A 243,793-nucleotide genomic window follows, 5' to 3' on the forward strand; every position below is an offset into this window, starting at 1 on the left:
TTCTGAGGGGGAGTTTATCTCTGGATGTGTGCAAATGTATGTGCATTCATCTGTGCTTGCGTGGAGATCTGAGGTTGGCTGGTAGGGTGGACCTCTGCGCATAATCACATGTGTGTGCAAGCATTGCCACGGCTCGATTTCTTGGAATTTGGTTTCTGAAGGGGAGTTTATCTCTGGATGTGTGCAAATGTATGTGCATTCATGTGTTCCTGCGTTGAGATCTGAGGTTGGCTGGTAGGGTGGACCTCTGTGCATAATCACATGTATGTGAAAACAATTCCATTTCTGGATATCTTGGAATTTGGTTTCTCTGGGGGATATTATCTCTGGATGTGTGCAAATATATGTGCATTCATGTGTTCCTGCGTGTAGATCTGAGGTTGGCTGGTAGGGTGTACCTCTGCGCATAATCACATGTATGTGCAAACATTGCCACGGCTCGATTTCTTGGAATTTGGATTCTTTGGGGTGAGTTTATCTCTGGATGTGTGCAAATGTATGTGCATTCATGTGTGCTTGCGTGTAGATCTGAGGTTGGCTGGTAGGGTGTACCTCTGCGCATAATCACATGTGTGTGCAAACATTGACACGGCTCGATTTCTTGGAATGTGGTTTCTGAAGGGGAGTTTATTTCTGGATGTGTGCAAATGTATGTGCATTCATGTGTTCCTGCGCTGAGATCTGAGGTTGACTGGTAGGGTGTACCTCTGTGCATAATCACATGTGTGTGCAAGCATTGCCACGGCTGGATTTCTTGGAATTTGGTTTCTGTTGGGGAGTTTATTTCTGGATGTGTGCAAATGTATGTGCATTCATCTGTGCTTGCGTGGAGATCTGAGGTTGGCTGGTAGGGTGTACCTCTGCGCATAATCACATGTGTGTGCAAGCATTGCCACGGCTCGATTTCTTGGAATTTGGTTTCTTTGGGGTGAGTTTATCTCTGGATGTGTGCAAATGTATGTGCATTCATGTGTTCCTGCGCTGAGATCTGAGGTTGGCTGGTAGGGTGGACCTCTGCGCATAATCACATGTGTGTGCAAGCATTGCCACGGCTCGATTTCTTGAAATTTGGTTTCTGAGGGGGACTTTATCTCTGGATGTGTGCAAATGTATGTGCATTCATGTGTTCCTGCGTTGAAATCTGAGGTTGGCTGGTAGGGTGGACCTCTGCGCATAATTACATGTGTGTGCAAACATTTCCATTTCTGGATATCTTGGAATTTGGTTTCTGAGGGGGAGTTTATCTCTGGATGTGTGCAAATATATGTGCATTCATGTGTTCCTGCGTGTAGATCTGAGGTTGGCTGGTAGGGTGGACCTCTGCGCATAATCACATGTGTGTGCAAGCATTGCCACGGCTGGATTTCTTGGAATTTGGTTTCTGTTGGGGAGTTTATCTCTGGATGTGTGCAAATGTATGTGCATTCATGTGTGCTTGCGTGGAGATCTGAGGTTGGCTGGTAGGGTGGACCTCTGCGCATAATCACATGTGTGTGCAAGCATTGCCACAGCTCGATTTCTTGGAATTTGGTTTCTGAGGGGGAGTTTATCTCTGGATGTGTGCAAATGTATGTGCATTCATGTGTGCCTGCGTGTAGATCTGAGGTTGGCTGGTAGGGTGTACCTCTGCGCATAATCACATGTGTGTGCAAACATTGCCACGGCTCGATATCTTGGAATTTGGTTTCTGAGGGGGAGTTTATCTCTTGATGTGTGCAAATGTATGTGCATTCATGTGTTCCTGCGTTGAGATCTGAGGTTGGCTCGTAGGGTGGACCTCTGCGCATAATCACATGTGTGTGCAAGCATTGCCACGGCTCGATTTCTTGAAATTTGGTTTCTGAGGGGGAGTTTATCTCTGGATGTGTGCAAATGTATGTGCATTCATCTGTGCTTGCGTGGAGATCTGAGGTTGGCTGGTAGGGTGGACCTCTGCGCATAATCACATGTGTGTGCAAGCATTGCCACGGCTCGATTTCTTGGAATTTGGTTTCTGAAGGGGAGTTTATCTCTGGATGTGTGCAAATGTATGTGCATTCATGTGTTCCTGCGCTGAGATCTGAGGTTGGATGGTAGGGTGGACCTCTGCGCATAATCACATGTGTGTGCAAGCATTGCCACGGCTCGATTTCTTGGAATTTGGTTTCTGTTGGGGAGTTTATCTCTGGATGTGTGCAAATGTATGTGCATTCATGTGTGCTTGCGTGGAGATCTGAGGTTGGCTGGTAGGGTGGACCTCTGCGCATAATCACATGTATGTGCAAGCATTGCCACGGCTCGATTTCTTGGAATTTGGATTGTTTGGGGTGAGTTTATCTCTGGATGTGTGCAAATGTATGTGCATTCATGTGTGCTTGCGTGGAGATCTGAGGTTGGCTGGTAGGGTGGACCTCTGCGCATAATCACACGTGTGTGCAAACATTTACATTTCTGGATATCTTGGAATTTGGTTTCTCTGGGGGAGTTTATTTCTTGATGTGTGCAAATGTATGTGCATTCATGTGTGCTTGCATGGAGATCTGAGGTGGGCTGGTAGGGTGGACCTCTGCGCATAATTACATGTGTGTGCAAGCATTGCCACGGCTCGATTTCTTGGAATTTGGTTTCTTTGGGGCAGTTTATCTCTGGATGTGTGCAAATGTATGTGCATTCATGTGTTCCTGCGTGTAGATCTGAGGTTGGCTGGTAGGGTGGACCTCTGCGCATATTCACATGTGTGTGAAAACATTTCCATTTCTGGATATCTTGGAATTTGGTTTCTCTGGGGGAGTTTATCTCTGGATGTGTGCAAATGTATGTGCATTCATGTGTTCCTGCGTGTAGATCTGAGGTTGGCTGGTAGGTTGTACCTCTGCGCATAATCACATGTGTGTGCAAGCATTGCCACGGCTCGATTTCTTGGAATTTGGTTTCTGTTGGGGAGTTTATCTCTGGATGTGTGCAAATGTATGTGCATTCATGTGTGCTTGCGTGTAGATCTGAGGTTGGCTGGTAGGGTGTACCTCTGCGCATAATCACATGTGTGTGCAAACATTGCCACGGCTCGATTTCTTGGAATTTGGTTTCTGAAGGGGAGTTTATTTCTGGATGTGTGCAAATGTATGTGCATTCATGTGTTCCTGCGCTGAGATCTGAGGTTGGCAGGTAGGGTGTACGTCTGCGCATAATCACATGTGTGTGCAAGTATTGCCACGGCTCGATTTCTTGAAATTTGGTTTCTGAGGGGGAGTTTATCTCTGAATGTGTGCAAATGTATGTGCATTCATCTGTGCTTGCGTGGAGATCTGAGGTTGGCTGGTAGGGTGGACCTCTGCGCATAATCACATGTGTGTGCAAGCATTGCCACGGCTCGATTTCTTGGAATTTGGTTTCTGAAGGGGAGTTTATCTCTGGATGTGTGCAAATGTATGTGCAATCATGTGTTCCTGCGTGTAGATCTGACGTTGACTGGTAGGGTGGACCTCTGCGCATAATCACATGTGTGTGCAAACATTGCCACGGCTCGATTTCTTGGAATGTGGTTTCTTTGGGGTGAGTTTATCTCTGGATGTGTGCAAATGTATGTGCATTCATCTGTGCTTGCGTGGAGATCTGAGGTTGGCTGGTAGGGTGGACCTCTGCGCATAATCACACGTGTGTGCAAACATTTACATTTCTGGATATCTTGGAATTTGGTTTCTGAGGGGGAGTTTATTTCTGGATGTGTCCAAATGTATGTGCATTCATGTGTTCCTCCGTTGAGATCTGAGGTGGGCTGGTAGGGTGGACCTCTGCGCATAATCACATGTGTGTGCAAGCATTGCCACGGCTGGATATCTTGGAATTTGGTTTCTCTGGGGGAGTTTATTTCTTGATGTGTGCAAATGTATGTGCATTCATGTGTGCTTGCGTGGAGATCTGAGGTGGGCTGGTAGGGTGGACCTCTGCGCATAATCACATGTGTGTGCAAGCATTGCTACGGCTCGATTTCTTGGAATTTGGTTTCTGAGGGGGAGTTTATCTCTGGATGTGTGCAAATGTATGTGCATTCATGTGTTCCTGCGTTGAGATCTGAGGTTGGCTGGTAGGGTGGACCTCTGCGCATAATCACATGTGTGTGCAAACATTTCCATTTCTGGATATCTTGGAATTTGGTTTCTGAGGGGTAGTTTATCTCTGGATGTGTGCAAATGTATGTGCATTCATGTGTTCCTGCGTTGAGATCTGAGCTTGGCTGGTAGGGTGGACCTCTGCGCATAATCACATGTGTGTGCAAACATTGCCACGGCTCGATTTCTTGGAATTTGGTTTCTGTTTGGGAGTTTATCTCTGGATGTGTGCAAATGTATGTGCATTCATGTGTGCTTGCGTGGAGATCTGAGGTTGGCTGGTAGGGTGGACCTCTGCGCATAATCACACGTGTGTGCAAGCATTGCCACAGCTCGATTTCTTGGAATTTGGTTTCTGAAGGGGAGTTTTTCTCTGGATGTGTGCAAATATATGTGCATTCATGTGTGCTTGCGTGTAGATCTGCGGTTGGCTGGTAGGGTGGACCTCTGCGCATAATCACACGTGTGTGCAAACATTTACATTTCTGGATATCTTGGAATTTGGTTTCTCTTGGCGAGTTTATCTCTGGATGTGTGCAAATGTATGTGCATTCATGTGTTCCTGCGCTGAGATCTGAGGTTGGCTGGTAGGGTGTACCTCTGCGCATAATCACATGTGTGTGCAAGCATTGCCACGGCTCGATTTCTTGGAATTTGGTTTCTGAAGGGGGAGTTTATCTCTGGATGTGTGCAAATGTATGTGCATTCATGTGTTCCTGCGCTGAGATCTGAGGTTGGCTGGTAGGGTGGACCTCTGCGCATAATCACATGTGTGTGCAAGCATTGCCACGGCTCGATTTCTTGAAATTTGGTTTCTGAGGGGGAGTTTATCTCTGGATGTGTGCAAATGTATGTGCATTCATCTGTGCTTGCGTGGAGATCTGAGGTTGGCTGGTAGGGTGGACCTCTGCGCATAATCACATGTGTGTGCAAACATTGCCACGGCTCAATTTCTTGGAATGTGGTTTCTTTGGGGTGAGTTTATCTCTGGATGTGTGCAAATGTATGTGCATTCATCTGTGCTTGCGTGGAGATCTGAGGTTGGCTGGTAGGGTGGACCTCTGCGCATAATCACATGTGTGTGCAAGCATTGCCACGGCTCGATTTCTTGGAATTTGGTTTCTGTTGGGGAGTTTATCTCTGGATGTGTGCAAATGTATGTGCATTCATGTGTGCTTGCGTGGAGATCTGAGGTTGGCTGGTAGGGTGGACCTCTGCGCATAATCACACGTGTGTGCAAACATTTACATTTCTGGATATCTTGGAATTTGGTTTCTCTGGGGGAGTTTATTTCTGGATGTGTCCAAATGTATGTGCATTCATGTGTTCCTCCGTTGAGATCTGAGGTTGGCTGGTAGGGTGGACCTCTGCGCATAATCACATGTGTGTGCAAGCATTGCCACGGCTGGATATCTTGGAATTTGGTTTCTCTGGGGGAGTTTATTTCTTGATGTGTGCAAATGTATGTGCATTCATGTGTGCTTGCGTGGAGATCTGAGGTGGGCTGGTAGGGTGGACCTCTGCGCATAATCACATGTGTGTGCAAGCATTGCCACGGCTCGATTTCTTGGAATTTGGTTTCTGAGGGGGAGTTTATCTCTGGATGTGTGCAAATGTATGTGCATTCATGTGTTCCTGCGTTGAGATCTGAGGTTGGCTGGTAGGGTGGACCTCTGCGCATAATCACATGTGTGTGCAAACATTTCCATTTCTGGATATCTTGGAATTTGGTTTCTGAGGGGGAGTTTATCTCTGAATGTGTGCAAATGTATGTGCATTCATGTGTTCCTGCGTTGAGATCTGAGGTTGGCTGGTAGGGTGGACCTCTCCGCCCGGCCAGAAGCTCAGTTAGCCGCCCGGCCAGAAGCTCAGTTAGCCGCCCGGCCAGAAGCTCAGTTAGCCGCCCGGCCAGAAGCCCAGTCGCCACCTCCGCCACATTCAGCCTCACAATCCATAGCTCAATTACAGTCACAGCCAGACTTATTACAAACCCTGTTACAATCCATGGCCCAGTCAGTAGCCCGGTTAGCAGAAGAATCATTAGCTTTATCCTCAGTTCAGCAGTCACCAGCCCTGCATCCTGTGTCGGTTGCTCCACTACCTGTTCAGCCATCACCTTCACCTACTCCTCCTGTACAGCAAGCCATGTCAGTCCAACCCATAACGGACAGTTCAACAACTCCGTACTCTAAGCAGAGAGACAAACCCAAGAACAATGTCAACATTCCTCAAAGGCTGGCCAGTTCTGAGACTGAGATGCACTCCAGGGCCTCCCCAGAGGCTGGGTTTCAGCCCCCATTAGACTCTGGACCCCTGGAGTTTAAGAAGCCAGCTGAGGACTGCACAGAGCTGTCGCTGCCTGAGCAGGGTCAATGCTCTGCGCAGCTGCAGGCCGCTATGTGTTTGCCAGAGGCCCGTGTGCCTGCTGGTCCTGTTCTGTCCCTGCCAGAGGCCCGTGTGCCTGCTGGTCCTGTTGCGTTCCTGCCAGAGGCCCGTGTGCCTGCTGGTTCTGTTGTGTTCTTGCCAGAGGTCTCCGCACCTGCTGGTTCTGTTCTGTGTGTGCCAGGGGCTCCAGTGCCCACTGGTTCTGAGACTGTTTTTGCTGGGGGGCCCGAGGAGCCCGTCCAGCCTTCTTCCTCGTCAGCTGGGGGGCCCGAGGAGCCCGTCCAACCACCAGCTGCTCCACCAGCAGCCTCATCCACGCTTGCAGCAGCAGTTTCATCCATGCCGCCACCTGCTGCAGCGCCTCCGTCTGCATCCCCCACGCCGTTGCCTGGCCCGGCCTCTGCTGCATCCTCCACGCCGTCGCCTGGTCCGGATTCAGCATCCTCAGCGTCGCCTGGTCCAGCGCATGCTTCGGCTTCATCCACTTCACCTGGTCCAGCCACTGCTTCATCCTCGCCTGGTCCAGCCACTGCATCATCCTCGCCTGGTCCAGCCACTGCTTCATCCTCGCCTGGTCCAGCCACTGCTTCATCCTCGCCTGGTCCAGCCACTGTTTCATCCTCGCCTGGTCCAGCCACTGCTTCATCCTCGCCTGGTCCAGCCTCCGCATCACCTGCAGTGGCCTCCTCTTCAGCTTCCTCATCAGCTGCTTTGCCTGGTCCAGCTTCAGCATCCTCATCAGCTGCTTTGCCTGGTCCAGCTTCAGCATCCTCATCAGCTGCTTTGCCTGGTCCAGCCTCCGCTTCTGCTTCAGCCTCATCTGGTCCAGCCTCTGCATCCTCATCGTCTGGTCCAGCCTCTGCGTCCTCATCGTCTGGTCCAGCCTCTGCGTCTTCATCCTCTTCGTCTGGTCCGGCTTCGTCTGGTCCAGCCTCCGCTTCAGCCTCCTCATCAGCGTCCGCCTCGTCTGGTCCAGCCTCCGCTTCAGCTTCCGCCTCGTCTGGTCCAGCCTCCGCTTCAGCTTCCGCCTCGTCTGGTCCAGCCTCCGCTTCAGCTTCCGCCTCGTCTGGTCCAGCCTCCGCTTCACCTGGGGCTGCAGGGGCCACGCAGCCTTCAGGTCCCCTACTACCACCTCCACATCGTCGGTCATCTGCCTGGCCGCCTGTTGGGCATCTCTGCCGCCGTGGACGCCCTCCTGAACGCCGCCACTGCCTTCCACGTGGCCGGCCTCCGGACTTGTTTCCACGCCGCTGTTGCCGTCCGCACGGTCGGCCCCCAGAACTGTTTCCACGCCGCTGTTGCCGTCCGCACGGTCGGCCCCCAGAACTGTTTCCACGCCGCTGACTACTGCGTGGCCGGCATCGGGACCGGCCCCGCTGCCGTTCGCATGGTCGGCCTCCTGAACTTGACCGTCTGGGCCTTTTGGACTCTGTCCCTCCGTCCTGGGCCCCCTCCGCCCACCCTGGTCGGGTGTTTTTTTTTCTTTTTTGGTTTTGGTCCGTTTTTGTGTTTCTGCTGAGCTGTCTGGAGCCAGCCCTTGAGGGGGGGGTACTGTCATGGTCCTGGGTCGGTGACCCAGCGCTTTTGGTTTGTTATCATTTTCTAGATGATGATTGTTTAAGTTCTGTGTTATTTTCGATCTGCCTCTAAGTCTGCGTCTGTACCTGTCTGTCTATGGTGTCTCCCCATCTGTTTGTGAATCTGTCTGTTTAGTTCAATGTCTTGTCTGGTTCCATGTATCTGAGTTTCCTGTTTTATTGTGAAGGTCCGTGTCGTATGTGAGTGTGATCAGTTTACGTTTCCCCTGTCCCGTCAGCCCAGATTCCTCCCAGCTGTGTTGCCCTCCTGTCTCTCATCCCTTGATTACTGGTGTGTGTATTTAAGCCCTGTGTGTTCTCCTGCCTGTTGCCGGTTCGTCTGTGTTCCTCCGTGTCAGTCTGTTACCCTGTGTTCCACGGTGTCCTGTTCCTCGTCTGCGTCTCTCTGCTATTCATCATCCGTTGTCATATGCTCCCAGGTCTGTTATTTTAGTTCTCCCAGTTTAGGTGTCTTTTGTTGTTTGTTATGCCCCACTGTTTGTTTGCCACTACACCTCTGTAAATAAAACCACCGGTATCTCATCCACTGCCTGCATCTTGGGTCCTCCTTCTATATCCACACGGCTCGCCTCGTCAGCCGTGACAGGATGTGTGCAAATGTATGTGCATTCATGTGTTCCTGCGCTGAGATCTGAGGTTGGCTGGTAGGGTGGACCTCTGCACATAATCACATGTGTGTGCAAACATTGCCACGGCTGGATTTCTTGAAATTTGGTTTCTGAGGGGGAGTTTATCTCTGGATGTGTGCAAATGTATGTGCATTCATGTGTGCTTGCGTGGAGATCTGAGGTTGGCTGGTAGGGTGGACCTGTGCGCATAATCACATGTGTGTGCAAGCATTGCCACGGCTGGATTTCTTGGAATTTGGTTTCTGAAGGGGAGTTTATCTCTGGATGTGTGCAAATATATGTGCATTCATGTGTTCCTGCGTGTAGATCTGAGGTTGGCTGGTAGGGTGTACCTCTGCGCATAATCACATGTGTGTGCAAGCATTGCCACGGCTCGATTTCTTGGAATTTGGTTTCTTTGGGGTGAGTTTATCTCTGGATGTGTGCAAATGTATGTGCATTCATGTGTTCCTGCGCTGAGATCTGAGGTTGGCTGGTAGGGTGGACCTCTGCGCATAATCACATGTGTGTGCAAGCATTGCCACGGCTCGATTTCTCTAAATTTGGTTTCTGAGGGGGAGTTTATCTCTGGATGTGTGCAAATGTATGTGCATTCATCTGTGCTTGCGTGGAGATCTGAGGTTGGCTGGTAGGGTGGACCTCTGCGCATAATCACATGTGTGTGCAAGCATTGCCACGGCTCGAGTTCTTGGAATTTGGTTTCTGAGGGGGAGTTTATCTCTGGATGTGTGCAAATGTATGTGCATTCATGTGTTCCTGCGTTGAGATCTGAGGTTGGCTGGTAGGGTGGACCTCTGCGCATAATTACATGTGTGTGCAAACATTTCCATTTCTGGATATCTTGAATTTGGTTTCTGAGGGGGAGTTTATCTCTGGATGTGTGCAAATATATGTGCATTCATGTGTTCCTGCGTGTAGATCTGAGGTTGGCTGGTAGGGTGTACCTCTGCGCATAATCACATGTGTGTGCAAGCATTGCCACGGCTCGATTTCTTGGAATTTGGTTTCTGTTGGGGAGTTTATCTCTGGATGTGTGCAAATGTATGTGCATTCATGTGTGCTTGCGTGGAGATCTGAGGTTGGCTGGTAGGGTGTACCTCTGCGCATAATCACATGTGTGTGCAAGCATTGCCACGGCTCGATTTCTTGGAATTTGGTTTCTGAAGGGGAGTTTATCTCTGGATGTGTGCAAATATATGTGCATTCATGTGTGCTTGCGTGGAGATCTGAGGTTGGCTGGTAGGGTGGACCTCTGCGCATAATCACATGTGTGTGCAAGCATTGCCACGGCTCGATTTCTTGGAATTTGGTTTCTGAAGGGGAGTTTATCTCTGGATGTGTGCAAATATATGTGCATTCATGTGTGCTTGCGTGTAGATCTGCGGTTGGCTGGTAGGGTGGACCTCTGCGCATAATCACACGTGTGTGCAAACATTTACATTTCTGGATATCTTGGAATTTGGTTTCTCTTGGCGAGTTTATCTCTGGATGTGTGCAAATGTATGTGCATTCATGTGTTCCTGCGCTGAGATCTGAGGTTGGCTGGTAGGGTGGGCCTCTGCGCATAATCACATGTGTGTGCAAGCATTGCCACGGCTGGATTTCTTGGAATTTGGTTTCTGTTGGGGAGTTTATTTCTGGATGTGTGCAAATGTATGTGCATTCATCTGTGCTTGCGTGGAGATCTGAGGTCGGCTGGTAGGGTGGACCTCTGCGCATAATCACATGTGTGTGCAAGCATTGCCACGGCTGGATTTCTTGGAATTTGGTTTCTGTTGGGGAGTTTATTTCTGGATGTGTGCAAATGTATGTGCATTCATCTGTGCTTGCGTGGAGATCTGAGGTCGGCTGGTAGGGTGGACCTCTGCGCATAATCACATGTGTGTGCAAACATTTCCATTTCTGGATATCTTGGAATTTGGTTTCTGAGGGGGAGTTTATCTCTGGATGTGTGCAAATGTATGTGCATTCATGTGTGCCGGCGTGTAGATCTGAGGTTGGCTGGTAGGGTGTACCTCTGCGCATAATCACATGTGTGTGCAAACATTTCCATTTCTGGATATCTTGGAATTTGGTTTCTCTTGGGGAGTTTATCTCTGGATGTGTGCAAATGTATGTGCATTCATGTGTTCCTGCGCTGAGATCTGAGGTTGGCTGGCAGGGTGGACCTCTGCGCATAATCACATGTGTGTGCAAGCATTGCCACGGCTCGATTTCTTGGAATTTGGTTTCTGTTGGGGAGTTTATCTCTGGATGTGTGCAAATGTATGTGCATTCATCTGTGCTTGCGTGGAGATCTGAGATTGGCTCATAGGGTGTACCTCTGCGCATAATCACATGTGTGTGCAAACATTGCCACGGCTCGATTTCTTGGAATTTGGTTTCTTTGGGGTGAGTTTATCTCTGGATGTGTGCAAATGTATGTGCATTCATGTGTGCTTGCGTGGAGATCTGAGGTGGGCTGGTAGGGTGGACCTCTGCGCATAATCACATGTGTGTGCAAGCATTGCCACAGCTCGATTTCTTGGAATTTGGTTTCTGAAGGGGAGTTTATCTCTGGATGTGTGCAAATGTATGTGCATTCATGTGTGCCTGCGTGTAGATCTGAGGTTGGCTGGTAGGGTGTACCTCTGCGCATAATCACATGTGTGTGCAAACATTGCCACGGCTCGATTTCTTGGAATTTGGTTTCTTTGGGGTGAGTTTATCTCTGGATGTGTGCAAATGTATGTGCATTCATGTGTTCCTGCGTTGAGATCTGAGGTTGGCTCGTAGGGTGGACCTCCGCACATAATAACATGTGTGTGCAAGCATTGCCACGGAACGATTTCTTGGAATTTGGTTTCTGTTGGGGAGTTTATTTCTGGATGTGTGCAAATGTATGTGCATTCATGTGTGCTTGCGTGTAGATCTGCGGTTGGCTGGTAGGGTGGACCTCTGCGCATAATCACATGTGTGTGCAAGCATTGCCACAGCTCGATTTTTTGGAATTTGGTTTCTGAAGAGGAGTTTATCTCTGGATGTGTGCAAATGTATGTGCATTCATGTGTTCCTGCGTTGAGATCTGAGGTTGGCTGGTAGGGTGGACCTCTGCGCATAATTACATGTGTGTGCAAACATTTCCATTTCTGGATATCTTGGAATTTGGTTTCTGTTGGGGAGTTTATCTCTGGATGTGTGCAAATGTATGTGCATTCATGTGTTCCTGCACTGAGATCTGAGGTTGGCTGGTAGGGTGGACCTCTGCGCATAATCACATGTGTGTGCAAGCATTGCCACAGCTCGATTTCTTGGAATTTGGTTTCTGAAGAGGAGTTTATCTCTGGATGTGTGCAAATATATGTGCATTCATGTGTGCTTGCGTGTAGATCTGCGGTTGGCTGGTAGGGTGGACCTCTGCACATAATCACATGTGTGTGCAAGCATTGCCACGGCTCGATTTCTTGAAATTTGGTTTCTGAGGGTGAGTTTATCTCTGGATGTGTGCAAATGTATGTGCATTCATGTGTGCTTGCGTGGAGATCTGAGGTTGGCTGGCAGGGTGGACCTCTGCGCATAATCACATGTGTGTGCAAGCATTTCCATTTCTGGATATCTTGGAATTTGGTTTCTGAGGGGGAGTTTATCTCTGGATGTGTGCAAATATATGTGCATTCATGTGTTCCTGCGTTGAGATCTGAGGTTGGCTGGTAGGGTGGACCTCTGCGCATAATTACATGTGTGTGCAAACATTTCCATTTCTGGATATCTTGGAATTTGGTTTCTGAGGGGGAGTTTATCTCTGGATGTGTGCAAATGTATGTGCATTCATGTGTGCTTGCGTGGAGATCTGAGGTTGGCTGGTAGGGTGGACCTCTGCGCATAATCACATGTATGTGCAAGCATTGCCACGGCTCGATTTCTTGGAATTTGGATTCTTTGGGGTGAGTTTATCTCTGGATGTGTGCAAATGTATGTGCATTCATGTGTGCTTGCGTGGAGATCTGAGGTTGGCTGGTAGGGTGGACCTCTGCGCATAATCACATGTGTGTGCAAGCATTGCCACGGCTGGATTTCTTGGAATTTGGTTTCTGTTGGGGAGTTTATTTCTGGATGTGTGCAAATGTATGTGCATTCATGTGTGCTTGCGTGGAGATCTGAGGTTGGCTGGTAGGGTGTACCTCTGCGCATAATCACATGTGTGTGCAAGCATTGCCACGGCTGGATTTCTTGGAATTTGGTTTCTGTTGGGGAGTTTATCTCTGGATGTGTGCAAATGTATGTGCATTCATGTGTTCCTGCGCTGAGATCTGAGGTTGGCTGGTAGGGTGGACCTCTGCGCATAATCACATGTGTGTGCAAACATTTCCATTTCTGGATATCTTGGAATTTGGTTTCTGAGGGGGAGTTTATCTCTGGATGTGTGCAAATGTATGTGCATTCATGTGTTCCTGCGCTGAGATCTGAGGTTGGCTGGTAGGGTGGACCTCTGCGCATAATCACATGTGTGTGCAAGCATTGCCACGGCTCGATTTCTTGAAATTTGGTTTCTGAGGGGGAGTTTATCTCTGGATGTGTGCAAATGTATGTGCATTCATCTGTGCTTGCGTGGAGATCTGAGGTTGGCTGGTAGGGTGGACCTCTGCGCATAATCACATGTGTGTGCAAGCATTGCCACTGCTCGATTTCTTGGAATTTGGTTTCTGAGGGGGAGTTTATCTCTGAATGTGTGCAAATGTATGTGCATTCATGTGTGCCTGCGTGTAGATCTGAGGTTGGCTGGTAGGGTGGACCTCTGCGCATAATCACATGTGTGTGCAAGCATTGCCACTGCTCGATTTCTTGGAATTTGGTTTCTGAGGGGGAGTTTATCTCTGGATGTGTGCAAATATATGTGCATTCATGTGTTCCTGCGTGTAGATCTGAGGTTGGCTGGTAGGGTGTACCTCTGCGCATAATCACATGTGTGTGCAAGCATTGCCACGGCTCGATTTCTTGGAATTTGGTTTCTTTGGGGTGAGTTTATCTCTGGATGTGTGCAAATGTATGTGCATTCATGTGTTCCTGCGCTGAGATCTGAGGTTGGCTGGTAGGGTGGACCTCTGCGCATAATCACATGTGTGTGCAAGCATTGCCACGGCTCGATTTCTTGGAATTTGGTTTCTTTGGGGTGAGTTTATCTCTGGATGTGTGCAAATGTATGTGCATTCATGTGTTCCTGCGCTGAGATCTGAGGTTGGCTGGTAGGGTGGACCTCTGCGCATAATCACATGTGTGTGCAAGCATTGCCACGGCTGGATTTCTTGGAATTTGGTTTCTTTGGGGTGAGTTTATCTCTGGATGTGTGCAAATAAGATAAGATAAGATAAGATAGAACTTTATTAATCCCTCGGGTGGGTTTCTCTGGGAAATTCGACTTCCAAAAAGCACAGCAACGACCGAAGTTACAGTTACAGAATTGTTATATATATATATATATATATATATATATATATATATATATATATATATATATATATATATATAAAAACACCCAGCACGCCCCTGCGGGCGGTTTATCCTTCAAGCTCGGGTCCTCTACCAGAGGCCTGGGAGCTTGAGGGTCCTGCGCAGTATCTTAGCTGTTCCCAGGACTGCGCTCTTCTGGACAGAGATCTCCGATGTTGTTCCCGGGATCTGCTGGAGCCACTCGCCTAGCTTGGGAGTCACCGCACCTAGTGCACCAGGGCACCCTGACGAAAAGTGGGCTACTGGAACAAGAAGGCATCGGTGGGCAAGGGACGAAAACAGGGCGTTGTTGGAATGCTACTACGCAAGTAACCCCGGCGGAAGGGGCTACATGAATATATATATATATATATATATATATATATATATATATATATATATATATATATATATATATATATATATATATATATATATATATATATATACACACACACACATATATAAATACAGAGACAAATATAAATAAAATATACAAAGGGGATAAATAGAATAAATAGGAATAAAAATAAAAATACAAGTGAATTGCACATTTCAAGTATTGAGTCTATTGCACTGTTGACTATTTACAAAAGTATTGCACAAGCTATTGTACAGTGAGGTGAAGAGGCACTACAGCTTAGTTGTTCCCCCCTCCTTTGTCCTCCTGTTTCCCCTCCCTCTCCCCTCCAGAGAGGAGTTAAACAGTCTGATGGCGTGTGGGACAAAGGAGTTTTTAAGTCTGTTAGTTCTTGTCTTGGGGAGAAGCAACCTGTCACTGAACAGACTCTTCTGATTGTTAATGGCCGTGTGCAGAGGATGCCCAGCATTGTCCATAATGTCCATCAGTTTCTTTAATGTCCTTTTCTCTGCCACTGTCACCAGAGTGTCCAGCTTCATGCCGACCACAGAGCTAGCCTTCCTGATCAGTTTCTCCAGCCTGGATGAGTCCTTCTTTGCTGTGCTGCTCCCCCAGCACACCACAGCATAGAAAAGTACTCCAGCAACCACCGACTGGTTAAACATCCTCAGGAGCTTCCTGCAGATGTTAAAAGACCTCAGCCTCCTGAGGAAGTACAGTCGGCTTTGGGCTTTTTTATACAGGTGCTCTGTGTTGCATGACCAGTCCAGTTTATTGTCCACCCACAGCCCGAGGTACTTTTACTTGTTGACCACCTCCACCTCCTCCCCCTCTATCTGAACCGGCAGTGGACCTTCTCTGGACCTCCCGAAGTCCACAACCAGTTCCTTAGTCTTTGAGGTGTTGAGTTGCAGGTGGTTTGTGTGACTCCATGCGACAAAGTTCCTCACCAGACTTCTGTACTCCTCTTCCTGATCATCCCAGATACACCCCATGATGGCTGTGTCGTCTGCAAACTTCTGAATATGGCATAATTCAGAGTTGTAGCAGAAGTCAGAGGTGTACAGGGTGAAGAGAAGAGGGGACAGCACAGTTCCCTGTGGTGCTCCTGTGCTGCTGACCACAGTGTCAGACGTGATGTCCTTCAGCCTGACGTACTGTGGTCTGTCGGTGAGGTAGTCGGAGATCCAAGCCACCAGGCAGGGGTCCACCTCCATCCTGTTCAGTTTTTCCTGAAGCATACAGGGCCGGATGGTATTAAAGGCACTGGAAAAGTCAAGAAACAGTATCCTGACCGTGGCTTTTCCCCCATCCAGGTGTGAGTGGGCTCTGTGTAGGAGGTACAGGATGGCATCCTCCACTCCGACACCCGCCTTGTATGCAAACTGTAGTGGGTCCTGGGCATGTTGTACCTGTGGTCGGAGGAAGTTGAGGAAGAGCCGCTCTAGAGTCTTCATAAGATGTGACGTCAGTGCCACCGGTCGGAAGTCATTCAGCTCATTGGGCCGGTTCTTTTTGGGGACCGGGACGATGCAGGATGTCTTCCATAGGGCGGGCACTCTCCCCAGTCGCAGACTGAGGTTGAAGACTCGTTGTAGCGGCTCCCCAAGTTCAGCAGCACACGCCTTTAGCATCCTAGGACACACCTTGTCTGGGCCTGCTGCCTTTCTGGGGCGAAGCTTCCTCAGTTGCCTCCTGACCTGATCCACTGTGACACTGGGAGATGTTTGGGAGGAGGGGAGGGGGGGAGATGTCTTGCTGCTGAGAGAGGGATTCGAGGAGGGGGGTGTCATGGTGTCAGGAAGGGGGGGAAGCGAGGGAGGCAGGAGAGTGGGGAGAGGACTCTGTAGTGAAGGTGAGGGTAAGGGTGGTGGGGTTGTGGGCTGGTCAAACCTGTTGAAGAAGTTGTTGAGTTCGTTTGTCTTCTCCACAGTCCCCCCCACTGTGCTTTTCTTGGTGTTGTGGCCTGTGATGGTTTTCACACCATTCCAGACCTCCCTCATATTGTTCCTCTCCAACTTCTGCTCCACCTTCCTCCTGTAGGTGTCCTTTGCTTCCCTCAGGCAGCGTTTCACCTCCCGCTGTGCTGCCTTCATCTCCTCCTTCACTTTGCTCCTGAAAGCCTTCTTCTTCATGTTGAGGACAGCTTTGACTTCCTGTGTTACCCACGGTTTGTTATTAGGATAACACCGTACCGTCTTAGCAGGGGCGACTGTGTCCACACAAAAGTTGAGGTAGTCTGTAAGACAGTGTGTCGCCCCCTCTATGTCCTCACCATGTGGGCTCAGGAGCACATCCCAGTCTGTGGTGTCATAACAGTCCCTCAGAGCATCCTCCTTTTCTGGGGTCCATCTCCGGATGGAGCGCGTTGTGACAGGCTGCCTTTGGACGAGGGGTGTGTATTGTGGCTGTAGGTAAACCAGGTTGTGGTCTGACTTCCCTAGTGGGGGGAGGGGGGTGGCTCTGTATGCATCTCTCACATTAGCATACAGTAGGTCAATTGTCCTGTTGCTCCTTGTGGGACAATTCACAAACTGGTGAAAAGCAGCCAGAGTAGAGTCCAGTGTGGCATGGTTAAAGTCTCCAGATATAATAATGAAATCCTCGGGGTTTTGTGTCTGAAGTCTTGCTGTGACTGTGTGTATTTTCTCACAGGCAGCTGTTGCGTCGGCCCTCGGAGGGATGTAAACACACACACAGATCACATGACTGAACTCCCGAGGTAGATAATATGGCCGCAAGCTAACAGCTAGCAGCTCCAGGTCCGGACAGCATACCGAAACTTTAACGGAGACGTGTCCAGGGTTACAGTATCTGTTGTTAACGTAGACAATGAGTCCCCCACCTCTGCTTTTTCCGCTGGCCTGCGTGTCCCTATCGGCTCTCACGGATGTGAAATCGCATAGGTCTACGTTAGCCTGCGGCGTTAGCTCGGTTAGCCACGTCTCCGTGAAGATAAACAAGCTGCACTCACGGTATAGTCTGTGTTTGTTCAGAGCGCACAGTTCATCAATCTTATTCTGTAACGAGTTCACGTTGCCCATGATCACTGTCGGGATTGATGGTTTGAATCGCCTCCGGTGATCCGCTCTCCTCGCTCCAGCTTTGCAGCCTCTGTAGCTCCTCTTTAGCTCGGCCGGGATGTTGTGTCGCATGCCGGTCTGTCCCTTTGTTCTTAGTGCCAGCAGCTCCGCTCTCGAATAGATGAAGGAGCTGGTTCCAGAAGTTTTGAAAAGTGCATTATCCATCTTGTATCGCTATATCTAAGAGGTATAAGTAGAGGAAGGTGAAAAAAAGTTTGAAAAGCCTAGTCTAAAAAAGTTAAAGTTAACAAAAAAGGTGCGGTGTTGCAGAGCTACTTGGAAAGGCTGCCGTCACTCCAGCGCCATCTTGATGTATGTGCATTCATGTGTGCTTGCGTGGAGATCTGAGGTTGGCTGGTAGGGTGGACCTCTGCGAATAATAACATGTGTGTGCAAGCATTGCCACGGCTCGATTTCTTGGAATTTGGTTTCTTTGGGGTGAGTTTATCTCTGGATGTGTGCAAATGTATGTGCATTCATGTGTTCCTGCGCTGAGATCTGAGGTTGGCTGGTAGGGTGGACCTCTGCGCATAATCACATGTGTGTGCAAGCATTGCCACGTTTGGATTTCTTGGAATGTGGATTCTTTGGGGTGAGTTTATCTCTGGATGTGTGCAAATGTATGTGCATTCATGTGTGCTTGCGTGGAGATCTGAGGTTGGCTGGTAGGGTGGACCTCTGCGCATAATCACATGTATGTGCAAGCATTGCCACGGCTCGATTTCTTGGAATTGGGATTCTTTGGGGTGAGTTTATCTCTGGATGTGTGCAAATGTATGTGCATTCATGTGTGCCTGCGTGTAGATCTGAGGTTGGCTGGTAGGGTGGACCTCTGCGCATAATCACATGTGTGTGCAAACATTTCCATTTCTGGATATCTTGGAATTTGGTTTCTCAGGGGAGTTTATTTCTGGATGTGTGCAAATGTATGTGCATTCATGTGTTCCTGCGTAGAGATCTGAGGTGGGCTGGTAGGGTGGACCTCTGCGCATAATCACATGTGTGTGCAAGCATTGCCACGGCTGGATATCTTGGAATTTGGTTTCTCTGAGGGAGTTTATCTCTGGATGTGTGCAAATGTATGTGCATTCATGTGTTCCTGCGTTGAGATCTGAGGTTGGCTGGTAGGGTGGACCTCTGCGCATAATCACGTGTGTGCAAGCATTGCCACGGCTGGATTTCTTGGAATTTGGTTTCTGAGGGGGAGTTTATCTCTGGATGTGTGCAAATGTATGTGCATCCATGTGTTCCTGCGTTGAGATCTGAGGTTGGCTGGTAGGGTGGACCTCTGCGCATAATCACATGTGTGTGCAAACATTTCCATTTCTGGATATCTTGGAATTTGGTTTCTGTTGGGGTGAGTTTATCTCTGGATGTGTGCAAATGTATGTGCATCCATGTGTTCCTGCGCTGCGATCTGAGGTTGGCTGGTAGGGTGGACCTCTGCGCATAATCACATGTGTGTGCAAGCATTGCCACGGCTGGATTTCTTGGAATTTGTTTTCTTTGGGGGAGTTTATCTCTGGATGTGTGCAAATATATGTGCATTCATGTGTGCCTGCGTATAGATCTGAGGTTGGCTGGTAGGGTGGACCTCTGCGCATAATCACATGTGTGTGCAAACATTGCCACGGCTCGATTTCTTGGAATTTGGTTTCTTTGGGGTGAGTTTATCTCTGGATGTGTGCAAATGTATGTGCATTCATGTGTTCCTGCGTTGAGATCTGAGGTTGGCTGGTAGGGTGGACCTCTGCGAATAATAACATGTGTGTGCAAGCATTGCCACGGCTCGATTTCTTGGAATTTGGTTTCTGAAGGGGGAGTTTATCTCTGGATTTGTGCAAATGTATGTGCATTCATGTGTGCCTGCGTGTAGATCTGAGGTTGGCTCTTAGGGTGGACCTCTGCGCATAATCACATGTGTGTGCAAGCATTGCCACGTTTGGATTTCTTGGAATGTGGATTCTTTGGGGTGAGTTTATCTCTGGATGTGTGCAAATGTATGTGCATTCATGTGTGCTTGCGTGGAGATCTGAGGTTGGCTGGTAGGGTGGACCTCTGCGCATAATCACATGTGTGTGCAAACATTTCCATTTCTGGATATCTTGGAATTTGGTTTCTGAAGGGGGAGTTTATCTCTGGATTTGTGCAAATGTATGTGCATTCATGTGTGCCTGCGTGTAGATCTGAGGTTGGCTCTTAGGGTGGACCTCTGCGCATAATCACATGTGTGTGCAAACATTGCCACGTTTGGATTTCTTGGAATTTGGTTTCTTTGGGGTGAGTTTATCTCTGGATGTGTGCAAATGTATGTGCATTCATGTGTTCCTGCGTTGAGATCTGAGGTTGGCTGGTAGGGTGGACCTCTGCGCAAAACCACATGTGTGTGCAAGCATTGCCACAGCTGGATTTCTTGGAATTTGGTTTCTGGAGGGGAGTTTATCTCTGGATTTGTGCAAATGTATGTGCATTCATGTGTGCTTGCGTGGAAATCTGAGGTGGGCTGGTAGGGTGGACCTCTGCGAATAATCACATGTATATGCAAGCATTGCCACGTTTGGATTTCTTGGAATTTGGATTCTTTGGGGTGAGTTTATCTCTGGATGTGTGCAAATGTATGTGCATTCATGGGTGCTTGCGTGGAGATCTGAGGTTGGCTGGTAGGGTGGACCTCTGGGCATAATCACATGTGTGTGCAAGCATTGCCACATTTGGATTTCTTGGAATTCGGTTTCTGGAGGGGAGTTTATCTCTGGATGTGTGCAAATGTATGTGCATTCATGGGTGCTTGCGTGGAGATCTGAGGTTGGCTGGTAGGGTGGACCTCTGCGCATAATCACATGTGTGTGCAAGCATTGCCACGGCTCGATTTCTTGGAATTTGGTTTCTGAGGGGGAGTTTATCTCTGGATGTGTGCAAATGTATGTGCATTTATGTGTTCCTGCGTTGAGTTCTGAGGTTGGCTGGTAGGGTGGACCTCTGCGCATAATCACATGTGTGTGCAAGCATTGCCACAGCTCAATTTCTTGGAATTTGGTTTCTGAGAGGGAGTTTATCTCTGGATGTGTGCAAATGTATGTGCATTCATGTGTGCTTGCGTGGAGATCTGAGGTTGGCTGGTAGGGTGGACCTCTGCGCATAATCACATGTGTGTGCAAACATTGCCACGTTTGGATTTCTTGGAATGTGGTTTCTTTGGGGTGAGTTTATCTCTGGATGTGTGCAAATGTATGTGCATTCATGTGTTCCTACGTTGAGATCTGAGGTTGGCTGGTAGGGTGGACCTCTGCGAATAATCACATGTATATGCAAGCATTGCCACGTTTCGATTTCTTGGAATTTGGATTCTTTGGGGTGAGTTTATCTCTGGATGTGTGTAAATGTATGTGCATTCATGTGTGCTTGCGTGGAAATCTGAGGTGGGCTGGTAGGGTGGACCTCTGCGCATAATCACATGTATGATTGAGATATGAGATATGATCCAAGATGGCGCCGAGTATGGCAGCCTCATCGCGAGCTCCCCCAAGCAACAGCTTTTTTCTGTGTTTAATTTTACTTTTCCTTCATTTTTTCGCGAGTAGCACGTCTCCTTGTGTACGACCGACAAACCTTACTGGACATAAAAGACGGACTTTCTCATCACTTTCCGGAGTTCAAGTTTTGCAACACGGACGCTCCGTTTGCAGACCCCCATTCATCTCACCTGAGACGCCTTTGTTCTCTGGCCCTGGAGGCCGCAAACGCCGACGCAGAGGGAGAAGATCTGGCGTTCTGGTTTGACTGAGACGGCGCACTAACAGACCACCGTTACCCAGTTTATTACTGGCTAACGTGCAGTCTCTGGAGAACAAGCTGTGCGAGCTTCGGGCACAGATCTCATTCCAGCGAGAGATGCGGGACTGCTGCGTGATCTGCCTCACAGAAACCTGGCTATCGGACAAGGTACCGGACTCCGCAATACAACTACCGGGGTTCTCCGTGCATCGCGCGGACAGGTCACAGGATCTTACTGGGAAAAGCAGAGGCGGTGGTGTGTGTTTCATGATCAACAACAGCTGGTGTGATTATGCGAACGTGCACCCAGTCAAATCCTTCTGCTCACCGGACCTGGAGTACCTGATGATTAAGTGCCGGCAATTCTGGCTACCGAGGGAATTTACAGCAGTGATTATTACGGCTGTTTACATTCCCCCACAAGCCGACACTGACCGTGCACTCAGGGAACTGTACAGCGCGATCAGCAGCGAGGAAACCGCACACCCAGAGGCAGCGTTTATCACAGCCGGAGACTTTAATAAGGGAAACCTGAAGAAAGTCTCACCAAAACTCCACCAACACATCCACTTCAACACTCGTGGAGACCGGCTACTTGACCACTGGTACACCTCCTTCCAGGATGCGTACAAAGCCCTCCCCCGCGCCCCATTCGGCCAATCAGATCACCGCTCCATCCTGCTCCTGCCCGCCTACAGGCAGAAGCTGAAACAGGAAGCTCCAACCCGGAGGGCGGTGCACTGTTGGACGGACCAATCGGAGTCTGCGCTGCGGGACTGTTTTGATCACGCGGACTGGGAAATGTTTCACGTGGCTGCTAGGGACATTGATGAATACACGGACTCAGTCTGTGGATTTATCAGGAAATGCGTGGAAGATGTCGTCCCATCCAGAACAGTTAAATCCTTCCCAAATCAAAAACCCTGGATTAACGGAGATGTTCGCGCGGCACTGGCGGCACAGAGCACCGCCTTTGCCGCCGCGAACACATCGGACTACAAACACGCACATTACCAACTCCGGAAGACGATCAAAGCAGCCAAACGTGAGTACAGGGACAGGGTGGAGCAACAGTTTGACAAACCTCGGAGTATGTGGCAGGGACTAAACATGATCACAGACTTTAGAGGGAAAACCAGCACACCGCAGACCACGGCCTCTCTGTGTGAGGATCTAAACGTATTCTACGCTAGATTCGACACAGCGAACACCATGAGACCGGACAGTGTGCGCACCGCGGATGACGTCAGTGCGCACACTGTGTCTGAGGAGGATGTGCGGAGGTGCTTCAGGAAGGTGAACGCACGCAAAGCTACTGGTCCGGACGGGATTCCCGGCCGCGTCCTCAAGTCATGCGCGGCTCAGCTGGCTGGAGTGTTCACGCACATCTTCAACCTTTCCCTCTCTCTGTCTGTAGTCCCAGCCTGCTTCAAAATGGCCACCATCGTCCCTGCACCCAAATCCTCCACCATCTCCTCATTGAACGACTGGCGACCTGTAGCCCTGACCCCCATCGTAAGCAAATGCTTCGAGAAGCTGGTCAGGGACTTCATCTGCTCTGCACTACCCGACTCACTGGACCCTCTACAGTTCGCATACCGCCACAACAGGTCCACTGATGATGCCATAGCCCTGACACTACACACTGCCCTGTCACACCTGGAGAAGAGAGACACGTATGTGAGAATGCTGTTTGTAGATTACAGCTCAGCATTCAGTACCATCGTTCCCTCGAAGCTGGACAGGAAACTGCAGGATCTAGGACTGAGCAGCTCCCTCTGCAGCTGGATCCTTAGCTTCCTGTCTGACAGACGCCAGGTGGTCAGACTGGGCAGCATCACCTCATCCCCCATCACACTGAACACTGGTGCTCCACAGGGGTGTGTACTGAGCCCTCTCCTGTACTCACTCTACACCTATGACTGCACGGCCACTAACAACTCCAACATCATTGTGAAGTTTGCGGACGACACTACAGTGGTGGGTCTTATCACCAACGGTGATGAGACAGCTTACAGGGAGGAGGTCAGCGCCCTGACCCACTGGTGTCAAGACAACCATCTCACCCTCAACGTCGCAAAGACAAAGGAGTTGATAGTGGACTTCCGGAGGTGCAGAGAAGTACACACCCCCATCACCATCAACGGCACTGCTGTGGAGAGAGTGAGCAGCTTCCGCTTCCTTGGTGTACATCTGGCTGAGGATCTTACGTGGTCAGTACACACAAACAAAACAGTGAAGAAGGCGCAGCAGCGCCTCTTCTTTCTCAGGAGACTGAAAAGATTCGGCATGAGCCCCCGCATCCTCAGGATCTTCTATCACTGTGCCATTGAGAGCATCCTCACTGGATGCATCACCACCTGGTACGGCAACAGCACCGCCTACAACTGCAAAGCTCTCCAGCGAGTAGTGCGGTGCTCTGAACGGATAATTGGAGGTGAGCTTCCCTCCCTCCAAGACATCTACAGGAAGCGCTGCCTGAGGAAAGCGGGGAGGATCATCAAGGACTCCAGTCACCCCAGCCATAAACTGTTCAGACTGCTTCCATCAGGAAGGAGGTTCTGCAGCATCCGGTCCCGTACCAGCAGACTGAGAGACAGCTTCTTCCACCAGGCCATCAGACTGCTGAACACGTCATAGACACCTCAGCTTCACTACTGGAACTTTAACATTATGCACTCCATACTGTACAGTAATGCCACTGTTTTGCACATATTCAACTCTGTATATTTTTATATATTTTATTTATTGTTTACTCTATTTAATTTGTAAAATATGTGTACACACACACACACACACACGTAGAAAAATATTTAGTATACACATCCAGAAATGCATATACTATTATATATTGTACATATATTTATTAGTTTCAGATGTAGCCATTCTTGTATTTTGCTTGTTTACATTATTGTATTTTGCACAACTCTGTTGCTTGTGAAGCTCGCACACAAGAATTTCACTCACATGTGCTGTACCAATGTACCTGCACATATGATGTGACAATAAAAGTGATTTGATTTGATTTGATGTGTGTGCAAGCATTGCCACGGCTCGATTTCTTGGAATTTGGTTTCTGTTGGGGAGTTTATTTCTGGATGTGTGCAAATGTATGTGCATTCATGTGTGCCTGCGTGGAGATCTGAGGTTGGCTGGTAGGGTGTGTTACGATATTACTTCAGGGAGCAGATATGACACCGTCTTGGGTTTTAGCCATCACTTTTTTATTATCTCCACACCACCCTCCGGTGGCTTCCACATGAACTGCACCTTAAACAACAACTGTTCACTCATATCATGACATCCCCCTTTTTTTTTTTTTTTTCAACAACAGGGGCAAACAACAAAGTAACTCACAACACCACTCAAGGCGCATGACCAGTGGAAAAAAGAAAGGGAGAAAAAAATAAATGCTCCTTGGCATACTCACATTTCTCTCTAGTGAACATATTTTCTCTTCCCTTTTTTTTTTTTTTAACATCAAAGCATGTGCTCAAAACATAATGTTCATTTTATTCCTCAATAAGCCTTCTGGGCTTGGAAACAATATGTCCACTCGCAGTTTTGGGTGGGGAACTTGGAAACTCTGTGGGAGTGACATTTTTACTTTGCATGTCCATCTCACTTTGTCCCTGTGTTTTATCACACTCATTTTGCTGTGTCACGTTTTGATTGTCCCTTGACTGCCTTAGAAACTTTCTGTTCCTTCTATATGTCTGTCCATCAGGCATCTGAACAACATAAGATAAGATAAGATAACCTTTATTAGTCCCACACGTGGGAAATTTGTTTTGTCACAGCAGGAAGTGGACAGTGCAAAAGTTATGACGCAAAAATTAGAATACAATAAGAATAAATACAGTACACAGCTGTACAGAATAGAATAAAATAATATACTATATACAGTAGAATAAAATAGAATAAAAATATACAATAATAAGAGCTTGGATGTTCAGATAAACCTGTCACCTGAGCTGGATTCCATACACCCTGTTGCCATATTCTGACAGTGTCACCAACCTGCAGTTGCTTAAGTGCTTTGGTTCCTTGGTTAAAGTATTCTCTCTGTTTCTGTTGTCTTGTTTCTAACAACTGCTGCACTGTCTTAGTGACCATGTGGGGTTTCAATCTTTGTGATGTTGCTGGAAGTCTTGTTCTTATGCGTCGACCCATTAGCAGCTGGGCTGGTGACGCTCCAATGTCCTCCAACGGTGTACTCCTCAGATTTATTAATGATAGATACGGGTCATTCCCCTCGGCTTTTGCCTTTTTTAACAAGAGTTTCACTGTTTGTACTCCTCTCTCTGCCATTACGTTTGACTGTGCATGGTGGGGGCTCGTAGTGTTGTGACAAAACTCCCACTCTTTTGCAAAGTCTTGGAATTCACGGGAGCTGAACTGTGGTCCGTTGTCTGAAATCACCGTTTCAGGAATCCCGTGTCTGGCAAATTGTGACTTAAGATGAGTGATAACTGTTGTTTATCTCTGGATGTGTGTAAATGTATGTGCATTCATGTGTTCCTGCATTGAGATCTGAGGTTGGCTGGTAGGGTGGACCTCTGCGCATAATCACATGTGTGTGCAAGCATTGCCACGGCTGGATTTCTTGGAATTTGGTTTCTGAGGGGGAGTTTATCTCTGGATGTGTGCAAATGTATGTGCATTCATGTGTGCTTGCTGGAGATCTGAGGTTGGCTGGTAGGGTGGACCTCTGCGCATAATCACATGTGTGTGCAAGCAATGCCACGGCTGGATATCTTGGAATTTGGTTTCTGAGGGGGAATTTATCTCTGGATGTGTGCAAATATATGTGCATTCATGTGTGCCTGCGTGTAGATCTGAGGTTGGCTGGTAGGGTGGACCTCTGCGCATAATCACATGTGTGTGCAAGCATTGCCACGGCTGGATTTCTTGGAATGTGGATTCTTTAGGGCTGAGTTTATCTCTGGATGTGTGCAAATATATGTGCATTCATGTGTGCCTGCGTGGAGATCTGAGGTTGGCTCGTAGTGTGGACCTCTGCGCATAATCACATGTGTGTGCAAGCATTGCCACGGCTGGATTTCTTGGAATTTGGTTTCTTTGGGGGAGTTTATTTCTGGATGTGTGCAAATGTATGTGCATTCATGTGTGCCTGCGTTGAGATCTGAGGTTGGCTGGTAGGGTGGACCTCTGCGCATAATCATATGTGTGTGCAAACATTGCCACGGCTGGATTTCTTGGAATTTGGTTTCTTTGGGGGAGTTTATCTCTGGATGTGTGCAAATGTCCTGTTATCCTGTCTTCCTTCTCTCACCCCAACCGGTCGCAGCAGATGGCCGCCCCTCCCTGAGCCTGGTTCTGCCGGAGGTTTCTTCCTGTCAAAAGGGATTTTTTCCTTCCCACTGTTGCCAAAGTTCTTGCTCATCTGGGGTCATATGATTGTTGGGTTTTTCTCTGTATCTATGAAGCGCCTTCAGGCGACTTATGTTGTGATTTGGCGCTATATAAATAAAATTGAATTGAATTGAATTGATGTATGTTCATCCTGTCTGCATGCGTGGAGATCTGAGGTTGGCTGGTAGGGTGGACCTCTGCGCATAATCACATGTGTGTGCAAACATTTCCATGTTTGGGTATTGTAACGTTGGGTTGTGTTGCATGGTTGAGAGGAGGCGGTAAAACACCTAGCAGGCTAGTCGGAAGAACACACACCCACGCTGGTATCGGTAATCCACGGTGGTTCTTTAATACGCCTTCTTCAACAACCATATAAATGCCCGGCTGAACGGCTGCGGCTCAACAACATAACGCCCAGCGTCCATACAACCCAAGCGTTGCAAACAAAACAAAAAAAAGGTTTGGAGAAGAAAACATAAATCCGTCCCTCCTTAATCACAAGCGTGCAGGCACGTGTCCTCATAATTCCAGAGAGTGAGAGCAGTGGCACAAACTGGTGACACCATCAACCCTCGACTTGGGTGTCTTAAAGAGACACCACACCATTGTGACTGTTACATATTCCCCCCGGGTTAAACAAAGGCTGTCCCCAGCCGAACACAGCAAAGGTACAGTTCAGACTTAACCAGCCTCCATACATGGTCAGCAGGATAAGACGTTAAAACCAAAACAGGGAAATGTACAGTTCAAAATTGACAAACTGGCATACATGACAGTGTCCCACATGGTGAATGTCCATTTAAATAAATGTTAAAGAAAGAAAATAAACTTAGGATAGCCAGGACAATTACAGAACAAAATTCCCTCTTTTTCTTACATTGCGTTTCTTCCTTTTCCCCAAAAACTGTAACAGTAAGCATGAACATATTACCACAACATGAAAACATTGCCAACATGAATCGTAGAAAACTCAAACAACGGTCCTGTTACAACAGTAGACCACATGAAACACATCAAAAAGCAAACAAGGTCACTTTAGGTCAAATCTGTCAGTATGAAAAGGGTTGGTCCACCTATTGACTGACCAGTCAGCGGTGACTCTAGGAACTCGTCTTGGTCTGAGGTTATAAGAACCTCTAACAGCACACCCATCGTCAGCAGGAGGTGAACTGTTAACCTCTGTCTCCAGAGCAATGTCAGCAGTCTCTTGGAAAGAGTTCTGGTCCACGAAAAGCGGGACAGTGTCAGCATAGTCAAAGTCAGTCTCAGCAAAGGCGTTGCTAAAGCCCGCGGGAGTGGTGTCAACAGCGTCACAGTCAATGCGGCCTGGGACTGAAAGAGCAGGAGGCAAGCTGCCGGGACACTGAGATCCAAATCTGCTGTAGCCTTTAGCTTTGCACGCTTGACAGATAAAGCTGAGGCCCAGGTGTAGAATGGTTGCAGGTTTGCAACATGAAAAACTCCAACTCTCTCCCCAGTGTCCACTGTGGTGAGACAGTAATTCACATCAGACATCCTCTTGGAGATGCGGTAGGGACCCGTGTAAAGGGGGGCCAACTTAGCAGAAAAGTTGGACGATGCATCTGATTTTGGGTGCGACTTTACTCTGACGAGGTCCCCAACTTCATAAAAGACTGTGCGACATCTCAGATCATAGTAGTGCTTTTGCCTTTTATGACTCTCTCTGAGCACCAAGCGAGCATGTTCATGAGCATCCCGAAGTAAAGCTCTCAGGTCATCTGAGTGGGACGTTTCAGGGTCGCTCAGTCCCTCCCCGGAAGGCTGAGTGACAAGGTCCAAGGGCGTGTCCAACTCTCGCCCATACAGCATCATGGACGGGCTCAGGCCTGTGCTCTCATGAGGCGCAGTGCGCAGTGCAAAACAGATCTGGGGAAGATATTTGTCCCAAGAGGTGTGTTTATCCCCAACATAGGCTCGAATGGCCGTTTTCAAAGTGCGATTTACACGCTCAGTTGCATTCGTTTGAGGATGGTATGCAGTCGTTAGTCTGTGTTCAGTCCCAAGAGTCAACAAAACATGCTCAAAGAGTTCACTGACGAAAGGCATTCCCCTATCAGAAATAAGGTGGGAGGGAGAACCATGTCGGGCAAAAATGTCAGTAATGAACTTGTTCGCTGCAACTTGAGCAGTGGCTTCTCTCACAGCACTCACCTCGACCCATTTTGAGAAATAGTCCACAAAAACAAGGATATAAGCATTCCCTCTTTGTGTGCGGGGCAGTGGGCCAACATAGTCCACCCCTGCGTACTCCCATGGTCTTTGTGCAGAGGTGGGACCAAGTCATTGTTTTGCAAGTCTCAAGTAAGTCTCAAGTCTTTATCCTCAAGTCTCAAGTCAAGTCTCAAGTAATGTCAGGCAAGTCAGAGTCGAGTCTCAAGTCACTGGTGTAAAAGTCCGAGTCAAGTCACAAGTCTGAAACTTTGAATTTCAAGTCCTTTCGAGTCTTTTAAAAAAAAAAAAACGAAAAAATAATGTTGCAGTTATGCTAAATGTAAATATTAGACCATGTAATTTTAAAATCTGTGTTTTTCTCAACACATGACAAAATAGTGAACTTAGAAAATATACACAAATTGTGAAATTGCACCTCTTTAAAATGCAGCTCAATTAAACCTAGCTCCAAGAATAATTTTCACCGACAGTTCTGAGATAAGCTGCATGTTATTCTTGGATGCGGTTGTAGGACCAGCTTTAAAATCGCATGACAAAAATATCATACACATTAAAAAAAAACTGTATCACCAACGTAGCCTGGACAACATTTGCTAGTTAGATGAAGTCAGCTATCTCATCGTAGCATATTTATATGCATATTTATAATCATACGCTTCTTGGAGTGAGTGCACACACTCATGAAGTTTAGTAACTTCAGGTCACTGCAACAAGCCCAGGTACAGTTTACCGACGGATGGGTGCAGGACCTTGAAATGCACCGTGTAGAACGAAAGACCATCGTACGTATCATAAGTTTACCAGTCTCACAAATCGGGGTCATAAATACACATTCCTTAACCGTTTATTAATAGGACCTTTGAGCTCAACGGTAATTAATTAGTAGTGGAAATAATTTCTGGTTCATTACAGAAATGTAGCAGTGACAATAATATTGTATGCTGTAATCGTACTGGGCAATTAGTGATACAAACCTGTTTTATCCTGTGAATAAAAGTATGTGTTTTTGTCAGTGTACCATAATAACAGAAGCGAAACGCAATATTGTGTCAGGACAATTCACTATTTATGCACAATAAATAAAGGAGCATAGCGCGACCATTTCTGTTCAGCGCCAGACTTGCTTGTAACCTATATCACTAATTATGTTATGAAAATGACGTATTAAGTACTAAAAAACACTGACCTTCGTGTAAATGCTTGGAGCAGACTAACCTGTGAGCTGGAGAGTTCTGGGACGTTATATTTGGTCTTTGAATGGCTGCAATCCAGGCCACCCGTCGCATCTTTGTTACTTCGGAAACATGGCTCGAACAATTTCTCTTCAACGACGTAATCCGATAACAACCGATCTCTTTACCCGTCGGCTTCCCGTGGCTGTCATGCGACCAGCTATTGCAGTTAATAATACAACAGCTTCTTGACATTTTTGTGTTTCTTTTTATCGCTGTGTGACTGATTTCAATTGAAAGCCTGCGTGCGCTAGTACCGCTTGCCACGAGTTCCCAGAATCCTTTGCGGTTCTACCCGTGAATGACGTTACATTTTCAATCTCTATATAATATGCATGTTAAATTTTATATTTGGGGTAAAATATCAAGTCTTTTCAAGTAAACCGGTTCAAGTCCAATTCAAGTCCCAAGTCATTGGTGTAAAAGTCCAAGTCAAGTCACAAGTCTTAGAACATTTTTTCAAGTCAAGTCTAAAGTCATAAAATTAATGACTCGAGTCTGACTCGAGTCCAAGTCATGTGACTCGAGTCCACACCTCTGTCTTTGTGGCTGGATAGGGACCATAAGGCCTGCTGTTTTTCTTTGACTTGGCTTAGTGGCTTGACATGAACAACATGAGACCACATACTTTTTCACGTCAGAGTTCATGTGTGGCCAGAAGAATCTGAGACACAAGCGTGCCAGCGTTTTTGCAATGCCCAGATGTCCGGCTGTAGGATGATCGTGGTAATACTTGAGCAGATAACCACGGAGTGTAGTAGGAGCAAACAGTTTAAGCTGCTTGAGTGGGTGGAGACCACATTTCGTTTTTGGGTCGAGGAAATAGAGGAGACCATCATGTACAACATACTTTTCCAGATCTTGATTATCCTCCCCAGTTTGTTGGTCACTCTCCAGCTGATTGAGCAATGAGCCTGTGACTGGGTCCTCAAGCTGCAGTTGACGAACATGTGGGCGGTCTGAAACAATTACAGAAGGCAGAGCACGAAGGTCCATGCTCCCAATCACGGCATAGGGAGGGAGAAGATCAAGCTCTCACCTTGTCAGGATCAGGATGAATGCCAGCCGGCGTAACCCGATAACCAAGGAAGGTGAGTTCTGAAAGGCAGAATTGGCATTTGCTCAGCTTTAAAGAGAGGCCAGCGGACTGAAGCCTACCAAGGACCTCTTTTAAGTCAAGCAGGTGTTGCTCAAAGGTCGGTGATGCGACAACAATGTCATCTAGATACACCGCGCAGGACTTATAAATCAGGCCAGCTAGAACATTGTTCATAAGCCTCCGAAAAGTCGCAGGGGCGTTACACAGGCCGAAAGGAAGGACTCTGAACTGAAACAGGCCACAGTGCGTGATAAAAGCAGTCTTTGGTTTAGCTTCTTCAGCAATGGGGACCTGCCAGTAACCTCGAGCGAGGTCTAGTGTTGTGAGAAACTTCCCCCTCGACAGAAAGTCCAGTGATTCATCCACCCGCGGGAGTGGGTAAGAATCCTTCACGGTCAGCTGATTCAGACCACGGAAGTCAACACAGAACCGTGGTTCGCGGGGGGGTTTGTTCACAATGACCACGGGGGCTGCCCATGGTCCTGATACAGGTTCGATGATGTTATCCTGTAGCATTTTTTCCACTTGCTCTTCTATGATTTGCTTTTTAGCTGGTGAGGTGCGGTATGGTGGCAAGTTAACAGGCTTTGCATCCCCAGTTACAATGACATGTTCTGCCAGAGAAGTGCGACCAAGGTGGCCATCAAACAGGTCACCAAAACTATTTAACAACTCCAACAGTTCTTCCCTCTCCTCAGAATCCAAGTTAGCTTCTCCAGCCTTATCATGGAGGGAGAGCTGCGGGGTGTGCTGCAGGGTCATAGTTCCACACTCAAGATCAGCTTCCACAAAGCCATTTTCACCGAGTTCATCAAGACATGGGGGGTTATCGTCCATAATTACAGTTCTTGTTGGGACATGTAATGTTAGTGAAATGCGAGTCATAAAGTCCATCCCAAGAACAAAGGGGGATGACAGGTCCTGCACTATCACCAACCACTGATAGACTCGCTTGCCCATAAATCCAATGGTTAACCAGGTTATTCCCAATGGACTGCAGTTAGTGCCATTGGCCAGTCTTATGGGCGGAGAATCCCACGGATTATTTAATGACTGATTTTGGTTTTTCTCAGACAACAGGTCTGCATTTACTGCTGAATGAGATGCCCCTGTATCTAGTGTGGCATCCAGAGCTGCCCCATTAAAGTTCACTTTAACTCTGAGAGGGGTGTTCCACGATGCTTGCAAAGTTCCATCTTCAACGTGACTGAGCACTGGTGGCACACTTTGATCTGACAAAGGTGTTGAGGGCCGAGTTATTGGCTGGGGGGAGGGTTGCCCCTGTGAAACACTCTCCCCCCCCCCCCCCCCCCCCTGAAGTTTCCCTGCCTCCTGCCAGCTGCTCTCGTCTCCCTGACCCCGCCAGTTTCATCTGGATCCGCAGGCTGAGTTACTGGATGTTGGTCAGGAGACAGCATTTGAGGAAGCTCCGGAGCCATCCTGGGAGAGTGTCGAGCTCCCTGAAAATCAGTGGAACAGTTAGGGCACGTACGAGATGTAACACCAGGCATGGAACATTTGAAACAGCGGGGTCCTCCCTCAGCTCTGTTTTTCAGCTGAGCTCGGGAAGGCTGTGAAAGGCTGGTGCCAAGAACAGAATGCAGCTCATGGGCACGCAGCACTAGATCAATTTCTGACCTTACAGACGTTCCATACAGTGCTACTCTGTACTTCTCCACTGCGTGTTTACAGATGAGCTCAATTTGCTCCAGTTCAGATGGTGGGTTCCTCAGTCTCCTAAATTCACTGAGCATATGGGCAACAAACGTTGGCAGAGGCTCTTCGGGGTGCTGGAAACGGTCCAGGATGCCTCTCAAAATCTGCTCCTGGTTGTCAGCAGGCAAGAAGACAGTTCTGAAAAGTTCACAAAACTTAGCCCATGTAGATACATGAGGAATGAGCACAACAAACCACTTTCTTGGTTCCTTAGCTAGGAAGTGTGGTAGCTCTCTGAGGATTTGGGCGTCTGTTAGGTCTAAGGAGGTTTTGTAAGCATTAACAGACTGTAGCCATTCTTCTGGGTGAAGACTGCCATCATTAGCGAGCACATTGGGCTCCAATTTAGCTTGATGCAATGCCGCAGCAAGGACTCTGGTTGTATTAATTAGCTCCAGCGAATCTGACTGGGATTGGGACAAGGCCCTGGCGGGCTGCGTGGGGCCAGGTGCTGAGATAGATCGTTCCGTTTCCCTGGTTGGTAGGCCTGGCACATATGGAGTAGAGGAGGCCTGAGGAAAAGGGTGAGTCCACTGCTCCAAAATATTCCTCTGGAGGTCCAAAGAGTGATGAAGGCACTGCTGAAGCATATCAACCTCTGCTTGCAGACTTTGCACTTTATGCCCAAGGTCAGCAGTACTATGTCTGGCAGTAAGTCGGTTGGGGTGTAACATAAAGTCTATATCATCACACATGTCAGTCAAGTCAGGATGAGTAGCCATAATACACACTTATCAAAAACCCAAATCTATATAAGGTAGCAGTTGTGCTGAAATCAACTTCAGTTCTGGTCACACAAAAATATACAAAAAGTGAATTCTGAAGTTTAGCTTTAAAAATTTTATCTGACTTTGAAACGTGGAGGTAGAAGGAGTAAACACCCCGGATCAAAAGCATTTAGGTGTAAAATACAGTAGATCCAAACTTATGAGTAACTGTGTATGAGTAACACCTTTTCAAGTCAAATGCACTTAAAACAGCATCTCAATAAGAACAGTTAAGTCAGTGAGAATCAATAGTAAATCAGTTTGAAATATAGACAGCGTTGTTTTGTTTATATATATATACATATATATATATATATATATATATATATATATATATATATATATATATATATATATATATATATATATAACTCCCAGCACGCCCATGCGGGCGGTTTATCCTTCAAGCTCGGGTCCTCTACCAGAGGCCTGGGAGCTTGAGGGTCCTGCGCAGTATCTTAGCTGTTCCCAGGACTGCGCTCTTCTGGACAGAGATCTCCGATGTTGTTCCCGGGATCTGCTGGAGCCACTCGCCTAGCTTGGGAGTCACCGCACCTAGTGCTCCGATTACCACGGGGACCACCGTTACCTTCACCCTCCACATCCTCTCGAGCTCTTCTCTGAGCCCTTGGTATTTCTCCAGCTTCTCGTGTTCCTTCTTCCTGATATTGCTGTCATTCGGAACCGCTACATCGATCACTACGGCCGTCTTCTTCTGTTTGTCTACCACCACTATGTCCGGTTGGTTAGCCACCACCATTTTGTCCGTCTGTATCTGGAAGTCCCACAGGATCTTAGCTCGGTCATTCTCCACCACCCTTGGGGGCATCTCCCATTTTGACCTCGGGACTTCCAGGTTATACTCGGCACAGATGTTCCTGTACACTATGCCGGCCACTTGGTTATGGCGTTCCATGTATGCCTTGCCTGCTAGCATCTTGCACCCTGCTGTTATGTGCTGGATTGTCTCTGGGGCATCTTTACACAGCCTGCACCTGGGGTCTTGCCTGGTGTGATAGACCCCAGCCTCTATGGATCTTGTACTCAGAGCTTGTTCTTGTGCTGCCATGATTAGTGCCTCTGTGCTGTCTTTCAGTCCAGCTTTGTCCAGCCACTGGTAGGATTTCTGGATATCAGCCACCTCCTCTATCTGCCGGTGGTACATACCGTGCAGGGGCCTTTCCTTCCATGATGGTTCCTCGTCTCCCTCCTCTTTCTTGGGTTTCTGCTGCCTGAGGTATTCACTGAGCACTCGGTCAGTTGGGGCCATCTTCCCAATGTATTCTTGGATGTTCCTTGTCTCATCCTGGACTGTGGTGCTGACACTCACCAGTCCCCGGCCCCCTTCCTTCCGCTTAGCGTACAGCCTCAGGGTGCTGGACTTGGGGTGAAACCCTCCATGCATGGTAAGGAGCTTTCTTGTCTTTATGTCAGTGGCTTCTATCTCCTCCTTTGGCCAGCCTATTACCCCAGCAGGGTACCTGATCACAGGCAGGGCGTACGTGTTGATGGCCCGGATCTTGTTCTTACCATTCAGCTGACTCCTCAGGACTTGCCTGACCCTCTGCAGGTACTTGGTGGTTGCAGCCTTTCTAGCGGCCTCTTCATGGTTCCCATTTGCCTGCGGGATCCCCAGGTACTTGTAACTGTCCTCTATGTCTGCAATGTTGCCTTCTGGTAGTTCAATCCCCTCAGTTCTGACTACCTTCCCTCTCTTTGTTACCATCCGACTACACTTCTCCAGTCCGAACGACATTCCAATGTCATTGCTGTATATCCTGGTAGTGTGGATCAGTGAATCGATGTCTCGTTCACTCTTGGCATACAGCTTGATGTCATCCATGTACAGGAGGTGGCTGACAACTGCTCCGTTCCGTAGTCGGTATCCGTAGCCAGTCTTGTTAATGATCTCACTGAGGGGGTTCAGGCCTATGCAGAACAGCAGAACAGCAGTGGGGACAGAGCATCTCCTTGGTAGATCCCGCACTTGATGGTGACTTGTGCTATGGGCTTGGAGTTGGCCTCTAGTGTTGTACGCCACATCCCCATATATATATATATATATATATATATATATATATATATATATATATATATATATATATATATATATATACATGCACTTCAGAAACTATGAAGAAGCGGCATCCGTCTCGTGTCCAAGTAGCGTGAATCCACGTTAATCCAAAAGTGTCGCAGTAAAGGCGTTCAGCAGATAACGATAATACATCCCGAAAACAGCGCTGCGGCGGCTTCGCTCGTTGCCGTGGAAACACACCTCCGTGATCCGGTGAATCTGTGATCTTCCCGACGTCCGCATCGAGGCCAGCCTGGTCTGTTTCCGCGAAGTATGGCAGACTACTACTAGATCTACTTTGCCGTGATGTACCTTTTAATGTATCAATCATCAGCTGCTCGAAGATACTGCATACTGAGGTCCAGGAGAAGATGTTCGGGCGCCATTTTGTAACGTTGGGTTGTGTTGCGTGGTTGAGAGGAGGCGGTAAAACACCTAGCAGGCTAGTCGGAAGAACACACACCCACGCTGGTATCGGTAATCCACGGTGGTTCTTTAATACGCCGTCTTCACTAACCACATAAAAGCCCGGCTGAACGGCTGCGGCTCAACAACATAACGCCCAGCGTCCATACAACCCAAGCGTTGCAAACAAAACAAAACAAAACAAAGGTTTGGAGAAGAGAACATAAATCCGTCCCTCGTTAAACACAAGCGTGCAGGCACGTGTCCTCATAATCCCAGAGAGAGAGAGCAGTGGCACAAACTGATGACACCATCAACCCTCGACTTGGGTGTCTTAAAGAGACACCACACCATTGTGACTGTTACAGTATCTTGGAATTTGTGTTCTGAGCGGGAGTTCATCCCTGGATGTGTGTAAATGTATGTGCATTCATGTGTGCTTGCGTGGAGATCTGAGGTTGGCTGGTAGGGTGGACCTCTGCGCATAATCACATGTGTGTGCAAACATTTCCACGTTTGGATTTCTTGGAATGTGGATAGGGTTAGGGGGTTAGGGTTAGGGGAAGGGGACTGAGCCTGCCACCTCTGTGAGGCAGGAAATGCACGGGCCATCCCTCCCGCAGGAAACCCACCCTGCTGGTTGTCACGATTACGGGAAAGCCTCTGCCTTTTTCCGTATCGGACGACGGTCCAATCAGCTGAGGCCATCCAGTCCTCAATCTTTGGAAAATGTTTGCGTTTGTGTTGTTGTGTTGTATGTTTTGTATATTGTTGTAGTTCTTGTGATGTGGGTTCACCTTTGTTATCTAAATAATTATAACTCTTAAGTGAGCTTTTATGAGACAAGATACAAATGAAGAAAATGAAAGGGAAAAAAAGGAAAAAGAACAAAGAAAAATTAAAACAAAAGCTTTATTTAATTAATTAAAAACGTTCAAAAAATAGTGTGCCGTACGCGCAACGTTTCGACCCCTCAAGGGTCTTCTTCAGGCGCTTGGCACACAAAAAAACTGCTGCGAAAATGTGGCTGTAATGCACAGTGCTGCAGCTGGTAAGAGATGTTCACTCGTCAATGCTTCAAATCCAAATGAACCCCTGGCTGACTCCACCTCCCTTTATACCCTTCTGTCTGTGAATGTTTTTTGTTTTGTCAATCCCTTTCCAATTCTCCTTTTGTAAAATTTGTATTAACCTTCTGTATGTGAACCTTTATAACCATTACCATTAAATATGAACTGTAAACATTGTACAATAAACTTTTTAATATTTAATATTTTTAACTGTATTTGTTTTTTGAAAAATGATGTCATGAAATAACTGTTTTTTAACTGTTTTACCATGCCATATTCCTTTTTTAACACTGATGTTTATGCCCTGTCCCATGAAACTGTTTTTTCAGAAAATATTATTTTGAATACACTGTTTTTAATGTTTTACATGATTCCACGGTTTATTAATCTAAATATAATTTTTTATCTCTGTGAAGGTTCTCAGTCATCCAGGTCATCGTAGTCAAAGGAGCTTGCAAAAAAAAGTGTCTGGACTTCTTTAAGTTACTTGAAGACGTTTCACCTCTCACCGAGAAGCTTCTTCAGTTCTAAGGTCAAATGGTGGAGAGTCCCAGATATAAACCTAGTGGGAGTTTCCCCCCACAGAGGGAATTTTTTTATCCAATAAAAAGAGGTTTCAATCAATTTTTGTAATGTAGAGAATATCCATGTCCAATTGTAATTTACTGTAAACATTAGGATGAGGGTTTTGTGTTATGGCCCCCAGGGTAAGATTAGAATTAGGATGGGGGAGGGGGTATGGTTAGGGTTAGGGGGTTTAGATGGGGGAGCTCAAGTTGGGAGGTTGGCCATGGAAGGTGGCCAAACTCCATGCACAGACCACACCTGTTCCCACCCCGGGCCCCCACGTCACTCATGGATTGCTCTCCAGGAGGGAAGTGTCCTCTCTTATCCCAAATAAAGGGGTTTGAAAGTTTGAAAGGCTTAGGGAACCCAGAGGTTAGGTTTAGGGCCGGAATGAAATCCCTGCATGGGGTTAAAAGAGGTTAAGGTTGGGGAAGGCTTCAGGGCCAGGAGTTTATAATGGGATGGCCATAAAAGGGTCTATACAAATAAAAAATGAAGAAACAAGGAGAAAATTAAAGAGAAGGGGAAAATTCCCTTAAATGGAGTTACAGCACCCTCTAGTGGGTTGTATTGGGGTTAAACTCTCACAAAATGGCATCTGAAGCCTAGCTCAAGCACAGGAGTACATAAAATCAGTCACTCAAATTGGTTTCATGGAGATGCTCCATTAACATGATCATTCCAATGATCCAACATGTGCTCTGCAGTCTTGTCCGTCCAGCGAAGATTGTCCGATTCTGTGCTGAACTTATCAGCAGGTAGAGCAGGTATGTGCTCCTTTAAACCTGCAATAAAATTGTTTATGTGTAATAATGTGTCTTGTTCTGTTTTGGGAAGGGCAGAAGAAAAGTTAATCACTGGAATATAAATGTCAGCTTGGGGGAATTTTTCTTGTGCCGACCTCAGCGTTCTTCTCAGCTCCCTTATTGGTACATTTTTATTAGGGGTGCAACGATACACAAAATTCACGGTTCGGTTCGGTTCGATACTTTGGTGTCACGGTTCGATATTTTTTCGATACAAAAAAATGTTCAAGCATTTTTAATTTGTCATTTATTAAAATTATAAATATATATTTTAACTCAAAAGTACAGTTTTTTAAATTTAACCCTAACCCTTGTGCGTGTTTTTTATTTTGACAGCGAATGCGCACCTGCGGACCACTTATGTGCAGCCCTGGTTATTTAGCTCGTCATATCGCAGCCACAGAAATTCTTTTGTCCATGAAACCATAAAGCTGCACTTTCTTTTTGCCTTATAGTCTGATTTGTCATAACTTCTCCGTTTTGTGGTAAGCTTTTCTTTGGCTGTCACTTCTTCACCCTGACCTGTCTTATTTGGCTCAGCAGAACTGAAATGCTTTTACACGCGCACTCACATAAGCTCAGCGATTCTCTGCTCGATCAACCTCTCACATGTTTAAGCTGCGGGAGATTTCACTTGTCATGTTTGCATAGTAAGCTAACGATTAATAAGACGATGTCAGAGGAATTGGTGCACAAATTATCATCACTCACAGATCAGTGCTGTCGCTCTCTATACACAGTTCGCACGATTGCAAAGTGAAAGCAAAAAAACGAGCGCAAATTCAAACGCGACTTCAATATGTCACATATTGACAGTGGCTCACCGATGCCAATGACATAATTACCCAGCTACATTTCTGAAAGAATGCAAAAGCATTGACATATATTTTTCCTACAATAGCCCGACGGGCAGGGAAGAGATAGATTTTGGTAGCCCGACTGAAAAAATCGCTAGCTCCGGGACGTCGGGCTAGCGATATTGCAAGCCCTGTATCTGATTGAGGAATCACTCATCTTTGGAAAAGAGAGTTTATTACAGAGAAATGGCTCTTTCCAAAATAAAAGCTATACTATCCGCTTCTTCTGGGCTATATTCTCAGCAGCATAAGGAGAATCATGTGCTAACAGCTGTCTAAATGACTCGGCTAAAGTTAGTAGCATGCTTGTTGTTTTTGTCTTTGCACTAGGATGATGTCGGCGTAAATGTGCAGTCATATTCGTTGTGTTCCCACTAGTGCTTTCAGGTTAATCTCGTTGAAATGACCTTAACGCCACAACACGGCAAATCTCCGTTAACGAGCTACCGCCGATCGCTCTGTGCATGGGGCTAGACGGCCAACACGTTAACGAGCTAACTGCGCTAACACACTAGTTCACACCAATGTAATTGAGCATTGCATGGCACATCCAACATACTGTTTTACTTTAGTCCATGACTCGCTTACCTTCAGGGTCATACGTCACATGAAAACCAAAATAATTCCAAACGCCAGATCTGAATGAGGGTGGGGGAGGTGCCCTGCGCTCTTCCTTCTGACTATGCTGTCTGTGTTGAGCGCTCAGTGGATCTGCGCTGGACAGTGCAGCCTAGGCGGAGTAGTCGAACACAGATTCACTGAGCGCTCAACACAGACAGCATCGTCAGAAGGAAAATTGATAAAATAAATTACAAATGTTGTATTGTTCGATACATATGCGTACCGAACCGAAAGCACTGTATCGAACGGTTCAATATCGATACGAATATCGTTGCACCCCTAATTTTTATCCCTCTGACACCTGTTATTCAGGCCGAAGGAGAGAACCAGCTTCTCCACCGATGTGTCACTGTCTGCTTTATCCACAAGGATCTCTGCACGGCCCCATTCTGTCAATTTGGACTCCCTCCGCAACATAAGGAGGAATCAAGCCCACATTGGTGTCTCCAGTGATCACCGATGCTTCCTTTGTGTGCAGTCTCCACTCTCTGAGCTTTTTCTTTGTGCTTGGATGTCTCGTCGGGGTGCATACCTGTTGTCCAACTGAAGCTGTGTTGGTCTTCTTGGGGGTGGATTCCCCCTGTATGAGGTCCATGTTCTGTTGTAGCTGAATGGCGGGAGAAGATTTCCCCTCAGAAGAAACCCCATGAAGTGCTGTAGGGATTCTCCTCACCCTCTGGTCTCTCGCTGCCACTTGATTGGGCCCTGGTTCCTGTAGATGCACAGGAGGAGTGGCAGGTCTCAGATCGCCGTCTCTTCCCTCCTCTGTCTTACTGGAGAGTGACAGTTCACCTCCAATCGGGTCAGACGTCGTAGCAGTCGTAGTTTTGGGTGCGGTGTTAGCTGTGGGTGGAGCCTGAACTTGTGCTGTGACAGAAACGATCCGGCCAGTAGTGGCCTGCAGTGCTGCAGGTTGTGTGTCCAAAGAAGCTGATTGCGATGCTTCAATCAGGGGTGCAATCATGTCCAAATGTCTCACCTCTCCATGTACTTGTGGCTGATGATCTGGTTCATTGATGGCGTTGCTCCGCTCCGTCGATCCAATAGTTGCCTGCACGTCTGCCAGCTTCGCCACAATGACAGCCTCAGTTTGCTCCAAAGATTCAGGCTGAAGACGGCGGCCCAGATTCCTTTTGGCCCAGGATGCCGCTATCTCAAACGGGCCTCTCCAGTCCTGTTCAGGAAACTCAAAAAGAGTCTTAACTGCCTCCTCCATGCGTTCATTATAATGATCCCGAAGGATTATGATGGTTGTATGAGCCCAGTTCTTAGCATTGCCCTCAATTAGAATCTGCACTTCACTATTGGGGATAGCTTAATCACAGTCATTAGATTGTGAGCTATCTTGTTCAGAGAGGGAGGAGGAACGTCCCCCGAAACATTTTTTAAATGGTGCACTGTCTTAATGAGTTTATGAATGATGCGAACCTTTGCTGAGAAGTCAGGATCATCTGACTGTATTTTCTTCTGTGGAGGTTCGGCCCGGTCTGTTCGCAGTGGCGTGTCCAGTGGGGTGGCCTGGGGGGACTTATTGTTAGTCTTTTCAGTTGTTTCTGCGGGGCTCCACGGCAGCAGGAGGGAGGCGGGGCTCCACGGAGAGTGCAGCGGGAGGGGGGCGGGGTTCCACGGAGAGTGCAGCGGAGAGCAGTCCTGATAGTGGTGGCTGACTTGGCATTGAAGAATGCTGACATGACAATAAATGCCGTGCCATATCCCCACGCCGTATGATTGTCATGTTACAGACAGGGCAGTGAAAGTGTCCTGTCGTCCTACACTGCAGCCTGCACCGGCATATCATTTTGTCTGTAAGAGAGAAAAAAACCCCACATATAATTTAAATGTAGTTGTACAGAATGCAATCAGTTTATCTAACAATCAGATTGTACATATTAAGAAAAGCATCCAAGCCATGCTCAATAATGAAAGCAAAATGGTGTGGATCACAAGAGCTGTCAAGAAATGTGGTGAAGAAGAAATAAAAATATAAAACACACTTTTTTCTAGCTGATGAATGCCCTGAACTGTACAATGTGAAAAGCAACTTTTGAGTCAACAGAGAGACTGCAGAAGTGCTGAAAAGAAGTGCATATTTATAACTTTAACTATGAGGTATATTTAATTCAACATACCTTTGAAAGGCAAAGCATTTTTAATGTGTCCATTTATCTGCTCCTCAATCTTTGCCCTGACAGTAGGTCTGAAAGTGGGGCACAGAGGGCAGTGAAAGAGTCTTCTGCAACACGTGGTGCATTCCTGCAATTCTGGCCTGGAGGCAGAATTCCAAATTGATATGTGCATCTAAAACAGAGAGAAACAGATAAACACCATATACACATTTAAGTTCAGGTTTTAGCAGAAATAACACGTTACAGTTAGCATGTAAGAGATTTGGGGAGAAAATTATTTTAAAAAAACAAACATAATTTACAAGGCACTTTAATTTGTGACATACGTATCTATTGACATATAACAGACAATTTAACAAAGGCTAACTCAAATCTGAGTAATAAAAAAGCAGAATAGAATGGAGAGTATTCCATCCATCCTTCCGCATATCCTTTTCAGGGTCGCGGGGGCGCTGGAGCCTATCCCAGCTGTCATAGGGCGAGAGGCAGGGTACACCCTGGACAGGTCGCCAGTCTGTCGCAGGGCTAACACACAGGGACAGACAACCATTTGCACATTCACACCTAGTTACAATTTGGATTATCCAATTAACCTATGCCCACAAGCTGCATGTCTTTGGACGGTGGGAGGAAGCCGGAGTACCCGGGGGGAACCCACGCAAACACGGGGAGAACATGCAAACTCCACACAGAAAGACCCCGGCCTGATGGTGGAATTGAACTCAGGACCTTCTTGCTGTGCAGCAACAGTGCTAACCACCGTGCCACCGTGCTGCCTGAATAGAGAGTATTAGTATTTATAAATATATAAATCGCTTTGTGACAAACTTTTCAATGTTGATGCAGGTGGAATGAAAGACAAAGTGTGATATGCACTGAATGGAACGATGTGCATTGATGTTACTGACAGTGAAAAGTAGTGGATTTGTTCGATAACAAGCAAAAAACAAATACGTTTGAAACTGACCACTAAATGCTAACCAGAGGTGTCAAAAGTCCACACATTCCTTACTAAAGTTCAGATACCTCTGTTTAAAAATACTCGACTAAAAGTAGAAGTATTCACTCAACTTTTTACTGAAGTGGAAGTAAGAAGTACAGTATTTTGTGTATTTTTTGTCTTGTAAGCCCTTAATCCTGTCACGGTTCTGGGTCCGTTGGACTCAGTATTTTGAGTTTATTATGTTTTGGTGTAATTTTGCATCAGGGATTGTTTTCTTGTTCTCTTGTTGTGTTAATGATGATGATGATTATGATGTTTATTATTAGAGTTTCATGTTTGTGTTTAGGATTTGTTCTTCGGTTGGGTCTGCTTAGTATATGTCTAGTTCCATGTGTCATTTTCTGTCTGTCTCTCAAATATCAAGTCTGTGTCTTAGTGTGATGGTTGCTTGTTCCTGTTTTATTGTGAAGGTCTGCGTCTTATGTTAGTGTGGGCAGCTTGGCTCCCCCGTCTCGTTAACCCTGATCTCTCCCAGCTGTGTCTCCCTCCTGTTGCCCATTCGCTGATTACCACCCTGTGTATATTAGCCCTGTGTTTTCCTGTGCTCAGTGTCGCGTCGTACCCTCAGATTATGCCTGTGTGTTCCTGGTCTCCGGTTTCAGTGGTCACTTCACTTTTGGTTTTCATGTCAGCAATAAAGCTGAAGTTTTGAGTTTCACGTTTGTGTCTGAGTCCTGCGTTTGGATCCTCCTCTCCGCCTGCCCGCACACAGAGCCCTGACAAATCCAGCGCTCTCACTTTAACCAGGGCCAGTAAACAGACACGTGTTTCTCTGCCAGGAAGGACGATTAAAAAAAACCCACACACACAATTTAAAAATGACTGTTGTTGTAACGCAAACAGAGTGCCAGATTGCCAGAATTATGAAATTACGGCAAATGTACATATGAAAGACTCTGTCCCAACCTTTACGATCCACTCCACTGTGTCCATGCAGGGTACGTATTTCCGGCTACTGTGGCAGTCGAAATATGGCGCTCCACAGTGGCTGTGTCCCAATTCAGGGTCTGCACGCTTGAAGTATGCATTTTAAGTGCGATTACATAGCTTAAATGGCACCCTAAAAATAAATTGGCTTAGGTCATTTTTAAGAAGTCAAAATAGCCTTTGGTTTCACATTCCAAGCAAAATATTCTCAGATCTATGTGGAATTAATCTTTTACTTAGATGTGATTTTGACATAAAACTCCCCATACAGCTCTCTTCCTTTCACCAGCAAGTTGTATTATACTGGAAATTAATATACAAACATAACTATAGCCACACAACACTCCCCTATGGAACTGTCGCTACATAAACGTTGGAAACAAATCAATCTTTATAAAAAAAAATGGTACGATAAGGGCATCTGGTCAGTGATGCATTTGTTAAATGATAGAGGTAAATTTTTATTAGAAGATTTCACCACCAATTATAATCTGCAAATAAATAACAACGAATTTCAAAAAATTACTAAGGCTATCCCTCAAAACATTCTATGTACAGCATATAATCTTTTACAAAACCCTGACTATAGATCCCCTGACCTCCCTGAACTCTTGGTAAATGGGCACAACATTACAGCTAACAGTCTAAAAAACTCCCAAATTAGGGAATTATTTACTAATATTTTTTCCCTTATAGATCCAATCCAAATTCCTTCTCACATCTGTTCTCCAGTGATCAAAAGAAAGAGATCGAAAAAATTACCTAAAACTTCCCATTCCACCCAAAGCTAAGGAGGTCCACTACAAAATCCTTTCTGGTATTTACCCTTTCAAAGAATTTCTCAGACGTCGCTTTGCTATTGATAATAATTCTTGCTCTTTTTGTGATGGGGATATTGAATCAACAGAACATTTGTCTTATAATTGTATATTCTGTAAAGCCCTGTGGAATGATGTGCACTACTGGCTCTTTCCAAAGATTACAAACTTACTTGAATTTTCTAAAAACGATATTATCTTTGGTTCTCTAAGAAAAGAAAAGAAGCTTGAAAATGTTCTAAATGTAATAATTATTATGGGCAAATTCTTCATTCACAAATGTCGTTTTCTGAAAACAAAGCCGTCCTTTTTTACTTTTCACAAAGAACTCTGCCTCTTCCTCTCATCTGTTAAATTTATGGACAAAAAACAAACTCTGGTTTTGAATCATATGATTATTGAACTAGATCTGCTAGAAAACCCCTAAGGTATAACGTCTTTTTTTTTGTTTTGTTTGTTTGTTTGCTTTGATTCTGTGTGGGGTTTGTTTTTATTTATTTATTTGTTGTTGTTTGTACTTCCTGTTCATTATCTATCTTCTATATGTTGGAATTCAGCCTGTTCTGATACTATTTCTTGTTGGGAAAATAGAATTTTTGTAGAGATTGCCATAATTGTTGTGCATTTCTGTGCAAATGCAAATTTAAAAAAAAAAAGATCGACTTTGACAGCGAAAAAAGAAAGAAAACAAAACAATTCGATTACGTCACCGCCACGCGACGACGGCTGTCCCAATTCGAAGTGTACTCCAAATGCGCCATCGATTTCCCCAAATATCTTTTTTTCCCAAAACCTTTATTTAAACATCAGTACAATACAAAATGGAATTAAACAGTACCACAATAATGGTGTTGTGCTTACAAAAGAATTGTATACCATAGACAAACAGACACAGGAACAGTATTCAGAACCAACAATATAAATATGCTAGGGGGAAAGTAACTGATCAAGCCAAAGAATAAAGTGATTGAAAGAGCTTGATTTTTTCACAAACACCAATAGTTTTTATAGCTTTTGGGTTAGTGGAGTTCTTAATTGAGTTAAGATACTGTACAAGTTCAAAGGAGAATACATAAAAAGAGGGATGTCTTCCTAAACATTTGGACTTGTGAATATGAAATTTAGCCATTAAAATTAACAAGTTAATCATATATCTGTTATCAAAGTTGAATTGTCTTTGGTTTTTGTGCAGACCAAATAAAACATATTTCCAAAACAGTACAAATCCTTTAAATACATTTTCTGAGATAAAAACACATAAACTCTGCCAAAAATCTTGTACAAGGTTACGAAACCAAAAAAGATGTGTAGTAGATTCCTTGGAAGTTTTACAAAAGCTACAGCTTGTATCAATGTCTAATTTGAATTTGCTTTGAAGATAATCTTTAGAAGGATAAATTCTGTGCATTAATTTATAAGAAATATCTTTAATTTTGTTGGTAATTAAAAACTGATTAGGGAGTCTCTGTCACGGCTGCACAGCAGTCGTGTGGTGAATTGAGAAAAGGATCCAAGATGCAGGCACTGACTGGGGTGCGAGTGAATGTTTATTTGCAGAGGTGATAAGTAGTGATGGGACGTTCTGTATCGAGGCTTCGAAGCTTGTGTCGAGTAATGGAGGGGGCGTTTCCGCGAAGCGCGTATCGAGGCTTGCTTCATTTATGGGAGGAGCTGAAAATGATGACGTCCGAAGCCTCGCTGCCCGGCTGTACCACGTGACTGGTTCATGAAGTTGTTCGAACTTTGCCGCGAGCTATGACAGCGATATAAACCCCTCAGACTTCATTCAAAATGTGGGTGTTTGATGGAGAGTTGTTAGTGAGAGTTTGGAGACAGTTTGGAGGTTTATGAGAGTGAGGAGAGAAAGTCAGGAGAGAATGGAGCCAGCTAAGAAGAGGAGGATGTCCTCCCCTGTGTGGGAACATTTTGATCTTATTCCTCCCAACAAGATGTGTAAATTTCTACAGAAGATGTATTTTCATGATACTGATGGTGCAATACAATTTATGTTGAGCTGTCTTGACTTTTGTACAAGGTGAAGTGTTTGCTATGTGCCAGGGAGCTGGGATATAACAACAACACCTCATCCATGCTTAGGCACTACAGAGCTTTGCATGAGAATAAGAGGAACACCGATTGTGGAGCAAGACCAGGTGAGCCATCAAATGCCAGGATAATATAGCATGCAGTAATGTTACTAAATGATATAACAATATTATACAACTGTTATAAGTTACGTGTGTGATATTTATATTTGTGCTTTGTCTTTATTGTCTTTCCTCAGGAGAACAATCTCAAATAGATGAAGACCTGGTTAGCATGGTGATTGAGGACTCCCAGCCATTTAGCATTGTGGAGGACAAAGGATTCAAAAGATTTGTTAAATCATTAAATCCTAGCTATGTTCTCCCCACTAAAATGTCATAAAAGCAGTGAAAATGTAGTTTTTACAGAATAAAATGTGAACAGGCAGGACTGAGGCTCAAAGCCTCAGTGTGTAGCTGTCCATACCTCAACGTTACAAAAGCACAACCGCTGTCCACACCCCAACCACACCTCACCTCACAGTAAATGATCATTTCCATTTTAAGCATTTCCAAATAATCATTTCCCATACTGCCACTATAAATATACACAGTACACTGCATCACTACAATATACATGTTTTACACACTCCTTTTGTTGTTGACATTTACAGGCTGTGTGCAAAATGCCACACTCTTCAAATTCATGCCAGCTATTATTTTTACGTCCAGTAGGTGTCCTGCTAGAGCAAATGAAGCTTCATGAAGCTTCGCGTTGGGGTGAACCAATTGGATGAAAAGCTTCAGTGCTTCATGGGGCTTCATCTGCCCATCACTAGTGATAAGGTGACAAAAACAGGAGGAGCAGAGCGGGGAGTAAACCAACCTAAACTGGGGGAAACTAAAGAACTCAACTTAAACCAAACACGCACGGGAGGAGGAACAAAATACACAAAGAAAGATGGCAGAGAGATGCAGACTGAACACCAGGTTAGAATGATGCAGACGGACATGGCATTAAACAGACGACGCGACAGAGAGCACAGGAAAACACAGGGCTTAAATACACGGGGAGTAATCAGGGAATGGGCCACAGGAGGGAGACACAGCTGGGAGCAATTAGGCTAACGAGACAGGGGAGAGGTAAAACTGAACACGCTGACATGAGACATGAACTTTCAGAATAAAACAGGAAACTAACAGACACAGAGAACCAGACAGGACACTGAACTTGACCGGCAGACTCATGAGCAGACACAATAACACCATGGACAGACAGAGGGAACACAGAGAAGTGGGAGCAGGCAGGCAAAGAACAGAAACCTAACAAATGGCAAAATCACAACAGAATACACACTCTGAATGAACAAAAGCATAAGGAAACACAAAACACTGAGTCCTCAGACTCAGGACCATGACAGTCTCCAAACTTCGTTCCACATAACACCATCTGACAGCCGGTTCCAGAAAAAAATAACATATGGTAGCGTGGTTATGGTACTCTGAAATAAAGATCTGATCGATTTATTGTTGTTTTTAGATTGCTTAGAAAAGCAAATCTTGCCAACAAAAGTTTGTACGGCCTGTGGAATGAAGTGATATTAGGTTGATTCTTAAACAGCATACAAACCCCTGATGGTATTGATCCAAATACTTTTGTATAATCATGACGATTTATAGCTAAATTGAAATGTAAACAAAATTCTTCATAGGAGAAAAGCGTACCATTCGAATCATATAATTGGTTGACTAAAACAATGTTATTCCTAAACCAATTATCTAAGAAGAGAGATTTTCTTTTAAATAAAACATCCTTGTTATTCCAGATATAATAACTGTGTGGACTAAAGTAGTGCTTGTAAATAGGAGTCCAAGCTAAAAAAGCTTGACGATGAAAAGCAGAGGTTTCTAAAGGGATTTTATCAATATCAAAATTACAAGTAAGGAAAAATTCAGTGCCACCTAACTGATTTCCCCAAATATCAAGCGTGGTCCGGTGCACGCTTCGTGGTCCCATATATCCCAAAATTCATAGCGCGGCGGTGCGTGTGGCTCATTTTGCCGCAAAATACGGCAGAAGGCAGAAGGGAGCGGCCGAAGAGTGAACTGTCAAAAGTAAGTACTGAATATGATGTCACTTATTTATGTGCGAATGTTGAATAATGAAGAACATTAAAACATTGCTGTTGGCCACATGTCGGCAAAGTTATGTGACATTAGTGACGTTTGTACTAACTTGGTTTTAAAGCCTTTACTTCAAAATATCCACCGTTCAATAGTTGACTTTAATCTTACAGAGAATCTGATGATTTATGGATAATTAAAGTCAGTCATATATCCACAAACACAACAAGCTGAAAGTCAGTGATGCTGCTCGGTTTGCAGTCCTGAATATGACGGCACAAGCAGGATTCACTGCACTGTTAATGTGAGCTGTGTTATATTGCTGCCTCTGTTCGGTGGTGTCGAGCCAAACGGACTTTAACGTGTGTTTGAACGAGCTGACGGTTCACTCGTTAAGCTGAAAGAAAGATGCTTTAATCACAGCAGTCACACATGTGTCCACTGTACCATCTGGAACTCTTCTTGTTTACACTCGTAATAACACAAACACTAAATCCTCCTGTTTGTAGCAGTGTGTACACCTGAGACTGTCACCTGTCTGTCTGTCCTGCACTCTCTCTCTGTTTCTTTCTCTCTGATTGTGGAATAAAAGTATGAACATGTGTTTATAAGTTACACTTGTGTTTGAATCCTGCAGCTTATCACACATTTGATTTCCATGTGTGACGACTGCAAGTGTCCAGAGTGAGGACAGACTGAGGGAGCCACTGCTGCACATCATCTGTGAGGCTTTGCACCCCTGATGATCCACCAGGACAAACTCAGCAGTGTGTGAGGAAGAGGAGGAGGAAGAGCCAGCAGCAGCTGACAGATGGAGAGAATAGACAGACTGTTCCCTGTTTGTGAAGGACTGCTAGGAAAGTTTAACATAACTGTCTGTGCTGAATCAGTCTTATTAGGTAATGTTCACATAATGTGATCATCCCAGTGTTTCCAGTGTGGGAGAAAGTACTCAGAGTACTCAGGGCCTTCAAGTTACACACTATGAAAGGCAGCAACAAGTTTAATGTTCAGAAACCTAAAGGCTGTATCAGCAGCAGAATGGAGCTAAAATAAATGTTGGTTTCAGTTCTATGAAGCTTTGAGTATTTTGGATCAGTAGCACTGCTGTGTTTGTTGCATCATGTTGCTGTAACTGTTTATATGCTTTATATATTCAGAGCTAAGTTGATCTATAGTGTTACATCATATTCTATAAGGATGTTATGTGTTTGTAGACTTTCTGCCCAGTTTGACCCATTTAGCAGACGTCAGCCTGTTTAAGGCTCTGATGTCTATTCTGTGTGACTTAAAGCAGTTATGACATGGTCCGATTTTCTCACCCAATAAAGGAATATTTCATATATCAGTCTACTCTTCATTCTATCAGACACAGTTACCACAGCTCATACATTTGCTTTTTACACATATATGTAAGCATTGAGCCAAATTTAGTAATGCCAACCTATTAAACAAACAATATTTGTCTCTTATATATAATACATCTATATATATACACTGTCACAGATACTTGTGTTTAAGTGAAGATTTAAGGTGACAGGAAATATAAATAACTGCAACTTGAATCTTTACTGAAGCTCAGTGTTTGGCACAGAGTTCAAGTTCACTGCTGTAATAACTAATAATGATTAATATAATATTGTCCATATTATATTTACATTACCACAGTGAGATGACTTTAGTCTCATGAGCAACATTAACTAATTGTTATTTACTAGCTAATCTTAAATGACTGTTCAGCACAGAAATGAAGCCCAACAATCATGTTTACAGTCCTGTGGTCTCAGCCTCAGATACTCAGCTAATCACACAGAGCTCATGTAGAAACAAATGTACAAAATATGTTCTCCTTCATTTCTGTCAAACAAAGCTGTATGAAACGTTTCCAGCTGTTAGTATCATGGTTGCTAGGCAACCTGGGCAGACCGTCCCATCTCACAAGCCTACAAGCCTCACACTTCCGGCCTCAGCGGTCTTTGAGTGTGGCCCTTGAGGACCTTTAAGGCTGCAGACCCTGAATTGGGGGATACAGCCATACATACATGTTTTGGTTCGTGCAACTGGTCCGTCTGGTTATTGTCTCCCCAGAAATATTTCCGTTGTGTTGTGTGTGCTTTTGTAGCATTTTTCTTTTTGCAGCGTTTTTCTTTCTGCAGCATTTTTCTTTTTGCAAGTGTTTTCTGAAGTTGCAGTCCGTTTGGCCTCTCAGGGCCACCGTATTTTCGGGCCTGTTTCAAACATTAAAGGAGAGAGAATCGGGCCATGACGTCAGAAACTCCGACAGCCCGTTCTTTATGGGCGTTACCTATTTTCAAAGAGCCAATAGGGAACGTTGTTGTGGGCGGGGCCTGATTCAAAGATGAAAGGCAAAAGAACCAGGCCGTGACGTCACAGTCAACTCAGGTCTATAAATTGCAGGTGAAACCCACACTGGACCAGCGCGTTTCTTATAGTCACGAGCGATTCACTGGATGAGATTTTGTTCTGCTACCCTCAGTCACATTTGAATGTCTGACTCATTGTAACATCGTAGCTTAAATGTCAAACACGAGTGACCAACAAGCAAAACCAGAATTAGTGTGCACTCTGCCAAAGAGTACACTGGGCGACCTGGAGGTCAAGGAGGAAGAAAATAAGAAAGTCCTGTCAGAGGAGAAGACAATGGTAGAGGACGCAAAGAAACAAACTGGACAGGAAAAACAAGTGTTAGAAGAAGTGCAGTTTGTATTCAAAGATGAGACCAACCAGGCTAAAGTATCAGCTTTGGAAAAGACACTGAAGCTGCAGAAAAAGGTGCGCGTCAACTGGGTTGTTCAGTTGGTGGTTTTACTGGCCAAAGAAAAAGTCTCCTCCAAATACAAGATCTTCACAGAGCGCCTCACTCCTAACTGCATCAGCCGTCGTCTGATTGAGAAAATCTGGCCTGAAGTTGAGGAGAAACACTTGAATTTATCCCACAACAGCATTTTCAAAGTGGGCAAGGCCATTCTCAAAGATCTTTGCAAAACACACAACTGCAAAGAAAACCTTTTGATCTTTAATCTGAGGGAACAGCTTGACAATATTACCGTCTCAATCTTCACCAAACACCTGTTGGCATTACCAGCAAGAGTATTCAGTGTCTCTAAAGACAGGCAAGAGTACAAGGAAGTTGTAAAAAATATGACCAAAGATCTGGTAATGCACGCCATCAGCGAAGGAAATGAGACGATGACAATGAATCCAGTAGCATCCGAGTTCATTGCAGAGAGGCTTTTCCAGAAGATCTGGAACAAAATCTTGTCAAAAAAGTACAAAATGTCCTTGGAGAACATTGGAGAACTCGCCCTGACAATATACAATGAACTCCATGACAGGTGGGATTCTCCAGTACTCTTAATGTGGTCAAGAAACCCAGTAATGGATGAAGCAATCGTCAGCAGCTTCAAAAAACATGCAAAATTGAGGAGCCAAAACATCATCTTTAGGGCTTTCTCATGTGCACGCTAAAGTCTAACCAACACGTGCATGTGATTATGTGAGAAAACTCTTAAATTGGCTTCAAATATTCATTTCAATTGGGCTTTCTAAATGTAATTTTGAAACCAGAGTGGTTAAAAATAACTACTCTTTTTTCCCAACTTCCTTCCCTCATCACCAACTGGCCGAGGCAGATGGCCACCCCATCCCAGAGCCTGGGTCTGCCGGAGGTTTCTCTCTTTATAAGTGAGTTTTTCCTTCCCACTGTCGCCAAAGTGCCTGCTCTAGGGGGTTGGAGTCTTTGTGCATTATTGTAGGGTCTGACTTTACAATATAAAGCACCATGAGGGAAGTGTTGTTGGGATTTGTTCTGTTTCTTAACTCAAAAAGTCCAGTTACAACAGGACATTTTGAGTTAAAAAACAAAAATAAATAAATAATAAATAAAAATAAAACAAAGTAAAGCTATTTTTCGGCTACGAGCCGACAGGGACCCCGCCGTATTAGCCAGAGGTCCCTTTACTACAGTTCGGAGTCGCGGACCTTCAGTAACAGTAATAAATCACAGCAATAGTACATTCACGTTGTTGTAAAAAGCATGATAATATATTAAGTAATCCAAAGTATTCAGAATACGTTACTTACTGATATCTATTCTGTGCGACTTACAGCAGTTATGACATGGTCTGATTTTCTCACCCAATAAAGGAATATTTCATATATCAGTCTACTCTTCATTCTATCAGACACAGTTATCACAGCTCGTACATTTTCCTTTTTACACATGTATGTAAGCATTGAGCCAAATGTAATAATGTCAACGTATTAAAAGAACAATATATTTGTCTCTTATGCATAATACATCTGTATATACACTGTCAAAGATACTTGTCTTTGACTGAAGATTTAAGGTGATAACTATATATGAATAACTGCAACTTGAATCTTTGGCTCACTGCTGTAATAGATATATATATATATATATATATATATATAGAGCAGCTGGATAGCGTAGTGGTTAGACTACACGCCTTTGGAACAGAGGATCGCAAGTTCGATTCCTGCCTGGGGCGTCTGTATCCAGTAAGGGTCCTAAGGCTAGACCCCCTATGCTAAGCAAGCCTACCGCAGACATGAGCGAGACAGATAAATATGAAGGCATGCCGGCTCGGACGTCGCCCGGATCAACAAGGTCCGCGTCAGGTGTTGAGGAACCAGGGCACCCTGACGAAAAGTGGGCTACTGGAACAAGAAGGCATCGGTGGGCAAGGGACGAAAACAGGGCGTTGTTGGAATGCTACTACGCAAGTAACCCCGGCGGAAGGGGCTACATGAATAGGATGAGGGACCTATGGATTCTTCGATACCCAACATCCACAATGACGGCGAAACAATTAGTAGCTCAGTGTTCCAACATTCGAAAGAAGGGACTGCTCTCACAGCTAGAGATTGACGAGGTACAACACAAATGCTACGGCAAGGAGGAGTCAGGACGCCAGGTCAGGGGGGAGATATCATCACCCCCACCCGAGATTGGGTACATAGCCCCAAGTGTTGAGTGCGAGAGGAACTGACCTGAAAAATAGGATCATGGCCAAGCTTGAAACCTGGATCCCCCGTAGCCGGTTACCAAGATTACATGAAGTACCCTCAGAAGGTCTGCTAGATGATGTTAATGCAGCACTACGGGCAATACCTACAACCACGATTACCGACACTAACAAGCTGATCTACAATACGGCAGCAGTGATCAGTGAGATGCTTGGATACAAGTTGAACAGCCACAAGGGGCAGTACCCTCCATGGAGAAGGAGGCTAGAGGGCAAGATCAAAGTAGCACGGAGAGAGGTTAGCCAACTAACGGAGTTGCAGAAAGGTGCGACGAATAAGGTGCCTAAGAAATACAGCAAGCTGTCCATACCTGAGGCCTTGGAAACTGCCAAGCAAAGACTCACATCCTTGGCCAGCCGCTTGAGGAGGTACACCAGAGAGATAGAAGGCAGGAGAATAAACCAGCTGTTCTCCACAGAACCAGCAAAGGTGTACTCTCAGTGGCAAGGGAACAATAAGAGAACAGCACCACCAAGGCTGGAGACGGAGCAATACTGGAAGAGCATATGGGAGAAGGATGCAACCCATAACGGCAATGCTCAGTGGCTAGAGGATCTGAGGGCAGACCACAGCGACCTCCCTGAACAGGGTCCAGTAACCATCACAGTGGCAGATATCCAAGAAAGGGTCTCCAGTATGAAGAGTTGGACAGCACCAGGGCCCGACATGGTTCACGCCTACTGGCTGAAGAAGCTAACTGCACTCCACGAGCGTCTGGCAGCACAAATGAACCAGCTGCTAGTTAACGAGATACACCCGGAATGGCTAACTGAAGGCCGGACGGTCCTGGACCCCAAGAAGGGACCGGTCCCCTCCAACTACCGACCAATAACCTGCCTCAGTACTACATGGAAGCTCCTGTCAGGCATCATATCGGCTAAGATGAACAGGCACATGGGTCAATACATGAGCGGGACACAGAAAGGAATTGGCAAGAATACCAGAGGCGCAAAACACCAGCTACTGGTAGACAGAACAATCAGCCGAGACTGCAAGACCAGACTGACCAACCTGTGCACTGCCTGGATTGATTACAAGAAGGCCTATGACTCAATGCCCCACAGCTGGATACTGGAATGCCTAGAATTGTACAAGATCAATGGGACCCTAAGAGCCTTCATCAGGAACTCAATGGGGATGTGGCGTACAACACTAGAGGCCAACTCCAAGCCCATAGCACAAGTCACCATCAAGTGCGGGATCTACCAAGGAGATGCTCTGTCCCCACTGCTGTTCTGCATAGGCCTGAACCCCCTCAGTGAGATCATTAACAAGACTGGCTACGGATACCGACTACGGAACGGAGCAGTTGTCAGCCACCTCCTGTACATGGATGACATCAAGCTGTATGCCAAGAGTGAACGAGACATCGATTCACTGATCCACACTACCAGGCTATACAGCAATGACATTGGAATGTCGTTCGGACTGGAGAAGTGTAGTCGGATGGTAACAAAGAGAGGGAAGGTAGTCAGAACTGAGGGGATTGAACTACCAGAAGGCAACATTGCAGACATAGAGGACAGTTACAAGTACCTGGGGATCCCGCAGGCGAATGGGAACCATGAAGAGGCCGCTAGAAAAGCTGCAACCACCAAGTACCTGCAGAGGGTCAGGCAAGTCCTGAGGAGTCAGCTGAATGGTAAGAACAAGATCCGGGCCATCAACACGTACGCCCTGCCCGTGATCAGGTACCCTGCTGGGGTAATAGGCTGGCCAAAGGAGGAGATAGAAGCCACTGACATAAAGACAAGAAAGCTCCTTACCATGCATGGAGGGTTTCACCCCAAGTCCAGCACCCTGAGGCTGTACGCTAAGCGGAAGGAAGGGGGCCGGGGACTGGTGAGTGTCAGCACCACAGTCCAGGATGAGACAACGAACATCCAAGAATACATTGGGAAGATGGCCCCAACTGACCGAGTGCTCAGTGAATACCTCAGGCAGCAAAAACCCAAGAAAGAGGAGGGAGACGAGGAACCATCATGGAAGGACAGGCCCCTGCACGGTATGTACCACCGGCAGATAGAGGAGGTGGCTGATATCCAGAAATCCTACCAGTGGCTGGACAAAGCTGGACTGAAAGACAGCACAGAGGCACTAATCATGGCAGCACAAGAACAAGCTCTGAGCACAAGATCCATAGAGGCTGGGGTCTATCACACCAGGCAAGACCCCAGGTGCAGGCTGTGTAAAGATGCCCCAGAGACAATCCAGCACATAACAGCAGGGTGCAAGATGCTAGCAGGCAAGGCATACATGGAACGCCATAACCAAGTGGCCGGCATAGTGTACAGGAACATCTGTGCCGAGTATAACCTGGAAGTCCCGAGGTCAAAATGGGAGATGCCCCCAAGGGTGGTGGAGAATGACCGAGCTAAGATCCTGTGGGACTTCCAGATACAGACGGACAAAATGGTGGTGGGTAACCAACCGGACATAGTGGTGGTAGACAAACAGAAGAAGACGGCCGTAGTGATCGATGTAGCGGTTCCCAATGACAGCAATATCAGGAAGAAGGAACACGAGAAGCTGGAGAAATACCAAGGGCTCAGAGAAGAGCTCGAGAGGATGTGGAGGGTGAAGGTAACGGTGGTCCCCGTGGTAATCGGAGCACTAGGTGCGGTGACTCCCAAGCTAGGCGAGTGGCTCCAGCAGATCCCGGGAATAACATCGGAGATCTCTGTCCAGAAGAGCACAGTCCTGGGAACAACTAAGATACTGCGCAGGACCCTCAAGCTCCCAGGCCTCTGGTAGAGGACCCGAGCTTGAAGGATAAACCGCCCGCAGGGGCGTGCTGGGTGTTTTTTTTATATATATATACTATATATATATACTATAATATTGGCCATATTATATTTACATTACCACAGTGAGATGACTTTAGTCTCATGAGCAACATTAACTAATTGTCATTTACTAGCTAATCTTAAATGAGTGTTCAGCACAGACATGAAGCCCAACAATCATGTTTACAGTCCTGTGGTCTCAGCCTCAGATACTCAGCTAATCAAAGTGATGTCATGACAAAAATGAATGACCAACAAAACATTTTTCTCCTTCATTTCTGTCAAACAAAGCTGTATGTAACGTGTGTCGCGGTTAGTATCATGGTTGCTAGGCAACCTGAACAGCGCGACGAAGCGTATACCGTCCCATTTCACAAGCCTCTCACTTCCGCACTTCTCGTACTTATAGTACGCACCGTACGTAGTACGCGTAGTGCGCGTACTTCAAGCGTGCAGACCCTGAATTGGGACACAGCCAGCCAGTGGCTGCAGCCAGACCCTTCTCCTTGATTATGGTCGCCACGCAGATACTTCCGGTTCACAGCAAAATGCACCCATAGTGCATTGCGTTTGAACGTCATCACAACAGGAAGTGTGGAATATGGCAATAACAGCTTCATAAATCATTGTGTACAGTCTGGCCAATGGAAGACACCAGATAACAACACAACCGCATTAGAAAGATACCGACCCCACGACCAAGGCTTTCCCCCGAGTTTTAACCCCGTGGACCGTCCATCTATGATGGAACGGGCGATGGAGCAGCTCAACGTACAGCTCAGTCGATTGACCCGGTCTCTTCGCCGGGCCAGGACCGTGGAACTCCCGGAAGGTAGCGATGCAGTATGACCGAGCATTCATTTATTAGATAATGGACAAAAGTGATCTCCCCATCAGTTATTACGTGTGTGTGTTGATCGGTGCAGGCACCAATGCTGCTTGGAAAACGTAGTTTCCCTTTGTAAAGATTCAAAATGACACAAAATTCAGGTTTTTATTTCAGTTTTATTTATAACGCGCAATTTCAAAACAACAGTTCTCTCAACGCGCTTTATGTCGTGTGGCCAAGATTTTACACTGAATCCGCAGCAATCAGATGAAACAGGAGGAGACTTCCAGCAAACGCAGGTGTAGCTGCTGTGGCCTTTTGAGAGCCAAGGGAAGGAGAGGACAGAGCGCCCACAAACAGCAAATGGGACCAAACACAAAGTAGAAGCATCAGGTAAAGTACAGTCAGGTTAATGACATGCAAAGGACAGAGGTAATTACATCAGGACTGAAAAGAGGCACCTGGAAAAAAAATACTCGGGGCATAAAGTGCCTCGAATTGAGAGTTGTTGTGGTTTGGCGCCATATAAGTAAAACTGAAATGAAAAAAATAAAATAAACAAAACCCCAGATGAACAGCTGTTTCTCACGTGAGTGAGAGGGTGAATGCAGGCATCAACTACTGTCTCTCCAAGGTAACAGGTGCTTTGTGCCACTCAGAGCTGTGCTGTTCATGATTGGTTTGGCAGGCGACTAGGTAAAATACATGTAGTGAAACAAATGATTTTGAGGGGAAATAAACAACAATTTGCTGATGACCTCGCTCTGAACTTTATTTAAGTAAACCTTTTTTGTTGTTCATGATGGAATATCACTCACCTTTCCTAGCTTTAACGTGAGCAATGACAGCTGACGCCGAGCCTGTCGAGGCTAAACGGTTCCACGAGGATGAAAACGATGTCGGTCATGTGCTAATGGTTTCAGTCACCTAATTCCAGCCCAGCTCAACTCCTCTGGGACATGTTGGACTGTGTTAGACACAAGTGAATGTTTTTGGAAGGATTGTTTTATCCCTCCAGTGGTGTTCCCCTGGTATGTTACACGTCATATTAAAACGAAAGCTTTTCAAGTAAATGTTGTACTAAATGAGAAAACAAATAAACGGTCTCAGTACAGTAATGTCACATAAAAAGGTATACATGCAATTAAACTAAGACATCAAATAAAGTTCCTTTTACCCATTTTCCAGTAGGAAACAATTGATTTTTGTAATCAAGTCATTCAAATTCCTTGATGAATCGTTGCTAATAAATCGTAATGTCTTTGTCAGGTGTTAGCTTTCACTGATATTTTCTGCATTATTTTCACCACAGACAATGAGACAGCGGTGTACACACTCATGCCAATGGTCATGGCAGACCAGCACAGGTACACGTGGAGCAGACTGTACTCATCACTAATTCATTCACTTTTATTTATGTGCTCGTTTTGGCTCACTGTGCATTAGATGGAAACGTATATTATGGTATGTCTGCTTACTTTAGGCAGTACATCTAATCTACGGCTGCAGAAGGATTGACATGTTTTTACATGTTCACTCCTCCCTCAGATCAGTGTCAGAGTTGCTGCTCAACTCCAAGTTTGATGTGAATTATGCTTTTGGACGAGTGAAGAGGAGTCTGCTACACATCGCAGCCAAGTAAGAGAGACTTTACAGCTGTAATCACAAATGTAACTGTGACATTCAATTCCTAGTTACTTACTTTGCTGAATATTTTCAAAGAGTTCTTTAAAGTAGTCCTTTTTAAACGATTTCTGTTTCAAAATAAACTCTAAACTGTGGAATAAGTTGTGCTGTAAGTCCTGTTAATGTGATGCTAGCAGAAACCTGTCCAGCTTGCTGTCACTGGTTCAGTCTCTGGTAAGCATTTAGTGGAATCAAAAAGTAACACCAAGGCCATAAGTAGTTCCCACTTTACGTCTGCACATTTCCTAGTAATGGTGCTTGCTCAGTGAAATACAGTGCAGTGAAAAAGTATTTTCCCCTCTTAATTTATAATTTATAAAGTCCAAACAACTTTGTCCCGCTTCTTAAATCATGAGTCGTTCTGACAGAGTGAAAAAGATCTAAAAAAGTAACGTACCACAATCACAAGTTTGTCAAACAGATGACAAACAGTCTCTCATTCAGTGTACATGCAGAGAGTTGCCTAGTCTGTTGTTCTGCACTAAATACGCTGTTTTCTGTGTACAGCTGTGGCTCATTGGAGTGTCTGGTGCTGCTGCTAAAGAGAGGAGCCAATCCAAACTATCAGGACATCTCAGGCTGCACCCCTCTGCATCTTGCTGCCAGGAATGGGTGTGTTGCTGTATTTAATCTGTTTATATGTTCATTTCTGATATGTTGTCTTGTTATATTTACTACAATACACCTTTGTTCATGTCAGGGTGTCTCAATACTGGACTTTTAGCTCATGTGTTACAGGACACTTTGTTTCTCATCATGCTGTTCGTTTAGGTGGAGCTTCATGAGAGATTTCGAATTGCAATCTTCTCAGTGCTACCAACCATCAACCTACTGTTTTCTATTATAGATAAGCTGACTACCTAATGTTAAAATAAATCATGACGTTTCTTTTTGTGTTTTACAAAGTTCAGGTGTTGTCAAGTGACGTCTTCAGTCTGAATCAACTTTTTGGGATTGGTGCTGTAAGGACTGTTTATGAAATGCTGAGTGGAACTGAAGAAACTGGATGAATCACTTTCTTTTTCTTTTTCATAAGCCTTTATCTTTATGCATATTTACTTCTAGTCGATGGACCTTAAGATGGAAAAATCTGAGTCATGGGGTTTAAATCTGTAAAACAGAAAGGCTGATGAAAGACCAATGACAACCACAAATCTGTGGTCAAGTCATGTATTAAAGCGTTTCAAGCATAAATCAGCGATTTATCAATATTTCATACCAGAATCTATTTGTGCTTTAGAAACAGTCCCTCTGATCATCCATGTGAGCAAATGTTAACCTGGCTGCCTTCTCAATTTAAACGCAAGTCTTTAAAATAAATCCTACTACTACTAATATTGTTACTAACATTGCTATTATTGTTGTTAACATTTGTAACAATATAAATTTTTATTTTTACCTTTTAGTCTAATTACACTTTTATAAAACAAGCCACAAAAGATTCAACATTATAATAAAACAAAAAATGAATGTAAAGAAACCAAAACACTACATGGAACAGTGCAGGCTAACCTTGTTTAACTGTAGCTTGATTATTCTCTCACTGACAAACCTGCAGAATAAAAGAAGCCAGAAGTGCACAGGAGGAAGATGGTCGATCACAACAGTTGGGGCCACGTCAACCCGACATGTAGTCACATTTCTCAGGTGTTGCAGTTCGGGTTACGTCGAAGCTCATGATGTAGGGTTTCCTGTTACAATGTTACAATGTAGATTACTGGCAGAAATCTAAATGAAGCCTTAGAGGTGCAGGGTTCACTCTTACAACTTTTTCTGCTTCGCCTGGAGCAAAATGTGTTTCCTTATATAAAGAAATGGAGGGACATGTTCTTATATAGTGCTTTTCTACTCTATCAGAACACTTTATACAACTTGCCTATTCCATCCATTCATGTCAATACTTTTTTTTCTATGCAAGTGCTTTCTAATCTATTCCTACTCCAATGGATGCATCTGAGAGCAACTCGGGGTTAGTATCTTGCCCAAGGATACATTGCATGTAGACTGGAGCAGGGACTGAACCACCAACCCTCCAATTATTAGATGACCTGCTAGATCTCCTGAGCTACAGCCACCCCTAATGTGCAGATTGTACAAGGCTCTTGGCCCCAAAAGATTCTGATTTATTAACATATGCATGTTAATGTGCAAATAATTTTTTGCACGGGGTAAGAACATTTCCTTGTAAATATTAGTAAATGAGGCCCAGTGACACTAAACCATTTCCTGTACTGTTCCCTCAGACAGAAGAAGTGTATGGGGAAACTGTTGGAATATAATGCTGACGTCAATATCTGTAACAATGAAGGCCTGACTGCTGTGAGTTGACTTGAATCCTCTTGGTAAATCATAAATGATTGATGTTTAATGAACTCCTGTAGTTGAGATAGTGACACTGTAACCTCTAATGTAGATCCACTGGTTAGCAGTAAATGGGCGAACAGAGCTCCTGCATGATCTGGTCCAGCATGTGTCCAATGTGGATGTTGAAGACGCCATGGGCCAGACAGCGCTACATGTAGCCTGTCAAAACGGACACAAAACAGTAAGCAAATTAGAAGCAACCTTTTTAATTACATATATAAACTGCTTGTTAGTGCACAGGGATCAAAACAGCACATGTCAGCTTTAGCAGCCTCTTAGTAATCACATTACTTGCTCCAGGTGTGTGCATGATTGTCTGCATCTTCGTTCATTTGTTCAGTATATTGTCTTTGGTTCAACAAGATCTTGAATAATCAGGCCCCATCTTACCTTAAAGTCCTCACAGTGCCTTATCACTCCAGTAGACCACAGACTGCTCGTTTACTTGTGGTTCCTGGGAAAACTTCCGCAGCAACCCAGCTGGGCGGGTTCACCGTAAGAACCGGGAGTCTGTGGAACGGATGCTGTGGGCGGGGGGGAGCACTAGCCAGGACCGGCAGAACTAATCTAGCGAGTGTCAGCGCATCGTTCATCGCCCATTTCTCTGATTTGTGAAACTATTGGGTTAACATGGAGAGTGACTCCTCGTGTTTCTGGAGTAACATGTTGGGAGAAGTGTCTGCGCGATCTGCTGGGTCCATACGTGTGGTCAGAGTATTCTGTTATGGACAACTCAGGTGGACCCAGGTAGGAGATCACACAACTGTAAATATTTTACAAGCCATATTCAAAAGCTAATCTATCGATTTCTCATCTGGTCTCATCTTATTCATTCCATGGCAGACACGTCTGACCTGTTGCTCAACACGCAATAGCGTAGAATACTAAATACCTAGACATTTATTTGATAAACATTTTTTCTCAATGAAATTCAAACCTGAAATCTTCCATCAGACTGAAAATTACATCTGCAGCCATAAAGGAAGTATCTAGAAACCATTTGGCAACGTAAATCCCCAGTGCACTGCAAACCAGTTCTGTTGTGTTACTGATTGCTGAGCTCCTGTTTTCTCGTTCTAATAATAAATATTTCCAGTATGTGATATGAGCATGTATCACATCTGTTCAGACGGTGCTTTGTCTTCTGGAAAGTGGAGCTGACATTAACCGACCAAACGTCTCTGGAGCAACGCCTCTTTACTTTGCTTGCAGGTAATGTCATCAGTCATAATAACAATAATAGTAGTGATACTGAGTGTACTCGTAGCTCTTTTACACTTCATCTTGAGTCTTCGGGATTACAAATGCACCAGCAGATTAGCTTTGCGTTTGAATCCAGCTGTATTGAAACTCATCCTGCATTATTCTTTAGCCACGGCCAGAGAGACACAGCCCAGATCCTTCTCTCTCGAGGTGCCAAGTACATCGCTGACAACAATGGAATCACTCCACTGGATGTCTGTGTGCAGGTGAGTGTTTCATTTTTGAGTATTTTTTTTCTCTTCCTATTTTGTCGTCGTTTGGTTTGTGTTACTCTGCTTTGAGTTTTTTCTGCCGCCCTCAGGGAGGATATGGAGAAACCTGTGAGATTCTCATCCAGCACCATAGCAGGCTGTTCTTGACCCTCATCCAGATGACGCAGAATAATGACATTAAAGAGAACATGGTATCAGAATTTGTATCTGATGTCACACAGAAATCTATTTTATACTTTAGATTAGTTACGAGTGTTTGTGTTTGTGTAGCTCAGACAGGTTCTGGAACATGTCTCTCAGCAGAGTGATAGTCATTACCACAGGATCTTGACCAGTCTTGCAGAAGTGGCTACCACCAATGGACACAAGCTTCTCAGGTAAAATTACATATATTTGAGTATGTTTCACCAAAATCTGGACAGTTTATCCCATTAAACACAGTGTGTCAATGTGTCGCTGTAATTTAAAACTTAAACTTCCTCATGTTAGGTCTTAGAAAAAATGAATTTATTATTAACTACAACATTATTATTAATAAACTGGAATCTATGCTTCTAACTGAAACTGGTAACAGACAGAGACATGGGCCCATCCTCCTGTAGGCCCACCACCCGCAGGAGGCGCCATACAGGTTGGGTGCAATGTGTGTCGGGCGGCAGCCCTTGCAAACCGATCCCCCAAATCGATTGGGACATGGAATGTCACCTCCCTGGTAGGGAAGGATCCTGAGTTAGTGTGCGAGGTTGAAAGGTACCAGCGGGAACTTGTGTTTTCTGACAGTGGGGTAAGGCATGTCGGCTACTTGGTCCTGCTCAACTTCTCTTAATCTCACTTACTAATCCCCACTTTGCTGGTACACACGTACGCGTTCAGGCCTTTAATAAGTGTGACAACTGTTTTCCACTGGGAAAAATGTCCAAAGTAAAGACAAACTGAGAAGAACACAGCAGCTGAGAGTTGTGCTAATGCTGGCTTAGTGGTTGATGCAAGCGCTGCCCTGAACCTTCGGTCATTATCATGCTGAAAGAAAAACCTTTTAAGAAGCTTGCTGTATTTGACGTGTGTTCCTTCTTTCTTTAAGTGACCAGTTTCACTCTCTGTGTTGTGGAGAAGGACCTCTATAGCAGAATATACCTTGCTGTAGGGATAGAATTCTTGGACTTAAATGTGTTTATCATTAAGAGAATGTATACTTATGTATACTCAGCCATTAACTTGGTCAGAAGAAGATATCACTGTTGGGATCTTGGTCACCTTCCTGACTCATGCTTGCTGGAGTATTTGATTCACTATAGTCTATAAGGATTCTTTTCATGTAGTGGGAACAGACACGGTTTTATAAATGGGTTTAACCTTTTGCTCTCATCTATGGCTAGATTTTCCAGACTTGGTTCAAATAGTCAGATTAGCACAAGTGTGTTCACATCAACTCCCATACATGTCTCAAGGATAGTTAAGCCACTGAGTATAAACATAGCAATAATTAAAAGCAATTGTCTGTTAAGGGCAGCACGGTGGCACGGTGGTTAGCACTGTTGCCGCACAGCAAGAAGGTCCAGAGTTCAATTCGGTGTCTTTCTGTGTGGAGTTTGCATGTTCTCCCCGTGCTTGCGTGGGTTCCCTCCGGGTACTCCAGCTTCCTCCCACCGTCCAAAGATATGCCGTTAGTGGGGTGTGAATGTGAGTGCAAATGATTGTCTGTGTCTGTGTGTTAGCCCTGCGACCTGTCCATGGTGTACCCCTCCTCCTGCCTTATGACAGCTGGGTTAGGCTCCAGCACCCCCGCGACCCTGAAAAGGATAAGCGGAAGCAAATGGATGGATGTCTAGCCTTTTTGGATATTTTCACACCTATTTTTGGGCAATTTCTTCTCCCATTATTCTTTTCAGAACCTCTCAAACTCTGTCAGCTTGTATGGGGAGCATCAGTGCACAGCCATTTTCAGATCCTTCTAGAATTTTCAGGCAGGTTCAAGTCTGAGCTCTGGCTGGGGCCCAGAGGGCACACACGGAGTGGTCTCGATGCCACCCTTTGTTATCGTGGCTGTCTTAGGGTTGTTCTCCTGTTGAAAGATGAATTTTTTGCCCTAGTCCAAGGTCCAAGGTGGTTCCAAACAGGATGCACCTGAGCTCAATTTTGAGTGTCATGAAAAAGGCTGTTCAGTAACTCAGAGTTATTTAAAGGTGTATAGATATAAAGCAAGAAAAGACCCAGCACAAGGAGACCAACAAACACTGCATCTTATCCAGGTTCATGCATTTGTTACAAGCTACTACAATAGTTAATCAGTGCTAAGGTGTGTTTATTTCCTGTCTTTTTTTCTTAGCCTGTCTAGCAGTTATGAAGCGCAGATGAAGAGTCTGCTGAGAATTGTTCGTATTTTCTGCCATGTGTTCCGCCTGGGGCCTTCATCACCAAACACTGGCAATGACATGGGCTACAATGGAAACAAGACGCCACGCAGCCAAGTTTTTAAGGTAACACATCTGGTAGCGTACAAAGACTTTTGTATTTCTTGTTGAAGAGAACAAAAGGAAAGTACAACTGGAAAGTTTTGTTCTTTTGAAAGGTAAAAGTTGGCAGTTAGTGCTAGAGTAGAATAGAATGCCAGGTGATTGCTGGGTCTTCTTTCTCTGAAACTAACTGAAAGTCTTCTTGGATGTGCGTTTGGATCACTGTCTTGCTGAAAGGTCCAGCCTCATTGAATCTCTTCATCCTGGTAAATGGCAGCAAATTTTGGTACATTTTCCCCATTTATTCTTCCTTCAGTTAGATAAAGCATGAGGGTGCCATATCCTGCCAAACAGCCCCACACCATGATGTTCCCACCTCCAAACCTCACTGTTGCTATGGTGTTTTGGGGTGATATGCAGTGCCTTTTGACCTCCAAACATGGGTCATCCAGAGAGTTCAATTTTGGTCTCATCTGACCAGACTATATTCTCCCAGTATGTCACAGGCTTGTCTAAATGTTGTTCAGCAAACCTTAAATGTGCTTTGAAACAACTGTACCTGCTGATTCCCCGTCTTTCTGTAGCTCCCCACAAGTTGTTATTGACTCTTGGACAACTCTTCTCACTCTTCTTTTCACTCCTCTGTCTGAAATCTTGCAGGGGGTACCTGGTCATGGCCTGTTTATTGTGAAATGACGTTTGTTCCACTTAAAGATTATGGCCTCAGCAGTGCTCACTGGAACCGTCAATAGTTTATTATAAAATCTACTATAACCGATGCCATCAGTATGTTCTGTAACAATAAGGTTGCAAAGGTCTTGAGAGATCTCGCTGGTTTAACCCATCATGAGATGCTTCTTGTATGACAACCTGATAATGAGACAACTTTTTATAGGCCATCAGTCGGACTGAACCAGCTGATTATACCTAATTAGAGTAAAATCTACAGAGTCATCTTAATGTCGTTTCAGTCTCCGTCTCTTTCCTTTAACATGTAGTAGAGTTATAACGTTCATGGATTATGCACAGGTGGATAAATGTAATTTGGATCATTTCAGCTTTCTGTTAATTTGGTCTGAGCTAGCTGAAGTCTTGAATTAAGCTTTATAGAACCCGCAGGTAGGGGTGGGCGGTAGAAACGGTATACGGTAGAAACAATAGAAATTTAGAGATTTTGACTATACCGCTCTACCGCGATAGCGCATGTTGATGGTGTCATCAAGCTGCGCCTGTTTTGGTCAAAGGCATGGCAGCTGCAAGCGAGGTCATCTGCAAATGATGCCATAATAGCAAAGAGACAAAGCACTTTTGGAATATGGGGAAAGCTAAAAACTGCGCTTCCTCCACTTCCGTACCATTGATTCATTAATGCTGAATCCTCTGGCAGCTGCTGTATTCCCATGTTGTTGCAGTATATTAATGACTAACCTCGTATTGTGGATGGTTGGTCTTTTGTTACTCCCTCTAGTCTAGTCTCTTGTGTTCAAAGCTGAGTATTTCCCTCTGTGTATTTTGGTTCTTAGACCTCTGCCTTATGGTTTGTCTCGGTTTCTTAGTTGCTGTCTCCACTGTGTCTAGTTCGCGTCTCTGTGTGATACTTCCTGTTTTACTTTGAAGGTCCATGCCTCATGTGAGTGTTTCTAGTTTTGCGTCTCTGTCTCGTCCAGTCCTGATTTCTCCCAGCTGTGCCCTCCTTCTGTGTCTCATTCCCTCGTTATCCCTCTGTGTATTTAAGCCCTGTGCTTCTCTTTGTCAGTGTCGTAGTCTCCATCATAGCTGTGTGATTTTTCCCTGTGGCTCCTTGTGCTTTAGTTTTCCCAGTTTAGTTTATTTTGTATTGTTTTTCGTGTCCCACTCCACGCCAGCAATAAAGCTGTGTTTTTTGAGTTTACCTTTTGTCTCTGTGAGTTTGCGTTTGGGTCCTACTTTTGCCTGCACACAGCCGTACTGTGACAGAACAGAGTATAGCCTGTCGTTGTGTGTGGGTCAAAATATGACCCTGTGAAACCTGCTCAGCCAGGCCTAACGATATTACACTATGCTGTCTGCAAAGGAATACACTCCATATATCACAAGACAAGATGCAACCTTCCCATGAACTTAAGATGTATATGAGGTATGCCAGAACACCAGAAAGGAGTGAACGTCCTCCCCTCACCCTGTACATGGCTTAACTTTAATAGTTCACCATATACAAGCACAGGCGAGCCCCTAAATGGCAAGAAGTAAACATCCTCACTAAATAAGGACACAGAACCTTTACATAGGATGTGCCTGCAGTTAAACACTATAACTAATTACCTCCCCCACACCCTAGATGTGTAGGGGAGGAACAGAATAATATCTAAACATGCAGTTTAAGGCAAGGTTTACAAATTTAAGTACAATAATGGCAGCTATTATCAAAATCAACCTAACAGTTATGCTAACATAGCTGTGTTGCTAGCAGTCAAGTAGCACATCATTATATACCAGCTAGCCCAACTTCAGTAACCCTACAAACGTCACTGCTGTTTAGTTTCCTGTCTTCATTTATGTTGGAAGTGATAGCAGAGCTGTACGTTTGAATTTTTTCAGAAATCTCTCAGTCAGAACATGCTATATCATGTTTAGGTGGAAACTAGCGAGCTAACTTCCTGCTAACTTCTAACTCCGTTAAATTTAAGTTTAACATCCAGGCATTCATGAAAACATAATTTATTAATTGTTACACCTGGTAAAGCAGCAATGCTGATTGTTTTATTAAAGATGAAAGAATTTAGACAGTTTTTAACTCTCAGTGATGCTGCAGTGTTCGGTTGACTTTGGGACCTGAAACAGACAGAGTTTAGGACCCAGATTCCTCCGCGAGGCTCCTGACTACGGTAGCCTTAACGCTCTGACAATCCATCAAGTGCTGCGGCTTCATAACTTACCAAAGTCGTACTAAAACACTCAGATTTCTGAGCGCCGTGTACCACATAAAATTGGTTCGAGGTCAGTATGCACAACCAGAATTCATACATAAGGCGAACTGTCGATTTTTGAGAAAATTAAAGGATTTTAAGTGCACCTTATAGTGTGTAAAATACGTTATACAGAGGAAAAGAATATATCACGATATATATCGTTACCGCACATGCTTCAAATTATACCGCAATATGGATTTTAGGCCATATCGCCCAGCCCTACTTGCAGACATCCTCTGTTTCCCTCCTCAAGCCTCTTGTCCCTTGTCTGTCACCCTGCAGCCTCTGGAGCTACTATGGCACTCCCTGGATGAGTGGCTGGTGCTCATCTCTACAGAGCTGGAAAGGAATAGGAAGAACCCATCTTCCTCCTCCAGCAGCGATATAGCCTCTCTGCTTCTGAAACAGCGTGAGTCAGAACATGATGGGTCCACGCCAAAGCTTCCCTCCTTGCTGGATCATCAGATTGTCATCGAATCAGAGGCGTATGCTGACGGGGAGGACGTCATCTCCATGACAGCCAGTCGACTCAGTGCTGTTATCCAGGCTTTCTACATGTGTTGCTCCTGTCAGATGCCCCAAGGGTATGAGCTCTGCATCCCTCTGTCAGATCCAATGGTAGTAAACATCAGATGGCATCATTTCAATTCAATTCAATTTTATTTATATAGCGCCAAATCACAACATAAGTCGCCTCAAGGTGCTTCATAGATACAGAGAAAAACCCAACAATCATATGACCCCCTATGAGCAAGCACTTTGGCAACAGTGGGAAGGAAAAACTCCCTTTTAACAGGAAGAAACCTCCGGCAGAACCAGGCTCAGGGAGGGGCGGCCATCTGCTGACATAGAGACTGTTAAATATCAGTTTTAATCAAATAGACCTGCAGCTATACAATCCAGAGTGTTCAGTTTTCTTCTTATCATTCATCATTAGTTATTACTGTGGTAGTTCTGTTACAATACTACTGCTACATCCAACTACTGCTAATGCTGCTAATGTGTAATGATCAAATGTTTTCAAATGGGAAAGAGAACTGAGCTTGAAACTGTCGGGAAGTGACTGGAAATCTCCAAACAGCTCTAAAAGATGAAGATACTTTAATCAGTTTCGTTATTACTTCACATGTAAAAAGTAAACCCCTGGAGACCATACGGATACCAAATTCCAATCATATTAATGGTTGTATATAAATCTGCAATCATTCTGGGATAAAGTTCTCTTAATTTTCAAGGACATATTTGGTTGTGATATCCCTGCAAAACCTAGAATGATGTTTTTTACCCAACCTAAAGATATACATCGCTTCAGAATTTTACTATTGTAAGTAACAAAGCCGTAATGAGGATAAATGTGATCCTCCGAGGACAGATCACGGCTGTATAGATCAGAAGAAATACACTCCATGGAAAAACTGACTGATTCTTTAAGGACTGAAGCAGGCACCCATAGCAAACTATGAACCAAATATCTATCTGTAAGTCAAAACACAGGTCAAAACTTTAGATTGTGAGGAAACCCTTCAGCCATCAGGCTGTGGTTCCTCTGTGAAACCAGCTCCCAGATTGAATTCAGAAGACATAGCTCCCCCAAACCTTCCTTTTTAAAACGAAATGAAATATTTCACATTCATGTCAGGTCAGACTGACTGATCTGAGGCAGATTCCACTGGAAGCAGCCATGCTTCATCCCATTTGCTCCCACACTATTAGTGGACATTTATGGATTAGATCTATAAAGATGCTTAATTAACAAGGAAATGTGGACTGTTATTGACATGAAGTGAGCTGTTGCCCATTTCAGTTTGCTCTGTCTTTTCTCTGGTTTCTGTTTCTCGTACCTTCTGACCTCTCTCTGTTTCCACACCCAGAATGACATCACCCCGCTTCATTGAGTTTGTCTGCAACAATGATGATGTGCTCAAGTGTTTCGTTATCAGGTGAGTCAACATGGCTCTTTAACATAAACATTAGAAAGTATGAATTGATCCAGAAACGTATTTTCTCTGAATTGATTTCCACTCTCATTTCCTTGTTCTCTCATTTTTCCCCTTATATTTCCGTCTGGACCTCCTCCTTAGAAATCCAAAGATCATCTTTAACCACTTCCACTTTCTCCTTGAATGTCCAGAGCTGATGTCACGCTTCATGCATATCATTAAAGGCCAGGTAAGACATAATCGAATAAATATATGACTACCTATTATGTACAAGAGAGAAAGAGAGCTGCCTGGAAAGATAAAGGCAGCCATCATTAGCCCCACTTCTGCCTACAGAGGCAGTGGTGCAGCTCAGTGTCTGTAAACAGCTTAAATAATTTTGATGAGCTAATAAAACCGCCCTTTATTTCTGCTGAATAGTTTCTCTTCCTTCCTATAGTGTGTCCTATAGTGTCCCTAAGAATAAGTACAGCAGTACTAGTATTCAAAAGATTTGTCTTTGGAACATTCATCCGACTTCCCACGGTGCAAACCTGCAGACCTGCATCTCTTCTTCTATATCAGCTCTGATTTTCATTTTCTCCATGGCAAAGCCCCGGAGTTCTCGGTCAGGTGGTAACACTTCCTGACATTTTTTAGTTCATTATCACCAGTATTTTGTGATTCTCACCCCACTGACGACCCTACCACCCATTCTTGATCCCACATTTATTAATTAATCTATAAGTTATCCATCCACCTTCTTCTGCTTATCTGAGGCTGGGTATTAGGGGCAGCAGCAGAGGCATTCATGCCTCTACAACATACAAACAAGACAGCCCTACAACATCCAGAGCCTTCAGGGATTCAGGGCAATCCTCCCACAGGGGCTCTGCCACCAACAAGTTGTTTAACTGCCTCAGTGACCTCGCCCCCTGTGATAGACGAGTCATCCTTCTCATCCACAGACTCTGCTTCCTCTACAGGAATGTGTCAGTGGGATTAAGGAGATCCTCAAAGTATTCCTTCTACTGCCCGATAATATCCTCAGTTGAAGTCAGCAGCGCTCCACCCACACTACACTCATTGCAGTCAGAGCACCACCTTTACCTCCTCAGTCGCTTAAAGGTTTGCCACAAACTCATTAAGGAAGTTCAAAAAACTTTTTCCATGGCCTCTCTGAACTCTTCCCACACCCGGGTTTTGCTTCAGCCACCATCTGGTTCGGGGTTACCACCATCACAGGCACCAACCACCTTGCAGCTGCAGCTCAGTGCAACAGCTTCAGCAATGGAGGTGCTGAGGATGGGCCGTTTGGACTCAGTGTCCCCAGTCTCCCTCAGAATGCTAACGAAGCTCTGTGAACGAGCTCGTGGGCCTCTTCCATGTGTTCCCAGCACACCCTCACTATACGTTTAGGTGTCCCAGGTCTGTCCAGCGCCCTCCCCCGCTACTGACCCACCTCACCACAAGGTGGCGATCAGTTGACAGCTCAGCCCCTCTCTGCACCTGAGTGTCTCAAACATACAGCCGCAGATCTGTTGATACGATTACAACCTCGATTGCAACCTTGGGTGTCCTGGTGCCACATGCACTTATGGACACCCCTGTGTTCTAACATGGTGTTTGTTATAGACAAACTGTCGTTTGAGAACACTGCTCGGGTTCAGATCTAGCAGACCATTCCTCCCACTCACCCCCACTTCAGTTCTCTGTTGCTAATATGAGCGTTTAAGTCTCCCAGTAAGATACGGATTCCCCAGGTGCAGCACCCTCAAGCACCCTAACGAGGGGGTTCAAGAAGACCGGGTACTCTGAACTGTTTGGTCTATAAGCACAGACAACAGTCAGGACCCGTTCCCCGACCCAAAGGCACAGGGAACAAACCCACTTGTCCACTGGGCAAAACCCTAACATACAGGCAGCAAGCCGAGGGGATACTACAGATACCCACCCTTGCCCATCACCTCTCACCAAAGGCAACTCTGGGGATCAGTCCACCAGGGTCTCCACCCTTGGCTGCTGCACACATTGCAGCCTACCCCTACTGCACCCCCTGCGGGTGGTGGACCTACAGGTGGATGGGCCCATGCCCTTTTTCAGGCTATGCCCAGCGAAGCCCCATGGGCTAAGGCCTGGCCACCAGTTGCCCGTCCTCAGGCACCCTCCCCATGCCCTGCTCCTGGAAGGCTCCCTGGTAACCCTATCCTGGGCAGGACGAACTGTTCCCTACGTTTTTCTCTCATAGAGGTCTTTTGAATCACTCACTCCAGTGTACAAAGCAAAGTCCATAAAGACATGGATGAGCAGGTTTGTTTGTTTGTAAGAACTTGACTGGTCGCACAGAGTCCTAACCTCAACCCCATAGAACAGCTTTGTGATTAGTTACAGCAGAGGTTGTGAGCCAGGCCTACTCTCTGAGTCTCCTGACTTCATTAGCGTACCATCATTAGGCTTAGAAGACACTGTCAAAACTTGTTGACAACAGATCCTTTAAGGTGCTTGAAAAAGAAGAAGAAAATGATCTTTGTAGCCAGCCTGCTTGTTATTCTGATATAAATGAAACAATAAAAGTTGAATGACAGATAACTCGTGGTTAAAGTCAGTGCTAAGCAAACTGTTTCAAAGTTGGATCAGTGTGATATTATTTAGAAAAACACTGACAATTTTGTTTTCTTTAGCCAAATAACTTATTTTGAAGAGTCCGTCTTCACATTTGACTTTTTGTACCTGACTTTTTTTGTATCAGACTGCTATTCGTACGCAAACCTGCAGCCAATTTAGAACTACCACTCAACCTAAAGTGGACTTCTGTGATCTGTGGGAGGAAGCTGGAGAACCTTGAGAGAACACACTCAGACCAAGGGCAGGATGTACAAACGCCAACAGAAAGGTCCCGCCCGGCCGATGGATTTAAACCTTATTTATCTTGTAGTCCTGTGAGACTTTGAGTGACCCCATGTCATTTCATGATCAAGTGTTCCTTTCACGGCGAGAACACTTGTCTTAAGAAAAGTTTATTCAGCTTCATTAATTTTTAATGGCTGTTCTGAGTTATATTAATTATCCTATCTTTAGTATTTATATTTGAGCTGCAGCATGAAAGTCCATGGATCATAGCTCACCTGGGAGTAGGTCCTTGTTTTAATTACAGGCTTCCTTATTCCTCTCTCAGTGCACTCTATCTTTCACTCCTCGGTGCTTGGAGAATAAAGGCATATATTATGGAAATGGCCTTGGCTCTGAATTACAGATGAGTGTTTCAGCACAAAACACTTCCTGAGGAATCAACTCGGATTGAAAAATTCCCCAACCTTAAAATTGAAAACACAGCCAAGTGATAATTAGTTTGAGAAAGTGCTGTGCAGTGTGAAATAAAGTCTTGTCTTCCCGTCAGCCCTTTAAGGATCGGTGTGAGTGGTTCTACGAGCATCTGTTGGCCGGCCAGCCGGATTCTGACATGGTTCATCGTCCAGTCAATGAGAATGATGTGCTGCTCATCCACAGAGGTACAGACACACCTAAGCTGCTCGTGTCCAGTCGCTGATGTCATTTGCAGGGTTATGCATACGGAATGAGATTGTGAATGTGGCCATGTGAGGGTTGTTGGCAAGTTGAAGGTGTTGTATGGTGTAAAACCTAAAGTAACATGATAAAAGGTAACAAAGTATCTAATAAACTCTGTCTACTAGTGTCGTAACACAGAAACAAACGTGGAAACATACAGCAGGTCTGCCCAAAGCAGTTGGGCCATTGAAGGTTCAAAATACCATTGGTCGAACAAACTGGTCCAAAATGTGCACCAGCTGAATGGGAAATGACAAGAAGACCCTAATAAATAACATTCAACCGTCATAAAACCGAAGATCTGTATGAAAACGTTTGTTCGACAAAATATAAATTGTATTTCCCCATATCACCATCAGATTCCATATTTAGGAGTAGCTGTGAGATGGTGTCAAAGTCCACCAATGAAAAACTCAAACAAGGCATTGCTGTTCGTTTCCATGGCGAGGAGGGTATGGTGAGTTGTCTGCAGTTCAGCTGTTAACAGTATAAACAGTAGTATTGTAGTTTGTATTAAAGACGCAGAGTACTGTGCGTGTGTGTGTCTGTGTGTGTGTGTCTGTGTGTGTGTGTGTGTGTTTCAGGGCCAAGGTGTAGTTCGGGAGTGGTTTGACATTCTATCCAATGAGATCATCAACCCAGACTACGCTCTGTTCACTCAGTCAGCTGATGGTACGTGGCATTTTTCCTTTAAATCACAAGAGTTCAGGTGTACAGAGTGATCCACAGAATGAGCTCATGCCATGTTTGTGTGACCACTGCTTGCTATTAAGATCATTTTGTACTGACGTGCTTGACAAGATGAGGCACAGTTTAGTCGCACTTAGGAACTAGCATGGCTCCCCAATACTTGCTCAATGGCGACTGCCTCTGTAGAATCATAATTTACAAATTTGTAAGAGGAAAATGCACGACTGCTTCCCAAGTTAATCTACAAAATGCATTAAGTCATGAAAGTCATGCTGTGCAAGAGCACTGTGTTAGAGAGAGAGAGGAGAGAATAAATGCCAGAGAGATGAGATTAGATAAGAAGAACTTTATTTATCCCGAGGGAAATTCTTTTGTCATACACATGCTCAATGCAGCAAGAGAGACAGAGGAGCAGAGGAATAAGATATACAATATATACAATAAGAATACTAGTATACAGTAATATACAGTAGGATAGTGCAAAATATAAGATCAAATAACTGTAACAAAGTAACAATATAACTGTATCCTGAAAAATAAATAGCTTAGCTATCAGTGCAGGTGATTCTAAAAGTGACATAGTGTTGTGCAAATGAATAAATACATGAAACAACTGTTGGTGATATTGCACGGTCTGAATGGGAACAGAATAGCTTTGTTATTAATCCTCAGGAGTTGTACAGTTTTATTGCCACCGGCACAAAGGATTTCCTGTGGCGGTCAGTTCTGCATTTCGGGGCAATGAGTCTTCTGCTGCGTGTGCTCCGATGGTCCATCATGGAGGCGTGCATGTGGTGGGAGGGGTTGTCCATGATACAAAGAAGCTTTTTTAGCATTCTCCTCTCAGACACCTCCTCCAGGTTCTCCAGTCTGACACCCAGGACAGAACCAGCCCGTTTAACCAGCTTGTTCAGCCTGTTGGCATCGGCTGTCTTCACCGCCCTGCCCCAGCACACAGCTGCAAAGAACACAGCGCTCTCCACCACAGAGTGATAAACATGGTCAGCATTTTCCTACAAACATTGAAGGACCTGAGCCGCCTCAGCAGGAAAAGCCGACTCTGCCCTTTTTTAAAGACAGCATTGGTGTTCTTGGTCCAGTCCAGTTTACAGTGTTTACCGCAGGTACCGGTAGTCCTCCACGATCTCCACATCAGCCCCTCTGATAGTGACAGGGGTAGGAGGAGGAGCCTGCTTCCTAAAGTCCATGATCAGTTCCTTTGTCTTTGTGATGTTAAGTTGTAGATGGTTAAGCTCACACCACTCAACAAAGCTGTCCACCACACTCCTGCACTCCTCCTGTCCGTCTGATACAGCCCACAATGGCTGAGTCATCAGAGAGTTTCTGCAGATGACATGACTGTGACTTGTACCTGAAGTCAGACGTGTAGAGGGTGAAGAGGGAGGGTGATAGGACCATCCCCTGCGGCGCCCCCGTGCTGCTCGGGATGTTATCTGAGTGGCAGCCCTTCAGCCGAACATGCTGTGGTCGACTTGTTAAATAGTCCGTGATCCAACCTACCAGTGGGGCGTCCACCTGCATTTCCGTGAGCTTATTCCCCAGCAGTGATGGTCTGATTGTGTTAAAAGCACTGGAGAAGTCAAAGAACATGACCCTCCCAGTGCTCCCAACAATGTCCAGGTGAGAATAAGCCTGGTCCAGCAGGTAGATGATGGCATCCTCCACACGATACGGGTTGATAAGCAAACTGCAGGGGGTCCAGCCAGGGCTCCACCAGCAGACGCAAGTGTCTCAGGATGAGTCTCTCTAAGACGCTGAAACAAACAAAGTGTACTTACCGTACACACACACACACCTGTTTATCACAAATTGTGTCTATGATCCACAGGTACAACGTTTCAACCCAACAGCAACTCATCAGTGAACCCAGACCATCTGAACTACTTTCGATTCGCAGGTCAGATTCTGGGTCTCGCTCTGTACCACCGGCAGCTGGTCAACATCTACTTCACACGCTCATTCTACAAACACATACTCGGTAAGAAACTTTGGTTGCTAATACCTGATGTTACCTACCTTTAAGTAATAAAGTTTGAGTTTTGCACCAAACACCAGACTGATGAGAAAGTCCCTTCAATGTTTCTCCAGGATCTGTGGAAAAATTAGACTGTAAGTGATAATATCCAGAAACACTTTAATATGTCCCACGCCTTTAATTTAATGTATTGACAAAAATATTAGCTCATCTGCCTTAATATGCATATGAACCTGAGTGGCATCCCATTTGTAATCCATAGGATTTCACATACAGTCGGTTCACTCTTTGCAGTTATAACAGCTTCAACTCTTGGGAAGGCTTTCCATGAGGTCTATGGGAATTTTTGATCCAGAAGCATATTTGTAAGGTCACACACAGATGTTAGATGAGCAGGCCTGGCTCGCAGTCTCCAACGTATCCCAAAGGTGTTCTGTCAGGTCGAGGTCAGGACTCTGTGGATTGGCCTGTGTAGACCAGTCAAGTTATTCCACACCAAACTCGCTTATCCTTACATATATACCTGTGCATCCTTTGATAGGAAGAATGTGTTGAGGCGATCTGTCTTCCTGGGCAGAGATATGTTAGAAGAAGCTGAGATTGCCTTGCCGCCCTGGGTTTGGTCAACCGGAGCTCACCCATCTCTTGGATATCCAGCTTGTGACCCAGCACCCCTGGGTCAGAAGCTTGCTCTTAAAATGGGTTGAACAGAAGTGCCTCATTTCTCTCATGCCAACTGGGACTGCTGGTAGAAGCTTCTTTGCTGGTGGAAGGCTCTTGCCACCACACAGGTTGTGTTTTCCCCTTTAAATATCTTAGGCTGCTGGCCATGGGACTACTAGCTTGGCAACTAGGTATTCAGACCTCATACAAGTTGGTGTCTACTGGGGGTGCAACTTCTGCCCCATTTGGTGATCTGCACTGCTCTGCAGGGAACGTGGAGTCCTCCTCCTCCATGTTCCCTAGGTTGATGAGGTTGGAGTTGGCATCACTCTCTGTGTCCTTACCACCCAGCTCAGCCATGTTTTGATCCAGGAGGACCTCAAATGTTAGGAGAGTGGGGGGGATCTTTCTCAATCATGTCTGCCCAGCTCGTGGTGGCTCGTAGATGATGCGTATCACCTGCAGCAGTAGCAGCTGGCAAGCAGGCACCCTGTCAGTTAGTCCCTGCTACTCTCAACCTCCATTCCAAGACCTTCTGTGGCATCTCAGCACAGTGGGGGCAGCCTCGAGGGTCCGCCAGAGAAGCCTGGCCATGTTTAGTGCCATTACAAATGTACACAGGTGAGTGTCCCTGCTCTTAATCGGGGCACCACATAATGGACGGGTGGGATGACGCCTCTTTGGCCTTCAGTCTGACCAGCGTGGGTAGGAGCCGTAGTCATGGTAACAGAAAGGGGTGAAACTAAGCCACACCAGGGTTGCTTGTTTGTAGCAAGCACTAGCAGCTGGGGTTAAGGCCGAGCTAGTTGCTGTGAGAATCAACATGACGCGTTAGCTGAGTTCTACTAGCCAGCGCAGAAGAGACGTAAGATTTGCACATACGTGGTACGGATCGGGTTTCCGGTACGGATCGGGTAGTGACAAATCTAATGCTAGCCAAACCCTAGAATCGGCTAACCATCTAATGTGGTGTGACACTAGCATGGTTTGTGGCCTACTAACAAGCTGATGCTAGCTAGACACTAAAAAGGCTTGCCATAATGCGTTAGCCCGAGTTACACAAACGTTGGGTACGCTGCTAACTAAAACCAGGAAACTGCTGGAACAGCTTTCTTCGATGTGATTGCTGTTCTACAGAATGTAACTATGAGTTCATTTCTTTTGAGGACATATTAAGCACAGTCCAGCTAACACGTCTGGTTGGCCATGCTAGAATGTTGGGGCGGAGCCCTGACTACATCTCAACAGATCTGTCATGGACACACGATGTCACTGGAGCTGATCATGCCAAGGTCATTCCCATAGTGAAACATCGAGCAAAAGAACCAGTGCAAGGCCATGGGCAGACAAGGCACACTGATTCGTGTGGGGAGTGATGCCTGTAGGCTCCGATCCAACAAATAAGGTACTGTTTTAATGCTGGTTCTGATGCAAAGGTGTCAGGATACACAGTGAATCACTTTTTGTTGCACATGGGGCTGCATGGCTGCAGACCAGTCAGGGTTGTTCCTGCTGAGCCGTGTCTACCGCTAAAAATGCTAATAATGGCCACATGAGCATCATAACTGGAGCAATGGAAGAAAGTGGCTTAATCCGATGAATCATGTTTTCTTTTACGTCGCCCACCTGAGGGAACATCTGGTGTCAGAATGCACTATGGGAAAACAGCAAGCCAGCAGAGGCAGTGTGATGCCTCAGGCGATGTACCATCTACACAACCACTGGTGCAGACCATGCACTCCCTGATTCAGCAGGATGAGGAGCACAATGAGGATGAGGTGTTGACATGGCGTCCAAATTCCCCATATTTTATAGTGTAATATGACTTTTTTTTAAATGTCTGATTATATCACCTCCTTGGCTCCAGTGTTTTTGTTTCTAGTGCTACGTTGTGTGGTGACGTCTTGTCTTGTGCGTTTCACAGGTATCCCTGTGAATTACCAGGACGTGTCTTCTATCGATCCAGAGTATGCTAAGAATCTGCAGTGGATCTTGGACAATGACATCAGCGATCTGGGCCTGGAGCTCACCTTCTCAGTAGAGACTGATGTGTTCGGAGCGATGGAGGAAGTGCCACTAAAACCCGGAGGGACCAGCATCCTGGTCACCCAGGACAACAAGGTCAGTCATCACAAATACAGTCTGACGTGTCCCAGTGTCAGTGGAATGCAGGAACTTATTTGGTTGGTGAAGGGATGAAGCGTAACACTGTATGTCAGCTATTTGTGCCTCAGTGTTCCCTGTTGCTGTTGCTTAAAGCAGAGTGCTAAAAATGACATGTATGTATAAACTCTGTCTTTTCCATTTCTGTCAGTCGGCATCTCTTCAGGCTTGGTGTCTTTGTGTGCCTCTTCTGTTAGGCCGAGTATGTGCAGCTAGTGACAGAGCTGAGGATGACTCGAGCCATCCAGCCTCAGATAAATGCATTCCTGCAGGGATTCCACACCTTCATCCCCGCCTCGCTCATTCAGCTCTTTGACGAATATGAACTGGTTAGTCCTCCTCCTCAAGTTACTCTTCTTGTTAGTTTTATCCTTGTTCTTTCCTTACTGGCACCACATTCAGACCTCAACACCATGAGGTTTTAGGCTGCTTGGTTTAACAGCATGAAATCCACCATCCAGCTGGGGCCTTCCTGTGTGGAGGTGCTGTGTTGCTTCCAGGTACACTTTTTTTTCTTTGGGTTTGGTAAAATGGCCATAGTCACACATACTCACACTGCAGTGTGTGAGTATCAGGGCTGCCACAAGCGATTGTTTTGATAGACGACTAATCAGATGATCATCCATTGGACGTAAAACGTTCAGCTTCTTGCACCAGCAGCATCTGCTCTTATATAACTGTCATTAGCTTACAGCTTTAAGTGTTTCAGGTGCTAACTAACAATAAAGACAAGATGATAGTTTATTAAATTTTAATGAAATTTGCAGAGTGTTTCGGTGAAGTTTAATAAACTCCTTTCTATCTAAAATATAACAGGACACCGGAGTAAACTCTGAGCATCTCACACTTCTGATGATCAGCTGTCTGCTTGATGTTTATTCAGCTGTGTAAAAACTTTAATCTCAGCCAAAGAGATTTACTCAGGAACAAATAAAATACTAAAATAAGCCAAACAATAACATTTTAAGTTATCTAAGTGACTCATATATCATGTTTAACCTGAGCAGCGAAAGACGGCGGTGGGTTTGAAAACGATTTGCCGGGAGTCCGGTGTTCTCACGGCTCTAGTTAGCCTCGCCCCCGGCTCGCTATCGAGCTAGTGGGTAACAGACGTCTCCGAAAACGTCGGAGCGCTTTTGAAAATATGTGGTGTCTTGATAAACTGAGCAGATATTTGAGGTTTACACAGCTACATTCTCGCCTGAAAATATGTTAAACGTTTATTTTGTGACCCAGAAAGAATAATAAGAGTAATATTAAAACTAACTAGCTGCCGCCATTGTTGGAAACTGAGCTGGGCTGCGCTATGAATTCTGGGATAGGTTGGGCCACGAAGTATACACCCGATCCATCCTTCAAATCTGGGGAAATGAAGGCCTAATGAAGACTATTAAATCAGTCGTCGACGATTTTGATAGTCAACGTAATCGTGACTAGTGACTAATCGTGGCAGCCCTAGTGAGCATGTGTGAGTGTATTGCTCAACCAACCATTGAACTGTGGGAGGAGCTCTGTGCTCTCCTGTTGTGTTCGTCTCAGTTAGTATCTTTTCTTTTCTCTCTGTGTGCACGTCGCTGCATCGCTGCGTGTACGTGCACACATACAGGAGCTCCTACTATCAGGGATGCCCGAGATTGATGTGCAGGACTGGTGTAGGAACACTGAGTACACCAGTGGATACGACACTCAGGAGCCAGTCATCCAGGTGGGCCCCTCTGCTACCACACAAGAAACAAATCCTTGAACACAAGACCTGAGTCAACCAGAGACACCTTCACATTTTCGTTGAGTACTTTGTAAAGAATTGCAAAAGAACTCAATAATGCAAAACTATAAAAAATAACTTTTGAAATTCCTGAAAAACACTGAGTCTGTGCCTGTGACTGCACTTTAAACCGAGTGTTTCCTAATTTTCACCAGAGAATCTCTTCACCTGCTCTGATTTCCTCTCACATTAAAATTTTACTCTACAATACGTGAAGCTGACATGGAGTTTACACGTCGCATGTATTTGTCACGCTCTGCTTAATTTTGAACACAGCACTGATTATAGGGAAACGTTTACTTCATGGCTCCGTAGGAAAAGACAGAGTGAAGTTCGTCATTGTCAGTAATATGAGGATGTCCTTTAGCTGCCAGCTAATTAGCTTTCCTCCCCCCTAGTGGTTCTGGGACGTGGTGACGGGCCTGACCCAGGAGGAGAGGGTTCTCTTGCTTCAGTTTGTCACGGGAAGGTTTGTCAGCTCGATTCCTTCTACAGTTTTTTTAAATATAGAAACGTGTAAATGCCTTTTAAAGGGAATGGTGCTAATATAATCCTCGTCCAGTTCCAGGGTTCCTCATGGAGGATTTGCCTACCTGATGGGTGGGAGCGGTTTACAGAAATTCACTATTGCTGCAGTCCCGTACACCTCCAACCTGCTGCCTACCTCGAGTACCTGGTAATTAGAAACAGATCTCTTTTTTCCATCCTGCTATCATTTGCTAATCCCCCCTTCATTTTCCAATAGAGAGAAATTACATATAAATATAATAAATACTGGGAAAAGTACATAAAATCATTTCTTTCTTAGAAAGTTTCAAACCAAGCATACAGGTCATTAATATAGCTGCAGTTGTTTTGGTAAAGAATGAGCTGTTCCCCTGCTGTGTTGGTCATGGCGCCTTTACCCCCTCCACAGTATCAACATGCTGAAACTTCCAGAATACCCAAGCAAGGAGGTCCTGAGGGACCGCCTGCTGGTGGCTTTGCACTGTGGGAGCTATGGCTATACCATGGCCTGAGCAGTGTCTGCAGGTTTGACCGTCTCCAGCCTCCACCTCCTTCCTCCTCCACAGACGACCCTTTTGCAGTCAGCTGCTTCTTCTGCTGGATGAACAGGGAAAATCCTTAAACAGGTCCAGATCTCCCTTCACGCCTGTGCCAGGATTTCATTTTTCAGCTTTCATTGGAGACACAGCAGAGACTGACAGGAGTGCAGAGGGAGAACCTGCAGCATGTGGTCGCCTCCTCATCCCACTGAGCTAAACCAGCACCCAGCATTTCATTTTTAGGTGATTTATGCAAATCATGTATTTCAATGGACTGTTTTTCATGCAGATATTTATTTAGGATTAAAACATTATTTAGAAGATACGTTTTGTACTGAAAACACATACCAACACACATTGTGTTGAGATTATATATCAAAGTGCATCATAAACATTATCACAATATATGGAATCACGTTTTGTTTTTGTGCCGTCTCAGGCCTTCATCGTTCGTTTACTCTTTGGGCCAGTATTGTGTAACTGTTTGATACCTGGGCCAATAACAGTGAACGGTTTTTGATACCTTTGGTTTTATAATTACATGACCGAAAATAGTCGTAATCATTTGCCATTTATTTCTTAGATGACTCAACAAGCCAACACAGCAACCAACTGCACAAAGTATCAAAAGCCCAACCACGAAACAAAGTTTGAAACATGGAACAAGTCTGTAAACATGTAGACTCCATGTCCTCTTACAGGCGGCGCCTCCTTTGACAGATTTGTCCTACGTTGTCATGGCGCCGCTATAACTGTATTCAATAAGATTTTGTCATTTAAACCTTCTTTTAGGCTCCTCCCTGAAAGCTGAAACCAAAGTCAGCTGGATGGGTGATGAAACGTTTCCCCCGCTGAAAGCACTGATGATGATGATGAAGATGAAGAGAGTCCACGTTTTGAAAGCAGGACTCTTTTTCAGTTTTTGTTATTGTTGATACAACACTGCGTTCAAAGAGATGGGCATCGTGCCATTAATGTATCAGCTATTTTTCCTCTTTGTAAAGGGAGCATATAAATAATGTAGAGATCGTTTAATCTGTCATATTTTTATACAGACACTGGTGTTGCTGGTGTGTATTGATATTTTTGCTGATGTTTGTCTTTGAGATTTTATCTAATAACACTCGGACATGTTGCCATTAAGCAGCAGAGGCAAACGTTTGTACTTGGGGTTTTTTTAAAAAGGGGCGGGGTTACCAGCAGGTTGTTTGCCTGGACAGGTGTAAATGGCCACGACATGAGCTCTGCACTCCGGTCATCAGTTTAGACCAACAGGTAACTACTGTTTAAGCACTGCTTCCAGCCAAGAGTGATACCATATATGCCCCATAGCTGCAGAAAAGGCTAACATTGTTATCTTTTTACAAAAAAAACCAGTTAAACATGAGAGGTTTTTGGACAAAGTTTGTGTTTTTTCCATTGTTTAAGCACTGCTTCCAGCCAAGAGTGATGCCTTATATGCCACATAGCTGCAGAAAAGGCTAACATTGTTATCTTTTTACAAAAAAAACCAGCTGAACATGAGAGGTTTTTGGACAAAGTTTGTGTTCTTCATTCTTTAAGCACCGGCACCGTTTCAAAAGTACCGATTTGGCACCGGTATCGGATAAAACCTAAACGATACCCATCCCTAGTGTTCATGTTAGCAGCTCTGCGCCGTCACATTAGTGCCACCTACTGAAGCTCAAGAGGTAGGAAATATCAACCATTAGCATTTTTTTAAATAGGTGACTGATTTTATTTTTTAAAGCCAAGAACCAATAGAAGCTGGTTTTTAATCATAAATCAAGAATTTAGGCAGTACTGTAAAATATACATCATGCTGAGAATAAGTACAAATATTTCTGCAGGATTGAAGCGTCCAAACATCAGCGTCCTCCATCAGTGGAAGAAGTTTGAACAAGAAAGAAAACTCTTAGTTGGGCAGGTATACTTGTTTCTGTCCTTTCTACTGAAGCGTTGTCTAATATTCACACAATCACTTCTCTGCACTGTGTGTGATGTGAAGATTTCATGCATTTTTGAGTGAGGCTGTAACATGACGAGTGAAGTGCTGGGAATACTTTCCAAATAATATTCTAGGAAAATACTTTGGGCATGCAGTTTTGAAAGGAGAGGGAAAACAGCATATTAAAGTACATGCAGTTTTTGGTGCAGCTTTCACACTACCCAGATCCCAGTGCGAACATCTGCAGGATGTGCTACAACCAGACCCATCCACAAAGGCACCAACATCCCTGTTACCAGAACCCAGAGGTACCTTATCCAGGCGAGAGGCTGAAACATCGTGACAGCTGATGGCAGAAAAAATATTAAGATCATTGAAATAAAGCTACTGCTTAATGCAACAAGAGCTCGAGCTCTCTAACGAGAAGGCAAGTTTGCAGTTTATTGATGAAGACATACTATCACTAATGATTAGTCCTGTTGGTCTGTTGTGTCTCAGGCCAGCTGTTTACAGCCAGTGTCTTTATAAATTAAAATAACCTTTATGCATGTGGTTGTTTTATTCAGTTTTATTCACACAGGACCAAACAGTCGCCTCAAGAAACAATACTTTAAGTTAAGACCCAACAATCAAAGGTTTGTCTGGTCATCTGAGACGTTTACCTGTTGGATGAGTTCAACAGCAAGTTTCTACTGTGCTCAAATAAACTTCAGGGTTTTAAAACTAACTGCTGTAAAATGTAGAGCTTGAACAGTCACTGTTGTGAAGCACAAAGTAAACTGCTAAAATCATTGGTTTTTATTAGTTTTTATTCTTTTATTTAACCAAATGGAATCAGGTTGTTTTTTAAGTCTTATTTTTGTCCTTAGGCTGAAGAAGCTGTTCAGGTGTTCATAAAGCCAGACTTGCTATTCTTCTGCAACACGACACAAGCTCGCACAGGAAACGACTGAATTCAGACGTCCAATGAAAAACAATTTCAGTTTGATTCATTTTTATTTATATTGAGCTGAATCCAGACAAAAACATGTTTAACCAACGAGCAGCTTCTGTCATCATTCATGTCTCTGCTGCCAACATTTTTTTAAAGTTACTCAAAGTCAATGGATCATTCACTGTGAACGTTTTTTTAATAAAAGGCAACGTCCTCACAAAACAATCCAATGAAAATCCGGCTTTTAAACGATGATAAACCTTTAACGCTGTCCAGGTTTGGTTTAGTAACGGTGCAGTGATGGGACGCATGAAGGCTGAACTCAGGTCCACCGATGCAGAGAGATGATTAAATGCTCATTCGTGGCAACATGTACGACTTAAATAAACCCTGGAAAGAGGTGCTGTAGGAGGAGAACGACTCCCACCACCAGGACACCACAGAAGAACAACACCAGCCAAACAGGGAAGTATCCTGGAGAGAACACAGGAAATGATGAACAGGCTCTGAGATTATGAGACATGTTCAATAAATGATGATGCAAGACTTACTTCTTCTGGCAACACGGTGTAGTTGGCAGCGACTGTCCACAGCTACGCTCAGCAGGGCTGTTTCATTGTTCCCCTTGATGTTCTTGCCTTTCATGGAGTGAGGCAGGAAGGCCAGGTCTGTCACCACGATGCCGTGTGATTCATGCACATAATACAGCCTCTGCATACAAACACCACGTTATAAGTTAAAAACATGGCTGCTTGTTGGATTTATGCATCTGTAAGTGCAGCGTGTCACCTGTAGGGAGAACGCGATGTAGATTGCTACTGATCCTGTCACAGTTCCAAGGCCAAGAAATGTTCCAGAGTCACTACGAGGAAGAAAGCAAACAGCTTCAAGTCCGACTTACCTTTCCAAACTCAATATGCTACGCAAACGTGCTTTCAGAGAAACACTAATCACTTTTGATAAAAGATGTGCACAGCTAATGGTTGCTGACTGAAGACCTTGACTTTAGCATTGTTGTGGGCGCCATCTTAGTTCAGAGGTCCAGTTTAGTGATGAAAATTAGTAAAGGGGACGTCTAAAAGACAGCTAAGGCTAAAGCAGTACAGAGATGGAGCAGTGCCTCCACACTATCCAATGTAAACATCTATAGGACGTGTTGTCTGTGAAGGTTCTCGGTCATCCAGGTCATCGTAGTCTAAGGAGCTTGTAAGAAAAGTGTCTGGACTTCCTTAAGTTGCTTGAGAGGTGAAACGTCTTCAAGCAACTTAAAGAGGTCCAGACACTTTTCTTACCAAGCTCTTTAGACTATAGGGCGTGTTAGAACAAGAGTCACCATCACATAAACCACAGGACTTAAAGAACAGTGCCAACATCCTTGCTGCCTGAACCCAGAGGTACCTTGTCCATCCCCCAACTAGAGGGTTACAGTTAGTAAATCTGTATAATATTAAGATCCCAAAAGGTTGATTCTGGATGTTTTCAGTGGGAGAAACATCACTGTCAGAGGCCATAAGAAGATCATTTGTAACCTTCACTAAAGCTGTTTCTGTGCTGTGATGAGCTCTGAAACCTGACTGAAACTCTTCAATAAGCCTCTGCAGATGATCTGTTAGCTGTTTGACAACTACTCTTTCAAGGATGTTTGATATAAAGGAAGGTTGGAGATTGGCCTATAATTAGCTAAGACTGCTGGGTCTAGAGATGCTTTTTGAGTAAAGGTTTAATTATTGCCATCCTAAATGTACATGCATACATAATTAATAAAGAGTGATAAAGATCGAAGAGTGAGCTAATGGCAGGATGTCTTTGAGCAGCCTTGTAGGAACGATGTAAAATGAACACGGAGGGTGAAGATTAAAAGTGATTCTGCAGGTAAACTCGGACAGAGTCTAAATAATAAATATCAGTGAAAGTAGCTGTATACAGTAAGAAGTCTATGGGATTGTTATGAGTCATGTTTTGTGTAATGGTTACAACTTTATTGATGAAGTCATTACTATTCAAGGTTAAAAAGGAGCAGTCATCAGAGCCTCTTTGTCGCCATGGATACAGTGCTGGAAAAACCTGGAGCTATTCTCATTTTCACACACTCTCCAGGCTAAATGAAAATGCTCTAAATTAGTGAGAAGACATTTCCTCTCCAGCTTACTGATTAGTTACTTGTGTATTTGTGAGTTAGAGCCAGGACGTCTGAGACTTGTTCAGAGGAGCGACAGTATTCAGAGCCGCACGCTGTGAGGACGTGACAACATTAAAGCAGATAATCAGCCTCTGTAGGAGCAGAGCTTAGGTCGCACTAAATCAGATTAAAAAGTCTGAAATCAGAAACGAGGGCCTCGTTAGACATCGTAGTCATACCACATCTCAACAAACACAACAGCCAGTCTGCATGTCAGCATTTATGAAGCTGTTACCTGACAGCCAGACTGGAGATGACCTCCGTGCCGCAGGGAGCCGTCAGCATGGCCAATAAGCTCCTGCCGTCCCACTTGGTGAGGTAGCACGGGGGAGGTTTTCTGTCTCGTTTATGGGGGATCTGCACGGTGTAAAGTCTCAGGGCATCTTTCTGGTCTTCAACCTTTCCAAACCTGAAACAGGTGAACAGACAACCATGCAGTCATTGTTACTGACAGACGTCTGTACAGTGCACCTGAGAAACTCATCACTTCACTTGTTCCACATTTTTTCATCTCTTAGTCTTATGGATGGATTCCATTTATTTTACACATTCACATTCTGCAGACTAAACTCCACAAAATGGAAAAGTTTGCTTGAAGCTTTGCAAGTTGATTAAAAAATGAAAGACTAAGATGCACACTGGTACATAAGTACAGCCTGCTCAGTACTTTGCTGAAGCACCTCTGGCAGCTGTTAAATGCTACAAGCTTGACGCGCACAGTGCAGCTCCGTCAGCTTAGATGGGGAGCAACAGTGCACAGCCATTTTCAGATCTCAATGCAATGTAACAAGTAGTGTAACAAATTACTTTCTGTAGTGAGTAAATAAGTAACATGCTGCATCACTTTTCTTGAGTAATGCATCTGACAGGTGATGAAAACAGGACGCAGGAGCTCCGTCACAAACACTCAGTACTTGTGGAAGTGTCCCATTTTATATTTTTCAAATTTAAACAAATTTCCAGTCAACTTTGTTTCACTGCATCATTGTGAGATATTGTGTTAATGCGTTTTGGAATAAGGCTGTAACAACACGTGGAACAAGTGAAGCATGAATGCTTTCTGGGTGCACCGTACTGTATGAAACACTAAGATGCTCTTTGATTGAAGAACAAGCTAGATTAGGTTTTACCTGCAAGCCAAATATCGATAGGTCTTCTCATCTATTTGAGACATGGTTTCATGCCATTTAAGACTCATAGACAACTGGTTGCCACTCCATACACTGCAGGCAAAGTCCCGACCAACAGTCACCAGATGCTATATGACAACAGACAGAAGGTTACTGATGAACCATCTACACTAACTGGCTACTAAGTTACACCGTGCCGGTACGAGCCTGAACCCCTTTTTGCATCCACAGCTGCCTTAATTCTTCATGGCACAGATTCAACAAGGTGCTTGAAACATCTATATTGTCATCATAGCACACAGATTCTGTATATCTGTCAGCTGCACATCCATGAGGGAAAAACTCCAAAAGGTGATGAAGAGATGGGACTGACATTTGTAGAAATCTAGTGACTAAGGAGGTCATGAGGGTGCCTGTGACTGGAAAGTCGGTGGTTTGTGATCGCTGGCTTTTCCAGTCTGCTTATTAAAGTATCGCTGAGCAAGACACTGAACGCCAAGTTGCTCCCGATGCACTCAGAGTGTTACTGTGTGTGTGTATTAGACAAAAAGCACTCAGATGTAGAAAAAGTTACTTTCGAATTTGATGATTTTTCAGTGTTCAGTTGTCCAATTTTGGAAACAGCAATTGTAGAAATGTAGTCCAGTCTGCTGCTGTAGACGTCTACTCGAACGTTCAACCATTCTCCTCTGACAGTGAGCTGCCGGTCATGACATATTTTCTCTTTTTCAGATCACTCTAATGACAGATAGGTGAGCAGGAAAATCCCAGTAAATCAGCAATTTCTTCTCTTTTCAAGTCCTGACATCAACAACCACGCCACGCCCAAAATCACATTTCTTAGCAGGTCATCTTAACCAAAGACCTAAATTTGCTGAGCAGCTACCTGAACGCTACAAAGGTTAATTATCTTATTAATAATTTTACTTCTTTGCTTTTATTTAAAGAAAAAAAAAAAAAGCAATCTGGTAAAGCCAGAACATCTTACTATTCATCACTGATTGAAGAAAATAAGAACAACCCCAGGTTTCTCTTCAGCTCTGTAGCCAGGCTGACAAACAGTCAGAGCTCTGTTGAGCCAACCATCCCTTTAACGTTAACTAGTAATGACTTCATGAACTTCTTCACAAATAAAGTTTTTATCATTAGAGAAAAAATGACCAGTAATCATCCCACAGATGTAATATTATCTACAGCTACTCTTAGTACCATTGATGTTAAGTTAGACTCTTTTTCTCCAATTGATCTTTCTGAGTTAACTTCAATAACTTCACCAGTGTGTGAATGTGAGAGTGAATGAATAGTGGCATTGTAAAGCGCTTTGGGTGCCTTGAAAAGTGCTATATAAATCCAATCCATTATTATTATTATAATAATTACTTCCTCCAAACCATCAACGTGTCTTTTAGACAGGGACTAGAAAGAGAGAGCAGATTTCTCCTGTTTTGGCTTCCTGTTAAATCCAGAATTCAAAATCCTGCTCCTCACATACAAGGTCTTAAATAATCAGACCCCATCTTATCTTAATGACCTTGTAGTACCATATCACCCTATTAGAGCGCTCCGCTCTCGCTCTGCAGGCCTACTTGTTGTTCCTAGAGTATTTAAAAGTAGAATGGGAGGCAGAGCCTTCAGTTTTCAGGCCCCTCTTCTGTGGAACCAGCTTCCAGTTTGGATTCAGGAGACAGACACTATCTCTACTTTTAAGATTAGGCTTCAAACTTTCCTTTTTGCTAAAGCATATAGTTAGGGCTGGACCAGGTGACCCTGAATCCTCCCTTAGTTATGCTGCAATAGACGTAGGCTGCCGGGGATTCCCATGATGCACTGGGTGTTTCTTCTTCACTCACCTTTAGACTCACGCTGTGGTTATCCATCACTCTGGATTCAATTATTAGTCATTATTAATCTCTGGCTCTCTTTTTCCTGTTAAAAAGGAGTTTTTCTTCTCAACTGTTGCCAAAATGCTTGTTCATAGGGGGGGTCATATGACTGTTGGGGTTTTCTTTGTATTGTAGGGTACTTTACATACCTTACAGTGATTTGATATAACTTGTTGTGATTTGGTGCTATATAAATAAAACTAAACTGGCTTGCTCCCATGTGATTGGCTGATAAGACATTTGCATTAATGAGCAGATGAACAGGTTCACCTCATCAAGTAGCTAGTGGTGCAAGTTGTGTTGTTCAATATTGACACTGACCTTGTTCCCAGGACTTATATCCAAGTCTTCGATCTCTCCTTCATGTGCTTTGAAGTCAAACTTTTTCTTCAGGGAAGGAAACTGAAACAGGACATACCAGGTGAAGACAACGTTTTATTCTTCCACTGCAGGACAAATACACCAGCGTCTTATAACATCTCACTCCACTAAATACTGAGCTCAAAAACAATAAATACATTATTATGGTTTATAGTGAAATCACGTTCTTTCCACTTGCAGATTATCACCCCAGTGCTCATGTTTACCTTCAGTAACCACTGTTGCCGACAACAACAAGACGTGCACTGAATGATTGCTTTCTAATGACTGAGATTTCAGCTGGTTTCATGCCTTTCTTCGTGTTTTCAATGCTCCCCTGTGTCATTTCTCATTATTTAACATAATATTAACATTATAGAGAGCTATGCTTGATTTCTTTGCATGCATGGATTGGATGGGCTGTTACCAACATCTGTAGTAACACCTTTAGAAATATATGTACTTAGAAAATTGCAGATGTGATTAATACTTATTTACTGAAACATTCCAGTTATAGTTACATTATGAATATGGACATAGTGTCATTTGAGGTTATCCACATTCAAACTGGATGAAGGTTTTAGGAGTTTCAGCTCCTTAACATGTGCCACCCTCTTTTTAGAGGGACCAAAAGTAATTGGACAACTGACGAAGGCCATTTCATGGGCAGGTGTGGGCAGTTCCTTCGTTCTGTCATTATCAAGCAGATAAAAGACCTGGAGTTGATTTGAGGAGTCGTGCTTGCATTTGGAAGATTTTGCTGTGAGCAGACATGTGGTCAAAGGAGCTCTCTGTGCAGGTGAAACAAGCCACCCTTAAACTGCGGAAAGAGAAAACACTCACACTGTTAGGAGCGGCAAAATCTACAGTTTGGTGCATCCTGAGAAAGAAAGCAAGCACTGGAGAACTCAGCAACTCAAAAAGACCTGGACGTCCACGACAACAGTGGTGGATGATCGCAGAATCATTTCCATGGTGATGAGAAACCCCTTCACAACCAAGCAACATTCTCCAGGAGGTAGGCGTATCCAAGTCTACCATAGAAGACTACATGAAAGTAAATACAGAGAGCTTACTGCAAGGTGCAGGCCGCTCATAAGTCTCAAGAACAAAAAATCTAGACTGGAGCTTGCAAAAAAAGAAAAAAGAAAAGAAAGCGAAACAAAAGAGAGCACACCTAAACAGCCAGCAGAGTTCTGGAAAAGCATTCTTTGGACAGATGAAACCAACATCCACCTCTACCAGAACGATGGCAAGAAAGAAAAGCACGGAGAAGGTGTGGAACAGCTCATGACCCAAAGCCATCACATCTGTAAGCACAGTGGAGACTGATGGCTTGGGGGTGCTGCCAGTGGTGCTGGGACACTGGTGTTTATAGATGTGACACAGACAGAAGCAGCCAAACTAATTCTGACATGTTCAGAGACAAACTGTCTGCTCAAATGCAGCCAACGCCAGTCAAATTGATTGGGGGGCGTTTCATAATACAGATGGACAATGACTCAAAAACACACAGCCAAACAAACCCAGGAGTTTATTAAAGCAAAGAAGGGGAATATTCTCAAATGGCCAAATCAGTCAGCTGATCTTAACCCAATTAAGCATTTAACTACCGAAGACTTTGGACAGAAAGACCCACAAACACACAGCAAAGCTGCTGCAGTAAAGACCTGGCAGAGCATTAGAAAGGAGGAAACCTGCTCATGTCCCTGAGTTCAAGACTCCAGGCTGTCATTCCCAGCAAAGGGTTCTCAACCAAGTACTAGAGATCCAGGGCTCGCAAAGTTTCTAAATCCCTGCTAGCCCTTCGGCCAGTCACTCTTCAGTTTTTGGTAGCCCAAAGTAAATTTAAGTAGCCCGAATAAAAAAAGATTATTTTTATTGTATAATATTGTAAAGGAAACAAAACATCAATCAAAAAACTGTTAAAACAAAAATTACAACAACTGTATATAAATTACAATCACCAACTCAAATACTTGGTTCTAACTGAACAGAAATTTCTGTGAACTTGTAAGAACTGTGTGGGACATGAATCAGCCTGTGTCAGATCCTGATCTGACATTTCCACTCAAGTCACGGATGAGAAAATGCCACTCGACGTTGAGGGCATAGCATCTCCTTCATCAGCTTTCTCTTCCTGTGCATTGCCCTCCATTTCACTGCTCTTCTTGTCGGGGTTTTATGATCCAGGTGTCTTGAACCTTTTCAAGAAAACATCCAGAAACGAATCGACTTGTCAGGGCAAAAAGATTCAACTGTTTCCCCATTAATAGGGAGTGGCATGCAGTCATTCAGTGTTTCAGGGTGTAGAGAGGTACGATGTTTGTCTTCACTCGGTTCATGCAAGAAAATCCTCTCACAGATGGCTGTCGATGGACTAAGTGTCAGCATTAATTTCACCAGCAACAAGATATGAGAGAGATGTTCTGGATTCTCAGAGAGGAGATCTCTGTACAAGCAATCTACTTTGCTACCCCGGCGTTCTGCAAGCCACACTTTTAGATCCATCCATTCTTGTGGAATTTTCTCTTTCTCATCTAGCAAACAGGCAAAATGTGTGACAGGATAATCCACCTCTTCATCCCCATAATTCGCCAGCTCTTCTCTGGGGTAGGGAAGAGTGGAAGGGTCAAAAACCTTGAAACTAGAGAGAGGCTTTTCCACGCAGATTTTTAAATCTGTTGTCCATGTACTTGACTGTGTTGTCAATAATCTTCTGGATCTCTGCACCAAAGGTGCCTCTGCCTGTGCCCTCACCTCTGCTAGCAGAGGCTGACTTTTTGTTACCGAGTTCCACAGTAGCAAATGCTACCATCCTGGTTCGCTGTGAACTTTGTGTCCAAGCTTTTCTGATATTCTCCTGGTTTTGTTTTTAGGCTGAGTAAGCGTGATGTTGTGCTCTCAACTAACTGATTTGTTCGTGTGATGTTTAGGTTATCATGCTGAAAATCCGTACAGCACTTGGATAAGATGGTACTGTAGTCCAACATGAAACGCAGGAAGCGAACAAATTTCTCAGTCTTCATCTCCTGCACCACCCCCTTAGCCTCGGCTGCATCCTCGGCTTTGACATCACTTCCTTCTGCCATGTTCTCCATATGAACAACAGTGGGAGTGTAATTTTTTTCCACAGCCTTCAGTCATCTCCGCCGGCTTGGAGCCACCGTGTGCTCTTCAGGCCACATTTAGCAGCTCACTTATCTCTGTCAGCTCTCTTCGCTTCTTTGGGGAATAGTAGTACATCTTAAAGATGGTTTTCAGTGTATCTTCAAATTTCACCAGGTACTCACAGCCTTTCACGCTATCCAGCACAGCTAGCTCTAGTTTGTGTGCCACACAGTGGATTGTTATGATGTGGGGGTATCCTCTGTTTCAGTCTCCCAGCTACTCCTGTTTTCTCCATCATCACTGCAGCGCCATCAACAGTTGCACACACTACTTTCTCCTTCCACGTATCTTCTCTGATACCCATGGTGTTCGCTGCTTCATCAAAAGCCTCTAAAATACCTGCAGCATTTGCACTCTTGACTGGCTGAAGTTTGATCATGTATGTGGCTACGTCACCATTATCCCTCACATACCTGACATGAACCAGCTCCTGTTCTATTATACCAGTGTCTGTACTGCCATCTGCAAGAATGGATAAGAACCTGCTTTCTTGAATTTCCTTTTCAATCCGGTGTCTTGAAGTTTGTGCTGCTGCTCCAATAAACTCTGCAAGCATGGTCACTGAGGTAAGTGGAACCAAGATCGAGGCCATTTGCTTTCTGAAGTTTGCAAAGACGGCTAAATTTTGCCAGTGGTAGTTCACTCTTTGCAACATGGTACGCAGTTCTGGTACAGCTTCTTCAGGACTTCTTGTTGTGCTTGGTTTATTTTTAGTATGTTTTTTGCAACTGGTGTTTGTTCTGGGAAAGATGCTGCAGACTGGGCAATAATGCGGGGCGATCGTGGCTCAAGAGTTAGGAGTTCGCCTTGTAATTGGAAGGTTGCCGGTTCAAGCCCCGGCTTAGACAGTCGTTGTGTCCTTGGGCAAGACACTTCACCTGTTGCCTACTGGTGGTGGTCAGAGGGCCCGGTGGCGCCAGTGTCCGGCAGCCTCGCCTCTGTCAGTGCGCCCCAGGGTGGCTGTGGCTACAATGTAGCTGCCATCACCAGTGTGCGAATGTGTGTGTGAATGGGTGGGTGACTGGATATGTAAAGCGCTTTGGGGTCCTTAGGGACTAGTAAAGCGCTATATAAATACAGGCCATTTACCATTTACCAATGCATTTCTTGTGATGCACAGATGTCTCACGGGTTCTGATGGGGTCTTTCCTAAAATTACTGGTCCCAGTAACAAAGGCGCTTGTCGACTCAAAAACTCACGACACACCCTGCAGAACATGATGTTATTTCGCTCGTCATATCCCAGCCACAGAAATTCTTTTGTCCATGAAACCAAAAAAGATGCGCTTTCTTTTTGCCTCGTAGTCTGATTTGTCAGAACTTTTCGGCGTTGTGGTCGGCTTTTCACTCACCAGTCAGTACTGCCGCTCTTTATACAGTTTGTGCGATCACAAAATGAAAGTGAAAGCAACAAACAAGCACAAAGTCAAACGCGATTCAATACGTCACATTTTGACAGAGGCTCATCGATGCTAATGACACAATTACCCAGCTACATTTGCAAAAGCACCTTCCTATGATAGCCCGACAGGCAGGGCTGAGATAGATTTTAGTAACCCGACTGGAAAAAGCCCCGGGATGTCGGACTAGCGATTTTGCAAGCCCTGAAATCAATACTTTAGTTATTAGTTTATTTATTACTTTTGAGCCGCTGAAGTGACAGGATTGTGTTTTTGAAAGAAATGCTTCAGTTTATGCAATCTTTTTGTTCCACACACTGCATGAAGGCTGAAAGTGTTCTTCATTGTGGTAATGTTCCAACATTAGAAGAAAACACCGTCTCTGTCTATGCGGAGCTAACTGTATATGTTTAACAGCTGTGGCTGAAATGATTGAGTCTTACCTCCCAGACTCTGATGTGCCCATCGGTGCCTCCAGTTAGCAGCAGGCTCTGGTCAGGACTGAACCTGACGACTTTCTGAAGCGGATCCTGAGGGTTCAGGTCTGACTGCACTTCAGCTGAAGCGGTCACAGAGATGTGAATCGTCTCGTCCTTCATATCTGACATGTTTCCAGATGGTGTAACTCCATCCTGTCCACACTTGTCTCCTTTCCCAGCTCGTAGCCTGGCGTTACCCTGCTGCTTGCTTTTCCCTGCAGCACAGAGGACACTTTTTATTTGAACAGAAGGTGTTCAGTCTTTGTCTCAGACCATAAAACCCTTTTCTTCATGCTCAGTGCTGTAGCTGCTGTTTGGGAAATATAACATTAAATTGAATCAGACACAATAAAGAGGTGTCATTTTAGCATATTTAGCTTGTAGCAGTGTGCCTCACCATCTTTATTAGCATCTTTGGCTTCTTTCTGCGTGCACTGTTTAAACTGCATCAGACAGCAGGTCCCATCCTGTCCTGCAGCAATCACACCTTTACCTACAGCCATGTTCATGGTAGCACGTGTGTCAGTATCATGGGAGTGAAGGAGACTGGCACTGTGCTGGTATTCCCCAACGAGCTGCAGATCCAGGAAGTGCTGTAAAACACAAACATCAGTCTGCTACTGTTGTACTATGGATACAAACTCAGTGTGCATCATGTATCAGGATACTCTCACCAAACACACTCAAAACACTATTTTTGTTAGTTTGTTTCCAGAGAGTCAAGAAATACAAGAAGAAAAGCACAAGTGAACAGAAGAACTCATGTGTGCATGTAAACCGCCGTAGCATGCTGTCTGTGATCATCCTGGTATACGTTATTAGATCACATAAATGAGCCTTATCAGGACAATGACACAGCAACACTACAGCGACTGGACAACACCCATCTTCAGTACTGACCACAGCGTTCTTTATGCCCGTCTTGGAGGCCCCCCCTCCTCCTGCTATGATCACCAGCCCTGTGTCAGGGTCCACTTTCACAGAGTACAAGGGGAAGGGGGCTCTGTACAAATCTGGAACCTTCTTCTTCCCCATTGTTCCTCACAAAGCTGCCAAGACACACCTGTGGAAAACAGAGTAAGTTCATCTGTGACGTCGTCTGTCCTCCCTCTGCTGGAGCTACAGAGGTTACACTGAGCGATGCCGATGGCGTCCCTGAACTTTATTAAACAGTGCAACCATTAACCATCTTAGTCACGTCTAGTCCAGCAACTTCCATTTCCAATCAAACAAAATGATACAGCATAAAATAATGACCTTCACTCTGGCTGCTTGGAAGGCTTTGTGACGTTAAGAGCACGCTGCTGGAAACAGGTGTTTTGCTGGTGTTGACATGAAATCATTAACAATAATTCAGGGTCCAACCTTACAACCCTCAGGTTAGTGGCTCAGAGTTTAATGGCCCATGTACGTTTTTTCTGGCTTGTAAAATGTTTAAATATTAATGCAATATTTTATATTATTCCACTTTCAAGTTGAAACATGTTCAGAAAGCCGTGAAACCCCATGCCCCCCTTTAGACTCGCCCGTCTGCTGCAGGTATCGGATATAAAACCGGAGCTGTGAGCTGCATCATTTCACTGTGTTAAACAAACAGCAGCGACCACGTTTGCCCGTCTTCACTCCTGAGTTTAAGGCTGGCTTTTCCCAGTAAAGGCTTTAATGACGATTTCAGGAACAGTGCTGCAGACTCTATCTCTCTCCCTTTGTCTCACATACGCTGCGTCCATTGTTACTTTCAGTCCACAGTATAACAGAGCTCCAGACCGCTACGCCGAGCATTTTAGTGGGTAAAAAGATTTAGTGTTGCTTTTGTTTTGTTGCCTCACCAGCACACCTGTTTGCACTTTTATTTGCACCAGAGTTGAAGGTCAGAAGTGAAACCGACTATACGTGATGATCATCAACTGTTCCCTTAATGTTTTTTGAGCAGGTTATATTTCTAGCAAAAGACTAACCATTATCAGTTTAAGCTCCTCCAATGTGCTCTTTCTTCTGGCTTCTTTTATTATAACTATTTTCAAGTCATCCAATATAGTGCAAAAAATACAGGTTTAAACAGGAGCTTGCTAACCTCTGGAAAGTCCTCATAAAGTGTTGTTGTGTGTGTTGCTGTTCAGCTGCTGGTGAGGGCAGCAGCTGTGTGCCTTCCTGTGTGCAGCTGTGCGACGCTTTGTTACCCTGAGGAGGCAAAAACAGCATTTAGATATTAATACAACAGTATGAGTAGAGTGAGGGGTTTTATAACACTAGAGCCAACAGGCTGAAAAACATCAAAGCAGACTGATGGACAAATCATTACAGGTCAAGTTGAGTGTGAAGCAGAAGCATGTGCACACACAAGTTTTGCATGAATGCTCATGCTGAATAACTGGGTGCTGGTTAGAATCTGCATGATGCTTCAGCTTCCTCTAACCCCAACCCTGGATTATTTTATTATGTAAATACAGCTATGATTAGCACTGTTTCCCACATGAGACATTGAGGTTTGTTCTTATCACAAACACTATGCATTAGCCTAATATACACGCTGTAGCCCTGCTCTAAAACATGTCATAAATCCCAAACAATCAAGCACAATGTTATGTAGCATTATTTTCCTCCTGTAGCGATGCTGAAGGATCTTAACTCTCGCTTCCCTGACAGTGTTAAAGCCGTGACTGGGTGTGTGTGTGTGTGTGTGTGTTTAAGGCTCTATGGTGTAAATTACACTTAATATATGTAGTGTTTCACATCCACTTTAAACGGCCATGAATTGTACGCAGATGAAATGCTTAAAGCTAATTAACTTAAGTACTATATAAAAGCCACTATTCATTGGAATGAAACCTGCGTGGCTGATGTCCTCTTCCTTCATGTATTACTAGTTTCTGGGTTAATGTAGTAATCGTGTTTCTTGAAGCAGCTGATGATGTGCTGGCGTGTCGGACTGAGAAAGCTACTGAGTCCCACATATAAGCTTGAAAAGAAGGTCAATTGGATTTTTGAACACGTTTCGTCCCTTCTCCAAGACGTTTGTTCAGTTTTAAGGGAAATGAAGGAGAGGTCAAACGGAAGAGGCGAAATGTCGTCACAAAAGAAAAACCCTGAAAATAAGTGCAGTTACCTTCCTTTCAAGCTCTAAGGCTACTGTAACCTGGACGGCTGAGAAGCTACACAGCCGGCCTGTCACAGGACTCTGTGCTTTAAAGAGCAGCTGAGCAGCGACTGAATGAAAAACCATGAGGTGAAAGGAAACGGTGGCAGCGACGGAACCAGAACCATGTTAATGGTGTATTTAAACCGCTACGGTTTGCTAATGTATAGCATTCGGCTGTATTTGCTACAGTTAGCGCTTTAGCTCTGCCGGCTAGCCGGTCAGTGATTTAAATGTTGGACACCTACCTGTGCTGATAGTCCTCGCTATCCTCGGCTCGTATTTTACCATCGAGGTACGAGCTCAATCTAATGATTTCATTTTGAACTGTCGCGGAAAGAACTAAACGATATCCACTGACACTTCCACGCACATACACGTCAGCAGCTAACCAGGCGTTAAGATTTCTTCTTCTTTCTCTTAAAAGAAGGAATGGCGGTGGGCAAACAGCGAACGGTGCATCATCGCCACCGTCTGGTGTCGTGTGTTGACTTGATTCCAAGAAGTAGGTTCAACAAACGGAGTTTAAAAATAAATTCCAAGTTGAACAACTCCGAGCTTCCTGCTCCACAACAGCTGATCAGAGTGAATTCAGTGTGGTTCAATGGAATGACGCACTGAAGCGCTCAGGTTCACTCTGCTGAGTGCCATAGTAGGCAAAGAAAGGCATCATCAATAGAGCCCCGAAACTACGACTCAACATAGCAACGGGTAAATAAAGACCAGTGCTGACCATGACAGGAGCATCTTGTCATCATACACTGAATAAAATTTGATATAAAATGTATCATTTTATTATAATGTCCATGCTCATCATTTAGATTAAGCTGAATCCTAATTTTACATTTCGTTTTAAATCTAATTATTCAAACGTGACCTCAGTAGATTAAATGTAGGAGGCAGAACATGAAGATCAAATGTGGAGAAAGATCTTATTTCATTACAAATGCCTCAGCGTTTATAGAGCTGTGTGTATGCAGATCAAAGTAAGCTGCTGTGAACAGATCCAGATGCCATGAGCTGGGACAGTCTGAGCATCTGCAGACACGCTCACACAGCTAATCTGTTTATCCTGCACAAAACTGGCCTGGATTTTCATGCAACATTTTAATAACACAAGTTAGTTTGTTTTTCAGGATGTTTCACATGATGAAAACACATAATTTATCAACACACATTACATGTCATTTGCAGTTCTTCTCTTCTTCCTCTCCTGTCTGCTTTATCTCTTTCTCCATCTCTGACTAAAGTTATTGTAGATCCTCTGGTTAAATGATCACTGTGCACCATTTGTCTGTTATGAGCCACCGTGCCTGTGTTGGCTAATCCAATCAGAACAGAACATGGAATATACTTTTTGATCACCAGCCCTGTGTCAGGGTCCACTTTCACAGAGTACAAGGGCAAGGGGGCTCTGTACAAAACTGGAACCTTCTTCTTCCCCATTGTTCCTCATAAAACCGCCACGGGGGCAGTAACAAATATACGATGACTGGGAATCAAACCTCTACATAATAGAGTCATTTTTGACCAGGACATGTCCTTCAATGCACATATTAAACAAATATGTAAGACTGCTTTCTTCCATTTGCGCAACATCTCTAAAGTTAGAAATATCCTGTCTCAGAGTGACGCTGAAAAACTAGTTCATGCATTTATTACTTCCAGGCTGCACTACTGTAATTCATTATTATCAGGAAGTCCTAAAAACTCCCTGAAAAGCCTTCAGCTAATCCAAAATGCTGCAGCAAGAGTCCTGACAGGGACTAGAAAGAGAGAGCAGATTTCTCCTGTTTTGGCTTCCTGTTAAATCCAGAATTCAAAATCCTGCTCCTCACATACAAGGTCTTAAATAATCAGGCCCCATCTTATCTTAATGACCTTGTAGTACCATATCACCCTATTAGAGCACTTCGCTCTCGCTCTGCAGGCCTACTTGTTGTTCCTAGAGTATTTAAAAGTAGAATGGGAGGCAGAGCCTTCAGTTTTCAGGCCCCTCTTCTGTGGAACCAGCTTCCAGTTTGGATTCAGGAGACAGACACTATCTCTACTTTTAAGATTAGGCTTCAAACTTTCCTTTTTGCTAAAGCATATAGTTAGGGCTGGACCAGGTGACCCTGAATCCTCCCCTAGTTACACTACAATAGGTCTAGGCTGCTGGGGCTTCCCAGGGTGCACAAGTGTTTCTCTTGAGTCACTGTGGGCCAATAATGGCTCCTCCTCATCAGACTGAAATGCCACCCTGAGTTTGTGTTGACTCTCGTATATTTGGCAGGACAATGAGCTGCCTGGTCTCTTCTCCATCACGAGGGTCTTGAACATGCCTGTATCTGTTCACAGGTCCCAGATGCTGCCTCGATCTCCTTCTGTGGACATATTGTCTGCATCTCCCTCTTTTCATTGTTGCTTCCTCCCTCATGTTGTGTGACCTTCTGTCTGTTTAACCTCTGGTCATACAGCCTGTGGTCTGTGGCAGCTGCAGAGAGGGGTGGAGCAGTGGGCTCTGGGTGTGTGTCAGGGGAGGCTGATCCACACAGCTGTTCTCCATATCCTAATCATGTCTCCCCTATGAGTAGGATGCTGGGACTGGATAGAAGAGCTTTCTGCTGCACTGAAGGCAACTGGAAAGCTGCCCAAGGAGAGGAGCATTGGGCTGGAGAGAGTGGGACTGAAAAGCCTGCCAATAAATGTGATGCACACTGGTTTGCACACATAAAAACAGTCACGTGCTGGAAAAACTGTCAGTCTGGGTCCTTGCTAAAGTGGTGCCAAAACCCAGTCATGTTGTGACAGATCCCGGATAGCGGCTGACCTGGTGGCTATGCATCAGGAGGTGACTGTGGTTCAGAGGGTTGGGAAGCTCGTCTTGTAACCGGAAGGTCGCCGGTTCGATCCCCTGCTCTCTCTGTCCTGGTCGTTGTGTCCTTGGGCAAGATACTTCACCTACCGCCTACCTGTGATGGCCAGAGGGGCCGATGGCGCGATATGGCAGCCTCGCTTCTGTCAGTCTGCCCCAGGGCAGCTGTGGCTACAACTGTAGCTGCCTCCACCAGTGTGTGAATGTGAGAGTGAATGAATAGTGGTATTGTAAAGCGCTTTGAGTGTCTTGAGCTTCTGATGAGAGTGAGCTTTATTGAGGAGGATAACATTCAACAAAAGGCGAGGGTGGCGAGAACAGAATTGACAAAACCTAAACCGAGGGAGGTCCGGAGGCCGGTCGCACGGAAGAGAGCGGCGACCTCATTCAGGGAACCACCATCGACGGTGATGACATCTGGAAAGTGGCCGGCAAAGGCGAGGTGGTTCAGGCAGAGGCTGGACCAGACAGCGAGGCAGAGGCTGGACCGGCGTGGAAGTCCCTAACGGCGGCGCTGCAGGCGACGGCGTGAAAGCTGCAGGCGATGGAACCGCAGATGACGGCACGGAAGCCGCACTGCAGGCCTGGCACTGCAGGCGACGGCTGGAGGGGTCCCTTCGGACCCTCCAGCGGAGACAGACTGCTGAACGGGCCCCTCGGACCCTCCAGCGGTAAAGAAGTAAAGACAGCTGAGCAGGAGACTGAACAGCTGATAAGCAGTTCTTATTGTCCTTTGCCGTACAGACCACAACCGCCGAGTAAACAGTCCCACAGTTCAAACCAGTAATATTGTCCTTCCTACTCACCACAGCCGGCTGCTCTGAAATCCCGGTGTCCGACTGTGGCGAGGGGCGTCGACGGCGCGATTGCCGCTTCCTGTTCGAAGGCTGGGTCGACGGGCCGGGCAGAATATCCTTAGTCGGGCCAGGCAGCGAAACAGTAGTTGCTAGGCGAGAGGTAGAGGCCGGACGAACAAAGTGAAGCTCGTCCAGAAAGAAAGCCTCTGCGAGCGGGTGAAGTAAGCTGAGCAACCAGGGGAGACCAGAAACTAAGCGCTGTAGCCAATTAGCTATGGCTTGGCGAAAGTCTTTCCCCTCGTGCTCCAGCCATAAGTTAATCTCCACATTCACAAATATACATTTCTGACATTCAAAAACAAAACAAAAACAAATCAGCGACCAATATAGCACCTTTCTTTGCAAGGACACTCAAAAGCCTGCCATCCATGGATTCTGTCAGTGTTTTGATCTGTTCACCATCAACATTGCGTGCAGCAGCAACCACAGCCTCCCAGACACTGTTCAGAGAGGTGTACTGTTTTCCCTCCTTGTAAATCTCACATTTGATGATGGACCACAGGTTCTCAATGGGGTTCAGATCAGGTGAACAAGGAGGCCATGTCATTAGTTTCTCTTCTTTTATACCCTTTCTTGCAGCCACGCTGTGGAGTACTTGGACGCGTGTGATGGAGCATTGTCCTGCATGAACATCATGTTTTTCTTGAAGGATGCAGACTTCTTCCTGTACCACTGCTTGAAGAAGGTGTCTTCCAGAAACTGGCAGTAGGACTGGGAGTTGAGCTTGACTCCATCCTCAACCCGAAAAGGCCCCACAAGCTCATCTTTGATGATACCAGCCCAAACCAGTACTCCACCTCCACCTTGCTGGCGTCTGAGTGGGACTGGAGCTCTCTGCCCTTTACCAATCCAGCCACGGGCCCATCCATCTGGCCCATCAAGACTCACTCTCATTTCATCAGTCCATAAAACCTTAGAAAAACCAGTCTTGAGATATTTCTTGGCCCAGTCTTGACGTTTCAGCTTGTGTGTCTTGTTCAGTGGTGGTCGTCTTTCAGCCTTTCTTACCTTGGCCATGTCTCTGAGTATTGCACACCTTGTGCTTTTGGGCACTCCAGTGATGTTGCAGCTCTGAAATATGGCCAAACTGGTGGCAAGTGGCATCTTGGCAGCTGCACGCTTGACTTTTCTCAGTTCATGGGCAGTTATTTTGCGCCTTGGTTTTTCCACACGCTTCTTGCGACCCTGTTGACTATTTTGAATGAAACGCTTGATTGTTCGATGATCACGCTTCAGAAGCTTTGCAATTTTGAGACTGCTGCATCCCTCTGCAAGATATCTCACTATTTTTGACTTTTCTGAGCCCGTCAAGTCCTTCTTTTGACCCATTTTGCCAAAGGAAAGGACGTTGCCTAATAATTATGCACACCTGATATAGGGTGTTGATGTCATTAGACCACACCCCTTCTCATTACAGAGATGCACATCACCTAATATGCTTAATTGGTAGTAGGCTTTCCAGCCTATACAGCTTGGAGTAAGACAACATGCATGAAGAGGATGATGTGGACAAAATACTCATTTGCCTAATAATTCTGCACTCCCTGTAATATCCTCCCGTAGCCCCAGGTGGGTCGAATATGCTGCAGGGTCCATGGTGGCTGGTTCGTACTGTCACGGCCAGCGGGGCAAGCCGTGTGTAAATTATTAAAGGACACAAAGTGCAAACACGGTTTCTGATGAGAGTGAGCTTTATTAAGGAGGATAACATTCAACAAAAGGGCGAGGGTGGCGAGAACAGAACTGACAAAACCTAAACTGGGAAAACTAAGAATAAAGCTAACCTGGAAGATGCAGGGGAACCACACAGGATGACAGAGGGAGATAGGGTTAGACCACGGACTCAGAGACGCGGGCTTAACACAGAGACATGACTACACTAGAGGGGATACACAGAACCAAAACGTAAGAATAAACAAAGATACATCAAGAAATCAAAGATTAACAATACAGAACAGAAAACACTGGGTCACAGAGCCAGGACCGTGACATTGGGTCTGTCGTGGGTTTGTTACAACAATATAGATTCACAACTGCACCAAAGAGTAAAACTGTTGAATGTGGATTATTAAACATTAGGTCTTTGTTTTACAAGTCTCTATTACTGCATGAAAAAATAATTGATCAACAAATTGATTTGATCTGCCTCACAGAAACCTACTTACAGCAGAATAATTATGTTAGGTTAAATGAATCAACACCCAGAGTTATACAAATTGTCAGAATCCTCGAAGCAGGGAGGGGAGCAATCTTCCACTTAGAGTTTATTAGTCAACCACAGACTCTGACAGAGTTTGAGTTCATTCAGAAGCCTGATGCTTAGCCTTGTCCACCCTAACTGTAAAACTCAAAAGACCATTTCATTTGTTTTCTATCTTACACAGAGCTTCTGTCTGATTTAGTGCTCAGCTTAGATAAAATAATTATTGTGGGTGATTTTAAGATGTATGTAAGCATTAAAAATGACAGCATTTAATCTATTAATAGGCTCAACTGGCTTCTCTCACAATGTAAAAGCAACCATCCATCACTTTAATCACATGCCAGATCTTGTTCAGATAGAAACTCAGCATTTAACAGTGTTTCCTGAAATCCCTCTTTAATCTGATCATTTCATAATAATGTTTACATTTATAATAATGCATGACACTACAGTAGATGTCTTTCTGAAAGTGCTGTAACTAAGTTTAAGACATGATTCCTCTACAGTTCCTGCACATCTGTCACGGTTTGCCAGGGCAAGCCGTGGGGATGTTGGAGAAAGGACCCAAATGCTGGACTCAGTGCAAATATGAACAGTGCGTTTATTTACAGTAAGGTAAATGTACACACAATAAATCTCCAGTGCGTTCCTTCAACTCCTGTGTTGTGCCTTGTCCTAAGTGCTGGTATTCGTGCTCTCTACTCCCGTGCCTACGCACACCCCGTGCGTCCTGCTGTCCTGTGTTCCGCTCTCCTCCTGAGGAAAACACAACAGACGCAGCCGTTACGACACCAACTCCAGCAGGCATACACTTAACAGCACTAGAACCACTAACATGGAGTCTAACTCAACGATCCTGCGCCAGAGGAAGCTCCATCATTCTGTTAAGCAGCTCCCCGACGAGCCTGATCAGTAGCAGGTGTGTGAGATCCTGGGCGTGACCAGCCAGCTGGCAGGGCCACACCCACCAGGCCTGGGAGTGTCACTGCTGCACTCACACACACACACACACCCACAAGCATGGAACACAAGAACACAGCACAGTGCAGCAAACATACATCATATGCTATAATAATGATGATAATAATAAACGTCCACACTGCTCACGGACCCCGAGTCCCCGGGTCCGTGGCAACATCTTTAAATCACTGGTGAGCAACATCTGAACCATGAAGGAACTTTCCATACTGCTGTGGATGCTGCGTCTTGTAACGCATGGCACGATGTTTCACTGCAAGTCTGGACTTTTGGTTATAGTCACCCTGCAAACCTCCTGTTGTTTATAACATATTCACCCCAGAAGTGTCAGTGAGAATAAACATGTTTTCTAGCTTTTCTTCTTACAGTTTAAATACATCATTTATGTCAGCATAGTATGTGAGTAACAGGTTACAGTGAGGATGAAGTCACCTGATGCTGCAAATAACATTTTCTGTTGAAAATACAAAACAAAAAACTGACGGAGTCAGAGGTGAAAACTTTTAATGAACGGCACACTGTGTCGCTCTCTCTCTCTGCTGATATGATTGAATTGAGCTCGCCCACCAACCTCTTTCTTCTTGACAGTAATCATTCAAATAAGATATCTGTATATTATTTATTTATCTATTTAATTGTATTAAACTTTGGAGTTTAGTGTTTAAGTAATTGAAGTCATATTAGTCTTCACAGTCTACAGCTAAATAATGAGAGATAGGTATTGTTTGGTTTTACACGTGCACGTGTGATAAACTGAATCCGTAATATCAAAAACATGAATGCAGTCATTACAAGGCTCAGCATCAATAAGTGTGCTTATTCAAAAATGGGAATCCTTGTCCCAGGAATGCGTCGAAGCAGCAGGTACGCCACCTGCCATAACTGGGGTGGAGTGCACCATCGTGTTTTGTCATGGTCACGTGATCTGGGTGTTTTGAACCACGCTTCTGAGCAATGTTTCGAAACATCTGTGCTTTGGAAGGTCAACACAGTGTCAAAACAGCTGTTTCAGTCTTCTCATCCCTACTTCCCACTCCTCTATAGACCTTCCCTGGAATTCCTCCCTGAAGTGTGGGGAGCCTGTTCTCTGAGCGCCCTACAGAGAATTTTGGATTGTTGTGCATTTTCCCCTTGGACACCTGGAGTCCCATTTTCTCCTTTTGCTTAATTGTGGATAGCATTTTCTGGTAAAACTCAGAATCACAGTTAGTGTGCATGGGATTCTTCCAAGCCCTGCATTTGAGTCCATTCCAGTATTCATGACAGAAGTATCCAGCCAACTTATGGATTTGGTGGACTCAGCGGACTCAGGTCATGTTCATCACGTCCTTTCCACCCAGGAAGTGTAACTCGGCTGGCTCCACGTGATTGGAGAGCTTGCCTCTGGCTTAACAAACTGTCCTAGTAAGCCCAGCTCTGTCTCCAGTTAACCCTCTGCAGGATATACTACCTCAGCGTTCTCTTCACCCTAACCTAAGGTTGCTTCCACCCCAGAAGCATTTGTGTGGTGCACTGGACTTTGAAGTCTTATTCAGCCACTCCACCAACCCGTCAGTGTGAGGGTGGTAGACGCTGATCAAAACAGATTTGTAGACGTCCCCATGCACACACCTAACCTCCACCCACTCTGCCTCTAACAGTTCTCCGGCCGAACCAGATTTTGGTGGACTACAGTCTGCGTGCAACTTGAATCTACCATAGCCTGGAGTATACCCCTTTGTTATACTGTGTGTCCAGCAACACAGAACACTCATCCCATCTCCATCTGTGGGCACGCCCTTGTGTGGTTACCATCTGGTAAGGATAACGGAGTGGGATGAGTGGAAGACAGCCATCAACACTCAACTGGGCCACTTTGAGTTTTTGGTGATGCCTGTTGGTCTTACGAACAGGTCCAGAGTGTTTCAGGCCCTCGTGAATGATGTCCCTTGGTACTTCTTTAAATACTTTGTCTACCTGGATGATTTTTGTCTTCAGACCTGATGTTGTCTTCTATCTCCTCTGTATAGACCTTCCCTAAATTTACTCCCTGCATTGTGGTGAGCCTGCCTGTTCTGAGAGAGAGTTGGATTGTTTGTGTTTGCCTGTTTCCCCCTTCGAATCCCCTTTCCTTTCTCCAATAGATCTTTCTGAGTTAACTTTAGTAATTACATTCTCCAAAGAAGCCCTCTCATTAATTAATGCTTCAACCATAAATATTATTAGCCCATCTTTATGAATCAGCTACGTATCAGGCCTACAAGATGGCAGCAGTTAAACTGTTACTTAAAAAGCATCATTTGACCAGCTGTCCTAGCTAGTTACAGGCCAATCTCCAACCTTCTTTTTATCTGAGAAACTCTTGAAAGAGAACAGCTAACTGATCATCTGTAAAAAATGGTTTATTTGAAGAGTTTCACTCAGTTTTTATTGTGCTTGGCTTACTCTGAATGTTAAATTAACCTGGCGTCCAGGTTATCAAGGAATCTTGGAGTAGTTTTGATCAGGATCCTTCAGTGCACACGAAATATATGCTGCTTTCTTCCTTTCTGTCTCAGAGATTATTGATCTTTGGCTCTGTCTTCCTCAGCTCACCCCCAACTGGTCAGGTTAGATGGCCCCGCCCCTCCCTGAGCCTGGTGTTGCTTCTTACTGTTTCTTCCTGTTAAAAGAGTTTTTCCTTCCCAGTGTCCCCAAAGTGTTTGCTCAAAGGGGGTCTTGTTTGATTGTTGAGGTTTTCTCTGTATTGTTGTGGGAACTCTTGGAGAATACATCAAAAAGCACCTTGAGGTGAATGCTTTTGTGATTTGGCATCATCTAAATAAAACTGAATTGAATCAAGCCAGTTACATCACTTTTGTCATTCCTAACATTTACACTCCAGGTCATGTACTTGGGGAGGGACTCGGTGTCTCACCTAAACAAATGTGGTCAGGGGAACGGTGGACTGAGATTGGCAGACAACCTGCTCTATCAGCTGAGCGGCAGGTGCATTTCTGTTCAACACTTAGGTTTCACTGATATCTTCATATTGCCTTACATTTTGAATGAACTATGAACTGTCATGCATTGATTTAGTGGATAGAAAAAAAATTGAGGAGCCGAGAAAAAGGCTTCCAGGTAAGACAAAGCTCTGAGTGTAACAAGATCATTTATTTTACTGTATAGCAAGTTCTATTATTATTATCGTTAATATTTTACACAAACGGTGCTTGTTTTTAGGGTTGCTGTGTGGCCTGTAGAGCATTATTCACATAGCTTTCAATCATACTTCTGCTCTTTCCTGCGTCAACGTTCGCGAGCAGTGATTTTATTTTGTAAGCCACCAGAAGCCTCGTTGGTTGCGCTCGTGATGAAGCTGTTCCGTGTCTTCTGCGGAAAACATCCGAGGTAAAATAATAATAATAATGAAATAAATAATAAAAATAACATTAATAATAATTCATGTTAAGAACAGTGGGGGAGGGGGCGGAGCCACCGGCCGCGGCTACTTTCTGTGACTCGTTAGATTCAGTGATTGTTTCCATCTTCACGTGAATCCGGTCTCGTGCGGGGCTCCGGTAGCTGATATCTGTGTGAGGGGAATAACGTTAGCACCCACAGGAGACGGATGCTTTCACGGTAAGCGGTGCATCAGCTCCACGGAGAGCTTGCAGTGAAGCAGGTGAACACGAAGCACACGCGAAGAGCCGAAGTGGAAATCACGTCCAGATAAGTTTCCGTTCGAAAGACACAGATGCTAACGCAGCCACAGAGAAAGGTTTGTTGGACAGCTACCGTGTGCCACCCGAGAACCCCTTTTGTCACTGCGAGTACCGTGGACGTGGAAATGTCCTCAGGCAACACAAGCCCACTGGCTTTTGTTTGTTTTTAGTGTGGTTTTACGACATGTGTACCTGTGGGAGCGCAACATGTAACAAGGTAGGCCCACAGCGGAGAGCCTCGCTCTAGCGTGGAGAGACCCTAACGCCAAAATGTGGCCGTTTCACAGCGCCTGCCTTTAACAGAGGTGCGAGCCCAGGGAACAATCATCCATCTGTCGCTGTGCATCGGTTAGTTTGTTACAAAGGGATTTATTGAGACGTGTAAACACGCAGTCCAGAGAGCAAACAGAGCTTCGTAGATTTTGTATGACTGCCTTTATTCGTCAGCACAGGTGAGCTGTCATCAACAAGCTTTTAAAATGTGTTCGCAGTCTTCAGAAATAGTTCTCCGGGCTCCTAGAAGGACATCCCAAAGTTCCTCTTCGTACTCACACACTGCTTCATGATATTAAAGTCTGAGTTTGGAGGATCGTCTCTGACGCACAGTTTTATGTTGTGCATTTGTAATGTGTTCGGGATCGTTGCCATGCCGAAAAAATAAAGGCACTGTCCAAAAGCCTTTTGGTACTGTGTGCTGGATCAAACTCTGACACTACTTTTCTACATTCGTATCCATTGTGCGGAGATCCTGACTGAGCAGCAGCCCCAAACACCCAACCTGCACCGTCACACGGCTGCGGACGTCTGCCTCCGTGGATAAACTTTTGGCTTTGACTTTCACATGCTGTTCATTTGCTGTGTAACCACTTCTTCTTCTTTTGTTTCCCCTGCATGTTTTAGGGCACACAGCTCATTATTTTGCAGTTAATAGTGCTTTAGTAATCACTTTTGTGGGTCACACTCAGACCTATAGCCTTTAGTGACGCGGTCACCCGTGAGCTGAACTGGTATCCATCTTTGCCTTTGTTCATAGATTCAACTAAAATATTGTTTACATATTTTGCTACACCAGATATGTAAACGCATCTGGTGCAGCAAAGTGCATGGATTAAGTTTGCAGGTTAAAATAGTTGGCTGTTCATCCCTTAAGCTAAGTGCCTCGTAGTTCAGTGTTAAGATAAGCAGATTAGCAAACAAAAAGCCGTACTTTGAAAAAGTTTAGGGACAAGGACTGGAAAGTGAGTGAATTTGAGAAGGCCTGGAACTGCTGTACAAGACATTTGAGAAGCGCCGTGGACTATACTTAAAAGCCTAACTGAAATGAATTCTATCAGTTCAGCAGAGAAGAAAAGTGGTCAAATATCCACCCAGAAGGTTGTTCATGGCTGTCGAAAGCATGTAGGTGCAACTTGCTAAGGGACATTTAACCAAATATTAGCGGCGTGTATGTGTATAATGACTGCGTGAGAGAAAATCCAAAATAAGTTCAAATGTTCCCCCTGCGATTCTTGTCATTTAAAGCCATTAAAGATGTCTGCTGTGTAATGATTCCACCCGGGAAAAAGAGCAGCTAAAAAAGTTAGCGTGACACTTCTACCTGTTGCTCTCTGGTGACTTTGTGTTTCTTTATTCAGGTCATGTGAGATTTATGGAAAGCGGAGGAATGAAGGCAGTGACACAAAGAGAATCAGCGGAGTAAATGTTAATACGTCCAACTTTGATATGTGGCCTACGGAGACGACCGGGCTCAGGTGAAACGGTCCCATTTGCAAAGCTGAAAAACCAGAGGTGGACATCACGATGATGAAGAGTAGGCGTGCTCAGATTGGACCTATGAGAGAAGGCTAAGCACGTCAAGTGACCTCACTGGATGGAGTGACTGTGGATGCAGAGAGGACGTCTCTCCAGTGTCCTGACAGTCTGCTGTCCACACGTGTGGGCTTCCCTCACAGGATGTGAACCTGAGACTTCGGTCGGTGTTTGATTTATGCTTCCATTGTTTTTGAAAGAAGACTGGGAGCTGCAGCTGAATGTAAACCATGCCTCGGAACCGAGCCTTTTCTGAGCCCGAGTATTCTGCTGAGTATTCAGCAGACTGCTCTGTGACGTTGCCCTCTGACCCCGGGCAGGCAGTGGGGCGAACACACGAGGTCACGGTGCGGACCTCGGGATGCTGCCTCTGTCTGCCGCGTTTCATGCGCCTGACCTTTGCGCCCGAGTCCTTGGAGAATCTTTACCAGACCTACTTTAGACGGCAGAGACACGAAACGCTGCTGGTGCTCGTTGTGTTTGCCGCGCTGTTCGACAGCTACATCATCCTCATGTGTGCTGTGGTCTACACCGCTGATAAGCTGGCTTCTGTTTTAGTGGCATCAGTGGGACTGGCAGCAGATATCATTCTCTATCTGCTGTGCCGCTTTGGGCTGCTGCCAGACCGCATCTCCCGGCGGGTGTTGCCCTATGCCCTGTGGGTGCTCATAGCCGCTCAGATATTCTGCTACCTGGGGTTGAATTATGCTCGCTTCCACCAGGCCAGCGACACTGTAGGCTGGCAGGCTTTCTTCAGTTTTTCGGTTTTTCTGACTCTGCCTTTGAGACTGACTCCCATTGTGCTCATCACCACTGTGTCCTGTGGGGTCCACACCCTGGTTCTGGGTGTCACCATTGCCCAGCAGCAGCAGGATGACATACACGGCGCAGCACTCGGCAGACAGGTGAGAGTTGAGTTGTCTGTTTGTTAACGCATTGAATTTCCTGTGTCTAATGGCATGTAGCCAGATGTAAGGCAGTAAAGCTCCCCAAAGCCAAATATCTCCGTTTCACAGGGATACTAACTAATACTGGATAGGTCTGGTAACTGTACGCAGATTACACAGTTGACAGAACAACCCGCAGAGTCCTCTTTGTTGGTTTCCTTTTTAAATAACGTTTATTTTCATATATTGTGTTTTAAGAGAAGCAGTAGTTGACTACATGACAAGTTATTATTAACATTAGTGCCACGGGTCTGCCCTGAAAGTATGGACGAGTGTCCAGATGAAACCAGAGTCATGAAACTGCATTAGGAACAGGAAAAGTTTCACCTTTATGGTAAAATTATTATTTCAACTTGTCAGTATCTAAATCTGCCATTCACATATAACAGCCACTGTAATCAATACTTTTTATATCTATCAATATAAAGTATCAGGGAGAAAGTAAATTATTCCACTTCATATGCTTCTTTTAAAAGGGCCACTTTGTCCAGCTGTTTGTCTTTTTCTCAGCAGTTATTAACACTTTGAGAAGATATTTGTCCTAAACGTGCAAACCAGTTAGTGTATTACCTAAATATACACTATCAGAACTACAGTCAATCTCAAAACCTAGTGTGACTTTCATTTGTGCCACTACGTCTGACCAATAACGTTTGTGATAGTTGCATCTGTTGTATTATTAGATCCAAATCTGTCGTTTAATGGAAAAGCTAATAAAATTCTTCCATGAAAATTTTCTCCACTGGCAGAACTGGAGGTGCTGTTTTTGTTTTAAACACATATTTGTATAAAACTCACCTATTAGTGTTATATTTGCCTCTTATGTCCCATTTGACTTTGTCTTTAATGAGGACAAAAGGGTTTTTTCCCCTAGTGCTTTTTTTTTAGCAGAGCAGAGAATTTGCAACGCGACATTTCTAAACATACTATTTTCATTATTTCTATAGAAAACCGAAATAATTTCTGCTTGCACACGATACAAGAATTATTTCAGGAACAAAAAATGGCCGGTGGCTGTTTGCATGGTTTCTCTCCAGCTTCCTTCCACAGCCCAAAGACATGCAGTTAGTGCGTTACAGTGTGTCTCTCAGTGTTAGCTTTGCATCAGCCTGGTGACCTGTCCAGGGTGTATCCTGCCTCTAGGCTCAATCCCCCCACAACCATGCAAAGGATAAGCAGAAGATGGCTGTGAACCAAAAAAGTTATCACCCTGCTGAAAACGCCACCTTTTTATTGAGCTACAGCTGAAACCAATGCTGTGCAGTGATGTGCTTTAACTTTTCAACGCTCAAAGCTTGTAAAATCGAACTAAAGCTGAGGCTTACCTTCCAGTTTACACACTTTATAAAAACTTCAGCAAGCAGGGTTTGTGTGGGTGCTTGAAATCCTTTCTTGGATTTTAATATTGTCTTTTCAGGGTTTCAAAAGTGCTTGAATTTTGGATGTGGTGCTTAAAACTGTATTTCATTCACAACATATGAGTATTTGATTGCATAGTTTGCTGATCAGATGGAGAAAGAAAATGAGTCAAAAAGGCTAAAAGAAACATTTCTCCACTGGGGCGTGCTTTGCACCTCTGCGTCAGTCAGTCTGTTTTAATGAGTGTTGGCTGGAAAACGACAAATACGAATTATGGATAAGACGAGGACCAAATCCATGCGTAGCCACATGCAAAGTCTGCAAAAAGGATTTTCACAGTGGGGGAGTCTGCGTTCTCGAGTCACATGAAAGGTACGTGCACATTACACAGTAATGCTAATTTGTTTATTTTCGCTAGTTAGCAAATTCACAGGATAAATTGTGAGTGTGATGCAGTAAAGCAGTACTAGTGATAATTTATGGAATATGCGTTAACCTAGCTAACATTACTTAGCAGTAACAGTGACTGTAATTAGTTCCCTCAACTGAAAGCTTTAAACATTAGCCCAATATAACCAGGGCTTTCTGAATAAAGGCTATATAGCAGCAAAGTTGTCACCACCCAAATAGAAGAACACTGTCTATATTTGTATGTCTTACAATTTGCAGCTTTTTAAAGTGTTAACTTGGTTCCTTTGGGAACACTTTGAGGGGTTAAATAGAGCTGAGAATCCCAATGCAGTCTGTGATCATTTAGGACTTCAGCAATAACAAAGACAGAAACAAAGTTAAGCATATCACTGATAGTTGTATTGGGATTTATTATTTTTTTTAAATAACCCGTCTGCTATTTTTCTTTTTTGCTGAGTCGGAAGGAAGATTGTGCTTCATCTGAAGTCCAACAGGCTTCAAAGACCTGCAACAGAAAATGAAAAGAGTCTGGAGGATTTGCAGAAACGGCTAACTGACAAACTCAAGGAACTCTAAGGCTACGTTCACACTGCAGGTGAAAGCGCATCAAATCCGATCTGGGTCACTTTCATATGTGGTCCTGAATCTGATACATATCTGATGTTTTAGAAAGCGACTGCTGTTTGATGGTCAGGTCGCATTGAATCCGTCTTTTACGTCACTGACACAAGACAGACGCCAATTATCAGCGCCGGAGAAGACGACGTGAACGCTTCCTGGCCATCCCGTGTAGATGTCAGTGAAACTGTTGGGACGACAACGTTGGAGAAACGTGAACATTTTATTTGTCCTGTATAATCTGCAGATTCTGACAGAAACTATCCTTTGAAGCAGCGCTCCTCTAAAACAGCAGTAAGGATCATTACCAGGGTATATTAGACTTAACAGTCTAAATAATATACAGTAATGGACTTCTATACATTTTACATCAGATTAAAACTTTGGTGTAAGATTCAGATAATTATTTATTAAAAGCTAGACATTTTAAATGAGAGTAAGAAAGAAAAGTATGTCTTTGTGCCCCCTTTTCCCTGTTCATGCCCTATCGGCCCCCCTGGCTAAACTTTGCTAGATCCGCCCCTGCACAGTTACAGCCGTCAGCTGCATAGAAAGGATCCTGGTGTAGAAAGTAATATTAAATAAATTCTAACAACAGCTTATCAAGGTTAAACGTGCTGCTGTTGTTCAGCCGCTGGTTTCCTCTTTCTGGTGCAAAGTGAGACAAAAACAAACGAGAGAGACGGACTCGCGACAGAAAAGACGATCAGCTGATCATTGATCAGTTTCATGATTGAAGTAGCAGCAAGAAGAGGCAGTCGCTCCATATATCGGTTGTTAAGCTTAAGGCTGGAATGCTTTACTAACATTCAGAGATGAACTTACACTTGCTTTACTTCTCTCTGCGATAACTTCTTAAGAGATGAAATGCTGGTTTGGTAGCGAGGCTCCAAATGCTCAACCAGAGCGCCGACAGGTCTTGCACGCCACAGCCGCTCTCACATGATGCGTACTGCTCCGACGTGCTAAGGTTATGAGCTGAGTTGCGCCATGTTGCAGGTGACCTAAATCCAGTAATTTAGGTCAGTATCGGACCGATACGTAATATCGGCTCGGTCCATCCCTATTATATACTGTAACGTTCGGAAGAACCAGACGTTTGGATCTCAGTTTGTCCGTTTATTCGGTAACACAGGCAAACGGGCCGTTAACTCCGGGAGAGTGCCCTCGTACAACACCTCACTTCAGCCCCGCACAGTCACACAACAACAAGGACCCCCCCTCCCCTTCCTGCACACATTAACTCCCTTTTTCCTGCAGCACAACCAAACATGTATCTTAAAGAAGTAACAACAGTGTGCAGAGATAACCAACATGTCACTGTAAAATAACATTTAACCATCGTTACACTGCCCCCCCAGCAATAAGTTCCTCATCCCCGAGGGAACAACACAGTCTCTGAGGCGGGGTGGTAGCCTACGTTCCCTCCTTGACCTCCTGAGCCCCTGGGGTGTACACGGAGCTTCGGGGCTTTGAGGTGAAGAGTCCGAGGGAGGGGAACGCAGCTCCGGCCGGGGGTCCCTCTGTGCAGGGTCATGGGAGCTCTGTACATGTCCCTCAGGGAAGGAGGGGAGGGACTGCCCTCTCCATAGGGGGCCATCCGGTCACTTTCCTCCCTCCAGGAGGCAACTGCACTCTGTAAACAACTTCCCCCACTCGCTCCAGGACCCCACCCAGCTGCAATCCAGTTTAGGACACCGTGCTCTTTGTGCTGTAGACCCACACCAGCTCCCCAGCACGGAAGTGCCTCCCCTTAGTGGTGATGTCATAATTCCTCTTTTGGCGCAGGCTTGCCTTCGCCAGCTGCTCCCGGGCGTAGGAATGTGCAGAATCCAGCCGGTCCTGCAGCTTCCTTGCGTAGTCCCGGCCTGGTGGTGCCTCTGGCGCGTCCGGGGGCTTCCCAAAAGCCAACTCTGCAGGAGTTCTCAGCTCTCTCCCTAACATGAGCAGGGCAGGCGTACATTGGGTGGAGTCTTGCACTGCCGACCTGTAGGCCATGAGGATAAGGGGAAGATGGTAGTCCCAGTCCCGTTGGTGTTCTGAGGTAAGGATGGCTAGCTGCTGGGCCAGCGTCCTGTTAAACCTTTCCACCAGTCCATCGCTTTGGGGGTGAAGTGGGGTGGTGCGAGTCTTCTTAATCCCAAGGCGTTCACACATGGCAGCAAATACCTTGGACTCAAAGTTACGCCCCTGGTCACTGTGGAGGGTCTCTGCTGTTCCAAAGCGGCTGAACATCCCCTCCACTAATACATCAGCGACAGTACCTGCCATAGACTCTCTTGCTGCTGTGGAGTCAGCCCCTCACAGTTCTTTGACCAGATGCTCCTCACTGCTGAGAGCCTCTCCTCCTCCCCCGCTTGCTGTTCTGCTGGCGGGTCTGCAGGGGTCTCGGAGGTGGAGGTGGACGCCACGGCAGATGCTGGGCAGACCGGAGAGGAATAAGCTGCACCTTCTTCCCATCAGGGAGTACGAGGAAGCCTTTGCCTAAGTCCAGTACACCACCAATGGCTCGCAAAAAATCCAGCCCAAGGATGCAGGCGTCCTGCACGTCAGCCACCCAGGCAGCATAAGTTACGCCGAGGTCCCCCACCTTAAACTGGAACACTCCCCTCCCTCTAATTGGGGCCAGATCACCGGTCACAGTCTTAAGTCGCACATTAGTTGGTTGCACAGCAGCTCCGGCTGGGACAACATCGGGTCGGACCAGCGTTGCCTTGGACCCCGTGTCCAGAAGGGCCGTACAGGACACCCCCGCAATCATCACTGGAACATGGCAAAAGTCGCCGTTTCCCTCAATCTATGGGCAGGCGAGTGCGGACGAACCTGCCTCTCCTCCGTCTCCTTCTTAATCTTGCCTGGCAACATCCTCGCGTCTCGTGACGGTCAGCGTCGCCAGCAACAGGGTGTCGGGCGTTTTCGGTGTTTTTTTTGTTTTTGTTTTTTTTCTCTCTTCACTTCTGACACCAGTGTAACGTTTGCAAGAACCAGACGTTTGGATCTCAGTTTGTCCGTTTATTCGGTAACACAGGCAAACGGGCCGTTAACTCCGGGAGAGTGCCCTCGTACAACACCTCACTTCAGCCCCGCACAGTCACACAACAAGGACCCCCCCTCCCCTTCGTGCATACATTAACTCCCTTTTTCCTGCAGCACGACCAAACATGTATCTTAAAGAAATAACAACAGTGTGCAGAGATAACCAACATGTCACTATAAAATAACATTTAACCAACCGTTACAATACTATATGCAATTCAATTCAATTTTATTTATATAGCACAACACAGTCGCCTCAAAGCATACAATGCAACCTTTTGCCTTTGCAGTATGATGAACTTCTAGGATTATTTGTGTTAATTGCTTATGGTCTTACTGAGGAAACGTGAAATGAAATATGCGTTTTTCTTGTTGTTGTTGCACTATATATAAATATATACACAGTTAGGTCCATATATATTTGGACACTGGCCAAAGGTTTTTTTTCTACCTATTTACTAAACCAGATTTCAATTATGGTTACTGTATATAATGGACATGGACATAATCTGTAGATGCTCAGCTTTCATTTGAGAGTATCCACATTCAAACTGGATGAAGGTTTTAGGAGTTTCAGCTCCTTGTGCCGCCCTCTTTTTAAAGGGACCAAAAGTAATTGGACAACTGATGTGGTGTGGGCAGTTCCTTCGTTCTGTCATTATCAAGCAGATAAAAGACCTGGAGTTGATTTGAGGAGTCGTGCTTGCATTTGGAAGATTTTGCTGTGAACAGACATCATGTGGTCAATGGAGCTCTCTGTGCAGGTGAAACAAGCCATCCTTAAACTGCGGAAAGAGAAAAAACTCACACTGTTAGGAACGGCAAAATGTACAGTTTGGTGCATCCTGAGAAAGAAAGCAAGCACTGGTGAACTCAGCAACTCAAAAAGACCTAGACGTCCACGACAACAGTGGTGGATGATCGCAGAATCATTTCCATGGTGAAAAGAAACCCTTCACAACAGCCAACCAAGTAACTAACAGTTTCCAGGAGGTAGTCATATGGATATACAAGTCTACCACAAAGAGAAGACTGCATGAAAGTAAATGCAGATGTTTTTCTGCAAGGTGCAAGACACTCATAAGTCTGAAGATTAGAAAGTATATATTGAAGTTTGCTTAAAAACAAACAAACATTAACATTACATTTTTGGAGAGATGAAATCAATATCCACCTCTACCGGAATCATTGCAAGACAAATATGAAGAAGGTGTTGAACAGGTCATGATCCAAAGCCAACACATCATCTGTAAAACACAACAGAGGCAGTGTGATGGCTTGGGCCTGCATGGCTGCCAGTGGCACTTAGTGTTTATTGATGATGCGACACAGGACAGAAGCAGCCTAATGAAGTCTGAGGTGTTTGAAAGACAAACTGTCTGCTCGAATCCAGCTAAAGCCAGTCAAATTGATTGGGCAGTGTTTCATAATACAGATGGACAATGACCCAAATCATACCCACAAACAAACAGCAACTGAAAGCCGCTGCACTAAAGGCCTGGCAGAGCATTAAAAAGAAGAAAACCCAGCATCTGGTCATGTCCATGACTTCAAGCTGTCATTGCAAGCAAAAGGTTTTCAGCCAAGTACTAGAAATGAACATTTTATTTTCATCTGTTTAATTTGTTAATTACTTTTGAGACCCTGAAATGAAGGGATTGTGTTAAAAAATGCTTTAGTTCCTCACATTTAATGCAGTGTTTTTGACCCAACCCACTGAATTAAAGCTGGAGGTCTGCACTCCAACTGCATCTGAGTCGTTTCATTTAAAATTTATTGTGGTAATGTATAGAACCAAAACTAGAAAAAAAAAGTTGTCTATCCAAATATTTAAATAAATAAATACATTGACTTGCCCTATCTATTTTTTTAGGGGTGCAACGATACTCGTATCGATATTGAACCGTTCGATATAGTGTTTTCGGTTCGGTACGCATATGTATTGAACAATACAAATTTTTTTTATTTATTTTATCAACTTTCCTTCTGACGATGCTGTCTGTGTTGAGCGCTCAGTGGATCTGCGCTCGACTACTCCGCCTAGGTTGCACTGTCGAGTGCAGATCAACTGAGCGCAGCGCAAGCTAGCAAGACAGAAGCTAAGCTCGTTGCAACATGGCAAATTGAACCTCCCCCACCCTCATTCAGATCTGGCGTTTGGAACTATTTTGGTCTTCATGTGACGGATGACCCTGAAGGTAAGCGCGTCATGGACTAAAGTAAAACAGTATGTCGGATGTGCCACGCAATGCTCAATTTGTGTGAACTAGCGCAGTTAGCTCGTTAACGTGTTGACGCCGTCCAGCCCCATGCACGGGGCGATCCGCGGTAGCTCGTTAACGGAGATTTGCCGTGTTGTGGCGTTAACGTCATTTCAGATTAACGCTGACAGCACTAGTGGGAACACAACGAATATGACTGCACATTTATGCCGACATCATCCTAGTGCAAAGACAAAAACAACAAGCATGCTACTAACTTTAGCCGAGTCATTTAGACAGCTGTTAGCACAGGATTCTCCTTGTGGGGACCTGATATGTTTAATATGCTGCTGAGAATATAGCCCAGAAGAAGCGGATAGTATAGCTTTTATTTTGGAAAGAGACATTTCTCTGTAATAAACTCTCTTTTCCAAAGATGAGTGATTCCTCAATCAGATTTTTTTTTTTTTTTATTACTTTGTTTCAGCACCATTAAATTCAAAAACTGTACTTTTGGGTTAAAATATAATTTATAATTTTAATAAATGATAAATTAAAAAGGCATGAACATTTTTTGTATCGAAAAAATATCGAACCGTGACACCAAAGTATCGAACCGAACCGTGAATTTTGTGTATCGTTGCACCCCTGCTATTTTTGTAGTATTTTGAGTTGTTAGTGCACATTTTATTTTTAAAAAAGAATGCCCTATGCCTTTATTTTCCCCATTTTTTTCTTTATTTATTTTATTTGAAGTTATTTGTCAAGTGACATATAGCATAATACTTTTTTTTTCTTTTTTTTTTTTGTACGATTTCAAAAAAGTGAAATCATTTTGAGTTTGTATGTATTTGTATAAATATGTAATTTATCAAAGTGGTAATGTGCTGGAAAAGCTTTAAAATGGACCTTGAAAGTGCTGAATTTTACTCTGGAAAAAGGTGTATGAACCCTGAGCAAGGGTTTAAGCTGTCACTTGAGAAAGGATTATAGCAATAACCAAAAGAAATCATTTTAGAATTAAGAAAAATAATTTTTGGTGCTCAGAAAGTAGGAGAGGGATATTCAAAGTTTCCACAGTGTTTCCAAATGTCAAGAACTGGAGTATCATCAAGAAATTCAAAGAGAGCCATACAGTACAGAAAGAAGACTAGTGTGTCTAAGGAGCCCAGTACAAATGCCAAGATGCTTTGTGAATGAACTAGCCAATTGTAGGGAATTGTAGTCTGAAAGAAAAAAATCACTACCACCCTGCACAGGATTGTACTGTGAGTTTGCAGACCAAGAAAAACTGCGGAAGACGTTGAAGTACATTAACCCTGGAGAACCCATGGAGAACCCAAATTTGACCCCATGGTTTCCCTAGAAAACCCATGGGGTCGGCTCTGACCCCATAGGTTCTCCAGGGTTAAGGAAATTCCTGGAGAAGCACATCCTTTTGTCAGGATTTAATTGGACTTACTGTATGCAAACATCAAGGATGCATACACCTTGGTTCCTACATTATAGCCTCATATATGTACTTTCAGACTACACCCCTGTGAATGAACAACTGTTTTTCAACAGGTTTGATTCAGGCCCCACTCTGCCCTCTTGTCGCAGGCTGCCCAGGGACTGTGCACATCAGCTATGTGGAATGATCATGCACATGTTTAACCCTCTGGCGTCCAGGGTATAATTGGCCTTTTTTGACTACTTTTGATTTCACCTCTGCATTTCAAAAACTGTTTACCTTGCCTTGTTTGGTATCATTCTTTTCAGCACAACCTCACATCTCACTTTAGTTATTTTTTCATTTAGGAATACTGTATTAATGCAATTGATCTAAATTAAACATAACATCAGAGTAGAAAGAAGTTATATTTTTCACTGTAAAAACCACAAACTTTAACAAACATCTTTAACAAATTATTCTCATAACTTCAAATGCAAATTTTTTTTTTTTTATCATAACTGTGGTTTGATGTGACCTATCAACACAATTTAAAAACTGGTATCGTCAGATATGCGGCTGCAGAACCCACACGCAGGACTCTTTAAATAAAGCGTGCGTTTATTTACAGTGAGGTGAGGGACAAAGTGCACTATATTTTCTTCTGGTGACGGTGCCCCATGTCTCAGTTTCCTCTGTTCCCAAAACCCGTGCGTCAGCTCGATCCACCTGTTTCCGAGATCCTGCAGGAAACGCCACAAAAGCTGTTGTTAGAGGACTCCATGTAAGCCGACAATCACACACTTCTAAATCTACTGGGAAACTGACGGTTTCTCAGACGACGATCTTTTTCTTCTTCCAGAATGTGAAGAAGAAAAGTCTTCCATCACGTTTCTTCTTCACTTTCTTTTTTCCCTATGATAAAGCGCCCTTTATGCGAGGAAGCCTTTTGGACGGTTACAAGACAGCAGCAATACATATATACAAACAATAAATTCAAAACAAGAGAAAGACCTGCTGGACAGGACAGGTTGCAAAGTACGTGGAAGTAGTGCAAAGGACTTGGTCCAACCATAGAGAAAAGAGTACCATAGTAACGTTAGCTAGCTGATGTGTTAGTACTTTTGCTGAGCTCAGTGAATGTTTATGCAGTTAATCAATTAGTTGTGTAGTTTTGATGGGTGACTTTGGATTTGTGGGAGAAACATTAATATAAAAAAGAAACTGTCAGTGTGAAAAAACACTATCAAACAAAACCCCTCCTTAAATGTGCAGTTACACATTTGGAATAAAAACGTATTCATTCCCATTCATCCTATTCATTTTCTTCCACTTATCTGATTCAGCGTGGGGGGAGCCTATCCCTGCTCTGTGGTACACCTTACACAAAAGGGCTACACAGAGAGACGCACAACCATTCACACTCACATTTACATCTACACTACAGGCAATGTAGAATCACCGGTTAGCCTAATAACACTGACTGCATGTCTTTGGACTGAGAACATGCAAACTCGCAGTGTGTGGTGATTATAGTTACAGGATTTCCATTTGCTGTACTGTTTTAAATATATGTGAATTTTTAAAAAGTAAGTTGTGTCATTTATAAACTTGTAAGAGTGCACAGAAGTGAAATTATGAATGTACTCTCACTTCTTGTTTTCAAGCTTCTAGCCAACCTTGTGATTTATGTTTGTGCCATCACTGTGGGCATCATGTCGTACTACATGGCTGATCGGAAACATCGGAAGGCCTTTCTGGAGGCGAGACAGTCGCTGGAGGTCAAACTCAACCTGGAGGAGCAGAGTCAACAACAGGTCAGAGGACAGACACTGCACTGTGTGCACAGGCAACTCGTATCTTTGACGATTCATTTTATTGCTGATCAACTAAACCTGAATATTTAAGATAGTCAAAGTTTTGGCTTTTATATCCACGATGATCGGGCAACTGTTAGTGTGCAGAATTATACAACTAAATGCAAAACAGAGATTTTCCCATTTCACCTATTTTCATGTAAGTGAGAGTAATAAAGAAATCTAAATTTACAAATAAAAAATGTCTTCTGCCTTATCATGGTCGCGGTGGGCTGGAACCAAGAGGCCGTGTGCAGCCTGGTGAGGTCGCCAGTCTGATCAGGGCTAACATAGACAAACGACCATTGCTACTCACACTGATACTTATGGGCAATTTAGAATCACCAGTTAGCCACTAATTGCATGTGTTTAGAATGTAAATAATACATTTACGATAAACTCTAAATTCTATGCTCAAAATCAGTAAAAAAAAGAACTTATTTAAATGTTGCTGCTTTCACTTTCACCATCTGTTCCTTGTGAAGCGTTATGAACATTCCAGCATTCCTATATGTTTGAATTGCTCCCAAAATGTGTGTCTGAGCACTTTTTCAATGCATGCGGGGAACTGCTGTGGTGATTTGGGCAGATAAAATAAAAATGTGTATCTCGCTTTTTAGTACACCCTTCTGTTTCACTGTTGTCCCTGTTTGAATGTGTGCAGGAGCTGCCCAAGTCCACAGTGAAACACAAGCACAGAGAACAACACTACCAAATATAAGTTATTGTCTGGCTTTATGAAACCAACAGGGCTTCATAGATATGTTTCCTCTGTTAGCAGCACTCACTTTGGAAAATATGTACACATTATTTGTATGTTGGCGTGTTTGTCTGAGCTGTGACCATATCAGCAGTCAGCTCCCCTTCTGCTGTTGCATCTGTGGCCACTAGGCAGTCTAAATTACTATTACTATTATTTATGGAACAGATGGTGTGTGTGTGTGTGTGTGTGTGTGTGTGTGTGTGTGTGTGTGTGTGTGTGTGTGTGTGAGTGTGAGAGAGAGAGATTGTGAGAGAGAGCAAGTAAGAAAGAGATGTCAAGTGTGAATGTGCTATGAGAAGAAATTGAGAGGAAAAGTAACCCAGCAGTGGTGATAAATAAGCTGGTGAAAGATGAGAGCTGCTGACCAATCAAGAGACATCTGACTGGTGATGGTTGCCGAGGCAACCAGCCTCCTGAGTCAGTGTCAGCTGTAATCACAGAGCCAACCTATTCAGCTGTTTGATCCTTCTTGGCCTCTCTGTTGAATTTTGATAACGATATTGAAAGCTGCTGATGCCCAGCCCGCCTCTCGGTCTGTGTGTACTTCTGTGAAGGTGCGTTTGAAATGTGTAAAAACAATGTGTGTGTGTGTGTGTGTGTGTGTGTGTAATGTATGCTTTTGTTTTGTTTGAGAAAAACACTGGCAGGGTCAGTGATATTATGCAACAGGGAATGTAGGAACTGGACTACTGAGCTGGTGATGAGAAGATTCGCCTGGCTCTGCTAAACTCTGGATGTCTACCCTACTTCCTCTGACTGGGTATCCTTGCAGCTCAAGTGCGATTCGTGAACCACACCGACTAACTGGAGCTCTTCTGTATAACCCGTGCACCTCATAAAATTGACCAGGTTACTCTTTAGTGGGTAGGAAAAAGGATCTGTTCATTTTAAGGCTGTGCACAACCTGCAAAAACTTTTTGAATGATGATGCTCATGCACAAGTTTTGACCTTTACTATTTCACAAAGAGTGAATAAACACAATTTATACTTTTGAATGAGGATATTTTATCTATACAATATAGTAGGACCAAAGCCAAAGCTTAGTCAAATAGTAATAATCACTTAATCAGATCACCTAAATTTTACCCTAATCTAACTAATCTACTTCATGCTATTGATCTCTGAGATTAATCTTAAGGACAATGAGAGAGGAGGCACATCCAGGACTGAGATGCACTCCACTCCATGCTGTGCCCAATAATGTCCAAATGGGGAAGCAGAGACTCGCTACAAAGTTTGATGAGCTTTGAGATGGCAATCCAACATCCTACAGAAACAAGTAGAGAAAAAGCCAAAAATTATCATTCCAATTCATAAGTCCAGAGTGGTTAAGTCCAGAGTGGTTAATCCTCTGGTGCTTCTCGCTGATATTTCCAACTGTGAACTCCAAAGTCTGTTCTTCTGATGCTGTTTGCCACTTCTTTATGGAAAATTAGAAGAAGAATCCCAAACCTTTTCAGCAGCACTTTATATGCTTTTGGTGATATACATCGCCTCCTCTCGCTCTCCCTCTACACTGCTAATATTTTCCATGCCTCACACCTGTTTTATACGTGCACATGTGCACTCATGCACACGCTCAACCTGTCCATGCTGTTGGCACATCTAGTACGTTAATGTAACTTGCTCCACTGTTCTTCCTCTTTTCATCTCAACACACATAAAAATTAGTACAAAGTTCAAGTATTACAACCGTTTCTATTTGAAAGTTCACATATAGATGTACCCTGTTATAGCATTCTGTACAGCACTCTTACAAACTGGATGTTAACTCCTGTGTTTCACTTTTGGATTTCCTTGACACACTGCAGCCTCACTGCCTAACAGTTTGGAGCTAGTCAACCTGTAAACACAGCAAGAGGGTTAGGGCGTTGGGGTTAGGGTGCCTTTGTCATGCTTTAAGAGACATTTAGACCTTTACTCATCTCCCTTATGTATTGCTCACTGTAGTTTCTTGTGTTCTTTTCTAGGAATTATTTTTACATTCTTAACGTTGCTGCCATTTCCTAAAAGATTGAGAAAAGTGCAATAATGACCTAGTGAACAACTAGGGCCTTAGGTTCCTTGGTCAGATGAGAGCCTTCCAGCAATTTCTGGATCTGTGGCTTGAAGATGTGATTGGTTAAATTTAATTTTTTTTAAATTAATTTCTGATTCCTGCCTTTTATTTAATAATAATAATAATAATAATAATAATAATAATAATGGATTGCATTTATATAGCACTTTTCTAGGCACCCAAAGCGCTTTTTAAGCACACTTCTAGTATGTGTTACTATGACCCTGATGAAGGCAACAAGCCGAAACGCATTGGTCAGTCAATAAAGTTGTTCCTCTTCCCTTTAAGTGTTGCTGGAGTCTCTGCATTGCGATTTGTTTCATCCTGTCAACGCACCTTGGAAGCAGGTAAAGTTGTGCCAGAAAATCCTGCTGAGGATCTGTGGCTTGGCCTCATTCTCCATCCATCCATCCATTTTCATCCGCTTTGTCCGGGGCCGGGTCGCAGGGGCAGCAGCCTAAGCAAAGAGGCCCAGACCTCCCTCTCCCCAGCCACCTCCTCCAGCTTATCCGGGGGAATACCAAGGCGTTCCCAGGCCAGCCGAGAGATATAATCTCTCCAGCGTGTCCTGGGTCTGCCCTGGGGCCTCCTCCCGGTGGGACATGCCTGGAACACCTCACCCAGGAGGCGCCCAGGGGGCATCCTTGTCAGATGCCCGAACCACCTCAGCTGGCTCCTTTCGATGTGGAGCAGCAGCTGCTCTACTCTGAGCCCCTCCCGGATGGCCGAACTTTTCACCCTATCTCTAAGGGAGAGGCCAGCCACCCTTCGGAGGAAGCTCATTTCTGCCGCTTGTATCCGCGATCTCGTTCTTTCGGTCACTACCCACAGCTCGTGGCCATAGGTGAGGGTAGGGACGTAGATCGACCGGTAAATTGAGAGCTTCGCTTTTACACTCAGCTCCCTCTTCACCACGACGGACCGGTGCAGCGTCCCCATTACTGCAGCTGCAGCCCCAATCCGTCTGTCGATCTCCGGCTCCCTTCTCCCATCACTCGCGAACAAGACCCCGAGATACTTGAACTCCTCCACTTGGGGCAGGAACTCATCCCCGACCCGGAGTGGGCACTCCACCCTTTTCCGGCTGAGAACCATGGCCTCAGATTTGGAGGTGCTGATCCTCATTCCCGCTGCTTCACACTCGGCTGCGAACCGCTCCAGTGCGAGCTGGAGGCCCTTGCCCGATGAAGCCAACAGAACCACATCATCTGCAAAAATCAGAGATGAGATTCTGAGGCCACCAAAGCGAAAGCCCTCCGCCACTTGGCTGCGCCTAGAAATCCTGTCCATAAAAATTATGAACAGAACCGGAGACAAAGGGCAGCCCTGGCGGAGCCCATCACCCACCGGGAACGAGTCCGACTTATTGCCGGCAATGCGAACCAAGCTCTTGCAACGGTTGTATAGGGATCGAATGGCCCGTAGCAATGGGCCAGACACCCCATATTCCCGCAACACCTCCCACAGGACACCCCGAGGGACACGGTCGAATGCCTTCTCCAAGTCCACAAAACACATGTAGACTGGTTGGGCAAACTCCCATGCACCCTCAAGTATCCTGGAGAGGATAAAGAGCTGGTCCAGTGTTCCGCGACCAGGACGAAAACCGCATTGTTCCTCCTGTATCCGAGGTTCGACTAACGGACGAACTCTCCTTTCCAGCACCCTGGCATAGACTTTCCCAGGGAGGCTGAGGAGTGTGATCCCCCTGTAGTTGGAACACACCCTCCGGTCCCCTTTCTTGAAGATGGGGACCACCACCCCGGTCTGCCAGTCCACAGGTACTGCCCCTGATCTCCACGCAACATTGCAGAGGCGTGTCAACCAGGACAGCCCTACAACGTCCAGAGCCTTCAGGAACTCGGGGCGGACCTCATCAACACCAGGGGCTCTGCCACCAAGGAGTTGTTTAACTGCCTCAGTGACCTCGCCCCCGGAAATTGGCGGGTCATTCCCCTCATCCCCAGACTCTGCTTCCTCCTCGGAAGACGTGTCAGTGGGATTAAGGAGGTCCTCGAAGTATTCCTTCCACCGCCCGACAATTTTCTCAGTCGACGTCAGCAGCGCTCCGCCAGCACTATACACAGTGCAGGTAGAGCACCGCTTTCCCCTCCTGAGACGTCTGACGGTTTGCCAGAATCTCTTCGAGGCAGCCCGAAAGTCTTTTTCCATGGCCTCTCCGAACTCCTCCCACACCCGAGTTTTTGCTTCAGCCACTGCCCGAGCCGCATTCCGCTTGGCCTGTCGATACCTGTCGGCTGCCTCCGGAGTCCCACAGGCTAACCAAGCCCGATAGGACTCCTTCTTCAGCCTGGTGGCTCCCTTCACCTCTGGTGTCCACCATTTGGTTCGGGGATTACCACCACGGCAGGCACCAACCACCTTGCGGCCGCAGCTCAATGCAGCAGCTTCGGCAATGGAGACACTGAACATGGTCCATTCGGACTCAATGTCCCCAGTCTCCCTCGGAATGCTGTTGAAGCTCTGCCGGAGGTGTGCGTTGAAGATCTCGCGGACTGGGGCCTCTGCTAGACGTTCCCAGCACACCCTCACTACGCGTTTAGGTGCACCAGGTCTGTCCAGCGTTTTCCCCCGCCACCTGATCCAACTCACCACCAGGTGGTGATCAGTTGACAGCTCAGCCCCTCTCTTTACCCGAGTGTCCAGAACATATGGTCGCAGGTCTGCTGATACGATTACAAAATCGATCATCGACCTACGGCCTAGAGCATCCTGGTGCCACGTGCACTTATGGACACTCTTATGTTCGAACAGGGTGTTCGTTATGGCCAAACTGTGATTAGCACAGAAGTCCAATAACAGAGCACCGCTCGGGTTCAGATCAGGGAGGCCGTTCCTCCCAATCACGCCCCTCCAGGTCTCGCTGTCGTTACCCACGTGAGCATTGAAGTCTCCCAGCAGGACAACAGTCTCCAGGTGGAGCACCCTCCAGCACCCCCCCCCCCCCCCCCCCCCCCGGGACTCTAAGAAGGCTGGGTACTCTGAACTGCCACTCGGCGCATAAGCGCAGATGACAGTCAGGACCCGTTCCCCGACCCTAAGGCGCAGGGAACAAACCCTCTCGTCCACCGGGAAAAACCCCAACGTACCGGCAGCAAGCCGAGGGGATATTAGGATACCCACCCCAGCCCGCCGCCTCTCACCAGGGGCAACTCCAGACTGAGACAGAGTCCAGCCCCTCTCCAGGAGACTGGTTCCAGAGCCCAAGCCATGTGTAGAGGTGAGCCCGACTATATCTAGCCGGTACCTCTCAACCTCACGCACTAACTCAGGCTCCTTCCCCACCAGAGAGGTGACATTCCATGTCCCTATTGCCAGTCTTGGCAACCGGGGGTCAGTCCGCCAGGGCCTCCGCTCCTGGCCGCCACCCGGCACACAATGCACCCGACCCCTATGGCGCCTCCTGCGGGTGGTGGGCCTGCGGGAGGATGGGCCCATGTCTCCTCTTCGGGCTGTGCCCGGCCGGGCCCCATGGACTAAGGCCCGGCCACCAGACGCTCGCCCTCGGGCACCCTCCCCGGGCCTGGCTCCAGGGCGGGGCCCCGGTAACCCTATCCCGGGCAGGGTAAACTGTTCCCTCGATGTCCTTTTCATAAGGGTCTTATGAATCGCTCTTTGTCTGGTCCCTCACCCAGGGCCAATTTGCCATGGGAGACCCTACCAGGGGGCAAAAGCCCCCAGACAACATAGCCCCTGGGATCCCTGTGACACACAAACCCCTCCACCACGATAAGGTAGCGATTCATTCTCTTAAAACAAAATTTAATACGCTTAAATACCTTATCGTGGTCGAGAGGTTTGTGTGTCCCAGGGATCCAGGGGGCTATGTTGTCCGGTAGGGCCCCTTGGTAGGGTCTCCCATGGCAAATTGGTCCTGGTTGAGGGTGGATATCGTAGTATTGCCTCAGCTTGCTGCCTGTACGTTGGGGTTTCTCCCAGTGGATTAGAGGGTTTGTTCCATGCGCCTTCGGGTCTGCATTTGTGTGCCGAGTGGCGGTTCAGAGTACCCAGCCTTCTTGGAGTCTTTGGGCAGGGTGCTTAAGGGTGCACCGCATGGGAACTCAGTTGTCCTACTGAGAGACTTCAACACTCATGAGGGCAACGACAGTGAGACCTAGAGGGGTGTGATTGGGAAGAACTGCCTCCCGGATCTGAACCAGAGCGGTGTTTTGTTGTTGGACTTCTGTGCAAACCAAAGTTTGGCCATAATGAACACCATGTTCAAACATAAGAGTGTCCATAAATGCACGTGGCACCAGGAAGCAGACCTGCGGCCATATGTTCTGGATGCTCGGGTAAATGGACGGTTCTGAGCTGTCAACTGATCACCACCTGGTGGTGAGTTGGATCAGGTGGCGGGGAGGATGCTGAACAGACCTGGCACACCTAAATGCATAGTAAGGATATGCTGGGAATGCCTGGCAGAGGCCCCAGTCCGCACACCTCCGGAAGAGCTTCAACAGCTTTCTGAGGGAGACTGGGGACATTGAGTCTGAATGGACCATGTTCAGCATCTTCATTGCTGCACTGAGCTGCGGCCGCAAGGTGGTTGGTGCCTGTCGTGGTGGTAACCCCCGAATCAAATGGTGGATACCAGAGGTGAAGGGAGCCACCAGGCTGAGGAAGGAGTCCTATTGGGCTTAGTTAGCCTGTGGGACTTCAGAGGCAGCTGACAGATACTGATAGGCCTGAAGCAAAAACTTGGGTTTGGGAGGAGTTCATAGAGGCCATGGAAAAATTCTTTAGAACTGCCTCGAAGATATTCTGATACGTCTTACATGGAGGAAGCAGAGTCTGGGGACGAGGGTGATGACTCGCCTGTCTCCAGGGGCGAGGTCACTGAGGCAGTTAAACAACTCCTGGGGGGGATGAGATCTGCTCTGAGTTTCTGAAGGCTCTGGATGTTGTAGGGCTGTCTTGATTGACACGCCTCTACAATGATGCGTGGAGATCAGGGGTGGTACCACTGTATTGGCAGACTATGGTGGTGGTTCCCATCTTTATGAAGCGGGGCCGGAAGGTCTGTTCCAACTACAGGGGGATCACACTCCTCAGCCTCCCTGGGAAAGTCCAGGGTGCTGGAGAGGAGAGTCCTTTAGTCGAACCTCGGATACAGGAGGAACAATGAGTTTTTTGTCCTGGTCACTGGACCAGCTCTTTATCCTCTCAAGGATACTTGAGGGTTCATGGGAGTTTGCCCAACCAGTCTACATGTGTTTTGTGGACTTGGAGAAGGCATTCAACTGTGTCCTTCGGAGTGTCCCGTAGGAGGTGCTGTGGGGTGTCTGGCCCATTCAGTCCTTATTCGACCATTGCAAGAGCTTGGTCCGTATAGCCGGCAATAAGTCAGACTTGTTCCTGATGGGTGATGGTCTCCGCCAGGGCTGCCTTTTGTCAACAATTCTGTTCATGATTTTTATTGACAGAATTTATAGACGTAGCCAAGTGGCGGAAGGCTTTCACTTGGATGGTCTCGGAATTTCATCTCTGCTTTTCGCGTTATGATGTGGTTCTGTTGGCTTCATCGGGTGGTGGCCTCCAGCTTGCCTTGGAACGGTTTGCAGCCGAGTGTGAAGCGATGGGAATGAAAGTTAGCACCTTCAAATCTGAGGCCATGGTCCTCAGCCAGAAAAGGGTGCAGTGCTCATTCCGGGTCAGGGATAAGTTCCTGCCCCAAGTGGAGGAGTTCAAGTATTTCGCGGCCTTGCTCACAAGTAACAGGAGAAAGGGAGCGGGAGATGGTGCTAATTGGTGCACCATCTCTCTAATGCTAATGCTCCAATGTGCATGGCAAAGTGTCCTTGTATTCAAGCCAAATAGAAAAGCAATAGGATAACCAGTGTCTTCTCTGTGAGGGACCTGATTATTACCAGTGTTGTTTTCTAATATGCTCTGTCTGCTTTTGCTTTTGTCCTCCACAGGAGCGTCTGCTCCTCTCCATTCTTCCAAAGCACATAGCTGATGAAATGCTTCAGGACATGAAGAAGGGGCCTAGTCAGAAAGAAATGCAACAGTTCAACACCATGTACATGTACAGGCATGAAAATGTCAGGTAATTTGGTACCTCTATAAACTTAAACCATCAAGGGTTCTGCATGTCTGTGAAGTATGAGTCTTGTGATTTTTGTCAAGGTTTGGGGATTTGGGTTTTATTTCCTTTGGTAATTCTAAATCCTTGTTAATATTTGGCTCAGGATTGCTGTATTCACTCAGTTGCCCACCACAACTGTATACTCTACAACAGGGGTCCCCAATCCCAGTCCTCGAGGGCCGGTGTCCCTGCAGGTTTTAGATGTGTCCTTGATCCAACACAGCTGATTTAAATGGATAAATTACCTTCTCAACATGTTCTCCAGAGGCCTGGTAATGAACTCATCGTGTGATTCAGGTGTGTTGACCCAGGATGAGATCTAAAACCTGCAGGGACACCGGCCCTCGAGGACTGGGACTGGGGACCCCTGCTCTACAATTTCCACCAGTGTTTTTGGACTTTGTGTTACTTTTGATTTGCATTTGAGCTATCAGAGTGTTTTACAAACTGTCTTTTGTCCTGCTCTGGTTTTTGGCATTGTTCCCAGCTTCACTGTTTGTGACCACTGCATGTTTGAAGTTAAAGGTTTGGATTTTGTATATTTATTTTTCGTGTGAGTTGCATTTGGGTGCTTTCTCTCAGTTACAATTCTAAATTGGCTTTAAATGTAGCTTGTACTCTAAAGTGCTTTGAATAGTAAGACTAGAGTGAAGCTATAAAATATATTGATCAACATTAATGATGCCTTCACAGATGTGCACAGTACTCTTATCATGTGAACAATGCTGTTCAAAAATGAGTGTACATATTTCTTAAAAGAAAAGTTTTGCCTTTTCATGTTTGACATATTGTCTGTAAAAGAACAAACAAACAAACAAAACAGTATAAATATAAATCATTGCATTCTTTATTTACAAATTGCTTTTTGGAACATGGCTTGTATATATTTTAATATTAATGGATAAGAATATTGTGAAAAAGAGGCCACTAACTTAAAAATGAAAGCCGATGGTCCTATTAGATTTGCTTATACTAAGCTTCTTCTTGAATTTTTGAAAATGTGCATGAAGAATTTTTTAATGTAGCTGTTAAAGAATGATGTCAGTAATGTGTATTTTTTCTCTTTCAGTATTTTGTTTGCAGACATTGTGGGCTTCACCCAGCTGTCGTCTTCTTGCAGTGCTCAGGAGCTTGTCAAGCTGCTTAATGAGCTCTTTGCCCGCTTTGACAAACTAGCTGCTGTGAGTATCACAGTGTAAACTAACTAAAGTGATGTCACGGTTATTTGTTGTTATTTACATTTTTCCGATTTAGACTGAAATCTTTTATGGGATTCATCAAGATTACAAGAAATACTCATTTAGAATCCACCTCTAACCTTTATGTGATTTATGGGAGGTCATTTGAAATGATTGTCACATATCAATTTGTTGTAATGATGCTTCTTGGCAATAAATATTATACCATTGGAAAAAGCCTGTTCCTTTCCCCTCAAATGGTGCCACCTTTGCTAATGAAAAACCGCTGGTTCTGCTGTTGTTTTGATCTCTGGTACTCAGGTGCTGACAATCAGATACAACAATGGTCTGCTACAATGGTAAGGCATGCCACATTTGACTGATCTGGATAGGGCTTGTGCCAAGGGGCATCTTCAAGCTGGTGTTCTGTAAAACCAAGTTGCACCAATGTGCCTTAAATGCCCTTCACTGTCGGGCCTGTTTGCAGGTGTGTCGGCATCATGTAAACTGGAACCTGAACATGAGGAGGAATATTATGCTCTGTAATGAGTCCAGATGCAGTCTACTGATATGTTAATCTATTAACTTGTAGGGTAACAGCTTTAGTTAGAGGCGGTGTGATGGTGTGGGCCTCAGTTGGGCGGTGGGGGTGTGTGGCGGAGGTGTGGTTCTGTTGCTCAGCTGCAGGGGAGGGGTGGAGCAGTGTGTTCAGGGTGTGTTGTCAGGGGAGGAGTTATACATCTGACCTCATCATCCAATCATGGTTCCCCTGTAAAAGATGTTGCCAGGATCTGAGGTGGGAGGTGTGCTGTTTGTGGTACAGAAGCAGGGCAGCTGGAAAGGTGCACAGTGGAAACCCAGCCAATAAAGACGTGGAAAACTGCAATGCTGCTGTCGGGTCCATCATTGTCACAGCCGTGCCAAAACCCGAGTCGTGGCATGGCGGAACAATGACTGGCCCAACCAGTTAAGGCGTGGGCCCAGATGTTGGTGAGCTGCCAGCTTTGCAGTGGGAGCAGACAGCTGTGCAGGACCAGTCTGTGTACCAGACGAAAGTGTCGGAGAGTCTGGTCGCTCAAGGTGGTTCCTTGCTGACACTGCCGTCGCCCCCACCCTCTACCGAATGGGTGAAGGAGACAACCCCCACGCCTTCCTGGAGGTCTTTCGCGCCATGGCGGTGGCGTGCCTATGGCCAGAGGAGTGACCGCCTGTTCATGTACATCAGCAGGAAACTGTTGGAGTGGGAGGCCAGGTACAACACAGTAGAGAAGGAGTGCCTGGCCATCTGGTGGCCACCTGCCCTTTTACCCTATGTGCGTGTCATGCACCGCTACAGGAGGAGGTGCCAGGCTTTTTCGGCTGTGTATGGTTCTTTCACATGATACTGAGGCCCCTGTTTGTTAAAAGAATAAACTGTTTCATTTTCAATATGGATTGAAGTTTTTCATGGGCACAGTCCACGTATGTGGCGGCTCAATCCATAAATGGATTTTCTTTCCAAATGTGGAAAGACAACAGGCTTGTCAGTGGTAGAAATATGTATTGCCAAGAACAAAACACACATAAAGTTGTTTTACAACACAAATGTTCTGACTTTTTGTGGTAAGTTGATATATATCCATGTTTAGCAATGGTTGCTGTGGTTTCATGTCACTTTCTCAGTGGCTCAGTGTTGCTGTCAGTTTATTATTATGCATATGTATTTATGTTTAGATCACACGGGCCAACATGCTAAGAGCATGAATAATCTCTGCCTCTCTTCCACAGCATGTCTTATGTCCTGTCTCCCTCCTCTCAGCCTTGCTGCACATGGCTGCCCCTCCTTGAGAAACTTTGATTGTTGCCGTTCTGTCTGTATAGTTATAGGGTCTTTATCTTACAATATAAAGCACCGTGAGGGGACTGTTGTTGTAATTTGCCGCTTAATAAATAAAATTGATTTGAATTGAATTGTAAGCAACAATAAAATTGCAGACAACACATTTGAAGCTAACGGTAGCTGATTCAGTAAAGGAGAAACTCACAGCAAGGAGTTTATTTCTACCTATGATTGCGCCTGCAACACAGGACCTAATCCCTGAAACCTCGTTCAGGGTAGGGATAACTGCACTATTCAGAGGTGGGACCAAGTCATTGTTTTGCAAGTCTCAAGTCTTTATCCTCAAGTCTCAAGTCAAGTCTCAAGTAATGTCAGGCAAGTCAGAGTCGAGTCTCAAGTCACTGGTGTAAAAGTCCAAGTAAAGTCACAAGTCTGAAATTTTGAATTTCAAGTCCTTTCGAGTCTTTAAAAAAAAAAACGAAAAAAAGCATGTTGCAGTTATGCTAAATGTAAATATTAGACCATGTAATTTTAAAATCTGTTTTTCTCAACACATGACAAAATAGTGAACTTAGAAAATATACACAAATTGCACCTCTTTAAAATGCAGCTCAATTAAACCTAGCTCCAAGAATAATTTTCACCGACAGTTCTGAGATAAGCTGCATGTTATTCTTGGATGCGGTTGTAGGACCGGCTTTAAAATCGCATGACAAAAATATCATACATATTAAAAAAAACTGCATCACCAACGTAGCCTGGACAACATTTGCTAGTTAGATGAAGTCAGCTATCTCATCGTAGCATATTTATATGCATATTTATAATCATACGGTTCTTGGAGTGAGTGCATACACTCATGAAGTTTAGTAACTTCCGGTCACTGCAACAAGCCCAGGTACAGTTTACCGCCGGATGGGTGCAGGACCTTGAAATGCACCGTGTAGAAAGTAAAGACCATCGTACGTATCATAAGTTTACCAGTCTCACAAATCGTCGTCATAAATACACATTCCTTAACCGTTTATTAATAGGACCTTTGAGCTCAACGGTAATTAATTAGTAGTGGAAATAATTTCTGGTAGCATCACAGTCAGAAATGTAGCAGTGACAATAATACTGTATGCTGTAATCGTACTGGGCAATTAGTGATACAAAAAACCTGTTTTATCCTGTGAATAAAAGTATATGTTTTTGTCAATGTACCATAATAACAGAAGCGAAACGCAATATTGTGTCAGGACAATTCACTATTTATGCACAATAAACAAAGGAGCATAGCGCGACAATTTCTGTTCAGCGCCAGACTTGCTTGTAACCTATATCACTAATTATGTTAAGAAAATGACGTATTAACTACTAAAAAACACTGACCTTCGTGTAAATGCTTGGAGCAGACTAACCTGTGAGCTGGAGTGTTCTGGGACGTTATATTTGACCTTTGAATGGCTGCAATCCAGGCCATCCGTCGCGTCTTTGTTACTTCGGAAACATGGCTCGAACAATTTCTCTTCAACGACGTAATCCGATAACAACCGATCTCTTTACCCGTCGGCTTCCCGTGGCTGTCATGCGACCGGCTATTGCAGTTAATAATACAACAGCTTCTTGACATTTTTGTGTTTCTTTTTATCGCTGTATAACTGATTTTAATTGAAAGCCTGCGTGCGCTAGTACCGCTTGCCACGAGTTCCCAGAATCCTTTGCGGTTCTACCCGTGAATGACGTCACATTTTCAATCTCTATATAATATGCATGTTAAATTTTATATTTGGGGTGAAATATCAAGTCTTTTAAAGTAAACCGATTCAAGTCCAATTCAAGTCCCAAGTCATTGGTGTAAAAGTCCAAGTCAAGTCACAAGTCTTAGAACATTTTTTCAAGTCAAGTCTAAAGTCATAAAATTAATGACTCGAGTCTGACTCGAGTCCAAGTCATGTGACTCGAGTCCACACCTCTGGCACTATTAGACAAAGCTGCTTTTGGCTGTTGCCTTGTTCACACGGGATTGCCACAGTGGGTAGCTGCACATGTTTGATGATTTGGCAGATATCTTCTGCTGGGTGCCCTTGCTGACTCCTCCCAGAATCGAACAGGATTTTGTTTGTTAGGCTAATTCCACTGTGACACTGTGAAAACCATATTTAGAAAATAAACTTTGTTTAGTGAGATCTTTTGGCGTTTAACAGGATGTGGGTGCCCTATCTCCAGGCAAGATTTACTGTTCTGTATGCTGTTCATGACTTACAACCTAAACCAAACTCGTGCCAGAGTCCTGTATGTTATCTACAGGTTCTGCATGCTCATGTGCAAATATTTCTCTGTAGAGATCCTGTCTTAATTGGTATGAGGCTGCACCCCAGTTTGTCATCATCTAGGAAGTGCTACTGCATGGCTCCGTACTGGCTGTGAACATGTACCCAGGTTGTGTATGAGCCCAAATGTCAAAGCTTGCATAAGGTTTCACCAGTCTGGAACTAATTTTATGGGTATCTGCGTGACAGTAGAGCTCTATCCTTCTAGGTTGCCTAGCTTAATATGTTAGCATTAATAATATGCCAATAATGTTCGCAGTCCCCTAAACACCATATAGTGTACTATCATAGATCAAAGTGCTTTTTTGCATTATTTCTTATTAAAATTAGTAACAGGAGTAGCTTAATGCCCAAGATTAAGCTTAGCCTATGAGGAAATGAAGTAAAAAGACAGCCTGTGTGCTCGCCTCCATCCAGTCTGTGCTAACTGCCATCCATTGCATGTATGTGTTTCTAGCAGTTTAACCCATTGCTGTTGTTAGACCTGCTAAGAAGACAGCTGGACAGCGAGCTCGTGATTTATGTCCGATCTTGATCCACTGTCTGACTAAAACAGACCTGCCTTTCAGAAATACCACCAGCTAAGGATCAAGATCCTGGGAGACTGCTACTACTGTATCTGTGGGCTGCCGGACTACAGGGACGACCACGCCGCCTGCTCTATCATGATGGGCCTGGCCATGGTGGAGGCCATTTCGTGAGTATGAATGAGCACGCGTGAGCAGGGGTGGCCTGGGATAACTGCCTGATTCTAAGCTTTTCCAAAGATCAGACAGTTTCATCTACGTTATTATGGGATGTAGTGGGTTAGTCATTCTGTCCACAGTGTGGGATTGATCACACTGATGGACTCTTATTGACTTTTTGTGGATTGTAGCTGTGATGTAACAATGAGAGGTCATTAAACACAAATTGATTGTGATCCATCATGTTGGTCAGGCTCCAGAACATTGCTGTGCACGGATGGATGGCGTTTAGTGGCACGCCAGAGACGCTGTTTCCTGTATTGCTGGAATGTTTTTCTTCTTTTGTGGTAATCAGGCTTTGAGACAGCTTGATTATTACTCCAAAAAATGCTACCTGTGCTTTGTTTTTAACGCTGCTGCTTTCTGAACTGACCACAGGTATGTCCGAGAGAAAACCCAGACAGATGTGGACATGCGTGTTGGAGTGCACAGTGGTACGGTCCTGGGAGGAGTGCTGGGCCAGAAACGTTGGCAGTATGATGTTTGGTCCACAGATGTCACAGTGGCCAATAAAATGGAGGCTGGAGGGATCCCAGGGTGAGAACATCAGCTTCACACTACAGCGTAGTTGCATTGATCAATACTGATTGGACTGTGTTTCTCACATGGTGCCATTTTCCTTATTTCTCCTTCGATGTGAGTGTTTTCATGTGTCGGCTCATGTAAATAACATGCACAAAGTAGATGTGCTGCGTTTTAGTTTTTAGGTCACTGGAGATGTGAATAAAGTTCTTACTCTGAACCAAACATTTATATCATGTTTTTGTCTGTATCAGCTACTTGGTGTGTTTCAGAGAAGAGTCGCTGGACTATTCCCAGCCAGAAACAAATGATGCTGACGCTGCATGAATTGGCTAAGAGATCTGAAACTGAACCTGAAACTAAAGACACTCACTGTTACCTAATTAAACCACTTTTGCCTTTAAAACTGACAGAACGATTCAACACGGTGCTGCTAACATTCCTCAGAGACTTTGGTCCTTAGCTTACATGTTGTGTTGACGCGACCTGCTGCCTCGCTGTAAGCTTTCTGGTCATGTTTTCACCCAGAGCACTGATGCTCACTGGATATTTCCTCTGTTCTGGCCTCCCTCTGTAAACACTCGGGAGAAGTGATTCCAGTAGATCAGTCAGTCTGACACCAACAACTTTAAAGTCACTTAAATCGTCTTTTTTCTGATTCTTGCTTTGAACTTCATCACGTCGTCTCCACCATGTCTACATGTCTAAATTGAGTTGCTACCATGTGATCGATTAATGGTCTGATTCTTCTGGCTCTCTGCACCTTAATTGGATATTTCTCTGTTTTTTGTATCACCAGCTTCACAGCAGCTTGGTGCTCTCTTGTGGTTATTTTGGTTGAAACTGAATGTCAGTGATATGTTTTTTCATACTGTGTTTTTTTTAACATTTATAATTGGAAGTTATATTATTATATTCATACGTTTAAAAAAGCTGTCATGATTTCCTCCCAATAACCGGATAAGAAGACGAATCTGTTGCTGTGAACCTCACCATCAAATGTTTTACTTTAAACTGCTTTAATTCTTTGTGGTTTTTGTGTTATTATCACAAGTTTAGGCTTTAAATGTTGTGCATATATTTACATTCAGTGTGTATTGATATTTTAGATTGGGGAAATAAATGCATAACCCAAAATACTCATACACAAAGCGTCACTTTGCACAGCACTTAATGTGGAAGTACAGTTGGTAGAACAATGGCCCGTGTAATCTGCGCCACCTTGTATGTGTGTACAGCCGTGTGCACATCTCACAAAGCACCATGGAGTGTCTTCATGGTGAGTTTGATGTGGAGCCGGGGAATGGCGGTGACCGCTGTGACTACCTGAGGGAGAGAGGCATAGACACCTACCTGGTGGTTGTTCCAAAAGCACCTGTGGGAAAGAATGGCATTAACAGCGTCGTAAGTAAAACGCTCCATACTGCTCTGCAAGTATTTCTATAGTCAGCGTTTACATGTTGTGAATGTGTTGCTGTATGTCGAACATCCACAATGCATGATACAAACAAAAGTCCTTCAGTTCTTCATAATAAACTCAGCACTTGCTGTTTGCTTGTTTCACATTAGAAACTGTCCGTAACCTCGTCCAATGGAAATTCCCCTCTGCTGATCAACACCACAGACTGTAATGGCAGTGTTCACACAGCCTGCACCACACCAGAGGAACCAGAGGAGCTGGACACAAGGGTAACCAAAGAGATGGTGTTTTCTCTAGGGCTGGGTTTTGATTATCGATTCATTGATTAAAATCGATTCTGGCTTGGATAACATGATATTGATTCATTAAAATCCTGAATCAATTTTTAATATGAATTTATTTTGCCCGAAACACCAGAATCTCAGGTTAAACCTCACAAAATTTCAACAACCACCAAACAGCTGAAACAGTAAATGAGAGCAGGAACACGGATTCTGCACAAAGACGTAAACACAAAGCGCGAAGCCGCCGACGCATCAGGATTAGTGAGATGTGACTTTCTCACCCGACGACACGGACGCGGACACGCCGCCGGGGCTGAAAGCCGACAGCTCGCTGATTTTGAAGCGTCGGCGGGCGCTTTGTGTTTACGTCCTTTTGGCGCTGATTCAGAAGCTGCAGGTTTGATCTCTCTCCAAACAACATTGACTGAACCAGCAGACAAAGAAGATCCAAACTAGCTTCACATAAACATCGTCACGAATTTCCTCCGACTTTTGTTGTTTTGCTTCCACCAGGATAAACACTTCATGTAGAGCTCTCTCTCGCTCTCTCTACATCGATAATCAAAACCCACCCTTACTGACTACCCACCAGTCTACGCTGTCGCCCGCTGTTTGTTTTTGTTTTTTTACTTACTTCCGACACGAGAGCCTCATTTCTGCTGTTCATTACTGAACAAACGTAAACAAATTATGCAAAATTGCAAAACGCTCAGCTGTGTCTCCAATCAAACCGCTGTAACTTTGCTCTGCTTCACTTTGTTTTTGATCTACTGCACAATATTTTTAAGGTCATCTGCTATAAAAACCCAGACCAGGAAAACTGCCTTCATGTTTTTCTGTTTTATGCTCAGTTACTTTGACACAAAGGCCTCTGCTGTGACGCTCACACCTCTGATAGTCTGGTGTCAGCTTCCTTTTTATCGATCTAAAAATATAGATATGTACTGATAAGTGATCAGAATTATAATATTATAATGAATAATAAATATTGTAAATAAATTATAATATTTATATTTATAATATTTCTCAGGCAAAATTTCTCCGATTCAAATCGAATCGATTCTAGAAATCAGTGACGATACCCAGCCCTGGTTTTCACACATTAACAGGTGCCTGAAAGTCCTTCATCACACAGTGCTGCTTTTTTTCCTGTCCTTGTCTGTTCTGATTGTGCCACACTTTGGCATTCTCATTCCCATTTTGCATTAGCGTGGCTGTAGCTCATCGGAAGATGACCTGAAGGTCGTCACTTACCCGAGCAAAGACCACAACATCACCATATCACCAGCTGGCACGGGAAGGTGCACCGTTGTTCTAAACACACACAAAAATTACTACACTCCTCAGTGACAACAGTACCTATAGACCAAACAGCCACTTCATAATCACATGGGACAACATAGAAGAGCCACCTCCACGGGACAAGACTCTGTCTGCATCTAAAGGTCAAAGGTCACCCTTTTGACGATGTCAGTGCTCACATTTTGGACAGAGAAGACAGATGGTTTAAAAGAGAAGTGAAAGAACACCGGCACTCGGGGCCTGGAGTTGCCCACCCCTGCTCTAGATCCTCCAGAATTAACCTCATTTTTTCCAGCATGCTTTGCTTATCTATTTAGTTAGTCTATACTTGTGAACTGGATAAAGAGCAGACTCCCATTTTATGAGGAGGCAAGAAATCCTAAACTGTACTCTAACCTTTGGATTGCAGGTGGTGAACCCATCGTTTCCTAATCCCCGAAGGAGGCTGAGGCTGCGGGACCTGGCTGAACGGGTGATTGATGCTCAGGAGAATGAACAGGAGCTCAACAAACTCCTTAATGAAGCTCTGCTGGAGAGAGAAACGGTTCAAGCGTAAGTGAATAGCCTCACATCACTGTGACGGTGCCGATCAGCGATACTGGTTTCTTGTTTCTTGGGGTGGCTGTAGCTCAGGAGGTAGAGCTGGTCACCTACTGATCGGAAGTAGGTGACCTGTGGGTCGATCCCTGGCTCCTCCAGTCTACATGTCAAGTATCCTTGGGCAAGATACTAACCCCAAGTTGCTCTCCAATGCAATGTGTGTGAATGTAGTTAGAAAGCAATCCGGTCGTTCAGTCTGACGTCACTAGCCGTGTCTGGGTCTAAACTCCGCTGCAGGTCCATATATCAAACATCACTGTAGCATTACTGAGAGTTGAAAAACTGTCTAAAGTCTTTCATCTTTAATAAAATGATCAGCGTTCTGCTCTACCAGGTGTAACAATTGAGTTTAACATCCAGGCATCCATGAAAACGGAATTTATGACATTTAACGGAGTTAGAAGTTAGCAGGGAGTTAGCTCGCTAGCTTCTATCTAAATACAATATAGCATGTCCTGACTGCGGGGTTTTGGAAACAAATTAAAACGTACAGCTCTGCTATCACTTCCAGCATAAATGAAGACAGAAAACTAAACAGCAGTGACGTTTGTAGGGTTACTGAAGTTTGGCTAGCTGGTATATAATGATGTGCTACGTGACCGCTAGCGACACAGCTATGTTAGCATAATATAAACAAGCTAACTTTTTTTCCACTGGATAAAAGTTAACGTGAGTGTTCTCGGTGGTCAGGAACAAATGTAATCGCATGGCAGGATGCTGTAAAAGGACCAAACTTCAGCCAGGAGAACAATACGAGGTTAGTCATTCATATACTGCTGCATGGGCTGGGCTGTAGCTACATCCTAAGGTTTTAAAAACTGAGCTTAAATAAATGATTAGCGGTAATAAAGGGAGGTCAACAGTGATCACTGACTGTTTTAGGAGCTTTTTGAGATCAAATAGAAGAAAATACATAACATTAAACATGTTAACAACACAAAAGCCATATTAAACGCAGACTACTTTAGACCCGGAAGTAGGATTCGTCACGTCATCACTTAACAACCGGATGAGTTGCCTTTTTTGCCATGATGCCAGGTCTCTCTTGAAAATTAGATTTTTAATCTCAATGAGATTTTTTACCTGGATAAATAAAGGACTAATAATAAGTACAGAGAAAGTGCTTGTGAGAATGGGTGTGAATGTGGCATGTTGAGTACTTCGGCAGAGTAGAGAAGCGCTATAGAAGAATCAGTCCATTTACCATTTGTTATGCTGCTGGTGCTTCAGTGGGTTATCACTGAGTGAGGGGTTGACAGGTTGACTGTTGGTACTTTTAAATGTCTCCACACCGACAATACCATTTACAGCTTTTTGCTGTTTTCATAAATATTACACATGACATCTTTGTCACTTATCTTCCACTCTTTGTGGAAGATAAAAGGTTATGGTTAGGCTGTGGTGGTCAGTCACCAACACAGTGAATCCTGGGTTCAGTCTACTTCAGGCCATAGTTTTTTGGTGGCATTTTTTTCCTTCCTCATTACTTTTTTCTCATTAGTTTTGCATTTCGCAAGGTCAGTGTCAGTATTGGTGGCATGAGGCGATACCTGCACCCTATAGAGGTTGCACAGGTAGTCCAACTCACCCAGATGACACATCAATACATCCCATTGCCAGAACGTTTGTGGAATCTCCAGCCACGTAGGACATTCCAAGATAACGGCAGTTACTCTTGGACAGGGCGGCAGAAAATGATTAACCCATCAGCAGGACCGATGTCTGAGATACCTGAAGTCCTGACATTCCCTTCTGGGCTGTCACTGCAACGGATCACGGTTGATCGGTAATCCGAACCGATCCCACTCCACGGTTCGGCAGCACGTGATCTGAAGATTCAAAAAAGAAGAAAAAAAAGTATGTGTATGGTGGCGTGCTGGGTCTGTCAAGCGATACTTATGGCCAGCGCTAGCGGTCCAAGTGGAGGAGCAGAGGCATTTAAGCAGCCCTTTGCTGCCCAACCCGACCGGGCTAAAGCTATTACAGAAGCTACTGGGGTGTTTAGCTGCAGACGGGAGGCCGTATTCTGTTGTGCAAAACAAGGTTTAAACTATGATGAACGTGCTTGAGCCACGCTATGATATCTCGTTGCGCGTCCACTTCAGTGACAAGATCGTTCCAAGCATGTATGAGCAGGAGATTTTTACATTTATGGCTGAACTGATCCAGGCATCTTCTGTTGCCCAACTACAAATGACAGCTCAAAGCCCTGTACTGCCCTATATTGCACCTTAATTTGTTTTTATATAACTGTGTGGAGTGAATCTTGAGTTGAATGTTTTTAATAGGCAAAAAATACTTAAATAAGTAAATGTTAAAATTTTGTCCTTTTTTCTGTTTGTGCTGATCCGAAAATCGATTTGATCCGTGACTTAAAACCGTGAGACTTTTGATCCGTTGCACCACTAGTCGCTGCCTGGCACTGTGGAGCCAGAGTGACATCTGCCATAGGCTATCCCAACTGTCTTAGAGCAAGAGGCAGGGTACACCCTGAAGGGGTTGCCAGTCTATCGCAGGGCTAACACACAGAGACAAGCAACCATTCATACTCACACCTATGGGCAAATTAGAGCTACCAATAAAACCCAAGCCCAATAACTGCATGTCTGTGGGAGAACCCACGCAAACATGACGAGAACATGCAAACTCCACACAGAAAGACAGCAACCTGATGGTGGACTTGAACTCAGGACCTTCTTGCTGTAAGGCAACAGTGCTAACCACTGTGCCACTTAAGTTATTCTGATTCTGATTAATTACTAAAGCTTAGCTTTGACATCTAGCAATAGCCACAAATATGAAACAACAAGCTAGTTTTATAACACACAGGTAGCAGTATTGCAACAACGCTCTAAAAGTAAATAAAAGTGTACTATAGTGTAATAGATATTCGTGAAAATCCATCATCCTGGACTACAGTAACGGCTGCATCAGTACAAAGTTAAGTAAGCTGTTATGATCTTGACAGGAAAGAAAACAAGCATGCCTGGTGTGGGGTCATTGGCTATTATAAGGGGGTTGAGGAACACCATGTCCTTGAAGTTGTTGTCTGGTTTGGACAGATGTTGTAGTGGAGCTTCCATGATTGGTCACATCAGAGAGTGTTTCCCACTGTGAGATACCAAGTGAGCTTTGAAAGGGAACCATCAGTTGAGTTTCAGTTAAATTCCATTATGTGTTTTTGAAGTGGTATATTTAATAATCTTTAACCTTCCAATCTTGTATCCACATGTGGGAAAAGTGGAGCCAGTGATCAAACCAAATCTCTGATTGAAGTTCAAGTAGGCAGCAGAGATTTCCTTTTCTTGCTCGTGGTATAATATGTTATAGTGTTTGTTTGCAAATTGGCAAACTCCAACTCTTACTCTAAACAAACGCACCTGTCTTAAAATACCATAAATAAGACGTAATCAGTCCATGTTGTCATTGGTGTTGTTTGGTTACTGGCGTGACCCTGGTTCTCTGAAAATCAAGCGCGGTATCTCACTAAGGCAACCACATTCTGGCGTGACCAATCATGGAAGCTCCACCTCCACCGCGCCTGCCCAGGTCAGACCATTCACTTCAATCGCTTCACTTCCATAAAATGTTAATAATGTTACAACCAGTGTGCTGCATTCACTGTCACTAAGCTTGTTGTTCCTCAGTCTGAAGGGGAAACACACCAACAAGCTGTCCCTCAGGTTTGTGGATCCAGAGCTGGAAACACGTTTCTCTGTGGAGAAGGAGAAACAGAGCGGGGCTGCCTTCTGCTGCTCCTGTGTGGTTCTGCTCTTTACTGCAGTGATGGAGGCGCTCATAGACCCCTGGTGAGTTCACAGGTCTGTTTTACTCATTCACATTTTGGGCAGGATGGTTTATATCACCTACTCTCCTAAGAACAAAAGAAAATGAAAGCAAAAGTAAGCCTACACACTTTGGCAGTGTAAACTGGAAGTCATAACTGTAATAATAATAACTCACTAATTACTCTCCACTACGTTCACGTGTTCTGGAACAGGCTGATTGCAAACTACATCACCTTTGCAGTGGGGGAGGTCTTACTGCTCATCCTGACCATTTGTTCTCTGGCTGCCATCTTCCCCAGAGTGAGTTATAACACATTCTTAGACTTCATTTACAATGTGATTAGGAGGATTTTCTTTTCTTTTACAACCTTGTTCAGATACAGAATCGATTAAACACACGCTGAATTTGTTTCGTTAAATTTTTACAAGCAAGTGGTGGGATCGTTTGGATATATGTAACCTCTCAGCGACTTATGGGTAGGGATGGGTACTGGTGTCCGGTGCCATGATGGCACCGGTTCTGACATAAACGGTAGTAACCAGACCGAAAAGCAGTGCACATTTCGGTGCTTTATTTCGGTGCTTTTTTTTCCTGAGCTGTGATACACTTCTAGCCAATCATTTTACGTTTCCGAGGATAGTAGGCGGGGCCAGGTACGTGCGTTCTTTTAGAGCAGAGCTACAGATTAAAAATGCCCAAGGCGAAGCGGTCAAAGTCTGGCTCTACTTCACAGCAAAAGATGCAAACTCAGCAGCAACAAGTGCTTTAAGCTGATACTGTGATACTGTCAAAGGAGGTAACACCAAGAATCCGATGAAACACCTGGCGACGCATAGCGTTTTTTTTTTAAAGCCCAGAAATGCGCCGTATGATAGCTTGCTGCGAGACCTCACACCGAGCGCATCTACTGTGCGTGGGTTGCCTGTTATCTGACCCGGAGTTAGCAACATCCCCCAAAAACCCCGAAGAGGAGAGTCCTGGCCCCTAGCCCTGCCAGTGTAGCAGAAATGATGAGGATGATGATGCAGCAGCAGCCGTTCTTCTCTGCGTGAGTAGCTTCATGTTGTTCGTGTGTAATTTACGTTGAGTAGGCTAACCACGTTATTACATTAATGCACGTAAGGTGAACTAGCAAACATCATCATAGCTACATGCGGCTGTCTTCTTGTTTGATGGCAGATACTCCCTTCACCCTGGCCAAAAAGGCTAAAATGACCAAAGAAAAAGTGGAAAATAGTTAAACATGAGAGGTTTTTGGACAAAGTTTGTGTTTTTTCCATTGTTTAAGCACTGCTTCCAGCCAAGAGTGATACCATATATGCCCTATAGCTGCAGAAAAGGCTAACATTGTTATCTTTTTACAAAAAACAGCTGAACATGAGAGGTTTTTGGACCAATTTTGTGTTCTCCATTCTTTAAGCACCGGTTTGAGCACCGTTTAAGCACCGACACCGTTTCAAAAGTACCGATTTGGCACCGGTATCGGATAAAACCTAAACGATACCCATCCCTACTTATGGGTCATTGCCTTCTTCTCTCACTGTGCTCACAGTCAATCCTCTGGAAAGCACCAGTGGCATTTTCTCTCACACAGAGTTGTCCACATATTGTCACAGTATTGGGGCTATGCTAATGTTGGAAATCATGTTAACAAAGTGTTACTACTGATTTTTAATTGCTAACACGGTATGGAAAATGTATCAGTTATTTGTCTTCATAAAGTTGTAACTAATGTGTTGTTTAGTTTCCCTTTAGCTCGCTCTGGTTACGTTTAGGTCCTAAAAGTACTTTGTTAGGTTTAGGAAAAGATTATCACTTGAGTTAAAATCCAAGTTTCCCATTGTCCAAAGATATTGGATGATAAGCTAATTGGTGACTCTAATTGGCCATTGATGTGAGACAGAAACAAGTTTCCACTAAATGTGGTCCCAAATGTGCAAATCATGCATCGGCTCTTCAAATGTTTTAAACTCAGACCTACAATTCTAAAAGTTTGTTTTGGAGGTTTTGGGCTTTTCCCATATAGACAGTGTCTCATCTGCTGCAGTCTTTACTGTACCCTCCCCTCACACAGCCCAGTTTTTCACACACAAAAACACCTACTAGACAAATAAGTTGAGGAGAAACAACGTTCTCTGCAAATGTGGTGACATTACACAGATTTAAAACATTTTCCTCCCGTATCGTTCATTTCACGAGTCAGTATAACTGCTACTCTCAAACACCTCTATGATTGTATCACTTACATGCGTCTCCTGTAGAGTCACAAATAGAGAAATGGGTAGAGAGAGATTATACTGAGAGTTCAGAGGAGCTGAAACAATAGATATGAAATGACTAAAATAAGGACCAACCTTGCTTTTTAAATTTAGATGATAGTGGGTGCAGTGATGTTACGTTATATACAAAGATTATGTTTGTTTATTGATATCAAAAAGCTAATTAACAACCAGTTAATATGCAGCTAACAACAGAAAAAGGAAAAATGTTTACAAAACTGTCTTAATTCAATTTTGACATGTAATTCAGGTAAGTAAGTTTAATACTTAAGACCAGGGTTAAAGTTTAAGTCTGAGCCACATGTGCCTGCCATGTACTGGATAAATATGTGATCTTCTGAAGTCATGGAAAAAAGCCGTGTGTTTATCATAGAGTACTTTTTCAGGCAGTACTTTTGATCCTCCCTCTTCATGGAAATTTAGATGTATTGATATTTTGCAGTCGGGTGAATATTGACAGCTGATGTCACGGCCTCCGCTCAGCTCAGGGCTGCAGCACACACTGATTACACGGACCGAGAACTGCAAGGTCACTGTAAACACTGCATGTAGCTCTGCAGGACTTATCAGTGCTACATCCAATATAACAACGTCCTAGGCCTGCAGTGTCCGTTTAAAGAGGCTAAATATGTGGTCATCTTTACTCCAGAAAGATAAACATAGGTGAGAGGATTAATGATGCCCGGGCTCACAGTTCTGGTGTTGTGAAAGGCTTCGAGACACCTAAAAGCGTCTGTCATGTTAAAACCCATCCATGCAGCTGTGTACAGCTGCTTTTGTCAGATAGTGTGTGTCAATTCAGCGACTTCCCCGAGTACACTTTCATGTAGTATACAATGTACACTATGCTGTTACTGTGTAGTAATGTGAATTTTAACACTGTAGCGCTATCTCAGATCAGAGTTGTGCTGCAGGTCTGTGTACCTCAACCATGAATTATTACCCAAAGCAAAGCCTAAATGTTTGACACATGAGAAGTTTTTCTTTTAACCTTTCACACATCTGTGACCAAAAGAAACAATAATCACACATTATGTTGTTTGTCTCAGCCACAGTGACAGTATGACTGTTCATGAATAAAAGCTTTCATTACTAAATGGATGGATTTCATGTCAGGTCTTTGCCAAAAAGCTGGTGTCTTTCTCCACCTGGATTGACCACACACGTTGGGCTCGCAACACTTGGGCCATGACCGCCATTTTCATCCTAACCATGGCTGACATAATGGACATGGTGAGCTCCTCATTTGTTTTTAACATCTAGACTAAATGCACCTTTTTGCCAGTAAGCAGGTGAATTATGTTAAAACTAGAGCCAATACAACATAAAAACTCTGGAGCTTATTGTGGGGGGACAGATATTGCAAATTTGAATAATGGTAAAGCTGATGGCTTCGTGCCTGTCTGCTGTGTAGCTTAGTTGTCTGCCTCAGGTCCCAGACTCAGACACCACCACAGTGGCCCCCTCCTCCTCGTTGTCCACCGTGTCCAGCCTTGAAGGTTGCCTGAACAATCCCAAATATTACAGCTACGTTGCTGTGCTGGCACTGATGGCCACCACAATGCTGGTTCAGGTCAGTCACATGGTTAAGCTTACCCTGATGCTGCTCATCACAGTGGCCACGGGCGTCGTTAACATCTACAGCTGGAAGGACATCTTTGACCGCTATGACATGGCCCGCTTCCACGACTACAGGTGAACCAGAAAACACCCAGTATGATCTGCATGAAGCAAGCGTGTGTGTGTGTGTGTGTGTGTGTGTGTGTGCGTGTGTGTGTGCGTGCGTGCGTGTGCGTGTGTGTGTGTGCGTGTGTGTGTGCGTGTGTGCGCGAGTGTGTGTGTGCGCGAGTGTGTGTGTGCGTGTGTGTGTGTGTGCGTGTGTGTGTGTGCGTGTGTGTGTGTGCGTGTGTGTGTGCGTGCGTGCGTGCGTGCGTGCGTGCGTGAGTGTGTGTGTGTGTGTGTGTGTGCGAGTGAGTGTGTGTGTGTGCGAGTGAGTGTGTGTGTGTGAGTGAGTGTGTGTGTGCGTGTGTGTGCGAGTGAGTGTGTGTGTGTGAGTGAGTGTGTGTGTGTGTGTGAGTGAGTGTGTGTGTGAGTGAGTGTGTGTGTGAGTGAGTGTGTGTGAGTGAGTGAGTGCGTGAGTGAGTGCGAGTGAGTGTGTGTGTGTGTGAGTGAGTGTGTGTGTGCGTGTGTGTGTGTGCGAGTGAGTGTGTGAGTGAGTGAGTGAGTGTGAGGGAGTGTGTGTGTGTGTGTGTGTGTGTGTGTGTGTGTGTGTGTGTGTGTGCGTGAGTGAGTGAGTGTGTGTGTGTGTGTGTGAGTGTGTGTGTGTGCGAGTGAGTGTGTGTGTGTGTGTGTGTGTGTGTGCGAGTGAGTGTGTGTGTGTGCGAGTGAGTGAGTGTGTGTGTGCGTGTGTGTGTGTGTGCGTGTGTGTGCGAGTGTGTGTGTGTGTGTGTGTGTGTGTGAGTGAGTGAGTGAGTGAGTGAGTGAGTGAGTGTGTGTGTGTGTGTGTGTGAGTGAGTGAGTGAGTGAGTGAGTGAGTGAGTGAGTGAGTGAGTGAGCGTGCGTGCGTGCGTGCGTGCGTGAGTGAGTGAGTGAGTGAGTGAGTGCGTGCGTGCGTGTGCGCGCGAGTGTGTGTGTGTGTTTGCTTGTGTGCGTGTGTGTGTGTGCGTGCGTGCGTGTGTGCGAGTGCGTGCGTGCGTGTGTGTGTGTGTGCGTGCGTGCGTGCGAGTGCGTGCGTGTGTGTGCGTGCGCGAGTGTGTGTGCGTGCGTGCGTGTGTGCGAGTGCGTGCGTGCGCGTGTGTGTGTGCGTGCGCGTGTGTGCGAGTGTGTGTGTGCGTGCGTGCGAGTGTGTGTGTGCGTGCGTGCGTGTGTGTGTGTGTGCGTGTGTGTGCGTGTGCGTGCGTGCGAGTGTGTGTGTGCGTGTGTGTGTGTGCGTGCGTGAGTGAGTGAGTGTGCGTGTGTGTGAGTGTGTGTGTGTGTGTGTATTCAAGTCTCAGTTTCATGTCAGTGTGTTTTGTGCAGAACATAATCCACTTTCTAGACTCCAACTGGTGTTTGAGAAATTTGCAATATGTATATAAATAACGCAGTCAGCTGTTCCAGTATAAAACAGCTTGCTCTGCCATTGGTGGGTTCAGGCTCTTATTCTGATATGTGCCTGTTATGTTACCCTGTCCCTGTGACAGCAGGCACGGCCCCAGCAGTGGGGCATGGATGTTACCTTCCTTGTACTCGTGCTAGGGTAACATAGGAGCGTTTGTCTAGAGCTCCAGTGTGTCTACAGGTCTTGGAACAACATTTTCTTGTGGAAAATACACAGAAGAAATGTTCAGACTGTTGTTGTTTCCCTGTTGTGTTTTTGGCAGGTCGTACCTGGTCCCATCTAAATTCGCGATGACAGTTATGATCTTCATTATGATGGTTAGCTTCTATTACTTCTCCAGACATGTAAGTTAAGCTTGTCTATTGTCTTCACTAAAGTAAAGGAAATGCTTTATGTAGTGTTGTATTGTGTAGTACTGCGCTGTAGTATCTGTAGTTCTTTGTCATGTTTACTGGTAAATACTTCAGCTCCAAGCCCATAAATATTATTGAAGATCATTTTATGGTAATTGGACATAATGCACAGCTGATACTTTTTTAAATGATTCTTTATCCCTAAAACCAGCAGTGTCTAAGAGTAAGAAGAACTTTGTTGATCCCAGAGGGAAGTTCAGGTCTGACGTAGCTCATCTGGTGTTTGCATGAGAGTTGAAAAACCTGCTGCGTGTGGGTCTGTGGGTCGTCAGGAGTCATGATGATAACAAATGAGAGAACACTGTAACTACTTTGTTTGTTAATACTTTTGACAGCAGTTGAAATGATGAAGTAGTAGTATTAATACAAATAAAATTAAGCATAATCACAAAAATAAGAATGGATATACTGACTTATACAAGACGAACGGGAACCAAGGCGACTCAGGACCTTTTGGCGCTCACATTACCAAATCAGGCAGAGCTCTACCCAGTCTGTGGCCTGTCTGTCAGGTGGATGTCTTTACTCATACTTCTGGTAGAGTCTCACACCAAAGCAGTGGCTGGATCATGTTAAATGCACTAGAAAAATCTAGGAATTAGATCTAAGCTCTTAGGTGGCACAAGGCTAGTCTCTTCATCACATGTTGATGCGTCGGCAACTGGTTGATAGTCAGTTAGCTCCCATCGTCTTTGCTACAAGATTTCGACAGGATGTTTTCCATAATGCCGGTGTCTTCTCCTGTTTCGTAGTCTGCTTGTAAATGTGACACAGGCTCACAAAGCGCTGGCTGGTCCTTTTATTTGAATACATGTCAGTAATATATCTTTAGGCACAATAGTTTTATATTACAGCGTTATGACTTCACGGCAGTTTTTCCCCTGCAGTTTGCTAATGTGCAACATTTTAGCATTTCATTGCTCGCAGTTGGCTATTGCTAACATGAGAACCTGTTGGCACCTGAAGGTGGAGAAGCTTGCCCGTACCCTCTTCCTCTGGAAGATTGAGGTTCATGAGCAAAAGGAGAAGGTGTATGAGATGCGGCGCTGGAACGAAGCGCTGGTGACCAACATGCTGCCTGAACATGTGGCTCGACACTTCCTAGGATCCAAGAAAAGGGACGAGGTAAGAGGCTCGCTGATAACACATCCTCAACTCACTGTGACTGTCAGAAGTCTTTTCTGTCCACACTAATGATCCGTTCTGTTCCAGGAGCTGTACAGCCAGTCATATGACGAGATCGGAGTCATGTTCGCTTCTATCCCCAACTTCTCTGACTTTTACACAGAGGAGAGCATCAATAATGGAGGCATCGAATGCTTGCGCTTTCTCAACGAGATCATCTCAGACTTTGACAGTGTAAGGAACCTTTTTTCCTCAGTGTCATACAGGTTTGATTTCTTCAAGAAATCAGATCAGGTCAGTTCTATCTCTACTGCTCTGGGACTTTAGTCTCAGATTATTTCATGACACATAGTTGAAAATACTACTTATTGACCTTATCCTGCCCATCGCTTTATTATGGAAGAGGTTAAAGCCACATGTGGAGCTTTTGGCTTTCATTGGGGTCGTCACAAAACATATTACAGATAGCATTTTAACTATGATATGTATGTGCTGTAATATTTGTAATGCATGCTTTTAGAGCAGGGTCAGCAACCTTTCTGATGATGAGTGCATCTAACATTTCCTCAGAGGTCAGTGTGCCGTATGACTGCATTAGCAATAAATGTAATAACGCTCTATATGAACAGTTACTCACTATATAGAACAACGTTATAGGATTATATTTGTTCACAGATGTTTGCAGCTGTCAGCGAATAGTTATCAGCTATTTAGAAACAAAACACTTTTAATCCATAACAGCAAATGAACTGAACAACAGAAAATACAAATGCTATTTATGGTCTCCTCACAACAATGATAAGAAAAATAAACTGGGCCAATATGGCATGTTTGTTAATACAGAGACACACATGTTACTGTGATCTCTGGTCTCCCAGTCAGAGACACAGGTCTCCCAGTGTCCAGCATTCAGACCTGAGGACTCATGTGAGAGAAAACCTGCTCACACAGACATGTGGAGCCAAACGCTGTCAATAAGGCCTCTGCAATGTTCTGAAGACAGTTAAACCTGTCAGGTAGTGACGTCCAGCAGGTGAACATGCAGCTCCATGAACACGCACAGCTGTGGAGTCCAGCTGCTTCGTAGTTCTGCAAACTTTGACCCCACAGAGTCGAGCTGTTCAGTTCAATCAGCTGCATTTCGATGTGTCGAGCCAGTTAATGCGAGACAAATCCAGCTGCTCATTAAAGCTTCTGGTTTGATCAGAAAAGAAAACATTGGTCCAAACAGCTGAAAGTCCTGAAAACACATCGTGAATTCTGTCTCGAGTCTACGGATGTATCCGTGTATCTCCGCGGTGCTGATGCTGCGCTGAGCCGACAGCTGCTGAAGCTTTTGAAGTGTCAGAACGTGAAAATTTCAACATCGCTTGAAAAAACTACCAGCTAACAACGTCCCTGTCACCGCTAGGCTAAGTGATTTTTAGCCAATTACAAGTTGAATCTGGTAGTTGGGGTCGTTAGCTAAGATACCGTCATTAAGAATGTGTCTATGGGACACATTAGTTGTGTTGCAATTTGCGATGTGCACCGCTGGCCCGGCCATTTATTTTTTAATGCACCTCTCAGATTAACTCACTGCGTGTCGTGCCCAGGGCTGGACTGGGACAAAACATCAGCCACTTTGCGCCAGAAAGAGGAAACCAGCGGACGTCACGCTAAACAACAGCAGCACGTTTGATCAGCTGTTGTTAGTAGAAATTAATATTAAATAAATTCTATCAGCTGATGTTTGCTGGAGCCACAGCTGTAAAGCTGCTGGTCATGATGTGGGTTTGGATATGTGGTGAGAGGGAAACATGAAGATGAAACCAGGAGATGTCCTTACTGAACCATCAGAGCTGAACAGGTGATGGAGAAACAGGTTTACCTTTTAGGTGACATGGATGAGTTGAAGGGAAGTTATGAACTGTTTCTGAGAGACAAATAACACCAGGATCCTTTTTTACGTAGCTGACAGCTGGTAACTGTGCAGGGGCGGGTCTAGCAAAGTGTTGCCAGGGGGGCAGGTAGGGCACTAACAGGGAGAGGGGGGCACAAAGACATACTTTTCTTTCTTAGTCTCATTTAAAATGTTTTGCTTTTATTAAATAATTATCTGAATCTTACAACCAAAGTTTTTATCTGATGTAAAATGTATAGAAATCACACATATACCAACAAGACTGTGCATCACTGTCACCACAGCGTTTGTTTTCATTCTTTATGGCTTTTCCTATAATACCTGGTGGGCCGGTCTCTAGAGCTCATATAGAGCAAAGATTAAGTCAGATACAGCAATAATTCCATTTTATTTTAATTCAGTGTCATTTATACAGCACCAAATCACAGCAACAGTCGCCTCAAGGTGCTTTATATAGTAAGGTAGACCCTACAATAATACATACAGACAGAAACCCAACAATCATATGACCCCCTATGAGCAGCACTTTGGCGACAGTGGGAAGGAAAAACTCCCTTTTAACAGGAAGAAACCTCCGGCAGAACCAGGCTCAGGGAGGGGCGGGGCCATCTGCTGCGATTGGTTGGGGTGAGAGAAGGAAGACAGGATAAAGACATGCTGTGGAAGAGAGACAGAGGTTAATAACAGATATGATTCAGTGCAGAGAGGTCTGTTAACACCCAGTGCATCATGGGAATCCCCCAGCAGCCTACACATATTGCAGCATAACTAATACAGGTGGGGTTGTGGTGGAGGTGGGTTAGAAAGTGGCTTGGAGATGACCGCCAACTTTAACCAAGCCAAATTGGTTTACATAACGTGACCTTAAACAAATCAATGTGTATAAATGAGCAGAGAAAGCAGACATTGAAATCAGGAATATATCTCAAATATCTGTGAGCTCGCTGACGTTCTGCAGTGATTCCAGCTGTGATTCGTGCACTAGAAAGAGAACCATAAAAGTTTCTGTACATTAGTTTAAATCTGATTTTACTTGAAGTCTCTAATTATGACTTGGATGGTGATCAGACCACAGCTACATGTTGTCATTGCAGAAATCGTTTAATTCCCAAACGTTCATGTTTTCTTTCAGCTGTGTGATAGCAGACCCCTGACGGTACAGTAATATTGAAAACGGTTACAAACACCTCGATATGTCCGTTTTGTGGTGAGATGAAGTTGAAATGTAAGTTGCTCAGATGGCCAGGGTGCAGTGCTTTTTAAAAATGGTTGCAGCATGTTTGTCTGTGCTTTCATTGTCAGTAACACAACCTCCCACTTGTCTCCATGTCAGCTGCTGGATGAGCCTCAGTTTCGCTGCATTACAAAAATCAAGACTATTGGCAGCACATACATGGCAGCGTCAGGTGTCACCCCGGACGTCAGCAACGGTTACAACTCCATCAAGGTCAGTGTGGTCACATGACTTCTTCAGCTTCAGTGTGTGTCATGCTGACAGAGCCAACATAATTGCATCTTAGTGTGAATAGATCTAGATCTGCTGCAGGTTTGGTGCAACTCTCTTTGTGGAAATATTAATTTGATTAAGATGATCTGATTAGGATGCAGGTACAGTTTACTGTATTTCAGAGGGCACAGCTGAGACAGCCTGTAACTCAGTTATTTCCATGGTAACGTAGATTTTTCATAATTTATAGGAATTTATAGGCTGAAGTCTTAATAAACAATCAGTGAAATGTTGCAGATTCTTTAGTTAGTTCAGTTAGTTTGACAACAAATGTAATGATAATCTGTCTGATTTACTATGAATATAAAGAAATATTTAAATTGGACAGTTAAGGAAAAAACCACCTCACTCGACAAGGATATAAGACAAATGTAACCTATGTTCTAATTAAGGCTATAATAATGGAAGATTACTAACCGTGCACTGAGCATAATGGAGAGTTAAATTACGTGTTGAGTGCTAATAGATAATAGGTTTGATGTCCTTATTGTGGTGACGACATCCTTAAGTCTAAAATGTGTCCCTCAGGTTTGATGTTGAGGCTTTCGATGCTTTATTGCATTTTCACTTTGGATAAACGAGCTTTGGTCGACACAGTCGTGTTAGAGCACAGGCTGCGTTTGTGTGCTGCTGTGTTTTCCAGTCTAATCTTTCCAGAACAAAGTCGCATGCTGTCGCACACCACAGACCACATGGTTGTCCCGACGCACAAACTAGTGGAGCTTAGTAATGGTAAAAGGACGGGTTCTTCTATAGCGCTCTTCTACTCTCCCGAGTACTCAAAGCGCTCTACACAACTTGCCACATTCACCCATTCACACAAGCACTTTCTTTATGCTTATCTAACTACATTCACACACAGTCATGCTCCGATGGATGTATCGGAGAGCAGCTCTGGGTTACTATCTTGCCTAAGGATACTTGACATGCAGACTGGAGGAGCCAGGGATTGAACCACCAACCTTCCAAGGCGACCTGCTGTACCTCCTGAGCTAGAGCCACAGTCAGTGTCGACATTCTGACTTTTGGCAATGATTTATCAGATCAACAGTTTGGTCATCTTGAAAGAAAAATCGACGTCAGCTTCACCAGAGGTTGGTGTTTGCAGTGGAGACGTCCAGGGATGCATGTAATCTACTGCTTATCTACTGTAACTGATGACACACAGCACTTTACACGCCTCATTCACCCATTCACACTCCAAACTGGGGTCAGTAGCTTTTCCAAGGATATTAGTCATGCAGACTGGAGCAGATGGGCATCAAACCATCATCCTTCTGATAAGCAGGTGACCTGCTCCACCACCTGAGCTACAAAGTTTAAATGAGCTAAGGCTTTGGGTTTTTTTGTGGGCCACATTCTACATATACGTAGAATTTGTGTTCATTTTAGGCATTTTGAGTAGTGAGTCAGTATTTACATCAGGGGTGTCCAACTCCAGGCCTCGAGGGCCGGTGTCCTGCAGGTGTTAGATCTCACCTTGGTTCAACACACTTGAATCACATGATGAGCTCATTGCCAGGCCTCTGGAGAACTTCAGCACATGTCGGGGAGGTCATTCAGCCATTTAGATCAGCTGTGTTGGATCAAGGACACGTCTAAACCCTGCAGGACACCGGCCCGCGAGGCCTGGATTGGACACATTAAACATAAGAACACCATTTTATTTGCACCCGTTGAAATCCTTGTTTTAGGATTCAATGCTCACGTTTAGGCCATTTGGCTGGTCAAATCCGGTCACATTACAATGTGATTTGACCAGTCCCACACAGAGATGTGACCTTTTATTTTCCTGTTGAAAGCCTCGTTTTAAGGTTCGACGGTTTTATTTCCGAGTTTTGGGTGAGAGTGAGGCGCTGACAGAACGAGTTAGTGATAGTTTAATGCTGAGGTGAGAGGCTTATACAAGCATTAATGTTAATATCATTATGAATACAAGCACAACAGAGAATGATGAAAAATTAAAGGCTGAATTTAATAGCCTAAGAAAATGGACTCACGTGACTGAACTGCTTGGTGGTTCAAAGTTCGTCACCAGGAAAAAAGACGCTCACTCCCAGTTATCTGCTTGGTTGTTTTTACACAGAAGAACCCAAATCAATAATCCAGATTTATAATACAGTAAAGAGCTGTTTACAAAGTGAAGCATTTAACCAAGTAAAAAACTGAATTTGCTTTTGCCTGACAGAAGGAAGAGCTGTCGGACACCGAGCGCTGGCAGCACCTGGCAGACCTCGCAGACTTTGCGCTGGCCATGAAGGTTACACTTATGAACATCAACTACCAATCATTCAACAATTTCATGCTGCGCATCGGTACGTCCTAATCTTAAGACGGTTGAAGGGTTGCATGTTAGGTGTGTTGCTGTGCAGGTCCGTCAAAGATATGTTATCTCTCTTATGGTCAGTGGATTCAAACCATGTAGGAACAAAACACAACAAATAGTTGACGTCAGGAGCAAAGCTGAACTTGCAGACTTCATCTTGTACATGTTGTGTTCATGCTGTATAGCATTCATTCACTTAGCATTACCGTAGTTTTAAATGAGTAATTAGCATCTCCAGTGTATTTATTTTTTGTTAAAACGAAGACTATTAGAAACATTACAAAAGGGATTTTGACCCAGAAGGAATCATGTCTAAAACATGAACTGAGTGTTGGCAAAAAAGGAGAAATCACAGCCACCAGTCCCACATGGACATATGACCTTTTATTTTTATCTAAATGTTCTCCAGTGAATTATCAGGGAGCATGCAGACTACCAGAGCATTCTTCTGTTACTCTGCGTCGCAGACAAACTTCATCGTTTGATCTTTGAGTTGGAATCATCCTGAACTAAAATGAGATCTTTGCTTTTGATTGTGACACTTGAATCAACTTTAAAATATAACTTTGAGTATAACTTTCATACACTATGCCCTGACCGGGGAGAGACCTGGTCTGTTAGAAAACGTTTACTTCTGATTGTAAATAAGACCGACAGTGAGCAGCATGTCAGGGAGGCTGAGGTTGTGGTGGAGAGGACGTTTTGACTCGTCTTATAGAGTCTCAAGTGTCATGGAACATGAAAGATTCAATAAGCAGCCTCGAAAACATTAGATGGAAAACTACATTTATATCATGTTGTAAAATTGTAACAAAATGCAGCATAACTAGGGGAGGATTCAGGGTCACCTGGTCCAGCCCTAACTATATGCTTTAGCAAAAAGGAAAGTTTGAAGCCTAATCTTAAAAGTAGAGATAGTGTCTGTCTCCTGAATCCAAACTGGAAGCTGGTTCCACAGAAGAGGGGCCTGAAAACTGAAGGCTCTGCCTCCCATTCTACTTTTAAATACTCTAGGAACAACAAGTAGGCCTGCAGAGCGAGAGCGGAGCGCTCTAATAGGGTGATATGGTACTACAAGGTCATTAAGATAAGATGGGGTCTGATTATTTAAGACCTTGTATGTGAGGAGCAGGATTTTGAATTCTGGATTTAACAGGAAGCCAAAACAGGAGAAATCTGCTCTCTCTTTCTAGTCCCTGTCAGGACTCTTGCTGCAGCATTTTGGATCAGCTGAAGGCTTTTCAGGGAGTTTTTAGGACTTCCTGATAATAATGAATTACAACGAAGATGTTTTTCTAAAATTGCTGTAACTAAGTTTAAGGTTATAATTCCTCCACTGTTATCTTATTCAATGCCATGTGTCCACACAGTGCAGAGCAGCTACAGGACCTAACCTCTACTTCCACAGAGTCCCATTTTCTTGTTAATAGTGTTACATCCTCGCTGTACATGTCACTCTTCTGGGGAACCAGCTTCCAGTTTGGATATGGGAGACATATCGCCTCTATACTTTAAAATGTAAGCTCAAAACTTTCTTTTTTGATGAAGCTTATTCTTGGCCCTCCCTTAGTTATGCTGCCCGTGGCGGCTGGGGGCATAATACACTCTGTGTGTCTTTGTCCTGTCCTGCTGCCTTCATCCCTGAGCCACGGTCTACTGGAGGGTTTTAAAAGAGGGTTTCTTCTTCCAGTTGTCACCACATGTTTGGTCATATGAGGGTGTCTGATTGGGGTTTTCTTGTTATTATTGCCGAGTGTTTACCGTACATAAAAGTGCTTTGAGGCAACTTTTCTTGTGATTTGCCGCTAAATAAACAGACTGAAGTGAATTAAAATGAAAGTCAACACGTTGCATATTTCAACACTCTCTTTTAGGTCTAAATAAGGGAGGGGTGCTAGCTGGAGTGATTGGTGCTCGCAAACCCCACTTTGACATCTGGGGCAACACTGTCAACGTGGCAAGCCGCATGGAGTCCACAGGTGTGATGGGCAACATCCAGGTACTGCTTCACTTCAGACTTCTGCTTTATCTTATTCAAATAACCTCCAAAGAGATTATTGTAGAGAGGAGGTCAGATAAATAGTGTAAAGTTTCTTTTAAGCAGTTTTAAGATCACAGCAAAAAGTATCTGTTGTGCTATGAGGAAGACTTCCCATCTGGCATCTGAGGCAGAGTAACCAGCTCAGCCGCTGGTTGTATACAGATGTGATCTAGCACTATACCGTTCTTCCCAGGAAACATCTTTCTGATTCCTCCACCAGCGACATGACCCTGGGCAACTGAGGGGGCACGATTATGACAGCTTGGCCTATGGCACGGTCGTGTGTTGAGACTTCTGTTTGGCCTGGATGCTTTAATCTTCCACTGGTGATGATGTTACCTTGTCCAGAAACCACCTGCAGCAGTGAGGCGTCCTGCTGCCCCACGAGCAGCAGAGTTGATGTAATGGATCAGCAGTATCCAATGATGCGCAGCCAAGAGGTTTCACATTAAGGATCCCTTCTACCGCCATGCGGTGACTTAGGAACAATGTGATCCTCAGGATGATTGGAGTGCAGACTTACCTTATTTCCCTCTCACAGGTTCATCAGAAATGTGTGTGGTGGATTAGTATGGAAGGTAATCTTCTGATTTACAAGATGCACCTGAAGAATGGGCTATATGGTGGAGAAAGCCTCCTGCAGCTCTCGAGACCTGCCTCAGAAATTGGATCTATGATTTGAATATACATTGAATGGTGTTCTCGACAGGAGACACAAGGCCAGGAGGAAAGCGTCTGAGCACAGAGTCAACAGCAAATCAAGGTGTGCAGATCTGATGATTAGGCACTTAAAGATTATCCCTCTGAGGCGCTCATGTCAAGCAGTCAGCTCCAGTTGGACAGAATACAGGTTTGTGGACGTGGAGTCTCTCTGTGAGCAGATCAGCCATTGCAGCGAGGACAGGTGTGTTGGTTGGGAGGGCCAGTGCTCTGAGGTTTGTTGCTATAACATGGGGGCCCAGCAGCAGGCTGGTGAAAGATCATGAAGCTGCTTCCCCCTTGTGATGCCGTTATCCAGGTTTTCCACTGGTATGATATATTTCCACGGGGGAGAACTGGTGAGCTCCTGGATTTCAGCACAAATGGAAGACCTTTTAACAGGACTCAGACCACAACTAACCCAGCGCAGTAGTGGATTCAGTCCATGGTGCTTTGCAGCGGTAGAGCAAGCTGAGTTTGCAGAGTAGTCTGAACAGCTCTGAGCTCCAAACGAAGCATGAACCATTTCTTCTGAGGAGCTACCTGGGATCTGGCCGTCAGGAAAGTGCCAGTTGTGGCAATCCGTGTCCTTGTGTAAGCTACAGCCACAGCTGCTGTGGTGCACATGATGGTGTGGAATGTACCGAATCCAGTCGAACCATTCCCCCTCCTCTGGAGTCAACTTCACCACAGATTTCTCCAGTTTGTGGAGCTCCTGGTTGTACGTCTGTGACCTTCTGGAGTCCTTCCATAATCACAGCTCACTGGCTATTGATCCACGACAGCTTCTTGAGGTGCTTTCAGCTGAGGTGGCATATTTCTGAAAGGGAGGATGTCAAGCTGCCACAGCCTTTCCACGTTTTTGTAAAGCTATGTTGTCTGTGTGAGTAAGGCTGAGTGTAACCATCTATCAGCTTACTGTCGTAGACTACTGTGGGTTGCTGCAGTGCCAAACCCAGCTTGGTGCAGACTGCTTCTGGCCCTCCAGGCCACAGATCACTGGTCAAACACGAATGATAAGGTGAGGGTGATCTGATCCGATCATAGGTCTCACCCAGCTGAGACCTTTAAGGGGAAGTCGTAGGTGGTTCTTCTCAGTTGTTTCCACTGGGCAGGATTGTTTAGCTAGGGCTAGTTGTTGTGCTGTGAATGACTTCGATATTTAATGCCTCACCTTTGGCTTTGCTTTGGTGAACATATCCAGTGATATCCTCCATTCAGCTGTAGGACTTACTGTCGCGATGGTTTATTGGGCCACAGCCTTGTCTGTCTGGGCAGGGCAAGGAACTTCATGGGAGCAGACAATTTTCTCTCCAACCTGTCGTCCAGCATTGCAGAGGTCTGCATCTATGATGAGCGTGATGGTCAGCATAGATGACACTGGATCCAGCATTCATGGTAAGAATATTAGGGTTTTGTTCTTTAGCCTTGGCAAGGCAGGTAGTGCAAGGAGGCGTTGCTCACCACAGGTGCTGCTGGGTTTCTTGAGCATGCAGCAACATGTTTACGTCACATCTCCAACATCTCCAGTCCACCACAGTGGCCACGTCTAGCCTGGAGAAATCCTTGGATCCTCTCAAGTAATGCTCCTCACAATAGGGATCGAAACACTCTCTCTTCTTCTGTGACACGAGCCTTAGAAGATGGATGGGCCACAGCAAGTGGTCTTGTGGTAGTGGCTAATAAACTACCGTATTTCCCGGACTACAGAGCGCACCTGAATATTAGCCGCACAAGCTAGAATCAGGGGAAAATCCTGTTTTGTACATACATTAGCCGCACCTGACTAAAAGCTGCAGGTGTTTCAATGTTGACTCATCATATGTAAGAGAATATGCACAAAGGGAATTGTCAGGAAAGAGATGGCTGTTTGGAGACACACCCCTTTTATTAATATTTTGAAAAACAAGTTATGGGCACATATTTGCATAACTTTTTAGGTATATGTACAAGTAGCGGTAATTACAGGTATGAAACATGTACTGTGCTTCATAAACGAGTAACAAATGTAGTACATAACAATAACCTACAGCACACCAGAAAAATAGATCCGGCCTACCTTTTAGGCTCAGGTGCAGTGACACGGCTTTAACAAGAAGAAAAGTCAGTCATTCACCATCTTTCTCTTCTTCCTGCGCACTGAAACCACCAAAGTCCTCTTCTCCAGTGTCGGATACGAACAGGCTCAGGATGGCTTCATCATCCACCCTCCCGCTGAACGAGTAGCGCTACTTTGAAGTTTGTTTTTCGTGCTACTTGTACGGCACTACGTTGCCTGGCGGATGGACATGTGACCAACATACCACTCTTGAACCCCGATACTGTGTGTCTGATCACATGCCCTTCCGCCAGGCAACGTAGTGCCGTACAACAGCGGAACAAACAAAACAAATCCTCTTACCATATGACAAAAATCATGGACAATCCATAGAAAAGAAGCACCTGACTAAAAGCCGCAGGGTTCAAAGCTTGTGCAAAAAGTAGCGGCTTATAGCCCGACAATTACGGTACCTGTGTTCTTGGTTTGACAGTGCCTACTGACTTTCCTCTCCAGTGATGTAAGTGCAAATAGCCTTGGTTGGGGCAGTATTCCCAAAGTTATGGGGTGGCTGTTGCTCAGGAGGTAGAGCGGGTCATCTACTAATCGGAAGGTTGGTAGTTCAATCCCTGGCTGCTCCAGTCTGCATTCCATATACCCTTGGACAAGATAGTAACCCGAAGTTTCTCTACGATGCATCCATCGGAGTCTGAATGTGTGAATGTTAGATAGAAAGCACTTATGTAAAAAACCATTTACAAGTTTGGTAAGTAGTCGGTCTGCATGGGATCCACAGTGGAGTTACCTCTCTGCTACTCCGTTGACAGTAGTTAGCATCCCCACAGGACAGACCCGCTTCAAAAGCTTGAGAGTCCCCTGCCTTTATGGGTGGTGTGCACAGGACGGCACTGAGTTTGCTTGTACTCCTGTCCGAGAGCCCTCAGCACACTGATATATGCAGTTGGGTCACAAATGTATCGTTTAGCACACTTGATAACTTCAGGTGAGCTAATAAGATCTTGTAATCCTCGGACAAATGCTTATGAGGACCAAGAACATCACTCAGTCCTTCCTGTAGCAGGGCTAAGCTGCTCTCCTTCCCAGAGCTGAAACCAGTAAGATACGTCTAACATGCTGGGTTAGAAACTCTAATGACCAGCTGCTGGTGGCACACGTGACTGAGACTGGTGGCACAGGCTTAATGAATCATGATAAGGTCTACTGGGCAAAAGAGGGGGGTGGTCTGGTTGAAGTGTTCCAGGTAGCCCACATACCTGTGCTGGCTGCAATAACTCTGGGTACAAGAGCTGGAGCAGGTCTGGATGCAGGTGTAAGAAGATAGTCCGGATGTGGTGACGCAACTCTGGCGACAGATGCCGATGCATCCATATCTGTGACCAAACATAACCAGTGGAGCTTTTGAATGTGCAGCTTTGAATTGTGTCCCCAACTGTACAAAGCAATGAGACATACTTTTGTACTCTGTGTGTTTCCCTCAGGTAGTGGAGGACTGCTACAACATCCTGAAGGAGTATGGCTTCCGCTTCGTGAGGAGAGGGCCCATCTTTGTGAAGGGGAAAGGAGAGCTGCTCACTTATTTTCTGAAGGGAAGAGACAAACAAGGCTCATTTATCAACGGCTCCTCTGTCACTCTGCCACATCAGGTGGTGGATAGTTGAGGACTTATCTGTCTGTCACACACTCATGCACTCATCGGTCATAGGCTGTGTGAAGAGTCGTGCAGGGGAAAGAAGTGAATTGATTTAAAGTCCTGGGAAACCTGAAACTATAACTGAACCGAAGCCTAATTCATTTACAAACTTCATAAACATGAACTGGTGTATTCTCTGTCTGTACAGAAAGATGTACAGATGCCAGAAGAGTCTGTATTTGATTTTGAAGATGATTTCAGTTTAGCAGTATATATTTAAATCAAGATGTTCGAATAAATTGAGAAGATTAGAAGCTGAGGGCACCAAACAGATAGGAGATTAAAGGGAAACCTGATTCTTTGACTGTGACACTGAGGGGACTGATCGATGATGCTGTCAAGGTTTGAAGTTCTTACTTCTTAAATAAGGAGTTACATGGAAATTCATAATATTGGGTTAAACAGGTTAAACAGAACTCTTGCTTTGGACGGATACTGCAGAACAAATTATTCATCATTTGGAAGTTTTTTTCTTTTTGTCCTCGTGTCACCCTTCCTGAAACCATAGGCACAGAAACATTTACCAAAAGGAGACTTTAGTGTAATGAAACACCCAGTAACACACCACACGGGTCAAATCTGTGCAGATTTGTTTTATAAACCACTCCGTTTGATGACAAATGCACTTGTAGCTTAAAATGAATCCAGGTACTGAATATACAGATAGTAAAGTATTACAGTGTTACCTCAGACACACAGCTAATACTACTGACGTGATTTCTCTGCATCCTTAGATTTGACAGCAAGAGCTCAAACTGGCCCATTAACTTCCTGGGTGGCTGTAGCTCAGGAGGTAGAGCAGGTCCTCTACTAATCACGAGGTTCACCGTTTGCTCCCTGCCTGCTGTAATCTTCATTGGGCAAGATACTAACCCCAAATTGCTCTCCAGTGCATCCATTGGCATGTGAACATTAAATAAAAAGCACATAAGCATAAAAAACGTGCTGGAGCACGAGGTATAAAACGAGTCCCTTTACCATCCTGCACAGCTTTCACTCCTGGATCAGGCCATGAAGCTCTCCCTGCTGCTACCTTCTGTTGAATCATAGTTTCTTTGTTTCCTCATTTAGAAACATCAGGACCTGTCTCTGCTTCAGCACTTAAACTGATGCATTTAAGAAGCACTCCCCTTTAGCAAACCATGGTATGTGTAAATGTTCGACATGTGCAAAGGAAGTGTTGCTTTTGTTACAGCAGAGATTGTTAGCTTTGGCTGGTACAGTCCAAGCAAACTTTTAAACATTTCTCTCTCTGTCTCTCACACTAATCTCTCCTCTGGAGCAATAAAAATGTATTTTAGGCATAAACTTTAATTTTACTGCAGGAGGTGAGTGAGTAAGATAGATCATTAACTCAATTCAATTTTATTTACACAGCGCCAAATCACAACAACAGTCACCTCAAGGTGCTTTATACTGTACAGTAGACCCTACAATAATACATACAGAGAAAAACCCAACAATCATATGACCCCCTTTGAGCAGCACTTTGGTGACAGTGGGAAGGAAAAACTCCCTTTTAACAGGAAGAAACCTCCAGCAGCACCAGGCTCAGGGAGGGGCGGGGCCATCTGCTGCGATTGGTTGGGGTGAGAGAAGGAGGACAGGATAAAGACATGCTGTGGAAGAGAGACAGAGGTTAATAACAGATATGATGCAGTGCAGAGAGGTCTGTGAACACAAGAACTTGTATATAAGGAGCAGGCTTTTGAATTCAGTTCTGGATTTAACAGGAAGTCCATGAAGGAGAAATCTGCTCTCCTTCTCAGCACAGACGAGACACACAGTGGCCACAGCCTGATCATCCGACTGCATTCGATTAGACTTGATCTGTGACTGTTACTGGGTCGGACGTGGTAGCGCAGTAGTGACATGAGGCAGATGCTGTGTGACTGATGGAAAAGAGTGCATGCTTGAAGGAAGCGCTTGACTTAAGCAAAACATTTTAAATAAATGATCCTAATTGTAAAGACAGGCGGGAGACAACAACATGTGGACTGGTTGGGAATAAACCAGACACTGAGACTGGATCATCAGAGTAGCATAGGCTCAGTGTCTTTTTGCCCAACAGCAGATTGACCAAATCTTTGGCTTCTGTAACCAGATTAGTTCTTTGAATTCAGCATTTCAGTATGAGAAACACACTGATGGGCTACATCTCTTTCATAAATGTATCTGATTTTTTTCAAAACAATGGAGATTTCTCTCTTGTGCGCTCACAATCCTCTTTAGTAACTAAGCACCATGTCCTCATCACATGGACACACGGTGGGTTTGCACAGCGTGTATGTTGGAGTTCATCCTCAGTTACTAAAAGCCTGACAGCCTTCACCGGTCCTGCCTCTGAGGAGGATTCAACCAGTGAGGGACAACGGTGTGATCATACAGACTCGTTTGCTGCTCGTCTGCTGTGGTGGAAGAAGCGTGTGCAGCATCGAATGTATGTTTTTTCCTCGATTCAGAAATGGGACACATCTCCCAGCTCTCCTTAGCCGCACCGCTCCACTGGCTTCTGTGTCTTGAAGCTGTGTCAGATGGATAGCAGAGGTGTTTTTGAAGTGGGCGGACAAGCTGTGGATAAGTGCACACGACAGCTGGGACATGTTAAAATGGCAGAATTCATTTTTGCAGTAGAAGCGAGCTTCTCCTGTTTGTTTCCCTCCACTGTCAACGTCTGTCTTCAGTTTGTTTTGGTAGTTCTGCTGATACGATTTCTTGGTCTCACTGGTTCCAAAAAACCTGTTGACATGAAAACTGGCCCCTAACCCTAACAGCTCCATTTTCAGACTTGTCATGCGTTTGTGTCAGTGCACCAGTCCTGCTCTCTTCTTGTGAAGATACCTCCACTTGGGGCAGCCACTGGCTCCCAAACCAGAGCGGCCATCCCAGTACAAGCTGGAGGTCATATCTTGATGAAACCAACAGAACTGCATCATCTGGGAAAAGCAGAGACGAGACAAACCCCCCCCCCCAGCCTCACCCCGAGGTTTGCCTACCCAACAGACTCTTCTCTTCAGCACCTTTGCACCCCTCACTGTCGCTGGCCACGTCCCTACTGATGATGCACAACGAGACAGCGAGTCCCAATGTGTAGCACTTTCCCCGCCCTGCCCCACGACTCCAAACAGCATAGTTATTCTGAACAGCTGTTTGGGGTGTAACTACTAATAATAGCCAGAACCTGTTTCCCCGTCCGATGGAGCACTGAGGAAAACTCTGATCTACAGGCTTCATGCTTCTCTCACCCCAACCGGTCGCAGCAGATGGCCCCGCCCCTCCCTGAGCCTGGTTCTGCCGGAGGTTTCTTCCTGTTAAAAGGGAGTTTTTCCTTCCCACTGTTGCCAAAGTGCTTGCTCATAGGGGGTCATATGATTGTTGGGTTTTTCTCTGTATCTATGAAGCGCCTTGAGGCGACTTATGTTGTGATTTGGCGCTATATAAATAAAATTGAATTGAATTGAATTGGGGACACAAGTAAACCTCACCTGTCCATTTCTTCTTCATGAAACTGGTCCCACAACCTGAGCTGTACACGTATCTCTCACACGCTCTGGGTCCTTCCCAGCAAACAGATGACATTCAGCATCACCTGAAGCCAGTTTAAGCAGCCAGTGATTGGATCACCATGATCTCTGTCCCCAGTGAACCAACAGACGTATCCAGGAGAGAAAATGGGACAAGCAGTGAGATCTGCCCTTCCTGTACTTGTGCCCATAGTTATGTGTGCTGTCATTAGCTTTATTATTATAGCTTCAGTTTAGGTTCAGTCTCCTGATGAGATGTTTTAGCTTGTCCAGAGAAACATGATTGCACTGTAGCTCAGTGAATGCAAATCTTAGTTAAGCTGGTATTGTACTGCAACTGAGTGAAGTAAGAGGCCGGGTGAGAAGCAACATCAGCTGACCAAGTCTCATAGTCACTGAATCAGCTGCTCCCTGAATCCACCTGCACAGCAGGACAGGTGACACGAGTTCTTTGACATTTCAGAGCCAGTTTTGGACGGTGTTTTAGGAAGTAGGAAGCAACAACTCTGTATGAGTGCGACGTACACGATGGCCTTGACATAACAGCAGCAGTCACTGCTCTTTCCTCTGTTTATTGTTACTGTCTGTAAAAAGGGAAGAAAGTGCAATAGTCTGTTCTTCTGCACACCAGATGCTCTTCATTCCTTCCCCTTTAATTCACATTTTCATAATGTGATCTTTTTTCTTTGTAAAAACGAAGAGGACAGGATGTATTCTTGTATATAGAGTTTACACAGTGTTTACTGGTTAAATGTATTTATTGGAAATGACAGGGATGCTTTTTTCCTCCACACATGTGAAAGTGCCAATGATGAAACGATGGCTTTAGGTTTGAATGCCGTAACATGGACTAAGGCTGTTTTCTGAATTTTATTTTTAAGAATCTCAGGATTGGGAACAAACTAGCACTTTCAACAATGTATGAGCTCAGACATGAATCCATGTTTTAGGTGCAACTGTGTGGGTTTTTTCTAAGCTGAACACAAACACACTCCGGCTGTTGGTGTTAGAAGTAAAGAACAAGCTGTGGTTCTTGTTACTGCGCTGATTTTGATCCTTTTTCACGCCTTCCCAATCTTTTGTTTTGGTTTGTTAAATCCTTTCTTATTTAATGTGCCCTCTCTCCTTTGAGTTGTTGGTTATCACTTACTGATTAAAGAATTATACTGATAAATCTCAGTGTCGTGATTACTGCACAGCCCATTGAGACAACTGATTTGTGATTTACTCAAAATCCGGAAAGCGACTGCGTTCAGACGGTGATGATCAGCTAATTAATGAGAAAACATTCAGGTTAAAAAACTAGGAGCATGCTTGAACCATGCATACAGATGTGCACAGACCACAACTTTCCACAGAGATTAAACTCCATGTTATGATACTGCACAGCTGCGAGTGTGAATGTGGAAGTTTGTCATAGATTTAAAAAAGACTAATTAAATGATGCACAACTGTGTCTGACTTTATGTGCAATGTGTTCTCTTCAGTGATCCACGCGTGTCAGTAGAGCCCAAATGATCACGTCACCCTTAAAACGAATGCTGGGAGATGTGAAGGTCGCGCCCAGGCGGGGAAACAGCGACGCCTAACGGTGACGCACAGCAAACAAGAAGGACGTGAAGGAATTTCCGCTGACGTCACCGCGTATGGCCATATCAGGGCTGCAGCTGTCCGAGAGCAACAATAACAAGCGCTACTCCGCAGCCTGAGCGCAGCTTTAACGGCGCTGACAGCACCGAATACCGTCGAAATGCTCAAAATGCAGCTTTCGAATTAACTCTGCCGTTTGTCTCTTTGTCCTCCGAGCTGAACTCCGGCTGTCGTTCACGCTGACGCCGCCGAACACAGACTCGGGCGCAGGGGGAGCTTTGCAATTTGCGGCTGCATCTGGGTCAGTGGGCCCGACGTTAACCGCACCAGAGGTTTGCTTATCCCCGTGGACCTGTCAGCTGTTCGTACACGCACCATATCGCCGTTATAAACCGTGGCAACATGGAGGCTAACGGTGGAGGACAGGACCGGGATTCCGAGCTCTCCTGTCGAAACGGTACTCAGAATGGCGAGTCGTCCTCCACCGTGGCCGCTCACTCCAACGGACTTATCTCGGTAACCAACAATGGCAACGCTGTCAGCAACAACAACGGAGTGGCAGCCCAGCCCGCCTCCAACAACAACAACAGCAGCAGCGCGGCGGATGGCGGGTCGGGTGTCAAGAAGAAGAAGCGCCTGTCTCAGTCCGAGGAGGATGTCATCAGGCTCATAGGACAACATCTGAACGATTTAGGTCTCAAGTAAGTGAGCCAGCTCAGGTAGCTAGTGTTGTTATCAGCATAGCCAGCCGCGGTGATGGCAGGTCACCGTGAAGATGCTGAGGATGCATCCTTCCTCACGCGTTTATCTGCAGGTGCAGAGCGATAGAGGAGTAGGCCCGCTCAGGGCAAAGTGTCACATACACGCTAATAAACTGTATCCGACCCACGGTATCCGGACCTGTGTATCACCATACGCTGCAAATCTTATAAGATAAGATAAGATAACCTTTATTAGTCCCACACGTGGGAAATTTGTTTTGTCACAGCAGGAAGTGGACAGTGCAAAAGTTATGAGGCAAAAATTAGAATACAATAAGAATAAATACAGTACACAGCTGTACAGAATAGAATAAAATAAAATACTATATACAGTAGAATAAAATAAAATAAATATACAATAAGATAAAAATAGAATACAAATACTATATACAACTGAGTAAAAATCCAACGATGACAGAAAGGATTATTGCACTTAGTATTATTGCATATGTATGGATGTGTGTGCTTGATCAGTTGATTGATTATATGAGGTGTTTTAAGCAAATCTCCAACCATGAGCTGTCAGAATAGGAAGACATCATACTGTGTCCAACGTGATCGCACAACTCAAGGCAATTTAAATCTGAAAATCCTGCACAGATGTCATGCGTGGGGACTTTCCTGGGTTAGAGTGGGTCTTTGATAGCTGGCTACACGTTGTGTTTACGTGTAGTAACAGTAAGGACTCTGTGATAAGTGACACACATCTCTGCATTTTAATGCTTGTTACGTTTTTATATGAAGGATGGACCTTAATCTTATTATAGTCCAGCTTTTTATTTCACCCATGACACAACTTTGCAGTCAGTGTGTTGATAATTCTCACAGGTGAGTGCTGATGCTTCGCCATGCTCCGTAGTCATAACGTGGATGTTTCTTTTCGCTGTTCATAGCCAGACGGTGGACTTCCTGATGCAGGAGTCTGGCTGCAGACTGGAACACCCCTCTGCCACCAAGTTTCGCAATCACGTCATTGAAGGAGAGTGGGACAAGGTGCAACCAAGTTCTCCGAACTGCATATTAAATCTTTAGGAGGCTGTTACAGTAGTCACCGTAGTAGTAAAGGTTTGAGTGTGAGCTCTTTGCTGGTCTGTTAATGAGTTTGTATTTCTCCTTTTCATACAGGCTGAGAGTGACCTGAATGAGCTGAAGGCACTGATGCATTCTCCTAGTGCTATAGTGGTGAGTGGACCAAACCTCAGACAACATCAGTTCACCATGAAGTCTGCAGTCTGAACACTGAGCCAGAATCAGACTTAGAATAAAGCCTCTTTCCTCGAGCTCAGACTGTACATTGATGGCATATCGTACAGGTACACTTATAAACAGAACTGCAACCATCACACCTTCTATGCTGTTCTAAAGTAAACATGGCTGCCTGCAAGTTTGGCTAGCTAGGTTTGCTTACAGACAGATGAATGGTGCACCGCTAATCTTACCCAAAGCACTTCAGCAATGATCATTGGTTTGTTTGGGGTTTGTTTACTGCATCCACTGAGATTACACAGAGCAGTTTGAGATGAAATGATGAAAGACAGTTTACTGCACTTTTATTTTAGAAGTTCTTCCAAAGGAGTGCTAACTAACCGCTACGTGCAAACTAAACCAAATGAAAAACAAGTGTGACCTTTAACCTTTTAATTTAATAAACAAGAGAAACTAGAAAAACCAATGACCCCTGCTTCAGTGCTGTTTACAAATGGACAAGACCATTAACATTACTGTACACCAAACTCTTAAAGGCACAGATCACAGCAAACCTGACACACTGCTTCACAATATGGCCACTGTAGTGACAGTTAGCCAGCACCCTAATGTCCGAGACCAGGAGCCTCAGACATTAGCCTGGTCGGCTGGACGTCTTTGGAGAAGCTGCACATTTTTGTTTTTCAGAGCTCCCACATGTCCACTCATTCTACACCACAGTGATTGAATAACAGATGAACAGCTAAATTACACTATCAGCACTATAAATATCTGTTTGTTTTTACACCATGACTGTAAACAATACCAAAAGAAAAATCTATAAATAAACAGATAAATAAAACATGTCTGTGAATGAACACAAAGCTAGTTTTCTGATCACAGGGCAGTGGTGCAGGTGAGGTTTTACACATTTATTTCTCACAGAGTCGTGCTGACAGATCAGTTACTACATTTCTTTATCGTGTAGCTGAGATCCTTGAAATCGCACTTCTGTTCTTTGTAATCAGATTAAAGGTGTAGTTAAACTACTTTAAACAGAACAGTGACGTTCACTCGTCCAGCCCAGATCAAAGTGACTGTATCACACTGACATGATGGACGCAGCATGAACAGCCATTGTTAGTCTGGTTGGTAACTGCATTTTCATCTTGATGTTTAAAGTTCCTTTAAAAGAGCCAGACGTGAGACGTGAAGCTCAGTAGCAACAGATTCGTGTTGTTACATGTCGGCTGATCCGTGGTGATAATTTAAATCCTTGTTTTTGTTTTTGCTCCCCGACAGCGGATGAAGTTCCTACTCCTGCAGCAGAAATATCTGGAATATCTGGAGGACGGGAAGGTGCTGGAGGCCCTGCAGGTCCTCAGAGCCGAACTCACCCCTCTCAAATATAACACGGAGCGCATCCACATCCTGAGCGGGTCAGTTCACAGCACACGAAGAAGCTGAGTGTGGTTCTGAGATGATGATGGAGAAATATAGCGTGCTGGGTATTTGCGTCACAATGATGGATGACAGATGTGTAGTTTGTTAAAAGCACGATGCCTTGAAAACATTTCGAGATACTGGCAGCTGTAAAGATGCTGAGATGCATGAACAATTCAAACAGGAATTAGCCTTACAATAAAACGTCCATCTACGTATGTGCTCCCTGTAAAAGCTGACGTGGGTGTTTCTGATAGTAGCTGGCTTTGTGTTTGTAGGTACCTGATGTGCAGTCATGCAGAGGACCTGCGAGCCAAAGCTGAGTGGGAGGGCAAAGGCACAGCATCGCGCACCAAACTGCTGGACAAACTCCAAAGTGAGTGCAGTGACTCACACGGTCACATGTCAGTGTGTACACTGGCTGACAAGCAAAGGAGTAACTCCTATACGCAGTACCCACTCTGAAATTCTCTTACTGGTTCCCAGTTGACATTAGCATCTATTTCCTGACCAGTTATTATTCGTCCCTGGAAGGAGCCTTTTTTTCCAAATAGCAACATATTCTGGATATAAAATTTCAAATGAGTAATAACGATCTTTGTATGCAGGTGTGATCACAAGTGCTTTGAAAATCACCAAAAAACCCACCTGACATAAATTTGGCTGATCTTACATTAAAGATGCACAACAAGGTGCTTTATATTGTAAGGTAGACCCTACAGTCACATGACCCTATGAGCAGCACTTTGGTGACAGTGGGAAGGAAACTCTGCACGAACGCTGCACTGAGGTCTAGCAGGACAAGCACAGAGATGAGTCCACTGTCAGAGGCCATAAGAAGATCATTTGTAACCTTCACTAAAGCTGTTTCTGTGCTGTGATGAGCTCTGAAACCTGACTGAAACTCTTCAAATAAGCCTCTGCAGATGATCTGTTAGCTGTTTGACAACTACTCTTTCAAGGATGTTTGATATAAAGGAAGGTTGGAGATTGGCCTATAATTAGCTAAGACTGCTGGGTCTAGAGATGCTTTTTGAGTAAAGGTTTAACTACAGCCAGCTTGAAGGCCTGTGGTACATAGCCGATCATTAGAGATAGGTTGATCATATTTAAGATCGAAGAATTAATTAATGGCAGGACTTCTTTGAGCAGTTTTGTAGGAATGGGGTCTAAAAGACACGTTGATGGTTTGGAGGAAGTAATTATTGAAGTTAACTCAGAAAGATCAATTGGAGAAAAAGAGTCTAACTTAACATCAATGGTACTAAGAGTAGCTGTAGATAATATTACATCTGTGGGATGATTACTGGTCATTTTTTCTCTAATGATAAAAACTTTATTTGTGAAGAAGTTCATGAAGTCATTACTAGTTAACGTTAAAGGGATGGTTGGCTCAACAGAGCTCTGACTGTTTGTCAGCCTGGCTACAGTGCTGAAGAGAAACCTGGGGTTGTTCTTATTTTCTTCAATCAGTGATGAATAGTAAGATGTTCTGGCTTTGCGGAGCGCTTTCTTATAAAGCAGCAAACTATTTCTCCAGGCTAAATGATGATCCTCTAAATTTGTGACACGCCATTTCCTCTCCAGATTACGAGTCATCTGCTTTAGGCTACGTGTTTGAGAATTATACCACGGAGTCAGGTACTTCTGATTAGAGGCCTTAGTTTTCACAGGAGCTACAGTATCCAGAGTCGTACGTAGTGAGGAGGTGAAATTATTAACAAGATAATCGACCTCTGTTGGGGTAGCGTTCAGATAGCTGCTCTGCTCTGTGTTGGTACAGGGCACTGAAGATGATCTATGCTCTAAATTAATTCTGTGTGTGTGTGTGTGTGTGTGTGTGTGTGTGTGTGTGTACAGCTTACCTGCCTCCGTCAGTGATGCTGCCTCCCCGTCGTCTGCAGACTCTCTTGAAGCAGGCTGTGGAGCTCCAGAGGGAGCGCTGCCTCTACCACAACACCAAACTGGACAGTGGTCTGGACTCTGTGTCTCTGCTGCTGGACCACTCCTGCAGCCGGTCAGTAAACACACACGCTGTTAAATACTGAGCTCCACATCAACTGATTGTGCTTCTTTCTGCTGCCCTGCAGGAGGAAACATTTAGTTTAGTGAACAGTCGGTAATCTAGACGATAAGAATGTCATCTGTATGTTTCCTTTATGCACAAGTCTGAGGCATGTTGGGCAAACCTGTGTGTGTGTGTGTGTGTGTGTGTGTGTGTAAAGGAAACAGTTCCCCTGCTACACACAGCAGATTCTCACAGAACACTGCAATGAAGTCTGGTTCTGCAAGTTCTCCAACGATGGCACAAAACTGGCAACTGGCTCCAAAGACACCACAGTCATTGTGTGGCAAGTCGACATGGTAACCAGTCATTTGCTTATCAAGAGTTACACTTCAGAATAGCAACAATCAGTCAGTGAGTTATTACAATGGCTGTAGTAACTGGAACATGGATGTTTGTGTGTTGGGTCACAGGACATCCAGCAGCTGAAGTTGATGAAGACTCTTGAAGGTCATGCTTATGGTGTTTCCTACCTGGCATGGAGCCCTGATGATGCTTATCTGATAGCCTGCGGCCCTGACGACTGCTCCGAGCTGTGGCTGTGGAATGTGCAGGTACGGAAAGGAAGTACTGTCCATATAGCAAGGAGATGAGCATGTCCAGGAGGATGGCGAGGGCCTTTCTTTGGTCGGTCTGTTTTCACCGTGTGGGTTTACTCTGCGATTCCTCCAGCGTTCCAAACATGCTCAGCAGTGGTAGGCTCCATTCTCCCCCTGATCCTAAGGTGGATAAGTGGCCAAGGGGGAGCATGAATGGCTCAAAGCATTAACCAGCTGGGTCTCTGTGGTAGAGTGGCCAGATGGAAACCACTCCCCTGTAAATCTGGAGTTTGCTAAAAGTCACCTGAAGGACTCTCAGACCATGAGAAACAAAATTCTTTGGTCTGATGAAACACAGACTGAACTCTTTGAGCTGAATGAGTCACGTCTGAGGGAAACCAAGTGTTGCTCACCCGGCCAATCCCCCTGCAGTGAAGCATGGCAGTAGCACTGTCACGCTGTGGGGACACTTTCTGTGAGACTCGACTGGTCAGGGGAGAGGCAAAGATCAGTGCACCGGTGTGCAGAGACGTCCTTGATAATAAGCTCTGGACCTCGGACCGAGACAGTGACCCTAAGACGCCAGACTGAACATCTCTGGAGAGAGATCTGAAAATGGCCGTGCACTGACGCTCGCCATTAACCTGATGAAGTTTGAGGTTCTGCAAAGAAGACAGGCTGAGACCACCAAACATAGGTGTGCCAAGCTTATAGCATCATGTTCAATAAGACTGTATTAGCTGGGAAACAAAATATACATCTTACCTTTATTATTTGTAAAGAAATCATACTGCGTTCATGTGTTCCCCATCTTCTCCTGGACAAGGGTTAATGAAAGTTTGTCCAGGACACTGTGAGTGCCAACGTCTTTATGGCTTAGTACAGCGGTCTCCAACCTTTGTTGCGCCACCGACCGGTTTATGCCCGACAATATTTTCACGGACCGGCCGTTAAGGTGTCGCGGATAAATACAACAAAATGAAACCAGTACTGGTACCGAAAAAAAGAAGATTTATTCATAACACACGTGAAAAGACCCAGGAAAACCGAGTAAACGATAAAACGATAACAAAATCACGCTGAAAACCGATAAAAACCCTGAAAACCAGACATTTCACAGCTGAGCCTCAGCTCTCGCGGCCCGGTACCAAACGACTCACGGACCGGTACCGGTCCGAGGCCCCCCATCATTGTGACTCGAGTACAAATCTCATACTTGGAAATATTTGTACATCTGACAATTCAGGTGAGCGCTGAATAGCGACGTTCCAACTGTGTTCAGCGTGTGCACAGTCTGTGTTCATGTAGCAGCAGTACGATGAGTGCAGCTGATCAGATCAAAGCTTGCATGCAGCAGTGTGGACACGAAGATGAAGATTGGGTTTGAGCATCGTCATCGCATCATGACATAATTGATGAAGCAACCTGCTGAATAATGAGTCCAGCTTTTCGATAGTTTGACCTCCCATAAAAGTGCTGCGCAGCAACCAGTGCAGGGAACATGAGCTCAGCTCTTTAAATCTGTTAATGATGTTGTATCTGAAGCTGAAGAAACCCTGAGTCCTTCTGGGTTTTTATGTTCAGAGATCACGCTCTCGCTGTAAAACGGTTTCCTCGTGCAGTCCATCTGAGCACAGCTGTTGCCAGTTTACCGAGCTACCTGGAATATTTCTGCTCTAAAGGGTTAAAGATGATGAGAGTCTCAACATCAATAAATTGCCTGCACTTGTGAACAGTGCTCCAAGCTGACTGTGCACAGTGGATTTGTTAGAGTCGCTGCCTACAAGAAACCTGGCTGACATGAGAGATGCGTTTATGCACCGAAGAGCTGGAGAGCGAGTGAGAGTTGGCTGGGTTGTTAACTGATTATCAGTGCGTCCTGAAACGAGTCCTGCTCCACACCAGCTGCTTTGTTCGTGTGAAACTGGACCTGCAGACGTTCCTTTTCAATGTGACCTTTTCATAGACCAATCAGAGAAAACTGATCTCTGTGTGTTTAGTATGTTTGGTGTCTGATCTGTTCTGTGTGCTCTGGGCTCTACTGTACAGACGGGGGAGTTGCGAACAAAGATGAGTCAGTCCCACGAGGATAGCCTAACCAGCGTGGCCTGGAACCCAGATGGCAAACGCTTTGTCACCGGCGGCCAGAGGGGCCAGTTCTACCAGTGTGTGAGTATCCTCGCTGCATGGGCACTGTGTCCACAGGCTCCAACACAGCCTTACAGGCAGGAAACATTGTCTCCATGTCGTAGGAGAACAGCCAGACTGATTCAAACATGTGGAAAAACCAAGACAGGAAGCTTCTCTGAATGCACATCACACGGAGCCTTTCTTTCCTTAGAAGGGACGCTGCAGTTTAACATGGTGGAAAACATGAAGCTGATGCAACGCTTATAGCTGTTGCTAATTTTCAACCACTGTCCCTTGTTGGGCTACAATCATACATCAGACGTTTTAGAATAAAACATACATTTTCATCCAAAATACATCATAAATACAACTACAAGTAATAGATGATAACTTTAAAAAGACAACAAACAAAAAACAAACAAACAACAACAACATTAATTAAAAGGAAGACAGCTCTGGTTTCCCTTTAACCAAACTTTGACCTTTAACCTCCTCGGACCTGGCGTCCACATATGTGGACATCACATGTTGGGTTATTTAGACCAAAATACTCAATTGTGCTCTACAAGGGCCTGATATCCACTTACGAGGACATTATCCTGCTACTGTCCTATTGAAAGTTTAAACAAATATCCTCATTTGTGGCTCTGATTTTTCTTAGAAACAAAAATAAGGTAAAAAAAATCTGTTAATTCTTTGTTTTTACATTCATCAGGTCCCAATCAGCCCGAATATCAAAGAGAAATTAAAAATGCTGCCGTGGAAGAGTTCAGGTCTTAGGAGGTTAAAGTAAAGAGACTGATGTCAGTTGGAAGTCTGTTCCAACACAAGCTTATTAACACAATTCAATTTCAGTCCAATTCAACTTTATTTACACAGCACCAAATCACAACAAGTCGCCTCAAGGCGCTTTATATTGTAAGGTCGACCCCACAATAATACATACAGAGAAAAACCCAACAATCATATGACCCCCTGTGAGCAGCACTTTGGCGACAGTGGGAAGGAAAAACTCCCTTTTAACAGGAAGAAACCTCCAGCAGAACCAGGCTCAGGGAGGGGCGGGGCCATCTGCTGTGATTGGTTGGGGTGAGAGAAGGAAGACAGGATAAAGACATGCTGTGGAAGAGAGACAGAGGTTAATAACAGATATGATTCAATGCAGAGAGGTCTGTTAATACATAGTGAGTGAGAAAGGTGACTGGAAAGGAAAAACTCAGTGCATCATGGGAATCCCCGGCAGCCTATGTCTGTTGCAGCAACACACGTACAGCTACAGAGGGCGGAGCCTTACAAACACTAGACATAATGTAAACTATGAATTCTTGGAAAATCTGGTGTTTTAATGGTGTGGCCAGTTTTTATATAAATGATGTATGTTACAAACCACACATGTTTTTTGCAGTGAGACATCACTGACATCATTGTCCTGATACGCACAGATCATATGTAGTGAGCTGAGAACAAGACTTCACAAGACATCATTAGAATAAAGTGTAACTTAAAAATATGCCATTTGTGCTGACGAGTCAGAGCATGTCTGTTTAGTTTGTATACGTCTGCTGCGTTCATGAAAACATCTGTCTCGTTATCGTTGTCACAGCTCAGACTCTCCTCTTATTGAAGGTTTCAAGAACAACAAAAACAAACTGCATGTCAAACAGGAAAGCTTTACATTTATTGAATTCATGTAGTAGCCTGAACCATTTTTTATAGTCATCTAATGTCCTAATGTTTAAAACAGCCTCGTACAGCTGGAGAGCACTTTAAGAAGGACAGTATGTGACAGTCTGGCCTCTTGTACAAACATAGACCTGATGACTCAAGACTTTTGCACAAACTAAGAGTTTAAAGAAATCTAGAGAATAAATCGAATCCTGAAGTCTGAACTGTCTGTTATTCAGCACCGTCCTGCGACCACGTCTCACATCATCATCAGTGGTTGTCATGTTGTTGTGATTTACTGTCCTCACAGTTTCTCAGCGTGATGACAGAATCGTTTCAGTGTAAAGAAACTGCACCTGTCTGTCTGCAGTTATAGTTTTCTCCACATTGCTACAGTCCACAGGTAGCATCCATCCCACTGCAAACCCTCCAGGAGCTGCACATTCTAGTTTTTATTATTATTGAAAAGGGACCACAAATTAAAAACATCCAACGAATCTGGGTGAGCGCTTGTGTCTCAGCTCATTGCTAAATATTTAGTGCAAAACCTCAGAAATATTTTTTAGCATTTTGCTGAATCTGTGATGCTCAAAATTAATTCAGTGTTAAAGTGAAAAGAAGGTTGCACCTGGTCCCACATAAAACTGTCCGGTGAGTGTTTCTGGACTGATAACAATCATTTCCAGGCTGACGTCCTCCTGCTTTTGCTTTGTTTCTGGTGAACTCCCAGGACTTGGATGGAAACCTCCTGGACTCCTGGGAGGGAGTTCGGGTGCAGTGCCTGTGGTGTCTCAGTGACGGCCGCACAGTCCTCGCATCTGACACCCACCAACGCATCCGAGGATACAATTTTGAGGACCTGACAGACAGAAACATGTACGTCATCAGAGTAACTGAAGTACTAATTAGTCATTACTTTAATAGTAAATGTATCTGTTCTCTTTCTGGAGACGTCTCTGCAACTGTTTTAAGGATCTGAGAAACTACTGAACACTTCAGTCCCAAAACACTGGTTGTAGAGATGTTTGCTGTCTACAGTCTGGAATACATCGATCTATTGGATCAGTTCACAAACGAGCAAGAGCAGAATGTCCTGTATGAGATGAGATTTAACAGCCACAGATATTCACTGCAAGTGTCTTAATGAATGTCAATAACGTCTCGTGATGAACTCAGCCAACAAAGGTCATGTTTGGCCTTATATCTGTGCGTCCATCAGTAGGTGTGTCAGCTGATACGTTTCTTACCAGTACCAGGTCCTCCTAAGAAGGACTCGGTCACTCCACACCTGATTAATTTGAAAGAAATGTGGAAATATTTTGCCAAGCAACCAAATATGATCAAACTTGGAGTTATTCACTACTTTGTTACACTTGTTACACTGTCACACTTAGATGTGTCAGTTCATCAAACTACTTTAAGTATTAGACAATGTTAACCTTAAATAATCTTAATAAATAAGAAGAAATACTGAGTCCATCTTAGGAATCCCCGGCAGCCTGCGTCTATTGCAGCATAACTAAGGGAGGATTCAGGGTCACCTGGTCCAGCCCTAACTATATGCTTTAGCAAAAAGGAAAGTTTGAAGCCTAATCTTGAAAGTAGAGATAGTGTCTGTCTCCTGAATCCAAACTGGAAGCTGGTTCCACAGAAGAGGGGCCTGAAAACTGAAGGCTCTGCCTCCCATTCTACTTTTAAATACTCTAGGAACAACAAGTAGGCCTGCAGAGCGAGAGCCAAGTGCTCTAATAGGGTGATATGGTACTACAAGGTCATTAAGATAAGATGGGGCCTGATTATTTAAGACCTTGTATGTGAGGAGCAGGATTTTGAATTCTGGATTTAACAGGAAGCCAAAACAGGAGAAATCTGCTCTCTTTCTAGTCCCTGTCAGGACTCTTGCTGCAGCATTTTGGATCAGCTGAAGGCTTTTCAGTGAGTTTTTTGGACATCCTGATAATAATGAATTACAGTCGTCCAGCCTGGAAGTAATAAATGCATGAACTAGTTTTTCAGTGTCACTCTGAGACAGGATATTTCTAACTTTAGAGATGTTGCACAAATGGAAGAACGCAGTCTTACATATTTGTTTAATATGTGCGTTGAAGGACATGTCCTGGTCAAAAATGAGTCCAAGGTTCCTCACAGCGTTACTGGAGGCCAAGGTAATGCCATCCAGAGTAAGAATCTGCTTAGATACCATATTTCTAAGCTTTTCAGGGCCGAGTACAATAACCTCAGTTTGATCTGAATTAAGAAGCAGAAAGTTAGCGGCCATCCAGGTCTTTATGTCTTTAAGACATTCCTGCAGTTTAACTCATTGGTGTGTGTTATCTGGCTTCATGGACAGATAGAGCTGGGTGTCATCTGCATAGCAGTGAAAATGTATGCTATGTCTTCTAATGATGCTGCCTAAGGGAAGCATGTATAATGTAAACAGAATTGGTCCTAGCACTGAACCCTGTGGAACTCCATAATTAACCTCAGTGTGTGAAGAGGACTCTCCATTTACACGCACAAACTGGACATTTCCAACCACTGTAGTGTAGCACCTTTAAATCATTATCTCTGTAATAAAATTTGTGGTCATCAGTATTGAACATGTTCACCTAACATGTGAAAGTTGGACTTATTAACTCACAAATTAGCATCAGGATGGGCCGTAAAAACGCTGCCACATGCTGAGCCGTCTCCTGTGGTGATCAGTGAATTAGGGAGGAGCAGTCAGAAGCCTCATTTCTAAAATAAACATGTTTGTGTATGTTGTCCTTCCAGAGTGCAGGAGGACCATCCCATTATGTCTTTCACTGTTTCCAAAAATGGAAGGTTAGCTCTGCTCAATGTTGCTACTCAGGTGAGCTCCTGATTACTTCCTGACATTTTGTTTCTTTCATCAGCTGCTTCACATCAGCTTTGTCTTGATTGTTGAAATGTGCCTCTTATTTGCAGGGAGTGCACCTTTGGGACCTGCAGGACCGGGTGCTGGTGAGGAAGTACCAAGGTGTCACCCAGGGTTTTTACACCATCCATTCCTGCTTCGGGGGGCACAATGAAGACTTTATTGCCAGTGGTAGTGAAGGTAAGACCAAAGCATGTTTAGTTCTAAGGAAGAAGAAAGCAAAAAGTGTCCTCCACAAATGTTGCTCTGTAAAGAGACATTCATACAAATATTGAACCCAAACGTTGTTCTTGATGCTAAAAGGTTTTGTGCTGGTCATTAGTGTGATCCAACAAACTGCTGACGAGCTCGTCTCTCTCTTGTCAGACCACAAAGTTTACATCTGGCACCGGCGCAGTGAGCTGCCCATCGCAGAGCTGACCGGTCACACACGCACAGTCAACTGTGTGAGCTGGAACCCCGTGGTGCCCGGTCTGCTGGCCAGCGCCTCAGACGATGGAACCATCCGAATCTGGGGACCTGCGCCCTTCCTGGATGTCCAGGATGCAGAGGGACTGAATGGTATGAAAGTGAAACGATTTTGAAAGGCTAAAGGTGAAGTTCAGTCTCCACCAGAAAAGAAAGAAATTAAATTCTGGTAAAATAAAGTTGATAAACTGTCCTTCTGTGGAAAATCAGTGATTGGCCCACAGCTGAAAGTCAGATCAGATCAGTTCCAATCAAAGGCCAAGTTTGAGCATCAGTGTTGTACTTTTATTCATTTGTATTCTTTAATGTCTGTGGTCAGGTACATTTGTCACATTTGAGATTAAAGCAAAAAAAAAAAATCAAAATATTTAAATAAGAATTTTGAACAAAGATTTCTTTCTCCTCTCTCAAGGAGAACATGGGGCTTACAGGAACTGCATCTTGGTGTGGAAACTCTGGCTTTATTTATCATTAGTGAGGCAGTGAGCTGCGCTCCACACAGCAGCTCAGAGTCAGCAGATGTAGATGATGCAGGCGGTTCTGGAGTGAGCCGATCTGGGTGAGGGCACTCGCCCAGGTGTCTTCCTGCTCGCGCTGATACCTGAGTGACCTTGCAGGTCGGACCTTATCAGTCATACCTGTTACCAGCTGCCCTCTCGATCGTGGCTCTTGCTAATCTGGGTTGGTTTAAAGGCCTGTGCGATGGTACTCAGAAAGGCCAGAGCCTATTAGACTAATATGGGTTAATACTCAGAACATAATGTAATATAATTACATTAATATGTGTTTCTAGTCTTCTTGCCTAATGAAAGCACTTGTACAGGACTTTAATCTGTACCAGTTTAGCCCTTTATCTAGCTCACATACATGACCAGTAACTAACATTCTCAGGCGCTGTGAGGAGCTGTTGGTCAAGTGTTTGCTTGGTCAAAGTGACGCCCAGCAGCCTGTAATCACTGACGACGATGATGATGATGATGATGAGTAACGTGTGTTTCTTATCCTGCAGAGTGTTGCAGCATGGACAGCTGATGATCTGCCGCTAACACCCTGAAAGCATTGAGACTCTGTAGACACTTGAATGCATAAAGTGGGGACGTTTTTTAATTGGACAGCTGCATCTTGAAGGCGTGGCCTGTAGTGGGGCGCGCCTGGACGTCACAACACGAGCTGTCGAACTCGAGGCCGGGCTCCAGGACATCTGACCCACCTTCTCCTCCAATGTGGACCCGTTCCCTAGAACCACACAGGACCACCAGCCTCCTGCTTTATTATAAAGTCCATTATTTATTCCTGAGTAGTTCACTGAGTAGTGCTAGGCGCCCGGTGGAGGCTTCGTCTCTGAGCTTCTCACATGAAGAAACTCTGACCCGTCGCTGAACCTTTTCTGAGACTCTAGCCGGAGCGATGGTTGGTGGAAGTGAGACCCACTCGAAGAGAATCTTTTAACTGCTATAGTCTGTTTTTGGTTTTGTTCCTTACTTTTAAATGTGGAGTTTCATGGCTTGGCTCCGTTGTGCTTTCCTGCTTAAACCCAGAGACAGAATCGTGTCCCAGGAGCATGTTGCATAGGAATCTGCATAACTCGTGTTTTACACTCGCAGTGTTCAAGTGTGTCAAGTGCTTTGCTGTTTGTGAGGGCGTACAGCAGCTGATGTGTACAGCTGTGTCATCATACGTGGATTATGGGATGTTGTTTCCTCTGTTCAAGTGTGGAGTTTCCTTTAATTCATGTTTTCACTCTTTGCTCTTTGATTGTGTTTCAGCCTGTTTCCTTCCTCTGTACAAACAACAGTCATGTTGTGTGTCTGTGTGTGTCTGCTATCTGTTTCATCGTTTGTCATCTTTATCGATGCTGTTGGTTCTGAGTGGAGGTGTAGCATAGAGACAGTCTGATTTCTGACAGATGTGTTTACATGAACACAATCGTCTAACAAACCCAGGCTGACTAAACTAAAACTGCTGGCACGTCGTTTTTGAACACACTGATTGCCGTGACCACCCGCAGGCTCGTTTCCTTGAACTGTTAGTGAGATCTGGGTTGTGCATCTCAGTTTGTTTTGGTCCATTGAGAGAATGTTTGTAGTAGAAAACAACTTTCCTGACTTCCTTCATTTACGAGTGGCTGTAGGTCAGGAGGTAGAGCCGGCTCGATGGTTCGAACCCTGGCTCCCCCAGTCTGCAAGCCAAACATCCTTGGGCGGGATACTAAACCCAGACTTCTCTCCTCTGATGCATTTAGATAGAAAGCACTTGAAGTATGGTGAATGTGTATAAAGCACTATATAAGAGTCAGTCCATTTATCATGGTGGACTGATGACTCAGAGGGTTTTTGAAGTTTGTAGCTGTGCACATCTACGTAAAGGCTCCTGTGACAATGACGTCGGTTTGATTCGAAGCAGCTCGAGGGTCACCTCCTCCCTCCAGTGTTTGTGGGATTACTCAGTGCGACCAGTAAAGACAGACACATAAAAACAGAACATCTCTTTGTTATTAATCGTCTACTCTGGAATCTCACGCGAAGCCGCTGCATCTCTGCAGCTTAAAGGAATCTTTATTACTCCAAAAAGATTTGGGATCCACGTCATTTTGTAAATTACATTTTCTTAAGATAAAAAAGAAAACATTATCCTTAATGTTCGACACATCAGTAGGAAGCGAACAAAATGACAGAGCGTGTGACTTAATCTGAGTTTCCAAATGTTTCCTGTCTTGGGTCAAAGAGCCGTCTTCCTCCATGTGTGGTACACAGTTGTGTTATTCTGATATTTGTGTTTCGGGGTTTCGGTGCTTCTGGCTGAAATGAACAAACAACTGAAATTTGAATAATGCAGATCAGTTTTTATCCAAACAGCTTTTATACTCTCTGTAAGTCTATTCAGATTCTTTCCAGTTGTGAGCAACAGCTGGAAGACGGTGGGAACCCTGTTGTCTGTATCCATCAGCAGCTTCGCTCCTCCATCGCACACACAGACACACACAGTGCACAACAGCATCTCTCCCACAGCCCACACGTGGTGTTTGAGTTTCTGCTTCTGTGATCATTTCAGGCTTCTCTTCTTCAGTCAAGAAGCCAAAGTAGTAACTGTGTTTGCTTGCAGGCAGTTTTTGCCTGGAATTCAGTTTTAATGTGTTATTGCAAAAAGTGATTGTACTATTCAGTCTAGTTCTAGAATTATGTGTCCAGATTTTAAATAAAGCATTCGGGGTTTTAAAAAAAGGTTTTACGTGCAGCCTCCTTTGCATCGTTGTTCACAGAGTTTGTAATTAGGAAACGAGCGATCGATGAAGTTTCAAGTGTTATTGTCATTTACCTGTAAAGGTGCAGAATGTCAGCTGTTCCTGATGGTTTGTGGGTAGAAACTGTCTCTGTGTCTGGATGCTCCTGAACCGCCACAGCAGCAGTGTGAAGAGGCTGTGGCTGGGATCAAACAGCCTCGTGCAGCGCTGTCTGCAGAGAAACTGCATGGTTGACAATTCAGTCCCGGTGATGCGCTGTGCTGATCTCACCACCCTCTGCAGAGCTTTGCAGCGTTACAGCCGCCGTACCAGCCAGTCAGAATACTTGCAATGGTGCATCTGTAGAAGTTGGTAAGTATTCTGGGGTTCATGCCGAATCTTCTCAGGCGCCGCAGAAAGAAGAGCTGCTGTCTTGTTGCTTTTGTGATCACACCAACATGGTGTGATCAGCTCAGGTCAGGAAAAGAAACAAACTCTGCTGTCAGTGATTTCAAGTACTGCACAATTTTCAAACAAACAATACTTGCACTTCTTACATCGTACGTACCCTGTGCTTTCTGGGGTATGGGCCATACGTGGAGTGACTTAAAAATAGCTCACTTAAATGAAAGAGCAGAAAACGTGCATCCTTAGCTACCAGGCAGGAGCAAAAGAGCCAGACCACAGAGGAAGTTCACAGATGTACTGAAGGACAAGAGGATGCAGGTGGGTGGGATGAAGGTGGCTCCTAAAGGGAGCAGTTGAAAGTAGAAGGGAAAAAAGTACACTATGAATCCACATTTATTTTGATTACAGTTTTATTGGTTTTGCCTTCAATACAGTGGAGCACAATATCCATATGTGGTTTGGCACTGTGCAGGCATTCATGGCACAGCGGTCCCACCTACCTGAGAAAATACTTTTTGTTAGCCTGTTTTACATCTTCTGTTTTAGCCTCACTGCACTGGGTCCCTTCATTTTATTATTCTCTGTTTTTCAGTCTTCAAATCGTCTCCGAGCTCCTACATTTACACTCCCAGCCGCTCCGAACAGCTGACGTGCTGAGGACGCAGCTCAGAGGAGACAGAGACAAACATCTTCAACGAGCATTTTTAAGTCACTTCTTAAAACTCTTTTCAGTGGCGAATATATTTTTATTTTTTAAAGATCCTTGCTGCCCGCAGCCATACACTCGTCAAAGGACCTTTGACCTCTAAGTTTAATTCATTTTATTTACACAGCGCCAGATCACAACAACAGTCACCTGAAGGTGCTTTATATTGTAAGGTCGACCCTACTATAACAGATACAGAGAACAACCCAACAATCATATGACCCCCTATGAACAAGCACTTTGGTGACAGTGGGAAGGAAAAACTCCCTTTTAACAGGAAGAAACCTCCAGCAGAACCAGACTCAGGGAGGGGCGGAGCCATCTGCTGTGATAAAATTGAAGGTCAGATAGCAGCGAAGGGATAAAAGGGGCCACTGCAGCAGCCCCGCCCACCAGGTGATATGCCAGCAAGGCAAATATAATAGCCCTGCCCACAGTGACCTACGCCACCGCACCTCTCCATCAAGACTCTGCATGCGTGATATGTTATATGAGGGAGGTAGAGAACTAACCCTGGAAAGAGAGCCAGGAAGCAACTAGCTCAGCAGGCACCACACTCCACCACAAGGGGTGTGGGGCCCACCACACCATCACTCTGGAGCACCACGGAGTCCAGAGCAGCACAGAGAGTAGACTAGAGTCACAAGTCTCAACTGCACACTGTGTCACAACAGCAGACAGCCAGTACAGGGACAAGACAAACAGGTCTGGGTTGTTCCCTCACCTCGATGCCCCGCCCCACGGGCCTGTGGGAGACTTCCACAGATTTCTTCTTTTAGTTCAGCCACCGGCTGGCTAATAATCTGGATTTCATCCATTTTGAAATATAGCACTCGATTGGTTTAGAAGTTTACTGGGGAAAACAAGTAATTGATTTAGGCTGAATCATCCTTCTAATGATATATATCCCATGAGTGACATGCAGTAGTGTGAAAAAGTTTTCACCTGTCCTGATTTCCTGTTGTTTATTTTTTATGTTTGTCACACTAAAATGTTTCAAGAAAACATTTTTTATATTAGACAAAGATAACAAGAGTAAACACAAAATTAAAGCTGCAAGCAGCGTTATGAGGGCCCTTGCACCCCCGGCACGTCGAGACACTGCCAACACCTCAAACCGGCACGTCCGATGTGATGTCACATTGATGGATTTCATGCTTTTAATCACCAGCTAACATTTCATCTTATTCAACCAGGATTATAGTCATGCCACTAGGTGGCGCTCTAACCATTATTGACAAATAGCATAACAAACATTTCCAAGCTCGAGTCTCATCACACCTGCGACCTTTGGGAGAGATTGGACATTGTGTTTTTTAGTGACAGCAGATTACTGCTTTTTGCGAGTGATTGAAACTCTACGTGCCGCCATGACCACCCCGTTTCCCTGAACGGAAAAAGCTTCGCAATTTAACATCACAAAGGTCTTTAGATTCTACACACTGAAGAATGCTTCAATATGATGAAATCCCTTGGAGGAGTTCGTCAAAGTATGAGGCCTGAAAAGGGGGGAAAATGTCGCCAAAATTACACATTAATTTTAAAATGGCTGACTTCCTGTTGGATTTGGGATATTGCTCCAAGAGACTTTTTTGTACATCTTGATATCTCCTATAAGCTTACCAAGTGTCAGACTCATAGATGAAACACAGAGCAGGGGCTGATGTTTTGAAATATTGTAGGGGGCGCTGTGGAGCCATTTTGCGCTATTCAAGGAAAATGGTTACATAACAACAATGCCTTCATCCATTTGGAGGTGTGTGCCAAATTTCAAGCCTCTATAAACTTTCCAAGCCCCTCAAAAGCCACTTCATCTTTCATGATGAACCGCGTTGCCACCAGGGTGCGCCGTTCAGTTTAAAGTCACAATTTTTGCACTGAACCATCACGAAGGACTGATGGTGATATTCACCGCTTTTGAGGTGGCCACGATCAACCTGTGAAAATCAGTACAACAAAGTTAAAGCCATGACATTTCCTGTTGCCACTAGGTGGCGCTGTCCGTATTTCCGACAATGGGCACATCAATCTGTTCAGGGCGGGTCTGACATCATGCCTGTAAAGTCTGGTACTGATCAGACTGGATTTCATTGAGTTATACTAATTTGTTTCTTCATGGCGTGACATCAAAGTTCGCCACGCCGCTGGGGTCACACCCTTTCGTGAAAAGTCACAGTTTTCACTGTACCCCAAGACCAACTCCTTAAGGCTTTCCTGGAGAAATTTGAGGCTGCAGATGTCACCCATCACTATACTGTACCCCAAAGTGTAAAACATGACATTTCCTGTTCCCACTAGGTGGCGCTGTCCTTGATGTCAAATATGGCAGTTGAAATATGTTCAGGGGTGGAGCCTTATCATATGTGTTCACTTTGGTCAAGGTCAGAAAATGTATGACAAAATGAGAGGCAATAAGATTTTCATGGCGAGTCATCGAAATTCGCCATGGCGCCACGGCCTCATAGTATTGTGAAAACTCAAAAGCTCCGCAATTTAACATGGCACAAGGGTGTAGTTGACACTGTCCAAATTTGAAGTTTATAGGACCAAATCCCAAGGAGGAGTTCGTTAAAGTTCGAGGCATGGAAACGGCAAAATTAGAGCCAAAATGTCACCTTCTCTTCCAAATGGCGGACTTCCTGTTGGGTTTGCGTCAATGGGCCCACAGACTTTTTTGTTAGTCTAGGAATGATACACATGTGTGCCAAATTTCATACATGTAGCTCAAACCATGTGGTCGTAGGGCTGCATTTAACAAGGCATAGGTGGCGCTCTAGAGCCATTTCCCAGTGCTCATAAGTAAAACCATTAAAATACAAAATTTTTCACCAGACCTGGCATGTGTGCAAAATTTCATGAGTTTTTGAGCATGTTTAGGCCCTCAAAAAGGCCCTTGTTTGGGGTGAATAATAATAAGAAACGGAGCAGATACAATAGGGCCTTCGCACTCTCAGTGCTCGGGCCCTAATAAGGTGCAAACCTACATGTCCTACGTGAAAAGTGACTGCTCCTTAAACCTACTAACTGCTTGGGCGCCCTCAGCAGCAACAACTGCAATCCAGCGTTTGTGATCACTCCAATGAGTCTTTAAAGCGCTGTGGAGGACTTTGGGCCTACTTTGGAGAATTGGAGGGTTTTTAAGCATGAACCGCCTCTTTGAAGGTCACGCCACAGCACCTTTGGATCAGGCCACTCCAAAGTCTTCATTTCAATTTGTTTAAGCTATTCTTGGCTTGGATTTTTGTTCCCATTAATAATAAACACCTTAATTCAGAAACTGCATTTTGCGTTCACTTGCATTATCTTTGTCCAATATTTACATTTGTTCGATGATCCGAAACGTTTAAGTGTGACAAACATACAGAAAAATAGGAGATCAGGGAGGCGGCAAACACGTGTGAGCTCATCCTCTACAGCAGGGGTGTCAAACTCAAATACACAGTGGGCCAAAATTCAAAACTGGAACAAAGTCGCGGGCTAACGTTAATATTCATTGAAATATATTTATTCCTCCAGATATAAGAATGAATCTCATGGACTCAAACACGTTTTGCTGAAAAACTGAATATGGAACAAGCAAAGCTTAATACTAAACAAACAGTGTTGGTCAAGTTACTTGAAAAAAGTAATCAGTAACTAATTACTGATTACTTCCCCAAAAAAGTAATCCCGTTACTTTACTGATTACTTATTTTCAAAAGTAATTAATTACTTAGTTACTTAGTTACTTTTTAAAAACACGATTTACAACCTGAATAGGTGATAAAGTGATAGATCTTTCAGCCCAATTCTACTTTTTCTACATAATCCATCATACAAAATGTAATCAAATGGAAAAGTCTCTTTTTAAAACTTGTTTTATTAGTTTTAATCTTTTAACTTTATGCATCAAGCAAACATTTAATTATATGCAACATTCTCTGACTGGAAGAAATTTGTTTAACATTTAAACCTATTTTCTGCACATTCCAGCACATAAAATAAAATAGTTTTTGTGTGTTTACACTCAGTCTTTCAAATAGATGCAAGTAAAACACAGCAGAAAATAAATAAAGTCAAAGACTCAGCGGTCCTGTTGCTCTATTTTCACCTGTAAAGCAGGAGTGGGGCAGGCGGAGGTTTACCCTGGTGCAGGTGTGCCGCGGTCAGTGGAAGAATCCGCGAGTTTCTCTGTGAGTTTCCCATTACGTCGTAGCTACTCGGTGCTTGTTGGAAGTTTAGGGGTTTTTTCGCTGTAAAAAGAAGTTTTCTTCCCACGCACAGCGGACACTAATGTTTTTGTCACTTTTTATGGAATCAAGCTCAAAGTAAGGTCAGTACTTCCACGCTTTAAACGCTGCACGCTCATACTCTCTCTGCACTCGATATATGATCCACTGTTGATCTGCACACAGCTGTTGTCACTAACGGCGCACTCGCTTACGTCACTGTCATGAGACACTCGCAAAAAATCACAGTTTTAGTAACGCAGTAACGCAGCGTTCCTACGGGAAAGTAACGGTAATCTAATTACCGTTTTTGCAATAGTAATCCCTTACTTTACTCGTTACTTGAAAAAGTAATCAGATTACAGTAACGCATTACTGCCCATCTCTGTAAACAATATATATATTAGCTGTATAATACCAGTAGGCCAGCTCTAATAGTAATTTGGTATGGCTTCATGGGGCCAGATTTGACGCCTATGCTCTACAGTGTTACATGAACGTGACTCCACACCAGAAAGATTTATACCTACATATTTAATGTCAGCTGACTGTAGTGGAGTGGTGGTTTTGAAACTTATCTTTAAGTGTGATCCTCTTTAGGAGCGAGGTTTGTGAGTTCCTGTGAAACAGTGATGCATCATCAGCATACGGGCTTATTATGGTCTGTATTTTCAGACTGCTGCTGGTGGCTCGATAAAAATAACAAAAGCGAGTGGACTGGATACCCTCTGCCTGCTGTGAAGATCATAAACACAGATCCATAATGTAGCGATTCTCAGTCTGTAATAGTGTTGGGCACAGTGAAGCTTGTTTTTCTGCTAATTAAAATGGCTACGACTCTTTGTTTTGAGTTGCAACAGGCTGAGAATGTGTGAAGGAGCTGTGGCGTGTGCACGTTTCAGACACGTGCGTCTCCTGTAGTGAGACAACAGCAGTCGTTTACCTGATCACTCACTTTTCCCTGGAATCAACTCCACGTACAACCAGTGTTGAAAAACCTCATTGTGGTCACGTGTAAACCAACTGGTGCAGTGCTGAATGTTCACTAAAGGTCGTCACCTTTTACATCATATATATCAATACATCAGTGTACATCACATATATATGACGTAAAAGGTGACGAGGGGAATAAGGCACTGCAACCTTCCAAGAACCGTTCTGAGTGACCAGAAATGTTACTGTATCATTTTTATATTTATTTTATATACATTGATATTTATATAAAAATAAGGTTGAGTAGTAGAACATCCATTATGCACAAAATTACTTACGCTGTACTTAAAAGTACTTACAGTACAATTTGTCTTATTTCCTGAGAAATACCTGAAAGAAAGACAAGTTTAAGTGACCCCATAAAACATTGTGTGTGTTACCAGCAACCACAGAAATGCATATTTAAAGACGACCACGTTCACTTCCTGGTTTGTCGGGAGCAGCTCCTGAATCTGTTTGGCTGATAGCAGTTAAAGTGTCATGAGCTGTGTGGCAGGCAGGGGTAGGACCCAACTGCAGGACTCAGAGACTCGAAGCAGAAGCTTTATTTGCTGTGAAAGATTAACTAAAAACAAAGTACATGAAGAAAGAAACAAAAGGTTAACTCGAGTCTTGAACTCGGGATACATGACAAGAACCAACTGCTAACGTGGAAACGACAATGAACGTGTTGAGATTGAAGACTTGAATACATGATAACAAGGGGACACAGCTGGGACTGATCAGACCTGACGAGACAGGCAGGAAGCAAAACTAAATATACTGAACACAGGAAGAAGGACTACCACAATAAAACAGGAAACAGTCGACACACACAGAGAACAGGGGGAGTGACACAGCAGGAGACAGAACTTAACATGCACGAGAGACATGGCAGCAGACACTGCACAGAGCCACGAACAATACTAAACACGAGGATATAAAAGCAGGACACAGACACTGGGTGGACGACCCAGGACCACGACAACAAAACAAGAGCACGACCATCGGAACCAAAAGCAGGGAGATAAACTAAACCTTAGAAAATTGTTCAAACCATAATCTCAAAAAGACAAAAACATGAACCCTGACATAATCTGAAGTACCGTCCATGTGCAGCCACTATCTTACACATTCACACCGAAGAAATCCCCGAGATTACTCACAGGGCTGCGAAAGGCTCGTAGTGAGCCGCATGTCAGGCTTCTTTCTCTAGCAGGCTGCAGTGGAGGCGGTGAACAGCTGCAACTCTAACATCTGTCTCGAGCTCTGCCCCCCCAGCCGATTGGCTCTTCCAGCCTTCTTGTCAGGTACTCAGTCGTGTTAATGAGCCAATCTGAGGTATGTTAGGGAAACGATGCTGACGTGACAAAAGTTAACAGTTAACAAATAAAACCAAACCCATGCAAATGCACCACAATAAGAAAAACATGCACATCACAGCAACATGAAGGTTCTGCCTGATGACACCCATCATTACTTTGTCCAGCTTAAAGCAGGCAGTACTCACAACAATGCATGGAAGAACAAGCTGCAATAATATATAAACAATAATAAAGATTTAGATCATATTTGAATGATTGTAAAGCATTTGTATTAATAAAGGTTTAAATCTTAATAGTGTGAACACTGCTTCAGCATTCTGCTGCTACTAATAATAATAAGTGCTGTTCATGTGCAGGAAATAATCACTCCGCTGATTTACAACTCTTTAAGGAGAAAATCAGTCCTGAGAAATCTACATGTATTTGCTGACTGTCAGAAAAATTGTGTACATTTTATGTATATTTGGAGTGATGCAACATCCTTCATCTATATCCTTCAAGCTCGGTCCTCTACCAGAGGCCTGGGAGCTTGAGGGTCCTGCAGCATCTTAGCTGTTCCCAGGACGGCGCTCTTCTGGACAGAGATCTCCGCTGTTGTTCCCGGGATCTGCTGGAGCCACTCGCCCAGGTTCGGGGACACTGCTCTGAGTGCTCCGATTACCTCGGGGACCACTGTTACCTTCACCCCCATGTTCTCGTTCTTCCTGATGCGGCCATCATCACTACAGCTCTCTTCTTCTGCTTGTCCACCACCGCTGTGTCCGGTTAGCCATCACCATTCGTCTGTATCTGGAAACCCCATCGGAACCGTTATCAACCACTCTTCCTTATTATATCTCTCCACCTGTTTCCTTACCTTAATTTCACTTACCTCCACCTCGTCCTTACTCTGTTGTTGGGACTGCTGTCCTTCTGCCGGCACTTCACAGCTGCAGCTACAACAGCAGCCTCCTGTGGCTGTGGGCTCCTTGTGAGATCTTGCTTGTCCTGTTATTAGCAGCAGCAGCAGCTAACATGTTGGTTCATTTGGTACACTTTGCTATATCGATCTTTGTTTTTCTCTCTTAGCTTTTCGTCACTTCTTCCACACCAAACTGTGCAGGCTGTGGTTTTTTCAGTAAACAATAAAATACCAAAAATGAAAAATATGTGATTTCATAGTTTTATATTATAATTATTTGGCTACACAGATTAATCTGAGGTGGGCCCCAGCCATATAATCTTATGAGGTTCTTGACACAGTCATCCTTTTATTTGTTAGATCTTGATGAACACTCTAGTTCAGGGGTGTCCAACTCCAGGCCTCGAGGACACAACAAGTCCTGCAGGTTTTAGACGTGTCCTTGATCCATCACAGCTGATTCAAATGGCTGAATGACCTCCTCAACATGTCCTGAAGTTCTCCAGAGGCCTGGGAATGAGCTCATCATGTGACTCGGGTGTGTTGACCCAGGGTGAGATCTAAAACCTGCAGGACACCGGCCCTCGAGGCCTGGAGTTGGACACCCCAGGTCAAATTTATATGCACAAGTTTCTCCTTGCTGTTGTCGTACTGAAAGAGATTACATTTGCCTCTCATTACATCTGAGAGAGGCAGTCGATTGTTTACTAGTAAACAATCTTAAACTTTTAATCAAAACTATAAAAATCTAAAATATAACCAAATAATGATTCTTCAAGAACTCTGTGCAAACAGAATAAGTTCTTCCTTTCACCTCCTGGTGAAATACATTTAAAAAGCTGGTGTACAACACTACAGAGTACTAAGGTTACATTAAGAAAATATGTCATTGATCATGTTGAGAATAAAGTTGAAATTTCAAAGTTAAGTTGAAATGTGCAGACTGAAGTTGTTTGGAGACAAACAGCCAGTTTCTGCAGCTGAGTCAGCTTTAGTTTCTCTCACTGTGGTGATGAGAAATCTGCACATTTCAGCTTTCTACTCAAAATGATTCTTTTTAAACACACGTACAGAAGCCTATTCATCACAGGAATGCCAGGAAGTGCAATGGAACGAAAATATTTATTCAGGTTCCTGTACTTGGTACAGCACACGACTGCAACAGGTGACCATGCTGGCTTTGTAAGGAACAGAGTGTGTGTGTGTGTGTGGTCCTGTATGCAGAATAAGTCTCAGAACTGGATTGGTTATCCAACCTCAACTACACCTCAGTGCAATCAGACACCCGAGGTCAACGTTGGAAAACTGTCAGTAAATCTGTTGGATAGTGTTGAAATCAAAGAGCAGCAGGGTCACAAACCAAGCAGCAGGTGAGCGCACATATGCAAACTACACAATAAAATACACAACGTCAGTCACATGGAGTGGGCCACTTTCATTGTTCTCTATTGGTGCAGACAATAAGAGAAACTCTGAGTTACCAAATACTGACAAAAACAGACCGACGAGCCAGTTTCAAACCTCTGACTCTGACTGAGAGTTTGGGATATTTATTGGATTGATTTGACAGAAGTAGTTCAAGGTTTACTTCAAAAAAAAAAAGGATTATGTTGACACAACAAGAACTTTCAAACATTTCCCCAAAGAATAAAACTTTGCCAATCAAAGAGTCAGAATCCCGACTGCCTCTTAATTCAGTGCACGTATGACGCTGCTGAGCATCGACTGCAGCAGCGTCATAGAAACATCTTATTAGTTGTTGGAGGTGGTTAAACCCTGACACGAAGCACAGCATGCACACCATAAAGGACCACATTAACTGTGAACCTGATTGAATCACCAGCTGGGAAAAGTCATTACGTGTGGCACAAACAGCACAATTTACAGGATGAACTGAAGTGTTATAGTTATTACATGGGTCGCATCACACTGGTGCACAAGAGCGACCAGCGAGGTGAGAAGAAGAATGTCCGAGCGCACTGGAAGGATCCATAACTTAGGCTGCTACAGCAAGACGGGTCCTGCAGGGCCCGCGCTGTTAGCTTGATTTAACTCAGCTGTCCTCCACTCTGTACAAGCTGTCGACCCAAAGTCCTTACAGCAACCTGCAATACTTTGTGTAAAGTACCAGAATAATGAGCACTCATGATGAGGCTGAAAGCAGTTCATTACTGGGAGGGATTGGGCTCATCGTTATTGGTAAAGAAACATACTGCAAACGTCTATCAGCTGTTGAGGTTGTAATGACTTTGTGTTAAACAGAGGTTCAAAAATAAAGGATTGTTTTCCACAGTGCAGACGAGCTTTCTGTTGGAGGCTATGAAGGTGGATCTTTGAAAGGTTAAATATTAACCATATCCATGTGGCAAAGTCAAACTCTGGAATTCAATACAAAAAATGTAATAGTTGTTCTGAGACATTAAATGCATACAGTACAGGAGCACAGGATGTGAGGGGGACGCAGCAAAGCCTGCAGTCTGGAATTTGGCAGCTGAAGTCCGTGGCCTGCTCCGGGCTCAGTCGTTGATCAAAGCCAGGATCATGCTGGAAAACACAAGTCGGATATGTGAGTGCAAACAGCGAAGACAGCCCTGGACGTGTTAGCAAAGTGTGCGTGTGTCACCTGTACAAATAGATGAAGAAGCAGAGCAGGTGGTAACCCAGTTTAATCATGGCCTCCTTCATGTGAGACTTGAGCAGACCTCGGTTGTGGATCTCCGTTGGGTCAAACACTCCCATGTTCCCCATTGGAACCTTCAAGTACCTGCAGGGTGAAACGGATCAAGATGACACACCCGGCAGACTCTAAACACCAGTACGACTGTTCCAGCTGATCGTCTGTGACCGACGGTTTAGTCACTGGTTAGTACTGTTAAGGTGTCTGCTGGTCCCGACACAGTATAACCCTGCTCTTTGATAGAACATGAGAAGGAAGAGCTTCTGCCACTCGCCTGATGAAACGATTCATTTGTCGCTCTTTGTGTAAAGGTCTGAATAACGGTACAGTACATCCAAACCTTTATTTTGGTAACCAACTGCAGTTCCTCAGCTTTCTAGATGTATGAAGAAAGTCCACGAGAGTCTGAGAGCAAAGTGCTCTAATGGTCATTAAGATAAGATTCAACACATTGTATACTGCAGCGCAGTACCTGTAACACCTACAGCTGCTCTAATAGGATATTATGGTCGACAGTATCGAGCGCTGCACTGAGGTCTAGCAGGACAAGCACAGAGATGAGTCCACTGTCAGAGGCCATAAGAAGATCATTTGTAACCTTCACTAAAGCTGTTTCTGTGCTGTGATGAGCTCTGAAACCTGACTGAAACTCTTCAAATAAACCTCTGCAGATGATCTGTTAGCTGTTTGACAACTACTCTTTCAAGGATGTTTGATATAAAGGAAGGTGGGAGATTGGCCTATAATTAGCTAAGACTGCTGGGTCTAGAGATGCTTTTTGAGTAAAGGTTTAACTACAGCCAGCTTGAAGGCCTGTGGTACATAGCCGATCATTAGAGATAGGTTGAGCATATTTAAGATCGAAGAATTAATTAATGGCAGGACTTCTTGTAGGAACGAGCTCTGACTTTTGTCAGGTCTGTGTAGGTTCTCGGGTCATGCTAGTCTTAAGCTTGGAAAGCTCGACTCCTTTAAGAAATAAGTGCTTAAAGTTTTACATGTTTTGTGCCAGTACAGAACATGACATCATCTGATTGGTTAGTTGCTGCTAATGGACTTGCATTAGTTTATTAGCCAACTAGTGACAGAACCAATAACGAGGAGTTTCGTGTTAACAAATATAAGGACGTACTGTCCACTTTCACTCCGTCTTCAGCAGTAAGTGCTTCAGGAAACAGGAGCATCCAGCTGTTAGCTGTAATGTTGGGTTTTATACAGTGGGCTTAAATGAGAGGTGTGTAGAGGAGCCTGTTTGAGTCTGATTTTCCTCATGTGGCTGGATGCAGCGAGCGGTGCAGTCAGCCCATGTGATCAGCTCTATTTCAATCGTCTCCCAAGCAAAACAGTAAAACAACAGGTTCCTACGTGCACACCACAAACAACTATGTATCTTGTTGAAGCACAACTGGGAAAAATAGGTCGATGCGTGCAATCGGAAAAAAGAAATAAAATGGTGACTGCGAGGAAGAGACACGATCTGAACTGTCTGGTGTGCTTGAGAGAGACTGTATGAAATGACAACGACTGCATTGCTTTGCCTGGAGATCGTACGGCTTGGTGCATCCAGCCTGGCGAGGAACATACCAGCGTCACAGTCCAGCTGGTTGGTCTGGTGACTCAAACAGGCTCTCCTCCACACAGGTCTCATTTATAAAGTGCTTTACAGAACCGAACATACAGCTAACACTTCCTGTTTCAGTGCAGCAGTGCACACTGCTGTACCAAGGGACAATACAACAGTGATGCCCACAGACTCATTTTGAGTTTTGGTCACTAGTCTGCTAACAAATGAATGTAAGCAGCATTAGCACCAGCCAACCTGGTGACATCATGATCTGTACCGACACTAGATGGCACTAAACATGTTTTAAAGCACTTGTTTCTTAAATCCAGCGACACAGACAGTTATTCATGTTAGCCTGTATACATGTAGTGTTTCAGGTCCACTTTAAATATTGGGATTTTTATCTTTTGGCTTTAGAACCAATCATTGCTGCTTTAATTATTTTTCCAACCACGTGACATAAAAGGAACAACTACAAAAGAGAAAGGATCCCGACATGCACGTGTAGCCGTGGTGGACCTAACTGATGCTGAGACTGGATGGGCATACCTGTAAATGTTCCAGGCTGCTACAGGCAGGTTGAGGAGGAGGATGAACCAGTGCATCGAGACCAACATGAGCATGGTGGAAAGACACTGGGCAACCATCTCTGGAATTACCCACTAAACATCAAACAAACATTTGAATTACAGATTAGAAATCTGAGTGTGAAAATGATCTTTACAGTCGGTTACAAAAAGAAAAGCGATGATTATTTCATAAACGACGGGGGGTAAAAGATCAACTGCATCATCAACCATATCTATGAAATCAATAAGACAACTTACTTTGTTCAGCTTGGAACAGCAGGCTCTAGCATTGATGTAGTCACATTCTAGGTCAGACAAGGTTATAATCTATATTTCAAGTTAAGGTACAATGTGCTGTGAAAAGGATGTTGCATTCAGGACCTCGACTGGCTCCTTCGATTATCCTTTAAAATATATACATACATATTAAGGATGTGCTGGACTGGCCTCATTTTTCATCGCCGATCGGTCCAGCAACAGTGGACCCACGCACCGCAGCGCTGCGTGGGTCACCCAGCGCTGCGTGGGACTGAAATATAAAAGCCGACAGTGTGAAATGAAACTATCAGTACAGAGATATTTGCAGATAGCGGCTCTTCGTGACTGCTAACTCAAAACACTCTACAAACTTTCATACACTTATTCCGTCACACAAGCCCGACTACAACGCTCATAACAAGGCGGCTAACAAGCTAGCTGGCTGCTATTAAATTAGCTTTTTTATACGGAGAAGACTTCAGCAAAGCTCTCGGACAGAAAACCGCTTTGACGCAGACGAGTACCGTCGCCCGACTCACTGAATCGAAAAGGATACGAAGTAAACGGAGAGGAAAATCAGCGCACAACAATCCACAAGAGACAAAATGAACACTGCCGCTTCCATGTTCCCTTTTCCGCAAGTAGTTTTTATTTCCGGACAGTTGACGCGTTTGTGCTGCCGGGAGTTGTGACAGTGTCAATGCAGTGCTGCCACCTAGCGGACTGGAGTGGACATGGTTGACTCAAGACAACCATGGATCCAGACAAACTGTAACAGTGTTTTTTTTTTCTGTCAACACTGACTTAAAATAACGACGTAACATAACATAAAACCCAAAAAACGCACCTTTAGGAACTCCTGGCTGTCTCTGTATTTAACAAGACAGTAAACATCAAATAGCAAAAATATTATAAGGCGGCTTCAGCAGAACAGATGCTCGGTGTGCTGTTGGTTATGGGGAAATGGAGGCTGCAGGGGGGATGCGAGAATGCTAAAGCCTGGAGGCAGAAGCAAGAGGGAATTTTCTTTTATCCTAATCCAAATGGAGTTTGTAATAAGATAAGATAAGATAACCTTCATTAGTCCCACACGTGGGAAATTTGTTTTGTCACAGCAACTTCCTGCTGTGACAAAACAAATTTCCCACGTGCAAAAGTTGTATAGAAAAAATTAGAATACAATGAGAATAAAATACTGTACACAACTGTACAGAATAGAATAAAATAAAATACTATATACAGTAGAATAAAATAGAATGAAATATACAATAGGATAAAAATAGAATACAAATTCTATATACAACTGAGTAAAAATCCAACTTTGTCAGAAAAGAGTATTGAACTTCAGCGGAAGAAGGAAAAACGTTTTAAGAGCCAATAAGGAGGAAACACACTCAGGACAGTGTTATGGTCAGGACTCTTACATGCTATTGGTGTTTTATATTTTTTTGTTATTAAGATAAGACTTTATTGATCCCACAACGGGGAAATTTTTGCGTCACCTCAGCTCAAGTACAGATATATGAAGGAAATACAGAAATACAATTAAGTACAATCAATGAAAAAAAGTAAGATAATACACTATATACAATGGTAGCATACACAGTATGTGATTATGGATATGGTTGGAAATATGGAAGACATAAACTATATAGCTTGGAAGGTCATGGAGGGTCCATTATGCATGAAGTGGTGACCGTGGATGTTCACAGTGTCCAGTGACTTATGACATCGTGATTGAGGAGTTATAGAGCCTAACTGCTGTTGGGATGAATGATCTGTGAAAGCGCTCCTTCCTGCAGCGAGGGTGTTTCAGTCTCTGACTAAAGGAGCTGCTCAGCCCACTCACAGACTCATGCAGTGGGTGATGTGGGTTGTTCATGATGGATGTCAGCTTTACTAACATCCTCCCCTCACCAACCACCTCCACAGACTCCAGGGGACATCCCAGCACGGAGCCAGACCTCCGCACCAGTTTGTCAATCCTGCTCCTGTCCCTGTCCGTGCATCCACTCCCCCAGCAGGGCACTGCATAGAAAAGGGCAGATGCTACCACAGTGTCATAGAATAACAGAGTCCTGCAGACTCCGTAGGACCTCAGTCTCCTCAGCAGGTGGAGTCGACTCTTGCCCTTCTTATACAGGACGTCTGTATTTGTAGTCCAGTCCAGTTTCTTGTTGAGGTGAACACCCAGGTACTTATAAGAGTCCACTATCTCAATGTCTTTCCCTTGGATGTTCACCGGTGTTGCAGGGGGTGACTTCCTCCTGAAGTCTATGATCATCTCCTTTGTCTTGCCGGCGTTGATTTGGAGTACGTTGGTCTCACACCAGCCAACAAAGTCACTGATGATCCCCCTGTATTCCTGATCATTCCCGTCTGATACGCATCCAATGATGGCTGTATCATCTGAGAACTTCTGTAGATGGCAATCGTCCGAATTATAACAGAAGTCTGAACAGGAAAGGTGAGAGAACCGTGCCCTGTGGTGCCCCCGTGCTGCAGATTACCACCTCAGACACACAGTCATGGAGCCTCACATACTGTGGTCTGTTGGTAAGGTAGTCGATGGTCCATGCAGTCAGCTGTTTGCCTACTCCGGCTCCCTCCAGCTTCCCTCTCAGTAGTGCGGGTTGGATGGTGTTGAAAGCACTGGAGAAGTCAAAAAACATGATCCTCACAGTGCTCCCCGCCTGCTCTAAGTGAGAGAGGGATCGGTGTAGCAGGTAGATGACAGCGTCATCCACCCCAATTCCAGAACGGTAGGCGAACTGCAGGGGTCCAACACTGAGCCCACCAGTGGCTGAAGGTGGTGCAGGATGAGCCTTTCCATGGTCTTCATCAGATGAGAAGTCAAGGCAACAGGCCTGAAGTGGTTGGGCTCCCTGGGGTGTGCGATTTTTGGCACCGGAACCACACAGGAAGTCTTCCACAGTTCAGGAACCCTCTCCAGGCTCAGGCTCAGGTTGAAGATGTACAGGCCCACCTGACAGAGCTGGTCTGCACAGTCCCTGAGCAGTCTGGAGCAGATTCCATCCGGACCTGCTGCCTTCCTTGCCTTCGTCCTCTTGAGCTGATTTCTCACCTGATCAGCTGTGAAGTAGATGTGAGGCTGGGCTGGAGTGGGGGGTGGGGCTCGCTTCGTTGTGGATAGATGTGTGGATAGGGGTGAAGCAGAGTTGTGGTGAGAGGAGAGCTCAGGTGACAATGGCATTGCACCCGGAGTGGGGGGGCGGCAAATGGAGGGGGGTTAATGGAACCTGGGGGGTGGGATCGGTGATCAGTGGGCCATTGTCAAATCTGTTAAAAAACAGATTCAAGTCGTTAGCCCACCCCCGGCCAGCAGACACTGTGGCTCCTCCATTATCCTGGAAATGTCCAGAGATTTGTTTCATGTTCCTCCAGACTTCTTTGACGTTATAGTGCTAATTATTTTATTATTTTATTGTTGCGTTGTCTATGTTCTCTATCACTGTGTATGATGGTACAGTTCTACTTTGCTATAGCTGTGTGCTATAGATTATTCCTATTAGTGGTTTTTACCTGTGAACATAATCCCACACTTATATGACTCCGATGTTTTAGTGTAAATCATTTTATTGTTTTATTGTTTTATGTAAAGCACTTTGGCATGCCCCTGGCTTTTAATGTGCTATATAAATAAAGATTGTTGTTGTTGTTGTTGTTGTTTGACGTTTTTCTGTTGGAGTTGGTTTTCCATCTTCCTCCTGAAGCGCTCCTTGCCTTCTTGGATCTTGTATTTAAGATCCTTTTGGACTTTCTTCAGTTCCTCCTTGTCTCCCGACCAGAAAGCACTCTTCTTCTTGTTCAGCAGGGCCTTCAGTTCTGGGGTGACCCACGGTTTATTGTTTGAGAAACACTGTATCTTCTTGGTAGGCACAGTGTTCTCAACACAGAAATGAATGTAGTCCGCGATGCAGTGGGTGAGGGCGTCGATGTCCTCACCGTGAGGCTTGCAGAGTTCCTGCCAGTCTGTGCATTCAAAACAGTCTCTTAAGGCCTCAGTGCATTCCTCAGACCACACCCTTATCACCTTCTTCGTGGGGGGGTTCCTCTTCACCATGGGAGTGTAGGTGTGGTGGAGAAGGACCAGGTTGTGGTCTGAGTGGCCAAGCGGGGGGAGGGGTGATGCACTGTAAGCCTGCTTTGTGTTGGCAAACAATAGATCCAGGGTTTTGCTGTCCCTTGTATGTCAGTCAACGTACTGGGAGAAGTTTGGGAGAGTGACAGATAGTGAGGCATGATTGAAGTCCCCAGAAATAATAATGAGGGACTGCGGATGTGCCATCTGTAGCTGAGACAGTGGAGTGAATGTACTCACAGGCTGCTGTAGCGTCGGCCGAGGGTGGGATGTAAACAGTCAGCACAATAACGTGTGAAAATTCCCTGGCCAGGTGGTATGGCCGGACGCTAACTGCCAACAGTTCAATGTCTTTGGTACAGCTCTGTTCCTTCACAGTGATGTGCCCCGGGTTACACCATCTCTCACTGACAGACATTGCTAGTCCCCCACCTCTCCTCTTACCACTCTCCATTGCACTCCGGTGCTCTAACCAGTTGAAAGCCATCCAGAGTTATAACAGTCCGGTGTGTGGTCCATGAGCCATGTCTCAGTGAACAGGAGGAGGCTGCTCTGCTTGTACTCCCACTGCAGTCTGGTTAGCGCAATTAGCTCTTCCATCTTGTTGGGTAACGATCTTACATTACCCATGAGAATGGATGGAATGCTTGGTTTGTACCGTCTCCTTCTTTCCTGGTACTTCACTCCAGCCCTGCGTCCCCTCCTCCAACGTTGTAATTCCTTTGGAATCTTGGGTCGCTCCTCCGGGAGTACTTTCCTGTTGCCCAGTGCTAGCAGCTGCTCCGTACTGTAAACAATGGCTTGGCTTACAGATTCTCCAGAAGTGGTGGTAAAAAGTCCCAAAAAGAGTAGAAGACATACTACTACTCTCATGAAAATTTGTGGGTCCATGTCCCGTTGCACAACAAATAAAACACGACCAAGAGTGTCGGGTAAAAAAAGCTTAAAGCACAAGAAAAAACAGAAAGGAAAGGAAAAAGCTGGGAGCTGAGGAAACAGGCTGCCTACCGTGGCGCCATCTTGGATGGCGGATAGCCTGCAAAGTGGACATGCTACTGGAATGGATACCAGGAAACCAGGAGTTCCAGTTCCAGGAGATATTTTGTTTGGAGGAATTTTTCCCATTGACAAAGACGTGGGGACAAAGAACAAAACCTTTGCTCGACACCTGCAGTCTTCTATCAGGTAAGGTCTTAGTGTCAAGATGATCTGTTTCTCATCAGCTTCACAAATCGTGACTGTGTTGAGCATCCACTGAGTGGTAATTTGGCTCCTAAATGTTATTTTCACTATCTTCTAAGCCCATAACAGAATTCCATAATTAATATAATTCCTGCACAAAAAATAAATGGTAGAGAAAAATATGTACCAATGCATACTGTATCCAAGCACAAAAGCAGGCGACTGGATCTTGGGACGTTTACACATTTTGACGGACATGAAATCTTATGATCGAAATGTGAAGTTAACAAAACCATCACAGGGTCAAATATAAAAACACAGAAAACAGCAGTAAGTCTCAGTTAATTCAGACCTTTATGCTACAAACTGTGAGCCACCTCTGCTGGCACCTTATGACTCAGACTAACACATTACTGCAGATGCTACACCCATTAGTCCATCGATCTCCTGCTCCTTCCTTCCCTCACCCGTGGAAAAGGCGTGGGAAGATGCTAACTGTCATTGCAGCCAAAATATTTGGTCGTAAACCACCTTTGCATGAGCTCAATGAAGCCAAATGCATCATCTTAAAAACAGAAGAGCTGCGATCTTCAGACCGCAGAATTTGATTCTTGTCCTCTCGATGACTATAAAGTCCATCACCTACCACAATGAACAACAACAGATACACCGACCCCGAGGACAGCTGAGGCTTTGAACATGTGTTTCTTTGAGTGAAAAAATGATGATATGTCTATTCTAATAAAATCATTTTCAATTAATAAACCTTTGTTTAAACACATGGTGTGTTCTTCTTCTGCTTGATGGTTATTACTAATAACCCCCCACTATATATAACAATGTACAGCACAGTCTTACAGTAGGTCAGTGGTTCCCAAACTTTTTCGCTGGGCCCCCTTTGTTTTACAAGAAAAATGCCCCCCCCCCACATCCTCCAACCACACACCCCCATATTTTGCTCCATTGTGGTTTATTTCACACCACAAACATTTAGTAAATAATTAAGCAAATAAAAGTAATCTGCAATAAATTACAGGTAGCAATGAAATAAACTACTAACTCTTTTACGTCCACACCTACACGGGTATTTTTGAACACGCAGCTGTTTCATCCACGTAAACGGCGTTTCGAATCACCGAAAACAGATTTTTTTTTAAAACTCCTTTTTTGCGTTTACGTGTGGACGAGGAATACAGAGTTCGTCACCCAACGTCAGAGGTATGTGCCTTTTTCCACGTCACGCTGTGTGCACGTTATTGTTTACATGGGATGAACTGCAGAATAGCAGATAGAGACAAAATACTGTTAATCTGACTGTCTGCAGGTTTACACGCAGTTACTGTCCCTCTGTTTACAAAGGCAGAGGCGTCACGGTGGGATTATTTTACGTGTAGTTGTTTTTTCCTGTGTAATAATGTTCAACATTGCATCAATACATTTTTCAAAAAATGCCTTTCTGTGCAAAATGGGTTTAAACACAAAATCGTGGCAGGATCAGCCTGATATTATTTGTATCCAGCTGTAACTTTACTGTATAAAGAGCAAACATCTCCAACATGTCAGGAGCAGTTAGTCATTACAACAAGTGTTTGTGAACTAAAGATCAAGAATGTGGGATCCTGTTTGTCCGTGATTTGAAGCGCTGCTCCTGATGCAGGGGAAACCAGTCCTGCAGGGAGACCTACCTCAGCACCTGTGCAGGTGAAGCCAAAGGGAAGATTTTCTTCACCATATTTTCTAGTCTTTGGCTCAGAATGAAGTTGGTTTGGAAACATATGCAGCGACGCTTCATCTCCTGCTTTGCGTTTGTGTGGGCGCCTCGTCAACAAACCTGTCCATGATGTTAGCAGTGTCCAAGCGTTTTTTTTTTTCCTTTTCATACCACACCCCCCCTGCAATGGCTCTGCACCTCCCTAGGGGGCGGGCCCCACACTTTGGGAACCTCTGTAGTAGGTGAAGTGAGGTCCCTGCCTCCACCTGATTATGTAATTTACCAGGAGATGCTTTTATATAAACTATAACTTCTATAATTGCAGTGTTTGTCTTTAGAGCTGGGAGCAGAATCGCTGATGATTTATTACCAGCAGTTATTACTGTAGGGTCTACCTTACACTATAACACGTCTTGAGGTGACTGTTGCTAAATAAAATTGAACTGGTTTTTATTTAGAAACAGGCAGAGCTCTTCTTGGCTTCATGTCTCTAATTATGTGGCACGCAACCTCGCGCTAAATCACCCAAACACAGCACACATCCTGCCAGTGATTCAGTTCCTTACAAAACACTGAATAAGGTGCTGAAGCAGTGACGAAGCTTCGGACGTCATCGATCACGTGACTCTGTTCAGCCCCCGCCTCGGCCCAGTGTTTCTGAAGCTGTGTGACTGACTCGTGCCGGAGCTTCAGCTTCAAACGAGCCGGCACAGGTCGCAGCGAGGCTTTGAGACAATCTGACTCATCTGCACAGGGACACCTGCTGGTCGTCCTCCTCACAGACTAAACACCAAAGTCAAACAGGACGAGAACTTTCCTCCAGATACTCACAGCACACCACAGCTCACATCGTTTTTATCCAATGGATGCATTTAATTATTTTTTTTTTTTACATCATATAGCTGCAGCCTCACACATGTTCAGTGACTACAACAGCTTCCACCATCAGGTCTCCGTGTGTCAGGAACCACAGGCTGCATATTATAGTATCACACTGTTGTACATCGGCTGTTGACAATTAAACACATGAATCCACGAGCGACGGGAACACAGCAAATGAACTTCCAAAAGCAAAAAACCCAAAAACTACAAAAAAAAGAAAAACAGAGAAACCAGAAATATTAGAAAACTATATGATTGAATGTGCTTGATGTAAATTCTGCATTACAAAGTTTTACTTCACATAAATATAGACTGATTTTGCGTCCAGTTGATGTCACTGTACTCAAATCGACACGTATCAAAAGTGTTCGGGGGCGGAGCTCGAAGAAGGAAAGAAGCCTCCGCTTCCTCCTTAAGACCTCGACCACAACAAAACATGAAAAAATAAAGTGGAAATATTCAAAGTTCAAAATGAAACTGTCAAAACTGCATATCAAGCAGAAAAAATATTGCATATAACCTATTCCCACAGCCACTTAAATATCGTCTTTGCACTTACATGTATATATAATATACAAAACCCTCCAGGTCGCTCAGGAAATCCCATCACACCAGGCAGAAATAATTTAAGACAGATAACTGGCAAACCAGACAACTGAACAATCTCACGGGAAAGAGTTTTGCACACAGCATCGTGTCACAGACATTACCTGCCACGTCCTGATAACTTGCGGATCAACTGAAAGAACGTTTGAAATTAGCAGCAATGAAAAGCTAACACTGTCACAGACTAACTCAGGCCGCTGCTCGATGCAGGAAAAAAGCTCCGACTCTTCTGTTTCTAACGAGCTCAGCAGACACAGCAGCCCTCCGTTCTTCAAGTCCTTTAGAAGTAAAAGGTGGATGTGCCGCTGCTCCAGACGGCAGCGCTGGGACATACAGTAGTGTTGTTCTACAGGTGACCCTGATCTGAACATTTCGGATTTCCTTTCAGATTTCCACATCAATGGAAAAATGAAGCAATGCTCGGTGTTCTTTTCTCTCCCTTTTCACTCTTCTTTCTGGAGACTGAAGAGGTAGTTTCACATTCACAAAGGGATATGGATGATGGCTTGGAGACATAAATATTAACATCATTTTGAATGATTAAAAAAACACCACTGAAAGCTTAACGTTGTGATTTTGCACTAAATTTGAAAACAAGGTTTCAAAACCTTTTGACTTGAGTCGGCTTTCGATGGCAGAGACATTTTATCAACGGTACGGAAACGGGTAAAGCTCAGCTCTCTATTTAGGACTCCAGAGGAGCCAAACGCTTGATCTCTATTTTCACAAATCTCAGGCATAGTACACGTGAAGATCCTGCACAGCAGAGAAGAGACGGGTCTGCTGCAGAGACGTTCCAAGTCCAACAAGACCGAACTAAGGAAGTGCAGTGGGATTAAAGCTGGAAACCCTCCATGGGTCCTTCCTGTTGCTGGAAGACAAACTGGCCTTGATTCTGATCCACCTGTGGAGCCAGGCTGGCATCCTCTTCCTCCACACCGAAGTAGTGTTCAATCAGGTCAAAGGCCTTCTGGTAGATCTCCTGGTTCTCGTGGCTCTGTAAAAACTCAATCTTGTCCAATCCTGAAAGAATGGAAGCAAACGCACAAATCTTCACACGACAGAAGTTTCAACACTGAGTGACAAAAAGCTCCTGTGAATATAGTTACAGCAGGCATTTCTAATCAAAGTGCTGCTGTTTCCATCCCTGTCTGTGTGCCAAAGTACGGCAGGGCCAGATACTGAACCCCGAGTTCCTCTCCTGCATCCAGCAGCGTGTGTGTGTGTGTGTGTGTGTGTGTGTGTGTGTGTGTGTGTGTGTGTGTGTGAGAGAGACAAAAATACCAGCATGCCTATAAAGCTTGTGATTCTTAAAATGTCCAAACTTTGCCTTCTGCCCTCACGTACAAACTTCCTAAACAAAGCTTTCACTTTTATTTGACACTTTTTTAAACTTAGACGTTCTTGCAAACACGCTCGGTTACAAAGAAGTGCCGAGAAAGAAGCAACCCCACCGAGGTGCAGTGAACACGCGGTGGGTGTGGAACCAAACGCGACACAAAAGAACGTGTCCACTTTTCTGAGTGAATGAAAGCTCGTGAATGTTCTGTTGGTGGTTTGCGAGCATTACCGTAAGCTTCCTCAATCAGAGCGCAGTACGGATTGATGCCAGTTCCATTCTGTTTGGCTTCCTGTTCTCCCAGTCTGAGGATGTTCTCTAAACCGTTCAGTGACACCTGAACAATCTTAGAGTCCATCACTGTCAGCAGATCGCACATAGGTTTGATGGCATTCAGGGACACCAGATACCTGTCACGGAAAGCACAGACGTTAGTCCTCAGCAGCATTTCACTTTGTTTATAAAGCACGAGTGATTTTTGGATTTCCACCAATTCCTGCTGTGCAAATGTGCAGAGAAGTCCCAGCACAGTGAAATCTGACAAACCAAATATATGAACATGTAAAATGAAACCAGCGCTGTTGATTTAACAGTCTGAATGAGTCACATTAACATCCACGTGGTGTTTGTAGGAAAGAGTGTGGTGCACCATCTGAAGCAGTGCTCAGCTAACATTGGTGGATTTTAATGACTCATCACATGGTGCAACTACTCGCACTGAACTGTGACTCAAGTTTGTATTTGTGGGAAACACGGCACCAGAACTACGTAAGGAGGAATCTTCACATCAAGTGTTTTTAAGACGTCTGGTAAACACACTTTATCTGTGAGGGAGTGCCCCCAGAGGTGGCGTTGGTAATTGCCCACGCAGCCTCCTTTCTTGTGCGGAACTCGGCCTTCTGAAGGATCTCGATCAGTACTGGAAAGATGTTGGCGTCAATGACGTTCTGACAAAAACAGAAAAATGTGGTCAGCAGCAAAGAACAGCAGCTCTTCATCTCGCCACGACAAACGGAGACGCCGCAGCAGAATACCTGAATCTGAGCTCGGTTTCCTGCGGTGATGTTGGACACAGTCCAGCAGGCCTCCTTCTTGATGGATTCCTTAGGGCTGCTGAGAAGGTGGAGCAAACACGGCAGTGCTGAACAGTTCAAGATTACCTGAGACGAAAGCAGAGGAGCCAAAGATCTTAATGCTGTCAATGAGAAAAGGCCAAGCAGGACCGATGGAAGAAACAGAGGCTGTACCTGAGTCTGGATGTCATCTCCTGTCACGATGTTTCCCACTGCACGCAAGGCAGGAGAAACAACCTTGTAGTCGCCGTGCCTGGAAACAGGAGGCACACAGTGAGACGTGCAAAGCGTGGACGGGATCAGAAACGACAGATTCTTTGTGCAACAATGTTACGCCATCAAAAGAAAACAACGTTTGATGCTTCAAATCGTCCAGGGAACGAAATCAGAGGAAGCTGATTGTGTTCTACTGGACGCTGCGTCTCCCAAAGAAAACAGACGAACAGAACAGACGCTCTCAGACAAGAAAATATCAGAAAAGAACCTGTGACTCTGGAAGTTTCATACCACCAATAAGAAACTCAAAGGACTGAAAGCTGGAGCTTAGACACTGTGCATGAATAGGCTCATTGCAAGGGAAACTAATACCGCCGACTGTTAATCCAACATTTCTGTTCAACACGCTGATCCCTTCTTTTTAAATCCAGCAGTTTTTATTCACCACAGTACTTCGTTTATTAATGTTTCAGTTTTCTTCTTTTGGCTGCCTTTAAGTGTCACCACCCCCGATCTGACCTGCTCTCAGTCCAAGCCGATACCCAGCACTCAACATGCCCCCTTCACTATACACAGGAATAATCCTCGCAGCTACACCAACCTGGATAAACTTGAAAACAGCGTTTTGGTCTCCGCGGCCACACTATTGTTTTCATCCCCACTGAAAACGCTCATGCTCGCGTGCTGATGATTCAGTCTGCGTCATTTTCGTCTGCCGTTTATTTACTTTGTGGCACTTAAGTGTGTTGATTGGGCAATACAGCATCAGCAATGAAAATGAACGAATGGGCTCGTGTCAGCACTTACAGGGCTGGTGTGGAGCGTCCCTTCAATTAACCCAACTGGGCAAATGGCCAGTGTTCCCCATGACTGACGCAAGAATCATTTCAGCTGTCTCCCAGAAAATTGTGAAGGACCATGTCCAGCCAGTTCGTACTGGAAACTCAGCTACACTCATGACACTTAAATCCAATCCAACGTTACGTTTTGGCTCAACAGCCCTTCAATTCTGCAAAGAACAGGGGGCTGAAACTGCTTCACAGCTACGTGGAACACTCAAAGCTTGCCACAGCACAATCAGCTCTTACATTTAGGGAGCAATTTTCATTTATGTTCAACAAATGTGCAAAAAACAACAACAACAACCAAAGAGTATGTCAGTGTCGTACATGAGCAGCTCAACGAGCCTGCGGCAGACCCCGGAGTCGATGACCGTCTGGATCTTTTCATTGGGGCCGTCAGACAGGTAGGAGAGAGCCCAACACGCATCGGCCAGCACATCTGGATCACTGCTGAACAGCAGCCTGGACAAAACGTTGAGACAAGGAGACACCTGACAAAATAACACAGACAAGGGGACAATTTAATATTGGAACCACATGATCAGTACAGGAAATATGACTTTAAGGAGGAGGAAGGCGAATGAGCTCCAGTATTCAGTGACTCAACAACAATGACGGGGCTGACCTTTGCAAAATCTGGTGGTGGGTTTTTCCCTCTGCACAGGTTGGACAGAGCCCACACTGCATTTCGGGTTGTTGTGAGACGGTTGGACTTAGCGAGCAGCCTGCACAGAGCAGAGCCAGCTGTTAGTGCAGCTCTGACACACAAACGCAGACAGACAACGAACACTTACTGCTGTAAAGACGGGAGGATGCCACAGTTGAGTACGTAGTCTCTGCACTCAGCGTTGTCGCCCGCTATGTTCCCCAGTGCCCACACTGCCTGGAAAACAGCCAACATGCTTCAACTACGTCACAGCCCAACAGACCGCCTTTGACACTAAAACTCGTCCTGTCAAACACTACCACAGCAGTTTACACACATTCAGGTTTGTGCCTCTCAAAAGTCCTGAAACTGTTAGAAAAGCTCAACATCTCAACTCACTCACTATAGATGAGCAGGTTACCTGTAACTAAGCAGGTGTTATCATGTGACTCTCACCTGTTCCTGCACATCCTCGTACTCTGAGTTCAGCAGTTCAATGAAAATGGGAACAGCTCCTGTTTCAATCACAACCTTGGTGTGCAAGAAGGTCCCAGAGGCGATGTTGGTCAGTGCCCAGGCCGCTTCGAACTGTTACGAGCACACCGTGGACAATATGACAACAACAACAGTTTTACCCGATACAACTGGAGGTTCAATGCTCACAATAGCTGTGTAACGCCTACCAATCATTTCAACATTCTAGCTATTATTATTAAATACATATAAATATGACTCATAACAAAGCAACATGTAAATTGCTGCCCTGTGAAGCACCATGTCACCCACTCGCTTTGAGACTAATAACAAATTAGAAAAGGACAAAATGAAACAATAAATGAAATACGAGCAATAATCTGACTGTAGACGTCTGCTGAGGTGAACACGTGACACAGGAACACATCTGTTATCTGATAGTGGGACATCCAGATGTCCTGATACTCTCAGGTGTACAGTGTTGGATTCTCTGACCTGCAGTGTGCAGTTTTCACTCCGCTGCAGAAAATCCACAAACCGAGTCACAACACCAGGAGTGGAAATCACTTCATCTATGGGGGGGCTGGGTTCTGTGCAAAAGAAACAAGTGAACACTTGAGCACAAACCTGCTAAAGGGTTAAAGGCATTTCACAGACAGAGCAACAGGCTGTTTCACAAAACACCTCAAAGAGCAAGATTTCTTTTTCAGGTCATTTTGTGTGTTTCTCTTGGTTTAATCTCTGTTGTGTAAGCCAGCACAGGTGTGGTGCAACATTGATAAAGTTGTGGGAAATGATTACTTTAGTATTTTGATAGTGAGGCAGCACTGCGCCTGTGGAAACGAGGCGTTGCAGAAGCTGCACACAGAGCAGAGCCTGTTGTTGACAGCCAGGTGGAAGCAGAATAAAATAACTTGGCAGCTTCTCTGTTCAACTTTGGTCCAAACAGTTATTTCTCTTTTAGTAAACCGACTACAGAAACACGAATCTTCCATTAAACGTCACAGAGACACACCTTTGGAAAGCAATTTTCTGAATTTCTGTGTAGCAATTAGTTGATGGTCGGGGTCTTCAGAAAAGATCATCTGAATCATATCTGCTGTTATGACTCCATCCTGCACAAACGCATCAGAGAGTTCATGTTTAGTTCAGACTACAGCACAGCAAACCTACAGGAGAGAGGCAGCTTACACTTACAGCTGTGATGGGTACTGTGGAGCTGATGTCTGGATCTTGGATCGGACATTCCTGCATGGAGTCATCAGCTGAAGGTATGCAGACATTTCTTCTCTTGAACAGCTGCAGTCATACAGACACACATTAAATAAATGCACAGACGCACAAATGAAAGGCTGCAGGAGACGGCGGTGATCGGAGCAGAGATGCAGCCTGAATATTGTAAAGAAGTCCAGACTGAAAATGGAGACGGAGAAGAATCAGGACCAAAGTAAAGAGAGAAACACAAACCAGTCAAAAAACAAAAGCTCAGCAAAATCAATGTTAACCAAACACACAGACACAGAGTGAGCAAGAAGCCACATGGACACAACTCTTTAATGGGAACTTGAGCCCCAGTTGCTGAGTGCAGTTAGCTGGTAGCAAAGGCAGGAGAGCAGAACTCACACCCTGATAGGAAAAACACAGCAGGTGCTAACAGGACCATAACAGTCCCACACACATGTTGAACTCTGTTAGCTTAATTCCATTTTATACACCAAACGTTAGCAAAGATCACCTGCTCCTCTCTTTTTTGTTTGCGTAGCTGAATTCCTTCCTCTTCTCTCCTTCGACGCATTTCCTGAGGATTCAGCGCTTTGTTCTTATAGCTCTTCATCCTGTAGTTGTCTTTCCCTGGACTCGCCATTGTGTCTGAGGATTTAAGCAGATTGATGCAGTCACCACCGTGCTGAAGCCTCGGTACATTTTACTTTACAACATACGAAATGACATCAACAAGCAGAGTGTGCGCGGGAGAAATAGACTGGGGAATGGTGCATAAAACTTGTTGCAGCTTGAAGTTAGCACACTGGCCTCCGTGGAAGAAGTTTGGAACCACCTGGACTCTTCTTAGAGGTGGCCGCCCTGCCAATCTGAGCAGTCACGGTACGAGGGCCTTAGTCAGGCAGGGGACAGAGACCTGATGGTCACGCTGACAGAGCTCCAGCAGAACTTTGCAAAGGACAACCATTTCTGCAGCACTACGAGAATTAGGCCTGCATGGTAAAGTCACCTGACAGAAGTGACTCTGTAAGAGGTGAAAGACACCTGGAGTGCCAAAAAAAGCACCTGAAGGACTTGGGAAAATTCTCTGGTCTGATCAAACAAAGACCGAACTTGAATGCCAAGTGTCAAACCAGGAACCACCTAAGCACAGAGTGGCTGTGGGACCATCTGTGGTTGTCCAGGCTGCTAGCAACACACCTGGAATACTTTCCCAGTGCACTACATTCTCTTATGTCCATTCAATCATTTCAGCAATCGGCCTTCACAAATCTGCTGACATTTGTGAGTCCTTATAGTAATGCAATGATTATTATTTCTATATACGGAGTCAATGATTGTTATTCTCTCTCCCAATACATTCAAAACTGCTTGAAAAAAAAGGAGCTGGTAAAGCACCGTAGGAGTTGATGGCACTGACAGATTATGCTTTGGGGCCGTTTCACTAGTTCGTTAAACGGGCGATTCACCGCCTTGAAGGGACGATTGATGGGACGAGCGAGTGAGCTTGTGTCTGTAAACCTTTAAAAGACCAAGCGTGTCTGCAATGAAGGAAAGCAAACATATTAGCATTCTCAAGTTTGCCCTGTGCTTTGATGCAACACTTTTGTGCTGCTGAAAACAAGACGTGATGGTGTAGATGGTAATATCAATAATCAGCGTCCAACCTAACAACCCTCGGGTAGGGGCGGGCGACATATCGAATATACTCGATGTATCCTGAGTTTTTCCATGTACATGGGTTCAATGGTTGCATCGTAAAAGCTGCCTGCATGTAATTCACTGTGAGGTTGTTTTCCTACCACAGGCTGCAAATGCATCATTTATTCACACCTGCCAACTGGAAACATGTCTACCGGCTGGAACGCGCCGAGCAGGCGTGTTTCTATGCTGCTGGACAGGGACAGCAGAAGTCTCAGATGAGCGAAGGAATGAGACTCGCTGTCGTTTGGATGTTGAACAAAATGCAGTATTTTTCAAAACATGCCATAAAACTATGCCACAAAAGGCAGCAGTACCACAAATTTATTCCACCAGCTCAAAAGTCAAAATGAAGCCTGTGGTAAGCTCCCCGCACACCAAAGAACACGTCAAACACACCAGCTGTGATCCCTGTGACTGCTCTCGGTCGGTGGCTTTTATAGTCACTATCTTTTTTTTTTTTCTTCAAATATTAAACTTTATTAAGAAACAGTATACAGAACATGTATACAATCAGAACAAAATTAACATATGCCAGGGGGTGTAATACAAAGAATTACAAACATTCAAATAATTTGTAATTACTACAAATAGTAATAGTTTTCATAGCCTTTTTGTTAAGTGATCCACTAATCAATTTTATGTAACATAAAACATCATTAAAGTAATGTTTAAAATTAGGGTTTTTGTTACTGTATTTGCATTTGTGAAAATAAAATTTAGCTAAGATAACTAACAAGTTTATTATAAAGTAAACTTCTTCTTTTTTTTGCCTTCGAAAGAAACAAAATACAACATTTTCCCATTTCACAGTAAAGTCTTTGTAGAGATGTCCAGCAATGAATCTACTGAAGTCTTTCCAAAATGTTCCAGCGTATGAACAGATCCAGAAGAGGTGTTGCACAGTCTCAGGATGGCTTCCACAAAATCCACAGCTCACATTTATGTCCCTTTTGAACTTCGTCATGTAATGATTAGCAGGATAAAATTCATGCAGTATTTTAAATGGGACTTCCTTCACTTTATTCGTTACCAGATACTTGTTAGGAATTGTCCATACTCTTTTCCAGTTAATGTCACTGACAAAGAAATTCCAATAAGAGACCACATGTGGAATAGTTAGAGATTCTGTCTGGAACAAAGCACGAATATTCTTATTACTTTTACTGTGGTTTGTTAGACAGATTCTTCCTATGTGTGAATCTAAAGGGTTGGGGAGAGAAACAGATGATATGCAAGGTTGAATACCTTTAAAAAGCATTATAATACCCGTAGGTATTGCATCAAATAATATGGCATATTCTTTGGGTGTGGCTGGAAATGTATAGGTGTTTAAGAATTCTGAATAGGACATGAGCTGCCCATTAGGATTAAACAGCTGATTCACTAAAACAATCAGTTTCTCAACCCACCTAGAAAAAAATAATGATTTATTTTTATACACTATGTTCCTATTATTCCAAATTGGACACGTATGGGGTGTAAAGTTGTGTTTATATATAAGGGACCAAGCTAATAGAAGTTGTTTGTGAAACATTGAGAGCTTTTCTGGAAGCTTATCTATATTATAATCACAACCTAAGATAAAACTTAGACCCCCAAACTTAGAGAAAATGTAGTGAGGAATAAAATTCCAAATGGATACCGGATTTTTAAGAAAATGTTTCGCCCAATTAATCTTAAATGTATTGTTTAGAGTAGTAAAATCCAAAACATTGAGACCACCGTGCTCATAGTCATTCATCAATACACTTTTTCTGATGTAATGTGTCCGGTTTTTCCAGAGCAAGTTGAAGAGCATTCGGTCGATATCCTTACAAGTTTTGCCGTCCACATGCAGAGAAATTGCTGCATAAGTCAGTCGAGACAGACCTTCTGCTTTTGAGAGCAATACCCTTCCTCTTAAACTTAAATCTCTCTGCAACCATTGATTTAATTTGGTTTGAGATTTTTTAATAATTGGGGGAAAATTTAGTAAAATTCTGTCTTTTGGATCTTTGCAGATAATCAGACCTAAATATGTTGCTTCATTTTTAACTGTTATATTACAAATACTCTGAACATTACACTCTTTGACAGGTAATAACTGACATTTATTTAAGTTTAGGACCAATCCAGACCCTTTTGAGAAATCCTCTATTACACGTAAAGCAATTGGCACTGGGCTGGCATTTTTAAGAAAAATTGTGGTATCATCTGCCAATTGACTGATGACAATCTCTCTGTCTGCTATGTTTATACCCTTCACAGGGCTATTCGAAATATGAGAGGCAAGAATTTGGGTGCAAAGTAAAAAAAGATAAGGGCTAATCGGGCAACCTTGGCGTACACCTCGATTAAGACTAAAACGAGAAGTGGTGCCATTTTTCATTCTAATAGAATTTCCCAGAGGAACCCACCCGAGGGATTAATAAAGTTCTATCTTATCTTATCTTATCTTATTAGCATTGGAATACAGAGTTTTGATAGCTCTGCAGAAGATTTTATAGTCACTATCTAGACCTTTGTTTCTGTGGGCTGGACATCATCATCTAAAGGTCGAAGGTCACTCTTTCAAGGATGCCAATGTTCACATTTTGGACAGAGAACACAGATGATTGGAAAGAGGAGTGAAAGAGGCATCTGTGTCCACTGTGAACGGCCATCTTTGAACAGAGGGCGGGGCTTACGACACCAAGTGTCCGAAAACAAGCTTTTATTTTAATATGTTTAAATATTAACCCAATGCCACTTTCAATCTGAAAAAATGTTACGAAAGGCTCGACATGAATGCCGCCCTTTAGACTCAAACCCCCGTTTGCTGCAGGTATCGCTTCCGTCCGAGCTGTAACTGAAGTTAACATTTCATCTGCATAATTCAGAGCCATGCATTCAACGAAGCATTTGAGTCAATTTTATAATCAAATTATTCGCATTAATCGTTGCAGTCCTACTTTCAACCCTTTATTATTTAACTTAATTTCAAAATTAGAGTGCACTATTGTTTTTTATTATTGTAGCCACAGAAAATAGTACAACAGAAGCAATTCAACAGCAATTAGAGAACAATAGTCCAAGTCTCCCACAGAATGTGCTAGAAACGGTACATCACTGCCACACAACGAACCACACCTCCAAAGTAAAGCGCTGTTTAGAACAACGGCTTCACCTTCGGAACCTCGTCTCCATCTAAATCGACACCAAGTTTGAATCGTTTCGGGAATATTCAGCAAGTCGGAGAAGACATGCAGCACCACCTGGAAAACTGTAGAGTATTTAAGGTCACAGCAATCTCCACCTCCAAGTGAGTTCTCCTACCCGAGATCTTAAGAGGACCTCCACAGATGATGAGCGCTAACGTTCACCTTCTTCTAAACTGAAGCGTTGCAAACAATGACAGCGATAGCCGCTCCTAAACTAGGATATTTCTTTATCAGGGAAGTGGACACGACCCGCTTTCCCGGTCAGGAAGGAGGTCATTCCTAACTGCTTAAATCCCTCCACTCCTGAGAGTATAGGCACACATTTAACAGACAACATGAACAGTGAATACCCACGTTATCCGATTTCGTAACACGTCGTTTTACTAGCTTGCAGGAACTAACCTCACTCCGTGAAACAGAACAAAACGGATTTTGGCCAACTTATTCCTGGTTAGACCCTAAATTAGCTTCCCGGACAACTCGATAGCTAATGCTAACTTGTGGTCAACATCTCTGCTGTAAATTCAATGCAGCGGTTTTACTAACTCTACCCTTATTACATAACCTTCCCCGATTCTTACCCAGTGAAGATCTGATGCAGCTGAAAACACGCACGGCTGTGAAATACCTGCAACTTCGACTACTCCCTCTGTTTCTTAATCCAAAATGGCGTCAAACTAAAACTTTCCCAGCAAACCCCGCGCGTCAACAACACCCCCGTTTCCGTCCACCGGTATAGTACGGGAAGCCGAAAGAGCCAAATCCGCCCCCTTTTCCCCATGGACGACCTAGAGCTCCACAAACATGAAGCCAAAACGTCTCTTTCGCCCCCTGGTGTCTGATGCGGTATAGATCATAGATCAGCGGACGGGACGAGAGTTCTTCTCATTTTTCCCAAATATGCTTGTCTGCCATTATTAGTCATTCTCATCACGCTGATTTGTGTCCAGGGGTCTTCTTTCGCATCTGATTAGATTCTGATTGTTAACTTGTGTTAAGGTTCAAAATATTGGGGATGAAAAACCACAATAACAACAGTGGTCCGGTCGGGTTGAGTCAAACGATGATTTTAATGAACACATGCGTGGGAGATGGACACCGTATGCAGACAGCCTCAGATCTCAAAATGGTGGAGCATTGCTCAAACTCTTATAGCCTCTGGTTCTCCCACCTTATCATAAAAGCCTAAACATTCACATGCTTTTCTCTCACACGGCGCCTAAGCTACGACCTTGGCTCCCCGTTTATCTGCTCCTGCTGAGTTGGGGCAGAAAACTCCAGCACACTCTGTTCTGTTCTAATCAGACAAATAAGGCGATGACTTTCTGCAAACAGTATTTCTTATAACATCATAAAACAATATCATTCATCCACAATAAATCAGCAGTCTAATGTAATGCAAATCAGTTTAACGAATGCAATAGTTATCAGCTTCTTCTAATTCAGGAGACTAATGCAAACTAAAACTACATAATAATTCACCATCTTTAGTTAGGGGTATAACATGGCATAAAATAATATTATAATCTAACACTTGATACTATAAGAATCACTTACTCTGTATCCCTGTTGTTAATTAGATAGCAATGCTACACACCTGTGCTACTCTAATAGTCTATGTTTGAATGCTTCAGCACTCTCCCTTAGACAGAGATGACATGAGCTGCACACTCCACAGAGTACTGTAAAAGAATTACCTGGAAATTAAACGTTGTACTTGAGACAAGACTGAAGATGATATAAAACTGAAGATTTAAAGTTTTAGATCCATGAGCACTCTACAGCTCGTTAGATTTAAAAACACAGCAGCAGCAGGTTTCATACAAGTGTAATTTGTTCTTTTCATTTCATTCAACACAATAAGAACAGCAACAGCCTGAACTAAATCAAATAATACATTATGTAACAAAGCTACAAAATAGAATAGCTCAAATATAAATACCCAGAATAAGATAAGATAAGATAAGATAACCTTTATTAGTCCCACACGTGGGAAATTTGTTTTGTCACAGCAGGAAGTGGACAGTGCAAAAGTTATGAGGCAAAAATTAGAATACAATAAGAATAAATACAGTACACAACTGTACAGAATAGAATAAAATAAAATACTATATACAGTAGAATAAAATAAAATAAATATACAATAAGATAAAAATAGAATACAAATACAAATACTATATACAACTGAGTAAAAATACAACGATGACAGAAAGGATTATTGCACTTAGTATTATTGCATATGTATGGATGTGTGTGCTTGATCAGTTAAAGTCTTTATTATGGAGTCTGACAGCAGTGGGGAGGAAAGACCTGCGAAATCTCTCCGTCCCACACCGTGGGTGCCGCAGTCTCCCACTGAAGGAGCTGCTCAGTGCTGTCACAGTCTGCTGCATGGGGTGGGAGACGTTGTCCAACAGGGATGACAGCTTAGCCGCCATTCTCCTGTCACTCACCACCTCCACTGGGTCCAGAGGGCATCCTAGAACAGAGCTGGCCCTTCGGATCACCCTGTTCAGTCTCTTCCTGTCCCCAGCAGAGATGCTGCCGCCCCAGCAGACCACACCATAAAAGATAGCAGAAGCCACCACAGAGTCATAGAATTTCTTCAGGAGTGGGCCCTCCACCCCAAACGACCTGAGTCTCCGCAGCAGGTACAGCCTGCTCTGCCTTTCCTGTAGAGGGCGTCTGAGTTATGAGTCCAGTCCAGTCTGTTGTTCAGATGAACACCAAGGTACCTGTAGCTGTCCACAGCCTCGATGTCCATACCTTGGATGTTCAGTGGTTGCAGTGGAGAATGCTTGTGCCTGCGGAAGTCTACCACCAGCTCCTTGGTTTTACTGGCGTTGATCTGGAGGTAGTTCAGCTGGCACCAGTCCACAAAGTCTTGAGTCAGTCCTCTGTACTCCTTGTCGTCCCCATCAGTGATGAGGCCGACTATTGCAGAGTCATCAGAGAACTTCTGCAGGAAGCACTGGGTGGAATTGTGGGAGAAGTCTGCAGTGTAGATGGTGAAGAGGAACGGAGCCAGAACCGTTCCCTGTGGGGCCCCCGTACTGCAGACGACCCTGTCCGACACACAGCCCTGAGTCCTCACATACTGTGGTCGGTCGGTGAGGTAGTCCAGGATCCAGGTAGTGAGGTGATGGTCCACTCCAGAGTTCACCAGCTTGTCCTTTAGAACCGAGGGAAGAATAGTGTTGAATATTACCGAGATTAAATATATATGATGATATTATCATCATCAACATTCACCCTGGAAAAGCACTAATGAGAAGACCATCAGGACCGAGCTGCGTCTCCTGCATGCATCATCACAGCTGTCCTGTACCAGATCTCGGCGCAGGGATCAAGCAGGACTCGTAGTCTTTACCAGCACCTCCTTCAGTCCTGTAGAAAGCTATACAGTAACAATGTATATACATTACAATGTCATTACTCAGATATGACTGACTCTGAATTACTTTATGGTAAGTAACACACTATTGGCAAGACCCAGTGTGAAAGAATTCCTTGCTCAAGTTTTTATTTCATCATCAAGTGACGACCTTTGACCTTACATCAGGTTGTATTGAATGCTGTCAGAGAAAATCTCATGTCCTCTTTCTGCAGCTGACTACAGTGTTTAAAACAGAAGCCGTGCAGATCTGAGTCTATGTGACAGCATGGATGATCAATCATTTTGACTTTTTGTCTTTAACTTTAGTATAACCAGGACGATCACCTCACCTCGTCACCATCCGTCAGCTGATGATCCCACCATGGTTTCTCTGTAGTCTTTAATAGATGTCCACACCCAAAGAGCTGGGAAAAGCACTGCAGACACCCATCTGACTGAGAGGGACAGCTACATCAAATGGTAAACATTTTGAATATGTACGGAGAGAAGCAATGAGAAAAACTGAGAAACTGGTTACTCAGAACAGTCTTCATCTTTCAGCTGCTCCTTTAAGGGGTTGCCGTATTGGATCACCTGCCTCCATCTAACTCCATCATTAGCATCATCTAGCATCCGTCACATATGCCCTCTGTATGTCCCATTACATTCAAAAACTCTTCTGAGGTCTTCCTCTTTTCCTTCCACCTGGTAGCTTCAACATCCTTTGTGTAATATGTCCACTTGTGGACTTTCCTTGTTGCCATCCTTCTGTCACCAATCACCAAAAAACACTCATCTCCATACAAACTGTATGCCAAAGTATCCTTGGGCAAGAGACTAAACCCGTGCTGCTCCCAATGCATTCATTGTAGTGTGAATGTGTAAGTAAATGCTGTGAATGAGACCTTGAATAAAATACTTGGGGTCAAGTACACCAGAAATGTACTATATAGGAACCTTGTCATACACACAGTTCTTGTCTAAAGAGACAGTGCAACACCTTCAGTCTTCATCAACACTGTCAAAGGAAACGTCACATATGGAGTGAAACCACGTAGCTGCTCAGTGATCACCTCTGTGTTTGATAACACTTAACCAAAGATTCCAAATTCTGATCCATCAGTCCATAAGACCTTCTTCCAGTCTGCAGTAGTCCAGTGGTGGAGTTTATGGCCCAGCCAAGCCTCTTTGTCTTATTGTGATGTTGCTGCAGCTCGTCCTGTCAAACCTGCAGCAGGAAGTCTTCTCTTCACAGCTGAAACTGAGACTTCTCACTACGACCACGATTAAGCTGCTTGAAGCTGTTGTCCTGTGAGCCGCCATCACACTGTAACTGATACAGTCGTGTCTTTGGGTCTGCAGACCCCCTCCTGTCACAGTTTGTTTCTGAGCCTTTGGATGATGAAGGAAACTGGACTCACTCTTTGCAGTTTCTCTGTAGGACAAACCTACATTTGAAGTGTTATGATGGTCTGTCTCTCTTCCATTGTTAATCGTCTTGTTGTCACCATTTCTGTACCAACACGCTACTTTCTGCAGTACAATAATGTTCAACTGATGCTCACGAGGGTCTGGTACCACAGTGTGCCCAGCACACAGAGGGGCTGTACCTGCAGGAATTAGTAGCACTAACCTGAGTCTCAATTGCTGCAGAGCAGCTTTAAATTGTTAACCCATGTTGTGTTCCCTGAAAAAGACCTTTTTGTATAATTCTGAAATGTACATTATTTTTCACTTTTGGGTATCTTTTATTTTAACCTGGCAGTTCACCACTTGTTTGTTCTATTTCAAGATATTTAGTGGACTTAAACTTGAATTGCAATAAATAACTGGAAAAATTGGGCTGTTCAAAACTTTTTAATTGGTAGTGTGTGTGTGTGTGTGTGTGTGTGTGTGTGTGTGTGTGTGTGTGTGTGTGTGTGTGTGTGTATGCATGCAGAAAGGCTCCGGCCCAGGACCTTATCCATTGAAGCAACAATGCTAACCACTGCTACACATCTTAGACTTACTTCTAAATTAAATTATTTGAAGGAAAACTGATGTAAGAAACTGCTAAACATGCCCAACTTTCCCACAGTGTTACAGCCATCAAATTCAAATTTGGAGTTGGTCAGTCCAACTACTAAAATCTTACTTTGGTCACGTAAAGAACTGCTCACCTGATTTATTGTCACAGAATGTTTTTACTGCACATCGGAAAATATTCTAGTTTTTCTGGAAATGCGGTCACGTGTAATAGAGTATAGTTACTTCAACCTCAGCAAAGCAAGACTTTTATTCTCTGGCCATACCTGACAGTTTAGTGCCTTCAACTGGACAGAAACTTGCTGATACTGGGATGAGCTTAAAGACAAAGCCCCAGAGGGAACACACATTTTTATCAGACTTAATCGAGGCAGTTGAAATAAACACCGACTGTTGAGTGTTTTTAAACAATTTCCTCTCCTTTCATTCGGAGTTTTGTAAAATAAAAAAAAGCAGACATGTCCTTAATGGCCAGAAGACGGCGTCCAGGACAAGAGCAGCATGTTCCTCTGATCATGCTTGAAGCCTTTGATTCCACCGTCCTGCTCTGCCTTTAGTCTTCATCACTACCCATCTCTATAGGGTCAAAATCTGGGTCATCTTCATCCAAATCCAAGTCCTCAATGTCCTGGAATAGTGACTCGTCCACTTCAACGTTGTTTCCAGCTGCATAAGAAGAAAGCCACGGGGTTAGAAGAAACTTCACAGGAAAAAGATTATTCCTACTAAATGCTGTTCTCTGACTGGGAGTTGTTGACTGAGCCAACAGATCCAGATGATCTGTGACTCTGACACAGCAAATCAGATCTTAGAAAGTCACGTTTTTTTCTCTCTTTCACGTGTCTGCCTGCTGCCAATCCCGTTTCTGCCGAGCTACACAAACACAATTCCATCCATTTTCTGCCACTTATCCAGGTTCGGGTCACCGGGGTCTGAAGCCCAGACTTCCATCACCCTGGCTCTTCAGCTCATCTGGGCAGACAATGAGTTGTTCTCAAGCCAACCAAGACATATAATCTGTCCAGCAAGTCCTGGGTCTGTATGAGTGCACCCACCAAGTAGGACACGCCCAGAATACTTCACCCAGGAGGTCGGGGGGGGGGGGGGGGGCTCCTCGTCAGATGCCTGAACCACGTAAACTGACTCCTTTCGCTGTGGCTGGCGGCTCTACTCTCAGCTGAGCTCCTCAGTCTATCGCTAAAGGAGAGGAAGCTTACTTCTGCCACTTGTATCTGCAAATTTGTCGTCTTGGTCACTAGGCTGAGCTCATGAGCACAGGTGAGGGCAGGAAGGAAGATCGCAGTAAATCAACAACTTTGCTTTTAAGCTCTCCTCACCAAAACAAGATGATACGAAGTCCGTGGCTCAATCCTTCTGACGTTCTCACACTCCACTCTGCCCTCACTTGTAAACGAGACCCCGACCTACTAGTAACTCGTCCCTGACACAGAGTTTGACTCCACCCTTTCAAGCTGAGAAGGTCTCGGAAACGGAGGTGCCGATTTTGAATCCAACTGCTTCACACTCAGCAGCAAACTGCTCCAGTGAAAGCTGGAGGTCACCACCTGATGAAGCCAACAGAACCACAACATTCGCAAAAAGCACAGCTGAAACCCTGATGCCACCAAAACAGAGACCCTCCACTACCTGCTACACCTGGATGCCGTCCATAACAGAATCTGTGACAAAGGGCAGCATCCACCAGAAACTGCCGACCACATGGCCGTCGCTACACGTACCTAACGCCCTGTAATGACAGACAAGACACCTCATACTCCCGAAGGATAAACCTGTCAGCTGACACCGCTGGGATCTACAGCAATGACATCGGAATGTCATTTGGACTGGAGAAACGTACTCGGATGGTAACAAAGAAATGTTGGTCGGGAATTGCAGATACTGAGTACAGCTATAAGTATCTTTTAATCCCACGAGAAAATGGAAGCCGTAAAGAGGAACCTCGGAAAACTGCAACCACCAAATACCCTCAGAGAATAAGGCGAGCCCCGAGGATCGGCTGAACGGGAAGAACGAGATCCGAGCAATCAACACTGCTGGGATAATAGGATGGCCAAAGGAAAAGGTGGAAGCCACTGAGACCGAGGCAAGAAAGCGAGGGTTTCACCCCAGACACGGCACACTGAGAGGAAGGAAGGAGGTCGAAACCACCATCCCGAATGAAACAAGGATCCATCAGCCCATCACAAAGATGGCCACGACTGATCACGTGCCTACTGATTACCTGCAAACACAGACGTCCACACAAGTGTTATGTTTAGATTCCACTGTCCTATAAATGACTTTAGTCCTCACAACAAAAAGAAGCACAACACTCAGAAACAGTCCTTACCATCTTCAAGGAACTGAATGTCAGATGTGTCCAGGTTGTGGTCTCTCTCAAACAGCTGTTTACCTGGTGACAGATGCACAGTCTTCAGTCAGGACACGTACGTCATCATCTTTACAGTTTTTGGTGTCTTTGAGTAACACCGTGTACCTGTCAGTTTGGGTTTTCCTGCCTGCTCCTCCTCTTTCTGTCTTTTTCTCCTCAGTTCAGCCATTTCCAGCTCAAACTTGGCTTTCCATGCCAGGAAGTTTTCAATGGTTACCACTGTTCCCTGGAAAGCCACCTGTTGAAAGCAACTACTGTTATAATAAAATAAAACCTTGGCTGCAGAGAGTGAATGGTCATGAATCCCGTCTGGGTTCTACCTTCTCTGCTTCCTGGGCCTCTCTCTCTTTCCTCCGCTTTTCCTCTTCTTGCCTATTTTTCATCACATCAACAACTGTATTAAGTTTCTCTTGAACAGCTGTAACCAGGGTGAAGATCATCACCATGCCCAAGTTTTCTTCTGCCTGCACAGTGAACACAAACATACAAAGCCACATTTCACCAACTGTCCAAGAACAGTTCAACACTTTTGGTTCAATTCTTTTTCTTTTTGCAATAAGGCGATGGAGAGACGTCTGACGTCACCTACATTTTGATTGTTATTATTGCTGTGTAGTTTAAGGGGCTTGGAAAGCAAGCTTCTGTAAGGTTCTTGGAGAAGTTTCACCTGTGAAGCTTCTTCAGTTCACATAAAAAATACAAAATTGAAAGTAAATTTTCTCATTAAGTGCATCCTCCCGCTGCTGCGTTGTCACATGGATATCTATGTTTGGACACAGCTTCTCATTCAATGTTTTTTCTTTATTTTTAGCACTTTGGACATTGTAGGTACAACATGAAGACATCACATGGTGATGGAGTGCTGCACCGTGACCTGCCCTCCACAGTCACCTGACCTACACCCAGTGGAGATGGTTTGGGATGAGATGGAGCGCAGAGTGAAGGCAAAGGGCCAACGAGTGCTCAGCTTCTGTGGGAACTCCTTCAAGCCTGAAACAGTATTATGGTGTTTCACACTTTTTGTTTACTACATAATTCCACATGTGTTCAATCATAGTTTTGATGCCTTCAGTGAGAATCTACAATGTAAAAAACCATCACACGAGAAGGTGTGTCCAAGCTTCTGACTGCTCGTGTATGGCCAGTATAAAGCATCAATCTGATACTCTGAGTTACACTGATAAAAAGAACACATATCAATCCTTTTAAACGCTTTGGAAACATTTAAAGTTGTCTCCATCTCGCTACATGTCTGACAGGCATCACTGCACAGTTCAATGAACATACACTGTTATTGTGTTATTAGTATGCACCCATATTTCATTACAATGTTACTGTAGTCGTGCCCATGGACCAGCTGTACGAATGTCTGAAGCTTTAAGATTCGGCAGCATTTCTTCACAGATTCCTCTTAATGAGGTTTGAGCTTCAGCTACATCACAAATGTAGACACGCAACAGTGAAGCTGTCATCCAAGGCACTGGGCTTCCATCCAAGCATCTGGAAAGATCTAGAAGCCACTAATTAGCCCTCAACCAGCACCAGACCCACGACTGCTCAGATAAATCCAATGACAGACCTGCTGTTGTAATAATGTGAGGATATCTTCTGCGTCACTCTCCTCCAAGTTCTCCTGGGAATAGATTTCCCACAGCGGGGGCTCGTCTGGGTACTTGTCTACATACGTAAACTTTAAAGTTGTTTCCACAGCTGCAAAAAGACAACAGACAGTTCATGTTCCACAACTTTACAAGTGCACAATGAAAAAGTTCTTTTTATTATTTAACTAAAGATAAAACTTTCATTTATTCTTTATTCACTACGTGTAAAGTCAAACAGGTGGATATACGTGTACCCCCCCAGCTTAGTGCCAGCATAGTGGGGTTTTCACTAGTGGACGAGAGGATTGCTTTCATTCTGGTCAAGTAAAGGGTCTTGTTATTCGTGCTCATCAATCAACCATGCAGCCTACCCAGCCTTCCTGGAGGCCCTGAGTGGGGTGCGTTAAAGTGGCCTTTGCTGTGTTACTAAGACCCCACAAGAACAGTTCTGATAACATAACTGATCCTGCGACCATGCAGGGGAACATCCTTAGAAGCAAAGCAGTATCACTGGGACCAGTGTTCCTTCAACTGCTGTCAGACGGTAGTCACAGACGGGCTCAACGGTCATGGATTTCACACCAGAGGTTTTACAATACTGTTCTATTATCATGATCCATTTCAAATGCTAAGTTGCTTTTAAATATATGCTATAAATGTACACATGCATACACACACACACGTTCTATAATGGAAAGCAATGAGCAGTTCAGTTTGAAACACCTGACATAATAACAGCTGCAGTGCTAGCAACACACCGTTTTCCAACCACATTCATCAGTTTACTTACTTTCCCCGTGCTCCCCGGCATCAGACGTGACCGTGATGGTGAAGCTGGTTGGATCTTCTGAGAGCACTGCAAGTACACATTCATTAGTAACATCACTATTACCATGATTTCATAAGTGGCTGGGTAACTAAGGCATGTTTCACGATTTTACCAACCAGAAATAATAAAGATTTGGATACCAATAACAAAGACTTCAGGCAAGCTTTGCTTTTCCCAACAGCTACCGCGTGCTAATAGAAATAGTATTAGTATTTTAACATTTGACATTAATATGAGCATCCTTTCACAAACACAAGAACACCAGCAAGCTAATCCCAAAAAGTTGATGCTCCTCATTTGGACGTTTTCAGCAGGAGAAACGCTTCATGCAGGGGACTTCTTCAGTCTCAGCTGACTGCAGGTTTCCAACCTTATAAACAGAACATTTGTACAACGACTGAAACCAGCACAGCTGATTAACAACGGGCTGGGAGGTCAGTTCTGCAAATTCTCATGACCATTGATCAACAACCATTGGTGAGTGTCATTCACAGAGAGTTGGGGGATGGCTGCAATCACAGCATTGTAAGATGCACACAGGTGTACCCTTAGGTCCCCTCCTCGTTTCAGAGATGGTCTTTCCCTTTTCACGTGAAAGGTTTCAGTCATTGTACAAATGTTCTGTTTATAAGGTTGGAAACCTGCAGTCAGCTGAGACTGAAGAAGTCCCCTGGATGAAACGTTTCTCCCGCTGAAAACGTCCAGATGAACAGAATCAACCTTCTGGGATTTCCTTACCTGGATCACTGAGCATGCATCGAGACCAGCAAGCTAAGTAACGTGTACTTGCTAGCTATGAGCTAGCTACTACTTTCGTGCTACAATCCTACTTAACGTTACGTGCCATTCAGACCTGTAAAGGAGTCTGGGTAGATGGACTCTATGGCTTCGAGTTCATTCCGCTGCTCTTCGGCGTAGTCTGTCATGTTTGTGAAGCTGCAGGTTATCTGGAAGTTCGTAAAATCATCACCAATGCGTTCGCTGTGTGCTGCGTACTCAGCTGAAACAGTCGATCGCCGATCTCGACGATCCGCCTCTTCTTCTTCTTCTTTTCGGGTTTAGCGGGGGTCGCAAACCAGCTTTGAACGTACATTACCGCCACCTCCTGGACTTGTGTAGATCACACGCTCCACACAAGAAAAAGAGAAAAACTTGCGTCCGTGTCATTTTTCTTTATGAATGAGTGAAAAAAAAAACAATCGGGAAATGGTCGTTTACCAATCATCATTTGGAGGAAAACAAATAAACAATAAATAAATAGATAAGGGAAAGGAACCGTTTTACTAACAGGGGGCGTATCGAAAGTGTTTGTCTGAGTGGGGGAATGAGTCGAGTTGTACAAAGGACTTTGAGATATAAGAACCAGTCAAATTACCAAATCTTATTTCGCACTTTTGTTGGTATTTATTTAGTTTCTCCTCTTGTACAGGTGTGAATGCCAAGATTAGGTCTCTTTTTTAAGAGTCACTTGTCTCCATTCCTCCTTCCATTTCTTTCTGGTCTATTTTTTTAGGACATTGACTGGAAGAAAGTTTGGCGTTTGCCAAAAAAAATTCCTCCTTACTAAGTGAAGGAAATTTCATTTAAGCTAATTCATAGATTCTACCCTGTTAAATGCTTCCCTCAGAAATGTAAGAGGGATGTAGACACTCTTTGCTCCTTCTGTAAGATCGCCCCAGAGTCCTGCTCACATCTATTCTGGTCTTGTACCTCTACGTAGATTTTGTGGTTTCATCTCTAAGAACATCTTATCAAATTTTGTGCTTTTTTACCAAAATGTGTTATTTGGTTACACTGACTTAGTAGGAAAGACTCGGATGCTTTTTACCTCATTAATCTGATTTTACTCCTCGCCAAAGACCATAAAAGTTCTCAAGCAATGAACCTCACTTTCTCACTTTTAGGAAAGAAATTGAACTCTGTGAATACAATTTGCTCCTCTCACAACAAAAAAGCTTTTAAAACCGTAAATATCTGTAATGTAATAATGTAATGATTGTGTTTAATGTCCCCGTTTAATGATTCAATGTCATTGTATCTCTCGCTTGTTTTTCTTTTTTATTCCTTTTTCTTATTTTCCCCTTTTAATTTTGATATGCATCTTACCTGTTTAATTTGGCGCACTCTTCCATTGTATCATAATTTTGCAGTACATTGTCTCCTCCGTGTTTTATATTTGTTGTTACTGTTCCTCTTGAAATAAAGATGGAGAGAAAAAAGTCTGAACTGGGACACAGCCCGAGCTACACTTTCTACCGGGTTAACTTTGGCACAGCACGGAACCCTGTTCCAGATCCTTCCGGCCCGCTTCGACCTCTAATGGCCCGAATAAGCCATTTCATTACCATTGCAGACAGAACAAACGTCGCTGTGCTTATTTCTCTGGGTTTTATTGGCGAGTACACGAAGAAGCTTTTTCCTCATACGTGTAGAACAAATCGGAATTCCTGGACGGAACCTTTGACGGGCGGTTAGTTGTACTCTACGGAAACGACGTAGTGTAACACACAATGTCTCTGGTGGAAGCACACGCGTTGGACTCCGGTGAGTTTTGTAATTCACGTTTTTATTATTGCTGCTAATTGTAGCCGCACGGCCTCGAAGATTCTTACAACAACAGCACTAAAGGCGGTCTCTGCCGTTATTGTTAACACAGCAGCAGAGACCGAGACATGAATGGTCTGCTCTGGTTACAGGATGGATTTAAAGTCCGTCTGTTCACCTGGTAGAAAATGAGCGAAACTTTTCTCCTGTAACCTGCTCTTTGAATGCGAGCGTTTACATCGTACTAAGTGTAAATAGTGTAACAAATCACGCGTGAATCGCACACGAACACCGCATTTGCGTCGGTATTCAGACAACAACGATCAACAGGGGCGTCGCTAGCATCACTGAGGACTTGGCCCAGCCCTGAAATCTTTTGGGTTCCTGCTTGAGAAGAACATTAATTTGAGTCCTTCTTGTTTGTTACAGTTTTATTTGCCAGTACAGAGTTTTTACCAGCCTCGGAGCTTTTATTGCACCACGATTGCTGCGTTTGAACTGTATGCCCTCTTTCTGATGCTCACCTCTTCTTCGTCTTTCCTGCTGTTGTGGTGTCCCTCATTTTGCATCTCTTCTCCTTTGCTCGCTCCTCCTGTTCTCTTTCCTGACCTGGTTATGAAAAGAATGCAGTCAGCATGTGCCGATCAAACGCCACCACCATCTAGTTTGATGGGATTATTAAGGCATCAACTTATTTTATACACACTGACTCAACCTCAAATATCAGACTGCAGAAAAGCAAAATGACTCATGCACTCTGCCAAGACACAAGAGCTAAACAGCAAACAAGGTCAGTGGTGAATGTGAGCTATAGGCCAACATTTAGTTCAGCTGCAGAGGTAGACTGCACACAGTGACGTCTGTCTTCAGTCACAGCACTTCCTCTTTTGTCATTTTATGTTTTCTTCTTCATTTTGCAGGATTTCATTTTTCACTCTGTTAAAATCTACATCTGATTTATTTCAAGCTTTTCTGTGAAGTATCTTCAAATGTCCAATAGCTTTCTTTGATCCTCGGTAAACATGCAACATAAAAAGATCGTAGCGGTCACTCTGCTGTGTTACGGCACAAACGTGCATATTTGTGAGGAGCACAGGAGTCAAACGTGCACGAGTAAACAGAGAAATTACACCAAATGAACTCAAGTCAAGGCTTAATTTTTCAGTTCATGAAATTTAAAACATCCCCTGCGTTTCCATGGTTACTCACTGTCATGTGTAAACCATCCCTGCAGGATGACATCACCCTGAGCTGCTGTGGGATTTCACAGCGTCTCAGAGTTCCTCCTGATGTTCTTATAAACGCTGTTGTAACGCTTATGCTGGAGTCCCACGCATCGTTAAACCCCGTTGGTCAGACCAATCAGGTGCTCGTACGAGGTTGGACCTATTGAGGGATGCTCAGCTGTAATTGGTTCACACAGATATGTGACTGTTTCAGGTGTGACTTTAATAAACAATTCTTTAAAGATCCAGAGCTAATCACAAACCATCTGTGGCTCGAGCCCCGACACACCTGTGCAGCACAGCAACAGCTTCCAGCAGCTGAAAGGTCATTATTTGTTTATTATTGTTTATCCAACTTGAATTTTCCAAGTGATGCAGTAGTTGGACTTTTGCCTTTTAAAGTGAACTCATGGTTTGTAGAGTGTTACCTGTGCTGCTGCTCTAAGCTGTCACAGTAGTTGTGGATTAGTCATGCTAATTTTTGTGCTTTCATGAAGTGTTTGTAGTTTGATCGTTACAGACTCTTAGAATAATAATACTGTTCATCAAACCATGAACCTCGCTGTGCTTCTCTCTTGAACTATGCTGGCTGCTCTCATGTAGACTCTGATTGTTAGTCACTGAATGTTCTATCAGTTGTTCCATTAATTAATCGAGAAATCAGGTAAGAAATACTTTTGTGTTACTATGATCAATAATATATATTCCAAAGGGGGGAAAAGTGCAGGTCTTCAAAATGAACTGTTTAAAACATCTGTCCAAAAAACAAAAACCCCAAACCCTGAGCCTGCAGTGATATAATGACATTATTTAAAGAAAATATTCATTAATGGGAAAATAAAATCATCTCAAATACAGTAATGTTAAATAAAATAAAGTTTATCCTTCTGAGAACTGAGGAAAAATAAAGAGAGCTCAAAGTCCAGGATGTCCTCGATGTCGTCCATCAGGACTTGTTAGGATCGCTCGAATGAGCCAAAAGATACAGACCACAAATCAGACGTCCGTTACAGAGGACGTAAGTGAATCAGAATCAGAATCAGAATCAGAAAGGGTTTTATTGCCAAATGTTGAGCAGGTTTACAACATTAGGAAATTGCTGCGGTGCTTCAGTGCAAACATACTGTCATAAACTGCGCTTAAATAGACATGAAAAAATAAAAGTAAGAATAAGAATTAAAAGTGCTACGTAGAAAGATATGTGCATGAGTGCAGGTGGTGATCAGTGCCAAACATGGAATGATGCAGTGAACACAGCGTAGGGTCATGTGTTAGTGGCGGGGACAGTCATATGGTTATTGTTCATGTGTCCAACAGCAGAGGGGAAGAAACTGTTCTTATGGCGAGAGGTTCTGGTGCGAATGGACCGGAGCCTCCTGCCTGAGGGGAGCAGGTCAAACAGACTGTGTCCAGGGTGAGAAGGGTCAGCTGAGATCCGAGCTGCACGCCGCAGTGTCCTGGAGGTGTACAGGTCCTGCAAAGATGGGAGTCTGCAGCCAATCACCTTCTCAGCAGAGCGCACAACACGCTGCAGTCTCTGTTTGTCCCTGATAGTGGCTCCAGCGTACCACACGGTGATGGAGGAGGTGAGGATGGACTCGATGATTGCGGTGTAGAACTGCATCATCGTCCGTGTTGGCAGGTTGAATTTCTTCAGCTGCCTCAGGAAGTACATCCTCTGCTGGGCTTTCTTGATGACGGAGGTGATGGTGGGCTCCCACTTCAGGTCCTGGGTGATGGTGGTACCCAGGAAGCGGAATGAGTCCACAGAGGTGATGGGGGTGTCAGTCAGGATGATGGGGGGGAGTGGGGCTGTGTGCTTCCTGAAGTCCACAATAATCTCCACTGTCTTCTGGGCAGTGGAGACGTACAGGAGGACGTATGTTCATGTGCAAGTGAATGGATGAGTTTGTATCTGTGAGCCTTTAAAGGCGTATATGGTGAAAACAAGCACGTCAGCATCCTGAAGTCTGCCCTACAGCTGTGATGTTGTAGCCCAGTGGTCTCCAACCTTTTTTGTGCCACGGACCGGTTTATGCCCGACAATATTTTCACAGACCGGCCTTTAAGGTGTCGCGGATAAATACAACAAAATAAAACTAGTACCGGTACCGAAAAAAGAAGATTTATTCATAACACACGTGAAAGACCCAGGAAAACCAAGTTAATGATAAAAACGACAACAAAATCACGCTGAAAACCGATAAAAACACTGAAAACACCTGAGCCTCAACTCTCACGGACCGGTACCGGTCCGAGTCCCGGGGGCTGGGGACCGCTGCTGTAGTGCTTAGTCATTCATTAACTTTCATTAAACAGCTGTACTGGTGCATTTCTGTTGGTCTGGGGGTAAAGAGCTTTTATTTTTATATATTGAAATATTAATCTCATTTATTTAGTGAATTTAAAGTGAAAACATATAATGTGACAGAGGTGCTGAAATAAAGAGGGTGTAGTTGACCCCCTGTTAGACTCCCCCTGTTGTTCCAGGATCACTGTGATTGAAACGCTGCATCAGTTACACGTCTGTAGATTTCTGCTGTGTGGGACAAACACCGTGGATGGCAGCTGTTCCAAACGGAGCTTTTCTTCACTGTGAGTTTATCCGTCAGGTGCTTTGATAGCCGACTCCCTCCGGCTGTTTCCAGCAAAGGTTTAAATATCGATCGCAGTAACGAGCGCCGCCGTTTCTGGATGTTTTGCTTCACCTCTCTGCACTTCTTGGTATCTTTATGTAGACACAGTGTCATCACCACTGCAGCTGTTATGTTGAAAGGTTCTTAGATAGCGTTTCTCTGCACGCGGCACAACTTCCCTCATTCACACATTTATTAGTACAGTTTTTATCGCTAAGCATCCGAATCTCAATAAACTTTACTGAAAATCTTCTTGTGTACAATCAACATTTAAATGTGATTTCAAACGTTTGCATCCAAGAAGTCAAATAAATCAACTTTTCTCCACCGTCTTTACTCCCATCATCACCTGTCTGCATGTGGTAGGACTAACGTCCACACATAAACAGTGTTTATGTGTTTCTGCCAGTTAAGGTCTTCTTGTCGCTCTGGTGGAGTAAACACGTCTGTAACCTTTGGATGAAATCAGACGCTCGGTTCATCAGGACAGGATCAACTTTCTGGGATTGTCGGATATTTTAGCATGAATCAAAATGCTTCTACTGTGTCAGCGAGAGTTTGTAGTTCACTGCATCATTTCTTTGTGTGAATCAGGTGACAGCATGGCTCTTTGGTCTGAAGGCAAGGTTGATTCTGAAGGAGAGAGTGAAGGTGAAAGAGTGAATGATGAAGAGAAAGAAGAGGATGAAAATGAACATAATGAAGATGCCAGCACTGGATGGGCTGAAGCCATGGCAAAGATCCTCGGGAAGAAAACCACGAGCGGCATCCTGGAGAAGAACAAGGAGCTGGAAAAGATGAAGGCAGCAGAGAGACAGGAGCAGCTCGAGAGGAAGAAACAGGTGAGCGCCGAGTCCCAGGCTCAGGATGATGTGTCCGAGCAGATGTTCATCACTCACCGAGCACAGTTTCCACATTTGTTCATCACTGTCGACAAGAAATGACAACGTTCGACTTATAATAACAAGTTATAATAAATAGGCGAGTTTATTTTCATGTTTTGGCTCTAAAGACGACCATAAGTATAAACTAGTGATTGAACACAGGAACCAATCAGGAAAGCAGGCAGACCTTAGACACTGTGCTCTGCTCACAATGTTCATCCACATAATAATGTAAAATCAAAACTGCACTGTGACCAGCTGTGTTTGAAAATATATATTCATTCATTTCCTCCTTGTTGTTGAACACTTTCAAAAAAGCAACACGTTTATTTCTAAGCCTTGAAAACCCAAAGATTGTGTGTCCCTAACAGGCTGACGAGAAGAAAGCGTGGGAGCAGATGTGCAGGGAGAAACCTGACATAGTGACGGACCGCGAGACTGAGAAAGCATTACAGAGAATTGCTACAAGGTGACCACTCTGTGTCTTTGTTTGACGTATATGCAACCGAGCATCTGTTCTAATGTGGTCCTCCTTCACTCAGAGGGGTGGTTCAGCTGTTCAACGCTGTCAGGAAACACCAGAAAACTGTGCAGGAAAAGGTGAAGGATGCTGGTGGATCAGACAGGAAGAGGGCAAAGATCCTTTGTTCTGTCTCAAAGAAAGACTTCATCGATGTGCTGAGGAGGGAAGACGGAGGTGTCCGAGCAACGGGCAAGACCGAAAAGGCTGCTGTGAGTTGACAGATGTTTGTTTCGTTCTGTACCTCTGCTGTCAGTGTGTTTATCCTGATGTTTCTGTGTGTGTGCTCGTGCAAAGGTCGCTGCTGTGGAGAAGCCTGCCTGGACTGTTCTCAGAGATGACTTCATGATGGGAGCCACAATGAAAGACTGGGACAAAAGCAGTGACCAGGACGAGCCACAGGAGGGAAACAGTGAGGCAGCGATTCAGATCTGACATCAGCCGTGCACACTGAAAGGCTGAGCTCTGACCGTCTGGGAAAAACCAACAGGAGACCCTGAACTGAAAAGACGAGCTTTAGCGTCAGCACACGCCCGTGCACCCACACGTGCACGCTCACGTGCACCGCTGCGTTGGAGATGTACAGTTTTATATTTGTTGCTGAATAAATTTTGACAGGTGACTGTGAAACATACTGAATGTGGACTGTAGCAGAGAACATGTTAAACTACAAATTTCTTCACAGATTCATTCAAATGCAAAACTGTTTATTTGTTGACACTGGAGAAATGCATCCTTCATGTTAACAGTTTTCTATTCAACAATAAATGTGTGCATGCTGGAGTGTACTACACGCTCACAGGTGGAACAGCCTGTTACATCAGCTGCTTTCAGACTGATTTTAGTACACGAGTCGAGCAGTGGCATCTCAGTGTGGCTACAAGCGGGGGGTGTGGCAACTGCAAAACTAGTCTTGTTATCATCTATGGTCCACCTGGGCCTTACACAGAGCTTCTGTCTGATTTCTCAGACTTTATATCTGATTTAGTTCTGAGCTCAGATAAAATAATTATTGTGGGTGATTTTAACATCCATGTAGATGCTAAAAATGACAGCCTCAACATGGCATTTAATCTGTTATTAGACTCAATTGGCTTCTCTCAAAATGTAAAAGAACCCACCCACCACTTTAATCACACTCTAGATCTTGTTTTAACATATGGCATAGAAACTGAACATTTAACAGTGTTTCCTGAAAACCCTCTCCTGTCTGATCATTTCCTGATAACATTTACATTTACAATAATTGATTACACAGCGGTGGAGAGTAGACTTTATCACAGTAGATGTCTTTCTGAAAGCGCTGTAACTAAGTTTAAGAATATAATCCACCCACTGTTATCATCTTCAATGCCCTGTACCAACACAGAGCAGAGCAGCTGCCAACAAGGGTCTAAAAAATTATATATTTTAAAATAAAATAATTAAACATACAAACCTAAAATGGGTTTAGCTACATTCTGGAGCGTGTTCCTGGATTGCAGTAGCTAGGGAGCTGATTGGAGACAATAACAGCCAATCAGAAGGTTTGCATCCAAGTCTGTGATTGGTTGGTTTTGTGGCACATTTATAACAGTGTTGCTCGTGCAGGGAGCAGAGATGTTAGTGGGAGGGGCTATATTCTGTGTGTGGATAATCGCAAACACCGAAACACATTTATTGCACGCAGCAATGAATTTTGTTCGCTCAAAATAGTTTTCTCCTCAACACGCAACATTTGTGCTCGCAAATTTATTTATTTTTACGTGCGCTCAGAATAGAGGCACTAAAATAACGCCATAGATCTGAGGTGATTCTGAGGATCACCACGACCTTGCAAGGAATGGATTACGACTAATATGATATATGATGAGATAGTATATTAGTCAGTGTGGTGTTTTGAAATTTGGTTCCAAGGTCAGCTTTGTCCTCGGGCAGTGAAGGTCAAATGCTGAGCCCACCTAGGTACGCATGTCCCCCACGGGACATAATTATTAGAAGCAGCCTACTTCACACTGACCCCCCCTCCCCAAGGGAGAATAAAACAAAACATTTTCTAAAAATGCAATTTAATGAATTATAAAAGAAACTAATATGGAAGCAGTGGTTCCCAAAGTGTGTGTGTGTGTGGTGGGGGGGTATGAATAAAAAAAGGAATGCTTGGACACTGCTAGCACAATGGACGGGGCTCCCACACGAACGCTGCACAACGCTGGTGCCCAGGTACGTCTCCCTGCAGAAGAGTTTCCCCTGCGTCGGGAGCACGTGCTGGGCTGATAATGACACGCTCCCTCTTTCCACCCGAGGCTGCTCCACACTCCTCCACTATCACAATTCCCGCCACCCTCCCTGACCACTCCCCTCCACTTTATGCCACTATGGTGGAGCATCTTGTTGTCTGCTGGGGAGGTGGCAGCATGGAGAGGGACAGGAACTCCAGTCTAATTTTATTTCTAAAGCAAAAATACCCAGCACAGGACCAAAGTGCTGTACAAGTTCAAAACAATAGAATAACAGAAAACAGCACAAATAACTAAATAAAACACATAAAAATTTAAACAGCCATATATTAAAAAAGAAAACAAGATAAAAGAGCATAGAATCAACTAAAAACAACTAAAATAAGACTAAACAATAAAAAGCAACTTCTCACGTGGTGTCAAAGGTCAGGGTAGAGAGGTGGGTTTTCAGGAGTGACTTAAAAACAGGTGGTGAAGGAACTGGATTATAGGCTGGTAAAAAGGACCAACTGGGTCCTGGCCAGTTCCCAGACTCCACAGAGGAACTGGGCGAGACTGTAACAGCTACCACAGGTCTTTCATCCCAGCAGCTGTCAGACTGCACAGTGCCCACAGATACTGTCACCTACATGTTGTCATTCCAGCTGCACCTCATGTGCACAGGATAGAAATCTTGGTATATTTGACTGTAAGCTGTATGCAGCATTTTATTTCAGCTTCACTGTTTCCTGCTGTCACTTGTGCTGCTGTGATGTGGATCAAATGAAGCAAAAGAAATGTAAAGAAAACAAAATACTAGTTGAAATTATTCTTTTAAACTTATTCTTCTGAATAAGTTTAAAAGAATAATTGAGGCTTGAGGATCTGGATGTTTCTCATCTTGAGCTGATACACTCAAAGGCATTGCTCTACTCTCGGCTCTTAAATACAGATTCTGACATTCCCTGAATCAAAAGTAAGTTTGATGTTCTTTATTATTATGGTTGCAGTGGTCCTACAAAAACAGTTAACACTGGACCAAACGTTGCCACTGGTCTGTAGGCATTTGTTTATAAGCCAGGTAACATTGCTCTAGAGTGTAAGTGGCATCTGTGACTGGAGATGGTCTGAGGTTGTCTTTTTGTCTGAGGTGATTGTGTTTGGTCCTAGCAGACCTTCTAACCCTCTGCTATTGACTCGGGACCCCTGGCAGAGTATTTTAAACCTGTTGTCACTAATCTGGGTTTTAAGATGGACGCTCAAATTAGGGCCAGTTTTTATCATTTAAGGCGTTTGGCAAAGGTAAGACTATTTTATCCAGGCCGCATTTTGAAACAGTGCGTGCTGTTATTTCATCTCGTTTGGATTACTGTAATGTGCTGTGTTTTGGAGTTAGTCGGTGTCTTCTCTCTCGTCTGCAGCTGGTCCAAAATGCTACTGCACGACTTTTAACCAGCACATAGCTCCCATCCTGGCCTCACTCCATTGGCTGCCTGTTCATCTTAGATTTTCAACTCTAATGTTTGTTTTTGCTCCACCTTACCTCTCTGAGCTTCTGCATCCTTACTCAGACCCCAGGTCTCTCAGGTCAGCTGACCAGCTGCTCCTGGAGGTACTCAGAGGGGGCGGGGTCTTCTCCGCCCCAGAACATTAGAGAGGCCCCTTCACTGTCCACTTTTAAAACACGTCTTAAAACCCATTTTTACTCCTTGGCATGTGACACAGTCTGACCCTGATTTTGTTGTTTTAAATTTAATTCTAATTATCATTTTATACTATCGTGGCGGACCACCAGGTGGCTCCACTCACACCAAGTGGAAGGGCAGTGCTGGGGTGGAGAGTTTGGCGCTTTTCTGTATGTGAAGTTCTGCTGGCTCAGTAATTAAGTTGGAGTGAGACACTGAGACCGCCCCTGTCGTTTTTACAAACCTGCACACTATTTTATTTTTTGGTATTTGTGCTAATTTCATTATTTTAAAATTTATTTTAATTCTCATCTTATTCTTTTATTTTTATCTTTATTTTTTAACGTATTCATTGCATCACGTTTAGCGTGTCAAGTGTTCAGCACTCTGTGCTCAGCTGGGAGTTGTGCTATATAAATAAATGGCTTGCTTCATACAAGAAGCGGTTAAGTTTGTAGCACTGTGAGCTGTCCATTGTTCTCAGTGACAGACTGAGCCATGGCCAGCAGATGCTCTTAAAACCACTGTGCAGTGAAGGTCTTCATCCTACACTGCACAGGACTTTCTGAAATCAGTTCCCACTTAGCTTCAGACGACTGGGATTGTTTTTGGTCTCAGTTGACGGCTTGGAAAGTCTCCAGTGCTCAAACACTTATCTGTTATTGGGAGATGAGGTTGGGGTCTACAGGGAGTGCAGAATTATTAGGCAAGTTGTATTTTTGAGGAATACTTTTATTATTGAACAACAACCATGTTCTCAATGAACCCAAAAAACTCATTAATATCAAAGCTGAATGTTTTTGGAAGTAGTTTTTAGTTTGTTTTTAGTTTTAGCTATTTTAGGGGGATATCTGTGTGTGCAGGTGACTATTACTGTGCAGAATTATTAGGCAACTTAACAAAAAACTAATATATACCCATTTCAATTATTTATTTTTACCAGTGAAACCAATATAACATCTCCACATTCACAAATATACATTTCTGACATTCAAAAACAAAACAAAAACAAATCAGCGACCAATATAGCCACCTTTCTTTGCAAGGACACTCAAAAGCCTGCCATCCATGGATTCTGTCAGTGTTTTGATCTGTTCACCATCAACATTGCGTGCAGCAGCAACCACAGCCTCCCAGACACTGTTCAGAGAGGTGTACTGTTTTCCCTCCTTGTAAATCTCACATTTGATGATGGACCACAGGTTCTCAATGGGGTTCAGATCAGGTGAACAAGGAGGCCATGTCATTAGTTTTTCTTCTTTTATACCCTTTCTTGCAGCCACGCTGTGGAGTACTTGGACGCGTGTGATGGAGCATTGTCCTGCATGAAAATCATGTTTTTCTTGAAGGATGCAGACTTCTTCCTGTACCACTGCTTGAAGAAGGTGTCTTCCAGAAACTGGCAGTAGGACTGGGAGTTGAGCTTGACTCCATCCTCAACCCGAAAAGGCCCCACAAGCTCATCTTTGATGATACCAGCCCAAACCAGTACTCCACCTCCACCTTGCTGGCGTCTGAGTGGGACTGGAGCTCTCTGCCTTTACCAATCCAGCCACGGGCCCATCCATCTGGCCCATCAAGACTCACTCTCATTTCATCAGTCCATAAAACCTTAGAAAAACCAGTCTTGAGATATTTCTTGGCCCAGTCTTGACGTTTCAGCTTGTGTGTCTTGTTCAGTGGTGGTCGTCTTTCAGCCTTTCTTACCTTGGCCATGTCTCTGAGTATTGCACACCTTGTGCTTTTGGGCACTCCAGTGATGTTGCAGCTCTGAAATATGGCCAAACTGGTGGCAAGTGGCATCTTGGCAGCTGCACGCTTGACTTTTCTCAGTTCACGGGCAGTTATTTTGCTCCTTGGTTTTTCCACACGCTTCTTGCGACCCTGTTGACTATTTTGAATGAAACGCTTGATTGTTCGATGATCACGCTTCAGAAGCTTTGCAATTTTGAGACTGCTGCATCCCTCTGCAAGATATCTCACTATTTTTGACTTTTCTGAGCCTGTCAAGTCCTTCTTTTGACCCATTTTGCCAAAGGAAAGGACGTTGCCTAATAATTATGCACACCTGATATAGGGTGTTGATGTC

At 44.5% G+C, this 243,793-nt stretch overlaps 8 protein-coding genes across 17 annotated transcripts; 4 read left to right on the top strand and 4 right to left on the bottom strand.

Annotated features, from left to right (window-relative positions):
- The first annotated feature begins 57,237 nt into the window (after window positions 1-57,237).
- hace1 (HECT domain and ankyrin repeat containing E3 ubiquitin protein ligase 1) lies at window positions 57,238-83,645 on the top strand. 2 transcript variants are annotated; one of them, XM_082550422.1, is made up of 24 exons: window positions 57,238-57,883; window positions 59,193-59,247; window positions 59,429-59,518; window positions 60,074-60,178; window positions 61,810-61,885; window positions 61,980-62,111; window positions 63,060-63,142; window positions 63,303-63,399; window positions 63,495-63,596; window positions 63,676-63,782; window positions 65,732-65,882; window positions 69,089-69,390; window positions 70,678-70,746; window positions 70,888-70,975; window positions 74,123-74,234; window positions 74,652-74,749; window positions 74,877-74,964; window positions 76,832-76,981; window positions 79,566-79,762; window positions 80,002-80,133; window positions 81,411-81,509; window positions 81,968-82,038; window positions 82,132-82,245; window positions 82,486-83,645. In XM_082550422.1, exons 1-24 carry the CDS (start codon window positions 57,793-57,795, stop codon window positions 82,586-82,588), a joined length of 2,712 nt encoding a protein of 903 aa, XP_082406548.1. In that variant the 5' UTR covers window positions 57,238-57,792; the 3' UTR covers window positions 82,589-83,645. The 2 variants fall into 2 exon arrangements, with proteins under 2 accessions (XP_082406548.1, XP_082406549.1); XM_082550423.1 differs by lacking the exons at window positions 57,238-57,883; window positions 59,193-59,247; window positions 59,429-59,518; ... (1 more) ...; window positions 61,810-61,885; window positions 61,980-62,111 and adding an exon at window positions 62,228-62,677.
- Window positions 83,646-85,540: 1,895 nt separating this feature from the next.
- Window positions 85,541-99,871, bottom strand: preb (prolactin regulatory element binding). Its single transcript, XM_082550431.1, has 11 exons — window positions 99,484-99,871; window positions 98,174-98,280; window positions 97,000-97,162; window positions 96,497-96,692; window positions 96,064-96,314; window positions 91,011-91,091; window positions 88,807-88,934; window positions 87,912-88,085; window positions 86,287-86,359; window positions 86,049-86,208; window positions 85,541-85,971 (listed from the first exon to the last, which is right to left on the bottom strand). Exons 3-11 carry the CDS (start codon window positions 97,132-97,134, stop codon window positions 85,877-85,879), a joined length of 1,293 nt encoding a protein of 430 aa, XP_082406557.1. The 5' UTR covers window positions 97,135-97,162; window positions 98,174-98,280; window positions 99,484-99,871; the 3' UTR covers window positions 85,541-85,876.
- Window positions 99,872-109,037: 9,166 nt separating this feature from the next.
- Window positions 109,038-170,232, top strand: adcy3a (adenylate cyclase 3a). 7 transcript variants are annotated; one of them, XM_082551864.1, is made up of 22 exons: window positions 109,038-109,229; window positions 109,415-109,499; window positions 111,448-112,527; window positions 123,294-123,443; window positions 132,248-132,378; window positions 133,487-133,598; window positions 138,299-138,426; window positions 138,854-139,012; window positions 140,236-140,401; window positions 140,567-140,686; window positions 142,413-142,555; window positions 146,251-146,412; window positions 146,604-146,691; window positions 149,788-149,904; window positions 150,086-150,366; window positions 152,034-152,115; window positions 153,151-153,309; window positions 153,397-153,543; window positions 156,546-156,659; window positions 158,908-159,034; window positions 160,920-161,044; window positions 165,323-170,232. In XM_082551864.1, the coding sequence occupies exons 3-22, from the start codon at window positions 111,853-111,855 to the stop codon at window positions 165,500-165,502; spliced, it is 3,366 nt and encodes a 1,121-aa protein (XP_082407990.1). In that variant the 5' UTR covers window positions 109,038-109,229; window positions 109,415-109,499; window positions 111,448-111,852; the 3' UTR covers window positions 165,503-170,232. The 7 variants fall into 7 exon arrangements, with proteins under 7 accessions (XP_082407990.1, XP_082407991.1, XP_082407987.1 ...); XM_082551865.1 differs by lacking the exon at window positions 109,415-109,499; XM_082551861.1 differs by lacking the exons at window positions 109,038-109,229; window positions 109,415-109,499 and adding an exon at window positions 109,583-109,730.
- A 453-nt stretch (window positions 170,233-170,685) lies between these two features.
- On the top strand, window positions 170,686-185,717 carry wdr26a (WD repeat domain 26a). The gene is made up of 14 exons (XM_082550580.1): window positions 170,686-171,349; window positions 172,303-172,402; window positions 172,535-172,591; window positions 173,897-174,033; window positions 174,316-174,413; window positions 175,898-176,054; window positions 176,263-176,401; window positions 176,516-176,656; window positions 178,691-178,810; window positions 181,167-181,312; window positions 183,212-183,290; window positions 183,386-183,515; window positions 183,702-183,896; window positions 184,813-185,717. Exons 1-14 carry the CDS (start codon window positions 171,051-171,053, stop codon window positions 184,833-184,835), a joined length of 1,821 nt encoding a protein of 606 aa, XP_082406706.1. The 5' UTR covers window positions 170,686-171,050; the 3' UTR covers window positions 184,836-185,717.
- Window positions 185,718-196,646: 10,929 nt separating this feature from the next.
- Window positions 196,647-201,279, bottom strand: cnih4 (cornichon family member 4). Its single transcript, XM_082552351.1, has 5 exons — window positions 201,168-201,279; window positions 200,612-200,680; window positions 200,334-200,446; window positions 198,167-198,307; window positions 196,647-198,087 (listed from the first exon to the last, which is right to left on the bottom strand). Exons 1-5 carry the CDS (start codon window positions 201,234-201,236, stop codon window positions 198,060-198,062), a joined length of 420 nt encoding a protein of 139 aa, XP_082408477.1. The 5' UTR covers window positions 201,237-201,279; the 3' UTR covers window positions 196,647-198,059.
- A 7,176-nt stretch (window positions 201,280-208,455) lies between these two features.
- Window positions 208,456-220,519, bottom strand: kpna5 (karyopherin alpha 5 (importin alpha 6)). Of its 2 annotated transcripts, none has more exons than XM_082550869.1 (14): window positions 220,370-220,519; window positions 215,420-215,553; window positions 214,882-214,983; window positions 214,700-214,799; window positions 214,180-214,274; window positions 213,667-213,798; window positions 213,359-213,447; window positions 213,190-213,289; window positions 212,892-213,055; window positions 211,681-211,759; window positions 211,468-211,593; window positions 211,253-211,380; window positions 210,665-210,843; window positions 208,456-210,117 (listed from the first exon to the last, which is right to left on the bottom strand). In XM_082550869.1, exons 2-14 carry the CDS (start codon window positions 215,546-215,548, stop codon window positions 209,930-209,932), a joined length of 1,611 nt encoding a protein of 536 aa, XP_082406995.1. In that variant the 5' UTR covers window positions 215,549-215,553; window positions 220,370-220,519; the 3' UTR covers window positions 208,456-209,929. The 2 variants fall into 2 exon arrangements, with proteins under 2 accessions (XP_082406995.1, XP_082406996.1); XM_082550870.1 differs by having other exon boundaries at window positions 220,417-220,501.
- A 4,902-nt stretch (window positions 220,520-225,421) lies between these two features.
- On the bottom strand, window positions 225,422-232,238 carry rwdd1 (RWD domain containing 1). Of its 2 annotated transcripts, none has more exons than XM_082550873.1 (8): window positions 232,118-232,238; window positions 230,865-231,182; window positions 229,973-230,038; window positions 229,161-229,291; window positions 227,902-228,045; window positions 227,687-227,819; window positions 227,540-227,602; window positions 225,422-225,855 (listed from the first exon to the last, which is right to left on the bottom strand). In XM_082550873.1, the coding sequence occupies exons 2-8, from the start codon at window positions 230,935-230,937 to the stop codon at window positions 225,743-225,745; spliced, it is 723 nt and encodes a 240-aa protein (XP_082406999.1). In that variant the 5' UTR covers window positions 230,938-231,182; window positions 232,118-232,238; the 3' UTR covers window positions 225,422-225,742. The 2 variants fall into 2 exon arrangements, with proteins under 2 accessions (XP_082406999.1, XP_082407000.1); XM_082550874.1 differs by having other exon boundaries at window positions 230,865-231,138; window positions 232,118-232,231.
- A 211-nt stretch (window positions 232,239-232,449) lies between these two features.
- rrp15 (ribosomal RNA processing 15 homolog) lies at window positions 232,450-238,644 on the top strand. Its single transcript, XM_082550875.1, has 5 exons — window positions 232,450-232,555; window positions 237,012-237,259; window positions 237,673-237,770; window positions 237,844-238,033; window positions 238,119-238,644. Exons 1-5 carry the CDS (start codon window positions 232,522-232,524, stop codon window positions 238,254-238,256), a joined length of 708 nt encoding a protein of 235 aa, XP_082407001.1. The 5' UTR covers window positions 232,450-232,521; the 3' UTR covers window positions 238,257-238,644.
- The last annotated feature ends 5,149 nt before the right edge of the window (window positions 238,645-243,793 follow it).

This window comes from Aulonocara stuartgranti, assembly GCF_965226115.1.
Source record: "Aulonocara stuartgranti genome assembly, chromosome: 11".
Taxonomy (NCBI): Eukaryota; Metazoa; Chordata; class Actinopteri; order Cichliformes; family Cichlidae; genus Aulonocara; species Aulonocara stuartgranti.

Coding starts and splice junctions, on each gene's coding strand:
- wdr26a (XM_082550580.1), top strand. CDS start 171,051: ATGGAGGCTAACGGTGGAGGACAGGACCGGGATTCCGAGCTCTCCTGT. Junction 176,402..176,515: donor TTGTGTGGCAAGTCGACATG/GTAACCAGTCAT, acceptor GTTGGGTCACAG/GACATCCAGCAGCTGAAGTT. Junction 176,657..178,690: donor TGTGGCTGTGGAATGTGCAG/GTACGGAAAGGA, acceptor TCTACTGTACAG/ACGGGGGAGTTGCGAACAAA.
- cnih4 (XM_082552351.1), bottom strand. CDS start 201,236: ATGGAAGCGGCAGTGTTCATTTTGTCTCTTGTGGATTGTTGTGCGCTG. Junction 200,447..200,611: donor GCTGTTCCAAGCTGAACAAA/GTAAGTTGTCTT, acceptor TTTGATGTTTAG/TGGGTAATTCCAGAGATGGT. Junction 198,088..198,166: donor TTCTTCATCTATTTGTACAG/GTGACACACGCA, acceptor TGTGTTTTCCAG/CATGATCCTGGCTTTGATCA.
- adcy3a (XM_082551864.1), top strand. CDS start 111,853: ATGCCTCGGAACCGAGCCTTTTCTGAGCCCGAGTATTCTGCTGAGTAT. Junction 146,692..149,787: donor TGGCTGCCATCTTCCCCAGA/GTGAGTTATAAC, acceptor ATTTCATGTCAG/GTCTTTGCCAAAAAGCTGGT. Junction 152,116..153,150: donor TCTATTACTTCTCCAGACAT/GTAAGTTAAGCT, acceptor TGGCACCTGAAG/GTGGAGAAGCTTGCCCGTAC.
- rrp15 (XM_082550875.1), top strand. CDS start 232,522: ATGTCTCTGGTGGAAGCACACGCGTTGGACTCCG. Junction 237,260..237,672: donor AGCTCGAGAGGAAGAAACAG/GTGAGCGCCGAG, acceptor TGTCCCTAACAG/GCTGACGAGAAGAAAGCGTG. Junction 238,034..238,118: donor GCAAGACCGAAAAGGCTGCT/GTGAGTTGACAG, acceptor GCTCGTGCAAAG/GTCGCTGCTGTGGAGAAGCC.
- preb (XM_082550431.1), bottom strand. CDS start 97,134: ATGGGGAAGAAGAAGGTTCCAGATTTGTACAGAGCCCCCTTCCCCTTG. Junction 96,693..96,999: donor CGGGCATAAAGAACGCTGTG/GTCAGTACTGAA, acceptor TGTGTTTTACAG/CACTTCCTGGATCTGCAGCT. Junction 91,092..96,063: donor GGCACATCAGAGTCTGGGAG/GTAAGACTCAAT, acceptor GTCCTGTTTCAG/TTTCCTTCCCTGAAGAAAAA.
- rwdd1 (XM_082550873.1), bottom strand. CDS start 230,937: ATGACAGACTACGCCGAAGAGCAGCGGAATGAACTCGAAGCCATAGAG. Junction 229,292..229,972: donor TGCCGGGGAGCACGGGGAAA/GTAAGTAAACTG, acceptor GTCTTTTTGCAG/CTGTGGAAACAACTTTAAAG. Junction 225,856..227,539: donor CATTCAGTTCCTTGAAGATG/GTAAGGACTGTT, acceptor CTTCTTATGCAG/CTGGAAACAACGTTGAAGTG.
- kpna5 (XM_082550869.1), bottom strand. CDS start 215,548: ATGGCGAGTCCAGGGAAAGACAACTACAGGATGAAGAGCTATAAGAAC. Junction 213,056..213,189: donor CACCACCAGATTTTGCAAAG/GTCAGCCCCGTC, acceptor TTATTTTGTCAG/GTGTCTCCTTGTCTCAACGT. Junction 210,118..210,664: donor TCTGATTGAGGAAGCTTACG/GTAATGCTCGCA, acceptor CCATTCTTTCAG/GATTGGACAAGATTGAGTTT.
- hace1 (XM_082550422.1), top strand. CDS start 57,793: ATGATGGAACGGGCGATGGAGCAGCTCAACGTACAGCTCAGTCGATTG. Junction 59,248..59,428: donor GTCATGGCAGACCAGCACAG/GTACACGTGGAG, acceptor CTCCTCCCTCAG/ATCAGTGTCAGAGTTGCTGC. Junction 63,400..63,494: donor CACTGGATGTCTGTGTGCAG/GTGAGTGTTTCA, acceptor TGCCGCCCTCAG/GGAGGATATGGAGAAACCTG.